Source organism: Lutra lutra, chromosome 14 (genome assembly GCF_902655055.1).
Source record: "Lutra lutra chromosome 14, mLutLut1.2, whole genome shotgun sequence".
NCBI lineage: Eukaryota > Metazoa > Chordata > Mammalia > Carnivora > Mustelidae > Lutra > Lutra lutra.
Genome location: NC_062291.1, coordinates 62,151,505 through 62,354,531, shown reverse-complemented (window position 1 = coordinate 62,354,531; position 203,027 = coordinate 62,151,505). Strand labels below are relative to the sequence as shown.

The 203,027-nt window shown below is 43.1% G+C and overlaps 3 protein-coding genes and 1 pseudogene across 17 annotated transcripts; 2 read left to right on the top strand and 2 right to left on the bottom strand.

The window, feature by feature from the left end:
* Positions 1-1,708: 1,708 nt before the first annotated feature.
* Positions 1,709-126,254, bottom strand: GBF1 (golgi brefeldin A resistant guanine nucleotide exchange factor 1). Of its 13 annotated transcripts, none has more exons than XM_047701819.1 (42): positions 126,006-126,254; positions 114,285-114,389; positions 112,207-112,273; positions 35,129-35,260; positions 29,105-29,223; positions 28,467-28,575; positions 27,889-27,949; positions 26,609-26,663; positions 25,797-25,895; positions 22,603-22,750; positions 22,045-22,268; positions 21,345-21,513; positions 20,703-20,914; positions 20,266-20,364; positions 19,491-19,685; positions 19,076-19,265; positions 18,377-18,412; positions 18,027-18,167; positions 17,582-17,670; positions 15,964-16,166; positions 15,375-15,498; positions 14,973-15,098; positions 14,622-14,704; positions 13,505-13,741; positions 13,128-13,221; positions 12,582-12,758; positions 12,171-12,235; positions 11,965-12,088; positions 11,682-11,753; positions 11,444-11,538; positions 11,039-11,192; positions 6,953-7,178; positions 6,309-6,469; positions 5,929-6,175; positions 5,599-5,804; positions 4,585-4,735; positions 4,348-4,478; positions 4,048-4,149; positions 3,658-3,771; positions 3,326-3,506; positions 3,034-3,162; positions 1,709-2,547 (listed from the first exon to the last, which is right to left on the bottom strand). In XM_047701819.1, exons 2-42 carry the CDS (start codon positions 114,378-114,380, stop codon positions 2,267-2,269), a joined length of 5,724 nt encoding a protein of 1,907 aa, XP_047557775.1. In that variant the 5' UTR covers positions 114,381-114,389; positions 126,006-126,254; the 3' UTR covers positions 1,709-2,266. The 13 variants fall into 13 exon arrangements, with proteins under 13 accessions (XP_047557775.1, XP_047557777.1, XP_047557776.1 ...); XM_047701821.1 differs by having other exon boundaries at positions 5,611-5,804; positions 114,285-114,390; positions 126,008-126,254; XM_047701820.1 differs by having other exon boundaries at positions 21,345-21,510; positions 114,285-114,390; positions 126,008-126,254.
* Positions 126,255-129,729: 3,475 nt separating this feature from the next.
* PITX3 (paired like homeodomain 3) lies at positions 129,730-141,452 on the top strand. Of its 3 annotated transcripts, none has more exons than XM_047701834.1 (4): positions 129,730-130,012; positions 138,886-139,015; positions 139,191-139,393; positions 139,948-141,452. In XM_047701834.1, the coding sequence occupies exons 2-4, from the start codon at positions 138,898-138,900 to the stop codon at positions 140,533-140,535; spliced, it is 909 nt and encodes a 302-aa protein (XP_047557790.1). In that variant the 5' UTR covers positions 129,730-130,012; positions 138,886-138,897; the 3' UTR covers positions 140,536-141,452. The 3 variants fall into 3 exon arrangements, with proteins under 3 accessions (XP_047557790.1, XP_047557791.1, XP_047557789.1); XM_047701835.1 differs by lacking the exon at positions 129,730-130,012 and adding an exon at positions 130,410-130,477; XM_047701833.1 differs by lacking the exon at positions 129,730-130,012 and adding an exon at positions 136,840-136,884.
* Positions 141,453-141,463: 11 nt separating this feature from the next.
* Positions 141,464-144,916, bottom strand: ELOVL3 (ELOVL fatty acid elongase 3). The gene is made up of 4 exons (XM_047701836.1): positions 144,616-144,916; positions 143,272-143,403; positions 142,480-142,631; positions 141,464-142,221 (listed from the first exon to the last, which is right to left on the bottom strand). Exons 1-4 carry the CDS (start codon positions 144,714-144,716, stop codon positions 141,794-141,796), a joined length of 813 nt encoding a protein of 270 aa, XP_047557792.1. The 5' UTR covers positions 144,717-144,916; the 3' UTR covers positions 141,464-141,793.
* On the top strand, positions 144,781-159,161 carry LOC125084407 (vacuolar-sorting protein SNF8-like; annotated as a pseudogene).
* The last annotated feature ends 43,866 nt before the right edge of the window (positions 159,162-203,027 follow it).

The window sequence follows — 203,027 nt, the reverse complement described above, 5'->3', positions numbered from 1 at the left end:
TTCTTGAAATCTGCTACACCCTGGAGTTCTTATATAGGAGACATCATCGAGACCAACATTTCCCTCTGGAATACACTGTTACTTTCCTACAAGCTTTTTTTTTTGTCACTTCCACACCACCAAGCCCTTCTGTGTTGGTTAGAATTGGGGCCTGAATATTAGTTTCTTTTGTAGCTTCCTTTGCCTTGTCACAGATAACATTGTCAATAACACAAGTCATGTATGTGTCAGCTGATCTTTCTGGAGCAGAATGAGACTTCTGACAAGTGTTTTTTTGCAACCCAGTGGGGAGAAGGTCTGTTTGTAATCAGTCCAGCTTCTTTCCACTATTTGCGCACTGAGGGGCACAGACTTGTGATATTCTTTTGTTCATGGGACGACATTCAAATTTCTTCGCAGTAGCCAACATTATTTCCCCCCCAGGGGGACACAGGGAAGCTTCTAAAGGCAGCGCTTGTGGAGCTCAAATGGGAGAACAGAGACATCTCAGCTGAAGCTGATGGTCCTAGTGTCTACCTTACTGAAGACCCAGGCCTCTCAGCACTCACACAAGAAAGTACAGATCAGGAGTACAGCCATACTCCCAATTTTCCTAGGCACGGGGTCAGGCAAGGCTTCTGGTTAGAGCGGAAACCAGGCATGGTCTGAACTCCCTGGGTAGAAGTAAGGGAAGAGGGAAAAACTAGGGTAGGAGGTGCCACGTCGGTATTTTTCCATACCAGAATGTTACCATTTCCAAGGAACTTTTTCCTACACGTGGGGAAGGCACTTCCTGAGGTCTAGACTCCCAGTGACATCCAGGCAGTTGTGCTGAGCAAAGGGAAGTCCGAGCTCCTGATGGATCATATAGCAAGCTGGGCCCAAATGGAGAGGGTGAGTGCCCCAAACTCTCCATGGGGGAGGCCAGCTGTAGTACGACAGGTGGTACTGCTCCCTGGCCTCCCCCTGGAGAGGGAAGGGACCACTGCAGAGGAGGAATCCGAGACATGTAGATGCTTCACCTGGGAAAGCTTCACACAGAGCATCCTGCCTCCCACCCACCGTGCCTCAGCCTGCAGAAAGCCACACTGCCTGCCCCCCACTCTCCCACCTGTCTTACCCTGACACAAAGGAGAGGGATGGGGAAGGTTCCCCAATCATGCTTCAGTAAGTGAGATGGGTGGAGACTGTAGTGTGGACAAAATCGTCCCTCCTCAGTCTAGGGCCAAAACAAATGCCCTGGGCCCAGAAACACACAATCCTAACTATGGGCAAGACGGCTTCCTTCCTAAGCCCTCCAGGCTCCCCTTTGTGCTCCTGGACTGTGGGGCACATCTGAGGGAAGACTTCTGAATAACTACAGCTCCACTCTGGTTCACCTTTCGTTGACTTTGACCCCAGTTTAACTCTGGTTCACCTTCCCTTTGGCTTTGACCCCAGTTTAGAGTGTCTCAGGTGTCAAATTTGGAGCAGTTAGGGAAGAGGACAATACCCAAACCCCAGGCATATCCCTGGTGACAAGAGTGCACTGCTATGGTAGCGGTTGGGGGCAACAGCACTGGTGAAGGAATCCTCCCTCGCGTCTGGCTGGCTGCTGGCCTGGGGTGACTGGGCCAGACTGTTGGTAGGCTCAGCCTCACTTCTGTTCATGCAAGGACCAAGCTCTGGGTATCCCAATAACATGGTGTCCATAAGCTCAAGAAGGAAACCAGAGGGTAAGTCAATGACATTGGTACTAAGACATTTATTACATCATAAAAAGTCCATTGTTGCTCTGTTTATCCATATGTACATGTTCCTGTGGGTGGTCCCTCTGTCCAGCCCACCTGCCAACCCTCCATGGTGCCAATCAACTTTCCAAACTGACTAATTAATAAAAGAAGAAGAACTGGAGGAGGTGGCCCAGCGCTGATGGGAGTGGAGATGGGAGAGGGACACAAAGTGCAGAGTGGTTGGCTTGGCTCTCAGTGCCTGACCACGGGCAGGAAGGGCATGAGGACGGGCACTACAGGGTTGGCACAGAGATGCCTTCCCAGGGCTGCCAGGTTGCATGTGATACCTGAATGTGTTCTCAGGTTAGACCCCCAGGAATGGAAAGCTGAGGAAGAAGGTTCCTTAGCCTGATTGTGGGTCCTAGGAGGGGCTATAAAACTTTTCTTTTTCGGGTTCCCTCCAAGTAGCAGTGACAGCAGCTCAGGCTGGGCCTGAAAAGTTTGTGCCCCAGCTGGAAGGGTGGCTGAGGACAGTCTGGTAGGAAGGACTGGTCCTGATCTCTGAGGGGCCTGCCTTAGTTGACCTCGGAGGTGGGCATGGGGTCTGTGGGGCGGGGTGTGGCCAGGAGGGGCACTGGTGAGGTGGCCTCAATGAGAGCAGGGTTGAGGATGATGGGCAGAGCCATGGGTGGTACGCCCACCTGCAGCGGGGAGGCCAAGGGCTGCAGGATCAGTGGGGGCTGAGCCAGGGGAGGAAGCCCATCTGGAGTAGGGCTCAGTCTGCTGGGGGTAGACGCCACTGGTGATCCGGGGGAGCTGCTGTTGGCAGGACGAGGGCTCTCAGGCTTCTCAAAGTCTACAGGGAGAGCAAGGGGCTGGTCAGACTCCTTTACATTCCGCAGCTGGTTTACCTAAGCTCTGCTTCTCCCCATTCCTGTGAACAAAATGACCCCTGACAGGCTGAGTAGTTGGGAATCTGTCTTTGAAACTCATTCAATATCCAGTTATCTTTTATCTACCTTCTACCTCCTTTGCTGTACCTTCGGTCAGGTAAGTTCTGATCTGATCTTTACTAGAATCCCCAAAGGGCAAACTCTGCATATTTATTCCAAGTTCCTGATCCAGCCTTCTCCTTCCAAGCCTGGAAATCTCAAGCAGGTAGCTCGTCATCACTTACTTGGTCCTGCTACCTCCCATAGGAAGAGCAGGCTACAGAAGTACTCCGGTTCCCTCCTTCCCCTGGCTCACAGCCCGTGCTCAGCAGGGCTTTGTCTACAAGGGCCTTGTCTTAGGCTTCCTACTTCCTGCTCGACACCCAGAAGGCTAACTCAAAAGGACTCACCACAGGCCCCCAGCTCGGAAGGCATCTCTGGGGGAGGTGGATGGCCAGGTGTCCTTGTATCCCCAGCAGCAGGAGTCATGTGGGCTGAGGCCAGAGGTTTGTGGGCATGTGGCTCCATGGGCATGGGGTCTGGGGAAGGCGGAACAACCAGATGGCAGCTCTTAGAGTTTTCTTTCCAGCACAGCCCTGGCTACCCACCAGTCTTCCCACTGATAAGAGTACAGAGAACTAATTATTAGCTCCAGACTCTATAATGAGGACTCTTTTGACAAAGCTGAACTAAGCCCCCTACCCTGGATGACAGTCTGCTTGAAGAGCTCATCTCGTAGGTGGGGCAGAAAACAGTCAATGCGCTCCCAGGTGATCTCCCAGAGGGCTGAGGGGCTGCCTCCTCGGGCATCAGCATTGTGGAAAATCTCTGCTGTGTCCATCACCAGAAGCATGTTCTTCAGAGACTCAGGGATGGCCTCTGACTGTGGTGACAGCAGGACCATGTAAAGAGGAAAGTGGGCATTGCGGGGGATATGGTAAGGAGGAGGCAGCCCCCAAGGGGAAAACAGCATGGTGTCTCCCGCAGGTGGGAGAGGAAGCAGGCAGTGGGAGTTGGGTTGAGGTAGAACATACCAGTAAGTCACTGGAGCCTGCGTGCATATACTTGTCCATGAAGTCCAGAATGGTCAACCAAAGCGCCGCAAAAGTAGAGAGTGACAGCAGTGGAGACAGGTGCTGTAGGAAGACCTAAGGCCCGCCAGCCCCTTTTAATGAAGGGTTGGAGCTATCTGCATCCCTCTGTAAGGCTGGGAGGCAAGCCTGCCCTGTCTTGCATGGGAATTCTAAATCAGAGATTCCTCTGAATTCCAGCATCCTCCCAGGTCCCTGGGTCCTGATGGGTCTCCACAGCCGGGGGTCCCGAGCCCCCACATTGCATCACTAGGGCCCAGCCGAAGCCCTGGCTTTCCTCCTCGCAGAAAGGCAGGTGCGGGGAGAGTGGATGGGGAGGGCGGTGAGCAGTACCTTAGACAGCAGTGTGGAAGCCCTCATCCGAGTCTCCTCCATCCCGCCCACATCTGCAGGGCTGATATTCTCCAAGAGCTTGGTCAGCAGAGGAAACAGCACCTGGTGGGTAAAGAGCCAATGTGTCCCTAACAGGTCAGTTGGCAGCCTTACTCCAAGAAAGCCAGGGGCTGGGATGGATAAGCACAGAGCAGAAGGAAAGGCAGGATGCAGACTGAGGACTGACATTAGGGGCTTTTCAGGCTGCCCAGTTCTCCCTGTCCTAAGGATATGAGCTTTAAGACTAGAGGAAAGTCCCACCTTGTTAAAACAGGACTCCCACTCCAGGGCATCTAGCTTTTGCAGATCATGTACCAGTAGGGCTCGCTGCAGATAGGTCAGTGCCTGCATCCGCACCTGGCGCCGGGCATCACAGCATAGGCAGGCGATGCCTGAGAGTGAGAAGAGGCTCAGGATCCTTCAAGCATCCTGGTCCTGGTACTCCCCAAGTTCCAGCTCCACCTCTGCCCCTGCCCTGCCTGCTCCCCTGAGGTTTACCCTGCAGTAACGGACACCAGCAGTGGGCCCAGAGGGTGCGTGAATCCGCTTCGATCTTCTGGCCACCTGTCTCTAGGTGGCGCTGCTCCTCCGCCCAAGAGCTGTAGATGGAGGCCGCTCGAGTGTGCAGGGTGTGCATCAGGTCTAACAACTGGAGTCACAGGAGGGGCAGGGTATGAGTTGGGGTAAGGCCTGGGTGATGCCCCTCTCAACAATGTCCCTGACTGAGTCCTCAAAGGAGTCCCTAGTACCAGTCACACCAATCACACCATACTCTACCCCTCACCCCTCTTTTCTCCTCAACTTCATGAGCTGGTTGTCCCCTGCCAGCCAGTGTTTCCCAAAGTTGGGTATTATAGTGGAGATGTCAGAAGTATGTGGAATGAATGTTTAACAACAATGAGTTACATGGTGAAAAAGGTACTTTCTTCTTAATTTTCTCTCATACCTCCTGATGACAGATAAAGCCTCACCTTGTTAATTTCATTTTAAAACCAGAAAGCAAACCTCAGGCTCAGAGGCTGTGGTGGGCAATAGTGTCCGGTCAACCTCAGTAATTTTTTGTTTTCATCATTTTTCTAAGGTTATTCTATTTAAGGCAATTAGTTCTCCATTTATTTAGTGATTAAAAGTCTGCTCGTAAAATAAATTTTATGTGCCTTGAACAAAGAATAATTCTGGAAGGATAGACAAGAAACTGGTGGCAACATCTACCTCTGGGGAGGGTAACTTAGCAGCTGGGGTCAGGAATGGAACAGGACTTTTATCCGTTTACCCTTTTGTACTTTTGTACTTTGCACCACGTACATATATTACTTATTCAAAACAAAAACCTCGAATATTAAGCAGAGATTTACAGTGGTTTTGGATAGGGGAACAATTTGGAAGTGGTGGCCGAGGGCCTGGGCTGGAAAACATAGGCCCTTCCTCTCAGCCCTGGCTGTCTCTGGCCCTGCACACACTCCCAACATCAGGGGCAGGGAGAGGAGAGGAAGTAAAGGATGCCATACTTACGTCCTGACTGACCTGTAAAGACACCGTATGGTAGCTGGCAGGCACACCTTCATCCTCATCATCGTCACTGTGCCCACCCCGAGTGGCATGCTGGCTGGAGGTTCGAGGCCGCCGAAGCACGGAGCCTTCCTTCGATTTCTTCTTGAAGCGGTTTCCTTTGCTATCGTATTTGTGACTCTTGCCACGTTTCTCCTGGGACTTGCACCCTGAGCAAAGCCAGACCCAGGTCACATTTCTATATCCATGGACACAGATGGCCTACCTTTTCCTCCCTTTCCCCCTTATATTCACATGGCTACCCCCCAGCTGCCCCTTCACTGGGTAACCCACCGCCATTCAGACTGGCCTCCACAAAGATGCGGAGAGTCTTGACGCAGAGCTCAAAGTTGTCAGGTGTAATATGGGCAGCATCACGCACGATGAAGGACAGAGATTCTACACATTTAAGCAGGGACTTAGTGTCGTGTGGCCCGAGGTCCAGCCCCACTGTTAGGCTGTACTGATTGACCAGGGGTGAAGGGCCTAGTCGGCTGGGCCCAGGCCCTGGCTTGGAGTTATCGATGTCATCCTTCCCCACCTGTAAAGTACATAGAGTTGCTGGGAACCCAGGCTTGAGCCTGATCCTCCCTCAGATGCCCTCTCGGAGGACCAGGAATCTTTCCCCCAGGCCAAGGAGGGAAGACTCACCCACTGCCCATATGCTCACTCACCACTAACCAGCCGCTGTTTACCACATCAGCATCTGTGGCTGATCGGTGGATCTTGCCAGGCCTGCAATGGTCAGCATAGACCTCTGAATCGGAAGTGTATCCTCGGTCCAGGCTCACATCATTCTGATGGTAGGATGGGAGTTCGCTGTCTGACTGGGCCCCTGAGTCAGCAGGGAGAAGGGCAGAGTCAGGGTGGAAATGGCTACACTGGGATGAAGGATGGCTTCAGTTCTAAGAAATAGGTGCTGAAGCCTGGCCTCTCCTCTCTCTTGGTCCAGCTTAGTTTCAGCCCTGTCACCAAGGGGCTGAAGGACGGTCTGGACAGATTGTCTCTTGACCAAATGGGGCAGTAGGCTAATTTGGGCTCCTGATGGCATCTAGTAGCAGCTGTCCGGGGATGGGGGTGGTGGTGAGGACATAGTTTCCGAGAAAATAGTCCTCAGGACAGTAGGAGCCTAGTGTCATAGACATCTATGTTGCCTACTAGCCTTCATGCTGTTTAACCCATGAGTGCTGGGGAAATGTCAGTGGATATAGGATGTTCAATCTGCCAATGTAAAAACCTATATTTTGTTTTCTTGCCTCAACCTCTGGGGCCATAACTGTTTATCTGCCAATGAGGGTCTCCCTGGGAAACGGCTTACCAGCATCAGGTCCATCAGCCCTGGCTGTGGCCTGCAGGGCAGCTGGTGGCTTTACACCTGAGCCAATGCATTCCAGCAGTGTGAAGAGGGTGGCCCAGTCATCACCTGAGTGGATGTTGGCTGCGTTGGTCTTAAGGAGTTCATGGAGCCCATAGGCTACCTGGTGACTGACTCGGGACAGCACGCTGGGCTTCATTAGCAGCAAAATGCGCAGGGAGAGCAGCACCTGGGCGGGTGGGGGGGGGGGAGCAGTGAGTGAGCGCACAGCTTCTCATCTAGACTCCTTCCTCACCGGTCTCCTCAGGTCAGTGAGATGGCTTGGCTAGAACCCACCTAAGAGTACTGCTGCTGGTTTTTCTTCAGGTTTTTTTTTTTTTGAAGATTTTTTTTTTTTTTCCAAGAGAGAGAGTGAGTGAGCGAGCGAGCGCCCATGAGTTGGGGGAGGGATAGAGGGAGAAGCTCTCTATCCAACGCAGGACTCAATCCCAGGATCCTGGGATCATAACCTGAGTCGAAGGCAGACCCTTAACCAACTGAGTCATCCAAGCACCCCTTCTTCAGTTTTTTTTAATTAAAATTTTTATTGAGCTATAGATTCATATGTAGTTGTAAAAAATAATACAATAAAATAAAAATAATAGAGGTCCAACTCTTGATTTTGGCTCAGGTCATTATCTCATAGTTGTGGGATTGAGCCCCACATTGTGGGATTGAGCCCCACATTGTGGGCTCTGCACTCGGTGGGTAGTCTCCTTGAGATCCTCTCTCCTCGCCCTCTGCCCCTCTCCGCACTCCTGTCCACACACATGCTCTCTCCCAAAATAAATAAATCTTAAAAAAAAAAAAAAAACAATACAAAAAGATCCTTTGTATGCTTTGCCCCATTTACCCCAAATGGTAACATTATATAAAACTATAGTAAATGGTAAGTGATACTGACATCGATACAATCCACTGATCTTACTCAGGTTTCCCAGTTTTACTTTACTCATCTGTGTATGCATGCGTGTATTAAGTTCTACATAATTTAATCACCTAATTTTAGGTTTGTGTATCCTTCACAAGTCAGTAGGTTGAATAGTTCCACCACCATAGGATTCCTCATGTTGACCTTTTAAAAACATACCTTCCTGCCTCTTCTTGTCCCCAATCTTAACCCTTGGCAATCTGTCCATTACTTTTAAAATTCTGTCATTTCAAACATGTTAGATATATGGAATGTTATGGAATTACATAATATGCAGCTTTCTGGGATTGGCTTTTTTTCACTCAGCGTAATTCCTTGGAGGTTCCTCCAAGTTGTTATCAACAGTCTGTTGCTTTGATTGCTGAACAAAACTCCACAGTACGTATGTGCTGCAGTTTAACTAGTTATCTGCTGAGAATCATCCGGGCTGATTCCAGTTTTTGGCTATCACAAAAAAAGCTTCTGTGAACATTCACAAATAGGTTTTTATGAGAAGGTAAGCTTTAATATCTGAGATAAATGCCCAAGAGTACGACTGCTGGACTGTGTGAATAACTGCATGTTTAGTTCTATTAAGAAAATGCTAACAGAGGAGCTGTACCATTTTACATTCCCACTCAGCATTTCATTTCACTGAAGCACATGTAAATGATATTGTGTTGTTGGTTTCCTTTTCTATACATTTACTGTTAGTATCCAGAAATGTTATCCTTGCCAATGTTTGGTATTAGCAATATTTTTTACTTTAGTCATTCTGACAGGTGGTTAGTGATATCTCATCATGATTTCAATTTCCTTTCCCTGCTGGCTAATGATGAAGAACATCACTAAAATATTTTCATATGCTTATTTGCCATCTGTGTATCTTCTTCAGTGAAATGTCTGTTCATATCTTTTGCCCATTTTCTAATTGGATTGTTTTCTTACTGTTGTATTTTGAGTTCTTTTATATTTTAGATATTAGTTTTTTTTTCAGATGTGTAGTTTGCAAAGATATGCTCCTTATCTTTTCATCCTTTTCACATGACCTTTCAAAGAATACAAGTTTTTGGTATTTTTTTTAAAGATTTACTTATTTGAGAGAGAGAGCGAGTGCGCACATACACGCATGAGCCAGGGGAGGGGCAGAGGGAGAGGGAGAGAATCTCAAGTAGATTCCCCATGGAGCCCAATGGAGGGCTCGATCCCAAGACCCTGAGATCATGACCAGAGCCAACACCGAGAGTTGGATGCTTAACTGACTGAGCCAGCCAGGCACCCCTAGAGTGTAAGTTCTTAAAATTGATGAAGTCCAATTTACCAATTTTTCCTTTTATGGATTGCACTTTTGGTGTCAAGCCTAAGAAGTCTTTTCCTAGCTCCTGAACATATTCTCCTAGCTTTCTTCCTAAAGGTTTCATAATTCTACATTTTACATTTAAATCTATGATTTATTTTGAGGGGCACCTACATGGCACAGTTGGTTAAGTGTCCGACTCTTGATTTTGGCTCAGGTCATGATCTCAGGGTTGTGAGATCCAGCCCTGTGTCAGGCTCCATGCTCAGCAGGGAGTCTGCTTGAGAGTCTCTCTCTCCATCTTCCTCTGTCCCTCCCCCATGATCACTCTCTCTCTCAAATAAATAAATAAATCTTAAAAAAAAAAAAGATCTAAACAGACTGAGGGTTGCTGGGGGCAAGGGGGTAGGGAGAGGGTGGCTGGGTTATAGACACTAGGGAGGGTATGTGCTATGGTGAGTGCTGTGAAACGTGTAAGCCTGATGATTCACAGACCTGTACCACTGGAGCAAATAATACATTTTATGTTAATAAAAATAACTTAAAAATAAATCTATGAGTCATTTTGAGTTAATTTTTCTATAAGGTATGCTGCTGAGGTCAAGGTTCATTGTTTGTTCCCCACCCATGAATTTCAATTTTCTAGCCACTGAAAAGGCGATTCTTCCTCCATTTAATTGTTTTTGCAATTTTGTCAAAAATTAGTTGAGCATCTCTGTGTGGGTCTATTTCTGGGTTCTTTCTTCTGTTCCACTGATGTGTGTCTTTCTCTCCACAAATACCAGGCAGTCTTGATTACTGCAGCTATATAGGAAGCCTTAGTAGCAGACGGAGCGATTTCTCCCACATTTTTCTTTCTCAAATGTTTGGCCATCCTAGGGCCTATGCTTTTCAATCTAAATTGTAAAATAAGCTTAGGTCTACAAAAAACCTTGCTGGGATTTTCATGGGAGTTGCATTAAACTTATACATGAATTTGGGGGAGAACTGACATCTTTACTATGTTGAGTCTTCCAATCCATGAACACAGTATGCCTCTTCATTTATTTAGGTCTTCATATCTTTCATTAGCATTTTGTAATCTTTAGCAGAGAGATGCTATAAATGTTTGCTAGGTGTGTATTTCAGTATTTCATTTCATTTGAAGCATGTGAAAATGATATTGTGTTGTTGGTTTCATTTTCTATACATTTACTGTTAGTATCTGGAACTGATTTTTCTTTAGATACTAGGACTCTAAGACTGCCTAGAATTTATTAAATTGTTATATAAAGACTCATGTACTTTTTTTAAAATTTAAATTCAAGTTAGTTAACATATAGTGTAGTATCTGAGTATTATTTAGTGATTCATCACTTACATGTAACACCCAGTGCTTATCGCAACAAGTGCCCTCCATAGTGCCTATCACCCATTCAACCCATTCCCCCACCCACCTCTCCTATGTGATTAATTTTTGTGTTAATCTTATATCCTGTGACCTTGCTGAACTCACTTATTAGTTCTATGCTGACTGTCTTTTATACCTGAGCCAAGAGATCTCAGGAGGGTCCTAAGCATGAGAACCAGGAAACCAGATATAGGGCTGAGACTGCCACAAGGCAGTAGCCATTCAACCCTACAGAGCAGATTCACAGGAGCCTGCAGAGGTGCTAAGTACCAGCTTCATGCATGAGACCATTCTAGACTCATCCCTAGATTCCTCTAGCCCTGTGGTAGGTAACCGGACTCATGCAATAAATAGGACACTAAATGAACATTCTGTCTCAGGCCATACCCACAACTGACACTGTGGCTTTAGTCCCCTACCTACTTCCTGCCCTCCAGGCTGTACTCTGCTTACCTGGCCACTGATCTCTTCTCTTCGGAGTAGTCGAATGGCCAAGCGCAGCAGCCCCACCACTGCTCGCTCTACAAGGAAGCAGAAATCCTGTGCCTGGACACACAGGTGATATAGATGGTCTCGGATAGTCTGCCACACACAGCCCACACGGTCCCTGAGGAACATAAGGGTGAGGACAGTCTCAGCTGGACAGGCCAGCTGGGCAATAGGTCTCTCCCTTTGATCCAGGCCTTTCAGGGCTCATCAGTATTATACCCTAAGCAGGCACGTATAATGAACAAGCTTCTCCACTGCCTATAGCTTCATGTGCTTCTTGCTCCTAAAGCCCACTCAGCAAGATGGCTCCAGTCTTCCATCCCTTTGGCACAAGCCCAGAATGAGGCCTGCCTAAAGACTGCCTTCTACCTGTTCTCCAGCACAATCCTCAGCAGCATCTCTAGGCAGAAAGCAGCATCCTCCTCATCATATGTCTCTTCATCTGGTGTCACTGAGACCAGAGCCTAGAGCACAACAGCGGGAAAGCATGCAGATGTCAGCCACTGGCTCTGCCCTGACAGAAATTAAGGCAATCACCATTGTCCCCATCTTCCCTCCCAGACACGGCCGGCTCTTTCATCCCTCCTCTTCCCTCTTTCTCCTGTACCTTCATGAGTTCCTGTAGGGACTCCAGCTGAAGGAACTTGCTTTCTGTGATCATCTTTTCTGGGTCACATTGCTAGAGGGGATTCAAGAGGGAGGAGGGTCAGTGACAAGGGCTGGAGGGAAGAGAATGTTCCCAAGAGCTAGGGAGAGAGGACAAAAGGCCATCAGCTCTGGTCATAAGCCCTGGATAATTCTACTCTTCAGTTTCTAGGGCAGCATCCATCTAGTAGGGAGGGATTTAGGCTTGTTTACCAAGGCTACCAAGGGTAGGCAAAGACAGTTACCTTGATACAGTCCAAGGCTGCTCTTTTGGCCTCTTGGTTCTCAGTGGATGGGCCCCGCACACTAGACTGCTCAGTACCACTTAGTGTCAGCCAACTCACAAAGCTTAGCACTGTCGACTCTCCTCTGCAGAAAAAGTTCAAACCCTGGTGAGCTCCATAGTTCTGACCCTCCCTCTCCAAACCTTCAGCCTCTGATCTGCCCTTACCGATTTGATGGCGTCTCCTCCCTCTGTAGTGAGATCTTGCCATTGGGATCCACAAAATCTTCTACCTGGAAAATCAGATCAAGAATAATTTCTTTCCACATGCCCTTTGCATTTCCTGCTTCTTCACTAAAAATTCTCTGGCTTTCTTCCTGTAGCTCAGTGTCCTACACTCCTGACTGGGCCGCCTACAGCTGGTGACTGGCAATGGCTTATATCAGCCTTCTTTTACAGCTATCCCCTCACCCAAGATCTGTGGTCTTACATTTAAGGTGTTCCTTAAGTTTCAGCAAGTCACTGGTTAAGTTCAGCAGTCATTGGGCCTAGTGCTGGTCTCAACCAGTTCCATACACAGAGAACATAGTTTATGAGCTTTTGCCTTGTTATTGCCCACTAATCCCCTGTAAGAATTACCTCCACCATAGCTTTGGGCAGCAGTTGGGCTCGGAAGAGCTGCAGCATGGCCTCCATGATATTCTTCCAACCCTCCCGCAGGATGTCACCATGACGATGGGCCAAATGGAATACTGTCTTGGCTGCAATGTGGGCTTTGGGGTTGCTTCCAAACACACTGGGCAGGTTCTCAATAGACTGAAAAGGAAGATGAGAAAAGGCTTAGGGTCTGGCAAATGTCTGGAAAGGAGATCTCTTAGGCCTTTACCTATAGTTCCCCGAAAGTCCTGCTTGCTATGGTTCACTACCCCCCCAATACTGGTGGGAAAGGCTAACCTGGTTAAGGCCTTCCCCACTGATGTATCTCCTCTCCCATCCCACTTGCATGAGGTGACACTAGTCTCATTCTAGGGGGTGTGAAACAAAAATGGCCTAAGTGCTACTGTAGTCTAGGGGGAGTAAATGAATATGCTGAGGGAAAACCTCTCTACAGATAAGGATGGATTTATGGCTAAAAGAGAGGTCCTCCTTTGGAACTCTAAGTAAACGGTTCTTGCCCCTGCTCACCTCACTGCTAAGAGCTGTGAATTTGCACAGAGATATGATGAGATTGTCAAACACATCGCTGAGGCCATAGTGGGCGGAGATCATGGCGCACTTCCTGTAATGTCACATTCCAGAAAGAGTGAGTCACTGGAAGGCTACGTAGTCCTTCCAAGTCCCTGAGGAAGCTTACTTAGGATTCTTCCCCAATCAGTCCCAAGAAGAAACCTTTTACTCTTCAATCTGCTTAAGACTGAGCCTTCCCAAGCTTCAGTCTCCTTTCAAAAACTCAGAAAACCCATTCTAATAAAAATATGAGTAGGAATCAGAAAGGCATGGAGGCAACCATGTTTGCCCAGAGAGGTGAGAGGAGGTCAAGATCAAGGCCACAGCTGGGCTACCTGAAGCCTGAGATGGCTTTCTGGATGATTGTCTCTTCAAGGCTTTTGTCAAAGACATAAGAAAGGGCAGCAATAGTGGGGCCCCATGTCATGGTGAAGAGGTCAAGATCATAGCTGCCAGCAGGCACACGAAGGAATATGCCTTCTGGGGTGGCACCTCGATGAAGCAGCACATTCCACACATAGTTCTCCCGAACCAAGCCTGTCTGCTCTTCAGGCATCACAATTTCCTCATTCCTGTTAGGAGGTAAAGGAAAGAGTAGGTGCACTGCTGTGAACCTAACTGGTTCCATATTAGGACAACAGGTTTTTTTTGTTGTTGTTGTTGTTGTTGTTTTTAAAGATTTTATTTATTTATTTGACAGAGATCACAAGTAGGCAGAGCGGGGGCAGAAAGCAGGCTCCCCGCTGAACAGAGAGCCCGATGTGGGCTTGATCCCAGGACCCCGGGTTCATGACTTGAGCTGAAGGCGGAGGCTTTAACCCACTGAGCCACCAGGCACGCCGAGGACAACAGGTTTTGCCCATACTGGCACAGTCCATCAATAAGGGGTCACCACAAGTGCAGTTCAGTGATCTGCTTCCCACCCACTAGTGGGAACAGGGAGAAAAAAAGGAAGAACCCAGAACCCCCTATAATGCCAAAGCCCTGTCTTTAACTGGGGCTTTTAGTTCTGTAGTGAGATCTCCATTCTTTCTGGGTATGAGAGGATGAACATTTCTCTCTACTTTTTCTGATTTATAATAAAACACTAAGTGCCCCATCTGTGTTCTCTGACCCAAACCTCACCCTCCAGTGCCCATTTTGTGTTCTCTACCAGCTTCAGAATGCATCTTGTGAGCTAGACAGGAAAACCCAGCTGCTTTGGGTTTAGGAAATGGGCCCATGATATTCTACTCAGCAGGAGCAGTTTAGATCCTGGCTCAGAGTACTGGAGCTCTGGTACTGTTCCAGCTTCTTTAGGGAAGAAATGGGAAAAGGTGCTGCCCAGCTGAGTCTCAAGGCTAAATCCAGGGCATATGAATCATTGAAGTCTGATGGGACTCTAAAATCTGGAAAAGGAAGCAGTGCGCTTCTGCTTAATGAGAAGACAAACTATTCTCCACAAATACTCACTTGATGGCATGGTACATGTCCTCCAGGATGTCTTGCTCAAAGTCCTTGCCTCCATTCACACCTTTTAGGTTTTTGCGAAACTCCTAGAGACAGGCCAACAAGCTTTTCCCCCATATGTCAATGCTGAAGCCCCACCTAAGGAACTCCTGGGTCTATAGTAGATAGGACTTGGGAAACAGTAAGTGAAAGAGCCCACCTCCCTAACCCAGTTCTTTTCCTGGATTGGCCAGCCCTCCCTGATTCCCCTGGACAAAGTCTGTCCATTGTGCCCACTGGAAATCCCATGTCCTTCCCGCTATACCTCCAAAACTGCGCTGGACCCTCTCTGCCTTGGCTGGGATCCAAGCTTACCTCTAGAGTCATGGGTGCATTCTGTTTGCGAACGTTGTGGTTGTGCTGGTCAGTATTAAGCAAGATGACAGCATAGGCCAGGGCAAAGCAGGCATCGCTATTGGCAAATGGGGAGCCATTACAATTCTGAAAAAGCAAAGACCCCACCTGTATCAATGCCCTTCTCCAGCCAATCAAACCTTCACTACCAACCCACTGGCCAGTGCTGGGTACAAAGAGGAGCCAGAAAGCCTCCAACCTCTTGCCAACTCCTTAACAGAAGCTTATCTCTCTATGGAAAGTTCGCTGATGTTTCTCTCAGCCTTTTAGGAGATAGCAGCTGGGTCCTTCAGTTGGAACCATAAAAACCCTCCAGTCAAATGAACCTGGGATGCTGGGCTCAGGCCCTGACATGCAACTCACTCTCCAATGCTCTGTGAATGCCTCCAGCAACCTCTGGATGACTGGGGCTTCTCCAGGTAAGCGGAAGGCTTCCAGGTAGAGACGAAGAGCTTCATCCAGCCGTAGACCCTGAAAGCTGAAGGTGCTAGAGAGAAAGAAGGACAAAGAGGCTAAAGATACATAAGCCGCAAACATTGGGCTCCCTATTAGCTCTAGTCCCTCTAATCTTCTCGTATTGGAACAGAGGAAGCTGAAGGCTCTAGCAAAGGGAACAATCTTGTGGTCATCTCTAAAACAGACTAGAATCTGACAACTCCTACTAATTTTAGTACTTTCCACATCAGTGTATTCTTGCCTGGAAACCCCATCCACTGGAATCTACCTTGTGCTCAGGAACCCTGTTCTATCCCTTTGCAATGCTCTCTATGCAGAATGGAATGGCTCCCAAACCTATCTTGCTGGAGACTCTTTCAGGTCCAACAGACGTAAGTCATGGGAAGAGGAAGAGCGTGTGACCTAGGTTACCAGCAGGAACTGACTGAGACTACTTTGAGGGATGCCTTGCCCTTTGATCACCAACTATGTCCTCCACTTCTTGCCACTTCCTCACCTCACAAAGCTCTCCAGCAGGTCAATGTTTTTGCGGTCACTCACAAACTCTCCAATCATTTTCTTGTCCAGCCGAGGGTTCTCTCGGAGCCACTGGGCAACCTCCGAGTTGTCCATTGGGATGGTAAGGAGGCCTTTCTCCTGCAGAAACTGGATCCCCTTCTTTGGTTTCTGGTTGAACTGCTCTGTGCCAGTGATTAGCAGCTGGAGGAGAAATACTAGAGGTGTCACAAGCTGTTCTGCTCCTAAACCAGACAAGGCCAGGCTGAACTCCATCACGGTCCACAGCTGGTCACCTAACAGGTTCCTAGAATGTAGTTCTAAGTGACTCCAAAACTAAGGCTGGATCATACCAGCCCCACTAGCTGTCTCCATTCTTCATGTCTAATTAGAACTGGCTGAGGAACCGGGGTGCCCCGCTGGCTCAGTTACTAGAATATGTGACTCTTGATCTTAGGGCTATAAGTTTGAGCCCCATGTTGGGTGTAGAGATTACTTAAAAACAAAACAAAAAAAAAAACAAACCAAACCAAACAAAACAAAACATAGAATTTTTTAAAAATTGCACCATAAGAGGAAACTGGCTGACTCAGTAGAACATTAACTCCTGATCTCAGGGTTTTGAGTTCAAGCCCCACACTGGGCATAGAGCCTACTTAAAAATTAAAAAAAAAAAAAAAAAAAGTAAGAAGAACTGGCTGAGGAGCTCCTTTTCACTCATTTTCTGAGTTCTCAAGATGCACAGGGACAGCCCTTCTCCACCAACTTAGAAATCAGGAGAAAGAAGAAGAGAGACCAGAGAAGGTCTCTTCTCTCTAGTTTTTTTTTTTTTTTTTAAATTCTATTTAATTATTTTTCAGAGAGAGAGAGAGCAAAAGCAGGGGGAGCAGCCACCAGAGGGAGAAGCAGGTTCCCCACTGAGAAAGGAGCCCAATGCAGGACTTGATCCTAGGACCCTGGGATCATGACCTGAGCTGAAGGTAGACGCTTAACCAACTGAAAACCCAAGGATCCCTCTTCTCCCCAGTTTTATAGCCATCCTGGCATCTGTTTATAGCCTAGCTTGGATTTCCCTTCCTTCTCCAGTTTCCCAGCTTTTAAGGACAGGTGAACTAACTGTAATGATAACTTTTTGTCTGTCTAGTCAGAGCTCTGCAATCAAGGGGACACAAAGCAGTCATTTAGGCTGACCATAAGAGGAAGAAAAGGGTTAAATAAAAGTTTTTTGTGTGTTTAAAAAACAATTTTTTTTGAACTTTACTAAAGCACCAGATAAATGTCAATTCCATTTCACTGCCAGGGCTTGAGATAACCAATAACCTCAGTGACCCACATGACACCATCCCAGACTCTTGTTACCACCAGTAACAACTGGCTCTCACCTAGGGCAGGATTTGCCAAGGGGCACACAATAGGGTATGTCTAATTCCATGGCTTAGAAAGGAAGGCTTTCAAAGGAGACTGGGTGGTTGCTGAAGTACCCTAAAATGCAAAGATTAGCCTTGAGAAATTATTCAATGAGCTGCTAGACTCTCCCTTATCCTCTGGGACAGAAACCCTACAAAAGACACCCAGAACGAGGCAGGCAGAGACTAAGTTCTGGGGATGGCCATACATACCTTCTTTTTGTTTTTAATTTCAATCAGTTCCCGTGGATCTGGCAAGAGACAGGAAAATCGAGGTGGCTTCCGGGTAAACTTTTTGTCAGCTAGGAATAGGATATGGGAGGAAGAAAAGGAAAAACCTGTAAGACCTCCTTTACCAGTATAATGGCTTTTGGAAGATTGCCAATATACTCTCTAGTGAAGAAAAATGCCTCAAACATTTTCTTGTCCTCATCAGTCTTCTACATTCTTAGAGGTCCTACCTTCTAGGGCTCCAAACGTTTTCTCTTAAATATCTTTGGCCTCTCAAATATTTCCTTCTCTCTCTGAAGGTATGGGTGAGCAGCCAAAGTTCACTCACATACTGCTTTAGGGTGTCTGTGCCCTCCCCCGCTTCCCTGGGCTCTCCACCAAAACCTCCAGTTGAGGGGGCTGAGGATCATGGACACCCAGTACCCACCCCCAGAGTCAGCAGCGTCCTCCAGATCACTGCATCCTGGCTTCCCGTGTTCTGCTGGCAGTCGCCCTCCACCTGGCAGATGTAGGCCTGGGATGTCTGGGGCTAAGCCTACAGGTTTCCCATCACTGGCTGCTCTCTCAGCTGGTAAGAGAGAAGAAAATAAATGAAGACGGGGTAAGAAACCAAGCAGAGCTGCAAGAGAAGTTGTGTACTAGGTCAAGGAGACCTGGGTAGTTCCCACAAAGCCCCACATAGGTCACCAGCCCTGAAGACAACAAACCTAAGCCCAAATAAGTAGTCACTGTCCCAGATTAGTTAAGCATTAGATTCTGTAATTTAATAGAGATTACCTAGTCCCATTCTCTGATCTTCTGCAACCTCGGTCTCTAGGGGATGTCAGAGAAGATTAATTAGGGTGGAAGCAGATACTGCGGGGGGGGGGGGGGGGGGAAGGTATGGCCTGGAAGAGAAATCCTATATCCTTTAATCTAGGTTCTCTTTTCTCCCCATAAAGAAATAATACTACTCCTATGTTGTATACCTGAAACTAATGTTACATTGTATTTTAACTATGCTTTATTTCATTCCAGATTTTATTTATTTACTTTAGAGAAAGAGAGAGAGAGTGTGTGTGCACACACACATGAGCGGGGGTGGGGGTGGGGGCGAAGAAGTAGAAGGAGAGGAACAAGCAGATTCCATGCTGAGCACAGAGCTCAATGCAGGGCTTGATCCCCTGACCCCGAGATCATGACCTGAGCAGAAATCAAGAGTCGGACACTTAACCACCTGAGCCACCCACGTGCCGTTAACTATACTTTAAATGATAATAATAATAATAATTCTATAAGAAAGCCAAAGTGTGGAGGATAAGAAAAGGACAAGTCCATGAATCTTGCTAATCTGCCTGGCCAATGATTCAAACCACCAAACCCTGGAAACACAGAATTGGGAGAGCCCCCAGAAGTGATATAAAGGATGGAGAGAAGATTCAGGGAAGGGATAAGCATAGAATCCTAGGATTCCTCAAAGAAAGAAATGCCTCTCACTATTGCTGGATTCTCGGGAACCGTCTACTGCCTCATAGCCAGGTTTGGCTGCTTCTTTCTTCTCTTGCTGGGTAAGATTGTTGACGACTTTGGCCTGGCAATGGGCCTCAGTGCTGTCAATCACTGTCAACAGGGCATCAAGAGACAAGAGGTGTGTTGTATAGAGCTGACCAGACACAGGGAAGGCATTCTGCAAAGTAAACAGATCCAGGAGACTTGAGGTGAGAATACTTTACACTTTTCCAAAACCCCTGAAACCTCTTGTAACTTCTACACTGTCCTGAGAAAATGCCTTTCTTCTTCCTGTTCCCCAACTCTCAAGTGTTTCCCACCCTGCATATCGTATGCTCTCTACCACCAGAGAGATTTCCTTAACAGAGCCTTCTTTCTCGAGGCCAGTAATAATGGTCAGCACCTTGGACAGCAGCTTGGTGAGGTCTTCAAAGAGGTTCGAACAGTAGTAGTCACAGTCATAGTTGATATAGAGCTCAGTGACAAAACTGGGGATGTGCCAGAGCTGCACAATGGCCTCCAGTGCCATCTCTTTCATCTCATAAGGCATTTTGGGGTTCTCCACAGTGATGATCTCCATGAGCTTTTTGATGCACATCTGGCAATAACGCAGTAATAGCCATTTGGGTGGGGAAGAATTCAAGATAGAAGAGAAAAATTAGACAGGTAAACCATTAAACACAAGAAGTAGAAGCCCAGCCAGGAGGCATGCATTAAGAGACCCTTAAAGGTATTCTATCCTCTTTGGCCTCCACACTGGGGAAGGCCTAGCTCTCTACCTCACACCTGATCCAAAACAAGTTGCCTACTAACCCTCTTTGTGCTCTGTGAGCCTGACCTGGTACTACACAGAGTTCTTTTCTGCAACTTAGTGGCGAAGCCTGTCTGACTTGCTTGCCTATGCTGCAGAACTGCTAGGCAGAAAAGCCATACCCACTCACAGTGAGGTTGTCCACCGGTCCTCATATTTTGCTTCTCTCATGTTATAGCCAGCCAGTTTCCTCTGGGCTTCTTTTAATTTTTCCACCAAAGATGCCAGCCAATGAATAAAACTATGGAGGCTAAAAGCACTGTCTTATGGGAGCCCCTAAATCCCATCCCTGTAGAATGACAGAGCTAGCCCCAATGGAGATGCCATACATCTTTTTTTTTTGTTCTTCCAAATTCAATACACTCACCTCCAATTGGAACTTGAGGTGCTCCCTCATGCTTTCAAAGAGCAGGAAGCATACCCGCAGGGAAGCAGCATAAAGGTTGAGCCGCTCTACACTGAGTAGCTGGAGATCAGAGTAGGGTTAAATCATTAGGTTTCTGAACCTATGACTCAACCAAGAGAAAAGCAGGAAAGCAAACTGTGTGAGGCTGCCACTAAGGTCCTGTGCTCTAAGGGAACTCCACATCTAGCCATTCCCGTATTTCTCTTTGGCTGCCAAAGTTCCCAGGGAACTAATAGTGTCCTTTTGACAATGACCACTGGCCAATTGAGGAGGGAGGTTCTTTCCTGGATCCTATACTTTTTGCACCTATCAGCCAAACCTCCCTGCACACTCCTGGTCCTTAAGAGACCCTGAAAAACACCCAGAGACTCAGAGCCCCTCTAGAAATCCAGTCTTACCTGGAGTAAGTGGCGGCACATCTCATCCTTGATGAGGCCCAGGAGGGTTTGGCATTGGGCTACAGGGGCTGATTCAAGAGCCACTGTCAGCAAATGCAGTCCCATGTGGATCATAACCTCTGAATTGTGGCGATCGTGTGGATTGGTGAGGGAGATGAGGAAGCGGAAGAGCTCCCGGATGCAGGGAAGACCATAGGGGACCAAAGCTGTACCTAAGGAAGGCCAGGAGTAAAGTGGGATTGCTAAGAAACAACTGGCTTGATAGCTTGGCCTGGCCTGCCCTGCATTATACAAGGCAATTGCAGGTAAGTGAGTCTCTTCAAGGAAAAAAAAAAGGTTTTTTTCTGGGGAGGTTAAGAAGATTACTCTCACTTATTGAAGGCAATCAGAATTGATGACCCTACTTTGTGTTATAGGAGTCTCAAGCTATTCTTTCCTCTCACTTCCTACTGTCCACCAAAGTCCCTCTCTCTGTAAGTTAGAAAAGGGCTCCATCCACGCCAACAGTCCTCTGGCTTGATTCCATTTCCTGACTAGAAAATGGACCAGAAGACATTTTGGATCCAAGATAGTCTAGACTGAGGACAGTTAGTGGGCAGGATGGAGGTGGTGAATAGGCAGAGTCTGCCTGAGAGAACTCACCTTCCTTCTGGGAGGACTGTGTGAAGCGCACACCCCGGGGATTGACGTAATCCATGTCATGGACAGAGGCAGAGTCAGACTGGTCAGCAGGGGACGTGCACTCCTCTAACACTTCGGGGATGGACTCCACGGATGCTGACTGGGCCTTTTCCACAGGGACCCCTTCCTGCTATGACCGGTAGCAGCGGGATAGGAAGAGGGATGAAACAAGAGAAACTTGGAACTCACTCCCCTGAAATGCCTCTTCTCCAAGTGTCTCTAATAGACTGCAGGTGTAGGTCTGGCTCCGCAGGCTATGAATCAATGCACGATGAAAGATGGCTCGGGCAGAATATGATGAAAGACTCAGAAAGCACCTCCTGGGGCATAAGTGACCTAAAGTGAGTAGAACTCCAGAGGCAACAGAGGCTCTCATAGGCCTGGGATTTAGATCATTACCTTCCAGACAAAGCTATGGCCATCTCTCTTACCTTTGCCAAGTACTATCTGTATGCATTGCTTCATAAATCCCATGAGCTACCTCTCACATTGAGTCTTGCTGTGGATTTTCTATATATAGCACAGTTGATTCAAGGAAACAAGAAATAACCCTCTATCTCAACCTTCTTTTGAGCCAAGGCCTGGACAAAGGATGCAGAGGATCAAGCCAATTCCCACAAGAAAAGACTAGAGAGGGGGCCTTCAGAAATCAAAGCCATACCTGGGGGTCAGGCTGCTCAGGAACCCCTGGGTCACTGCTGCCAGGCTCTGTAGCTGTGTTATACCCTGGAGAGCCAGGTTGCTCCAGGTCAGTAAGATCTTCCTTGGAGGTGGTCTGGGAGGAGAACTCCAGGCCACTGTCTGTAGAGGGGCTGACCACGGCTGAAGCAGCTTCTGAACTTGCAGAGGAGATGGGAGTGGGCACATCAATGAACGGCATGCCCCCTGCCAAGCAAAGTAAGTCAGGCTTGAAGATAAGAGACTCTATACAAAACACATATCTTCCATGGCACCAGGGGCTCTATTTCCTAGACTGAATAATAATCTCTATAAACACTAGTCTCTAATGTAGTCAGAGTCCCTCTGGAAGGAGAACAACCTTAAGTCACTGCAGAATTGCTAAATGGTCATAGTCTGAACAGACCTGGAGTTTTCCTTTTTGCTCTTAGTAGAAAGACCAAAACCCTTTAGTTGGCTGGTTTTCAATGTTAAATCCCCAGAGAGGAAGGACATTTTCTTCTATCTATTCTAATCAGGGGAAGTAACCCAGGGCACTCACCAGTGAGATTAGAGGATAAGGTGGTTCCATTGGGGGTGTGCAGCTCTGAACCTGATGTGACTTTGGTCATATGGCGCAGGGGCCGGGGGGATCTCTTCTGTTTCTTCCACTTGGATGAATCACTCATGCCTCCTGCTCTCATTTTCAGCTGGAAATAGCATACCTCATCAGCACTGGTATTCAAATTAAGATTCTTTCCCTAGCAATCTCCCTTCTTTTATTCCTACTGATCCCCAGAAAACAGCCTATATGCCACATCTGTACCAAAGGAAAATTCTAGACCATCAGAGCACATTCCTACTCCTCTAATCTGGCTTCTACATCTTCCACTTCCCAGGTCAGCCTAGCAGCCTCCTAAACAGTCTACTTTTAGGCTGGTTACACATTACTCTGCTTTCCTGAGTCCTGGCAATCCTAAAACCTTAGATGGTGCCTGACCCTCTTGCAGAAAAGGTGAGGGCAGAGGCTCCTTGGCCTGAAGCTTCTATCTACAGGTCCTGGCTTTGTTCAACTATCTGTACTTCAGATCTACAGGTCCTGGCTTTGTTCAACTATTTGTAGCACAGCCTCATACTCCTAGTTCTTATCCCACTATGACAGCCTACAACTTCCCTGTCACACTCAGCTTTCCCACTACTTCGTGCACTGGGCCTAGATCCTAAACATATTCCTGGCTCCCTGAAATTTTTGCATCAGATTGGTCAAAAGCTCATTCCTTGGAGTTAAGAAGGAGTGGTATCCCAGCCAACTTGGAGTTAAGGATGGAGGGTCATGTCATGCTGCTGCTCTGCTCTCTACTGCTCCCAATTTTGGTACATTACTGAGACCTGTTCTTCCCACTGTTGGGTCTTTCTAAATGCAATTTTATGTTTTCAGATAGTAAGGCTACTGATTTCTTGGACCCTTACACTATTCTATTTCCTTCTCTCCTGCTGTATTTCCATTTCTCCTATAGCTTCCTTTTAGTCACAAAGGAAAATCTCTATAACTCATTGTGGGAACTGTTCTGGGATATAAGTTTTTATGCATTTTCTCCACTCTAAGCTCACAGCTACTTTGTTTAGGTCCATTTCATTTTCCTGGTCCTGATGCCTTCTGTTAGGGTTTGAAACCAGTCCCTTTACAGTTACATCATACTATTCCTACACTGATGGATCATCCTTGGACAGGGAAACAGTAATGGTCCAGGGACCATCAGAATGTCTCTAATAGAGTAGAAGCATTTTTCCTCCTTGCCTCTTCCTAAAGGCTGAATATACCCATGCTATCCTTTGACTGTTCAATTCCTTCTAGTATTTGGAAAATAGGTCTCCTTCCTTGACTTCCTCCAAGCCCTCCTAAACATGGGTAACCACTGATCCTTTGCTTAGAAACCACATAATTCTACCTTCCTTACCAATAGCTTCACCCAGAAAGGAAAGAGGTCCGAGAGTTGAGCCCTGCACCCAGCTCTTACTAACAGAGCAACAGCCTCACACTGGATTTACGCTTCTTGTCCCTCCATCTCCACAATGCCTACAGTAAAATGCCTAGAACGGAGCTTCCAGTGCTCTGAGCACTGTGGCTACACAGGAATCAGGGTGCTCTCTCCAGTAACCACTGAAGCACATCTGTGGTAAGTTCATGGTAAAAAGAATGTTCTGGGAGTAAGCATTAGCCAAATACACGGTCAAGAAGCTCAAGAGACCAAGGAGAAAACAAGAACCTCCTGGCTTTTTTTTTTTTTTTTTTTTTTTTAATTTATTTGACAGAGATCACAAGTAGGCAGAGAGGCAGGCAGAGAGAGAGGAGGAAGCAGACTCCCCACAGAGCAGAGAGCCCGATGCAGGGCTCAATCCCAGGACCCTGGGATCATGACCTGAGCCGAAGGCAGAGGCTTTAACCCACTGAGCCACCCAGGCGCCCCAAGAACCTCCTGGCTTTATCAGCAATTGTTACTGAGGTCCAAAAAGCACTAATAGCTGGATCCACTTTTGTGAGCTATCTTTTCTCTCTAGGCGGCCTCCCAATTTCAGGGACTCTAGGTGGTTCTACTTCTACTGAGAAGCCAGTCACTCACTGAGATGTCTTCCTACACTAGGATTAGTCCTTCCTGTTTCCTTTTCTAACCTCGGCAAAGCTCGTTCCAACCTGATCATTTCAATTAATATTCTCTGCCTCCTGGCTGGAGTAGGAGACGAGAGGCTGCCAGTTCTCACAAATGCCTCAACCCTTAAAAGTACAGTTATGCTCCCTGTCCTAAGGTTCTAAGGTCGGGGCTGGGCAGTGGGTATTCATGGAACCCTACAACACCTTATCCATATAACTCTGCTCCCTGTTATGCTCCCTGTCCTAAGATTCTAAGGTGGGGGGGGCAGTAGGTGTTCATGGAACCCTACAACACCTTATCCATATAACTGTATTTCCAAAGGGCAGTATAAGCTTTACAAAGAAAGGTCCTAGGTTAATAATCATGGCAAAATGCCGGGCAACTACTAAAGAGAAATGCAACTTGTGACGAGTCAAGCACACAAATGAAAATTGACACAATTCATGCAAACAGAATGCAGGCCTATGGACCATCTAGCTAGGTGTAGAGACACACAGTATCTTTTTATTCAATGACCTGGGCTATCCAGCTCCTTCCCATCCATCTGGAGTCCTAAATCTTGGAAGAAGTCCTTTAATGTTAACCAAGAAAAAAAGACCCCAACTAGATGGATTATCCTTCCCCTCCAAATCCAATTCAATTATCCAGATAGAGTCAAGACTATTCTTAAGCTCTATATGCCAGCTCTGAGACAGGGAGAGGGTAGAAGGGGGAAGGGCCTTGCTTAGAGGTCCCTCACAGTTCCCCTAGAAATGGGAGATATTAAACCTCCTAACAAGATGTCAGCAGGACCCAGGCTCTCTAGGCTCACTACATGATGTATCACCAGTTCAAAGCTTCCTTCTGCCTCCAGGAAACCAAATGCCACAGGAAAATTCCCAACACTGCAAAGCTACAAACACATGCAACACTTCCAAAGCCGTGCTGTGTTACTAGGGAGGGGTAAGTTGTGCTTTGCACAATGGAAATGGGACCCAGATGTTTTATATATATATATATATATATATATATATATATATATATACATACATACACATATATGTACATCTATGTATATATACTTAAGTAAATTAAAAGGGGAAAGAAGAGGGAGAGGGAGAGAGACCTTGAGGTTCTTAAAGAGTAGTACCCTCTCTAACTGGTTCAGGGCTTTGGTCTGCTCCCCACTATTTAGCTCCAGTTTGCTGAGGAGACATGGAGAAATCTGTGAAAGACAGGCAAACGAGCGATTTAAACAAAGTGACATAAACTCAGACACACGCCAACAGGGCAGAGGGCAGGAATGGGAATGGGTGGCTAGGGAGAAGGAAGGTCAAGTGCATGCACCACACAGCCAAGGGTCATCTCCACAGGCAGAACCTTTTAGGGCTGCAAGTAGAATCATCAGAGGCCTTGTGAAGTCCAGGACTTCAAGATAGAAAGAGGCCATTCTTCTATCATTCTTGTAGCAGTTTGAGAACCTTCTGATCTAGAGTCAGGCTTGATTTGTCTCATCAACAGAGACTAGCGCAAGTGTGAGCCCAGTCTAATCCAGCATTAGGGTGGGACTTAGGGCCTGGGGTCCTTAGGCCGCCTACCTGCTGACAAGGCTGGACCTTGAGGGGATGATAGGGCGTTCACCTTTATCAACATACATTTTTATCACAACCTGATTGGCTTCACCAAGTTTCCATGAAGGACTGGCTCACCAGCTTATGTATTGGGGTCAACAAAGCTAGGCTGGGAAGGAAAGGCTAGGAAAGAAGAGGTATCTGGGGAAAAATAAATTTCTCACTAAAGGAGTGACACCTATTTCTAGATTTCAAGCAGACTTGTATAGGCAAAAACATGTTTTTTGCTAAGTAAGGGTATCTAGGAAAATCTCCATAGCACTAAAGTTGGGAGACCAAGGCTTGGATAAGGGACAGCAGGTCATACCTTCTTCATGTTGGTCCCCATATAGTTCTTGGGTTCTTCTTTAAACTGAGGTAACCTAGAAGACAGAGAATCCCATGGCCTGTCATTAGGGATAAAAACAAATCTTCCCTGCATGCCAGCCACAGTCCAAAGATGCTCTGGTCCCGAGCATGCCCTGTCCCCTCAGAAAAGCTGGGAAGAGAAGCAGCTTTTTGAGAGACTCATCAAAGGGAGAAATTGGGGGACTTATAACACAGACACTTTCTTAAAAAGAAGGTAGTCTCCAGGGTAAGATGACTAAATGCCCTTGGAATGTGGTGGCTCTTTTCATCCTAAACTGACTCCTTCCTACTTGTGTTTACTTGACAAGTATTGATGAACAGCTGCAAGATGGGGAAGAGGCAAGTCCATCAAAACTCTGGAAGACTGGGCAAAGAGTAAGGAGTTAAAGGTAGGCTGAGTTTTGAAACCAATAAATCTGAGCCTAAGGAGTAAGAACACTTTGCAGCAGGGCCCAGGGGCAGATCTAGTCTGTACATATTAATAATTACTACTTATAGATTTGAGAGCAAAATGAAATCCCGTGGGGAAGTTTTTTTGTTTTTTAATTATTTTTTAGAGCAGTTTTAGGTTCATAGCAAAATTGAGCAGAAGGTACATCGATTTCCCAAATAATCCCAGCCCCGCAGATGCATAATCATCCTCATTATTAATATCATCTAAGGAGGCTTTTAAAGCCCTCGCCTCAGTCAGCTGTTCTCAAAGTCAGTCTATTGAAAAAAGGTATAGGAAGCAGGCAGTTAGGCATAGTATGAGAAGGCCTGCTAGGCCCTAAATTGAGGGCCTTGACTAGGGTAACCAGTGGTCTGGGGTTGCCAGAGACCAAAGGGTTTGCAGGGACTTTCAGTGCTATAATCAGGACAGTCTGGGAAAACAAGGTTGGTCATCCTAGCTTCCTTACAGAGCTCAACATCCTATTCCAGGCTCCCTTGAATCTGGCTTCCTCTCTGGGTTCCCTTTCCCAGCTGCTACCTGCACAGAAACAGACACAAGTTTGGGAAGCAAAACAAGGTCTGTCAGCCTAGATCAAATAACCCTCTGCCTCCCGCTGAGGCCAAGCTAGGTCCCTCCTCCTTCTCCCTTGTTCAGTAACCCTGGACCAAGGGAACTATCCCCGTCCATAATCCCAGTGGCCCCTGAAGTGGCTGTAGGGTTGGCCAGGTCCCTGAAGTGGCTGTGTGGAAGCAGCCAGGCTCAAGAGGCCTGGGCAGCCGGGCTGAAGCAAACAGCAGCAGGTTTACCTTGTGAAGAGCAGCTGCACCATGTCTACGAGAGTGTGCTCTGCGGATTTTCTCAATAACTCTGCACAGGCAAAAACAAATAACACAGGTGTCATTACTTGCTGGGCTATTATCAGGAGGCTTCTCAGAGCAGACTCCCCTCCAAACCTTGTTTACTAAGGATTATGCCGAACTTATTAAAACCAGCTCCAGCTCAGCCTGGCAGCCACAACTGCACTAGCCCACTAGGTGGCACTACTGAGTCAGGGGAAAAAAAGGAGGGGGTACAATGATGTGTTTTCATGGGTTGCAGGCTAGTGTCTATCCCAGAAACCTCAAGGGAGGAAGATTTGGTGCCTGGGCTGAGTCAGTCTGAGATCTATCCCAATTCCTGCCCTGGCACAATGAACTAAGGTCTCTATTGTAAGTGTACAATAATCAAGTAAAGACTTCAAGACCCCTATGGGTCTACAAGGTAGGTAGGTGATAGACAAGTCCCGAGTTTTCTACCTCTCTGGGGTTCAGAGACAGCACCCTATATTTATACTCATGGACACTGGCCCTAGAAATGATGACAGGCCCAATATTCAAGCACCTACCACTGAGCCTCATTTCAAAGCAGATCCGGAAGCAAGACTGCATAATCTCACACACAGATTCATTGGTTAGGTGGGCACCCGCTGGGGTCAGCAACAGAGTCCGCAGCACCTACCAGGAAGAAAGAGGAGATACAGTGATAAATAAAGCAGGTGGGGTAAAGTGGGGTGCACCTGAGGGGAGAGAAGCTGCCTCCTGTTTCTCTAGTCTCCTATGGAAGCATGCAAGGATAAGAAAGAGAGGTTAGCAAGAATGCTGACCTCACTTCATTTTGGTAGGGGGCATCTTCCAGGAGCTCCTCTTGGGAACTGTGCCTTTACTCTGTGTGACCCTGACACAATTCAGCACTCATTCCAGCCCTAGCCCACAATCCCAAAAGATGGGACGGCAGATATGGTCTGCAGAGGTACAGGTGTATTAAGGGCTTCCAGTATCTGATATCAGTTCATTTAAAGCTTTTAATTATTTCCTTGGAAAAGCTTTTACTTTGGGTACGTGAGCTCCTTGTTTGAAAATAAAGTAGCTCCATAAGCCCCGGTGGAGTCAAAACACAGTTTCATGCTGCTGGCAAACTTGGGTAAGGAGAGCGGACAGCACCAGCTCCTGGCCATTAATCTAATTGCTCTTCCCCTCCATTTACCTGAAGGATTTTCATCAGGACAACCTCATCGCTGGCAGGATCTGTGCCCACAAAACGGGCATGGGTGACAGCATCTGCCATGTTCTCCATGCCCTCTGCTGTGCCCTCATGAGTGGGATCTGCTCCAACAAAAAAGGGGGAGACTAAATGGTACGGAAAGAAGAGACAGAAAAGGCAAGATATCCTGTACAAGGACTGCTTTGAGAGACTTTGTTTTTCTCCTCTCCAATTTCCTACCTCATGGCTACTTAAGCTACCTGAGAATTCTGCCTGTAACTGGCTTTAACAAGTTCCTCAGCACAAATCCCACTGTGTTAAACAGTGGTTCTCAAACTTAAGCATACATCAGAATGACTCAGAAGACTTTTCAAAAATACAAATTGCTGAGCCCACTCTGAGAGCTTCTGAATTAGTGGGGCCTGAGAATTAGCATTTCTAACAAGATCCTGGAAGGAATTAATGCTGCTGGTCAGGGGGGATCATACTTTGGAATCACTGGTGTAAAGCTACTTGTTTCATAAAGGAAGGACCTAGAAATACGAGTTTTTGGTCCACAGCAAGGGCCAAATAAGGGCCAGACCTTTGAACACCAAGCTTGTAGCCTTTCTCTGTGTTCTCTTTCAACACATCCCTCTCTGGTTGCTTTTAGAGTTTTGTGTTCAGATGCAAGTGAGGTTGGGGAGTAGGGGAAAGAAATGGACAGTCACTGCTGCCAATACTTAAATCTGGGTGCCACGTTACAACAAATCAGAGACCTCTTCCTGCTTTGGTTTCATTCTTATTTAAAATAAAATGACATGAAGCAAGAGTCATTTTACCAGCTTAAGTAAACAGGCATTAGAAGAGAAAGGGGCAGGAGAGCCTGGGTGGCTCAGTAGGTTAAGCCTCTGCCTTCAGCTCATGATCTCAGGGTCCTAGGATCAAGACCCGCATAGGGCTCTCTCCTCAGCAGGGAGCATGCTTCTGCCCCCATCCCCAACCACCTGCTGCTCTGCCTACTTGTGATCTCTGTGTCAAATAAATAAAATCTTTTTAAAAAACAAAAGAACAGAAAGGAGAAAACTAAACAGGATTGGAGGCTGGCTGACTGGGGAGCAGGAGGAAGAGAGAACTTCAGCAGTGAGTAAGAAGAGGCAAGAAGCTACCTCAGACAACCAGTGCCATGCTGGAAACGAACGCAGACGCGCCAAGTGGGGAAACGGCCCCCGTCCGTGTGCTAAATACCCCTAAGGGAGAGCCAAAGAAGTGGCCTCCATCAAGGCCTAGAAGGGTCCTGCAAACTGCCTGGATTATCCTTGAAAGGGAAGCATAAATAGGAAAAAAAAAAAGGCAGGGAAAAGACAAAGCTTTGCAAATGACAGAAAAAGTTGCTCCAGAGGAGGCATGGCATATACAAGAGCACCTCCTAGTATTAAGCGGAAGAAATTAAAAGAAATCTTATCATTTTCTCTTTCCTGGTACCTAAAATTAACAGTTCCTGAGCTTAAAGTTCAGGGGGGATACCTGAGAAACCAGAACATTTCCCTTACAACAATGAGCCTGAAGATTTTCATTAACTGTAAGCGATTTTCGCCTTTCTCGTGTCCTAGTTCCTCTCTGACACCTGGCCAGAGACTCAATTTGTCCTTAGAGCATAACCCTATTCAGCATCAGGAGTGGTTACTTAGAGGTCATGCAGAAGGAAGCCAATTTCATGATGATACATAGTGTACGGGTGACCCAGCTCTATCACCCCAGCTCTCCATGTTTCTCTCATTTGACTCAGAAAGTCCTTTTTTTTTTTAAAGATTTTATTTATTTATTTGACAGACAGATAGGGAGGGATCACAAGCAGGCAGAGTGGCAGGCAGAGGGAGAGGGGGAAGCAGGCTCTCCACCGAACAAGGAGCCTGATGCGGGCTCGACCCCAGGACCCTGGGATCATGACCTGAGCCAAGGGCAGCGGCCCAACCGACTGAGCCATCCACGTGCCCCTGACTCAGCAAATCCTATACTCTGAAGGCCCTTGGCCTGAGTCTTCTCTCACAGCCCTGCCTGACCATCTTTACTCAGGCCTCCAGGGTCCACAGCAGGACCTTTGTTTGCACAGGAAATCCAGGTCCTCAGTTCTACGTGGTATTTTGGAGCTCGGTGAATGGCAGCTTTGCTCCCACCTCATAAGGCTCCTAGGGGTCTATTTCTTCCCCTCTTTCAGTCATCTCCCTTGTTAAAGTAGTTTAACTGACTGAGCCTGAATGAAGCAGTAAAGTTAATCTTCTAAAAAGGCAGGTAAGAGTGACAGGTTTTTAGAACTGCAGGCAGAGCCTGCCAGGCAACCAGTGGCACAAATTCTGGTCTGGCAGCTGTGTGGGGCCAAACAAAAGGCTGATCCTTGGAGTAGGACCTAAGATAATCCTAGAAGCCCTGGGTCACAGGATTGAGGGATAACGGGTATTTCTTCTAGGATAGCCTAAGCAAAAGATTGTTTGGTTTGGGCTCACTTAGCAGAATTTGTCTTCCTCAGGACCCTTTCCTTAGAATTTCCTCCTTTCCTGGCCATTCTGGAGCAGACTGCAGGGAAATCTGCCAATCTCAACTCCTTCGCCTTCTGGCTTTCATACACTCCTTCCTGCCCCCTTTCTCATGCCCACTGCAATCACCACCTACAGCATTCTCTTTTCCCACCACAGGAAACTCCAATGACCAGCTGGCCTGAGGTCTCCAATGACAAGCTTGTCTGCCAAGCCCAGGAAGGGGAGAGAGTAACACTGACAAGAAAACAAGGGAAGAAGCGCAGAAGGCTGCGGCTAGAGGCTATGGAGAGAGATGACCTGCAGGTGGTGCTCAGGGCAAGGCTGGAAGTAGCTGGGCCTGATTTTTGCTTAGGAAAAGTATGAAGCTAGGACTAGGGTGCCTGGAGAGGCTTATGTACCTCTTCAGAATCCAGCTGGCACCTAGGATTTCTGCTAGGGGTCCTGAATGCTTCAGCTAAGCAAATCCCACTTTCTAGAAAAGATAAAGGGTTTTTTTTGCCCTGAACTGAAGGCTATTTTTTATTTCCTGGCTAGCTACAGCCTGAGCTGTCTCTCTTCTTGTCTCCTTACTTAGAAACAAAGACAGCTGTCTGTTTTCTATGTTCTCACCCTTGCACATGGGCTAGCAATAGGGGAAAAGGAATTCAGGATCCTGAGTGACAAGACCAACTAAAAAGGAATCCAAAAAAGACAGCTAAACTAATTCAGAGATAACAGACTAGATAAAATATTTGGGCTAAATTGGGAGAAAATATTTGTAATACTAGGATAGTCAATGGATTAATATCCCCACTACACAAAGAACTCCTACAAATTAATAAGAAAAACAAAACAACTCAATAAAAATAGGAGGAAAAGAAGTTGTTCAGGGGTGCCTGGGTGGCTCAGTAGGTTAAAGCCTCTGCCTTCAGTTCAAGTCATGATCCCAGGGTCCTGGGATGGAGACCCACATGGGGCTCTCTGCTCAGTGGGGAGCATGCTTCCCCCTTTCCCTCTCTGCCTACTTGTGATCTCTGTCTGTCAAATAAATAAATAAATAAAATCTTTTTAAAAAAGTTGTTCAAATGTTTAACTTCAAAAAAAAAATAAGTTTTCACCCATCAAATTAGCAAAAATAAAGAATACTGCTAATATTCAGTGCTGGTGACAGGGTGGGGAAATGGAAATTCTCAAACACTGGAAGTATAATACTATAAACTTCTGGGAAAGCAAGCTGGCAGTACCTATAAAAACGTAATATGCACATGACCATTAATCCAAAAATTTCAAGTACAGGAATCTGCTATCCAAAGAAAAATTATTAAATAAGGAGATATGAGCAAGAATGCTTATTTCAGGTACGCCTGGGTGGCTCAGTCAGTTAAGTTCTGCCTTTAGCTCAGGTCATGATCCCAGGGTCCTGGAATGGAGACCCACATCAGGTTCCCTGCTCAACGGGGAGTCTGGTTCTCTCTCTCCCTCTGCCTCTCCGCCAGCTTGTGTGCTTGCTTGTTCTCTCTCTAACAAATAAAAAAAAAAAAAAAAAAAAAAAGAATGCTTATTTCAGCATTATTTATAGTGGCTCAAAATAGGCAATCTAAATATTAAATATTAATAAGAGAAAGATTTTTTTTAAAAAAGATTTTATTTATTTATTTGACAGCGAGAGATCACAAGTAGGCAGAGAGGCAGGCAGAGAGAAAGGGGGAAGCAGGCTCCCCTCTGAGCAGAGAGCCTGATGCGGGGCTTGATCCCAGGACCCTGGGATCATGACCTGAGCCAAAGACAGAGGCTTAACCCACTGAGCCACCCAGGTAACCCAAGAGAAAGATTTTTTGAGAAGATTTTATTTTAGAGAGAGAGAGAGAACGCACACATGGGGGGAGCGGGGTCAGGGGGTTAGAAGGGGAGAGGGAGCAACAGACTCCCCAGGACCCTGGGATCATGACCTGAACTGAAAGCAGCCACTTAACCAACTGAGCCACCAGAAAGACTGATAAATCTATACTATGGAAATTACCCAGCCTTACTAAGAAAAAAAAAAAAAATCTTACCAGGAACTGAGGGGAGGGAAAATGGTATATTGTTCCCTAATGATTAGAGTTTCTTCTGGGGTGAAAAAGTTTGGGAAACAAATGGTGGTGATGATTGTACAACACTGTGAATGTAATTAGTATCACTGAATTACATACTTAAAAATGATGAAAATGATAATTTTTATATTATATGTATTTTATCATAATAAGAGAAAAATATACCAACTTCCAGTTATAAGATACATAAATTCTGGGCATGTAATGAATAACGTTGTAGCTATATTTAAAAATACTACACTGCATATCTGAAAGTTGCTAAGGGGCGCCTGGATGGCTCAGTAGTTAAGTGTCTGCCTTCGGCTCAGGTCGTGATCCCAGGGTCCTGGGATGGAGCCTCACATCAGGCTCCCTGCTCAGCAGGAAGCCTGCTTTGCCCTCTCCCACTACTCCTTGTGTTCCCTCTCTTGCTGTGTCTCTCTCTCTGTCAAATCAATAAATAAGATAAAAAAAAAAAAGAAAGTTGCTAAAAGAGTAGATCTTAAAAGTCCTCATCACAAGAAAAAAAAATGAAACCATATGAGGTGATAAGTGTTAACTACATTTAATGTGGTAATCATTTGTAACATATGTATACTAAGTCATTATGTTGTATACCTAAAACTAATATGTCAATTATATTTCAATAAAACTGGGAGGAAAAGAATAAATCAGAGGGCTAATTATATCATGTACATCTTTCTAAGTTAATACTATTAAGTGAAAAAAGAAAATCCATAGCATATATTCCTATTTTTTAAAAAAAGATTTTATTTATTTATTTGACAGAGATCACAAGTAGGCAGAGAGGCAGGCAGAGAGAAAGGAAGGGAAGCAGGCTCCCCGCTGAGCAGAGAGCCCGATGTGGGACTTGATCCCAGGACCCTGGGATCATGACCTGAGCTGAAGGCAGAGGTTTTAACCCACTGAGCCACGCAGGTACCCCCATTTTTTAAATTTTAAATTTTTTTTAAATCCTATTTTTTAAATGGTACATATTTATATACATGTAGAAAAAGGTATAGAAAAATTCAAACCAGTCTGTCAACATTATTTACCTAAGTAAGAAGAAGGAACAATGAGAGGAGATACCACTAATTTTTCTTTTAGTCACCTCTCCACTGTTTATCTTCTTAAAATATGCATGCACCGTATTTGAAAAATAACTTTAAAAAGAAACCAAATTAAACCTCCATGCGCACCAGGCACCATACTCTTAATTCCCTCCAAAGTATAAAGAAACCAGAGTCCCAAGGAAACCCCCACCTCCTCAGCACTCTGTATAACCTGAGTCAATTAGCATGATGAGTAACCAGTAACAGTCTTACTTCTCTCCTACAAGGAAACAGATGGCTAGGAGAAACTTTCCAGTATCACCAGCTCACTACCTAAAGCTTGACCACCCCAAGAGAGGCAGGAAATGAAGTGTTGTGGTCATCCAACAAGGCCTGAGCTCTTACCTATGAGTGCATAGGACAGAAACTTGTTGACAGAGGTGAGCGCCAGTCCAGTGATAGGGCCAGTGGTATCTTCAGAGCGAATCACTTCCAGAAATGGACGGAGGAACACATTGGGCTCAATTTCTGAGAGTTCTGCAAAAGAAGAAACAGAAATGAAGGAATGCCCGGTGCCTGGGTGGCTCAGTCAGTTAATAGTCTGCCTTCGGCTCAGGTCATAATCCAAGGGTCTTGGGATTGAGTCCCACATTGGGCTGCCTGCTCAGTGGGGAGTCTGTTTCTCCCTCTGCCTCTGTCTCTTTCTCTCATGAATAAATAAATAAAATCTTTTTAAAAAGAAAAGAAATGAAGGGATGCCATCTGACAAAAGCTAGAAAAAGGCCCTTCTTGTCTGTGCCATACAGCTAGAATTCTTAGTTACTGGGTCAATCTTCCCTTCTCTGGATTACCTTAAATCAAATCACAGACACTGTATCATTTTATCTGTAAAATATTTAGTATGTAGCTCAAAGATTAAGAAGTTAAAAAAAAAAAAAAAACCCACAGTATCAGGGCACCTAGATGGCAGTGAGTTAGGCATCCAACTCTTGGTTTCAACTCGGGTGGTGATTTCAGGATTGTGGGATGAAGCCCAGTATCATGCGTAGCATGGAGTCTGCTTGAGATTCTTTCTCTCACTCTCCTGCCCCTCCTGCATGTGTACTCTTAAATCAATCAATCAATCAATCAATCAATCTTAAAAAAAAAAAACAAACCACAGTATCATTATCATGCTTAAAAAAGTAGCAATAGGGGTGCCTGGGTGGCTCAGTGGGTTAAGCCTCTGCCTTGGGCTTGGGTCATGATCTTAGGGTCCTGAGATCAAGCCCCACATCGGGCTCTCTGCTCAGCAGGGAGCCTGCTTCCCCCCCTCCCAGACCCTGCCTGCTGCTCTGCCTACTTGTGATCTCTCTGTCAAATAAATAAAATCTTTAAAAAGAAAAGTAGCAATAGGGGTACCTGGGTGGCTTGGTAAATTAAGCACGCAACTTTTTTTTTTTTTTTTTTTTAAGATTTTACTTATTTATTTGTCCGAGAGATAGCAAGAGACAGAGGCAGAGGGAGAAGCAGACTCCCTGCATACCAAGGAGCCTGATGAGGGACTTGATCCCAGGGCCCTTGGAGGTCTTGATCTCACGGTCTTGAGTTGAAGCCCCACATTGGCCTTTTTCTTTTCTTTTCTTTTTTTTTAAAGGATTTTATTTGTTCATTTGAGAGAGAAAGAGAGTACACACACAAGCAGGGGGAGAGGCAGAAGGAGAGGGAGAAGCAGACTTCCCGCTGAGCTGGGAGCCCGACATGGGGGGAGCCTGACCTGGAGGGAGTCCAACATGGGGGGTGGCCGAAGTGGGCCTCCATCTCAGGACCTGGACATCATAACCTGAGCCAGGGCAGACACTCAACCATCTGAGTTACCCAGGTGCATCAAGATGGTAAATTTCGCTATATATATATATATATATATATATATTTTACCATAATTTAAAAATTAACAGTAATTCTTTAACAGCAGCAACTACTGTTGGATCAATTTTCCATGTCCATTTCACCACTCCTCCTGGTGACATATAGATAAACGTCATCTCAAGTTGGCCAAAGAGGTCCCAGAATGAGCTACTGTCTGTTATGTCTTCTGCTGTTAGGGTCAAAGTCACCTCTCTTAGAGATAAAAATGTAGCATATCCCAGGTAGGTAAGGGAAAACCCTGAGGTTTCTAGTCCCTTGCTGAAAAATAAGCCTAAGAAGAACAAAAGGCTGCACAGTCCCTATTTTTGGAGACAGTTTGTAATCTTGGAAGGTCCTAACCACTCTGGCTTCCTTTCTGCCTGGAGCAAACCAAAGGGCTAACTGCTCTGAGATGAAGGAGCAATTCATAATCTTTATTTCACAAATGAGAAAAATAAGGCTTAGATAAACTACATGATTGGCCCCAAATCACAAAGCTAATAAGAGGCAGAGCTGGGATTTGAATGCAGTCTATATACATGGTTTCAAAACTTGTGAAACCATTACGTCTATTCTACCTAACTACCAGCACAAACTCCCAAATTTAGAAGGCTTCATTGCAGATCTAAGAAGCAACACTGCACTGGACTTGCTCTCTACCCTACTCTATAGAGTTTGTTTTTCTAGAGTCTGCAATGCTTTTATTTTCCAGAGACCAGCTCACTAAAAGGCTTCCTAAATTGCCCAGAAAGATTAGGGGACATGGTCAAGGCAGCCCACCTTCAGACACAAAAGAAAGCTGGGTTTTCTAAGTACTTTCATTTTCATGCAAATGTAGGGAGCTTTCCACTCAATTCCTACCACAACCCCCTTTCAGTAAACATTTCCTGGGCCCGGCTGCTCCTCAGATTAATGCTTTAATTAATTGGCAGATTGGGTAGCATTTTCCAAGCCTGTATGTACAGTGATCACATCAGCTGTATAAAACCTGCTTCTTATCCCCCACCTACCCCCACCTAGAGATGTACAATTTGCAAGAAAAACCTAGAGAAAAACCTTTGTGTGTGTGAGGTAGTAGAGGGTTGAGATGCAAGGAACAGAAATACGAAGAAAAACTGAAATATATCAAATACTTTTGTAAAGCATATTAAAAAATATAAAGTCATCTAGTCTTGCTGCCTTAGGAACGTTAACTATTATATATGATTTGGTCTGTCACTTAAAAAATATGGTCATGGGTGCCTGGGTGGCTCAGTGGGTTAAGCCGCTGCCTTCGGCTCAGGTCATGGTCTCGGAGTCCTGGGATCGAGCCCCGAATAGGGTTCTCTGCTCAGCAGGGAACCTGCTTCCTCCTCTCTCTCTGCCTGCCTCTCTGCCTGCTTGTGATCTCTCTGTCAAATAAATAAATAAAATCTTTAAAAAAAAAAATATGGTCATGGTTGGTACAGTTGAGATATAAGTCTAGATGGAAAAATAATCCTTAATTAAGAGGTGGGAAAGGAAACATTTTCTGAGCTTTCATCCAGTTGCTGTAACTATACTTTCTTATGTCTTCCTTCATGGTGAAAGACTAGGGAAATTTCACAGCCATGGCTTGACACTTCCAGAGCCATGTGCATTTTTGGTAAAACCAACTCTTTCTGGCATAGTATTCTATAAATCTTAACACATATATAGATTCCTGCAACCACTGTGATGGTGTGACAATAGGGCTACAGAACAGTTTCATCACCCAGAAAACTCCCTTTTGTCTCTGTAGTCACACCCTCCTCCCCACTCGAACCTCTGTCAACCACTAATGTATTCTCCATCACCAGTTTTATCAAGGTCATAAAATGAAATCGTACAGTATGTTACTTTTGAGACTGGCTTCTTTCACTCAGCATGGTGCCTTCACCTAAACTGCTGCTCAATGGTTTGTTCCCTTTTTATTGTCGTGTGGTCTTCCACGGCGTGTATGCACCACAGTTCGTTCATTCACTAGTTAAAGGGCATTTGGCTTCTCCAGTTTGAGGCAGTTTCGAATAAAGCTGCTATAAACGTTTGTGTACAGGTTCTTGTGTGAAGAACAGCAGTTTGCATTTCTCTAGGATAGACACTCAGGAGTGGGATTTCTGGGTCAAAGGGTAAGTGTATGTTTAGCTTTATAAGAAACTGCCAAACTGTTTTCCAGAGTTTCCGTCTCACTTTGCAGTCCCACCAGCAATGAGAATTCTGGTTTCTCCAAGTCCTCTCTGGCACTTGGTATTTTTAGTATTTTTTTTTCTTCTTTTTTTTTTTTTAAAGATTTTATTTATTTATTTGACAGAGAGAGATCACAAGTAGGCAGAGAGGCAGGCAGAGAGAGAGGGAAGCAGGCTCCTTGCAGAGCAGAGAGCCCGATGCGGGGCTCGATCCCAGGATCCTGAGATCATGACCTGAGCCGAAGGCAGAGGCTTTAACCCACTGAGCCACCCAGGCGCCCCTTAGTATTTTTATTTAAGCCATCCTCATAGGCAGGTAATGATATCTTCCGTGTGGTTTAAATCTGCATTTCCCCAATGGCTAGTGACACTGAACATCTCTTTCACGTGCTTATTTGCCATCCATGTATCCTTTTTGGTCGACGTGTCTGTGTCTGTTCAAGTCTTGACCCCATTTTTTAAGTTAGGTTGTTTGTTTTCTTACTGTTGAGTTTAGAGACTTCTTTATTTATTCTGGATTCAGTCTTTTATTGGCAATTCAATGATATCAAATATTTTCTCCCAGTCTGTAGCTTGTCTTTTCAGTCTCTTAATGGTATCTCTCATAGAACAGACATTTTTACTTTTGATGAAGTCTGGTATATCAATTTTTTTCTTTAGTGCATTGTGTTTTTGGTGTTGTATCTAAGTACTCTTTGCCTAATCCCAGGCTATGAAGATTTTTCCTATGTCTTCCTCTGAAAGATATAAAGGTTTACACTTTTTTTTTACATCTGTGATCTATTTTGAGTTAATTTTTCTATAATGTGTGAGGTTTGCATGGATGTTCTCCTCCTCCCCATATGGATGTTTAATTGTTCCAACAACATTTATTGAAAAAAAAATGTTTCCTCACTGAATTGTCATTGGACTTTGCCAATCATTAACTGGCCTTATTTTTATAGGTATATTCTGGGTTCTCTGTTTCATTGATCTGTGTGTCTAACTCTCTGAATGTAAACTATCTTAATTAATTATATTCGAAGTCTTAAAATCAGGTGATGTAATCCCTCCAACTTTATTATTTTTCAATACTGCTATCAGCATTCTAGTTCCTTTGCCTTTCCATTTCAACATAAATTTGTCTATATTTACAAAAAATCTTGCTGGGAATTTGACAGGAATTGCACTGAGTCTATAAATTAGTTTGGGAAGAAATGCCATCTTTACAAAGTTGTGCCTCTCAATCCATGGACATGGTAGTCTCTCTATATCTTCTTCATTCCTTTCATCATTGTATTATAGTTTTTAGCATACAGATTCTGTATGTTTTGTTAGATGTATATTTTATTTGGTGTGTTTGTAAATGGTATTGTGTATCAATTTCAGTTTCCAGAAGTTCATTTTTAGTATACAGAAATGTGACTCATTTTTTTGTTGTTGTTTTAAATCAGAATATTATTGTGACCAATCATTGAAAGCCCTAAGATGAACTGGATGCTGCGACCGTGGCCCTCTTGGGCTTGGGTGTTATTCCTTCATGGAATCCATGCCGAATCTGCAGTATACAATTTTGGGGTGCCTCATTCAACCAGGTGGGAGTTCGTTTTTGTTTTCTTCTGCTTTTAAGATTTATTTATTTGAGAGAGAGCGAGAGCACATGCGAGAGAACACATGCATGAGGGGGAGTGGGAGGAGAGGGAGAGTGAAACTAAAGCAGACTCCACACTGAGTGTAGAGTCCAGCGCAGGGCTCAATTCCATCACCACAAGATCACGACCTGAGCCAAAAGCAAGGGTCGGATGCTTAACTGAAGGCACCACCAGATGCCTTGGTAATTCGTCTTTTAGCCTTGGCACTCTAGTTATACTTCTCTTCTGCTTGGCAGAATTGCCACATTTGCCATAGGCTGACTTCTGACAGTGGCAGGCCTTAGAGCCCCAGTGGCAACACAATGTGTGCATCTTCCTGAGACCTTTTCCAAATGCTACTCCCTTAATCATTTCATTTGTGCAGCCAAGACCAAAGAGACGAAATGTGACTGGTTTTTGTGTGTTGACCTTATATCCTGTGACCTTATAAAACTCACTTATTAGTTCTAGGACTTTTTGTTTTTGTTTTTGTAGATTCCTTGGGATTGTCTACAGGAACAATTATATGATCTGCAAACAGTTTTATTTCTTCCTTTCCAATTACATGCCACTTGGTGGGACTTCCAGTACTATGAAAGCAGACATTTTTCTTGCTGTCAATTTCAGGGTAAATGCATTCAGTGTTTCACGTAAAGTATGATGTTAGTTGTAAGCATTTTTGTAAATCTTTATTATCATGAATGGATTTTATATCTTATCAAATGCCTTTTCATCATCAATTGATATGATCAAGTGATTTTCCCTTTTAAGAATGTTAATATGGTAGATTAACTGATTTTCAGATAATGAAACGTCCTTGCATTCCTAGGATTAAAATTCACTTAGTCTCAGTATATTATTCTTTTACTATATTGGTAGATTCTATTTGCCAATCTTCTGCTTCATAAGGTGAAAGAGCTCACTATGGCATGAGAGGCCTGAAGTTGGCAGGAGTGATATCATATAGAGGTTTGGACAAAGTCCCACAGAAAACTCTCTGGAGGCTCTGGATGTGGTCCTTGTACAGTATATAATCCAGTCAATGGACCAGGGATCATCAGTCTCCCTACTTCTCACTACTACCAATAGCCGGGCATATGACACCCAAGCTCATCTGTCAAATTAGGGAGTTAGAATCTATGACTGCTAAAATACACTCCTTCTGGCACGTCTATTCTGTGTATCAATGCTTTATGGAGACTTAGTGATGGCAAACTAGAAGAGCTGGACTTTTTAAAAGATTTTATTTTTAAGTATTCTCTATACTCAATGTGCGGCTTGAACTCACAACCCTGTGATCAACAGCCACACACTCCACCAGCTGAGCCTGCCAGATGCCCCAGAGCTGGAGTTTTTAATTAGCCCACCAGGAGCCTTCACTATCACCCTCATTCCCATACCCCTAAAAAAGAGAATTGTGATATATAAAATTAACTTTTCCAAGAGTCTGGTCTAGGCAGAATTGGAGTTTCGCTCTCTAGGTTCAACTGGTGATTGCTAGGAGCATCAGAGACACTCTAACAGGAACACCACGTGCAGCTTTTGGTGGTGGGGGGGGACAGATAGCAGGAGAGACTGTGCTACTAGCAGGGTACCACTAGTGAGGACTTTTCTGATTTAACAGGTACCTCTTTGTAAACACGCTTAAAACAAAACAAAACCAAAAAAACAGACCTGGAATTTCAATTCAAAAATTCTGTTAAGATGTTCAAATGGTCCTCTAAAACAGTGCTTCTCAAACAGTCTGTGGTTAGGGCCAATTTATTTTTTTTCCTTTATGTCAATCCACTGCAGACCACCATTTTATAAACTACAATAAAGGGGTGCCTGGGTGGCTCAGTCATTAAGCATCTGCCTTCGGCTCATGATCCCAGGGTCCTGGGATCAAGGCCCACGTTGGGCTCCTTGCTCAGCAGGAAGCCTGCTGCTCCCTCTCCCACATCCTCTGCTTGTGTTTCCTTTCTTACTGTCTGTCTAATAAATAAAATCTTTAAAAAATAAAAATAAAAAACCATAATAAAATGAACTGCTAGAGAATGAAATTATAAAAACAAAGATATAAAATCCATTTTATTATTAGAATTAACATATATAAAAATACTGTCAGGATGTTATAAAAATTTCTAAATGCTTTCCCTCAATTTCTGTATTCATTTCATCATGTACTAAGCACAAGTTTGTGAACCCAAAATGGTTTATAGATTATATTTTGAGTAACAGTGCTCTAGAAAAATAAAGCCAAATTTTCAACTGGTCATTCCAGAAAATCCTTCAAATCCTAGGATATTATGGCTAAGATAGGCCCTAAAAATAATTTACAAATGAGATAATTTAGATTTAGAGAGCTTGGGGTGCTGGGGTGGCTTAGATGGTTAAGCCTCTGCCTTCAGCTCAGGTCATGATCTCCGGGTTCTGGGATCCAGCCCCTTTTTGGGCTCCCAGCTTGGCGGGGAGTCTGCTTCTCTCCCTCCCTCTGCCTCTCACCCTGCTTGTGCTTTGTTTCTCTCTCTCTCTCTCTCAAATGAATAAATAAAAACTTAAAAAAAAAATAAGGGGACGCCTGGGTGGCTCAGTTGGTTGGACGACTGCCTTCGGCTCAGGTCATGATCCTGGAGTCCCGGGATCGAGTCCCGCATCGGGCTCCCGGCTCCGCGGGGAGTCCGCTTCTCTCTCTGACCTTCTCCTCGCTCATGCTCTCTCTCATTGTCTCTCAAATAAATAAAATAAAATCTTTAAAAAAAAAAAAAAAAGACTGAGAAAGGTTAAGTAATTTCTAAAATGCTAGAAAGTCAGTTAGTATTGGAACCAGGACTAGAAGTTGAGGGTACTAGGTGAAAACATAGGCTTTTTATTTATTTATTTATTTATTTATTTATTTATTTATTTGAGAGAGAGAGAGAGAGAGAGAGAGAGAGAGACAGTGAGAGAGAGCATGAGCGAGGAGAAGGTCAGAGGGAGAAGCAGACTCCCTGTGGAGCTGGGAGCCTGATGCGGGACTCAATCCCGTGACTCCAGGATCATGACCTGAGCTGAAGGCTTAACCAACTGAGCCACCCAGGCGCCCAAAACATAGGCTTTTGAATAAGATTTAGATTCCAGTTGGACAACTTAATGGCTGTGTAATAGATACTAAATTTTTCAAAGCCTGTGTTTTATCACCTGTAAAATAGGTATTAAAGAATTAAAATAAATTGTATTTTAAAATAATAGCAGCTAACATTTATTAAGCATATACTAATGTGTCAGGCACTGTGCTCAGCAATTCACATAAATTATCTCAATTAATGCATGTAAAATATATTGTACAATGCATGGAATACAGTAAATGTATAAAATATAACTAAGATAGTATTATTCTAGTTTTTTAGTTCTGGGTCCCAGTCCAGGGTTCTTAATACTATAAGTTACTTTAAGCTCAGTTTACTTTTTTTTTTTTTTAAGATTTTATTTATTTATTTGACAGAGAGAGAGACCACAAGTAGATGGAGAGGCAGGCAGAGAGAGAGAGAGAGAGAGGGAAGCAGGCTCCCTGCCGAGTAGAGAGCCCTACGCGGGACTCGATCCCAGGACCCTGAGATCATGACCCGAGCCAAAGGCAACGGCTTAACCCACTGAGCTACTCAGGCGCCCCTCAGTTTACTTTTTAAAAAGATTTTATTTATTTTAGAAAGAGAAATAGCACAAGCACACAAGTAGGGGCAGGAGCAGAGGGAGAGAGACAAGCAGACTCCACTGTGAGTATGGAACCCGATGCGGGGCTCAACGCAGGGCTCAAACCCATGACCCTGAGATCATGACCTGAGCTGAAATCAAGAGTTGGACACTTAGCCAAATGAGCCACTCAGGTGCCCCAATTCAGTTTTCTCCCTCCCTCCCTCCCTTATTTTTCTTTCTTTTTTAAAGATTTTACTTATTTATTTGTCAGAGAGAGAGATTAAGAGAGCAAAGCAGTGGGAGGATCAGAGAGAGGGAGAAGCAGGCTCCTGGCCAGGCAAGGAGTCTGATGTAGGACTTGATCCCAGAATCCTGGGATCATGACCTGAGCCGAAGGCAGACACTTAACAACTGAGGCACCCAGGCATCCCTCAGTTTTATTTCTTAAGATCTAAGTAAATATCAAAAACTTCAAAGGTAAGCCTTCTATCTTTGATTACTAAACTACTAAAAGAGATAAAAATTAAGGATAAGACACCAAGATAACTAGTGGTTGTTATTTATGTATGGTGCAATGTGGGATAGCTCTTTTAATTTGAGGGTTTCAGCTTTCTCCAAGGTATGCATGTTATCAGAGAAAGGAAGAGGCTTCCCTTTTTTAAACAAATGAGTGAAATACTCATCCTCTTTTTAGAAGAGATAAAAATAACAATAATAGCAGCTACTATTTATTACCTTGTGCCATGCCATGTGCTAATAAGCACCTTATATACCTTATCTCTTCATAATTATCCTCATTTTGAAAATGAAAATGAGACTGAGAAAGTAGATCTACCCACCAGCTAACAAGTGGTGGAAATGAGAATCAAATCCAGGTTCACGTGATTCCAAAATCTGTGCTCCTAGCTATTCAACTCCACTGCTTCCTATGAAGCCAGAATAAAAAAGTTTCTGGTGTTCTGCCTCCTGGCTCAGCCTGTCTGGCAAATGAGATTCAATTGTCTAGATCTTCTTCAGAAGAGTGAGAAAAGCTGTCTGAGTCCTTCAGGGGAAGGTGCCATGATGCTGCTCACAGTAAGCAGGCTGAATAATTTCACAACCAAGGAGACATCTGACACCGCTGCCAAGCAGCCAAAATTCCCGCCCTGGAAGGCTGTCAACTTCAAGGCACAAACAGTCCAGTAAACAGAGAGTGCAGATCAGGTAGAGGGATACTCTGAAGGTGACTGGTTCATGTTCCAAGATGGGATGGAAAAAAAGGAAGGAGTATAAGGAGGGGAAATGCAACTCCTCATTAAAGGAAGAATACTTGGGATCCTTCTAGGACTAGGCCACCTGCTTCTAAAACCAAATTTGAGTCCTACTTCTGGCTAATCAGTGCTGAATAAGAACAATTACAACAAGAATTATTAAACTGTTTTTGGAGAAGCTCATGAACCACTTCAACACCAAGCAAAGGGAAGCCCTTTAGAGATGTCTTGGTGGTGTTCCCCTCATACTCTGTTCAACAGCAGTGAGCAGGTGGTTCAACTCCCTATATTATGATTTTAAAACAGAGAAGTCTCAGTTCGGGCTGGCATCAATCTGAGAATCTGCAGATGTCCCCCAAGTCTCTTGTCTTTCCAGATGATGAGCTGACCTGTCCAAAAGGGAATGAATCCTGACACTGTTTTCTCTTTTAACGTCAGAGCTGCCACCCTCACTGATAATCTATGCCAAAGGTCTCAACATGTGGCATCAAGCACTGCCCTTAGACAAAAGGGAACACTCTCTTCTTAGCCTATAGGGGAACAGTCACTATCCTCCCACGAGGTTGGGGTTCTCCAGCCTGCAGCAGCCTTTTCTCATTTGGCCAGCATGGGGCTGGCACATTCCTGAGCCAAAATGCACACATAAGCTGCTTTCCCTGGTAGTGAAGCTCTTCACTCCTGAGTGACTCTTGTCAGGGGCGGTTGGGCATTCTCAATTGGATTACGCTGACAAGGAAAAAGGCCTGTGGTATATTATTTCAACACCATTTGGCCTCAGAAATGCCTGTCTCGACCCTTTTGCCCTCAGAGCCTACTTCTCCCTTCTTGCTTTCTAGAGGGTCACCAGCCTGCTCCCATCCTTGCTCTTCATCCTGCAAATACTGGCTCATGTTCCTGGAGACAGAATATCATCATTTGCAAGATGGATCATGTATATAACAGACTAATAAATCAGAGCATGATATAAACAAAAGTCAAGTTCATTTACCCCTCTTGATATTTCTGTATTAAGAGACACAGAACAAAATTATTTGAACATAAAAAACTTTCTGGTTTTTGGCTTTTCTGTTTATGCCTGGACATTTTATTTTAAGAAAAAAGGTCAGGTCCTCATATTCTACTTTTCTAACTATGTTATACCCAGGAATATTTTTGGTAAAAGTCAAAGTAAGATTGGGAATGATCTACAAATAGAATTTCTGAGATACTGTTAAGTTCAGTAGGAAGAAGCTGTACTCTTTGTGGTCACTAGAGGACATCGAGAGTAGTGGTCCAAAGGATGAGCAAAACTAAACTTTGGTAAAGCCAGAAGCCTCTGAAGTATCTGCCACACCTGTCATGCCTTTATTTCCAAACCTCAAATGGGTATGTGGGAATTAGGCTTGACTTGAGGAACTTACTTGAAGGAATACTGACAAGGGGCAGCTTGCAGAGAAATTTATTCTCTTCCAAGCTTAAGGGTAAAACCCAGATAAGCCTTTGCAATCTTGCTCTATACAAGAGGAGAAATAAAATAAAGAAATGCACTTGGCCCAGTCTTGGCCAATCACAGGCAAAACACTTCCCTTCTCTGGCCCATAGATTCCTCATCCACAGTTTGCCTTAGGGAAGGTGGTGGTGGTGGTGGTAGTTTAACTAAATTCTTTAAGGCTCCTTTAGATTCCTAAAACTTATAAAATGCAAAATATAGTTTGGGAGTAAGTGCACATGAATGCAGACAGTCTGTTACAAAGGAAGCCTAGGGGAAAAGCAAACCCAGTTTGTTTGTCTAAGCCCTGACAGTAGATCCTCTTTTCTTAGCTATCACCTAAAGTTCCCATATCTGTCTGAAATGCTTAGTTTCTCAAGGCACCTTTAGACTTGGGAGGGGGGTTGATGATTATCTTTGATATTATGACCCTTAAGAAATAAAATATGGGGCGCCTGGGTGGCTCAGTGGGTTAAGCCGCTGCCTTCGGCTCAGGTCATGATCTCAGGGTCCTGGGATCGAGCCCTGCATTGGGCTCTCTACTCAGCGGGGAGCCTGCTTCCTCCTCTCTCTCTGCCTGCCTCTCTGCCTGCTTGTGATCTCTCTCTGTCAAATAAATAAATAAAAAATCTTTAAAAAAAAAAAGAAATAAAATATGATGATGGGTTAATCGCTACCACATCTAGGTACAATGTGAATCCATGGGCCTGCAGTAGAAGATAACAGTACCAACCACTGACACTAAGAAAGGCAAATTATTTCTAACACTTGATCCTTCAAAAAAACTCTTTAAGGGGTGCCTGGGTGGCTCAGTTGGTTGGGCAACCGCCTTCAGCTCAGGTCATGATCCTGAAGTCCTGGGATCGAGTCCTGCTTTGGGCTCCGTGATCAGTGGGGAATCTGCTTCTCCCTCTGACCTTCCCCCTTCTCATGCTCTCTCTTTCAAATAAATAAATAAAATCTTAAAAACAAAAACCAAAAAACCTCTTTAGGAGTATTCATTTTTTAGGCCAATCCTAGCCCTCAATGGCCAACCCATCCTCAACAGCCAGTTTAGCTTGTTGCCAGGAGCTGCTATCTACCACCCTTACAAGAAGAATCCTATTTCACTGCCAAGGACAACCACCTTAATTTGACTCAGACATCAGAAACAGCTACACAGATTATTAAGCATAATTGTTACACATAGATTATTTTATCCTCCCAATAACCCTGAGAAACAGTATTACTGTTCCATTTTACAGATAAAGAAACCAAGGCTCAGGCACCTTAACAGTCCAGTCAGTTAAGCGTCTGACTCTTGATTTCGGCTCAGGTCATAATCTCAGGATGGTGAGATCGAGCACTGAGTCAGGTTCAGCATTGCTGAGTGTGGAGCTTGCTTAAGATTCTTTCTCTCTCCTCCTCCCCTGCTCGCTCTCTCTCTTAAGGAAAAAAAGAAAAAAAAAAAAGGAAGGAAGGAAGGAAGGAAGGAAGGAAAGAAGAAAAATGAATAAATAAATCAAGGCACTAGGAGGTTAAGAGACTTGCCCAAGATCACACAATAAATGAAAGAACCAGAATTTAGAGCCAGGTCTTTTCTAGCTTCCAAAGTCCGTACTCTTTTTTTTCTTTTTTTTAAGATTTTATTTATTTATTTGACATAGAGAGACACAGAGAGAGAGGGAACACAAGCAGGGGGAGTGGGAGAGGGAGAAGCAGGCCTCCCACTGAGCAGGGAGCCCGATATAGGGCTCAATCCCAGGACCCTGGGATCATGACCCAATCCCAAGGCAGACACTTAACGACTGAGCCACCAAGGTGCCCCCAAAGTCCATATTCTTAAACACTGTATTATGTTCTTTAATATTATACCATGCTATTGCTGCTACAGGTTTACTACTAGACATATTTATAAACTGCATGAATTGGATGGCAAATTAAAATTTAAAACTCAACTATCCTGGAATTGAAGTTTCTTCTCTACCTTTCCTCCTCCTATCCAATGACTAAACACTGTTAGCTATTGATTTTAGTACTGCCACACGAATTAAGCATCAGGTTTGCCCAGGTTGCCTCCTAATCCAAAAGGAAGAGTGAGGCCCCTTTAACAAGGCTGGCAGGGCTAAATGAGGCCCAAAGGGACTGGCCTCAAATGTATTGCAGAGGCCGGAGGACAGACTGATCCATCTGTCTTACTGAGAGCAAAGTTTGATGTGTATCAACTCTATAAACACTAGTTTTCTCCTTCTAGAGGAAATTGGCACATATTGAAAGGAAAGCAATTAGGTTGTAACGTACAGGCAAAAGCCAGAGCTGCTCTGGTCCTTCACTCTGCCTTGCCGTTTTCTGCATACATTGTACAAGACCAAGCCCAAACTTAAGCAGGCAATTTGAAAGCCCAGGAGAAATTAAAAACTTCTGTTGCTATACTTTAAAAGAGAACAATTCACCCCAACTTTATGCAGTCATTACACTTGGAGCAACTTTTTCAATCCAAGTTCTTCTCACAGTCTTGTAAAAAGTTCCAGTGTTTGATGGCAGCAAGAAGAGAAGACAATTACAGGTTTATTATCAATTACCACCCTGTCATGTCTCCTCTAGGGGCCCTGAATGGGAAGTAAAAGGAAATAAAAAAGAACTAAATTCTTAACTGACATTAGCAAAGTCTACAGATATGGAAAAGACCAAAGGGTCAACAGCCAAAACTTTTGGAGAAGAATCAGAGAGTCTCCAAAGAGTATTAATTACAGGACTGGTAGCAGTCTTTCCCTGTCCCTTAAGTGTACAGAATCCTATTTATTCATTTTTCTCCAACAGCTGAAAATGGTTTCTATGGCAGCAGATCATAAATTCTTAGTGACACTAAGACTAAGCAATCTTATTCTGCCTCAGATCCCCTTTCTCCTAATGGGCTCAAGAACTGGAGAATAACGTACACTTCCCATTTTACAGATGGGGAAAATAAAGACACCAAACATGTAATCCATAAGAGCTAGAACAAGTATTCTAACCACTTCCTATTGCTGTCTCTAAAGATATGTTGCTGGGGGGGGCGCGGCGGCTGGGTGGCTCAGTCACTGAGCGTTTGCCTTCGGTTCGGGTCAAGGTCTGGAGGTCCTGGGATTGAGCCCCGAGTCGGGCTCCCTGCTCAGTGGGAAGCCTGCTTCTCACTTTCCCACTCCCCCCTCCTTGTGTTTCCTCTCTCGCTGTCTATCAAATGAATAAATAAAATCTAAAAAAAAAAAAAAAAAAAAAAGACATGTCTGTAAGCTGGAGAATGAAAAAGAACATTTTTGGAAATAGCAGTACTCTGAGAAGTCACATTATTTGTTCTGAAAGGTACCCAGGGAACCTTTAAGACAGCTGAATCTGGAGGAGCAATCCTGAAAGCATTGGGAAACAACCATGTTCAGAAAACATGGGACAGAACCCGAGTTCAGCCAACACCTGTTTCCCCAACAATATCTGTCTATCTATCTGTCTCTTGTTTTATCCCAACTGCACACAATACAAAAGCTGCATTATTCTGGTAAAGTTGCATTCCAGCTCAGAGGGCACAGTTAATGTTTTTTACAGCCCACATGCCTTCTTGTGATGGATGGCCACTTTATAATGAAATACTTTATGCTCAATCAACTCACAAATAATAAGTGTTCCATTACATGACATTAAAAATAAACCCCAAATCAGAAAGACTCAGAAAGAAATAAAGAACAGGAGTACAAGGGTGATTCCTGGAAAGACAGGAGGAACCCAAGAAAGAATCCTCTGTAACTCCTTCATTTCTAAAGAAGGCACAGTCCTAAGGAGAATTTGGTCTAAAGAAGGCATTAATTTCAACAGATGATATTGGAACAAATGGACATCCATAAGCAAAAAAACCCAACCCCCCGCCAAACCAACCAACCAAACAAAAAAACCTCCATGCAAACCTCACACATTATAGAAAAATTAACGATCACAGATGTAAAAAAAAAAAAAAAAGCGTAAACCTTTATATCTTTCAGAGGAAGACATAGGAAAAATCTTCATAGCCTGGGATTAGGCAAAGAGTACTTAGATACAACACCAAAAACACAATGCACTAAAGAAAAAAATTGATATACCAGACTTCATCAAAAGTAAAAATGTCTGTTCTATGAGAGATACCATTAAGAGACTGAAAAGACAAGCTACAGACTGGGAGAAAATATTTGATATCATTGAATTGCCAATAAAAGACTGAATCCAGAATAAATAAAGAAGTCTCTAAACTCAACAGTAAGAAAACAAACAACCTAACTTAAAAAATGGGGTCAAGACTTGAACAGACACAGACACGTCGACCAAAAAGGATACATGGATGGCAAATAAGCACGTGAAAGAGATGTTCAGTGTCACTAGCCATTGGGGAAATGCAGATTTAAACCACACGGAAGATATCATTACCTGCCTATGAGGATGGCTTAAATAAAAATACTAAAAATACCAAGTGCCAGAGAGGACGTGGAGAAACCAGAATTCTCATTGCTGGTGGGACTGCAAAGTGAGACGGAAACTCTGGAAAACAGTTTGGCAGTTTCTTATAAAGCTAAACATACACTTACCCTTTGACCCAGAAATCCCACTCCTGAGTGTCTATCCTAGAGAAATGCAAACTGCTGTTCTTCACACAAGAACCTGTACACAAACGTTTATAGCAGCTTTATTCGAAACTGCCTCAAACTGGAGAAGCCAAATGCCCTTTAACTAGTGAATGAACGAACTGTGGTGCATACACGCCGTGGAAGACCACACGACAATAAAAAGGGAACAAACCGTTGAGCAGCAGTTTAGGTGAAGGCACCATGCTGAGTGAAAGAAGCCAGTCTCAAAAGTAACATACTGACGTAATGAACAGAAGGGCCATCTGTACCCCAGTGTTCATAGCAGCAGTGGCCACAATCGCCAAACTGTGGAAAGAGCCAAGATGCCCTTCAACAGACGAATGGATAAAGAAGGTATGGTCCATATATACAATGGAGTATTATGCCTCCATCGGAAAGGATGAATACTCAACTTCTGTATCAACATGGATGGGACTGGAGGAGATTACGCTGAGTGAAATAAGTCAAGCAGAGAGAGTCAAGTATCATATGGTTTCACTTACTTGTGGAGCATAAGGAATTAACACAGAGGACATTGGGTGAAGGATAGAAGTGAGTTGGGGGAAATCGGAGGGGGAGACAAACCATGAGAGACTGTGGACTCTGAGAAACAAACTGAGGTTTTGGAGGGGAGGGGAGTGGGGGATTGGGAGGGCCTGGTGGTGGGTATTAAGGAGGGCATGTACTGCATGGAGCACTGGGTGTGGTGCATGAACAATGAATTTTGGAACACTGAAAAAAAATTTAATTTAAAAAAGTAACATACTGTACGATTTCATTTTATGACCTTGATAAAACTGTGGTGATGGCAAATACATCAATGGTCGACAAGATGGAGTGGGAAGGAGGGTGTGACTACAAAGAGACAAGAGGGAGTTTTCTGGGGAGATGAAACTTTTGAATTCTGATTGTTACAGTGGTTACAGAGATCTATGTGTATCTTAAAATTCATACAAACTGGGGGCACCTGAGTGGCTCAGTCAGGTAAGTGTCTGTCTCTTGATTTCGGCTCAGGTCATGATCTCAGGGCTTCGTGCTCAGCAGGGAGTCTCTGGAACTTCTCCCTGTCCTCCTCCCTCTGCTCCTCCCCCCACTTGCACACGCATGCACATGCTCTCTCTCTCAAACAAACAAATAAATCTTTAAAATTCATACAATTGTATACTAAAAACAGTTAATTGTACTATGACAATTAAAAGAAGAAAATAGGGGCGCCTGGGTGGCTCAGTGGGTTAAAGCCGCTGCCTTCGGCTCAGGTCATGATCCCAGGGTCCTGGGATCAAGCCCCGCATCGGGCTCTCTGCTCAGCGGGGAGCCTGCTTCCCTTCCTCTCTCTCTCTGCCTGCCTCTCTGCCTACTTGTGATCTCTGTTTGTCAAATAAATAAATAAAATCTTAAAAAAAAATAAAAGAAGAAAATATATTTATTAAAGAATTGTAGTCTATTAGTCTCAGCCTAGCTCATACCAAGAATGGCATTGATAGGATGCAGTCCAACAGCAGGCCCTGCCTTTCAAGATTGAGGTCTGAAGATACCCAGATTAGGAATGGCCACCTATGAAGGCCGACCTAAATTCAGAAATGCCTTTTTCTGTCAAGGATTTATGGAAAGGCTAGACTAGCATGGGGAACCTATTTCTTTTCTCCCTGGACTCTTCTAATAAGTATTAGGAAAGATTTAGAATTGGGACCTATTCTTTTAAAATCTTCAATTGAAGCTGCCCTTTAATGACAGACCACACTTCTGTTAACTTCAACCCCACTGAGCATGGTTAGAAAAACTACTGCTTCAGTATTTTAAGTCATTTGCCTTTGGGAGCCTGCACCCTAACCTTCAGTTTCTTGCTTTAACCTTTGAGAACTAGTTCCCAAGGCCTAGGTAAGATGAAGGCATTATAAACATAGAGAAATAAGGGTGCGCACATGGCACAATTGGTTAAGCATCTGCCTTAGGTCATGATTTCCTGGTCCAGGGATTGAGCCCCACCTTGGGCTTTGTGTACAGCAGGGAGTCTGCTTCTCTTTCTCCCTCTCCCCACTGTTCATTCACTCTCTCTCTCAAATAAATAAAATCTTTGAAAAAAAAATAGAGAGAAATAGTTTACCTGGGAATAATTTGTCTCCTATAATATTTGACATATAGCATACCAAATCCTACCCAGCTAAAGGCCCTTAGCTATATGGACATCGCTAAGGAAGTGCTGACTTCCGCACACAGTTTCAAGCAGAGGCGTGGGACTAAGAAGCCAGTAAGGAGGGGCTTTCATTTGGGACATAGACTAATTATCCCATGCTCAAGAAGCACTTGGGACACTAAAGACCCCTCTCTCCTACATGAAGATGTACATTTACCTGCTTCAAATGTATCAAGTCACAGTACATATACTATTATGTAGCCATGTCCTGCAAGCAAAAGTCTCTAATCCAGTATCCATTAGATTAGGTCTGAATTCTGTTGGCCAAGTCCCAGCCTCTCAGGGAGTTGGCATCAAATAGGGAGGCTGGAGTAGGGTTTCAAACACCTGTTTCAGCTTTTCAAGTGTCCAATTCAGGCCACTGTGCTCTGGCAGCAGGGACCCTGATGATGTGGGTTCTCTTCTCCTGCCAAATCCTCAATTTAAAGAACCTAGCTCCTCAGGGGAGAAAAGAGGTGGACGGAGGGTCACTGCCATTTTGAAAAACTATTTGTTTTAAAGTTAAACACACATCTACATTATGATCCAGCAATTTCACTCTTAAGTATTTATCCAAGAGAAACTAAGACATACATTCACAAAAAGACTTGTATAGGAATATTTATAGCAGCCTATTCATAACAGACAAAAACTAGAAAAAATTCAAATGTCCTTCAGTAAGAGAATGAATAAATTCTCTGTATTCATACAACTGAAAACTATTCAGCAAAACAAAATAAATCAAACAAACAAAAGCCAGTGATACATGCAACAGGGATGAATTAAAATAAGTGCTAAGTGAGAAAAAGCTAGATATGAGAGTATATCCTATGATTCCAACTATATGAAACCCCAAAACAAAACTAATCAATGGTAATAGAACACAGAAGGTGGTTTTGTGTGTGTTAGGGGTAATTTAAAGGGGGCACAAGGAAACTTTCTGGAGTAATGAAAATGTTCTGTATCTTTTATTTTTCTTCTATGATGATTATAATGTGCTTATATAATTTTCAAAATTTATTAACTGAACACCTAAGTTCTATACATTCTATTGTATGTTAATTATACCTCAACTTGAAAAAGGAAAAGAGCTAGGAATCTGGGGTAAGCCTCCCCTACATGGCATTATCTGGGAGAATGAAGATTTAGAACAGAAGAAACAAATTTACTTCCCAACTCACCATTCTGGGAGCAGAGGCTCAACAGCCAGCTGAGCTGCCACCTCAGTGCCCCTTGGGCAACCTTTGGGGAAAGAAGAGATTTTCAGGTGGTAACTGATAAACCTTCAATGGGGCCCTCTTGCTTCCCAAAGGAGTATCACTGAAATGTCTTCAACAGTGTTTACTTCCCATTGCTATAAGTATAATCAGGGTTTCAATTTAGAAGAAGAAAGTTCATATACGACAAAAACTAGGCCCTTAGTAATTACAACTCAGTCCTCAAAAAAATTAAATTATAATCAGACTAATGACAAGTAAGTCAGCCCTCCAATTTCAGAACTGCCACTACTCTGTCATGAGGCCTTGCATAAGACATGACCTCTAAGCCACAGTTCTCTATACAATGGACTAGATGACTTCTATGTTTCATTTTAACTCTACCACTGCATGATTTCATAATTCTTTTAAGTTCATGTGGCCTTCAGGATCAGATGGGAAAGGCAAGTCTTGTAATCCTTCTCAGCCTTGTTACAAAGATTCATCCTTTAGCTTAATGAGAACCTCCAGAGAGATTCCACAGATCATGTGAAACGGTGTCTCCTCTCCAACACACAGAGTTAGAGAGAAAAGCAACAAATCTACAATGTGAGAAGCTGCTTAAATGGCAAACACAGCATGGCACAGGTTAAAGAAAAGTAAATACCCTCAAAATCCAGTAGGAAGATTGGAGAAGTAAAACAAACAAACATGTATTGTGTACCTACTATATGCAAGGTATGCATTGTATTAATAGGTACCTTGCACACACACATCATCTCATTAATCCTCACAAGAATCTTCTAAGACAGGAGCGCCTGGGTGGCTCAGTGGGTTAAGCCTCTGCCTTCGGCTCGGGTCATGATCCCAGAGTCCTGGGGTCGAGCCCCGCGTCGGGTTCTCTGCTCCGCAGGGAGCCTGCCTCCACCTCTCTCTCTGCCTGCCTCTCTGCCTGCTTGTGATCTCTGTCTGTCAAATAAATAAATAAAATCTTAAAAAAAAAAAAAAAAAAGAATCTTCTAAGACAAGTTTTTTTTTAAATAAAGATTTTATTTATTTATTTATTTGACAGACAAAGATCACAAGTAGGCAAAGAGGCAGGCAGAGAGAGAGGAGGAAGAAGGCTCCCTGCTGAGCAGAGAGCCTGATATGGGGCTCAATCCCAGGACCCTGAGATCATGACCTGAGCCGAAGGCAGAGGCTTTAACCCACTGAGCTACCCAGGTGCCCCCTAAGACAAGTTTTTATCTTCATCTTATAGATAAAAAAATGGAGGTTCAAATAAGTCCAAGTAACCGTCCAAGACCACCCAATGGCAGAAATGGGATCTGAACCCAGGTCTATTCAACTCCAAAGTTTATGCTTTTTTCCACAACCATTTGGCAGGAAATAAGTTGGAGATCCTAGATCTTCAAGGGGCCCTATGAAACCCTAGCATTTTCTCCTTCTTGCAATTAACTCATTTCATGTATCTTTGGTAGCCCTTGGCACTACACAGAAAAAAGGGTTAAACCTACAGTTAGAGGAAATTCCCTGGAAAATTGAAACACATGCTGTGGCTCTGACTAAATTTCACACCCGTTCTGTTGAGCAACATCCATAATGTGTGAGAAGATTCCTCCCCCACCCACCCACCCCCTGCGCAACCCCCTCTTTTGTGCATTCCATCACCTGCTGCCTTCCTTCAGACCAAGCTGAGGGGGAGGAAGGGAGGAAGACTATACATCTTTGCTTGGTGCATATTTAAGCCAGAAGTTAGTAACCCCAGGGTGGGAAGAAGTACTACATGAAAAAAGAAGAGGAATAACACTTTCTTTGATTTCTACTTGAACCAGCATAGGAGGGAGCTCTTACGACAAGCCATAATGAGGGAAGAGGCTGGACTTCTGCTGGGGAGGAAAGGGGGAGGCTGTCCTTCCTGGAGAGTAGGCAGGATTCAGGAGAACAAGGCCAATTTACACCTGTCCCCTGTCTGGTATTTTATGCTCAAGCAAACTCTGTATTTCTGTCCATGAGAGTTATGCCTCACCAAGGAGAACAAATGGGAAGGTGGAAACATTTTTCTTTCTCCTCTGCTACCCACTTCAACCAGATTCCAGCTTATATAATGAATAGAGTTATTTGGTACTGTTAGTTGACTAGACAAAAGATGCTTATGGGAACCTAAGAGTTTAGGATAGCTACTTGGTATAAAAGAAGAAATTCAAAAGAAGATAGGAACAAATTCCATTATTGTAATTAGTCCCAAAGCTAGTCCCATAAAGTGCTACCCCTCATATGCCCTTCCTCCAATCAAGAGGTAGACCTTATGTCTGCTCCCCTTGAATCTGGTCTATGAGTACTTTGACAGATACAATGTAGAAGAAATGACAATCTGGGATTTCCACATCCAAGCACTAAAATGGCCTTGAAGTTTCCATTTCTTCCATTTTGGAGATCTGAACTGCCATATACAAAGTCTAAGCTACCCAATGGAAGAGAGAGGTCATAAGGAAAAGCCCTGGATACTGAGGCATCACATCAAAAGAAGCCCGACATCAAAGCCACAGCCAGGCTGACTGAAACCACAGAGGAGACCCCAAGTGAGACTATTAGAAGAACTGCCCAGCTGGGCCCTAGTCAACCATGGAATCATGAGGTAAAATAAAATGTTTGTTGTTTTAAGCCACAAAATTTTGGAGCAGTTTGTTATATAGCAATAGATAACTGAAACAGCTGGCTTTTGCTAAAAATGAAGCTAGTAGTTCTTTGACCTGGGCAAGTAACATAAACTGTATTGCAGGAATACAGAAAAATCTACCCCATCTTAGTTAAAATAAAAATGAATTTATAGGGGCACCTGGGTGGCTCAGTGGGTTAAAGCCTCTGCCTTTGGCTCAGGTCGGATCTCAGGGTCTTGGGATCAAGCCCTGCATCGTGCTCTCTGCTCAGTGGGGAGCCTGCTTTCTCCCCTCTCTCTCTCTTTCTCTCTCTCTGCCTGCCTCTCTGCCTACTTGTGATCTCTGTCAAATAAATAAATAAAATCTTTATAAAAAAATGAATTTATAGTGGGGGTGGAGGGGGAGTCCCATTACCCTTAGCAATTGAAAATAAAAAATACCCAAGAATAGGGCGCCTGGGTGGCTCAGTGGGTTAATGCCTCTGCCCTCAGCTCAGGTCATGGTCCCGCGGTCCTGGGATCGAGCCCTGAGTCCGGCTCTCTGCTCAGCAGGGAGCCTGCTTCCCCCTCCCTCTCTGCCTGCCTCTTTGCCTACTTGTGATCTCTGTCTGTCAAATAAATAAAAAAACAAAAAACAAAAAAGCCCTAAGAATTTAAGAAATTTATGGCACAAAAATGGGGGAAAGAAGAACCTACAAATTTTACTAGAGTCACAAAAGAAGTATTTTTTTTTTAAAGATTTTATTTATTTATTTGACAGAGAGAGATCACAAGTAGACGGAGAGGCAGGCAGAGAGAGAGAGAGAGAGAGAGAGGGAAGCAGGCTCCCTGCTGAGCAGAGAGCCCGATGCGGGACTCGATCCCAGGACCCTGAGATCATGACCTGAGCCGAAGGCAGCGGCTTAACCCACTGAGCCACCCAGGCGCCCCACAAAAGAAGTCTTGAACAAATGAAGAAGCCATAGCATGTTCTTGGGTGGGAAAGCCAAATATAAAGATGCCAATCTTCCTCTTCCTCATGCTAACTCATGTTTTTCCTTTTTTTTTGTTTGTTTAGGATTTTATTCACTCATTTGACAGAGAGACAGCGAGAGAGGGACACAAGGAGGGGAGTGGGAGAGCAAGAAGCAGGCTTCCTGCTAAGCAAGGAACCTTATGCTGCACGGCTCCATGCCAGGACCCTGGGATATGACCTGAACCCAAGGCAGATCCTTAACGAATGAGCCGTCCAGGCGCCCGCTAACTCATATTTTTGAATCAAAATCCCAATGGAAATTTTAAAAAGATCTTAAGTGACTTTGTATATGAAAGAAAAGCCAGATTAGGATAGTCAGAATATTTTTAAAAATAGTAAACAAATAACAGAAAATTTGCAATATCATTTAAAAATGTATGATAAAGCTCTAACAAATAAACGAGTATACTACTAACAAAAGAATAGGTAGGACAATGTAGAGTATATTATATACGATGAAAAAAGAATATTTAATGAATAGCCCTGTAACACCCAGTTAATTAATATGGGGCAAACGTTAAATTCCTATTTCATTCCACTTGATAAAATAAATTCTATTTGATTAAAGAAGATATTAATTAATTCACTAGACAAATATTTATGAGCACCAACTTTGTGCCAATCACTGGAGTGTATAATAGAAATATAGTGGTGAACAATGCAATGCAATCCCTGTTCCCCGTCACCCCATGGAGTTTCCTGTGTAGTAGAAGAGAAAGACATAGGCAAGGGCTCACACAAATACTATGAAGAAGTTCAAGGTGCTAAGAGTGTCCAAAAGTAAAATATAAAACCTGAAATACATAATAGGTAGAATAAAGTGGACCTGAGGTGAAAAGAAAGTAGTGAATGAGATTCATCAACACAGTCTTAGCAGAAGAAAAGGAAATGGAAGCAGGGCTGAAAAGGCTGGATACACTAAGTGCCTTTAAGAGAAGCACCAATGAAGAACAAGCTCTGAAATGGAAGGACCAGGTGGAAGACAAGAAAACAGGAGGACCAGTTCAGAAAATAAACAAACAAATAAACAAGCAAAAAAAGGAAGAAGGAAAGGGAAATCACTGAAGAACTAATATGAGATCATCCCCTAAAATCAAATAATATGATTTTCTAGATCAAAAGGACTGTCACTAAGAACACAGCACAATGAATAAAGACACCCACACCATGTGTTTTAGAACACTGGGAACAAAGAGCCTATTAAAAAAAAATGTCGGGACGCCTGGGTGGCTCAGTTGGTTAAGCAGCTGCCTTCGGCTCAGGTCATGATCCCAGCGTCCTGGGATCGAGTCCCACATCGGGCTCCTTGCTCATCAGGGAGCCTGCTTCTCCCTCTGCCTCTGCCTGCCATTCTGTCTGCCTGTGCTTGCTCTCTCTCCCTCTCTCTCTCTGACAAATAAATAAATAAAATTTAAAAAATTATAAAAAAAAATGTCTAGTTCAAATACAGAGGATTAAGAATCAATATGGCACCAGACTACTCAAGATCAACACTAGAAATGAGAAGACAAAGAAGCCGCCACATTCTGAATGAAAAATCATTTCTAAACTAGAATTCTCTATTATGTCAAATCATCAATCTAGTGTCAGTATGGAATAAAATAGTTACAGATATGCAGGGTCTGAAGAAAATTACATCCCAGGTATCGTTTCCCAAAGACTTTGGAGGAATTTTTTTTTTAAGCCAAAATGAGAGAATAAACCAAGATAAAAGTGGACATGTGAGGGTGCCTGGGTAGCTCAGTGGGTTAAAGCCTCTGCCTTCGGCTCGGGTCACGATCCCGGGGTCATGGGATCAAGCCCCGCATCGGGCTCTCCGCTCAGTGGGGAGCCTGCTTCCTCCTCTCTCTCTCTCTCTCTGCCTGCCTCTCTGCCTGCTTGCTTGTGATCTCTGTCTGCCATATAAATAAATAAATAAATAAAATCTTAAAAAAAAAAAAAGTGGACATGTGATCCAAGAACATGGAGTCTAGAGAAAAGTGGAGGGAAGTTCCATTTAGAGAGCAACCTATGTAGAATGGAAGAAGAGGGCAGGAGGTTCTGAGAAGTCTCTAGGAAGAGATAAAAGGGGAACAGAAGAGCTGTGTATTTGATCATGTGGGAAAACAGTATTGAGAGAGTTTTAAGAACTGTATTGTAGAGAAGAAATAGTGATAGTAACATAGAAAACTAAGCATATTTTTTGAATAGGAAGAAATATTTGACTTGGTAGTGATAATACTTAAGATCTAATAAAGTAAAGATTGAATATTGGTTTAACCAGTTGGAGAGATAACTATATCGGGAGGATGAAGGAAAGGAAAATGGGAACATGAAGTACTACAAAGTGTTCTCTCTCATCTCTGAGAAAGAAGTCAACAGACACTGCTTCAAATACAAAAATTCCATTTTAAAGAAAGGTGGATCAGCATATTATTTAAAATATAGAAGTAAATATCTTTTTTTAAAAGATTTTATTAATTTATATATTTGACAGAGAAATTGTGAGAGAGGGAACACAAGCCAGGGGGAGTGGGAGAGGGAGAAGCAGGCTCCCCATGGAGCAGGAAGCCTGATGAGGTACTCAATCCCAGGACATGACCTGAGCTAAAGGCAGACACTTAACAGACTGAGCCAACCAAGCACTCCTAGATCGTGTTTTCTAAGAATGTGCAACGATGTGGGAAAATGCCCATAATACAACAAAAGAAAAAAGCACGAGGCCAAAAAAAAACATAAAATATGGTCCAAATTTTGCTGAAGGATGTTACTTTGTGTGTATGTGTGCATATACATATATAAAAAAAGAGATAATAGTTATTTCTATATGATTGTGGACTATGAATGATTTTTATTTCCTTTTTATACTACTTTCTATTTCCTAAATTTTTTTTTTAAGATTTTATTTATTTATTTGACAGAGATCACAAGTAGGCAGAGAGGCAGGCAGAGAGAGAGGAAGGGAAGCAGGGTCCCCAGTGAACAGGGAGCCCGATGCGGGGCTTGATCCCAGGACCATGAGATCATGACCTGAGCTGAAGGCAGAGGCTTCAACCCACAGAGCCACCCAGGCGCCCCTTCCCAAATTTTTCTATATGAAACACATTATGTAATTTTGAATATTGTTTTTAATATTCTTAAAAAGTTAGTTGGAAAAAAGGGAAAATTCGGCAGCTTAAATCTCAGAGTGTGATGGAATATTATTACTGTCTGAGTAAAACTGTCACTTACCCAAAACTTAATGTATGAATATTAATTTTGTTGTTCATAAACAGCTGAGGATGAGGTTTTACTGTAATATTCTATTTTTAGAAAATTAAAAATAATCATAAACACTTTGCACTTGAGGGGCGCCTGAGTGGCTCAATCGGTTAAGCGTCTGCCTTCAGCTCAGGTCATGATCCCAGGGTCCTGGGACTGAGCCCCAAATCGGGCTCCCTGCTTAGCAGGAAGTCTGCTTCTCCCTCTCCTACTCCCTCTGCTTGTATTCCCTATCTCGCTGTCTCTGTGTCAAATAAATAAATAAAATCTTTAAAAAACCAAAACAAAACACTTTGCACTTGTAAGATCACTGAAATAATACCAGCCTATCCGGATTCAAATCCCTCATCTTTTCCTTCAACAAGTACTATTTTGTACCTCCTGTGGGACCTGGTCCTATACTCAACTTTGGAGATACAAAGATGAACAACCTACAATTCTTATTTACAGACTATAGACTACATTAGCTTACATGATCATAGCCAAACCTCAAGTTTAGGGGTGAATGGGGGGTGTCTTAATTTATTCATTTTTCTATCTACCTGAAAGAATAGTAACTGGAAACAACTACATGATGGCTCTGAAATTAATTACTATATTTCCAACTGTCAAGGCATGCCAAGTGTTCCTACTTATTAATTAGGGCACAGTTTTAAATCTGTAGCTCACACAGGACTTAAGTGGTGCTTCTGTTCCTGATACTTGTTGAGTAGCTGCTAATACTGGAATAAGGTGGAGTATGAAGAAAGGAGAAGGGGAAGAAGACAACTGAAATTACCAAGAGATAAGGAGGCCATGTCCTCACCTAAACTATACTCAATCAAAAACTAGAGAGCTAGAATCTCTCACAAATATGATCCAAACATAGAACTGACAAGACTATTGTCCTCATTTTGATATGAACTAGCATGCTACTATGAAATAAAGTACGTAAATGGAATGACAAAGCTATAGAGTACAAGCAATGAAGAGGACTACTACTGCCCACCTTACAGCAAAATTAGGAAGTACTATTTGTCAGATCCCTATTCTGGGTGAGTTCTTATCCACTGGTTCAGGGTGCACAAGATTTCTGCTTTGATGGCAGTAACAAAACCAAGATCTTCCCAAGAGTTTAGACCTGGCTCTCTCTCTACTCATTTTCTTAATTCCAGCAGAGATGACTATTCTTGGTACTTCCAGAGTGCTGTTGCTTTAATATAGCATATTCTGGTTTATGGAACAGATAATCATAGTTTGTAAGCTCCTTGATGGCAGAGAGGGACAAGGCTTCTTTGGTTTTGTGTCAGAGAGCCTACTAGAAGGCCGTGAACACAGTAGTATTCAACCTATATTTTTGAATTAGCTGAAAAAAGGTCCAAGGAAGTACTAAGGAAATCCACACCCCAACCTTCCTATCAAAGATTTATCATTTCCGGGAAAAACTGGTAAAAAGTAATGTTTACAAGGAATAAGGCAGCACGTGAACAGAAGGTCCCCCCATATGTAACCAGTGGCCAATGGCCAAGAGTGAAAGTTTAGAGAAGTAACATCTCTGGGAACAGCCTGCCAATAGTGATGGAAAGCAGCCTAAACTTTGAGGTGGCTGTAGAGGGAGGGGAGATGGGAGGAGAGGCCATTTTGTGCTCTTTGGGGAAAATGTTAATGAGAGGTTTCACAAATGTCAGACTTGCCTGATTAAACGAAGCCAGCTAGGTAGATGTTTTTCATACTAATGCCATCTCTGCTAAAAGAGCAAAGAGGGGGAAGAAAAGGAGGGTTGAGAAAAGAAAATGATAAACCTCAATTATTTACAAAATAAATTATGCTTCTGCTAGCCTGGGCAAGGATATCAAAGAAGAGAACTGTTATCTGGAAGGCTTGGCTGTTCTACCTCCTTACCCTTTTCAAAAAGAAAAATTTAAGCCCTAAAGCCAGAAGAGGAGATAGACCAGTATGCCCAGTGCCCTGCCTAGGATATCTACTGATTAAGAACTCAAAGAATCTAAGCAAGTCATGGAGAAAGCTCTATTTGAATAGTTAGTCTGAAAAGTTAAAGGAAGAAAAAGTATATGAGAAAAGTAATTCAAATAATTGATACATTCAAGAGATTTCTTCCTCCCTAGTTTGGGCCTATGTCTTTAGAGTTTTTGTAGTTTCTACCATTTAAATTAAAGACCAGGGGTGGGCAAATGCTGTTGATTAGAGAGCTCAGCCTCCTTTTGCCCTTGTTTCTCCCCAGCCCAGCCTGCAATTGTGTCCCAATCAACCAGCATTAATACACATACACAGAGGTATTTATTTGCTGCTGATTCTGCCTGGCTGTATTCAGACTCGATCTCCATGTGTATTTAATAAATCACACTAGTTAGGTGGACAGGATTAGTTCCAAGTCACCTAATGACTATATCATGAACTGCAGCATTAAAGGGATTAATATTAATCTGAGCCGTTGCCGTTCAGTGGGAAAGGCCAGTACGTTTTCCAACAGGAGCTCTAGCAGGCAAGAAATCCTCAACAAGACCAGAAAGATTAATGAGGGCTTCTACATTCTGCCTGCAAATCTTCACCTACCAGGGTGTGGGGTGGTGAATCCCAGCCCAGACGAGCTCATAAATAACCCACAATATCACAAGTATTTGGGGCAGCTGAGCCCCAGCAAGGGAGGGCCAGCTAGCCTCTCTATCTTCTCCTCCTGTAACCCACACCACCGAGGTGGCACAAGAATTTTACGGGCCCACACGGCAGCCGGTTTTGTTTTCTTTCACGTAAGGGCCCACACCTCGTAAATCACTTTCTTATTTCAGGAAAAGAAGAGTACTAACTAACTATAGTTTAGACTTGCATGTACTCAGAAAAACACGAAGCTTCTTGTTGTAGAATCACTTCCCTGAAGTTGGAAAACAACCTGCCCTCCACAATACAAGGAGCCTGCTCTCAAGTCCTGAGGTGTATCCTTTGCCCACAGGCACAATTCCTCTTCTTAGCGCTCACAGTATGCTGTGCTTGCAGGGCCTCTGAAGTGCACATTCAGAACTACATTCTTGGTCCTTTCTTTCTTTCTTCCTTTTTTTAAAAAAAGATTTTATTTATTTATTTGACAGAGATCACAAGTAGGAGAGAGGCAGGCAGAGAGAGAGGGGGAAGCAGACTCCCCACGGAGCAGAGAGCCCTATGGGGGGCTTGATCCCAGGACCCTGGGGTCATGACCTGAGCCGAAGGCAGAGGCCTTAAGCCACTGAGCCACCCAGGCGCCCCTCTTGGTCCTTTCAGGATTCCCTTGCAGTTTGGCCCTAATTTCACCATTACGAGACCACCAAGATGAGCCTAGCAAGCCTACATATTACAGGACAAGGTATATCTTTGCTTTGACTGGCTTAGAAACCAAACTAATGGTGCCAGTGTGAGATGCAGGGAGAAAATGCAACGGGCCACAATTAAACTCAATTTACTAGAAATTTGTTTCTTCCTCAGTGACTCTATAGGCACCTGAGGAAAATAGCTGGAGTGGAGGTTCATGAGCAGAGTTGTCTGTGCTGGAGAAACCAAACTGAAAGCTGCTTCCAGATGCCTGGGTGGCTCAGTTGGTTAGGCGTCTGTCTTAGTCCGGGGTCATGATCCCAGGGTCCTGGGATGGAGGCCTACACTGGGCTTCCCGCTCAGCGGGGAGCCTGCTTCTGTCCTAGCCTGCTGTTCTCCCTGCTTGTGCTCACTCTCTTGCTCTCTCTGACAAATAAATAAGTAAAATCTTTAAAAAAAAACAAAAAAACCAGCTGCTTCTACCTTGCAGCATCAGTATCACAGTTTGGGAACACCAAAAGTAGGGGTTTACTTCAACTAAAGACTCTTTAAACTGCACAAGACAACAGCGAATCAGCTGCTAAGACTATCTTGCAATGGGTGAGATTGCCAACTAGAACAGTTAGGCACCAAACAACAAAGATTATCGAACTAAAAGTTAAACTTCACTAGCATTAAAACATAAGTGAACTGAGGGCCTGGTGCCAGGTTATCCGAAGTTTATAAATGCTTGCTAAGCAACCTAAGCATAGACTTGCTGTGGCTGCAGCTGAGAAGAGACCTATTAAGTATATTATGTCTCAACGTATTAGCTGAGTGAGGGCAGAGGGAGAGACTTAACATTTTCTAAGTTTGTAAACATTCCACCATACTTACGAGAGGGAGGTCTTTCAGAAGTGGGGCCCATTCAAGCTCTTTGCTAACAAAAGGAGGCACTGAGGGAATTATTAAAGGCTGGATTTCTGTTTTCTTGTTAAGATGCAAGGAAAGAAAACCCTCTCATTAGTCGGGGGGGCGGGGGGGCGGGGGCGGGAGTGGTATGCCCTGATAAGCTAGAGAACCCGTTAGCTTAGTTGCACTAGAGTAGTTCAACATGGGGAAATTCACAGGGCACAGGAATGGCTAGTTCAGTAGCCAACAAGGGCAGTTCACCTGGGTGGGAAAAGAAGAAAATGAAGCCCATATCCACAATTCACGTTTTTCTGACAGCCAGACTGGTTAAGCATGAAATGCTTGTGGGACTGACAGGGCTAAATGACAGGGACTTTCTCATGACCCTTACCAAACCAATGCTCAGAAGCTGCCATAAGACATCTAAGCCTCAGCTTCCCTAAGACAAACAGGAGTAACAGCATGTGATCATCCTGGAGGAAAAGGTGGGTACGCAGAGCAACTTTTCCTGATAGTTGCAAAAGGCTCAAATCTCTCTCTCCACCTACATTCCCTGTGTATTCACCTTCTCCTCTCTCACAGCCCCTCTCCTGATCCTGAGAAAATTAACCACCCCATGCATAGACTCCAAAGCTCTTTCTTCACAGCCAAGTTAGCTCAACTTAAGGTTCAAGCCAGTGGCCTTAGGACAGCTAAGGACATTAATCAGAAATATTACCATGCTAAGATCATGTGTATACACCACAGCAATCTGCTTAGAGCTTCAGCCTCAATAGAGTAGGAGTATTTATAGCGCTGAAGAGCTCCTCTGTCTCTTGCCAGACATTCCTGTCCTTCTAACAAATAAGTCCTCAAACCATCAGAGGAAAGATACTCCCCAGACATGAGGAACTGGTGTTACATAAGCCTGTGGGAAGGGGACTTCTGCAAGCAGCAGTAAATGTTCATTCCTCAAAGCACTCTAAAGGAGAGCACCCTGCACACTGCTGAGTCCCCAGGCCATCATGTACACAGGAACAGGGCCATCCAGTGAGATGCATCAGGCTCCAGGAATGCTGAAGTCTACATATTTGCCATTCAACACCAAAATGGCTTTTCAAGTTCAATCAGCTATAAATGTTGCTTTGTTTTAATTTTCCACTGAACTTCCTGGAACCTATTATCCAACTGTCAGGGATGTATATTTAGCAAGAGCAACATGGCCTCTTTGCCGCTGCCCCACTGCTCATGTCACCTCTAATAAATAGAAAATCAACCCCTTCCTCAACCCCTGCCCAAATTGACCCCCATGGTTTGGAGCTGATAAAGAACAGCCTTGTGTAGAGGCAACAAACTGACCAAACCCCCATAGTTACCTGCAAACCCCAAATCTCTCTTGGGTTAATGCTGCTGAAAGGTTTTCTAACAGTCCCAGGAAAAACCCCTAGTGCCTGTACTCATCAGAATACAAGCATGCACGCATACCTCTATTTTAGGGGATGCCAGTAGAAATGACTTAACAGATTAACAGGGATCTCAACCAATACAGGCATAGCCGACTCTAAAATATCCAATACTAATATAACACATATTAAATAGGAAAGATTCGAAAAACCTAAATCAGGACTAAGAAGAATAAGCAAGGCAAATGTACAGCTTCAGGTTCATCTCAGGAAGCAAGTTTGAAAATATAACCTCCTCTTAGTTAACAGAACACGAGGCACAACTTTTTCCACTCTGTCAAGACGCTTTTGCCTTTTCAAGCTACTGACACTTTTTACTCTGACATCAAACAGTAAGAATAGACTAGACTTGAATGAAAAACACGTGTACCCTACTACTTTTCCAATTCACCACTTCTACCCACTGCAAATCCACCTAAATCCCCTAACTATCCACATGGCCTCCTTCCAGTTCTACAATATCCAACACAGCTCTTTAAGCTCAACAGAAAAGATGAAGTCTATCTATATTCTATATTTAAAATACATATGGTCATACTTCCTAAATTATATAAATGTAAACCAAGAATCATGAGTTTTTTTCTATAACCCAGAAACACAGAATAAACTAGAATTGAAGGCAATTTATAGGACTAACTCCATCAGCAAATTAGTGTCTGGTTATAGCTTTACAACAGCAGATCTAGAATAGGAAGAAATTCAGGATTTTTCTTTTCTTTTCTTTTCTTTTTTAAAAGATTTTATTTATTTATTTGACAGATGGAGATCACAAGTAGGCAGAGAAGCAGGCAGAGAGAGAGGAGGAAGGCAGGCTTCCTGCTGAGCAGAGAGCCCGATGCAGGGCTCAATCCCAGGACCCTGAGATCATGACTTGAGCCAAAGGCAGAGGCTTTAACCCACTGAGCCACCCAGGCACCCCAGGATTTTTCCAAAATATATCTGAAAATACATTTTTTCCAAATATATTTTTTCAAAAATACATCTTACCTTTCATTCCACAACTAATAATGAATCAAGCTCTAGATCCACAAACAAGTGCACATAAAAATTGTAACTAGAAAGACCAAAAATTCTCAAAAAGCTCCCACAAAAATCCAGCTTACTCTGGCCAAATATAACACACAAGAGCTGCATATCAACCATGGAAGGTGGGAGCAATATCTTACTTATAAATGAAGATAGGCAAAACTACGAAAAGCCATGAACTGAACAGCCTAAAGAGAAAGAGCAAGCTTCACATATACAACCTCTGGAGGCTGACTCCGAAGGGGGAGAATTAATATCAGGGTGGGGCGCCTGTGTGGCTCAGTTGCTAAGCATCTGCCTTTGGTTCAGGTCATGATCCTGGGGTCCTCGGATGGAGCCCTGCATCAGGCTCCCTGCTCAGTGGGGAGTCTGCTTCTCCCTCTGCCTCTCCCCGACCCACTACACTCCCCACCAGCTTGTTCTCTTATGCCCTCTCTCTTGCTCACTCTCAAATAAAATCTTTTTTTTTTTTAAGATTTTATTTATTTGACACAGAGAGAGAGAGACAGAATACAGGCAGAGGGAGTGGGAGAGAAGCAGGCTTCCTGCTACACAGGGAGGCCGATGTAGGGCTTAATCCTAGGACCCTGGGATCATGACCTGAGCCAAAGGCAGACGCTTAATGACTGAGATACCCAGGCACCCCTCCAATAAAATCTTAAAAAAAAAATTAGTATCAGGGGAAACAGCACACCCTCTTGCCATTTAATTTTACTGATCTACATTCATTTCTCCAAAGGCCATCTTACTTGTATTGACCAAAATAATATACACCCTTGCATCCACAGATCTAACATTTGGAGTTGGAAAGAAACTAATTATTTCAACTGTTTAAAAGTGACTCTGAAGATCCAAGACAAATTATAATTAATAACTTTTCTGAGACACAAGTTTGAATCCTGCTCTAAAGCTGATCTGTAACAGTAAGTTATTTAGATAGAGTGAGCTGGCTGATTCCTCAGCATCTGCAAATTTAAGCCTTCCCTCCCCTTTTAAGGAAATGTTTCAGCTAAAGTATGTAACATTAGGTATAACCCAATGAATTTTCACAAATTTAACTACCCATGTAACCAGCACCCAGATCAAGACACAGAACACGACTAGGACCCAGAATAGAAGTGCCTATCATGACTTCTTCCAGTCACAATTTCTCCAAAGGTAAGCATTATCTTGACCTCTACTACCAGTGATTAAGTGCATTGATTATACAAAGCATTTACAATATAAATGGTATCATGTAGTATGGACTCCTTTGTGTTTGCCTTTTTTTGCTCAATATTACAGTGGAAAAATTCACCTGTGCTGTAATATGTTGTAGTTTACTAATTTTCCTTGCTGTATAGTATTCCATTGAGAATATAGTATGTCAAATGAGAATATACTACATTTTATTTACCCATTTTATTTCTGATGGACATTTGGGTAGTTTCCTCTTTTTGCCTTCTATGAATAGCACTGCTATACACATTCTTTTTTTTTTAAGATTTTATTTATTTATTTGACAGATGGAGATCACAAGTAGGCAGAGAAGCAGGCAGAGAGAGAGGAGGAAGCAGGTTCCCTGCTGAGCAGAGAGCCCGATGCAGGGCTCGATCCCAGGACCCTGGGATCATGACCTGAGCCGAAGGCAGAGGCTTTAACCCACTGAGCCACCCAGGCGCCCCTATACACATTCCTACAAACATCTTTTGGTGAATATATTTTATAAATTCTTATTGGGTATATCCCTAGATATGAAATTGCTGGCTCACAGGGTATAAACATTATCAGCTCACTTTAGTCATTCTGCTCTATCTGTAGTATTCCATTGTGCCTTTGAATTTTTCTAATGACTAATGAAGTTGAAGACCTTTTCTTATGTACACTGACTGTTCAGATATTCTCTTTTGTGAGGTGTCTGTTCAAGTCTTTTGGCTATTGTTCTGTTGGAAAATCTGCTTTTTTCTTAATAATTTATACAAGTTCTTATAAAGACTTTTTTATTTGCCAAGTTTGGTGATTTGTGAATATCATTAGGAATATTCCTCTCAAAAATCAGGAGTTAACTCTATTTGATACACGTCTCTACCATGCTCTGGATAAAACCCAACTCCAACTAAGCCTGTATTTCAATTTTTAACCAGCAGTTCCAACCTCTGATTCTATCATGCTGAGTTCCCTGGCATCTAAGAAGTCCCCTGGCATCTAAGAATAGTAGGAAGCACTAAAATGCCAGGTCCCAGTAAGAGCTACAAATCATCTTCCCAATATAACAGGGACAAAGTATAGAGAAATAGAGAGAAAGCAATACTTCTCCTGGGGTGAAAGCCCCTATAGCACACAGACCTGATTAGTAAATGGAAATTCTAGATAGCCTCTGAATAGAATCCTTTTCCACCTTTCAAATAATTTATAGCTTAATGTCAGCTAAACTTAGTAACTTCTCCCATTTGTCCATGGCAAGGAGATTCTTGGCTGGCTTTCTATGGTCATTACAGGCCTTCTCATAGATCCCCGAAATATGATGTGGCCAACAAAATGTCAGCACTTACCTGCTGCCCACACTCTGGACACATGTTCCAGCTCTCAGGTCAGTGACTGATAACATAAGGAAACAAGACTAACTTCAGATCTGATTCAAGAACAGATACCTGGTAGTTCCCAAGTTCTTGAGAAAACGAACTAGTAATGATAATGATGGCCAACTCCCTGACCACATCAAGAACGATCTAAAGTGAAAATCCTCCTAGATCTACCACATAAAGGTGAAAGAAGCAGCACTAATAGGAGCATCCAAGCTATGAAACAGCAATAATTCCGCTGATGAAAACACCAATGCTTAGAAAACTTCAATGATTCCCCACTTCTAACTGAATTAAGGAGAATAATAGAATTTTAGAGTTATAAGGAAACAAACACTCATCCAGCCCATTTCCCAACTGCGCGCGCACGTGTGTGTGTGTGTATGTGTTTGCAATGAAACTGAAGTTAAGAGAGGTTAAGTCATTTACTCAAGATCACACGCATAATTATGACAAAGCACAGTCTGTATCTTTTTTTTTTTTTTTAAGATTTTATTTATTTATTTGCCAGGGGGAGAGAGAGAGCACAAGCAGGGGGAGCAGCAGGCAGAGGGAGAAGGAGGCTCCCTGATGAGCAAGGAGTCCAATGTGGGTCTCTGGATTCCAGGCCTCTGGATCACGACCAGAGCCAAAGGCAGACACTTAACCAAATGAGCCACCCAGGTGTCCCAAGCCAAGTCTATGTTTTAGGTCTTCAGATTTCCAGTAAGGTCTCGTTTCACTATTCCCAGTGCCCTTTCTCAGTTGGCAGATAAGGCCCTCTGCAACATGAATCCAACCTACCTGTCATCCTTCTCTCTCACTAGATTCCTTGCTCTTCCCCAAACCCTGAAGGTCTTACCCTCCATCTTTTGACAGGAATGCTCTCCTTTTACCCTTTAACTGTCCAAAACAGTACGTGTGACTCAATACATGTGATTATCTTCACATTCTACAACAAAGCACCCCTAAGTGCCTGGCATACCAAAGACACTCAGTAGAAATGTACTGAAATGACTCTTCAGGAGAGAAACATAGTTGAAAGGACTTTGCCTTCTATAAGTGGTAGAGAGATATTGTCCAGAATTATAAGTGGTACCTCTTAATACTATTTCACTGTAATCAAGTTTAAAGCTAACCCTTCCTCAGGCATGTGGGACCAAGAATGCCAATTAATAAGGAAAAGGAAGTCTCAACACCAGAGTTGGAAAGAAACTAAGGATCTCAGAATAGCTACATCATTTTACAGGTGAAAGAAAATGAAACACAAAAAGGTAAAGTTACTTGTCTAAGTTCATGGAGCTTTAGAACTTAATAGCTCTGTCTGAGATTCTGAAGAGATATGGATCTTACCAGAAAAGTGTGTGTGTTCGTATATATACACATATACCCACATAATTCTCCATATAATTTCAAGAAATCTATTAATCTTCTGAATCCCATTCTTAGAGCCCAGATCAGAATGTCTGACCTAAATCTTTCTTGATTCAATCTCTTGTATAAAATTTTATAAATTTGGGGCGCCTGGGTGGCTCAGTGGGTTAAGCCGCTGCCTTCGGCTCAGGTCATGATCTCGGAGTCCTGGGATCGAGCCCCGCATCGGGCTCTCTGCTCTCTCGGGGAGCCTGCTTCCTCCTCTCTCTCTGCCTGCCTCTCTGCCTGCTTGTGATCTCTCTGTCAAACAAAAAAAAATAAAATAAAATAAAAAAATAAAATAAAATTTTATAAATTTATTTATAACCACATAAGGAAGAACTTTTTCTTTTCTCTCCTTTTTTTAAGGACTTTATTTATTTATTTGAGACAGAGATACAGAGAGAGAGCATGAGCGGGGGGGGGGGGGGGGGGGGGAGAGGGAGAGGGAGAAGCAGAATCCCCTGAGCCAGGAGCCCGATGCAGGGCTCAATCCCAGGACGCTGAGATCATGACCTGAGCCCAAAGCAGACGCTTAAACATCTGAGCCACCCAGGTGCCCCACAAAGAACTTCTTATACTTAATTCCAATGTGAAGATTACGTTCCTGAATTCTAATACTTCAAGACTTAGAAGTCTCTTCTTCATTTTATTTGACCTTTTTCTGAAATTTTTTCAGGTTTTTTAAAATATATATCTTTCAAAAATATATATATATATATTTATCTTTCTTAGAAGCTACAACCAGAACCACATATGGTATTCAAGGGGTTGGCATGCTATGATTTTGTTTTCAAAATCTTGTAGGATGAGGCCCACCATTGTAAGAAACTAAAGTCTTCAGCTATACAGCAAATAAGCCCAGTGTGTTTAGAGAACAGTCTACAATGCCTTTCTGGGTCAGAATACAGGCTACAAAAGTCAATGAATCTTAAATATAGTGTAGATCCCCCCCACACATACATACACCCCAACTATATATTGGTTTGAACTTAAAGCTCATGTACGATTTTTCCATTTGTATACATTTTTATAGTTATTTTATTCCTATTAGAAGGACTCAATTTTATGTGAAAATTGAGGCCTCATTGTATGCCTCTAAAAGCAGCAGGGTTTTGTTGTTTTTTTTTTAAGATTTTATTTATTTATTCGACAGAGATCACAAGTAGGCAGAGAGGCAGGCGGCGGGGGGTGGGTTGCAAGGCTCCCCATTGAGCAGAGAGCCCGACATGGGACTCGATGCCAGGACCCTGAGATCATGACCCGAGCTGAAGGCAGAGGCCCAACACACTGAGCCACCTAGGTGCCCCAAAACAGCAGGTTTGAAGTAAAAAAAACCCTAGACTCAAATTCCAGTTCTGGTATGATGATGGCAAATAAACTCTAAGCCCCAGTTTCAGCATCTATAAAATGGGAAATTTAAAAACCCTACCTCATAGGCTTGAGAATTAAATAAAATAATGTATATAAAACATTCAGACAAGAGCAACTAAGTAAATTTCTGTAAAAGCTAGGTAATGAGAGGGTAGCTACTCATACATTAAAATATATTATAAACAATAATGTTAGAAAATTCAGAGTACTTAGTAGAGAATTGAATTAAATGATCATTAGGGTCCATTCACCATTTTTTTTTTAAAGATTTTATTTATTTATTTGACAGAGATCACAAGTAGGCAGAGAAGCAGGCAGAGAGAGATAGGAGGAAGCAGACTCTCTGCTGAGCAGAGAGCCCGATGCGGGGCTCGATCCCAGGACCCTGGGATCATGACCTGAGCCGAAGGCAGAGGCTTTAACCCACTGAGCCACCCAGGCGCCCCCCATTCACCATTTTAATGCCACGCCTTAGCCTGAGGAACACTGAGGCTATGTGGTGTGAGCTGCCTGAATATAGGACAGGAGGAGGCTTAGAAACATCCTAACCCTCACTTAACCTGTTCTTACTCAGGTGTAGCTGCATCCATATTTAACCATCCTGAGTTATTCTTCAGATAACTGAAGCAATACAGAGTCATCAAGATTATCTAAGACCTCAGGGAGGCCATGTTGGCTTTTCTAGTGGAAGTCTGTATAAATATCAGAATCATTTTACACCAAGGTCATTTATGGTCAATTAATTTTCACAAGGGTGCCTGGGCCATTCAATGAGTAGAGAATAGTCTTTTTAACAATTGATGCTGAGGCAACCAGATATCCAAATGTAAAATGCAAAAGAATGAAGTTGGACCCCTACCTCATACCACTTACAAAAATTAACTCAAAACAGATGGAAGACCTAAATGTAAAGTTAAACTAGACAAATCTTAGAAGAAAACATAGGTGTAAATTTTACACCATGGTTTTCCAACTTTGACATTAATAATAGTTTGAGCCAGATAATTCTGTTTTGCAAGTCTATTACGTACACTGTAGAATGTTTAGCAGCATCTCTCCTGGCCTCTACCTGATAGATACCAGTAGCCTCCCTCCCTCCCCAATATATGCCTCAATATACTGCCAGATTTCCCCTGGGAGGAAAAACTGCCAGTTGAGATTCACTATTATAAATTAAATGATGCTCCTTATCCTCCTCCCTTGCAAAATTACCAATGTCTATGTCATGACTACCCGAATGGTTATTTGCTTAGTAGATGAACCCTAAGAACTTCTCAGAAAAGTCATTTAATACTCCATAAACAATCATTTTTAGATGATCTCAGAATCCTGTCCAAATGCCAATATCCATCTGGAAAATTCCTAGTCCAACTCCTTCCAAGAAAAGAAAATTATCAATATGATAATTTTTTTTTGGTATGGTATTTTTGGGGGTAATAGCTTTATTGAGATCTAGTTCACATGCCATACAATTCACCTCTTTAAATAGTACAACTGAGTGGCACCTGGGTGGCTCAGTGGGTTAAAGCCGCCTTCAGCTTGGGTCATGATCCCAGGGTCCTGGGATTGAGCCCCGCATTGGACTCTCTGCTCAGCAGGGAGCCTGCTTCCTCCTCTCTCTCTCTCTCTGCCTGCCTCTCTGCCTACTTGTGATCTCCGTCTGTCAAATAAATAAATAAATAAATAATCTTTTTAAAAAAATGATTAAATTGTACAATTGAATCCTTTTTAATATATTCAGAGCTGTGCAACCAAGCACAGCAATTTTCAAAAATAGTGATCCTCTTTTATTTTAAACCACTGTCCTAATGCACTAATCAGCAAAACTACCAAGGAACTTCAAAACCAAAACCAAAACCAAAACCAAAGCAAAACAATAGGCTAGTCCCCTTGGCACTGTCTCATAACCTAGAAAGGAGTAATGCTTCCCACTGCAATCAATGACTTAGTCATATATATACAGTAAGATAAGGTGTGAAAGAAGCAAAATGAATAATAGAGCTTTGCTTAAAATTTAGTGTCACTGCTGTGAAGAAACTAGGAAAAAAGTAAGTCACTTCTAAACCACAGCCCTATACTAAGATCCCCAAACATTCCTTTTTTTTCTGCTTCCTCAATTCCAGTGCCATTAGCTAAAAGGAACGTAATTCACAGACCAGTACATGCTAGTAATACTGGTAAGTAACTAGTATAGCAGATATCGTAAGATCAGAATCCTTTTCACTATCAGTTCAACTTGTTTTAATTCAGGTTCTGAGCTCTTGTATAAGACAACCAACCTACATGGCAGAAAGGTCAAGGTTTCACTTTAGAGCCACTCTTTCACTGCTAGTACAACTACAATGCCACTTCGACCTTAACTTTTTTTTAGCTCTTGAATAATGCTTGCCCTGCTGCTGTCACTGTCTAATGCAGAGACTGTGGCTGGCAAGAGGAAATGGCTCTGGAAGCCACAGCTGTTATACAGACCAGCTACCATCTTCCAAGTATGAGAACCACTTCCAGCTCCTTCTTTGATCAGTTTGCTCAATCAAAATTTCAGCTCTAATCTGAAGCCAGTGAAAGGAGCTGTGGCTTCTGAGACCAAAGCTATTTTGTTGAAGAATAATATCAAGGGAACTATATACACAGCCAGAAAAGAAGCCAGCTGCAAGATACTCCAGAAATACTAGGCCTAATCTTTCCCTACCTTCCAGAAGACCTCAAGTCCGTTGCCAAGACATGTGAAAACATATACTCCATCTGACTCATGGTTACTCATTTTTCTGTTTGACTACAGCCATGCAGATGGCATGAAAGTTTATTCCCTCTCCTTTCAATGAATATCACTATATTTAATGTCAAACTTTTAATGATAAAAATAACAATAGGGGCGCCTCCTGGGTGGCTCAGGGGTTAAGCCTCTGCCTTCGGCTCAGGTCATGATCCCAGGGTCCTGGGATCGAGTCCCGCATCGGACTCTCTGCTCAGCGGGGAGCCTGCTTCCCCCCCACCCCCCGTCTACTTGTGATCTGTCAAATAAATAAATAAAATCTAAAAAAAAAAAACAATAAAACAACCACTTAGTCATTTGTACTACATATCAGCTACTGTGATGAACATTTTTTTTAAAAGATATTTATTTATTTATTTATTTGACAGACAGACATCACAAGTAGGCAGAGAGGCAGGCAGAGAGAGGAGAAGCAGGCTCTCTGCTGAGCAGAGAGTTGGATGCGGGGCTTGATCCCAGGACCTGAGATCATGACCTGAGCCGAAGGCAGAGGCCTTAACCCACTGAGCCACCCAGGTGCCCTTGTGATGAACATTTTAGTTACATTATCTTATTTTTAATTTTTTTTTATCTTATTTTTAATTTTCATGACAACCTTCTGAGAAAGGTTTTATTACTATCCTCATTTTTTACATTTATTTTCTAAAATTGACATACAATAAATTGACTTTTTGAGAGTGGGGAAATATACTGTTCTATGAGTTCTAACATCTGAACAGACATTTATTTAACCACCACACACTAAGGATACAGATCAGTTCCATCACCTCAAATGTTCCCTCTACTACCCATCTTTGTAGTCACACCCTCTCCCCACCTCTAACCCCCGGCAATCATAATCTGTTCCTTGTCTCCACAGTTTTGCCTTTCCCAGAAGGTCATATAACTGGAATTGTTCAGTCAGCATAATGGTTTTGAGATTCATCCAAGTTCTTGTGTATATCAATAGCTTATTCCTCTTATTGCTGAGTAGCATTCCACAGTGTCCTTGTTTTGTAGAGAAGGCAGCTGAGGCTTAGATAGGTTAAGTAACCTGTTGAACGGAACCAAATTGAACCTAGTCTTCTAACCCAGTCTTTGTGGCTCTAGAACATACACTTTTTTTTTAAGATTTCTTAATTAATTGGGGGGGAGGGGCAAAGGGAGAGAGACAGAAACTCAAACAGACTCCTCACTGACCACAGAGCCCAACAGGGGGCTAGATCTCACGATCCCAAGATCAGACCTGAACTGAAACCAAGAGCTGGACATTTAACTGACTGTGCCACCCAGGCACCCCTAGAACCTATGCACTTAACCACTATACATACTGCCCCCATTAGGCACCTAAGCTCTCAGAAGAGCAACCCATGATCCTAATTTAAACATGAAGAGCTCTAGACCCATAGAATAAATGACTTTCATATTTACTAAAAAGGAGGCTGAGAATAGACTGAGACTTCTAGCAATGATTCCAAAGTTCTTAAGGGAGTGTGATATGGAAATAAGGGTAGCAGCTATCATCAGTGAAACCAGTCTAGGTTTAGAATCCCAGTTCTACCACTTATTAAGTATGTAAATGTATACAAGTTCTTCACTTTTTGGAACCTCAGTTTTCGTGTCTATAAAATGGGGCTACTATTATGTTGAAGTATTCTTAGAAGGATTAAATGAGAAAACATATAAAGTTCCTGACATACAATATTACTGTCACCTAAAAATGGGGGGCCCTGGCTGACTCACTCAGAAGAGCATATGACTCTTGATCTTGGGGTCACAAGTTCAAGCCCCATGTTGGATGTAAAGATTACTAAGAAATAAACTGTAAAAAATAAAAAATAAGAAACTTAAAAAAAAATTACTGCCACCCAAATTGAATAGAGCCAAAAAAAGTTATGTCAAACAAAATACCTACTAAATACACAAGTCAGTATTTATTAAGCTCTGAAAGATATAAAGGGCACAATCCCTGACTACAAGGAACATTATTCTAATTAAAGAGACAAATACTTTCCCCAAAAGAGAATTAATGCCATTATATAATATGATGCTAAACTGTGTGACTGGAACTATAAAACTATAGAGATAAACTCAATTTAATTTTAGCCAATAGCTTTAACTTTCTATTTAATTTTGTTTAAAGATTTTGTTTGAGAGAGAGAGAATGAGCAGTGGCGAGGGGCAGAGGGGGAGAGAGAGAGAGAAAGAAAAGCAGACTCCCTGCTGAGCAGAAGTTCAATGTGGGGTACAATCCCAGGACCGGGAATCATGACCTGAGCCAAAGGCAGATGATTAACCAACTGAGCCACCCAGGTAATCCCTACTTTTTTTTTTTTAAATCAGAATCAAGACTCAGGTAGGGAAGAGAATCCACCTTTCTTTTAGTCTACAATATTCCTTAGGCATAGTTAAGGGCAAAGTCTTTACCAGTCAACATTGAGAACATATTTTCAAAACTACTGGTTCTAACTCTTTCCTTCCAGGTATCTGTGTCAATTTCAAAAATGGTATTTTCCCTAGGAGTCTTTGACATCTGAGAGGAAGAAAAATACATAATGGCCTAAATTCTGTGACAGATAAGTGACTGATGACTGACTAGTTTAATAAAACTTTTGGTTTCTTTAGAAAAACCAAGTATGCTTCAACTTCCATACCCAAAGGAATTCTGTAAGATCATTTTCTTCTCTTTTGCTTCTGTTTGGTCTTGGTGGGAAAATATATAAATAAACAGGCTTAGGGTAGAAAGGTAAAAAAAAGACAAGAAAAAGCTGGCATGGTAGAAAGACTATTAAAACCTATCTAGGGATCCCTGGGTGGCTCAGTGGGTTAAAGCCTTTACCTTCAACTTAGGTCATGATCCCAGGGTCCTGGGATGGAGACCCGCATCAGGCTCTCTGCTCAAGCAGGGAGCCTGCTTCCCCCTCTCTCTCTGCCTGCCTCTCTGCCTACTTGTGATCTCCATCTGTCAAATAAATAAATAAAATCTTTAAAACAAACAAACAAACAAACAAACCTATCTATAAGAGTTATTCTACTTTCTTCTGGTGCTTTCTATAAAACCTCTTCCTTCAACTGGTGTTTACTATGTGAATCTTTGCCAGTATACCAATAACTGGAAGTCAGCTCAGGTTTATCAGGCTTTTAAATTAAGCATATAAATAAAATATATACAAAATGCGACTTACCAAATCCTTATTTCCCAAATTGACCTGGGAACAAAACCTAGTAACAGCTCTACAGCAAAGCATCTTACCAAGCCTCTGTCACAGCTACTTGCCAGAGTTGGCAAGTCTGCACATCTATGCTGCTGGCTTAGTGCTCTGGACTTGGAGAAAATAGTTTAAAAAATTTTTTTTAAGTTCATATACACAAATAGTCTTTAGTGGGAGTGAAATCTCATTTGGGGATCAAACAGAACCACAAGGTTGATTTTTCCAGTCCTGCCTCAGCTAAAGTTTTTTTTTTTTTTTAATGATTTTATTTATTTATTTGCAGGGGGTGCAGAGAGAGAGCATGAGCAGGGGGAGGGCGAAAGGCAGAGGGAGAAGCAGACTCCACGCTGAGCAGAAGCCCTGACACGAGGCTCCATCCCAGGATCCCAGGATCCTGAGATCAGGACCTGAGCCAAAGGCAGACGCTTAAGGGACTGAGCCACCCAGGCACCCCCTGCCTCAGCTAAAGTTTTGTGCTTACAACTTGCTTAAGCTCAGAAGGTCCTCATCATCTTAAGAAATATAACCATCCTTGGCCTGGATTCCCACCAGACTTTAAGACTGAATCTCTTAGCGCTATCACCTTACAAAAAGAGAGAAGCCAAATCCCTAGCCAGTGTTCTAAAAACAAATATCTAAGGTTAGCAAACAAGCAAACTGCCAGTCATAACCATAACCCTTCTTTCTTAAGTCAACTGGGCAATTTTCTCATAAGAAACAATGAATGGAGTCAGGAGGCCTGAGTTCTAGTTTTCCCTCTGATAATCTGTGTGACCTTAGTCACATCATAACTACTCTGTGCTTTGTTTCTTCTTCTGTACAATGAGAAGGCTGGAGCAGACTCAGAAATCACAAACTGAAAGCCAGGTAAAAAAAAATTTAGGCTGGATCCAAAGATGTGGATTTTTTTGGTATATGCTGTGAGTTTTATTTTTTTATAGCAATAAATGAATTTATTGAGAATAACTGAAACCATATTTTGGAATTACATGTTATTACCCCCTACTTAACACAAATAAATATTTAACTGAGCATACAAATAAATATTTAACAGAATATTCTAGACAAATGAATACTTATAACAACAAATAAACAGTTATTTAACTGAATCTATTAAGGGTCTAGTGACAACCTCTAAACAGTACAGCTAATAGAACTGCCTTTGTTCTATCCTATTTTGGATTCCTCTTCTCATTCCATACTCCTATCCTAAGGAGACTAGGTTCTGAATAATATAATTTCTTTAACCTTTATTATGAAAATTTTCAAAATTACATAAATGTAATGCACTCCCTTGTACCATAAACCAAGCCTCAATAATGAGCAACTCAGGGCTAATCTTGCTTTTTCATTATCCCCTCCTACTCCCATATTATTTTGAAGCAAATCCTGCACATCACATCATATCACCCGTCGAGAGCGTATCACTGTCATCACATCTAGAAGAATAATAACTGCCAAAAATATATAAAAGAATCTTACATTGTATCAATTACTGCTTTGGTTAGTGCTCAATCTGCAACTATTTGATTTCTCTAATTATCATAAACTTTTCTTTCATGTTATGTCTGTTTGTATGCATCAGAATCCAAGTAAGATCCATATATTGCAACTATCTGATACATGCAGTTAAAAAAGAGAACTGGGGCGCCTGGGTGGCTCAGTGGGTTAAAGCCTCTGCTTTCGGCTCAGGTCATGATCCCAGTATCTTGGGATCGAGCCCCGCATCGGGCTCTCTGCTCAGCAAGGAGCCTGCTTCCTCCTCTCTCTCTGCCTGCCTCTCTGCCTGCTTGTGATCTCTGTCAAAAAAAAAAAAAAAAAAAAAAAAATCTTAAAAAAGAGAACTGAAGGGGGGTGCCTGGGTGGCTCAATCAGTTAAGTGTCTGCCTTCAGCTCAGTTCATGATCCCAAGGTCCTGGAATCGAGTCCCACATCGGGTTCCCCACTCAGTGGGGAGTCTGCTTCTCCTCCTCCTCCCTCCAGTGCTCCTGCTCCCTTGCTCTCACTATCTCAAATAAATAAATAAAATCTTAAAAAAAAAAAAAAAACAGAACTGAATGTTTAGAGATGGGGGTAACCTTCTAGTTGGCTGCAGTCCACACTGCTCCCTACACCCATACCCATTTCAGTTTTCTGCTAGGCCCTTTTAATTTTTTAAGTTTGGATCTCTGGAGGATCTGAAGTTTCTTCCAGTTCTAGGATACCTTAACCCTTATAAACATTAATAGAGAGAGAAGAAAATGAGTACAACTTCATGCTTAAAACTGAAAAACTGGGGTGGCTCAGTTAAGCGGCTGCCTTTGGCTTGGGTCATGATCCCAGCTTCTGGGATGGAGTCCCATATTGGGATCCCTGCTCAGCAGGGAGTCTGCTTCCTCCCTCTCCGTCTGCCCCTCCCCACCACTTTTTTTTTTTTTTTACGATTTTATTTATTTATTTATTTGACAGAGAGAGAGAGAGAGAAAGAGAGCGAGCGAGAGAGAACAAGTAAGCACAAGCAGGCAGAGCTACAGAGGAAGAGGGAGAAAGCAAATTCCCCACAGAGCAGGGAGTCTGATGCAGGGCTCAATCACAGGACCCCAGGATCATGACCCTAGTGGAAGGCAGACACTTTACCAAATAAGCCACCCAGGAGCTCCCTTCCCCCAACTTAAGCGTGCGCACGCATGTGAACTCTCTCTCTCAAATAAATAAAATCTTTAAAAAACAAAACTAAGGGGCGCCTGGGTGGCTCAGTTGGTTAAGAGGCTGCCTTCGGCTCGGGTCATGATTCCAGGGTCCTGGGATCGAGCCCCGCATCGGGCTCCCTGCTCAGCGGGAAGTCTGCTTCTCCTTCTCCCTCTGCCTGCTGCTCTGCCTACTTGTACTCTCTATCTCGCTGTCAAATAAATAAATAAAATCTTAAAATAAAAAACAAAACTAAAAAAAAAAAAAAAAAACTGAAAAACCAAGAATTGGCAATAAAAGCTTGTAACTTAAGTATACAACTACAGAAATGAATTCCAAAATAATCTGCTAGAAGAAGTGAAAGGAGTTGCCAAGGGAGTAGCATATAATGGAAAGAGAAGGTATCAGGGAACACTATTCCACATCTTCAGCCTACCTCACAGGACTGCTGTAGGCTTAACTGACATATACCTATATATCTTCATATAAATTAACATATAAGATGCAAAGCATTTTAATATGAGTAAAAAATTTTAGGGACACCTGGATGGCTCAGCAGGTTAAGCCTCTGCCTTCGGCTCAGGTCATGATCTCAGGGTCCTGGGATCGAGCCCCACATCGGGCTTCTGCTCAGCAGGCAGTCTGTTCCACCCCACACACCCGTCTCTCTGTCTGCCTCTCTGCCTGCTTGTGATCTCTGTCTGTCAAATAAATAAAAGAAATCTTAAAAAAATACATGAGTAAAAAATTTTAAATCAAAATAGAACACATTTACTTGGCATTTGTGCAACAGTAATCCATTTTCAAGAATTACTGAAAATTTTAAGAGAGTCAAAGATCTCAAAATCATTCACTTGAAACTAAATGGCATTACACAATTCTGTAACAAGCTTAAAACAGTTCATCTGAAAAGTGACCTAACTGAAAAACAGAAAAGCAAAGGGAAATTGTAAAGCTAGGCTACGTCAAAACACATAGGAGTAAAGATTTTCTTCTTTAAATTATATTCTGTAATATTCTAACATCAAAGTTTTCATTACAAATACTGTATAATGACATTCATATAGAACAGAATCCTTCTGAAAGGATTTCTAAACTTGTGTGAGAGGCCAATGGACCCAAAGAATCTTAGGACTTTAGGGACATTAGAGGTCATTTGGTCTACTTTTCTCATTTTGGAGAAGAAACTGAGAGTCCAAGAGAACATGAGATAGTAGCACCATAGACAAAGTTCTAAGAGTCTGGGCCTCTGATCTCTGCAGAGAGACCAATGAGAATGATTGGGCACAGCAGTCTACAACAGAGGTAAAAAAGGGCCTCATTTAATGGTGAAAAGAATGACACATGCTGGGTGACCATGTAAATCTGTCCTAGGCATGGTGCCCCAGCAAAGGGATACAGGACCTTTAACCGTTTAGAATTCCACTTTCTTACTTAGGAAGCTGGATATCATGTCTAGTTAAACAAATCCCCAAACCCAAACTTTTCACTCAGTCATCTCACTCTATGAGAATTGAGAAAACAAGCGGTAGGGCCTATCAGCACTCTCACTTCTCTGAGAGCTGAAAACAGTAACATTTTCTCCCAAAATCCTAACGTCTCTTCTTCATGGCCAACCAGTAAAAAAATGGGAAGACAATAAAAGTGACCTAATATCTATATTAAAGTACAAAGCTAAATCAGGTTATTTATAGGTCTGGTGTCAACCCTGTCCTCATCTCCCCTCCTTACACCTTGGATGGCCTGCTCTCCACACAAGGAGGCTCCCATGCATACTCTGAGCCAAAGGTTCTCACACGACCTCTCATTTCTAAATTTCAGATGCAAATAAACTAGCTGATGCCCAAACACTTTTCTGTGAGGACCCAAAAATACCGCTACCTACCTAGGTTTTAAATAACCCACAGTAATAGGGCAAAAAGGACCTGGCAATAAATATGAAAAGATAAAAAAGCATTATCCAGATATGAAAGGAGCTGACACAAATCTGAAAGGATACCATCCAATTTCTGTCAAATAAGTAGCCAAGAGTTAAGAAGAGATAAAGGAAAAAAATTCAAACAGTAAAACACTTGAGAAAATGCTAGTAATTAAAGAAATGTAAAACAAATTATAAAGGTATCATCTTTATATTGTCACAACAAAGATGATTAAAGTTTCATTATATGTAACAAATTAAAGACCTGCAAAGAAGTTAACCTACGGCATTCTGATTCAATGTATTTTTATAGTACCATTAAAGATATTATATCTTTAAAGATATCTTTAAGTATCTTTAAAGATAAAGATATTATATCTTTAATTCTGAATTAAATTGTGCTAAATGACTAAAAGGAACAAAAACAATATGGCACATTAAGTTATTTAAATTATGTGTCTATGATGACAAGGATTAGAGAAGGTCAGAGAGAAAAACAATGATTTTATGGAAAAAGGTTTTTTGTTTGCCTGCTTTGCCAGTGTTGTTTACACTCTTCTATAGAGTTAAACACAATTTTGGATCTCCTCTGGTTCAGTATAGCCCAAATAAAAACAAAAAAATAAAACCCACCACACTCACACACACAAAACCCATATCCAGTGGATTTTCCCAGGTATGAATTTTCTACTAAGCCAAGTCAATGGCAAAAGGAATCTGAGGCCAGAGTTCAATCACAGCTTCAGGCTGTTTCCTAGGAAACCAAAGATGATCTAGTATCTCTGAGAAAGTAAATTGTTCTCCATTTTAATCAACCCTCCCCCCCAACCCAAGAGCTAAATAACAGAGATTTCTCCTATCAGGTACAGAATTTGGTATATATCAACATGGGGGAAAGATGGCAGTGTAACAGCATGGCTCACATGGTCACCAAACAGGCAGGACAGTGTCCCTCCTTAGTTTCAGGATCAACCTATGCATTCTTCCTCGTTTGATTATATACCTGCTTGTCCTAAAAAGGTAAAGAATAGCAAATAACTCTTCAGGCTCTTTTCTGACTGGTATACAAAGGACCAGTTGAATCCATTGAGTAGGAGATAAGTAATTTAAATTGTCTCCATGCATAAGGCCTTTACCTCCATTTTGGAACTCCTGAATAGAATTCAAGAGCTCACATCTTTGTATATCTCAGTTGGAAGGTCCATAGCAGCTCCATAAACTCTGGTCACTCTAGTCTATTCATGCCAAATTTTAGAGGATCAATAGTAAAAAGGATTGAGGAAGCACAAAGGATTCCCTGAATCCAACTGCGGTGTTCTCATGAGAAGAGGGCTCCTTGGACCAGCTGCCAGAGATGTCCCCTCGAAAGAAAAAGAAGAGGGAAGAGAGAAGACAGAGAAGGAGGAAGCAGTGGGAGAGGGAGGGATCATGCTTACTGGCTTGCTTTAGAAAAAGAGGGTTTTTATTATTGTTTATGGCTAAGATAACAATGGAAGAGAGAGAGATTCACATGCTGAAGCAATATTCACACATCTATTTGCCATATACACACTGGATAATTTCAAAATTCTTCAAAAGAGTTTGAGAAAAGACAAAGAGAAAGGGCAGAGCAGAGAGAACATAATTTTTCAGGAAAAAAAAAATCAGTCAACCTTCAAGTTTAAGTAAACATCTGAAATTTTCCAATTAACTTCCTATGTAGCCAGCCTCCAAAATAACACCTTTGTGCAGTCTTCTCTCAGACTGTATCAGGGTTGGTCTGGGTGACCAATATAATATGGCAGAAGTGATAGTACATTATTTCTAAGACTAGGTCAGAAAAGATAGTATGGCTTCTGCTCTCTCCCTTGAATCTCTTTCTTGGATCATTCACTGGGAGAAAGCCATAAGCCAGGTAACAACATAGCAGCTCCATAACAGCTTTATGGAGGGGCCTATATTTTGAGGAACTGAGACCTCATAACAACAGTCACATGAAGCTCAGATATGATTCTCCAGCCCAGCCAAGCCTTCATATGACTGCAGCCCTAGCTGACTATCTTGACAGACTCTAAGCCAGAACCACTAACCAAGCAGCTCCCAAATTCCTGACTCTCAGAAACGGTGAAATAAAAAAATTTTCAAGCTTCTAAGTTTTAGGGTAGCTTGTTATATAGCAAGAGATGACAACATAACATGAAAATAAATAAGTTTGATGGGGAACAATACTATATGGTAATATCATGATTTCACCTACTCTGTGAAGAAAAGAATCACGTTCAAATTAAAAGTGGTATGCTGCCCAAGATACCACTAAAAGCTATAGGCTAAAGAAGAGGTCCCACTGAAGGGAATGAACGGTCTTTCTCTCCTAACACCAATTTAAGGATTGTCACAAAGAGAAGAGTCTACATAATTCCCTCCCACTAATTATATTATCTATCCTATAGCCATAGACATGGGTTAGTGAAGGGTAGGTTTCACATGCACGCCACGATATGGGTGTTGTCCTGTATAAGAGCAGTCAAGGGTTAAAGTTGAGGCAGCAAACTTATCCCTAGAGATACATGCCTGGCACTAAGCAGAGATTCACAAGATTCTCCTAGAGTTTTCCTTACCTCTAAATGCTGGGATAACTGATGCTCACTGAATGCCGATATTTGTATGAATAAAAATGAAGGGATTTAGCAAATCTTGTTCCTGCACACAGTTGTCAAAAAAAATCTGACCTTTACAACAGGAAAAAGAGGGGGGATTTAAAGATTTAAAGAAGAGGCAGTGACTGTCTGATATATAACAAACCTTTGAAAAATTATGAAGCAGTGAAAATCCCCTACAGGTCCCAAAAAAATGTGTCCAATTTGCATTCCAGCAAAGCTTTCCATACATACCATTTGGCTCCTGTGTGTACTTCCAGGCAAATAAATCCCGAGGAATAATCCCACTGGGACCTAAGTCTGATCTCTGATATATTACTGCTCCACAGCTCCAGACCAGCTCCACAAACTGCCTTTTTGGTTCCAAATAACTAAATCAAAGTCATCCTGATAAGCTTTGAAAACAGGGAATGTGAGGAGTGGTTTAATGAATGTTACAACTCAACCTATTATAGACCACAGTGTATTACTGGAAGAAAGAGAAGAAAAAAAAACCCTCATACTTTTACATCCCCAAATCTCTCAAGACCAAATCCAGACATACCTGTCATTCAACCACACCTGACTATAAAGCCTTATTCAAAGCCTGACTTTGATCAAATGGTTAGGATGCATTTGTAAACCTAACACCAGTGTGTGCTGGGGGGAGGTGCAACAGAGACTACAATTTTCTGTTTACTTTGAAAACTGGTCCAAACTCATTAAGTAAAAAAAAAAAAAAAAAAAAAAAAAGCAACAAATGAAAACAATAAACACTGAAACATATTCTGATTTAAAATATTATAAGGAAAAACCCAGCAAACATATTATGGCAGCAAAAAAAAGTCTTTTCTAAAAGTTAGAAAAACCTACCACCCAATATGTAAACTAGAGAAAGCAGTATCAACAAAAAAAGGAAAGCTAAATTTATAGAAAAAACTGAGAGAGTTGGAAGTTCAAGCACCCTAGATTCCAGCATCAATTTTCTCCTTCCAAAGAAAGCAATTTTCATAAAAGAAAAATAAATTTAGATAAGACATACTAAAACATTAACTATAGTGACTATTAGGCAAATCATACAATATATAAACACATGAAGTAGAAACTGATGACCTAAAAGAGAAGCTAAGAGAAAGGCATGTAGGAACTCAGTAATTTGATGCAAAACATCAAAACAAGAAACCATCAGGCCAGACAGCAAAGAAGTAGGAACATTAGAGTTTTAATATCTGTATGTGATCTCATACAAATAGTAATGGACTAACAACTGAAATCAGTTTATATAGCACCTTAAAAAGAACCAGTCACCAATCAGGAATTAGAGTTAACCCCCTCTCTAGATGGTTATTGAGTAAACAGGAAAATAAGCTGGCAATCTGCGAGCAAACTGAGCTCAGTTTGAGCTCTGTTTGAGAATAGTCAGCAAGACCAGTCCATTGCCTGGTCCAGAATTCTGATGGCAGATGAAACCAAAAATACAACCATCTACTCTCAAGACTCAAAGTGTAATCAACACTATTTTTTTGGCAAGTCAGATTTCAACCCTGTCTAGGCAACCTCTATCACCTGTGAACACCATGTTTGCTGCAGATTTTAAGATGCAAGTCATTCTTTACTACAAAAGGTAGAACCTCAATACCTTTTTTTTTTACCCCAGAAGAGCCATCTAGCTACTTCAAGAGAAGCATGCTAGGAATTTCAGAAAGATTGGAAAGAGTTATATCATCAAAGTCCTATCCAGTCTCAAAAGATTTTGAAGCTATAAAAAAACAAAAACAAAACAAAACAAAAAAAACAGAAAATCCCAAGTGTTGGTAAGGATGTGGAGAAACTGGAATCCTTCACACTGTAAAATGTAAAACTGTAAAATGGTTCAGCCACTGTAGAAAACAGTCTGGGAGTTCCTCAGAAAGTTAAACATAGAGTTACCATATGACCCAGTAATTCCACTTCCAGGTATATAATTCAAAATAATTGAAAGCAGGCACTCAAATACATATACACACACATTCCTAGCAGCACAATTCACCAAAGCAAAAGGTGGAAATAATCCAAATGCCCATCAGGGGATGAATGGATAAATTGTGGTAGACATATACACTGGAATATTAATCAGCCATAAAAAGGAATAAAGTACTGATACATGCTACAGCATGGATGAACTTCAAAAACACCATGCTAGGGTGCCTGGGTGGCTCAGTGGGTTACAGCCTTTGCCTTTGGCTCAGGTCATGATCCCAGGGTCCTGGGATTGAGCCCCACATCCGGCTCTCTGCTCGGCAGGGAGCCTGCTTCCTCCTCTCTCTCTGCCTGCCTCTCTGCCTATTTGTGATCTCTGTCTGTCAAATAAATAAATAAAATCTTAAAAAAAAAAAAAAAAAGTCCAAAAACAAAAACACCATGCTAGGGACACCTGGTGGCTCAGTCAGTTTAGTGTCTGCCTTCAGCTCAGGTCATGATTCCAGGGTCCTGGGATCAAGTCAAGCATGACACTCCCTGCTCAGTGGGGAGCCTGCTTCTCTCTCTGCCTGCTACTCCCCCTGCTAGTGCTCTCTCTGTCTCTCTCTGATGAATAAATAAATAGAATTAAAAAAAAAAAACACTATGCTAAGTGAAAGAAGCCAGATATGAAGGTCACATGTTATATGATTCTATTTATGTTAAATATAGAGATAGGCAGATCCATAGAAACAGAATGCAGACCAGTGGCTGCCAGAGGTTGGAGGGAAGCAAGAAGGGGAAGCAACTGCTTAATAAGTACATGGTTTCCTTTTGGGGTAATAAAAATGTTTCGAACCTAGACAGAGGTGGTGGTCACATGACACTATGAATGTACTAAATGCCACTGAATTATTCCCTTTAAAATAGTTTTATATTATATAAATTTTACCTCAATTTTTTAAAAAGTTCTTGAAAACAAGAGTAAAGACTCTCTTATCTCTAATTGTACTTTATTTTTCTAAAGTGCTTTAACAGGATATGAGCTTCCCTTGTGGGAAACCAGTTAAAGTCTGCTGGTGTCTCCTCTGTAGCTTTTGTAGAGACAAGTAGTCACCTCAGGCCATGGTGCAAAGGGATCATTTTAGAATCTTGTAAAAGTGAAGTACTCCGGTAGCTTTCCACTCACCAAAACTGGCTCCCCTTAATCAGAAATGTCAGTGAGCCATCTCTGTCTTGCAATCCCACTGGAGGCTTATGGAACCTGAGCTTCAGCTGGCCACAAACTCCTTCATATCTTCTGAGATCTCATGAAGGCTTCCCATCATGTGAGACTACAGTAAGAAATTTCCCCCTCCTCCACCACAGCTCAGTGCAGTTCTCTGGAGACAGGTACTTCACTGACTTTTGTCAAGCACTCTGAACAAGAGTCTCCCAGTCTTTTCCTCTAACCTAAGGACAGTTTCAATCTCACCAACAGATGGGATTTTCTGGTAGAAGCACTTTGAATAGTCATTCTTCATACTGTCACTTTGTCTTTGACATTTTCCCTTTCAAACTGTTGAAGCAAAAGCATTTTCAGAGCATGAGGTCTAGTCTGTGATGTTTAAAACCTGTTGTCACCTTTCCTCCCAGCAATAGCCTCCCAACCCCCTAGAAGAAGGCCTCAGTTACCCATGCCTTTCTTTTTTTTTAATTTTTTTTTAAGATTTTTATTTATTTATTTGACAGAGAGAGATCACAAGTAGGCAGAGAGGCAGGCAGAGAGAGAGGAGGAAGCAGGCTCCCCGCTGAGCAGAGAGCCCGATGCGGGGCTCGAACCCAGGACCTGGGATCATGACCTGAGCCGAAGGCAGCGGCTTAACCCACTGAGCCACCCAGGCGCCCCTTTCTTTAAAAACTCCTATAACTGCTGGTTTATAATATCTACCCTGTTTCCAGCCCATTCCTAAGATGCCACAAAGATTCACGATACATACAAACTTTGTGAAGCTCCTCCTCATCGCTATTTCCAAGTTTCCCTTTGGAGAAATGAGGCTTTTCCCAGGCTCAGAGTTAACAAAAAAGGGCAACAGTCACTCAGTACCAACAGGTCCCAAACCAGCCTCTAAGATCACAACAATATATCATAAAAGCATAAAATGAAAAGTATCCCCATTCCCATTCATAATACTAAAAAAAAATTAAAAAGGAGTGCCCGGGTGGCTCAGTCAGTTAAGCGTCCGACTCTTGATTTCGGCTCAGGTCACGATCTTTGGGCAGTGAGACGGAGCCCCACATCAGACTCCACACTCAGCGCAGAGTCTGCTCGAAATTCTCTCTCCCTCTTCCTCTGCCCCTCTCCCTGTGCTCTCTCTCTCAAATAAATAAACAAAATCTTTTAAAAACTGCTCCAGTAAAAGTGGTTGTTAATGTTACCAATTACCTCTTACCCTGTCAGCTAAAGCTGGAACACTTTAAAAGTTGTTCTCTACAATCCAGGTATGATCCTTATGACTACTTTTCAAAGCAAGAGGTGCTATGCCATCCCTTAAGATCTCATGGTTTAGGGCGCCTGGGTGGCTCAGTGGGTTAAGCCGCTGCCTTCGGCTCAGGTCATGATCTCAGGGTCCTGGGATCGAGTCCCACATCGGGCTCTCTGCTCAGCGGGAGGCCTGCTTCCCTCTCTCTCTCTCTCTCTGCCTGCCTCTCCGTCTACTTGTGATCTCTCTCTGTCAAATAAATAAATAAAATCTTTAAAAAAAAAAAAAAGATCTCATGGTTTATACCCCTAATAGTTTCCATCACCCTGAGATGATCTTTTAATAGTATCTAGGATTATCAGTATCCTATCACACTTTACCTCCTCTCACCACTCCCCTCACTCATCCTTCTGTGCAGAGTACTCAGAGCCAGTAATTGCCATGTCTCGTTGGATTTTTAGTCTTTCTACCACATTGCATTGCATTTCCGTGAATCTCCTAACTGCAAGCCAGAATGTCAGTCTGCCCAACTAGATACTGGAACTAAAAAACCCACATACTTTATTCCCAGATAGTTACCTTAACATACGCCTGAAACAATCTGGTTGTGTTGGTGTGTATGCCAGGCTTTCAGTGGGTCTTTCTATTAAACCTGGATGTCTAACAACAGGGACCAGTGAGCAGCCCAGTCGACAGCAGGATAGCAAGATCAACAGGACAGCAGGCCAGGATTCTCTGGGATCAGCTCCTTCAGTAGACAGAGCAGAATCACAAAGAGAAAGGGTGTCTCCCCATGGCTTTGTGATTAAAATAATTTGTATCCAAGTAGGACAGAAAAGCCCAGGAACAAGTATACTATGTTCAGCTCTGTCTCTTGTTCCTCTTCTGCAAATGGCCCACTTGAAGGTTAACTACATTTCTGCCCTCATTCACATAAAAAGCAAATAAAGTTACCTCACTGCTTTTTTCTAAATCATAGTCTTTTTTTTAAAAGATTTTATTTACTTTATCTGACAGACAGAGATCACAAGTAGGCAGAGAGGCAGGCAGAGAGAGAAGGAGAGGCAGGCTCCCCACTGAGCAGAGAGCCCAACTCGGGGCTCGATCCCAGGACCCCGGGATCATGACCCGAACTGAAGGCAGAGGCTTTAACCCACTGAGCCACCCAGGTGCCCCCATAGTCATATTTCAATAGAAACTTTTACTAACTGTGTAGCTTGAACATGTTACTTTTTTTGGAACCCGAGTTTTATCTGTGAAAGGGTAATGCTAATAAAGGCCAAGTCTATTTCGTGAGTTTTTATGAAATTTAAATGAAAAAAATATATGCAAACTGTCACAGCCAAGAGCCCAAGGAAACATGACAACTAAAGGTAATGTGGTATCCTGGATAAGATCCTGCAACAGAAAAAAAAGCATTAGGTAAGAACTAAGGAAATCTGAATAAAGTATGGATGTTGGTTAATATACTGTATCAATACAGGTTCATTAATTGTGACAAATGTACCATACTACTGTTAAGATGTAAGTAATGGGGGAAACTTGGTATGGAGTGTGTGGGAACTTCTTTACAACCTTTTTATAAATCTGAATCTATTTCAAAAAGGCTATTTTAGGGACACCTGGGTGGCTCAGTTGGTTAAGCATCTGCCTTGGGCACAGGGCATGCTCAATGATCCCTGGGTCCTGGGATTGAATCTGGTGTCCAGAGGAGCCTGCTTCTTCCTCTGCCTGCTCTGCCTGCTGTTTTCCCTGCTGTGCTCTCTCTCTTTCTTTCCCTGACAAATTAACAAATAAAATCTAAAAAAAAAAAAAAAAAAAAAAAAAAAAAAAAAGGCTATTTTAAAAAGTAAAGAAAATATGCAAAAGTACTTTATAAAAATTGTAAAGTTCTAGTCATTTGTTAAATACTGCATAATTTAGTAGACTCAGTCCTTTATGGAGATTGTTGGTGGGTAGGCAGCCATCTTAATAGCTCATGTAACAGAGATGGCTTGAAGAGTTAAGTTCTGGTGTGGAAGAGTCTAACCCCCAGAAACATCCCAGCTGTTTCCTGCCAGCTGGTGCCTCATGTCTGACTTTCAATAGAGTTGATTCTCTTTGTATAATTATTTCTGTCTCTCAACCTGTCAGTTTTACCAAAAGAACAATTACTTTCTAAAGAGAGGCTCTACACAGGTATGTGCATTAAGATTCCAAAAATGTGAACTGTAAGGCATGGATATAGCTCTTTATTGGGTCCATTTCCTAACTGGCTGAAATAGATCTGATCTCTACTCCCAACTTCAAATGTAGGAACAGACAGACACCCAGAGATAGAATTCAGCAAGTGTACCCAACTCCTGCCAACTCCTGCCCCAGAAGAAGAAGAAGAAGAAGAAGAAGAAGAAGAAGAAGAAGAAGAAAGCAAGAGTCCCAGAAGTGCAGGAAATTGTTTCACAGACGAAAGACAACACTTCCTTTCCCAGAACAATCCATCTCCCACTGACATCCTGCTCCTGCTATATTTACCCAACCCAAATCTGCCGATGATATACTTCCAGCTGCACTCCTGCCACATGGTCCTGTCACTCAGCCACAGCACTCTGAGGGGAATCTGTCCAGAGGGCAGAGCCTAGAAATCACTACACACTAATCCATGCTTCCTCTATCGGTAGCCTTCAGAGTAAAGTGAGACAAAATACGGACAGTATTACTCCCTGTTTATTTTGGAAGTGACTGGGGAGACAAGAGGTACTTCATTTTATATAGTTACTAATTTTGACTGCTCTCATAGTACTCAATGGAGGAGCCTAAACAATGAAGGGGTTGAAATGGGAGGTTAAAAATAACTCTGTTAGTGCTGGCTGCCCAAAAAGCACCACTTAATAGCCTCTTCCCACCCCAGCCCACTAGAATCAGGCTCTCAAGTCACCTTATTATGGGGTAAACTCTTCAGTTCTGAGTGGATGAATCTTAAAGTCAAGGATGGGATCATTTCATTCACCCCACCTCATCTTACCTTGTAGCATACTCTACTGAAAGGGGAAAGCCCAAACACTGGACTGGGTAAAGGTAAATGCTAGACCTGACTCCCATTTTCCTATTTTAGCAGCTCTGTATTCTTCTTGGTCCTTCCCTTCCACTCCTGTATCCCCAGTCCCAAGTCCTTTTCTTTTGCTCCTTTCTGTGCATTCCTCCTTAATTTCTGCCTCTCTAGTTCTTTCTTCTTTCCTTATCTTTTTTTTTTTTTTTTTTAATTTACCCTGGGCAAGGTTCCCTCAACAAAACACAACTGAGAGCTGATAAGGCCTTCATTATTAATATCATATCATTAGCCTACGCTCCACAGTAGTAAAAGTGAAGAACCTGAGATGAAAGAGTAATAACCCTCTCTCTCTCTGCCTTTTCTTAAGGCAGTTTAGTCATGCATATTAATCAGATTTTTCAAAGAAAGGAAAATAGAGGCAAAAGGAAAAATGCAGAAGAAAAAAGAGGGAAGGAGAAAAAAAGTTGATACTAAATAAGGATGGGGAAATGTTTTTCTCTCATAAAGAACTCGACAATGGGCATTTCCAAACTTTACAGATTTTAAAAAGCTGAAGGAGGGGGAAACAAAAAACAGAGAAGGAAACCAGCTTCACATGACTGTTCCCAGTCTGTCTTAGAGGAGAAGCATTTATGCTATTGAGTGGTGAACAAATGCCACTAGGTGATGTTGCCATATTCTAAAAAATCACCAAGCCCTGTCAAGCCTCATTGAGATAAACCTCTTCCCAATTTTGAAAACTCTTTCCGGTTACTATTTTTTTAAAAAGCATCACCAAAGCTATAAAGAGATACAAACTTTAGGGTATAAAATTGTGTTCCTGGGGCGCCTGGGTGGCTCAGTGGGTTAAGCCTCTGCCTTCGGCTCGGGTCCTGGGATCAAGCCCCGCATCGGGCTCCCTGCTGAGCAGGGAGCCTGCTTCCCTTCCTCTCTCTCTCTCTCTCTCTGCCTGCCTCTCTGCCTACTTGTGATCTCTGTCAAATAAATAAATAAAATCTTTAAAAAAAAATTGTGTTCCTTAAAAAGAAATGAAATTCTTGGGGCGCCTGGCTGGCTCAGTTGGTGGAACATGCAACTCTTAGTTCCAGGTTTGTGAGTTGAGGCCCCACACTGGGTGTAGATTACTTTAAAATAAGATCTTAAAAGAAAAAAGAAAAGAAACTCTAAACATAAGCAAGCCAGGAAGACAGTTCATGTCCATCCCTAAGAAGTCCTTTGAGAACAGGTATTTTAATTAATTTATTTATTTATTATTATTTAAATTCAATTAACATATAATATATTACTGGTTTCAGAGGTGGAGATCACTGATTCATCAGTCATATAATACCCAGTGCTCATTATATCACATGCCCTCCTTAATGTTCATCACCAAGAGAACAGGCATTTTATTATTTTTTTTTAAAGATTTTATTTAGTTATTTGAGAGAGAGAGCATGAGAGGGGAGAAGGTCAGAGGGAGAAGCAGACCCCCCGTGGAGCTGCGAGCCTGATGTGGGACTCAATCCCAGGACTCCAGGATCATGACCTGAGCTGAAGGCAGTCACCAAACCAACTGAGCCACCCAGATGCCCAAGAGAACAGGTATTTTAAACAACCAGTCGATATTTACCATCACTGCAGCCTGAAAATTGTTCAGGCAAGAATCATCAACGTATGATAAATCATGGGGGGAAAGTTTAATAAGGAGCAAAATCCTGTCCTTTTTTTTTTTTTAAAGATTTTATTTATTTATTTGACAGAGAGAGAGATCACAAGTAGGCAGAGAGGCAGGCAGAGAGAGGGGGAGAAGCAGGCTCCCTGCTGAGCTGGGAGCCCAATGCAGGACTCGATCCCAGGATTCCAGGATCATGACCTGAGCTGAAGGAAGTTGCTTAACCAACTGAGCCACCCAGGTGCCCCTGCAAAAATCCTGTCTTGAAGTCATCTCCTCACAGATTGGTTATAGTTCCAACAGAAAAATAGTATCTATCCAGTGTAAAAACAAAGTAACGCTTTGACTAAGTGATCAAAATTGATATCACCATTGGAGGGGTACCTCTACATATGAAATCATCAGGGTACTATTATCAATAGTGGCATGTAGATTCATGCCCACGCATATCCTGAATTTATTGATTGACTGACTGATTGGCTTCATGCCCAATGTGGGGCTTGAAATCACAATCCTGAGATCAAGCATGACACACTACTAAATGAGCCAGCCAGGTGCCCCCAAAACCTGAATTTAATCATGAGTAAACATCAGACAAACCCAAAATGAGGAACATCCTTTAAAAAGAAAAAAAAAAAAAAAAGGAGCGAAAAGAAGAGAAAGAAGAAAAAGAAAAACAGCCTATAATCATAAAAAATAAAATGCCATGGGGGCTCCTGGGTGGCTCAGTGGGTTGGGGCCTCTGCCTTTGGCTTGGGTCATGGTCCCGGTGTCCTGGAATTGAGCCCCACGGTCTCTGCTTGGTGGAAGGCCTGCTTCCTCCTCTCTCTCTCTCTCTGCCTGCCTCTCTGCCTGCTTGTGATCTCTGTCAAATAAATAAATAAAATCTTTAAAAAAATAAAATGCCAAAGGGACACCTGGGTGGCTCAGTGGGTTAAGCCTCTGCCTTCAGCTCGGGTCATGATCCCAGGGTCCTGGGATCGAGCCCCACATCAGGCTCTCTGCTCAGTGGGCAGCCTGCTTCCCTCCCTCTCTGCCTGCCTCTCTGCCTACTTGTGGTCTCTGTCTGTCAAATAAATAAATAAATAAATCTTAAAAAAATAAAATAAAATGCCACGAAGGACAAAGAGGGGCTGAAGAACTGTTCCAGATTAAAGGAGACTAAAAAAATGACAACTACCTACAATATGTCATCCTTGACTGAAGGGGAAAAATTTCAAAGTTTATTATTGGGAACACTGACAAAATTAGAATATCAATAATAAAGTATTGTATCAATGTTAAATTTCTTGAATTTGATAACTGTAACAAAGATTATGTAAGAAAATACCCTTGTTCTTAGGAAGTATACACTGAAGTATCAAGGAATAAAAGGTGATAATGTATATATAACCTATTCTCAAGTGGTTTGGAAAAAAATTATATATGTGTGCATGTATACAGATAAAGAGAATAATGAAAACAAGTAGCAAAAGCATATATGGGAGCAAACAGGTGTATTATCCTTGCAATGCTTCTATAAGTTTGACATTATTTCAAAATAAACAAAAAAATTCACCATCAGTTGACCTGATCAAATGTACTGACATCAGTTAGGTAGAGATAACACTGAAACAACCTTTGGGAGGGGAACAAGCCAACTTTTCCTTCCCTTTGGAGCCTTTGGAGAAGGACTATTACTAACATAAAGATTTCCCATTCTCTGCCTTCTGTGACTTCATGCACACTACCCAGTTTTACAGATTCTTGAGCCCATAGCCTACTTAGGAACCTGGCAAAGTCTTCCATTTTCTGAGAACCAAAGAGTTCTACCAAATGCTCCTTTCCTTCCTTACAGAGAACCTAGAGAATGGAATGAGTCTTAAAACCTCTGAAATGAGACTGATTAAGATGCTAATCTTGGGCTCACTTGGGAGGATTAATGAGCCATATTTGGATTCTGACAAAAGAAATCCATTTTCCCTTGACTACTTTCCCCACAATGCTTCTGACCAGGTGGGCTAAACCAAGAACTTCCTGGGCCAGAGGGAACCAGAATCCTCTGCCAGAGTCACCAGGCTCTGGTTACAAAAAGTATTTGGTTATGGTAGGTATTAATGATGTACCCTGGCAGTAGGCTCGAAAAAAAGAGGCAAAAGAGAAAAAAACTACTCTTTAAATTCAGAATACAATAAGCTATGGAGCAAATGATGAGTCACTGGTATTTTCGTGGAATATATCTGCATTCTAACATCCACTCCAACATTCTCTTTTAGAAATTTTTTTTTTTTTTAAAGATTTTATTTATTTGACAGAGAGAGATCACAAGCAGACAGAGGCAGGCAGAGAGGAGGAAGCAGGCTCCCTGCTGAGCAGAGAGCCCGATGCGGGGCTCGATCCCAGGACCCTGAGATCATGACCTGAGCCGAAGGCAGCGGCTTAACCCACTGAGCCACCCAGGCACCCCTCTTTTAGAAATATTTTAACCACTGTTAGGCGCCTGGGTGGCTCAGTGGGTTAAGCCACTGCCTTTGGCTCAGGTCATGATCTCAGGGTCCTGGGATCAAGTCCCAGTTCGGGCTCTCTGCTCAGCGGAGAGCCTGCTTCCTCCTCTCTCTCTGCCTGCCTCTCTGCCTACTTGTGATCTTTCTCTGTCAAATAAATTTTTAAAAAAAAATTTAAAAAAAAATTTAAAAAAAAAGAAATATTTTAACCACTGTTTAATTGTCTCACAGTCTCACTATTATCTCTTTTCTACCCTTGAAAATCCTAAGGAAAACTTTTCCTGAAGAAGAAGGGCATTTCTAAAGGGTATTCTCCCTGAGGACCCAAGGTTCCCAAAGGCTATTTCTAAATAAGGGTGCTTTCTCTGGGATTCAATAGATAAATATATGACGGATTATTCTACTAATTTGAAGCCACATCCTATCCTAAATTACATGGGTTTTGATACTTCTTTCTTCACATGAAGCTGTTGGACTAAAGACATGACTAAAGACATGCTACTAAAAAGTATTCACGTTATTTTTGAATTGGGACTATTAGATCCAAGCTATAGCAAAGGATTTTCCTCATTCTTTTAGCATCTAAGCTAAATAACCATTGACATCTTTGTTTTGACCATGGACTTCAAAATGCTAACAACTATGTCAGAAACCCAAGCCTGAGAGCTGAATTTTATTAGAAAAGGTAAATAGCCATTGATATCCTATAGTACAATTTTAGTCCGTTCAGTTCTGAGATACACAGATTGGTGAATCACAGGTGAATATTAGTGGACTGGGCCCTAAGATAACCAAGGCTCTAAAGCAGCTAATGAAGCTACTATGCACTTAGTTACTGCTGCCAGGCAGCCAGGGCTAGGGCAGAGGGGGAGGGCAGGACAGACAACACAGACAAACACCACTACTGTTCTTCTGACCATCCTAGAACCTCTTTCAGCACACCAGGACATACAACAACTTCCTGAGGTCTTATGTGGAAGATGGGCAGACTTCAAACCAGTGCCCAGCTGTCCACTCAAATTCCAGAGCTTCTCAAATCACCAGCACACTAGACCATAAACTTTAGGAGGACAGGAACTGTGTTAGTCCCCTTGAAAACGAGGTCCCTAATACCTAGTTCAGTGTCTGGCACACATTAAATGCTCAAGAAATATCTGTTGCCTGAATGTATAAATGAATTCCTGTCAAGAGCAAACTTACTGGAGAAGATGCTGTTTTGAAGTCTTTCCAGAACAAATGACTCCATCCTCAACCCACCAAAAGGACTCAAACGCATGGCCAAGCCATGTGTAACATAACATGCTATCCCCCTTTCCCTGAACAATCACATAAAAGGGATCAGGTACCTAGTCAGGCACAAGTACATCCACAATCCTATTTCCTTGGGGAATAATATTTATTCTAACATTCTCAGGACTGTTATGACTCAAATGGTCTCAAATTAATCTCTGCCTTGCAAAAGCTGACTCATCCAGAGAGAAACAACCATATAAAAAGTACTACTTCAGCCATTAAAAAAAAAAGGAAATCCTGCCACTTGCAACAATATGGATGGACCCGAGGATCTTGTGCTAATTGAAATGAGGAAGATTTAATGTATCTCACCTGTATGTGGAATCTAAAAAAAGCTAAATTTGGGGTACCTGGGTGCCCAAGTCTGTTAAACGTCTGTCTTTGGCTCAGGTCACGGTCCTCAGGTCCTGGGATTGAGCCCTGCATCGGGCTCTGTGCTCAACGAGGAGTCTGCTTCTCCCTCTCCTCTACCCTGCTTGTGCTTCTCTCTCTCAAATAAATAAATACAGTCTTTAAAATTAATTAATTAATTAGTTAATTAATTAAAGAAGCTAAATTCATAGAAAAAGACTGGTGCTTGCTAAGGGGGTGAGTGGTAGGAAAAATAGGAAGATGTTGGTCAAAGGGTAAAAACTTCCAGTTATGAGATGAATAAGACAGCACGGTGACTATGATTTAACAATACTGTATTATAAACTTGAAAGTTGCTGACAGTAGATCTTAAATGTTCACACACACACAAATTATAATTATGCAAGGTGATGAATGTATTAACTAACCTTATTGTGGGAAAAATTTGCAAAATGTATTTCAAATCATCATATTATACAGCTTAAACTTACATAATGTTCTATGTCAATTAAATCTCAATAAAGCTGGGGGGAGAAAATAACATGTAACAGATCTTTAAATAAATAAACAGATAACAGACAAGATAATAGACAGATATGCTTTACTGAAACCAAAGTTGATAAGGAAAATATGCAGATATAATAGTTCACTGGTTTCCAAATGTCAAGGAGGCTAAGGCACTTCACAGAGTCTTTCACAGAATGTCAAGAACTCAACACCCTCTACAACTCCTTGCCTAAGAAATAACACTGCAGAGAGACAAATTCAAACCAGTGCCAGAACAGAAGTAAATTTTGACCATGACATACAGAAATACAGTCTACATTACAACTCAGAATACAACATCTCTAACTAAAACAAAAGTTCCCCAAAATAATACTTATCCTTATTATGTGTGATGCACAGATACTTTCTATTCTATTCTTTTTTTTCCTCCTCTCTCTTCATAACTGAAGCTGATACCAGAAAACAGGGAAGTGCTCAAAGGGGTTATATCAAAGGAACAAAGAAACTAATTGGAAGAGGCCAAACTCAAAATGATTTGAGCACCAAAAATAATCATAAATGTAATAAATTATAAAACACTGAATAAATAAAAATTCACAAGCCCCCCACAAGAGACAAAACCCCTCATCTGGCACCATCATTATTAACTCTAACTCCTTACTCTTAAAGTAGGCAGTTAAAGGAAAAAAATTAAGCATTTTCCCTGCTTTTTTAGGAGAAACTATGGTTCATCCTCCAGTTTATGAAAGAAAGTAATTCTTTTCAGAGAATGCCAGCTAATCAATGTAGAAAAAATAACAGAATTAGAAAAGCATAATTTTGCAAACCCCACTAAGTAACTGGCAAAAATTCATCAGTAGATTATCATTATGGAAAAGGATTTTAGAGAACAGGATAGTCATAAGGTGCCAAATTATTATTTCACAGAGTACTTACTAATTGCAAAGGGAAAAGTAAATTTACTTTACAATGAGGAAATGTGGCAGTCACAACCAGAAGCAAGTAATCTGACTTACCACCAATAAGTGGGGACAAATCTGACAATATATACTTCCTGTGATGATAATAGTATGAAATACACAATATCACCTACAAAGTACTCTTGCCAAAAATCTAGTTAAGCATCTAATTAAGCCTTTAACCCTAACTTCTAGAATACAGGAATACATGAGATACAGGAACAAGTTATATGATACCACAAAGACAAAGACAAATCTAGAATGTACAACATTCTAAAGATAAATGGTCTACTCTCAAGGTTCAATGCCAAGGGGAAAAAAAAGGGTAGAGAAAACTATATAAGATTTTAAAAGTCTAAGGAGATATAACTACCTAATGAAAGAGAATTTCACTTGGATTTTGGTTTATAAAACCAGCTACAGCTATAAAAGATGGTTTGGGGGCAAATCAGAAATTTATCATGTGTCGGGGCGCCTGGGCGGCTCAGTGGGTTTAGGCCTCTGCCTTCGGCTTGGGTCATGATCCTGGGGTCATGGGATCGAGCCCCGCATGGGGCTCTCTGCTCAGTGGGGAGCTTGCTTCCCCCTCTCTCTCTCTGCCTGCCTCTCTGCCTACTTGTGATCTCTGTCTGTCAAATAAATAAATAAAATCTTAAAAAAAAATTTTTAATGTGGACTGGATATTAGCTAATATTGATAAATTATTAAGTTTTTTAGGTGTAATAATGGTACTATGATTATGTAGGAGAATGTCCTTATTTAGGATGCATGCTGAAGTATTCAAGGGTAAGATGTCGACATGTCTGAAACTTATTTTCAAATAGCTTATAAAAAATACACACATAAATATGGATAAAGCAAATTGGCTAAATATTAGTAAGTGTAAAAATGAGTGTGCAGAAGCTTAAAATTTTTCACAATAAAAAACTGAGGAGAAAATGCTATGTGACCCTTTAAAATGATTTCATAATCCACTAACAGAATGCAACTTGCAGTCGGAAAGATGCTACTCTAGCCCATGGCAGGGCAGTCATAATACCTTAGCTCTCACTTTATTATCAATTTGGAGCCAGTTTTCTTAAACCTGTTGCTTGTCCAAAGAGAAGAATGAGTCGTCATGAAAAATCTCATGTGGAATGAGGCTTTCTTATTCTGCAACCCCTTGTTGCAGAATACTCCCTTGCTAGGAGGCTTCCAAGTTTTGTATTTTTTCTGCCAATTAATAACTCACTTTATTATTATTTTTTTTAATAACTCACTTTATTTGAAAGAAAGAATAATCAGTGGAAAAATTCTACCACTGTCAGGGAAATTTCATTTGTCCCTCTACTTTTAGAGGATTTTTCCCAATGCAGGGCCCATCACAGACAACACTGAACTCCTTTTGATCCTTTTCCTCCCTAGTTAATGTTCCCAACTACCCTCAGTCTCCAGTTCCCAAGCTGCTTTCCAGGACACCTGGAAGCAAGCTGCATGGATGACTACAGAAAAACCCTTGCTCCCACACTACATCTGGCCCTGCCTTTCCACCAAATCATATGCCAATTATTGCCCTCTGATGTACAGTCTATCAGGCCACTTCCTGGAAGCTCCCACTTCACACTAGGCCAGAAACCCGAGGCAATAATGTGAATTCTACAAATGGGCAAGTAATTGCTCAATAAGCGTGGAACAAGGAAAGGTCAGTTGTGATGTGTACACATGTAGCAGCCCTTCACAACTCAACCTACAATGGTAACAGTGGTAACAGAAGGCTGGTATTATAGAAGAGGTATGCAGTGAGAAGCCAGACAACAGGTGGCCAAGAGTGCTCGTCCACCTAAGTCCTTCAGAATCTCCAAAGACCAAAGTAAAGAAACAAAAGCCTTAATACCTTCTAAGGAGCATCTTATCTCCTGGTTTCTAGAAGTAAAACTGAGAGTTTAAGGGAGTCACCGCTCTCCATCAACCAACCTTTCCTAATGAGGGGATCTGAGCTGAAATAATCAAATTCATTTTACTCTATACTCAGTTCTATCTTCTAATGGGTGCCAGGAGAGAAAAGACAAATGCACTCATCCTTTCCATTAACATATCCAGTATCACTTTAGAAACTAGGGTGACCAATTAAGCATCTATGAACACACAGAGGTGGTTAGAGAAGGCAAGGCTGAGACAAATAACTCCTTACTATCTCTAATCAAAACTGCACGTTGAATTTCAAATATTTGGCTTCTGAAAATCTCTTGGCACTTACTGTGAGTTTGAGTGGGTGGAAAAGAAGAAAGAGACTCTGCCTGCATCCTTTGTTAAAAACAAAGCAGCAGCTGGCTTTTCCTCTTTTTACTCATCTGACTGCTGCCATGGCAAGCTGAGCACATACTCAGGGAGAAATTTCAGGCCTCAAGAGGTATCTGTGCCAAAGAGGACAATGGCAATGACAGTAATACCAGCAACTTTGACGCCCACTTCAGACCACACTGTCACACCGTCCCTTAACCTCTACTAGAAAAAAATTAGGCTTCTTTGCCTCTGCTTCTGAATCCAAGCTATTAAGAAAGGCCTTTGTATCATAATCCACTTTCAGGTACATATAGTGGAAATTTTGCCAGCAGACTAGTTTTGATGGCTAAATGTGTTTAAGTATTATGGAGAGAAAAAGGAAGAGCTGGGCTCAAAAGAAACCAGACTATGCAGAGCTGATTCTTCTCCACAAAGTCTTCATTTTTCTAAGCTCTAGGACAGACAAATGTTTGGAAGACCTTCTTGGTTTAGAAGTGTCAATCGAGGAGGGTTCAGATCATTCCCAGGAATGACAAAGTCATCAAATTTCAGGCCTCTTATAGTAACCTTATTGAAATGAATATTCCCAGGGGGAAAAAAGAATCACAGTACCTTTATTTTCTCTAACCATGCTGAAATGCCCATAAGTCTGAGGTCACTCAAGCTACCAAGATTCTAAGGTGCCAAAGTCAGTCTGACTCAAATTCAGGTCACATCCTAATGTGTTGCTCAACAATCTCCAAACAAATGCAATCTTTTATTTATAGAACAAAAAAGTCAAAAAGGGCACAGGAAATACATACTTACATAAGTGTGCCCAACCTTGTTCTTCCAACACTCGACCCATTATATGAATTTGTCCGCCAGATTCTATCATACACACTTGGTTCTCTCAGTCTCCACTTAGGCCTTGAACAAATCACAAGCTCAATTCCAAGTGGGACAAAGCTAATGACTCATTCAACATTCTTCTCATGCTGACTAATAATGATATATTACTTACTACTCCCCAAACTACAGGCCTCTACAGAAAAAGTGAGTATTCATTCAATCAGATGGAAGATGATAACTCTAGCAAAATTTCTATTCAAATAATATACCCTTACTCAATCTTTTCCCTGACAGAGACTACTTAAGTCTCTTTTCCTGATACCTTCCCATGTACCAAATAAAACAGATTAACCTTTTATTTATTTATTTATTTTTAAAGATTTTATTTATTTATTTGACAGACAGAGATCACAAGTAGGCAGAGAGGCAGGCAGAGAGAGAGGAGGAAGCAGGCTCCCCGCTGAGCAGAGAGCCCGATGTGGGGCTCGATCCCAGGACCCTGGAATCATGACCTGAGCCAAAGGCAGAGGCTTTAACCCACTGAGCCACCCAGGCGCCCCTAACCTCTTTTTTTTTAAAGATTTTATTTATTTATTTGACAGAGAGAGACAGTGAAGAGAGGGAATACAAGCAGAGGGGTTGGGAAAGAGAGAAGCAGGCTTCCTGCTGAGCAGTGAGCCTGATGTGGGGATCGATCCCAGGACCCTAAGATCAGGACCTAAGTCGAAGGCAGATGTTTAACGACTGAGCCACCCAGGCACCCCTAATACAGATTAACCTTGAGGTATGAGGCATCCTTGAACAGTTTCACTTCTACTTAGAAGGGTATTTCTAAGAGACCTAAGCCAGACAGGTGTTAAGTCATCGTTCCTCCCAGGTTGGCTTCCAGACTCTATTTAAATGTTCTCTGCAAACCTCTGGAGGTTGTATGGATTCAAACCTCCTAGCTCTGAATTCACAGGGCTTGAGACAGACAGTACTCTACAGGTGTGTTTGTCCAGGATAAACTATATTTAAATAAACTCCTGAACATCCACTTTCTCCAGGCACCTGCTTCTCCATCTTAAACTCAAGTACACCATATCTTGTTGTCCAGTTAAAAAAATATCCTCTCCCTCAGAGTTACTCTACACAAACCACCAATGTCTTTCGGAATATCTAAACCCTGGCGAGAACTGCTTTATATGAAAAAGCCAAATAAGCAAATATATAAACTACAATTTTTGTTCATTTCTTTGGCTTGTTTGTTAGTAAGACATGAAAAGATGGCAATAAACTGCCCTCAATCACTATCAGTCATTCCATGCCTGATAGGGAACGATATGGCACGGAACAGAAGCCACAAAGGTTGCCTTGGAATGGTCAGCTAGTCACTAGGCTTGTAAAACCAGTGGCTAGGGGCACCTGGGTGGCTCAGTGGGTTAAAGCCTCTGCCTTCGGCTCAGGTCATGATCCCAGGGTCCTGGGATCGAGCCCCGCATCAGGCTCTCTGCTCGGCAGGGAGCCTGCTTCCTCCCTTCTCTCTCTCTGCCTGCCTCTCTGCCTACTTGTGATCTGTCAAATAAATAAACAAAATCTTTGGAAAAAATAAATAAATAAATAAATAAATAAATAAAATAAAATTAAATAAAACCAGTGGCTATGAGTTGACTGTATACCATTATAGACCCTAAGTGTCTAATCAAAATGCCTAGAACAGAGCAGATATTCAACAAATACTGTTTAGAAGCAATTCAAGAACCCAGAACCAGAAGGAAATCAAGTCTTGGTAAACTCCAGCAAGAAAAGGTCCAAGAAGATAAAACAATTCCATAGTTAATAGAGATGCTTATACTGGGCCTCAAGACCATCTTGGTCTCATGACAAATACCCCCAATCCTCATAGGTCTTCAGAACTAAAAATGACTAGAGTTAAATTTCCAAAGGCAAACTCACTACCCATCTCCCAAACCTCCACCATCCCCAACACACACACTAAAAAGTCTCCCTCAACCCTAAAGGCTTTAAAGTAACTAAGAGGTAATCCCTTAAGAGAAGATTCTGGTTGTGATACTTGTAGACTATTACGCTATCTTTGCTTTAAACCAAAAATTTCCTGGAAAAGAAACTTTGTAATGATCTAAGTTTAAAGACAAAGGACAAAGGCAGTCTGTATCTGGGGGCAAATGACCAAAGTCAAAAACCACAAATCACAACTGACTAGAGCCCTTTCCATGAAGCTATACTGGATGAGGGCACTAAGGCTTGCAAGGACTTGTCTAGTTGGGCAACAAAGATCAAAGACCATACACCATGTGGGCTAGAAGGATTCTTCTAAACTGCTTACCTTCTTTTCTTCTTTTCTTCTTCTTTTTTTTTAACTGCTTACTTTCTTTAGACCTAAAACCTAAACCCAAGTATCCTGATTATTTTTCCTTTCCCTTTCATCCCCCTATCCCATGCCACAGATCGTACCATCTGGTCTAACTGTAAGATTGAAGATTGTAAGATTGAAGGTAACTCCAATATGCAAGAGCCCAAAGATCTCTGGAAGAATAAAAGGAAACGTGTCTTTGAAATCTCAAACCACAGCAGGGTTTGGGCAGATGTAAGGGAGAAGCAGTGGTTCTTCTGCCCTAAGGCCAAGACACCCCAGCCCTGCAGGCAGCACAGAGTTAACTACCCACCCGCTTTGAGAAGCACAAAGGTACATCACTGCAACATGCCTAACATTTACATTGCCTCTCTCTGCTCATTAAACAGGTTTTGGTTAAATAATGAACAAACTGTATTACAGACTCCGATGAGAATTCCAAAATTATAAATCAACTGGGAAAGCCCATAGGGGCAGACAGACAGGGAGGGGGGAGAAGGATAATATTGACTAATATAAAGGGCGCAGCTTGACAGTGGATATTCCTGCCACACCTGATCAAACACACTCCGTGGGGGGAGGGGAAAGATAGCAAGAGAGGGGAGATGGGACAAGACAGCCTGAAATTTGCATCCGGAAAAGATTAAAACGGATTCTTTGGGGATAGAGAAAATACATAATATATATTACTATAAATGCAAAACTGTACTAAAAGCTAACTCAAATGTCAAAGATTACAGCTTGAATAAATTTAAATATAAAAGCCATGTGCTTCTTGAGTTAATGAGAGAGACATAAAAGGACAAACTGGGCCAGAAGACTGAAGAGAGCCTTAGGCTGCCTTTGCTGGGTAATGGGTTCAGGGCACAGCAGCAACTATAGTCAGAGGCTTCCCTCCATAGCTCTGACCCCTGAGGAAGAACTGGAGAATCCCACTACTCTTCCAGCCTACACTACATTTGCTGTTTCTAAAAATTAAGATGTAGGGGCACCCAGATGGCTCAGTTGTTAAGCGTCTAGGCTTCGGTTCAGGTCATGATCCCCGGGTCCTGGGATCGAGCCCCACACTGGGCTCCCTGCTCAGTGGGAAGCCTTCTTCTCCCTCTCCTGCTCCCCCTTCTTGTGTTGTCTCTCTCGCTGTCTCTCTCTCTCTCTCTCTCTCTGTCAAATAAATAAATAAATATTTTTAAAATTAAGATGTAATTCACATGCCATAAAATTTACCCTTCTAAGGGCGCTTGGGTGGCTCAGTGGGTTAAAGCCTCTGCCTTCGGCTCAGGTCATGGTCTCAAGGTCCTGGGATCCAGCCCCGCATGGGGCTCTCTGCTCAGCAGGGAGCCTGCTTCCCTTCCTCTCTCTCTCTGCCTGCCTCTCTGCCTATTTGTGATCTCTGTCAAGTAAATAAATAGAATCTTTAAAAAAAAAATTTACCTTTTTAAAGCATACAACTCAATGTTTTAAAATATATTCACACAGTTGTACAACCATGACCACTATCTAATTCCAGAACAGTTTCATCACTCCAAAAAGAAACCCTGTACTCATTTGCAATCACTCCCCAGACCCCCTCCCAGCCCCTGGTAACCACACATCTAATTTAACTTTCCACAACAACCTCCTAAAAGGATCCCTAAGAGGGGCTTAAAGACCAAATGAGGGGCAGCAGTTAAGTCTCACTGATGGTGAGCTAAGATTTTATCCAAAATAGTAACATGCAAACTTTGCTCTTAGGTACCCTCTACCTTCCAAGTGCAACCGTCACTTTAGATTTGGTATTAGACTATTTTAATACTCTAAATGCTACAGAGTATGCCGTCATCATGCAGTGTGGGCAAACACTAACTGCGAAGGTAGTCCAGAGACATGTATCTGTGAGAATAACTGGTATGGACTTAGCGAACCTTATTAGAGACAATGGACTTATTTCTTCCATAATGTTAAGATAATACTCCTGGAAGGGTAGATAGTGCTTATCTACTTAAAAGATTCTCTTTTTACAAGAAGAGAAAAAAAAATCATTTTGGTTTACTGACAATGTCCAATAACTACCCATTTCCAACAGTGATATTCTTAACCAACCATGCCAGCAGATAGCCTAGAAAAAAGCAAATCAAAAGCCTTTTTATAGGAAAAGTCTAAGCCCAAGTCAGTTTCGTGAGTTAAACTGAATGGAAGTTCTAGAATTCCTGCCATACCTCCTCCAATCTAGGTGGGACACCATTCCCAGTCACACAGAGCAGGCAGTCCCTTCAGTTTCTCTTTCCAAGTTCAAAACCCTTTCCCAGCCTCCTACCACTAACACATTAATAGGCTTCCAAGAAAGCAGTCCTCCTGACACTGCCAATCAGAAAAATCTGTTTGTCTCAGTAAAAGAAACAAGAAATTGGTCATGGACTACAGAGTCCAGGACCACAGGGGCAGCTGACCCATAAACTTGCTCCTGGAAGCCAGCACTATGTGGGGGGTCAGCACCAATCAGAAGACTATGAAATGTTCCGTTTTGGGTCCACTCTGTCATTTTTTCAGGCAGGTGATATGTTAAAACCTAAAAACAATGGGCAACCTTGGCAGGCACCACTTCAACATCTGCCCTAGAAAATAATGCCACACAAGGAAACGTGAGGGCTCCTAGTACCACTGACAGGTCTGGCTCCTCGGCACATTCTGGTTTTATTAGTTTCAAGCAGCAGATAATCTGGATTCCTGACTCAAAGATATAGGAAAATTAAGCAGCAGACTCAACTTTGGCAGCTCTTAGTTAGTCTAGAAACCCTAAGTCCTGAACTGCACCACTCACCACAGATAGGGTCTCTTGAGATATGTCAAGGAAATGTCTGGGTAGAGAAAACAAGTATGGGATATGGATTAGACGGCAAGCAGGAAATGTAGCTCTGTCAGGAGAGCAGCACCATCTCAGCTCCTCAAGTCTGCAGAGTGCCCAAAAGGCCTACAAGGCTACTCCAGTCTCATCTCAGCATTTTGGGTGTTTCCAAACACATACAACACAATACTGTGTATCAGTTGTTTGTCAAATGTTTCCCAGTATACTAACATGTTTAGTCCTCTTCACATCTCTTAAAAGATAGTATAGTTGACCCTTTAACAAACCCATGGGTTTGGGGCACCAACCCCCTTGCAGATGAAAATCCATGTATAACTTTTGACTTCCCAAAACCTTAACTACTAATAGCCTGTTAACCAGGAACCTTACTGATAACATAAGCAGTAGATTAATACATATTTTGTATGTCATAAGTATTATATATTATATTCTTACAAAAAAGTAGTTAGAAAAAAGAAAATGTTATTAAGAAAGTCATGGTGGGGGGGGGGAGCAGCAAGTGCGGTCAGTAGAACATGTAACTCTTGCCCTTAAGGTTTTGAGTTCAAGCCCAACATTGGGTGTAGAGATTACTTGGAAAAAAAAAAAGTTATAAGGAAAGGCAAATATATTTACAGTACTATACTGCATGTACTGAAAAAAATCCATATATAAGTGGACCTACCTACATGGTTCAAATCTGTATTATTCAAGGATCAACTACAGGCTGAAACTTTTGGCCACCAAAGAGTTGTAAATACCTACTCCCTACATTTTCTTTCTAATTGGGATAGGCAAGCTTTATCTGTAAAGTTAAAAAAAAAAAAATCTGTGCAAGTGGCCAACTTCCTAAAGCAGCCAAGTCACTTACAGTACAGGCCATAAAATAAGAACATGCCACCTAGTTGCAGCTTTAACCCCGCTAACTGGCCATAACGACTTCCTCTATACTTGATCTTTGGCTAACATTTCTGATACTTTTCAAAAGAGTGAAACTGCTCCTTTAAAAAAAACATGTGGAGAATGCTTAGATAACTTCAGCCCATATTTAGGAAAGTAGTAAGAAATTTTTCTCCAGATACTCGCCTACATTTCTCATGAAAGGAAAAATTTTATTACTTAGTTAACTTTCAGAAACCTAAAAACTATTTCAACTGTTGTCTTAGATATGTTATAAGGAAACGTTACTTAGATATGTTTCTAGCTAAAAACCATTCCAGGAATATAAATTTCAAAAGCTCTTTATGGTTGACAGAGGAACACAGCTCTGAGGCTTTCCCCTTCAATCCCTCTCCCCTTGCAAAACCCAACGGTGTTGAGATTTGCCTCCTCCTTTGATACATACATATACAAAAGGAGGCACTTCCTGTGTACATTCTCCTCTAATTGTATGAACAGAAGCAATGTAGACCAGGGCACTAAACCAGGCCTGAATTCTAGTTTTGACTCCACCTCTTAGAATCAATGTGACCTCAACTAAATCACTTAAAATGTCTCTGGGCGGGGCGCCTGGGTGGCTCAGTGGGTTAAAGCCTCTGCCTTCGGCTCAGGTCATGATCTCAGGGTCCTGGGATCGAGCCCCGCATCGGGCTCTCTGCTCAGCAGGAAGCCTGCTTCCTCCTCTCTCTCTCTGTCTGCCTCTCTGTCCACTTGTGATTTCTGTCTGTCAAATAAATAAATAAAATCTTTAAAAAAAGATGTCTCTGGGCTTCAACTTCATTCATAAAAAGGGGACAATATCTGCTACACCTCCTTCACAGGACTGTGTAAAAAGTTCAATAAGGTAATAAACATGAAAGAGGCTTTGAAAATTCTAAACATATGAATATTAGTTATTACAATTGGGAAAACAGGGAGTACAAAAAGGGACAAATGATTCTGGGAACACATGAAGACTGAAAGATCTATATTACACACAATTAAAGCCCTAAAAGTGACAAAGACTTTCCGTAAGAGAAGGGTTTTGTTGCAAGTACTTAAAATCTGACTTGTAACAAATAATAATAAGACTTCACTTGTGCCACCAACTTCCTACCTCAGGGCATGCATGGGGCAGAGAAAGAAAGTAGTTAAAACAAGACCAAAAGTAACTTTATTATAACTCAATCAATAAAGGGAGCTTATAATTCTATGAATGCTTATTCCCTACTAAAGTGGGATACCACACCAGGAACTCAAGGAAAAGGATCAGCAGTGCAGTATACCAGGGCCAAACTACACCCATGGGCCAAACGTGGCTTGTACTCGTTTTTGAAAAAAATTTTATTTATCACTCGTTCGTGTAAGTATTAACTGTGTCTGCTTTTGAGCTACAACAGCAGAACTGAGCAGCTGCACAGCGGCTATGGCCTGCAAAGCCTACAATATTTACTATATAGTCCCTTGCAGAAGAAGTTTGTCTATCCCTGCAATAATCAAGCGTATGGTTTTTTACCAGTATAAATAATCCTACTTAGATGTGGGGACTTACCTGTTATATTGTTTAGAACCTCCTTTAGGTGACTGAAACTATGCAGCAGAGGATCCCGTTCTTCATCCTATAACACACAGGTTTAAAAAAAAAAGTATCAGACAAAGAGGAAAAAGGAAATAGCAGACAGATCAAGGGCAGTTTGAATCCAATGATTAAGTTTCCCTTCTGAGGAAAAGAAGTTAGCCATGGTTCAGCTTTCCAGTTCCCCAATCTTCTATTTCATAAAGATACTCTGGGTTTACCTAAAATAGTAAATCCTGAAATACTAATCTATACCATAACCACAGCACTCAAGCTACCAGAGATTACCATGGCCTTCATATGTGCTATGGTCTGAATGTGTATATCCCTTCAAAACTTGTATGTAGGAACGCCTGGGTGGCTCAGGTGGTTAAGTGACAGCCTTTGGCTCAGGTCTTGATCTTGGATTCCCAGGATCGAGTCCCACGTCTGGCTCCCTACTCAGTGGGGAATCTGCTTCTCCCTCTGACCCTCCCCCTTCTCGTGCTCTCTCTCTAATAAATAAAATCTAAAAAAAAAAACAAAACTTGTATATAAAAATCCTAATGTCCATGTGATGGTATAAGAGGTAGAGCCTTTAAAACATAGGTGGTTAGGGCCTTCAGAAGGTGGGTGAGGGCTCTTTCCTCATGAATGGAACTAATACCCTTAAAAGAGAGTCCCAAGAGGGCGCCTGGGTGGTTCAGTTGGTTAAGCGACTGCCTTCAGCTCAAGCCACAATCCTGGAGTCTTGGGATTGATTCCACGGGAAATCTGCTTCTCCCTCTGACCTTCTCCCTCTCATGCTCTCTCTTGATCATTTTCTCAAGTAAATAAATAAAATCTAAAATGAATGAATGAATGAATGAGGCCCAAGATTGCTTCCCTACTCCCTTCCATGTGAGGAGAAGTCTGAGACCCAGAAGAGGACTCTCACCTGACCATGCTGGTACCCTGATCTTGGACTTCCAGTCTCCATAACTGTGAGAAATAAATTTCTCTTGTTTATAAGCCACCTAATCTGTGGTACTCTGTTATAGCATCCCAAAAGACTAAGATAATACATTATTCTATCTCTTTTCCTTCTTTATACTCATTACATAATCATATATAACCATTTCAAAGACATTGCTAGCTCCACTCTCACTTCTAAACCATTTTTATTTCTATTTTTTTTAAGATTTTATTTTTGGGGTACCTGGCTGGCTCAATTGGTACAGCAGGTAACTCTTGACCTCAGGGTTGTAGGTTCAAGCCCTGCATTGGGTGCAGAGATTACTTAAATAGTAAATCTGGGGGAAAAAAAAAAGTCTTGAGCCTGGGTGGCTCCGTCTGTGGGCATCTGCCTCTGGCTCAGGTCATGGACTCAGTGTCCTGGGACTGAGCCCCGCATCGGGATCCCTGCTCAACAAGGAGTCTGCTTGAACATATATATGCAACAAGGAAAGCCAGCTTTACAATAGGTAATTTCTTAGTCATCTGATTGGCAAGATATGGTCTGCTCTATATACTCCCAAGGAGTACCACCAACATGCCACACTGCATGTATCAATTTGAGAGCTAATTATAGTCTTGGGAATCTAAAGGTAAGGCATCTTTCAGACATTTTGAGGCATATTTAAGAGGTCCCAAATGCTACCTTCACTTGTCTACAAAAACAGCTAGAAGAATAGTATCATCTTTTGGGTCCCAGAGGAAAAAAAGGCCTATAAATTTGACACTAGTTGGAATAAAACAGAAGGGTCCTTTATAGGGGGGCCTGGGTAGCTCAGCTGGCTGAGCGTCCAACTCCTGGTTTCAGCTCAGGTCATGATCTCAGGGTCATGATCTCAGGGTCATGAGCTCAAGCCCCACATCAGTCTGCTTCCCCTCTCTTCCTCTGTCCCTCCTCCCACTTGTGCATTCTCTCTCTAAAATAAATAAATAAATCTTTAAAAAGTAAAAGGGTCCTTGATACCAAGAACAACTCTGAGTTCCTACTACTCTCAATATTAAAGAAAAATTGATTACTGTTTTAACCAAGCATCAGATCCCTTATAACTCAGGAACCAAATTATCGCCCATTCCCCACTTACCAGTGGAGTATGAGTGCTCCATCGGGCATTTCGTTTGATTGCCCCAACCACAATGTTAATCTCCCCTTGAATGATGTAAATATTTTTATCCACCATCCTGGTAAACCTATCAAAACAGTTAAAAGGTAGTTAATATTTAGTTACTCAGGGCATATCCATGTTTAAATCAGTACCTGATAAGGTCAGAATTATGATTTAACTTCTCAGTATCATGATTTCCCACCAGTAATACCAGGATGGGATGAAGTCCATCTTATGTTATGAATCCAGCTACCTAGCTCTCCTAGAGGTCTCCAAAAGTTCAAGATACAAGTCAAAAAGTATCAATCCAGAATTTCTCAAAAGCACCTAACAATCTCTAGCAAGCATGTCAAATTCTTCCAAGTCAATTGTCCCCAAAATCTCTCCTGTGAGGATTTCAGGTATGCAGATGTATCTGTTACTAGTTTGTTAAAGATACATTTCAGGGACGCCTGGGTGGCTCAGTTGGTTGGACGACTGCCTTCGGCTCAGGTCATGATCCCGGAGTCCCGGGGTCGAGTCCCGCATCGGGCTCCCAGCTCCATGGGGAGTCTGCTTCTACCTCTGACCTTCTCCTCGCTCATGCTCTCTCTCACTGTCTCTCTCTCAAATAAATAAATAAAATCTTTAAAAAAAAAAAAAAAAGATACATTTCAGATCTTCCCTTTGTTCTTTTTTATTCCCTCAATAAAGCAACAATGGAACTTTAAGTTTAAAGAAATGAATGAAGGCTGTTAGAAAAACCACCTTGGTTTGGAAACCACAGTTACAATGTCAACTTACAGACTACATCCATTCTACCAAGTCAGCTACAGAAAACTGGATAGTGGCAGTGATACAACCTTTAAAAAGTTATGAAAGGTCAAGTTCACTTGCTTAGAGCAGGAACTCTCTAATAAGACAGATTGAAAGGCAGATTCATTTTAAAACTCCTTCTGTATGAATCTCTGAAGTGAAGCTAAAATACTACTTTAGTACTTTAAGTGTTCCCAACTGAATTATCACAGGATTTTCTTTGCTGCCTAGGACAGCACTTGGAAAAGATATTTAATTCTCTTCCCAGGTGAAAATATAAAAAAAACAGAATATCTTCTCAGCATAGAGAAAAATGTAGGAGCGTGTAAAACTACTTTCCACTTTCCATTATTTAGAAACCCTCCTCACAAGGACAAAATTTTAAAAAGAAAGGGAAAGGACTACAGAGACATCCAGTTAGACAAACATTTAGATCAGTCTCCAGGAAAGTTAAAACAGTAAGCCTATCAGAGTAAGGGGAGAAAGAATTCCACAAATACTACTTATTAAGCACCTACTATGCATAAGGAATCTTTCAGAGTTCTAAGGATACAAAGCAAATAAGACATGGATAGAGCTCTCAGACATATGGAATGGGAAAAAAAAAAAACAAACTGTAGTATATAACTCTATGTTTATGTAAAAAAATCAACCAACCCACCCACCCTATATAAAATACTAGATTTGTTTTTGAAAATATGCGATATGTAACATACAGTACAATATGAAAAGCAAAAGAACAGCTTGTATCCAAATTAAGAATAGTACAACTGAAGTCTCTTGTGTATTCTCCCTAATCATATCCTCCTATTTTTCATCCATAGGTCTCACTATTCTAAATCTGATGGTTATTAAACTTTTATGTTGCTTTATACTCTTACTTCATTGATACATATTTTTTAAAAATAGTATTATTGGGGTGCCTGGGTGGCTCAGTGGGTTAAAGCCTCTGCCTTTGGCTCAGGTCATGATCCCAGGGTTCTGAGATCGAGCCCCGCATCAGGCTCTCTGCTCAGCAGAGAGTCTGCTTCCCTTCCTCTCTCTATGGCTGCCTCTCTGCCTACCTGTGATCTCTGTCAAATAAATAAATAAATAAATAATCTTTAAAAAATAGTATTATGCTGCATATTTTTGTATTTTATTTAACTAATATAATATTGCACGTATTTTTCTGATATTCGACCTTTTTCCTTGAAACATTATGTTTGTGAGTCATCCATGTTGCTAAGTGTACTTAATGTATTTTGTTCAAATAATATATACATGTGTACACAGAGAATAAAAGGTCTGGGCAGGGGCACCCAAGTGGCTCAGATGGCTGGGTGTCTGACTTGATTACTGCTCAGATCATGGTCTCAAGGTGAGATTGGGCCCATGTCCAGCTCTCCACTCAGTGGAGAGTCTGCTTGAGATTCTTTCCCTCTGCCCTACCACCCCGCTCATCACGTGCACACACTCTCTCTCTCCCCCAAACAAATAAATCTTTTAAAAAAAGGTCTGGGCAGGAGGCGCCTGGGTGGCTCAGTGGGTTAAGCCTCTGCCTTCAGCTCAGGTCATCTCATGGTCCTGGGATCGAGCCCCGCATCGGGCTCTCTCCTCATCGGGGAGCCTGCTTCCTCCTCTCTCTCTCTCTGCCTGCTTCTCTGCCTACTTGTGTTCTCTGTCAAATAAACAAATAAAATCTTTAAAAAAAAAAAAAAAAGGTCTGGGCAGATGTACCCCAAACTCAATAACCATAGTTATCTCTAGAGACGATATTATAAAATCAGGGTGTAATCAGAGGACACTTTAACCTTACCTATAATGTTTCAGTTTTAAATTTTCATAGGGAGAATATATTACTATACCATCAATATAATCTAAAATTAGTAACAAAGAAAGAAATAAGATATAATTTCTGCCCATGAGGCATTTACAGAGTCTAATGGGATCTAAAAGAAAATGAGCCATAGATATACAGAAAAAAATACATTTTTCCAGTAGGACCATTTGCACATTTTGCATAAGACAGGGCCCCCAGAAAGCAAGAAGTATGAAAACCATTATAATAAAGGGGAAAAGGCACAAATTTTGTCCAGGACCATAATACCCCCTTCAAATCCACAAGAGAATCCAATATAATAAAACATTTATTTTAATGACAATGTAAAGAAACAACTAGGTTAAAAAAAGAAAGAAAGAAAAGAAAAAAAAAAAAAAGAAAGAAAAGAAAAGAAACAACTAGGTTAGTCCCAGGAGATTTATCTGCTTTCCAAATGCCCTAGGCACATAGCAATGTTCTCTCCTGAGAAGATTCAACAATGAAAACATAACAACAATAAGAGGGAGGAGAACCAAGAAATAGAAAATGACCAAATTAAAAAATAATTCAAAGTATCAGAAGAGAAAAGATAAAATCTCTAGTATGGTTCCTTCCTTAAATTATTTAGGCAAGATGAATATGCTTTATACCTCTGGAAGGACTCTGAAAAAATGGCTAACAGAGGTTGCCTCCAGAAAAGGGAAGTGGGGAACTGGGATGAGAGGAAGACTTAATTTTCTCTGTATATTCTTTTGTATCTCTTGAATTTTGTGTCACACATATATATTACCTACTACCTATTTTTAAATTAGAATAATGCAGGGGTGCCTGGGTGGCTCAGTCAGTTGAGCCACCGAGTTGAGCCATCTTAGTTTCCACTTGGCCCCACTTGGCTTGTGGGTGCACTCTCAAATACATCAATCTTTAAAAAAAAAATACTTAAACGGACACCTGGGTGGCTCAGTCATTAAGCATCTGCCTTTGGCTCAGGTCATGACCCCAGGGTCCCAGGACCAAGTCCCACATCAGGCTTCTCCCTCTGCCTGCCACTCCTTCTGCTTGTGCTCTCTCTATCCCTCTCTCTCTCTCTGACAAATAAATTAATTCTTTTAAAAAATAAATAATTAATATGAAAATAATTTTTTAAAAATATTTTTTAAAAATAAATTAGAATAGTGAAGAGTAGTTGTATTATTCCATATGTAAAGGATTAAGAGCAGTCATCAAAGTTAATTAACTAACATTTACTTCAGTCAATCAGATATTATTACCTAATACATGCTAAGCAAAATATTATGCACAGCATACAGAATTGTCACTACCCACCCACAAGGAATTTATAATCTAGTAGATTAGATAAAACATATACATATATACACAAACCCATATATATCTCCAATGCATGAGTAATACACAGTGTCACAGTAGTGGAACAAAGAAAATTACTTCTGGCAGAGGGCTCTGGAAAGGCAACTGAAAGACAGGATTCAGGGTTGGTTTTTTTTTAGATTTATTTTTTTACCTGAGAGAGAGTAAGTGTGACATTGTGAGCAGGGGGAGGGGCAGAGGGAAAGGGAGAGAAGCCAACTCTTCACCAAGCCTGGAGCCTGACAGCATGGGGTTTGATCTCAGGAATCCAAGACCATGATCTGAGCTGACATCAAGAGCCAGATGCTTAACTGAGCCAAAGAACCACCAGACCAGATTCAAACAGTCAAAAATATAAGGAAAGAATGGCAACGGTAAAGGCTCATAGGTAGGAAAATTTAGTAGGTATTTAGGGGATTATGATTATTCCAAACTGATTGGAATATTATTCCTAGGGGAATAACAGGAGATAAAGCTAGAACAGCAAGTGTGGGGCATATCATGGATGGCCTTCAATATATAGTTATTATTCAGTAGATGTAGGCATTCAGTAGAATACCTACCATTATAAAAAATATTTTGGTAGTGCCTAGGTGGCATAGTTGGCTAAGTGTCAGACTCTTGATTTCATCTGGAGTCATGATCTCAGGGTTGTGAGATCGATATAGCCCTGTGTCAGGCTCTGCACTTAGCATGAGTCTACTTGTCCCTCTCCCTCTGCTCTTCACCCCGCTTGCAGTCTATTTCTAAAATGAATAAACAAATCTTGTAAAAAATTTTTTGAAAGGCCTGTAAAAGGACACTATAAAATAAGAGTATTTAATTTCTCTTTCAAAGAACTAAGAGAATGAGAGAAAACACTCATACTGAAAATCACACAGCAACAGGTAAATGACAACAGTATACTACAAATTGCAAATTTTTTTAAAAAGCCAATTAATTAATTAATTAAAGGATCTACCACCTATTTGGAAGGTTTCCCAGAGAAAATAAATTTTTGAGCACTTTTCTCCTCACAGAGGTCTTCTTCCAAGGGAATCTGCCCTTCAGCTTCAAATGGGAAGCTCAGTGAACCACTTGCTAGAACCCTTTGTCACAAGGTCACGAAGAGAGAGCTCAGGTGGCTCAGTCAGTTATGCGTCTGCCTTCCACTCAGGTCATGATCCCTTGGTCCTGAGATTGAGTCCCCCACTGGACTCGCTGCTCAGTGGGGAATTTGGTTCTCCCTCTCTCTCTACCCCTCCCCATGCTCATGCTTGTGCATGCACACTCTCTCTCTTACTCTCCCACGCTCTAATAAATAAAATCGTCAAAAAAAGAATTTTAAAAAATAAAGCATTCATTTCTAAAACAAAAAAATCATAAAGGCCTGCAGAGACCTCATGTAAGTATGGTAGAAAAGAATTTAAGGTCTATCTTGTATCAGAAATAACATGAGAAGGAACAACCAAATAAGCAGCAACTAACATCCCAAGCCAGATAAGCCACTGGCCCAGACTCTAAGCCACATATATCCTTTAAAAGTACTGTATGTTTAAAGCTCAGTCTACAGCATTCCCCTGGTGCTTTGTGGCATCCCAGTTACTCACCCCAAGAGGATCCAAAGAGGAGTCACTCTATCAACTAGCAACTCCCTCTAGATCTAAACAAAAGCACGAGAAACAGAAACAATAAACTGGATCCTTATTTCATGGAATTAAAAAAAAAAATCTATTTCAATGAACTAAAGACTTAAATGTGAAAAAGGAAATCTTAAAACTTTTAGAAGATAATATACAAGAATATTTTTATAATCTCAGCACAGAAGAGAAGCACCTAAACAGAAAACAAAAAGCATAACCAGTTAAAAAAACTGGTAAATTAAACCATGTTAAAATTAAAGACACTTGTTCAAAAAACACCATGAAAAGGAGGGAAAAGATAGGTCACAAACTCAGAGAAAATACCAGTTTATCTTATACATATAACTAATAAAGAAGCAATATCCGTAATATAAAATGTTACAAAAACTGTAAGAATAGACATATAAACATGCCCCCAAACTGGCAAAAGACATGAACAGGCATTTCACAGAATAAGGAAATACAAACAGCAAATAAATATATGAATACATTATTAGCTCCATTAATAATCAAGAAAATTATAAAATATGTTTATAAGATACCATTTTACAGCACAAAAAATTTAACCTGACATTACGAGTTGGTAAAAATGCAGAGGAGTTGGTAAAAATGCAGAGCAAGTAGCTAGTGGATATGTAAATTGATACAAGTCATCTGGATTACAATTTGGCATCATCTTGCAAAACTGAAGAACTTCATATCCTGCATCTCAGCAAGTCCACAGCTAAGACTATATCCCAGAAAACTCACAAAAAATTTAGAATAGTGGCCATGGGAAGGGGGAATGTGACTAACAGAGGATATACAAGCAGCCTCATTGTGGTGATATTTTGTTTTTTAAGCTGGGTAGGGGACACTAATGCCTCATATATGCTATACATATTCTCTATGTATGAAATAGACCATCAAAAGTTCCTTCTTTTCTTTTCTTGTTTATTTATTTATTAATAAACTAGATTTATTAATATTTTATTAATATTTATATTATTTATTTATAAATATTAATAATATTTTATTAATAAAATATATTTTACTTATTTATTTGACAGACAGAGGTCACAAGTAGGCAGAGAGGCAGGCAGAGAGAGGGGTAAGGAGGCCCCCCACCAAGCAGAGCACCTGACGCAGGGCTCGATCCCAGAACCCTGAGATCATGACCTGACCCAACGGCAGAGGCTTAACGCACTGAGCCACCCAAGCGCCCCGAAAAGTTCATCCTTTTCAAAATCATGGTCTTTGTTGTCTGTCTTTGCACTTGCTGTTCCTTTTCTGTGTCGAATATTTTTTTCTCACTCTCATCCACCTGGTAAACCGTTACTCAATCCATTCAAAAGTTAATGAGAAAGTCAGAATACCACACTGGTTTCAAGAACCAGCTTCGGAAGCAAAACAGTCCTGACTATTACCATCTTTACCATCTTAGCCAAGTTTCTTAGCCTTTTGAGCCCCTGTTTACAATGCTCCATTGCAAAATGAAGATAGTATCTCCTCATCTGTTTGTTGTGAGGCTCCATAAGAAGACTGTAAAGCACTATTTAAACCCCCAAAAAATAGTTGTTATTATAATGCCTGCTCGGGGTGCCTGGTGGCTCAGTGGGTTAAAGCCTCTGCCTTCAGCTCAGGTCATGATCCCAGGGTTCTGGGATGGAGCCCCACATCAGGCTCTCTGCTCAGCAGGGAGCCTGCTTCCCCTTCTCTCTCTCTGCCTGTCTCTGCCTACTTGTGATCTCTGTCTGTCAAATAAATAAATAAAATTAAAAATAAATAAATAAATAAAAAATATAATGCCTGCTCTTTGAGATCATCTCTAGCTAACCCACTCCCCCACAGAGTATTAGTAGTCCTTTCTGTCATCACATTACACTGTACATAGCTCTAAAGAACTGATTCTGATTTATAATTATTCATTTAGTGTGTCTCTCCCATGAGTCTATAGGCATCTCAGGAAGACACCATGATTTATTCACCTTTTTATCCCCAATGCCTATAAGATAAATGATAAATACTGGAGGAGCAAATGAACAAATGGATGAACTAACATCAAAGACTGACTCTCAATATAGGGCAGCTCATATCCAGCGCCTGTAAGAACAACGACTTCATAGAAGTCAAGGACTTTACGGCAGGCAGGCAAGCCTTCTTCCTGCATCCCCTATTTGTTTCTCTATCAGAAGTTACACAGGCTACTCTACAAACAAAAAGAGCCCACATTACCCACCAATCTATTATATTTTCACATCTATTTTCCTGAAGTCTCCTCATGTGCTAAATGCATGTTCACATTTCTTCTCAGAAATATGTAATTCTTGGGCACCTGGGTGGCTCAGTCAGTTAAGCGTCTGCCTTCAGCTCAGATTCTGATCTCTGGGTCCTGGGATGGAGCCCTGAGTTAGGCTTCCTGCTCAGTGGGGAGTCTGTTTCTTCCTCTCCCTTTGCCCCTCCCCCAAGGTGTGTGTGTGTGTGTGTGTGTGTGTGTGTGTGTGTGTGTGTGTTTTCTCTCTCTCTCTCTCTCTCAAATAAATAAAATCTTAAAAAAAAAAGTTGTCATTATCTAATAAGAAATTAGACTCTTCAAAGGAAAAGACTGCTTCATGGTGCTTTGGTGTCCAATACAGAGCTGTGCAAACCAAGAAAACTGATGGGCTTTCTGAGAGGACAGAAGCTAAATGACCCTCAACTGGCCCTTCCAAGGTTCATCTTCACTCAATCTCTCAAATATTTGAAGCACTAAAGATATAGCTTGTAAGATTCCCAGAACTTGCCAAGGAATATAACACAGTTCTGTGCTAATAAAACATAGACAGCGACCAAGAATTACTGAATTAGTAAACAACTTACTGGATCAAGAAATTTACCCAAAGGGTGGAGGTAAGTGAAAGCCAAACCAGAAAGAGTTGGTGCCCTGACAGGCCACGAGTAGAAAATCAGGTGTATAATAATCAGGTGACCAGTGTACCTCAGCTCTGCCATGACAACTCCTCCCTCTACGGAGATTCTGAGTCTATCCCAAGTGATATGCAAGGTGAGCCACTAAGATATGTCCAAAGATGTCCTTTGGAGGACAGCTTGGAGATGCAAATGAAGAATGAAACAATGCTTCTTTTTCTCATTCATCTTTTAACCACTCACAGCACCCAAAGTGACAACTAAGGGTGACAGTTTACAGAGTAGGACAAAGATAAAAAGTTAGCTTGTGTGATGACACATAGAGAACTACAGTGATTAAATCTCATATGGTATGCCTGTCTTACCTATCAGGGGTCATCATCCACCCATGATGGATAGAATCCAATCCACAGACATATCTGTTCTATCTGGAAAAGCTTTTTAAAGACTTGAACTAGTTGCCAAGAGTTTAAAACACAATGATCTGAATTTTAAGTTTCTCCTGAAAAATGGGAAGACTGGTCATACTGTGCCCACATGCCAGTAACGACAGCCCCTGCTAATACATTCGTACCTGGCTTACTTTGCTCATTTACATTATCTGCCTTTTCTTACAAGCTTTTTTAAGCTTGTAATCCTTGGTTTATGTGATGGCAACAAACCGTTACATCCACGATCACTTCCTTTATGACCAGGGCTCCAAATCAACAGACGCTCTATTATGTTTTCATTTAATTAAACAACTGCTGTTGAATACACTGAAATATAGAAAAAGAACAATGAGAGCTAAACGGCTGCCAATTATATTTACACCAGCCTTTCCAGCCTGATGGTAAAACAAACCGCCTTCTCCCTTCAACTCAACTTCACCATTATCCCAACAGAATCATTCTAATCAGTCACCCTGAACCACAGGGACAGACCGTGATCAGTCAACAGAAGTGGCAAACAAAGACAAGGATGATCCTTCCAGAGAGTACTGTATAAATACAGTGTGTCTCCTTAAAAGCAGAAGCTGCATCTTTTGCCTCTCTAGCTGCCCACACTAGCCAGTCTAAGTACCCCATCAATGAAGTTATTGTCTAAAAGTGGCAGTCATCCTGCATTCTGGAACATGAAATAGTAGTGGAACTCTGAGTACTACGAGTTCAACTGGGATTGGTGCCCGGCTACTCATAAGGAAAGGTATCTACAACCTGAGCTGCCAGTGAGCCAATAAGCATCACTGTCAAGATCAGAAGGCACTGTCTATCTATAGTCACCTCTGAAATAGAGCTCAAATTCAAGTCTTGAAGGAAGAACAAATGTTCTTTTCTTTTTTTAATTGAAGTATGGTTGACATACAAAAAAAAAGAACAAATTTTCTGATATGGGTGAGGATGGGAGGTGAAAAACTATTCCAACCTAGAAAATGACTTTTTGGTAAAGAAAGGGGAAATCTTTGATGCCTGAGTCACCTCCAGGCCCAACTGAAAAGATGCTGGATTGGTCACACCATCTACTCAAAGACTAGATTGTGCACTATGCAAAGCCTATCAACTCAACAAGGCTCAACAGGGCACATCACCCAGGCAAGAAAGACAGGTTCATCAAACCTGGATACTTCCTAGGCTATATAATTTCATAAGCCACTTTCTATTTTTTTTTTTTAGAAATTCTGCAACTTAGATCAGCAAGTTAAAATACAAACTTATTTCCTGGATCATTTCCATCCCACTTATCTAAAATCAATAAATACAAACAATGCTATCCCCCACCAACACACACACACACACACACACACACAATTTCAGGAGAGCAGAGGGCATTAGGTAAGAAGAAACTGAGTTTAGTCACTGTCAATCCTATACAGTTTTTCCCTCTAACAACAATGAGGTTTTGATCTTCCTTGTCACTACCTCACCATGCAAAGTCCTGACTGCCAAGGCCAGACCAAGGCACAAGTCAGGACCACACACTACAACTAAGCCCAGGTACAGATAACACTTTTTGAGTGTCCGTTACTTTCCCAAAGGCATTAGGTTGACACCGTTTATCCCTAGCTCATGCTCTAGGTAGGCTATTGCACATATATGCTACTGCTTTTAAGAAGTGGGTGTAAGTTAAACAGAGCAATCCCTAAACAGACCTTTCTATTTGTATCCTCCAGAGGGCCCAGAGAAGTGCCTTATATACCTGAATTAATGGCATAAAAACTTCTTTGTTGTGAGCTAAAAAACACTATTTACACTATTCCTCATTTCTGAAGGCACTCTTTACCCTTGGGGAATTTTACAGTTTTACAATACAGCAGTTTATCAAAGGTTACCACAGTGCCATAAACTTCTCCTTGGAGTTATACTCCTCCATCATTCACTCTGCTGCCCTGACCCTACCACTTTTAAATTAGCTGAACATCTTTCATGACGTTTTTTTCACCAATACTCAAATCCCTCTCTGTTCTCAGCCAAATATAGCATAACAAAGTGGCTCCCTTGTGATTAAACATCGCTTGAGGCCAAATGAAGAGAACACCTTGAGGGGAAATGCCAACCAAAACATACACCAGAAAAGAGTATCTGTAAAAGACTGTGTAATGGAAGAAACAGCCTCAGAAGGTTAAGTCCAGTGTTGACATACAGACCCAGACTGGCAGCTGAGCTGCCCCAGCAGTGGAAAGTCTTCTCTTAGCCCAGGTCTCCATAAGACTGGCCTCAATCCTTCCACACCTCTTCTCACTACCTGAGTCTAAGTTGCACTAGTTCATCATCCAGTGTTAATAAAGCAGTTCAGTTGTACTAAGGAGGCAGTCACACAGAAGTGGACGCTGTACAGGATCTGCAGACACCTCATTTCTAAGGTTTAAAAATCAACCCTAAAAAGCAGATCCAATGTTCTTTAGGTTTGCTTTGAGCTTTTGAGGACTGGGCTCTTTAGGAAACAGAAAGCTCTAGAAGAGGGGAGCTAAAAGGCTAGGTGAAGCCTGGGAACACAGGAAGAAAGATTCGGGCACCCGAAAAGGATCATAAGTCAGAGCTGAAGTCGCCCCTCCGGCCGCAGGGGCCTGACCTTTGCCCCCCTGCATGCCTCCCAGTTCTCTCCCACAACAATCTCTTCCTGTTTAATTATTGTCCCTGCGTTCTTAAGCCACCCGGCTCGTCCAACTTAAGGGCCCGCCTCCCCTCATTCCCTACGGCGATGTCAGGGCTGCCTTCAAGACACTGGAACTCTTAAGAAGAGACTTCGCTGACCTGTCAGCGGATCCAAAATGGCGGGGCCTAGTCCCAGGACCCGCAGCCGCTGCTCATGTCCAGCCCGGGCCCCGAAGGCGTCTTTAAGCGACTCTCCCGGCTCTGGTGGCAGATGGGAGAAGGGAAGGAGCCCGCTTCCTGGAAGTTGAGGCCGAAGTCAGGGACCGCACAATCGGCCAGGAAGACTCGGCCGGAACGGGCGGTGGAGCCGGCTACCTTCCCTGTCAGCTCACTGACGTGGTAACTAGCCTCAGTCTAGCCCGCTGCCTGGTAACTGCGCGAGCCCTGGCACGCACAGCCAATCATAATTTTGTATCCTGAGAAGTGACATTCCAGCTACCCAATAGAAAAAGGAAATTGGCTTCTGGGGGCAGGTACAGCCTAAGAAGGCGAGATTACAAGGGACAGAAAAGAGTAGGTAGGGGACAACCAACGGATACGGGGATTCTCTGAGTGACAGTTATAAAAGCCAATAAAAATGAGAAATTTGTGCTGCGCGGTTAGAGAGGTGGAGCTAGGTAGAGTTCGGTTGCAGTGCGCGGTTTAGCTGTGGCTGCTGGGCATTATGGGGAGGAAAGCTACGATTTGCTGGAAAGGGGGCGGGGTCCGTTTTGAGAGCGTGAGCGGGCGACCCTGCTCCCCTGCCCACCACCGGCAACCACCTATCAAAGTCATCTAGGCCAGTATCTTGCCCCTTGAGGGATCACTTCCTTTCTAGGCAGCTCTAGGTTCTTTCCGTCCTAGACCAGTCCTTCAATCTATTCCAACCTCCCCTCCCCCACCCTACCATCTGCCTGCCCTGTTTGGCTTCTCATTAATGTGTCTGTCCCATCCCAACGGTTTCTGTGTCTTGTACCCATTCGTATCATCCACAAATAGAGAAAAACGAGAGGAAACAGGAATCTTGGATATCTAATCCAGGCCTCAATTTACAGAGCAGGAAACCGAGTCCCCGTGTGCAAAGACGGCCCCCCACATTCACATAGCTAGTTAATAGCAGAGCAGAGAGACAAATCCAGATGTCCTCACCCTCAGTCCAGCTCTCCTTTTCACTGCCTCTCACTACCTCTTATGCCTTAGTCTATCAGGCTGTGACTCCCAACTCTGCTCCTCATACTAAGCTTTGGACGTTCCTTACTTGCCTGGAAAAAAGCTAACCATGGGGGTTAGTCAACATCATCAGTAACAGGAAACTTAAGACTTTCCTGTTTGCCTTGGAAATGCTAAGAGGCCTAAGGGCTAGATGCCCAGCCCAATATTCACTCTTCTCCCCCAACTGTCTCTCCCCTTGCAAGAGATGATAGAGGTTGCCAGGATAGTTAGAACTACCTAGAAGTCAGAGTGTGTGGGAAGAAGACAGGTGGGTTTTCTCCTTGCTGATCGAGTGGTGGAATTCTCAGCCTATCTGCTGGGATAGAGCCCAGGTGTCCGGGTAGACCTGAAGAGACTGCTCAGGGAGTGGAAAAAGATACCAACTTTCTCCCCATTTCTTCCCATTTATGGATGACCCAAATCCAGAGGAACCCCATACCTAACCCCATAGGAATGTGGGAATGGTCTAGATTCCTCTAAATTGAAGAGCCCATAAGACTGAACATCAGACCCGAAGAACTCCTCAACAGCTCCCTGCACCTGCCCATTGGGCTCCTGAACTCTGGGTCCAGCTTGGGGATCTTGCCTCTTTCAACCAAAGAGAGACAGAGGAAGAAAAGACCACCTTAGCACCTCTTTCCACAGTATGTCTGAGCCATTTCCATTTCCATTTGAAAACTGGGATTTGGTTTTCTGAGCCTCAGATTGAGCCAACTGGAAAATCCTAAGTGGACCAAAACTCCTTGTCTTCCTCATCTCCACTCTCATATACCTTCAAAAATTAATCAACCCAAAAGCATGAATGGTTGGGGGGCCTGGCTGGCTCTATCGATGAAGCATGTAACTCTAGATCTCGGGGTTATGAGTTCAAGCCCCACATTGGATGTAGAGATTACTTAAAAATAAAATCTTGTAAAAAAAATAAAAAATAAAATAAAATCTTGTAAAAAATAAAAAATTTTAAAAAGCATGAATGGGATTGTGTTAGAAATGAGGACAAGAAAGTTGAACATGCCCATCATCTTACCAGGCAGAACACCTCCCTCTTAGATTTCAGTATCTAGTCCTACATTATGCCTAGGAATAGAAATATGGGGAAAACATGGTACTTGCCCTCCTCAATTTTAACATCATAGAAGACATCGTATTAGCTGATCTCTTCAGTATGGTGGATGGGATAATAGAAGGTATGTGTAAGAAGGTTGTGGGAGCAAGAAGCTAGACATCTGGCTATCTTGGAAGTTTAGGAAAAGTTTCTCAGAGAAAATGAAACCTGATTAGAGCATAGAAAAATGAGTAGGAGTTGGCAAGATGAAGACTTGAAATAGGTTACTGTCAGAAGAAAGGCCAGAGACGTGCAGGAAACCACTCAGAAATTAGATATTAAGACAGGGTCAGGTCCAGGCAGCTCTTCCTGCCCATGGGTCCTGTCCCTGTGCTTTAACGAAAACAAAAACAAAACAAAACAAAACAAAGACAGGGCCAGTTGCTGAAAGTTTTGTATGCCAGGCTAGGGAGTTTAGCCTTTAACCTGAAAATCAAGAGCCATTTAAGGATTTTAAGCAGAGACATGACTGGTTTGATTTCCTTAAGGAGCATACTATGTTATAGGGCTAGGGCCCTCAGGGTCACCTAACCTACCCAGCCTGACTCCACATGGTCCTTGGGACATCTGTCCTGTTCTTGCAACTCCCTAGCTAGCAAGCACCAAGGCCATACCTTGCCCACAGGATTTAACTCGGTATTACCAGGGAGATGCCAGCCCTCTTAAAGCTGGGAGAGCATAACCAGGGCAAAGCCAAAGGTGCAGACTAACAGGTGAACCACCCAGACCTGAGTGCCCAGCCTATGTCCTGACAGAGAGAGTTTCCTTTAATTCTGAGGGGTAGGCGGGAGTAGAGGGCGTGATAGTTATTTGTCCAAGGTCACTCGGTGATGGTGGCAGGGTTAGAATGTTGGTAGCAGGTTAGAATGACTCTTTGGTTTGCCTCATTGGAAACCCTGCTTTGTCCATGAAGCTGCCTTACTTGGAAGAGAGGAAAGGTGGGGGGAGAGGGTAGGAGACAGCCGAGAAGAGAAAGAAAGATGTGAAGAACAAGAGCACAGAAAAAGATACATTAGTGTTTCAAAGTGACAGGAGGGAGGAGAGGGACAAACAGCAAGAGCAAGCGGCGGAGGAGAAAGAAGAGGAAAGAAAGGCAAGATGTGGGAGGACTGGAGCAGAGACAAAAGCGCGAAGAGACAGACAGCGACAAGTGCAGAAAATCTGCGAAACGTGAGCGGCAACAAAGCGTTGAAATCCGGTGGCCTCTCCCGGACGGTGCGTCCTCCCACCAGACGCCCCAGCTGCCCTATCCCCCGGCACCACTGCACATCGCTCAGAGTGGCCTGGTCCCACTTCTCCGGGGCCACCAGGGCCACTATACTCCGCCCTCTGGATACATGCTCTGCTCCTCCAAAATGTTCTTGCTCCGCGAAGTTTCAGCCACGTGGGGAGGGGCGTGGCCCAGATGCTGAGGCGTGCCTTCGATTGGCCAAGGGGCGGGCTTCTTGGCGGCGCGCCGGCCGGACCCCTCCCCCGAAGGCGGGGCCTGAAAATTCACAGCTGGAAAGGGTGGAGCCCGGGCGGCGCAGCTGGAAGGGGGCGGGGCCCGACGCTCCAGGCTTGCCGCGGCGGGCTGGGGGCGCCCTGGGCTGCCATAAAGTGAATGGGCGCCGGCGGGGGGTGGCAGTCCGCCGCGAGGCTCACTCTCTCTCTCTCTGCGAGTCCGAGAGCGCCGGAGCAGAGCGGCGGCCCGGGCGCAGGGGGGCGGCCCCCACCCCGGCCGGGTGCCCGGCCCCTGGCCCCTGCCTGCCCTCCAGACTGCCGCCGCCGCCGCCTCTGCCGGGAGTCTGCCTGTTGCAGGACTCACTGTGAGTGCTCGACCATGCGGGGACAGGGACTCATGGGGCCGAGGGGCCACGACCGAACTTCGGAATCCCCAAAACAGGACCTGGGTGGCTGAACTGGGGAACGGTGCCTGGGAAACGGGTCTAGACTGGGAGGGCTTACTGCAGACCCGGGGCCGGGACTTAGGAAAACGAAAACTCAGCGTCGGGACTCGGGGGACAGACAAGAGGGAGACTCAAGGGATCCAGAGGGAAGCCGGAGACATGAAGCCAGGACAGGAGCTCTGCGAAGCAAGGAGTAGAGTGGGGAAATCATTACCAGAAAGCGCCCTGGAATTCGGGGGCGCGGGGCAGGCAGCCAGGGAGAGAAAGGGGTTGCCGAGGCCCTGGCCAGCGGGGGGAGCTGGCGGCGGCCGCACAGCGTGAGGGCAGTTGGCCGCTCCGAACGCCCCTCGCCCAGGGCTCAGATTCTAGGGGCTGCGAGCAGGAGTGAGCCTGGTCGCACACGCTTCTCTTCCCCGCCGCTTCGCAGTTTGGATAGGAGCCGTGTTGTGGAAGCCTGGCAGCGACCGGGTCAGATGGCCGCTGTGCGGGCGGCAGGGCCGAAGCGGGGCAGCCCTAGTGACTAGGCGGCGGGGCTGGCATGTTGGACTTGGGGTGTCAGGGTTCGGATGGGTCTCGGCCTGGAGCCGCATGGAATTGGACGGAATGTCCGCAGCGCGCGGGGCTCAGAGCGGACAGAATGTCCGGGGAGGCTAGGTGGGTCTCTCCGGAGCAGGCGCTGTGTACGGCAAAGGCGGACAGAATGTCCCTGGCCGAGTGGCATGTCTATGTACCGGGCCGTGCCTTGTCCAGCTGCGTGTGCAGTGGGGTTCGCTGTGGTGGGTCGCCTCAAATGCCGGCTCACACTTTGCAAACTACTTTCTGCTCCTAGGGGCTGCGGGATGGGGGTGAGAGGGTGCTGGGAGCACCCGAGTGAGAGTAAAGGCCTGGCCTTGGAGTGCGGTGGTGCTGGAGGACATTCCTTCTCCAACCCAGACTAGATCTGAGCATCACCCTGCACATCTAGAATCCAAATTTGAGAAGAGAAATCCAATGGCGGGACGGCTAGTAGAAGACAAGGGAAGCGGGAAATGAACCACAAGGGCAACGGGAGGGTAAGGAGGAGTCCAACACAAGCCTCCTTGACAGCTTCAGTTTCCTCACAAACTCTCAGAGTCAGCCCCTAATTCCAATACAGCTGATCAGACAGCCCTGGATTCCTACCTGGTTGTCAGCAGGCTAAAGGCTCCTTCCAGGAGCCCAGGCCCAAAGAGAAAACTGCAGCCCTTTAGCAAAGCAAACCCTGTGGTTTTATTTCCCTCTTGGCTCTCTCAACCCCACCAATCCCAACACCACCCTGATGGCTGAGAGGAAGGAGGAAGGACACACACGGAATCCAGACTCTGGGGTCAACATGGGGCCTAGAGGGCCCTCCAAGACTGGTTGGGAAGGATGTCTCAGCCCTACCCAACTGTCCCTTTTGTTTTCTCTGTAACTGGGAAAGAGCCCTGATTCCTTTGGACCCATACAGTGACCACCCACAGTGACCCCAACTCTTTAACCAGAGCCCAGTTAAACTAAAGGGAACAGAGAAGAAAAGAGAGAACTTTCCCAGTATGTGTAAGTGAGCAAAAAAACTGGGCTGGGGACAGAGTTTTCATGAGATAAATGCAAGCTGATGCATTTAGCAATCAGTAATCTAATCAAGTGGGTCTCAACCTCTCAACCTCCACCCATGAATGACATGTAATATGTATTCCCCACACTCTCACCTCCATTCCTTCGTTTTAAAGTTTGCTTATCACTGCCCAGGACATTGTTTTTCAACCTTTTTTTGGTCCGTGCCCCCCTTTAATAAATGTAAAGTTACGCCCCAATTACTCTCACCATATTCTCTCACCAATTACTCTCACCATATTCTCGCCATATGTACTCTCACCATTTTCCATGCACTTGTGCTCCCATCACCTTTGAAAAATCACTGAAATTATGGGTGAAATGAAAGTCTCTGAGTCAGGAAAGGAATAGGGAAGGCATTGCAGATGGTTCCCTGAAGACCTTAGCCCAAAGTTCTGCATTTGTCAAAAAGGCCAAAAAGTAATGGCATTATAACGAAGACGAGTGGAAACAAAAGACAGAACTTTCTCCCATCCTTGCATAAAACCATGTAGCTGAGTGCATGCTGAGTCACTGGCTTTTGGGGAGAATGTTATGGACCTAGAGAAGGGTCAGAGAATGAGCCACAGAATGGGGAGTCAGGGGCTGCTAGTGAGAGCAAACTTCAAAGTTTAGGCCTCTGGAAGGTAAAATAGGATGGAAGTCCACAAATAATGGAAGGTCTAGATAAACAGATGTGTTTGCTCCCCAAATCCTGAAATGGGAGATGAGGGGGCCTTGTAGAACTGGAAGGATGCAAGCTCAAGATGAATAGGAAAATGTACCTTGGCACACAATGGGCAGCAAACTTTCAGAGCTCCTTTCCAGAGAGGAGGTAGAGGCAGGAAGTGGAAATGGAATCCTTCAGGGCTTGGGAGGATCCGTGCATGTCAGAACCACAAACAGCTGCTGGAGTAGAGGGGGCAAGGCAAGGAAAGAGCTCAGACCCTGGTTTTAGGAGAACTGGATTCGAATCTCTTCAATCTGTGTCACCTTGGACAAATTTATCTTCTTAGAGATGAAATGAGGATGGATATTCCTGCTACCTGAGGTGGTTGTAAGAGTTAAATAATGTCTTTGAAAACCCTTTGCAAATGGAGAAGCACCACAGAAGTAAGAAGCATTATTGCTATTATTATGATGCCCAAACCGTATAGGTCCCCTGTAACCCCAGAATCTTTGCTTGGAAGGATGGGGTCTCAAGTCTTAGAGAAGCCCAATAGCACCCCTGATCCAGACATGGGAAGATTCTCAATGACAGATGGAACACCCTATACCAAGCTTCCAATGCCAGCCATTACCTCTGCACCTCTCCAAGAAGAGTTCTAGGGAGCTCCCCTAATGCTTAACTCCAAATATCCTGATCTGATCTCTGCCTGCCTCCTGATCAAGGATGTGAATATGGGCCCGGGACACAGTCCAGGAGGGGAAAGGTGGGCAGGCTGGAGCTGAGCTGGGGATAGGCATGAGAGAAGGACAGAGCCACCCAAAACTTTTCTTCTCCATTCGTTCCAAATGATGCATCCTAGAGTGTGGGGAGGAAGAAGGCAGCTAATCTGAAAGATCCATTAGGTCCTGAGCTTTGGGATTATCTGGAGTGTCTAGCCCATGGTCATGGGCAGGGGCCCATGATGAGGATGATGGGAACAGAAAGGGAAAAAAGATAGACAGTGAGGGGAATGAAAACTGCTCCCAAAATTCTCTCTCCTCCTCCATTGTCCTCCTCAAGGCCTTCTTTACATTTTTCAGTTAAGTTCCCCCTTTCCCACCTTTCCCCTGCCCAATCCATTCTGCTCACCACAGCCAAATAAAGGTCCCAGAGATGCTGCTCTTATGTTTCTCCCCTGCCTACGAGCCTCCAGTGACTCCTACTGCTTGGAATACTGCTTCTCAAAAGAGGAGGATGAGGAGAGCAGGCAGGGCAGGAGAAGGGCCATGACGTTGCAGGCTAAATGTGGCCCATCTTCCTGGCAGGATGATGTCACTTGAAGATGTCACTTGAAGATGTGGAGAGAGAAAACTTTTTTTTTTTAAGATTTTTTATTTATTTATTTGACAGAGATCACAAGTAGGCAGAGAGGCAGGCAGAGAGAGAGAGTAGGCAGCAGGCTCCCTGCTGAGCAGAGAGCCCGATGTGGGGCTCTATCCCAGGAACCTGAGACCATGACCTGAGCCAAAGGCAGAGGCTTTAACCCACTGAGCCACCCAGGCACCCCAAGCAAACTTTATTTTCATATCAAAATAACTTAAGCGTGGAATAGAATACAAAACTTGCTTCAATTTTTAACATAAGGCTGGAGATCTCAAAGAAATTTCATACTGGTGGCAGCTGCTTGAGGTCGTGCTCCCAGTTTCCCTGAGGGATGTTCTTTCTTACTGGTCTTGGGGGGGTTTTGATGGAAAAGCTGGAGATGCTATAGTTTAGACTTTATCAAACCTGAAGCACCACCCCATGCCCTTCCCTGGAGGCCCCCTCTACCTGATTTGTTTTCCTCTGATGCTCTCCCATTGCCCACACTGAGACCCTGGCCATGTTAGACTGCCTGTTGCCCTCGGAACCTGCCAGCTCATTCCCAGTAGTGCTTTATTATTTAGAAGCCTCTGCTCCTTCTATGCCTCCCCAGTTCCCAGCTCTGCCATGTGCTACATTCTCTGAGCCCCATAACTTGATACCACCTTACATGGGCTTCCGTCTCTTTGACCTCCCCCCAGTGTGGGAATTAGGCCTACTTAGCCCATCATTGTCTATCCTGTTTGCCTCCCCAGACTGTAGGCTCCTAGAAATTAGGATCTGTGCCTTACCATCCTTAGGGATCTGTCCTAGCACCTAACACTTGCTGAAGGAAAGAAGGAAGGAAGGGGAATGGTGGGTATGGGGGCCTATTTCTCTGATCCCTAATTTACCCCTTGCTAAATTAACTCCATCAAATCATCGCTGCCTCCGCTCGAGTCTTAGGGTTTCCTCTTGGGTCTGTGACCTTTGTCTACAGCTGTCTGATTTGCTCACATGTGCTCACAGCAGCTCAGCAGACCAGACAGGTTGGGTCCTCAGCATCCCTAATGAACTGAAGGGCCTTACTTCAGACCCAGGTTTCTAGCTGGGCTCCACGCTAGCTAAGGACCCTGGTTTATATTCTATTACCAACTTGCTACTTGCTGAACTGAGCCACAGTGCCAACTCTATCCCTTCCATCTTCCAGGGTTTTCTCCCATCTCAGTGCTGGGGTACGCCTCCTGCCCAGGCATCATCATTGCAACTACTTGGGGGCTCTCTGGCTGTGGCCCTGATTTGCCCCTTTGGTGTCAGGGCAAAAGTGGGTACACGTGGCTGTTGTCTTCTTGCCATGAGCTTGGGTCACTTGGAAACCATGACCTCCTCTCTCTGACCTCTCTAACCTGGGATAACCTATGCTCTCCACTTTAATATATCTTGAATATTTTGTTCTCGCTGTGGTCAACCATAGGCTTCCTGTAATCCCAGGCTGTACTTCAGAATCAGAGCACACCTGCAGGTCCTTTCTTCTTCCCAGGGTGGGACTTGTCACCCTGACAGTGTGGAGCCTCGCCCATATATCCCCGGTAGGGTGTGTCAGGGAGGCTGGAGGGGGGACCAGCAGCCCCTCCCAGAGCCGGACTCAGCACCCCTCTTATCTCCTGACTCTCTCTGGTCCTGCCTGGTGTTTCCTACCAGCATCCAATCCTGCAGCTTCCAGACCTACTGCTTGTCCCTGTCCACCGAGTGAGGAGAAGCCCCTGGCCTCAGTCCCAACTCCCCAGCTTCCTGACCTCTAACAGTTTGGGGGAGCTTAATCCTCAGCCAGCCTGTCTCCAGCTCAGACAACAGCCTGGCGCCCCCAGCCTTTGCCTGGCTAGCCCACCCGGCGCGAGTCTGTGGGAGGCCATTGCCCCCGCTATCTAGCTCTCTGTCGCCTGCCTGCCTGTGGTGTTCTTGCCTTGTCAGTTTCACAGGCAGGACTCTTCTTGGCCTCCACCCCTCTTTCCAATAGTCCCACACTGGTCAAGAGCCTGAAGGTTTCCTTCTCCCCTTTACCAGTGGCTCTTGACTCCGGTTACTCTGCCCATTTTGCTGTTACTTTATTGGCTGGGCCCTCCTTTATGTTCAGGGCGGAGTATTCACAACACACCTTTGCATCCCACTCTCAAATCCATCATACTTGCCTTTTTTCACCAGAGGAAATCTTCACTGGGTAATACAGGGTCTCAGAAGGTAAACTCAAGCAAGGGCAGAGACAAGGATGAGATCTAATTTACCACTCTATCCTTAGTGCCTTACTCAATGCCCAGCGCATAGACGGCACCAAAGAGACATCTGTTCCATGAATGGCCAGGGGGCAGGGAAGCAACTTGGATAGAGTTTTGTCCCCATTCATCTTTACATTATGTTTTTTTTTTTTAACCTTCTAACAGTACTAGAGGTAGGTAGGGAAGGGAGTATGATCTCCATTTTAGATGACGAAATATGTCCAGAGAGGTAAAGTACTTTGCCAAGAACAAAGAGCTAGTAAGTTGGGGAGCCAGGACATGGACCCAGATCTTTTGTCCCCAAACCGAATTTCTTCTGGCTATTCCAGATTGTTTTCCTATGAGGGTCCTGGGCAGTTTCCACCCTCTACCTCCAAGCCATCCTCTTCCCTCAGACTTCTCCTCACCCAGGGAAACAGACTCTATACTCAGGGGAGTATAGACCGCTCCCCTGGCCCCTTAGGCCTCCTCCTCCCCCACAGAGTCCTTAGTTCTGGGACTGAGATCTGAGGTTCAGAGGGGCCAGGAAGGAGGGGGGGAGTGGAGAGTAATGGCAAGCTCCAAAACAGCCAAGGCAGCTGTCCCTGTCACAGAGAGAGGAGACTGTGTGACGGTGTGTGGGTCTGTCTGCCTGAATGTGGGAGCGCATGTGTGGGAGAGTATGTGTTTGTATGCCTCTAGCTCCAGGTCCAAGTGCTTATTTTGTCTGAGTGGGGGCTCATGTGTGTCTGCATGTGTGTCTGTCTGTCTCTGGAAATACACAGCCTGAACTCTGCTTTCTCGGCCTCATCTCTTGCTCTGGCCCTTATCTCTCTTCACCCTGCCTCCTTCTGCTGCAATGGAGGGTGAAACGGAGACACAGGTATGGAATGCTGGTGGAAGGCGAGTTTGGAATACTGGAGTTCTGGAGCCAAGGCAGACTGGAAAGACAAACGGTACTGGTGGGATTTAGTTTTCCCTACAGGTGAACCGAATCGTCCCTCTTTTCCCAGCGGTGTTGTTCCCATGGCCTCTGGAGAAGCCAGGGGGATAGCTTGCATTTTGAGAGCACCTTGGGTATAAAGTAAGAGGAGACTTCAGAGCCCCCCTTTTTCCAGCTCTCAGTTCTAAGCCTTTTGAGCTCTTTGGGAAGAACTACTAGTCAAGGCTGCCACAGGTTTCACCCAAGGGTATCTCCCTTCTCTCAGAGCATCCCTGGGCCAGCCCCAAGCCTCTGACTCCTGACCTTAGACCTGGAAGGGGAGGGGAGCTGAGTATCCCCCACCCCTAGCCTGAATTCTCTCCTTCCCTGTTCCTTTCAGTCCTCCCTCTCCAACCCTCGGAAAAAGTCCAAGTCTAGACCCCACCCCTCTCCCTGCAAACAGAACAGGGACTGACTGCTTCTCAACCTCCTGCCTTGACCTCTGTTGCACCCCCAGTCTCGCTTGAGAGGTTGGGGGGGCAGCTGTCCTCCTTCAGCTGGTTGACGGGTGCATTTCCATGTGCAAATACAGGCCGCTGCCCATCTGTGCCTCCCAGAGAGAGGCTCCTTATAAATTCAGAACAGCCAAGTGACACACATCTCAATCTAGGCTAATCCGCCACATTAATGCCACCCTGCACAGCCTGGATCAAGTCCCTGTTAATGGAGAGGCAGATGGACCCCTCCTACCCAGCTCTTCACCCCTGTTCCTCTGTCCCTAACCTCCTTTGGTTCTCCTCTGACCCAGAGGTGTCTGTCCAGACTTCCCAAGCCTCACTAGTGCCCCTTTCTCTTCCTCCCACCAGGGGGGGCTTGGGAGAGCCAGCAGCAAGGGGGACCCTGCTGGGGAGACTTGGAGAGGGACCTGGGCCATCTCCTGGGCCATGTCAAGCAAGGTTTGGGATAGGGAATAAGGGTGGGAAGGTGGCTTTAAGAAGCTCACATTTGCTCCTGGGATCGGGGAGGTAGGAGCGCTGGTGGAGGCTCTAGTAGGAGTGTGATGTGTGTCTGCACAGACACAGAGGCAGACGAGGCCAGGACGCCTAGGGATTTTCAAACTTGTTTTTGATCCTGGAACCCTTTCTTCAAATGCTATCTCCCTAGAAAGCATAAACAAAACAGGCCAAAGCAGGACTGCCCTGGTTGAAGCAGACCCATGCAAAGGCCAAGCTAGACTTCTATCCCTGAGGCTGGCCCCAAGTACCAGTCCCTGAGGGGATTTCTGAGTAGGGCCCCCAGGAACACAATTTGAAAAAGCAAATGAAGAAAAAGCAGTAGCTTACAAGTTTCCCAGACCTGGTTCAGATCCCAGCTTCACCATGCACAAGCTCTGTGAGCTTAGTGGTAACTTCAAGTCTGTTCCCTCACCTGAACAAGGGTGATATTTAAGATAGATGCATTCTTGTGAGGAGAGAAATAATGAGACAAAGGCCCATAGTAAGTATTCATAAATAATAGCAGTGATGATCCGTACGCAAGACATATTGGGCCTGGTTCAGAAACCAAATCTGTCCCACTGGAGAGTAACAGAGGTTTGGGCTGTGTTCAGGTGTGATCAGCTGAGGGGCAGGTGTGAGTTTGTGGGGATACTGGACATACATGTGAGAAGGAACTCAAGTTTTGGAAGATGTGGTATGCAATAGCATGGTTTTCCATGCAATGGCATAGTTTTCCTTAGCGGATTCAAAAAGTGTCTATTGCACACCAACTGGGCACCAGGCAGAATTCTAGCTAGGTTCCCAGCAGTGAACAAAATACAGTCTGTGTGCATGTCTGTGCATAATGCCCCTGGGAATACCCCCTTCTCCCCTTAGGCTGCTATTTCCCTATTCTATCCTAGGGCACCCCGCAGAGGGGTAGCTTTATGTCGGTAGCTGAGAAAGGTGCAGTGAACTTGAGGGGAAACACTACTAGGAACCGGTTAACTGCTAGATTTTATCCCCATCCACCTGATCTGTGTCTTGTCTTCTTCCAGAGTCCTCCCTCCATGGAGTTCGGCCTGCTCAGCGAGGCGGAGGCCCGCAGCCCGGCCCTCTCGCTGTCAGATGCGGGCACTCCCCACCCACCCCTCCCAGAACACAGCTGCAAGGGCCAAGAGCACAGCGGTGAGCGCACCCCCTACCGGGGGTAGGGGAGATAACAGTTCAATCCCTCCTGGGGGTGACATCTGACCGTGGGGGAATGCCGGGTGGGAGTGAGTGGTCAGTGGAGGAGGTCCTGGAGCCGCAGAATCCGCGCAGGCCTGGGCGCCCTGTGACCTGCCCCCACCTCGGCCCCCAGACTCGGAGAAGGCCTCGGCTTCGCTGCCCGGCGGCTCCCCCGAAGACGGCTCGCTGAAGAAGAAGCAGCGGCGGCAGCGCACCCACTTCACCAGCCAGCAGTTGCAGGAGCTGGAGGCGACCTTCCAGAGGAACCGCTACCCTGACATGAGCACGCGCGAAGAGATCGCGGTGTGGACCAACCTCACCGAGGCCCGCGTGCGGGTACGGCCCTCCCAAACCTGAGCCCTCCACTACACGCCCGCCCCCGCCCCCCGCCCACCTTCCCCCTCCAGCCCCGGCCTCCTTCTCAGCCGCCGCTCAGCGAGCAGCCCTGGAGCTCCCAGCCGGCGCTCCCGCCCCGATTGCCTACCCTCGGCGCCACACCCGACTGGCCCCTGCCTGGGTCTGCTGCCCCGCACAGCCTCCTTTGCTCCGGCCTCTGCTCCACCTCCATCCACCCTGTCGTCCCAGGCCCCTCGTTCCTTTTCCCCCAGCACTGTCTCCCGTGCTCTTCTTCACTCCTCTTTGACTCCATCCTTCGTGCTCCCGCCCCAGACCCTATCGCCCTGACTCAGTCCTGTCGCCCACTCCTGTTCTCAGCGCCCGGACTCGGTGCGCTCCTTCCACCCCCAGCCTAGCTGCCCCACTTCCGTTTCGTTTCTCCTCGGCACGGTCCCGGCCCGAGCTCCGGGATCTGGGACCCAGCCGCTGCCGCGCGGACCCGGGCCGGCCCCCGCCCGGCTCCGGCCCTGACCGCCTTTCTCCAACGCCCGCAGGTGTGGTTCAAGAACCGGCGCGCCAAGTGGCGGAAGCGCGAGCGCAGCCAGCAGGCGGAGCTGTGCAAGGGCGGCTTCGCCGCGCCACTCGGGGGGCTGGTGCCGCCCTATGAGGAGGTGTACCCCGGCTACTCGTACGGCAATTGGCCACCCAAGGCGCTCGGCCCGCCGCTCGCCGCAAAGACCTTCCCGTTCGCCTTCAACTCGGTCAATGTGGGGCCTCTGGCTTCGCAGCCCGTCTTCTCGCCACCCAGCTCCATCGCCGCCTCCATGGTGCCCTCGGCCGCAGCCGCCCCGGGCGCCGTGCCAGGGCCCGGGGCTCTGCAGGGCCTGGGCGGGGGGCCCCCCGGGCTGGCTCCCGCCGCAGTGTCCTCCGGGGCAGTGTCCTGCCCTTACGCCTCGGCCGCTGCAGCCGCAGCCGCAGCCGCCTCCTCCCCCTACGTATATCGGGACCCGTGTAACTCGAGTCTGGCCAGCCTGAGGCTCAAGGCCAAACAGCACGCCTCTTTCAGCTATCCCGCCGTGCCCGGGCCGCCCCCGGCCGCCAACCTCAGTCCGTGCCAGTACGCCGTGGAACGGCCTGTATGAATGGCCCGGTCCGTCTACCATCCCCGAGGGCGGGGGCGAGAATTCACAGCCTCCCCCGACGGGGGTCGTCTTGACTGGCTTGCCCCTACCCCGGGGTCTGAGAGGGGTGCTGGGGCAGCTCGGGGAGGGGGGCGCGGCCAGCTCAGGAGAGAGACTACCCCCTGCCGACCCTGAGGGGTGGACTGGGCCCTACACACAGTCCGCACCCCTGGGACTAAGGCCAGGAACAGGGACCAGTTCCCCGGGGGCCAACTGACCCTTGGCCCACCCCGCCTTCTCCAGACTCCCCTCCCCCATTTTCAAAGATAAATGAAATAAACGTGCGCGGACTGCCAAAGGCCTGATGATTCAGAGTTGCGGTTGAGCTCCCGCCCCTCATGCTACCCCATGTCTAGAGGAGTGCACAGGAAAGAAGTGAGGCCCGGGCTTCTAGGGCTTCAGTCCCCTCTCAGCTCCCAGCACCGGGATGGGGCAGCTGGGAGATTCCTGGAGCAAAGTGGGGCACGTGCCCTGCGTGCGAATACGTAAGTGTGGTTTAGGACTAGCTACTTGGCTGGCGTTGGCCAAAGCTGGTGCTGCGGCGCCACCTCGTGGTCTCATGGAGGATAACTGGAAGTTCTGGTCAGGAACCCTTGTGGGAGTCAATTCTGCAACTTAAGAAGCTTATGACCTTAGATAAGTTAGCACCGCCTTCCTGCACCTGTTTCTCACTGTTCCTATGAGGGGCTTGGGTCTCTAATAGCAATAAAATTCTGGACTGTAACAGACATTTATTAAGTGCCTACTAGGCCTAGAATTCTTATTGTCTGCGTGTGTGTACCTCTCATCTTTCCACACACCTTCTTTGGCTTCTCAGTGATCACCCTGCTGCCAGCAGCCCTTTCCCATCACAGCAGTCCTCTTCCCCCAAATCTTAAAACCCCAGAAGACTTGTTGAAATCTTTAATTTAAAAATGGAGCAAGAGGAAGATTTCTGGATAGAAATATAAATAACTCAGCTCTGGGGATCCTCCTCAGTTCTACCCCCATCCCAGGGCTTGCTTGGCCTTCACATTAAAAATGGAAACATCAAAGCACTAGATCACACCCCACCCACGGCTGACACTTCTTGCCTGTTATAACTTCCTGCCACTTTGGAGCACAGATCCCATGGGAAAAACCATGCAGGGAAGGCCTCCTAATTATTCTCCCAAACCTAAGATCAACTCCTTGGTGCTGTGGCAGAGAGAGAGCCTGGGGCTCCTTTTTCTCCAGCTTTTCACTGGCTCTTGGTCTTGGCTTTGACCTTGGGCACTAGGTAGGTTTGGTGGAAGAAATGGGCAAAGAGGATGAAATAGGTCGTATACAAGACAAGGGACCAGAAGCAGTGTTCCATTGTGGTGTAGCATCCCTGTTCCTGTCTCCAGATGTAAGTTAGGATGCCAACAATTGCTCCAATAAACATCTGTAGGATCTGCAGGCTGGTGATGAGCATAGGTAACCACCTGGGGGACTTCACTTTGGCAGCCCTCAGAGTGTAGTAGATGTACATGATGGCATGCACACCGTAGTTCATGGTCATGAACCAGCCTCCTGCAGACACCTTGTTCTTGTATCCAAAGCTCGTATACACTAGCACTGAGCTGTGGTGGTACCAGTGCACAAAGATGAGTGGTCGCTTACGCAGGATGATGAAGGCCGTGTCTCCTGGGAAATGGAGAGTCATAGCTGGCTTACCACCCAGTGTTGGGACCACCCTCCCTGATGGATATAGGGACACAGGGGGAATTCTCAGGGCATGGAGAAGGGTCTTTGTGGCAAATAACTTAAAGAGGGGCTTGGGTAAGAGGTGTTGTTAGGACCCAAGGGTGGGGAAGTGACTCTCCGTGTAACGGGAGAGGTAGGGGGGCCCTGAGGAGGGATGCAGTTGACTGGGCACCAGAGAGACAAAGCCTTGCCACTCACCAAGTTCAATAACCTTGCTGAGAACAAAGAGACAGGACCAGAATCCGATTATGGGAGTGCTGGCAAAGTTGGAGAAGCACACAGTTTTCTTTAGGCTCCCCCTAAGTACCAGGGTAGCCATATAGCCCCATGTCCTCAGTGCCCCCAGGATACTGAAATGGGACAGAGGAAAAGGGTGTAAGGGTCATCCCCAGACACCAATTCACCCTTCTCCCTTGGCCTGGCAGGTCACTGCCTCAAGCTCCACCATTTACCCCCTTCCGGCAGAATGGGTCACAGCTTCTAAGATCCTGGGGCCAGGATCCAACCAGGAATCTAGAGGAGATGAGGGCTGGGGAAGGACCAGGGAATGCTGGAGGATGAGACTGAAAGTTGAGTTAGGGACTAGGGTTAATGGGATGGGTAGGAACCTGGGAGGGGATGGGGGATGGAATCTGAGAAGGAGGGGCTAGAGAAGTTATTGGAAGGTATTGGGAGAGGGTGTTAGATGCTAAGAGCATTAGAGGTTGGAGGAAATTGTTAAAAGTACAGACTCCATGAGCACAAGTGGATTTATGAGAGAGAGAGCAGAGGTTGCCAGTGTGGGGCCTTGGGAAGAAGGAAAGCAGGGTAATATGGGAGGAGGATGGAAGCTGGGGAAGGAACTGGAGCTGAGGGAATGGGTTAGGGAGAGAGTTAGAGGAAAACTTGGGGCATTGACTCACTTGGGGTTTCCAGAAAGCTTTTAGGGATAGAATGAGGATCTAGGGTCTACAGGATAGTCAGGGAGTGGAGATGGGGGGGGGGTCTTACCTGAAGATTGCAAGGCCGAGGGACCAAAGGATGAGAGGCCCCTGCAAGTTGAAGCCCTTCCGTGCCTTCATGTAGTTCTGCCCCACAAAGATGAGCAGCAGGTAGACCAGAGCTATGGGGAATGAGGTTGCCCTGGCAGGCAGAAGGCAGAGGGGATGGGCTTATGGGTGGGTCCTGGTTAGAGGAATGCCCACTCATCTCTCAGGGTCAGTGCTCTGGGTTGGAGTCCCAACTCTGCCACTTACCAGCTGCGTGACTTTGGAAAAATAACATTCCCTGACAGTGTTAAGGTATATAAAGTACCTAGCACAGGGCTGGGGGGGCTGTGTACAGGTTTCTGTGATTATTGCTCTCAGGGGAATTGTGAGTGGGTGACAACTACTCGGTCCAGGTCTAGAACCAACCCAGGACTCTAGTGTTTAGAAGAATGTGGCAATAGTTTCTGCCTGTTTGGGTCATGGCAAATTGTCAGTCCACAAACTGACAAAAGTCAGTCCACAAACACCTCTGAGGAGCTTTAGGGCAAAGTCAAAGAGACTGGGGAAATCCTGAAAGAGGTTCCCAACTGTGTCTCCTTTTCCACAGCGGGAGACAATGGAGCATTTGGGGAACAATGTGATAATTGTGAAGGGCAGAGGGTCCCTGGGCACCAGCACTATGCCCGCACACCTGCACACACAGCCACAATGGACAGAGGAGAGTAGTTCTAGAAGGTGGAGAGGAGGAGGAGTTCAGATCAACCCCTTCCTCAGAGATCATGTCTCACTCCCCTCTTTCCCTTCAGTTTCCATCTCCTACTTTCCTCACCCCATTTTCTTCCTTTCTCCCTCCCTTCCATCCTGTCTCTTCCTCTCTCATTCTTTCTTTCCTCCAGATCTAATCTCTGAGATGTCATGCTAACTGCACCTTGGACAACAGGGATATGGAGACAGTACAGGGGAGCCCCACACCTTTGCTCTTTAAGAAAACCATAGCAGGGGTGGCTGGTGGCCCAGTTGCTTAAGCGTCTGCCTTCAGCTTGGGTCATGATCCCAGAATTCTGGGATCGAGTCCCACATCGGACTCCCTTCATGGAGGAGCCTGCTTCTCCATCTCCCTCTGCCCCACCCCCTGCTCATGCTGTCTCTCTCTCTCTCTCTCAGATAAATAAATGAAATCTTTAAAAAAAAAAAAAAAGGAGGAGGAGAAAAAGAAAAGAAAAGAAAAGAGAAAAAAAAAAAGAAAAGAAAAACAAAGAAAATAATCGCAGGCACCCAGTATCTCCTCCCCGATGCCCACCCTCCCTAAATAGCACTCGTTAAGGTCAGGACCCTGGCACTGCCCTTCGCCTTCCCCAGGTCTCACCAGTACTCCTCCAAAAGGGGCCTCATGTCCCAGTACAGCTCGAAGTTGTAAGGCTCCAACATCTGCTCTGTTTCGTCCGAGGCATTCATGGCTGTGACCATTTAGTTCTGCAGATGCCGAGGTCCGGAGCTTGAGAAGCTGGGCTAGAGGTTAAGGTCACCGAGGATGGAGCGAACTTTGGGGCAGGACAAAACGCACACGGGACCCAAGGAACTCCGCGGCCAGCAAGGAGCGTCAGATTCAGGCACGTGGGCCACACTCATACAACTTCCATCGCCGCCGCCACTGCGGTTTATGAAGCTGGATTGCAAAACTGCGGGCCCCGGGCGGGAGGGTGGGGGCACCGCGGCCCCTCCCAAGGCCAGGGAGTTATCCAATCTCGACTAAGATACGCCCCTGTCCTGCAACTCGCTCTCTGATTGATCATCCTCAAGGGCACCTCCCCCAGGGGTTTCTCACAGCCTAATCCAAACTCCTGTGACAGGGTCCCACCATGCCCACTTTCCCATCCTTTTCTCCCACAGCTCCATGCCCAACTGCTTGGCTTAGCTCCTATGGCCTTGCCGGTGCCGGGACAGACCAGTCTTCCCCTGGTACAGCCAACCATACCCTATGCCTCAACCATACCCTGACCTACTTGGCAGTGAGGAGACAGTGGAGATGTCCTCAGCCTCTGATGCCTGAGTTCAGTAATTCCGGTGTCAGTTTCCCGCCTCCCTGAGTCCCTGGGGAACCCAGACCCCGGATCAAGATGAATCTCCCCATAGTCCCATCTGCCCTCTTCAGGTCTGTGATTGTAGTGGAAAGGAGATACTTTTAATATTTTTTTTTTTTTGAAGATTTTATTTATTGGGGCGCCTGGGTGACTCAGTCTGCCTTCAGCTCAGGTCATGATCCCGGAGTCCTAGGATCGAGTCCCGTATCAGGCACCCTGCTCAGCGGGAAGCCTGTTTCTCCCTCTCCCATTTCCCCTGCTTGTGTTCCCTCTCTCGCACTCTCTCTCTCTGCCAAATAAATAATTAATCTTTAAAAAGAAAATAAAGATTTTATTTATTTATTTGACAGAGAGAGAGAGAATGAGTGGTGGGGGTGCTATCTAAATGACCTTCAAGTGTATCCCTTTGTCCCTGTACTTCACCTCTCACGTGGTTGGCTCTCACTACAGCCATTATCTTAGTCACTTTAACTCGTCGCACCACCTCCTTCTCTAATACAGTGCTTCTCTCTCTTCACTGCATTAGAATTGGAAAGGAACTCCCAAACCTGGCTGATTGTGACATTCTTGAGCCACAATCCCAGAGTTTCAGACCCAGTAGGTGGTCCCAGACAGTTTTTTGGAAACCATCATTGCCCTCTCATCTAAAACCTGCAATGGAGGGGCGCCTGGGTGGCTCAGTTGGTTAAGCGTCTGCCTTAGGCTCAGGTCATGATCCCACGGTCCTGGCCTGGAATAGAGCCCCATGTCCGGCTTCCCTGCTCGCAGGGAGCCTGCTTCTCTCTCTCTCTCTCTCTCTGCCCCTTCCCCTGCTCTCCTCATGCTCTCTAATAAATAAATAAAATCTCTAATAAAATAAAATCTAAATTGGATCATGCTGCTTTCCTGCTTCAAACCCTTCAGTGGCTCTCCCCGCCCCCCAAAACATTTTACTCATTTATTTGAGAGGGAGAGAGGAGAGAGAAAAAGAGCACACATGCAAGCCGAAGCTCACACAAGTGGGGGGAGGTAGACCCGAAGGTAGGCACAACCAACTGAACCACGCAGGCGCCCCCGTCAGTGGCTCTTGACTGCTTCATACGTAGGCTGACACTCAGAAGGTGCTGGGTACATATTTGATGGATGAATGAATAAATGGAAGGATGACTACTACAAGAATAATACAGGTGTTGCGAGAGCTGGATTCAAATCCCAGCTTCACTGTTAACTAGTCATGTCGTTTTTGGCAAGTTATCTAACCTCTTTGAGACTTGAATTTTTCATCAGTAAAATATAGACTGTCATACTTGCCTGCTGACCACACATGGTTGGGGGTCAATATACAAATCACATAATGTCAAGGAAAGGATACTGTGGATTAAACAGACACATGGAAATGTCAGGGTGAGTCATTTTGAAAATTTACAAATGCATATAGTGTAAGTATACTCGGTCCTGAGTTTCTCTCGAACGAAGATATTTTACATTGTCTTTCTCTTTGAAGTTTAAAGGTTTTATTTTATTTTTTACAGTTTTTTTCGGGAAAGAGTGGCTTTTTTTTTTAAAGATTTTATTTATTTATTTGAGAGAGAGCATGCAGGAACGGAGTGGGGTGGTTTGGTGGAGGAGTGGCAGAGGGAAAGGGAGAAGCAGACTCTCCACTGGGCAGAGAGCCTGTCACTGGATGGGATCCCAGCACTCCAGGATCATGACCTGAGCTGAAGGCAGACACTTAACTGACTGAGCCACCCAGATGCCTCTATTTTTTTTTTAAGATTTTATTTATTTATTTATTTATTTGAGAGAGAGGCAGGGAGAGCACAGAGGGAGAGGGAGAAGTAAACTTCCTGCTGAGCAGAGACCCTGCCTCAAGCTTGATCCCAGAACTCTGAGATCATGACCTGAGCTGAAGGCAGATACTTAACCAACTGAGCCACTCAGGTGCCCCGCCCCTATTTTTCCTTTTTTAAGATTTATCTATTTATTTGAGAGAGAGAGAGCACACATGTACACACACAGGCATGGGTCGGGGAGAGGAAGAAGGAAAGAGAGAATCTCAATCAGGCTCGTCTCTGAGCACGGAGCTGGACAGAGAGCTCGATCCCAGGACCCTGAGATCACGATCTGAGCTGAAATCAAGAGTCTGATGCTTAACTGACTGAGCCACCCAGGCATCCCTAAAGATTTTATTTTTAAGTAATCTCTACACCTGGTGTGGGACTTGAACTCATAATCCCGAGATCAAGAGTCATAGGCTCCACTGACTTGAGTCAGCCAGGCGTCCCTTATTATTTCTCAATGAATGCTTGTTTACCCCACTAGTCCTTGAACTCCATAAACGCAGAGAATATGTCTATTTTGCTCAACATCATTCCCCTAACACTAGGCACATACTAGGTACTCGGATAATATTTGCTACATGGCTGATTGGATGGGTGAAATCCTCAGCCTATAAATCTGGGTGACACTCTTTGTTTCCCCAGGATAAACAAAACACCCCAAGCTTGTCTGGCCTTTTGGCTCTTGGCCTCAGCTTCCTCATCTGGAAAATGGGGATAATATCTACCTCAGAAGAATGTTTATGAGAATCAACAAGATCATATATTTAGTTAAAGAGCATTATACAATGTAAAGTGTTAAGCGAACACCAAAGAAGGTAAATTTGACAAATTTTAATTTCTTTTTAATAAAGCTGAATTAAATTAACTTGAAAGTCACAATCTGGCGAATGGTTGCACAACAATATGAAATGTACTTAACAATACTGAATTACACAGTTAAAATTGGTAAATTTTATGTTACCCCATCTTCCTGCCATTTTTTAAAAATTTAAAGGAAAAGTTTTAATGGGGACAGTTTTAAGATAAAAAGTTAATGTGCATACTACCTAAAAAGCTTGACCTTTAGTCCTATCTCTGACCCTTGGTAAGTGGCTAAAAACATAGGCTCATCTTATAGACTCCAATGTCTCCAAATCTACCTGTCATTAGCTTTCAGAGAGATCATCCTAGAAGACACATTATCTCATGCCATTTCTCTTTAAGAACAAAAGAAGTTATCACATTTTAGCTTTAGAAAATTCACAACTCCATTACACAAATACTATATTTTCTGTTTTTCAACCACTTTACCTCTCTCCACATTGTTTTATTTCTCCAGACATCTTCTCACCCTGACAAATCCTTCTCTTTGTTTGGGCTTATCTCTAAAGGCACTTGACCTGCGAAACCTAACCTGCTTAAGAGTCAACTCCTTCCTTCTCCGTCTTCCACCCACAGGACTTTGCCCAAGTGCCTGCTGGTATTGCGCTTCTACAAATGGAGTAAGTTGATTATATATTTTCTATACTACCTGGTTCCCCCACCCTATCCCAATGGTCATTTTTGTTAGGGCACTCATCCTTAAGGGAAGCACACAGCACTTGGCACAAAATCCATCTGTTGCTTTGAATTGAATAGGCATCTAGGGGAAATACAAACAGTAAACATATATACATATATTTTTTAAAGACTCAACTTCCTTAGTAATTATGGAAATGCAAATTAAAGACTATGTGTATAGTATGGTCCCAATTAACAGCCATTAAACCAAGTAAAAATTAAATACCCAACGCCAGTCAAAGCCCTGGGAAAAGATACATCCGTACCTAGCTAGTGGCTGGGTAAATTGACTTAATCCTTCTAGAAGCACACTTAGGTAACACTTAGCAAGAACCAACTGGTATGCTTTGGCCCAGTCCCTCACCTAGAAATTTAAAACCCAACGATATAAGCCAAAAGAAAAAAAAAAATCTGTATTTACTGAAACACTTATGTCAGGCGGTGATTAAATTATTAAACACTTAACAGTACAAAACAGCTTACAGCTACCAGAACATGGAGAAATATGAAACCATGTTTGTAAAATAATGTGAAAGAAAACAATATTTAAAACTGTGACTATCCTATTACCTCAGTTACCTCAAAGTGATGATGTTTTAATTTTTTAAAAGATTTTATTTATTTACTTGACAGAAAGAGAGAACAAGCACAAGCAGGGGGAGAGGCAGGGGAGGGGGAGGGGGAAGCAGACTCCCCGCTGAGCAGGGAGCCAGATGTGGGACTGGATTCCAGGACCCTGGGATCGTGACCTGAGCCAAAGGCAGATGTTTAACTGACTGAGCCACCCAGGTGCCCTAGTGATGTTTTCAAAGAGTGAAGTTGGGAAGAAACACTAAAACATGAAATCATTTGATGGGGTGCGTGAGATTATAGGAACAAAATTAGAAGTATTTTAAATTTTCCTTCGTGATATTTTAAAATTGATGTCACAAGATTTTGGAATGCTACACATCCAGGGAAAAATGTTTTTAATAGCTTAGGAAGTGCTGTGGATAGAATGTAAAATTCCAACCTATCTATGTAGGATATGAGACTATGGATAATATGGTCTCAGATTTGTGGAGCAAAATCATAGAAGACTGTAGATAGAATATTTGTAAACTTTCTGTAGAGGAAAAAAAAATATGGAAGAAAACTATGCTGAAAACAAACACTGGAAGGAAATGCACCAAAATGCTAACAGTTTGTCTGGATGGTGGAATATGAGTGTTTCTAAAATTATTTTTATAATCAATATATGTTCAAAACTAAAAATAGGTGATTGAAATTTTTTGGGTTGAATCTCTCCTTTCCATGTGCTCTGTCCCTAAATTGGCTTTTCTGCTCCTACTTTCCCCTTATCCTGCATGGTCATGTCAGATCATCTCCTTGCCCCAGTATTTTTACTGTTTGGTTTTGCTTCTATATTTCTTCCTGTGCCTTTGCTGGGTCTTCTTCCCATACTTCCCACCTCTTTAATGCTATTGATTTTTAAAGTCCTGTCCCTGTCCCTTACTCCTTCTCATTGTGTACTCTCTTTCCTGGTTAATTCCCTTTCATGATCTCACCTGTTACATCTATTTGGCTAACTCCAAACAACTTATCTTCCATCTTGACCTCTGTTCTCTGTTCTTGCTCATATTTCCAACTTCCCACTGTACTTCTCCACCTGGCTAATCTGAGTTACAGACAGCTCACATTCAGGTATAGAAAGCCAGCCCACTTTCTTCCTAGACCTGTTCTTTTTGCTGACCTCCTTATTTCTTCTTTCTTTAAATAAGATTTTATTTATTTATTTTTGACAGAGAGCTAGAGAGCACAAGTAGGCAGAGCAGCAGGCAGAGGGAGAGGGAGAAGCAGGCTCTCCGCTGAGCAAGGAGCAGGTCATGGGGCTCGATCCCAGGACCCTGTGATCATGACCTGAGCTGTAGGCAGACACTTAATGAACCACCCAGGTTCCCCCCAACTTCCACATTTCTTTTTTTTTTTAAAGATTTTATTTATTTGACAGAAAGAGATCACAAGTAGACAGAGAGGCAGGCAGAGAGAGAGAGAGAGAGGAGGAAGCAGACTCCCTGCTTAACAGAGAGCCCAATGCGGGGCTCAATCCCAGGACCCTGAGATCATGACCAGAGCCAAAGGCAGAGGCTTTAACCCACTGAGCCACCCAGGCACCCCATCCAACTTCCCCATTTCTATTTAAATTCACCACCAGGCTCCCAGGCTCCTAGACAGGACAGGCTACATAATTTGTGAGGCCTAATGCCAAATAAAAATATAAGGTCCCTTGTTCAAAAATTATGAAGACTCTCAAGATAGTGACAGCAGAACATGAAACTGAGTGTAAGGCATTTCTAAGTGCAGGGCCCTATGGGGTTGCACAGGTTACATACCTATGAAGTGAACCCTGTGCCCAGGCTTAACCCTGGGGGCCCATCTCTGATTCCTCTCTCTCTTTTATTTTGGTTTGGTTGACAGGGTATATAATGCATCCACTCACAAAGATGGGAAACAATGTTAGAGGAATAAGTGTGAATAGTGGGGTGAGAGGGAGAGAGCTTCAGTTTGGGCACTAAGAATGCAAGGAACATCCAGATCAGAGGATACAATAACCAGTGTCTACAACTGAGGTTGTCAATCTGCCTTCAACACTCAGGGTAGAGGATATCACTGAACTCTTGGCTGTGGATGAAACTGGCCAAGGTGAGGTCAAGCAGGGCCTTTCAAACTGGGGTCCATAGACCATTTATACTGTCATCTCCAGCTTGTTAAAAAGGAAATCTCCTGGGATGCCAGGGTGACTCAGTTGGTTTACCTTAATCATCTGCCTTCAGCTCAGGTCATGATCCCAGGGTCCTGGGATAGAGCCCACATCAATGGTGCGTGTGGTGGGCCGGGGGGTGGGGGTGACTCCTCAGGGGGAATCTGCTTCTTCCTCTCCCTCTGCCTGCTGCTCACCCTGCTTGTGCATTCTCTCTCTCAAATGAATAAATAAATAAATAAATATCTTTTAAAAAACGAAATCTCCTAGTTCACCCCAGCCTTCTGAATTTGAATATATTTGGAGGTAGGTAGGGCTTGGAAATTATAGTTTCAACAAGCTTCCTGGGTGATTCTTTTGCTCATTAGAGTTTTGGAACTATTAATGAGAATCAGAAGATTGAAGAAGCTACAACCCCAGGGGAAATACCAATGCACGAGGCTTTCATGATTTTTTGACTGAGACACACAAGGAGAAATACACGTCGTGTTGTAATTCCATACATACACATATATTGGAAACAACATCTCTCATTACATACACATCCTATCCATGTTGTGTCTGATATTTTTATTCCACTATATTTCATTGTTTAAAAATGCCCATCATGGTGCCTGGATGGCTCATTCTGTTAAGCATTGGACTCTTGATCTCAGCTCAGGTCTTGATCTCAGGGTTGTGAGTTCAAGCCCCGTGTTGGGTTCCACACTGCGGGTGGAGACTACTTTTTTAAAAAATGCCCATCATGACCCACTAATAGGCTGCATCTTATAATTTGAAACTCACTGGTTAAGGAGTTACCAGAAGGAGAGGGTGTTGCTAGGAGCCAGGAAAAATAAATCAAAACTCTCCACAGGTTCTTCAGAGCCTAAACTACATTTCAAAGTTTTTGAGAGTCATCTTTGTCATCTGTATCTGAGTCATTTCTTCACTTGTTAACTGCTATTGGATAAATGAATTCATGGAGGCCATGGCTCTACCAAGAGCCCATAGTGACTGTCCAAGCCACCAGCCCAGGTCAGAAGGAGGCTATGCAAGATAGGGCAGCACCACCAGATGTAGGTACTAAAAGGAAGGTTGGAAGTGGCTCGAGAGAAGCCGCCCTGGCTTTGTCTTTGCCATCTGCTCACCAGATGCAAATCTGCTCACCAGATGCTCACCTGCTAAGGATTGTCTCTGTCTTGTGGGCTGCACCTTCTTCTCTTCTCAGGGGCCTCCCTGACCACAGCCTGTCTCACGTCCACCTACTGTCGACATCAACTATCTTAAAAAAAGAAAAGAAAAGAAAGAAAAACATTAAGGTAAGTGAAATAAGTCAAATGCAAAAGACTACGTATTGTGAGGCCATTTATATCAAATTCTATTTATTTGAGTCCTTTCTTTTTTTCTTGATAAGTCTGGCTAGAGGTTTATGAATTTTTAAAATATTTTTTTCTTGGGATGCCCAGGTGGCTCAGTCGGTTAAACGACTGCCTTTGGCTTGGGTCACAATCCCAGGGTACTGGGACTGGGTCCCATGTCTGGCTCCTTGCTCAGTGGGGAGTCTGCTTCTCCCTCTCCCTCTGCTGCTCCCCCTGTTTGTGCTCTCTCTGTATATCAGATAAATGGATAAAATCTTTTTTAAATTTTTTAATTTAAATTCAATTAATTAGCATATAATGTAGTCTTGGTTTCAGAGGTATAGGTCTGTGATTCATCAGTCTTATATAATACCCAGGGTTCATTACATCACATGCCATCCTTATTGTTCATCAGCCAGTTACTCCATCCTTCCACCCTTCTCCCCTCCAGCAACGCTCAATTTTATTGATTTTTTTTTTCAAAGAGCCAGCTCCTGGTTTCATCAACCTGTTCTATTGGGTTTGTTTTTTTTTTTTTTTAGTTTCTATATCATTTATTTCTGTTCTAATCTTTATATGGGATTCTAAAAAAAACCCCACAAAGTCACAGTGGCAGAAGGCAGGTCAGTGGTTGAATATAGCTAAGTGTTAAGTAAGGGGATTGATTGCAATGGGGCAAAGGGAATTTTTCATGGTGATGGAAATATTTTATATCTAAGTAAAGAATTGTTAAGAAAGTTGTCTATGGGGACGCCTGGGTGGCTCAGTTGGTTAAGCAGCTGCCTTCGGCTCAGGTCATGATCCCAGCGTCCTGGGATCGAGTCCCACATCGGGCTCCTTGCTTGGCAGGGAGCCTGCTTCTCCCTCTGCCTCTGCCTGCTACTCTGTCTGCCTGTGCTCACTCTCGCTTCTCTCTCTATGACAAATAAATAAATAAAATCTTAAAAAAAAAAAAGAAAGAAAGTTGTCTATGGGAAGGTAAACTGGGTGAATAGGAGAAGTGGTGGGGCTTTTGACATTTTCGGAATTTTTTCTGGGTGTACTAGTTAAGAAATAAGTAGCTAAAATAGAGGTATCTGGCTGGCTCACAAGGTTGAGCATGCAACTCTTGATCTTAGGGCCATGAGTTCAAGCTCCACATTGGGTGTAGAGCTTACTTTAATTAAAAAAGAAAAGAAAAGAAAGCTAAAATAAAATAGGTACAAAAATAAACTGAATTTAGGGGTTATCTGGGTGGTTCAGTTGGTTGGGCGAATGACTTTTGGTTTCAGCCTGGTCCTGGTCATGGCATGGAACCCCACATGAGGATCTGTGCTCAGGGCAGAGTCAGCTTGGGATTCTTTGCCCCTCCCCCACTTGCACACATTCTCTCTCTCTCAAAATAAAGTAAATAAAATCTTTTTTTTTTTTTTTAATAAACTGAACTTGGGGGCACTTGGGTGGCTCAGTCATTAAGTGGCTACCTTCAGCTCAAGTCATGATCCCGGGATCCTGGGATTGAGCCCCGCATCGGGCTCCGGCCCTGCATTGGGCTCCCTGCTCTGCAGGAAGCCTGCTTTTCCCTCTCTCGCTCCCCCTGCTTGTGTTCCCTCTCTCACTGTGTCTCTCTGTCAAATAAATAAATAAAATCTTTAAAATAAACTGAACTTAGACTCAGAATTTTTTAAAGAGAGAAATATCATTTTTAGACTCAAATTTGAAGTGGGTCATACCTGTTATATGAACAAATTGATGTTTTAAAAATACAATTATAACAACAACAACTAACATCTACTGAGTTTTGCCATGCGTCAGGCATGGGCTAAGAATTTAGTAAGAACTTGAGGCATACAGAGGTTAAAATGTGTCTAAGATTATACAGTCAGCCAGAAGCTGTGAATTTCTGGAGGCGACTGGATCCTTACAGCAGGGAAGAGACCAAGATGGAGTGGGAAGTGCTTCCTGTGGGAGTAAAGTGGGTGTGATAAGAAAGGAAGTTGACTGTACTGGCCCACAAAGGGTCTTGGTGTGAAAACTGAGCCGGAACAACTAGCAGGCCTCAGAGAACAGGTCCAGCGGCTCAAGATCTAGAGGGTCATGTTGTGGGGGTTACACCCCAATCAGAATTCTCTGTGTAGAATCCAAGGGAAATAAGCAAAGCACGCAAGATATTAAGGATCTCCAGGATGAGCCAAGAAAACCTGTTCTTGGACGGTTGGCCACCTATCAGGGATGTAGGGTTAACATGTGCCTTTCAGCAGCTGGAAGGGCCAGTATGGATGAGAGGCATGCAGGGAAAAGAGGAAAAATGGGGAAATAGTCGAAGGGGTAGAAGAAATGGAGGGTCCATGATAGAGAAATCGCCCCCAGTTAGTCCTATCCATGGCTTCAGGGACAGAATGGGCTCAGGAGGCCAACGAGTGGATGGAACAGGGTGTTGCTTAATTAAACCTAAGGCCTGAGCATCTCTAGATCGTCTGATTGGGAGGGTGAGCCACTGCAAGCCAGTGTCTGCACCTTGACATTTCACCCAGCTGATTAGATCTTCTCCTGGGATCATTTCCAAATCTCAATTTCTACTGCTTCCTTGAGAGCTCACTCTTCTGATTCCTCTGTGGAAAACAACCAACCTCCTTTGGTTTCTCCCCTGCATATCTGAGAGCTTGGAGAAATGTCAGTTCTGTCCACGAGACAGGGAACTAGTTCATTAATATTATCTGAATCAGTGCATTCAATAGCTAAGTCCACCACCTTAGAACCCGAGTCCATAGCTGGACTATTGCTAGTTGGTATGAGCCTGAATCATACTTTTTGTTTTTTGTTTTCCTAACTGTGTCATCCTGCCTCCCCAGGACCAGGACCATGTCTGTCACACCATCCAGTCTATCAAAACCTCAAGGTTCTACCGCCAAATACATACGTTGCTCTGTCCACTACATCCAAACGGATCTAAGGCAGGAAACTAATAACACACTCAAATTGGCTAATTCTAGAGAAGTTTGATAAGGGAACTATTAAACTAATAAACCAGTGTAGAGAAATACAGGTGGCAGCCACTTTACCCTTAGGAGGAAGGAAGGGGAGAAGGGAGCCATTACTAGAATACAGAGACACACAGAACTTTGTGGAGAAGGCTGCCTGGCAAGAGCTAGTACCTGTTATCAGTTGCCATAGGTGCTCACAGCAACCCTGCAGACTGAGATCTCTTCCCAGTGCTGCACATTGACCACGTTCAACCAGAAGCCAGAGGGCCTAGGAGTCAGTTAATCAGTCTACATAGGTCAACTTCTAGAGGAGGACAGAGTGAACCTGGAGGGGTAAACAGAACATCATCCTCTTTAACCTAGACTCCTGCAGTAACCTTAACCTATTGTCTGATTTCTTCACAGCTGCCAAAATAATCCTTTTTTATCTAATGTAATTAAATAATGATGAAAGTCACCATTTTAACAATTTTTTTCATTTTAATTAATTTATTTGGTAGAGAGAGAGTGCACAAGCAGGGTGAGTAGCTGGCAGAGGGAGAGGGAAAAGGAGGCTCCTCACTGAGTAGAGACACCGATGTGGGGCTCCATCCCAGGACCCTGAGATCATGACCTAAGCCAAAGGCAAACGCTTAACCAACTGAGCCACCCAGGGACCCTTATTATAACTTTATAATAAGTTTAAATTGAGAAGTATTACAAGGATTTAAGGAGAGGAATTACATCAACATATATATTTATATAACATATAATTTATAATTTCTACATCTATATTATTTATATATAATATATACTTATAATCTTTAAAATCTTATACAGATAGATTTAGATTTTTTTCTATATATTATATACATATAGATTTTATTTTTTTTAAAAGATTTTATTTATTTATTTGACAGACAGAGATCACAAGTAGAGAGAGAGGCAGGCAGAGAGAGAGGGAGGAAGCAGGCTCCCTGCTGAGCAGAGAGCCCGATGTGGGGCTCAATCCCAGGACCCTGATATCATGACCTGAGCTGAAGGCAGAGGCTTTAACCCACTGAGCCACCCAGGCACCCGATTTCATTTTATTATTTTGTTATTTTCTTAAAGATTTTATTTATAGGGTGCCTGGGTGGCTCAGTGGGTTAAAGCCTCTGCCTTCGGCTCGGGTCATGGTCCCAGGGTCCTGGATTCGAGCCCCGCGTCAGGCTCTCTGCTGGGCGGGGAGCCTGCTTCCCTTCCTCTCTGCCTTTCTCTGCCTGCTTGTGATCTCTCTCTCTCTGTCAAATAAATAAATAAATAAATAAAAAGATTTTATTTATATATTGGGGAAAGAGAGCGAGAGTGAGCAGGGGGAGGGGTAGAAGGAGAGGGAGAAGCAGACTCTCCACTGAGCGGGAAGCCCTACTCGGGACTTGATTCCAGGACCCAGAGATCATGACCTGAGTCAAAGGCAGACACTTACCTGACTGAGCCACCCAGACACCCTAGATTTTAAAGATTATATTTATTTATTTTGAGAGAGAGCATGAGATGGGGGGGAGGGACAGAGGCAGAGGGAGAGAAAATCTCAAGCAGATTCCACACTGAGCATGAAGCAGCTTCACACAGCCCTGAGATCATGACCTAAGCTGAAATCAAGAGTGGAATGCTTAACCGACTGAGCCACCTAAGCACCCCATCTTTTGAAATTTTAAAACTTATGCTTGATCCTAGGACCTGAGGATCATGACCTGAGCCAAGGCAGATGCTTAACCATTTGAGCCATCCAGGCGCCCCCATTTTAATTTATTTATTTAATATTTTATTTATTTATTTATTTACTTACTTACTTACTTATCAGAGAGAGAGATAGCACAAGCAGGCAGAGTGGCAGAGGCAGAGAGAGATGCAGGCTCCCCCCTGAGCAAGGAGTCTGATGTGGGACTCGATCCCAGGACTCGGGGATCATGACCTGAGCCAAAGGCAGCAGCTTAACTGACTGAGCCACCCAGGCATCCCTTTTTTTTAAACTATTTTAAAGTGTAGGATTCAGTCACATTAATTATTTTCCACAATGTTCTGCAACCATCACTATTATCTATTTCCAAAATTTTTATAACCCCAAACAGAAACTTCCCACTAACCAATAATTTCCCATTTCTCTCACCCTGAAGCCCCTGATAACCTCTCATCTACATTCCATCTCTGTGAATTTGCCTATGTCAGATATTTCTTATAAATGGAGCCGTACAATATTTTTCCTTTTATATCTGACTTCTTTCACTTAGCATTATGTTTACAAGGCTTATGCATGTTACACCATGTATCAGAACTTCATTCCTTTCTATGTCTGATTAATATTCCATTGAATGCATATACCACATTATCCATTCATCTGTTGATGGACACTTTGGTTGTTTCAACCTTTGACTATTGTTAATAATGCTACAATGAACATTAGCATACATGTATTTGAGTCCCTATTTTCAATATTTCTGGGTATATATATAAGAGTAAAACTTCTGGGTCATATAGTAATTCTATGTTTAACTTGTTAAGGAACTCTAATGCACACTTTTAAAAATGATGTAAAATTCACAATGCCTGACTCAAAAAAACCCTAAACATCCAAAAAAATAAAAGCAAGAAAATATTATCCATAAACAGGATAAAAATCAATCAAAAGAGGCCAGAGGTGGATCTAGGGCTACAGAGACCCAGGATCCTGGCAGCAGGGTGGCCACAAACTGAGAGCAAGGATATAGCCAGCCCGCCAAGGCCAGCTATAAGAAGCAAGGGACTGTCTTGGCTGGGTATCACTGACCCAGATGTCAAAGAATGGGATGTATTCAAGACCACTCTGAGGCCATTTGCCAGCAAGCACAAGCAGACAATCCAGAAGCATCCTCAAGTTCCAAGTACAGTTCCAGGATACATGTGCCGCCACTGGTGTGGATCCTCTGACTTCTGAAAAAAGATTTTGGTCTGAGATACTGGGGATATAAGTTATCAAAGTGTGCCTAGCCCTTTCATTTCCACTAAAAGGGAAGATAGAAAAAAGATCCAAATGAAATTTCTTTGGAGAACTTTGGAGGACCTACAACAATAGGTATTAAAAGGAAGAAGAAATTTTGCCTAGGACATCAGCCAAGACAACCTGATCAGGGTCATTAAGTAACTAAAGCCACTGGCTTCAGCATCACCATTGTGGGTGGCACTTACCTCATTAGTCTGTTCTGAGTTCAAAAGAGATCACACTAGTTGTTGTTGCTGGCAGGGAAAATGGCCACATGAACATCAGTGAGATCAAAGCTAGACTAAGTGAGGCAAGTTCTGGAACATCTGCTGAAGGAAAGGTCAGCCTAGTTGGACCCAGAAGAGGCACACTACTGTCTACCAGCCATTTCCACTGACCTCTACTCCCATAAGATTACCACTGATAAGGCCAGAGAAGTCCTCTTCTGAATCTGAGAGTGTGGAAGAGGGCACAGCAGCTGTCAGGGAGGAGAGAGGAGCTACTGGTAAATAAAACCTGAACAACTTTGTTAAAAGTTGTTTAATTTAAAACAAAAATATCAACCAATAAAAACAGATCCAGAAGGGTGCCTGGGTGGCTCAGTGGGTTAAAGCCTCTGCCTTCAGCTCAGGTCATGGTCCCGGGGTCCTGGAATCAAGCCCTGCCACGGGCTCTCTGCTCAGTGGGGAGCCTGTTTCCCTTCCTCTCTCTCTGCCTGCCTCTCTGCCTACTTGTAATCTGTCTGTCAAATAAATAAATAAATTTTAAAATCTTTTTAAAAAGATCCAGAAATAATGTGATGGAACTAACAAACAAGGGCATAAAAACAGTGATTATAAAAATGCTCTAGGGTGGGGCGCCTGGGTGGCTCGGTTGGTTAAGCAACTGCCTTCGGCTCAGGTCATGATCCTGGAGTCCTGGGATCGAGTCCCACATCGGACTCCCTGCTCAGTGGGGAGTCTGCTTCTCCCGCTGATCTCTCTCTCCTCTCATGCTCTCTCTCTCTCTCTCTCAAATAAATAAATAAAATCATCAAAAAAAATTTTTAAATGCTCTAGGGTGACTGGATGGCTCAATCAGTTAAGCATCTGCCTTCAGCTCAGGTTATGATCCCAGGGTCCTGGGATTAAGTCCCACATTGGGTCCCTGCTTAGTGGGGAGTCTGCTTCTCCCTCTTCCTCCACTTCTCCTTCCCCTTCTCTCTCTGCTGTGCTCTCTTTCTGTCAAATAAATAAATATAATCTTTTTAAAAATGATCTATACGTTCAAAAAGGCAGAGGAAAACATGGCCACAAAAATTAGAGAAAATGAAGATATAAGAAAGATCACTGATGAAACGTCTAGATATTTAAAAAATACATTATATGAAATGGAAAATACACTGAATGGGATAAAAGCAGATGCTGAAGAAAAGATTAGTGATCTGAAGAAATAAAATAGAAACTAACCAGTGAGGAGTCCAAGATGGCAGAGGAGTAGGAGACCTTAATTTATTCTGGTCCCAAGAATTCAGGTAGATAACGATCAAATTATTCTGAACACCTGTGAACTCAATTGGAGGTGGAAGAAAAGAATAGCTGCAACTCTGCGAATAGAAAAGCAACCACTTTCTGCAAGGTAGGAGGTGAGAAGAAGTGAATCCGAGGTGATTTATGGGAAGGTAGACTGCAGGGGGTGGGGGGTGGGCAGGGAGCTTCCATCAGCTGGCTGTTGGCAAGTGATAGAGCAGGTGAGCACAAAATCAGAACTCTTAGAAGTCTGGGACACCTGGGCGGCTCAGTGTGTTAGGCCTCTGCCTTCAGCTCAGGTCGTGGTCTCAGGGTCCTGGGATCGAGCCCTGCTTTGGGCTCTCCATTCAGCAGGGAGCCTGCTTCCCCCTCTCTCTCTGCCTGCCTCTCTGACTACTTGTGATCTCTCTCTCTCTCTCTCTCTATGTCAAATAAATAAATAAATAAAATATTTAAAAAGAAAAGAAAAAAGAACTCTTAGAAGTCTGCTTCAGTGAGGGACGTCACTCAGGTGGCTAACTGGGACAGAGCAATAGGTGGGACAGTATGGTGTCAGGATCCTCGGGGTCACAGGAAGACTGTGGGTGACTGAGTGCGGCAGAGCTCCCAGGTATCCGAGCGGGAAGCCAGCTGCAATCAGCAAACCGAGGAGTGGGCTCTCCCTCCTTCCTTGAGACTGTCCTTCCTCGCCCAGGAGGAGCAGCACGGGAGCACACTGCAGGAGTCAACTGGGTTTGGAGACTCCCAATGGGGGCTGTGTGCCAGAGATAGAAACGCTTGGTCACAGGCCGGGTGAGGATGGAGCACGAGGCCAGAGACCAGGGAGACGGGAGTGACTGGCCGCTTTTCTCCAAGGGCGCACTGAGGAGTGGGGCCCTGAGCTCTCAGCCAGAGTTTGGGAGGCCGCCATTTCCATTCCCATCCTCCAGAGCTCTATGGAAAGCCTTCAGGGAAACAAAAGCCAGGAGAGCAAACTGGAGCAGATTACCTAACCTGGCTACTGGCAAGGGCGGTGCAATCCCTTCTTGGGCAAAGACACTTGAGAATCAAGGCAACAGGCCCCTTCCCCAGAAGATCAGCGAGAATGTCCTGCCAAGTTTATCAATCAGTGAGAACTGTGGAACTCCAGAACTACAGAAATACACCACATAAAATTCATAGCTTTTTCCCCATGATTCTTTAGTCTTTCAGTTTTATTTTTAATTTTTTTCTTTCCTTTCTCAACCAATCTCTTATTTTACCAACTTCTTTTTAAAATCTTTTTAATTTTCATTTTTGCAGCTACATTCTATCCCTTCATTGTATTTAATCTTATTTTTGTATATATATTAGCCTTTCTTTCTCTACAATTTTGGGATGCAGTTTCTTCTAACAGACTAAAATACACCCCAAATCTAGTGTATGGTTCTGTTCTAGTTACCTGTCTGCCTGTCTGATCATAACTTTTTTTAAGTCTTTTTAAATTTTCACCTTTACAGTTGCATTCTATCCTTTCTATATATATATATATATATATATATATATATATATATATATAAAGTTTTTCTTTCTTTACAATTTTTAGATGTAGTTTCTTCTAACAAACTGACCAAGATACACTCAGGAGATAGTGTATTGCTCTGTTCTGTTCACCTGTCTGTTTATATCCTTTCCTTTTTTTTGTTTTTGCTTTTTTTCCCTCTTTTGTTTTTTCTTGTCTTTTAATTTCCATTTTTACAGTTATGTTCTATCCTTTCATTGTATTTAATTTTATTTTTGTACATATATAAGTTTTCTTTCTTTACAATTTTGGGACATAGTTTTCTAAAAAAAGACCAAAATACACACAGAATCCAGTGTATTGCTCTATTCTGCTCACCTGTCTAATTATATTCTATTTCTTTCTTTTTTCTTTTTTTCTCCCAGTTTTGGGTCTCTTCTGATTTGTTTACTGTATATTTCTCTGGGGTCATTGTCGCCAGTTTAGTATTTTGTTCTCTCATTCATCTGTTCTTCTCTGAACAGAAGGACAAGATGGAAAAACTCACCTCAAAAAAAGAGAACAAGAGGAAATACTGACTGCTAGGGACGTAATTAGTATTGACATAAGTAAGATGTCAAAACTAGAGTTCAGGGGCGCCTGGGTGGCTCAGTGGGTTAAGCCGCTGCCTTCGGCTCAGGTCATGATCTCAGGGTCCTGGGATCGAGTCCCACATCGGGCTCTCTGCTCGGCAAGAAGCCTGCTTCCCTCTCTCTTTCTCTCTGCCTGCCTCTCCATCTACTTGTGATCTCTCTCTGTCAAATAAATAAATAAAAAATCTTAAAAAAAAAACTAGAGTTCAGAATAATGATTATAAAGATACTAGCTGGGCTTGAAAAAAGCATAGAAGACACTAGAGAATCCCTTTCTGAAGAAATAAAAGAACTAAAATCTAACCAAGTTGAAATTTAGAAAGACTATTAATGAGATGCAATAAAAAAAGTGGAGGCTCTTGAAAACAGTAGTGATTTAGCAGAGTGGCATTGCTGGGTTTATTTGTTAGGAATTTCATGGTTTTCCACTCGTATTGCTAATTTTCCCAGAAATATTTATAATCTGTTAATGTTTAGTCTTTTTTGCAATCTACATAGTTTTACCACTGACATTCTGTAAAAAATCAATCAGGAAAGAAAAGCTATATAAAATGAGTTTGGCCATAGACATTAAAAGATGTAAATAGGGGGTGCCTGGGTGGCTCAGTGGGTTAAAGCCTCTGCTTTCGGCTCAGGTCATGATCCCAGGGTCCTGGGATCGAGCCCCACATCAGGCTCCCTGTAAAATCTTTAAAAAAAAAAAAAAAGAAGATGTAAAAAGGGTGCCTGCATGGCTCAGTTGGTTAAGTGACTACCCTTGGCTCAGGACATGATCTTGGAGTCCCAGGATCAAGTCCCGCATCAGGCTCCCTGCTCGGTGGGGGTCTGGTTCTCCCTCTGACCTCTCCCCTCTTGTGCTCTCTCTGTATCTCAAATAAATAAAATAAAATAAATCTTTTTTAAAAATTAAAAAAAAAATGTAAATACTTACTGTTTTCTATGTTTTTATAAAATTTATCTTTTGGGAGTCAGATAAAGTTTTGACTCCATACAAATCCAGATGTGGAGCAATATAGCTCCTGTTTGAAAATGAAGAGGTAAAAAACACAATTAATCTGACCTATGAAGCCTATACATAGTAGATGATTTAACTCAGCTAATATCTGTAAACCACTAACGATGGTGCAAGGTTCAGGCCAAAGGAGAGGAAAGGTGAGTGCAGAGAGATTGAAGAGTATGATAGGTGTATGATATAAGATCAGGATGTGATATAAGATATACTAACTTTGGGCACCTGAGTGACTCAAGTCATTAAGTGTCTTCCTTTGGCTCAGGTCATGATCCCAGGGTCCTGGGATCGAGCCCCACATTGGGCTCCCTGTTACCAGGCCTGCTTCTCCCTCTCCCACTCCCCCCTGCTTGTGTTCCCTCTCTCGCTGTGTCTCTCTCTGTCAAATAAAAAAATAAAATCTTAAAAAAAAAAAAGATATCCTAACTTCAAAATGTAACCCTACTCTTACCTTTCCACTTTCCATCCATGTTCATTTCCCTGTGAAAATAGTCACTGTTCTCAAAAAGTGCCTGGAGAGTGAGCCACATAGTGAGGGATGTCCATGAGGGTATAGATGTGGGAGAGGCATAAAAGCAGAGAAAGTGGTTGAAACAAATACATGGAAATGTAAGCACTCCTTCTGAGGTACAGCAAACCCCCCATTATGACTAGAGGAGTGCAGATAGAAAAGTTATGGGAGAACAGATTAGAAAAAGACCTCATGTACTAAGCTAAATTCAGTAGATAATATGGAAGTCATAGAGGTATTTTGAGTGATTTTGAGTGAGAGAACGACACAATTAAAATAGTGCCTTAGGAAAATTCAGCTTGAGACCAGTTGAGAAACTTGAAATCAAGCAAGAAGGAATGAGAGCATAAATCAGTCCTTTAGCAATGGGAAAGAGAAAACATAGATACAGAGAAAAGAGAATCCACAGTGTATCATATTTTATTGAATGTGGGGGACAAGAGAATAAGAAAGAAGTAAAGTGAAATAAGTCAATCAGAGAAAGAAAATCATTGTATGATCTCTCTGATATGAGGAATCTGAGAGGCAGGACAGGGGGTTGGGGGAGTATGGAGGGAAAAAATGAAACAAGATGAGACCAGAGAGGGAGACAAACCATAAGAGACTCTTAATCTCAGGATACAAACTGAGGGTTACTGGGGGGGTGGGAGGGGAGTGATAGGGTGGCTGGGTTATGGACACTGGGGAGGGTATGTGCTATGGTGAGTGCTGTGAATTGTGTAAGACTGATGATTCACAGACCTGTACCCCTAAAGCAAATAATATGTTATATGTTAAGAAAGAGAGAGAGAGAGAAAGAAAGAAAGAAAGAAAGAATAGAAAAGATGGTTAACATTGGAGCAAATATCCACCCTTGCTACAATGACCTGTGGCTGATTGGTCACCTGGTAGAAACATGACCTTGTAGTCCTGCCGCTTTAACAGGCATTACAGGTAGGGAATTATATCTAAGAAATGGGAAAACAAGGCACCCAAAACTCTTAAACTCTACTAAAAATTTTTGTGTTAACCCTGTTTAAACTAACAACCACGTACACACTTCAAAACTAGACTGAGATCGGGACGCCTGGGTGGCTCAGTTGGTTAAGCAGCTGCCTTCGGCTCAGGTCATGATCCCAGCGTCCTGGGATCAAGTCCCGCATCAGGCTCCTTGCTCGTCAGGGAGCCTGCTTCTCCCTCTGCCTCTGCCTGCCATTCTGTCTGCCTGTGCTCGCTCTCTCCCTCTCTCTCTCTGACAAATAAATAAATAAAATCTTTAAAAAAAAAACTAGACTGAGATCAAAGCTATTAGGGTGTAGATTCTGTAAATCATACTATCATACCTCTCTGTAAATCATATCATACCTCTCCTATACTATATAATATTATGCTATACTATTCTATGAATAGTGTAGGAATCAAAATATGCCACCCCCAAATATGCCTCTTTGACATAAGGATTACTTTGAGCTAATAGCAATTGAGATCCAAGAGATGTGGAAAGAAGCCATCCTGGATCTTCCCTTCTCTGATGAAAAACAGATACTTCTGAGAAATCACCTTTCCTGGGGAACTTTTAGAGCATTAAGACAGAAAGTCAGCAGTGAGATGGACCTATGCAAACAAAACTTATCTCCTTAGGTTCCTCCAGTGTATTCACCTGCCACAGTTTGATGCACTTGGAGGCCTAAAACCTGTGTCTTTATCCTTGTTACTTTTCTACAAGTTTATCATTCTTCATAAAGATGCTATATAAGTACAAGTCCTGACCACCTCTTTGAGTTACTCATCACTTAATTTCTCTCATGTGCATGTATGCTATCCAAACTAATAAATGTGTTCTCCTCTCATTAAAAACAAACAAAAAAACAACAAACAAAAACAGGAGGAGGCTCTAACTGTAGGATAAATGAGGCAGAAGAGAAAATTAGTGATATAGAAGACCAAATGATGGAAAATAAAGAGGCTGAGAAAAAGAGATAAAGAACTACTGGATCATGAGGGAAGAATTCCAGAGATAAGTAATACCATGAAGCAGAATGATATTGGAATAATTGGGATCCCAGAAGAAAAGGAAAGAGAGAGGGGGGCAGAAGGTATATTAGAGCAAATTATAGTGGAGAACTTCCATAATCTGGGGAAGAAAATGGGCTTCAAAATCCAGGAGGCACAGAAAACCCCCTCAAAATCACTAAAAAATAGGTCAAGAACCCTATTTCATAATAGTGAAACTTACAAATCTCAGAGACAAAGAGAAAATCTTGAAAGCAGCTCAGGACAAGAGGTCCATAGTAGAAACATCAGATTTCCAGCAGACCTTTCCACAGAGACCTGGCAGGTCAGAAAGGACTGGGATAATATATTCAGGGTGCTAAATGAGAAAAATATACAGCCAAGAATACTTTATCCAGCTAGGATGTCATTCAAAATAGAAGTGATAAAAAGCTTTCAGGACAAACAGAAATGAAAAAAATTTGTGATCACCAAACCAGCCCTATAAAAATATTAAAAGGGATCCTCTAAGCAAAGAGAGAGCCCAAAAGTAACATAGACCAGAAAGGAACAGAGACAATATACAGTAACAGTCACTTTACAGGTAACACAGTACCGCTAAATTCATATCTTTCAACTCTGAATGGGCTAAATGTCCCAATCAAAAGACACAGGAGGGAGGGGGTTGGGAGAGGGGGGTGGGGTTATGGATATTGGGGAGGGTATGTGCTATGGTGAGTGCTGTGAAGTATGTAAACCTGGCGATTCACAGACCTGTACCCCTGGGGATAAAAATATATGTTTATAAAAAATTAAAAAAAATTATAAACTGGGAAAAAAAAAAGACACAGGATATCAGACTGGATTAAAAAAAAAAAAGCAAGATCCACTGATACGCTGCCTATAAGAGACTCATTTTAGACTGATTTAACCTCCAGATTTAAAGTGAAGGGGTGGAAAACCATTTATCATGCTAATGGACATCAAAAGAAAGCTGGGGTGGCAATCAGATAAATTCGATTTTATTTTATTTTTTTTTTAAAGATTTTATTTATTTATTTGACAGAGAGAAATCACAAGTAGGCAGAGAGGCAGGCAGAGAGAGAGGAGGAAGCAGGCTCCCTGCTGAGCAGAAAGCCCGATGCGGGGCTTGAACCCAGGACTTGGGATCATGACCTGAGCCGAAGGCAGCGGCTTAACCCACTGAGCCACCCAGGTGCCCCATAAATTCGATTTTAAACCAAAGACTGCAATAAGAGATGAGGAAGGACACTATATCATAATTAAAGGGCCTATCCAACAGGAAGATCTAAAAATTGTAAATATTTATCCCCTAACATGGGAGCAGCCAATTATATGAGCCAATTAATAACATAATCAAAGAAACATATCAAGGGATGCCTGGGTGACTCAGTAGGTTAAGCGTCTGCCTTCAGCTCAGGTCATGATCTCAGGGTCCTAGGATTGAGTCCAGCATCATGTTCCTTGCTCACCAAGGAGCCTGCTTCTCCATATGCCTGCTTGCTCTCTCTCTCTCTCTCTCTCTCTCTCTCTCTGACAAATAAGCAAATAAAATCTTAAAAAAAAAAAAAAAGAAAAATATCAATAAGGTCCTGGGATCAAGCTCCACATTGGGTTCCTGCTCCACAGGAAGCCTGTTCTCCCTCTCCCACTCTCCCACTTGTGTTCCCTCTCTCACTGTCTCTCTCTATCTCTCTCTCAAATAAAATAAAATCTTTAAAAATAATTATAATAATACAATAATAGTAGAGGACTTTAACATCCCTCTCAATTCAGTGAACAGATCAAGTAGAAAATCAACAAAGAAACAAGGGCTTTGAATGACACACTGGACCAGATGGACTTCACGGATATATTCAGAACATTCCATCCTAAAGCCACAAAATACACATTCTTCTCAAATACACATGAACATTCTCCAGATTAGATTACATACTGGGTCACAAATCAGTTCTCAACTGGTACCAAAAGACTGGGATCATTCCTTGCATATTTTTGGGCCACAATGCTTTGAAACTGGAACTCAGTCATAAGAGGAAATTTAGAAAGAACTCAAATACATGGAGACTAAAGGACATCCTACTAAAGAATGAATGGGAAACCAGGAAATTAAAAAAGAATTTTAAGGGACGCCTGGGTGGCTCAGTTGGTTAAGCAGCTGCCTTCGGCTCAGGTCATGATCCCAGCGTCCTGGGATCGAGTCCCACATTGGGCTCCTTGCTCATCAGGGAGCCTGCTTCTCCCTCTGCCTCTGCCTGCCATTCTGTCTGCCTGTGCTTGCTCTCTCTCCCTCTCTGACAAATAAATAAATAAAATCTAAAAAAAAAAAAAAAGAATTTTAAAAATTCATGGAAACAAGTGAAAATGAAAACACAAACTGTTCAAAATCTTTTGGATGTAGCAAAAGATTTTGTAGCACCCAGGTGTCCCAAAAGCAGTTTTAAGAGGGAAGTATATAGGGGAGCCTGGGTGGCTCAGTGGATTAAAGCCTCTGCCTTTGGCTCAGGTCATGATCCCAGGGTCCTGGGATGGAACCCAACATCAGGTTCTCTGCTCGGCAGGGACCCTGCTTCCCCCTCTCTCTCTGCCTGCCTCTCTGCCTACTTGTGATCTCTGTCTGTGAAATAAATAAATAAATAAAATCTTTAAAAAAAAGAGAGAGAGAGGGAAGTATATAGCAATACAAGCTTTCTTAAGAAACAAGAAAGGTCTCAGTTACACAACCTAACCTTACACCTAAAGGAACTGAAGAAAGAACAGCAAATAAATCCTAAATTCGGCAGGAGAAGAGAAATAATAAATATTAGAGCAGAAACCAATGAAATAGAAACCAAAAGAACAGTAGGACAAATCAATGATACTAAGAGCTAGTTCTTTGAAAGAATTAATAAGATTGATAAACTCCTGGTCAGACTTATCAAAGGACCCAAGTAAATAAAATAATGAATGAAAGAGAAGAGATAAAACCAATACCAAAGAAATACAATTATAAGAACTTATTATGAGCAACTATATGTCAACAAATTGGGCAGTCTGGAAGAAATGGATGCATTCCTAGAGACATATAAAGTACCAAAACTGAAACAGGAAGAAATAGTAAGCCTGAACAGACCCATAACCAGCAAGGAAATTGGAGCAAAAATCTAAAATCTCCCAACAAACACGAGCCCAGGGCCAGATGGCTTCCCAGGAGGATTCTACAAAAGATTTAAAGAAGAATTTATATCTATTCTTCTGAAGCTGTTTCAAAAAGTAGAAATGGGGAGTTCCTGGGTGGCTCAGTGGGTTAAGCCTCTGCTTTCAGCTCAGATCATGATCTCAGGGTCCTGGGATCAAGCCCTGCATAGGGCTCTCTGCTCAGCAGGGAGCCTGCTTCCCCCTCTCTCTCTGCCTTTCTCTCTGCCTAGTTGTGATCTCTGTGTGTCAAATAAATAAGTAAAATAAAAAAAAAATAGAAATGGAAGGAAAACTTCCAAACTCTTTCTATGAGGCCAGCATTACCTTTTTTAAAAAAAAAGATTTTATTTATTTATTTATTTATTTATTTGACACAGAGAGAGCGAGAGAGAGAGCACACACAAGCAGGGGAGCAACAGGAAGAGGGAGTGGGAGAAGCAGGCTCCCCACTGAGCAAGGAGCCCACTGTGGGGCTTGATCTCAAGACCCTGAAATCATGACCTTAGCCATAGACACTTATCTGACTGAGCCACCCAGGAGCCCCAGCTTACCTTGATCCCAAAACCAGACAAACACCCCACCCAAAAGGAGAATTACAGACCAATATCCTGATGAAAATCAATAAAAAAATTTTCACCAAAATACTAGCCAATAGGATCTGAGAGTACATTAAAAGGATTATTCACTATGACCAAGTGGGATTTATTCCTGGACTGCAAAGTTTGGTTCAACATCTACAAATCAATCAATGTGATGCACTACATAGATAAAACAAAGGACAAGAACCACATGAAATGACAGGTGTTGGCAAGGATGCGGAGGAAGGGGAACCCTCCTACACTGTTGGTGGGAATGCAAGCTGGTGCACCCAGTTGGGAAAACAGTACGGAGGGTTTCAAAAAGTTGAAAATAGAGCTCCCCTGCAACCCAGCAACTGCAATACTGGGTATTTACCCTAAAGATACAAATGTAGTGATTCAAAGGGACACATGCACCCCAATGTTTAGAGCAGCAATGTCCACAATAGCCAAACTATGGAAAGAGCCTAGATGTCCATCATCAGATGAATGGATAAAGAAGATGTGGTATACACATACTATGAAATATTATTCAGCCATCAAAAAAAACCCAAAATCTTGCCATTTGCAATGACATGGATGGAACTAGAAGCTATTATGCTAAGTGAAACAAGTCAATCAGAGAAAGACAATTATGACCTTACTGATATGAGGAATTTGAGAAACAAGACAGGATCACAGGGGAAGGGAGGGAAAAATGAAACAAGACGAAACCAGAGAGGGAGACAAGCCATAAGAGACTCTTAATCTCAGGAAACAAACTGAGGGTTGCTGGAGTAGAGGGGTTGCAAGGGATGGGGTGGCTGGGTAATGGACATTGGGAGGGGTATGTGCTATGGTGAGCACTGTAAATTGTGTAAGACTGATGATTCATAGACCTGGACCTCTGAAACAAATGATACACTGTATATTAACTTAAAAACTAAACAAATGGAGAAAAAGGTTAAATATAGGATAACCATATGACTCATAAATTCCACTCCTTCGTACAAACACCAAAGAACTGAAAACAGGAACTCAAATAGGTACTTATAGGCAAATTTTCATTGCAGCATTATTTACAATAGTCAAAAAGCAGGGGCGCCTGGGTGGCTCAGTGGATTAAAGCCTCTGCCTTCGGCTCAAGTCATGATCCAAGAGTCCTGGGATCAAGCCCTGCATTGGGCTCTCTGCTCAGTGGAGAGCCTGCTTCCTCCTCTCTCTCTGCCTGCCTCTCTGCCTACTTGTGATTTCTCTGTCAAATAAATAAATAAATAAAATCCTTTAAAAAAATAACAAAAAATCAGAAACAACCCAAATATCCATCAACAGATGAATGAATAAACAAAATGTGACCATATATGTGTGTGTGTGTGTGTATACATATATATATATATACATATATATATATATACACATATATATATGGTCACATTTTGTTTATTCATAAATTCCACTCCTTCGTACAAAGTATATACTCCTTCGTATATACTATATATATGTATGTATATATATGTATATATGTATACACACACACACACACACACACACACACACACACACACGGTATTATTCAACCAAACAAAGGAATGAAGTTCTGATACTTGCTACAACATGGATGAACCTTATAAACATTAAACTAAGGGAAAGAAGCCACACACAAAAGGATAAATATTGTCTGATTCCACATAGATGAAATGTCTAAAATTGGCAAATTCATAGAGATACAAAGTATATTAGAGGTTGGTAGGGACTGAGAGCAGGGGGCAATGGGGAGTTATTTCTTAACAGATAGACTTTCTGTGTGGGGTAATAAACAAGTTTTGCAAATAATGGTAATGATTGCACAATCACTGTAAATATAATTAATGCCACTAAATTGTACACTTAAAACTGTTAAAATGGAAGATTTTATGCTATGTATATTTTACCACAATAACAAAATGAAAACAAAGGAAACATTTTTTAGACAAACAAAAGATGAGAAAATTCAGGCACTCAAATTTTGATGAAAGAGAAAACTCATGTTCTACAAGATGACAAAAGAAGTTTTCCAGGCAGAAGGAAATGATACCATGGGGAAATTTGGATCTATATAACAGAATGTAGAGTGCCAGAAATAGTAAATATACTGGTAAATGTAAAAGACATTTCTTTAATCTTTAATCTCTTCAAAAGATAATTGGCTCTTGAAAGAAAAACAGACAACAATGGGGTTTAGAGCACATATAAAAGCAAAATGGATGACCACAATAGAACAAAGGGTGAGAGGGAAAAAATGGACATATACTACTGTAATGTTCTTATACTACACATGGAGTGATATATTAGTTGAAGGTAGAATGATATTTAAGATGTATTTTATAGGGGTGCCTGGGTGGTTCATTCAGTTGAGCATCTGCATTTGGGTCATGATCTCAGGGGCTTGGGATGGAGACTTGGGCTCACTGCTCAACAGGAAGTCTGCTTCTCTCTCTGCCCCTTTCCCTGCTCCTGCACTCTCACTCTCTCTCTCTCTCTCTCTCACTCTCTCTCAAATAAATAACTAAAATCTTTAAAAAATTAAAAATTTAAAAAATGAATTTTATATACTCCAGGGATGCATGGTTGGCTCAGTAAATAGAGCATGTGACTGGGGCGCCTGGGTGGCTCAGTGGGTTAAAGCCTCCGCCTTCAGCTCAGGTCATGATCCCAGGGTTCTGGGATCAAGCCTGGCATAGGGCTCTCTGCTCAGCAGGGAGCCTGCTTCCCCCTCTCTCTCTGCCTGCCTCTCTGCCTACTTGTGATCTCTGTCAGTCAAATAAATAGATAAATAAAATCTTTTTTAAAAAATAGAGCATGTGACTTGATCTTGGGGTTTGAGTTTGAGCTCCACATTCAGTATCAAAATTACTTTAAAAAATAAAATCTTGGGGTGCCTGGGTGGCCCAGTGGGTTAAAGCCTCTGCCTTCAGCTCAGGTTATGGTCTCAGGGTCATGGGATTGAGCACTGCATCAGGCTCTCTGCTCTGCGGGGAGACTTCTTCTCCCCCTCTCTCTCTGCCTGCCTCTCTGCCTACTTATGATCTCTGCCTACTTGTGTAAATAAATAAATATTTTAAATAATCTTTAAAAAATGTATTTTACATACTCCAGAGTAACAACTAAAGAAATAAAGGTATAACTAATATGCCAAATAGTGGAGACAAAATGGAATTATGAAAAATAGTCAACCCAAACGAAAGCAGGGAGACAAGAACAAAGTAACAGAGAAGATGGGACAAATAAGAAATGCATAGTTCAGGGGCACCTGGGTGTCTCAGTAGGTTAAAGCCTCTGCCTTCAGCTCAGGTCATGATCCCAGGGTCCTGGGATTGAGCCCCACATCGGGTTCTCTGCTCAGCGGGGAGTCTGCTTCCCCCCCCATCCACCTGCCTCTCTGCCTACTTGTGATCTCTTGTCTGTCAAGTAAATAAATAAAATTTAAAAAAATAAAGAAATGCATAGTTCAGATGATAGCTTCAAACTCAACCATACTGATAATTACATTAAATGTAAATGTTGTAAACACCCAATTAAAATGTAATGATGACCAGACTGGATAAAATACTAAAACCCAACCACATGTTGTCTACAAGAAATTCAACTTATATATAAATAGATAGTTAAAAGTAAAGGGATGAGAAAATGTCTATCATACAAAAAAAAAAAAATCGAATGAAAGTTGAAGTGGTATATTGAAAGAAACAAACAAATCCATAATTGTAATTGGAGATTTTAGCACTTGTCCCTAAGTAACTGATAGAAAACTAGACAAAAAATCAGTATGATACAGATTTGAAGAACACATTTTTGTATTCTTCAGTGTGGTTTATACAATCTGACCTAACTGACAGCCATAGAACCCTCCACTAAATTCCAGAATACACATCCTTCTCAGGTGTACAAGGACATTTACCAAGACAAACCATATTCTAGGCCATAAAACAATTTTTTAAACTAATCTCTACACCCAACATGGAGCTGAAACCCATGACCCCAAAATCAAGAATCACATGCTCTACTAACTGAGCCAGCCAGGCACCCATGATGAGTGATGTTGATAGTGTGAGAGGCTGTGTGTATATGGGATCAAGGAGAACATGGGAATTCTTTGTACTTTCTGTTACATTTTTTTCTGTGAACCTCAAATTTCTCTAAAATATAAAGACTATTGATTAAAAAAGGTCAAAAATCACATTTTCTCCTTTATTTTGTTAATTGATGATTGTATCAAATGGATTTTGAATGTTAAACCAACTTGTATCTCTTATAAGTACCATGTAAATGAATTTGTGGGTTTTGTTGTTGTTGTTCTTTTATATACTGTCTGACATTCTTTCCTTTTTGTTAAAGCACTTGTGAGCATTTAATGAACTTCCCTCAATGTGGCTTCTAGCTACCAGGACACTGCCTGCCCCCCTTAGTCTTCTTAACTTTTCTTTTGATGAATTTGACCTTTACAGTGACAGGCTGCTTTGGTAGCTTTCTCTTCCCCAGAATCCGAATTGAACCACATCAATGACAGGAGCAGCTCCAGTCTTGTTTTCAGCAGAATTTACCAGTGTCTGCTCACTGATCAAGGTCCACAGTTATTAAGGTTGACAGCTGGGCAAGAAGCTCTGGTTTCTCTTTAAGTGATGCTACCTAAAACAACTTTCCCAAAGTAACCTGGGTGTATTTGTCAAAATTGATCATGTGATGTTGCACATCACTGGCATTACCTCAATCCTCTGGGTACTTGCCCATGCAGCCTTGGCCATGGTTCATGTGGCCCCAAAATTCTGGGTCTTTCTCAATCTGGATGGCATGTTGGTGGCAGAGGTGAAAGAATCTGATATTCTTTCTCATTGGAATGGGTTTTGGGTGGGTTTTTTTGAGCATTTAGACCATTCACATTTTTTAAATGATTTTATTTACTATTTGAGAGAGTGAGAGAGAGAGCACAGGGTGGGGGAGGGTCAGAGGGAGAAGCAGACTCCCCAGCAAATGGGGAGCCTGATCGTGGGACTCGATCCTGGGACCCCAGGATATGACCTGAACTGAAGGCAGATGCTTTAACCAACTGAGCCACCCAGGTGCCTCTAAACCATTCACATTTAATGTAACTACTGATATAAATGGCCTTAAAACTACCATCTTGATATTTGTTTTCTTTTTTCCCATCTGTTCTTTGTTCTAGTATTCCTCCTTTTTTGTTTCCTTTTGGAGTGGAAAAGTAACTTTTGTATTTCAAATTTTCACTCCTGTTTGGCCTTTTAGTTGTATTTTCTCTTGTTATGCTTCTAGCAATTACTTCAGAGATTATAATATACATCATTACAAGAGCTTACCTCCATTTATGCTACTTTGATAGTCGATCTTAGGAGCTTGAAGTTTATCCTGCTACATCTTTTTCTCTATTGTATTAATTCTAATAGTTATGTCATATTCCATTGTATATGTATTATTGTTATTATTATTATTATTATTATTTAAGATTTTATTTTTAAGTAATTGCTACACCCAACAAAGGACTTGAACTTAGAACCCTGAGATCGAGAGTCGCATGCTTTACTGAGTGAGCCAGCCAGGTGCCCCTGTAATATTATTGAAATAAGACCACAATGCAGAAGTTTTGAAACATGATTTTTGGCATTTACTTAAAAAATCTGCATGCAGGAAAGAGTGAGAGGAGCTTCTCCCAATCAGAATCTGGGAAGTATTTCACCTCAGTTTTTAACACATTGGTTTCATGGGTTTTCTTATACAGAAGTCAACTCAAGACCTGCTGTCTTCCCAGTTTTTCCAGAAATCATTTTGGGAGCTAGAGGTGAAGAAGGCCCTGGTCCACACAAGTAAACAAACTTCAAAATATTAAAAAGGTTGTGGTATCTATTTTGAAAATGGCAGGGAGTACTAATGCTAATTAAAATAAAATATACATTTGAAAACAATATATACTTTGAAATATACAAAACAAGGGGAGTCACAGTAAACAAGGTGAGGCATACATCTGAAAGAAGATTCAGATATTTATTTGAAAACAAAAGGAGTCCTAGTACTGTATTCAGAGTGTTCAATCTTTTGAATATGTGACTTACATTTCCTTTGATTAAGGGACTAGCAGATTTCCCTCATCAGAGACTGATATATCCACAGGTTCCCCACCATCCCCTGATGGGTCACATTTATAGCAACACCCAAGTTGTCAAGCTTTGGCTCTAGGATCTCCCTCTATAGTTATTTATCTAAGGGGTTTAGAGGTGGGGGTGGAGATATTTATTATTGACATAATCAGAACAGCTGCCAACAGCTCTGTAAGCCATCAGCTTTCGTTTCAACTGCTATTGCTGGTCTGCTGGCTGCTGTCACCCTGTTGTCCACAGGCCAATGCCCACACTGCTGCCAGATAATCATAATGGGGCTTAGGTTGCTGCTGACCTTTTCTTTTCTTCAGCGTCATGGCTGTCTGCCTGGCCACTACCTCAGCAGCTGCCGTTGCTGCCAACTTTAGTGCTCAAAACCCTCTGGACAAAAGGATAATTCTATCACAACCAGAGGGAATTCCCACAGCAGAGATGTTGAGCTCCTAAAGACTCAGGTCATTCCTTGACACTACAGATGCCGCCTTCACTGAACAGACTTTCTGAGAGACTCAGAAAGTGCTCCAGATTCCTGACCACCACAGTCCTACAGTCTAAAAACACCAGTGAAGTGTACCATGAGGCATGTTGAATAATAGTATTTTTCAAAGTAAAAATACTATTATCTGTGTTTCCAGACTTTGTTGATGTTCGATATACAGACTGGAAACCCTGCTCATAACAAAACCCAGCTATGCTGTTTGGTCCAGCCCATTCCAACAGATCCCAGCTGATGATGTATCTTTCCAATGATTCTGACTTTTTCAAAAATCCTTAGGCCATCTGGGAGCACACATTTCAATTTCTTAATATGGACCAGGTTCCAGTTCCTGACTTACACACACTCCTAGGCCTCCTCCATACCTCATGTTTCAGTGTCTGTCAACACCACATGAGTCTTTTCTAAAAAGATTTTATTTATTTATTTGACAGAGAGAGATAGCAAGAGAGAGAATACAAGCACAGGGGAGCTGGATAGGGAGAAGGAGGCTGGAGAGGGAGAAGAAGCCTCCCCTCTGAACAGGGAGCCCAATATGGGGTCCCACCCCAGGATGCTGGGATCATGACCTGAACCCAAAGGCAGATGCTCAGTGACGGAGCCACCCAGGTGCCCCACCACATGAGCATTGAAAGCACTATACTAGGGGTGCCTGGGTGGCTCAGTGGGTTAAAGCCTCTGCTTTTGGCTCAGGTCATGATCCCAGGGTCCTGGGATTGAGCCCCGCATCAGGCTCTCTGCTCAGCAAGGAGCCTGCTTCCTCCTCTCTCTCTGCCTGCCTCTCTGCCTACTTGTGATCTCTGTTTGTCAAACAAATAAATACAATCTTAAAAAAAAAAATAAAGCACTATACTATTGGGGCATGGGGTGGCTCAGTGGGTGAAGTGTCCAACTCTTGACTTCTGCTCAGGCCATGATCTCAGGATTGTAAGATTGAGCCTTGCATTGGGCTCTCCACCCAGCAGGGAGTCTCCTTGAGATTCTCTCTCTCTGTTTTTTCCCCCGCTCTCTCTCTCTCTCTCTCACTGGAAGTGAACAAATAAATCTTTAAAAAATAAATAAAAATAAAGCACTATACTATTGTTGAAAGGCTGGTCTGGAGTAAGCACACAGTTGTATTGCTACACACCAGCCTAATAGTGTCTCATCTTTAACTCAGCTAAAATACAATTATGTAAATTTATTATTATACACATAAGTAAACTAACACTAATTAACAATAAACACTACTGGGACACCTGGGTGGCTCAGTGGGTTAAAGGCTCAGGTCATGATCCCAGAGTCTTGAGATTGAGCCCCACATCAGGCTCTCTGCTCAGGAAGGAGCCTGCTTCCCCCACCCCCTGCCTGCCTCTCTGCCTACTTGTGATCTCTGTCATATAAATAAACAAAATCTTAAAAAAAAAAAAACAGTGCTTTTGGGGCGCCTGGGTGGCTCAGTGGGTTAAGCCGCTGCCTTCAGCTCAGGTCATGATCCCAGGTCCTGGGTTCGAGCCCCACATCGGGCTTTCTGCTCAGCAGGGAGCCTGCTTCCTCCTCTCTCTCTCTCTGCCTGCTTCTCTGCCTACTTGTGATTTCTCTCTGTCAAATAAATAAATAAAATCTTTAAAAAAAAACAGTGCTTTTAAGATTGGATTACAAATCCTTTGGAATTATTAAATATTGGAAATATTATAATGCTCCTTCTTACCCCTGTATAAAAAATAAAAATAAAAACAATACCGATGTTAAGTCAAGTGTAAGAAATTCCAACAAAGTTGCTTTTTCTCAAGAGGCTTTACTCAATACCTTTTAGAATACCAAATATCAAGAGGTGCCTGACAGGCTGCCAGTAGAGCATGAGATTCTTGATCTTAGATTTGTGAGTTCAAGTCCCATGTTGAGTGTAGACATTACTTAAAAATGCAATCTTAAAAAAAAGGGATACCAAATATCCAAACATTTTTGTCTTATTTTGCTACCCTTGCTCTGTTGGTATGCTAAACAAGTACTTAATGTCTCTTTCTGTCAGCGTTGACTCTTTAAAATATATAATTTTCCACTTGTGTAATTTTCTAGAATACCTCTCCCTAAAAATGGAATTTGTCAAAAGGCATATCATTCAAAATTTTAAAAGATGGGGTGTTGGGGCGCCTGGGTGGCTCAGTGGGTTGGAGCCTCTGCCTTCGGCTTGGGTCATGATCCCAGGGTCCTTGTGATCCTTGTGATCTCTCTGTCAAAAAATATTCTTTGCATAATAAGAAAATGGTTGCCTGTCTATTTTGCAAATATTTTCTCATGTTTTTTTTCTGTCTTTTGGCTTTGTGTCCCTCCCCCCGACCCCCTGAAAGATGTTCTACATTTTCCTGTAGTAAAATTTACCTGTCTCTTCCCTCCTCTTGGCTTATGGGTTTGCCTCTGAAAAGTCTTTCCCACTCAAATACTATAAAGTTTTTCGTGTTTTATATCTAAACCTTAGTTCCATCTGAAGTGGGGGTATTTGGGGTTTTTTTGGAGGGATTGTCCTTTTTGTGTGTGTGCATGAAAAAAGTGAAGTGTTCTTTCATACCTTACTGGTAGTTCTGTAAGATGGTGAGGTACTCTGAAAACCAGTCTAGCAGTTACTTAGTATGATAAACAGAGAATTACCATATGACCCAGCAATTTCACACCTAAGTATACAGCAAGTATAGATTACAAAGAATTATATGAAAAAAAAAATATTTGTCAAAAAAACCATTAGTCAAACCTTATAAAATTTACATCTAAAATATGTGCAGTTTATTTTATGTAAATTATATCTCAATAAAACTGTGGAAAAAAAGATAGAGAAAAAGGATAACTATTTAAAGCAAATGTGGAACAACTGGGTAGCTCAGTGGGTTAAGCATCTGACCCTTGATCTCAGCGCAGGTCTTGATCTCTGGGATATGATTTCAAACCCTGCATTGAGTTCCATGCCCAGCATGGAGACTACTTAAAAAAATTTTTTTAAATAAATAAATAAATAAAATGTGATAACAATGTATTTTTGGTTTTATAATGTGTTTAAGTAAAATGTATGACAACAATAACACAAAGAATGGGGTATGAAAAATGGAAGGCTTTTATATTATACACAAAATGGTATATTGCCTAAAGGTAGACAGCTATCAGTTAAAGATGATGCATATTGTATCCTTAGAGCAAACATAAAAAGTAAAATGAAGAGGTATAGCAAATAAGCCAATAGTGGAAGATAAAATGGAATAATAAAAAGAAAGAAGAAAATCAGATTGGGAAAACAAAATACATAGTCAAATGATAGATCTTAACCTAACTATTTTGCTACTTAAATTAAATATAAATGGTCTAAACACATTAGTTAAAAGGCAGAGATTATCAGACTAGTTTTTTTAAAAAGAGGCTGTTTTTGAGAAATCTACTTTAAATATATAAACAAAAGTGAAAGGTAAAAGAATAGAGGGACACCTGGGTGGCTCAGCTGGTTAAGTGTCTGCCTTTGACTCAGATCATGATCCCAGGATCCTGGGATTGAGTCCCACATTGGTCTCCTTGCTCAACAGAGAGCCTGTTTCTCCCTCTGCCTGTCTCCCTCTCTCCTCTCTTCTCTCTCTCTGTCTGACAAATAAATAAAATCTTAAAAAAAAAAAGTAAAAGGATTGAAAGAGATAATACTATTCAAACCCTAATTAATAGAAAGTTGGAACTGCTCCACTGATATCAGGAAAAGCTAAGAGAACAGAAAGGAAAAAAAAGACAAATCCATAATCATAGTTGTTTCAAAATGCTTCTCTCAGTAATTGAACAAGTAGACAGAAAATCAGCAAAGATGTGGAAGACTTGAACAATACTACCAACCAACTTTCCCTAGTTGACATTTATAGAACATTCCATCAACAGTACCAAAATAGGGGTGTCTGGGTGTCTCAGTGGTTTAAAGCCTCTGCCTTCTGCTCAGGTCATGATCCCAAGGTCTTGGCATCAAGCCCTGCATCGGGCTCTCTGCTCAACAGGGATCCTGCCTCCCCCTCTCTCTCTGCCTGCCTCTCTGCCTACTTGTGATCTCTGTCAAATAAATAAATAAAATCTTTTAAAAAAATTTTTAAAAATATCTGGGGCGCCTGGGTGGCTCAGTGGGTTAAGCCGCTGCCTTCAGCTCAGGTCATGATCTCGGAGTCCTGGGATCGAGTCCCGCATCGGGCTCTCTGCTCAGTGGGGAGCCTGCTTCCTCCTGTCTCTCTGCCTGCCTCTCTGCCTGCTTGTGATCTCTCTCTGTCAAATAAATAAATAAAATCTTTTAAAAAAATTTTTTTTAAATATCAAAATATACATTCTTTTCAAATGCACACAAATAGTCACTAAGACAGATGATTTGCTGGGACATAATAACATAATCTCTATAAATACAGGAGGACTGGGTGCCTGGGTGGCTCAGTGGGTTAAGCCTCTGCCTTTGGCTCAGGTCATGATCTCAGGGTCCTGGGATCAAGTCCTGCATCGGGGTTCTCTGCTTGGCAGAGAGTCTGCTTCCTCCTCCTCTCTGCCTGGCTCTCCGCCTACTTGTGATCTCTCTGTCATATAAATAAATAAAATATTTTTAAAAAATAAATAAATACAGGAGGACTGAGAAATTAAAATCAGGTAAACTATAGACCAAAATAAGGAAAACAAATAACAAACCTTTTAGAGGATAATATAGGATAAGGGGATGGGTTAAGTTGGTGATGGGCATTAAGGAGGGCATGGGATGTAATGAGTACTGGTGTTATATGCAATGGATGAATAACTGAACTCTACATCTGAAACTAATGATATACTATATGTTAATTAACTGAATTTAAATTTATTTTTTTTTAAAAAGAAGATAATATAAAGTATTTTCATTACCTCAGGATAAAGAAAATTTTCTTATCTTTCTAAATATTTCTTAATTTTTTTAAAAAAGATTTCGTTATTTATTTGTGAGCAAGAGAACTCAAGCAGCGGGAGAGGCAGGGGGAGAGGGAGAGGCAGACTCTCCGCTAAGCAGGGAACCCAACAAAGAGTTCAATCCCAGGACCCTATCATCATGAAGGCAGATGCTTAACAGACTAAGCCACCCAGGTGCCCCAAGAAAATTTTCTTAAAGAACAGACAAAAAGGGGCACCTGGGTGGCTCAGTGGGTTAAAGCCTCTGCCTTTGGCTCAGGTCATGATCCCAGCGTCCTGGATCGAGCCCCGCATCGGGCTCTCTGCTCAGCAGGGAGCCTGCTTCCCCCTCTCTCGTTGTCTGCCTCTCTGCCTACTTGTGACCTCTCTCTCTCTCTCTCTTTCTCTCTCTGTCAAATAAATTTTTTAAAAATCTTAAAAAAAAGAACAGACAAAAATACTAATTAAAAAAATATATTACTAAGTATGAGTCCAACAGGAAACAGACAACACACTCAGATTAAAATGGTCTGAGAAAAGGTCCTTTATATTAAAAAGATTACTTACAGGGGCACCTGGGTGGCTCAGTCATTAAGAGTGGCTCACTCTTAACTTAAGAGTCGTTAAGTCGGCTCACGTCATGATCCCAGGGTCTTGGGATCGAGCCCCACACTGGGCTCCCTGGTGGCCTGGAAGCCTGCTTCTCCCTCTCCTACTTCCCCTGCTTGTGTTCCCTCTCTCAATGTGTCTCTCTCTGTCAAATAAATAAATAAAGTCTTTTTTTTTTTTTTAAAGATTACTGGGGCGCCTGGGTGGCTCAGTGGGTTAAAGCCTCTGCCTTCGGCTCAGGTCATGATCCCAGGGTCCTGGGATCGAGCCCCACATCGGGCTCTCTGCTCAGCAGGGAGCCTGCTTCCTCCTCTCTCTCTCTGCCTGCCTCTCTGCCTACTTGTAATCTCTGTCTGTCAGATAAATGAATAAAATCTTTAAAAATAAATAAATAAATAAATAAATAAATAAATAAAGATTACTTACAGCAGTACGGGTATAGGAGAGTTTAAGACAGTGCTTTGACTGAGCTACAGGCAGCAGGATGTTACCACAATTGATCTTGAGCAAAAGCAGTGACTGTAGGGAGCTCTGATCCCTGATGAAAAAAGTTTGCAAAGGAGACTGCCTGAAGGAGAGCAGTGAATTTTTTATTTGAGGACACAGGAGGTTGGGGTAGAAGAAATAGATACCTACTCTCATTCTCCACCATCTTATACTATCCTACTGGAGCACCCATTGGACCAAACCTGACCAGAAGCCAAAGGCACAGAGCCCAGTGATGTAATTCCTAGAGGTCAAACTCCCCAGACAGAGACCCAGTGGAGAAAGGTAGAAAGTGTATATAGAGGGGCAAATGGAAGATATCTGGCATTTGACTAAATGAGAAAGCAAACTTTCTGTTCAAAAAAGAGTACAATAAAGAAAGTAAGACAAGACACAGAACTGGAGAAGATACACAGTATAAAACCAACAAGGAATTGTATCCAAAATATATAAAGAACTTTTATAAACCAATAAGAGAAAGACAACCCAATTTTTTAAAATGGGCAAAAGACATAAGCAGACATTTTCAGAAGATGAAATCCAAATAGTAAATGAATATGAAAAGGTGTTCAACCTAATTAGCAGTCAAGGAAATCCAAATTAAAACCACAATAAGAGGGATGCCTGGGTGGCTCAGTTGGACGACTGCCTTTGGCTCAGGTCATGATCCCCGGGTCCCGGGATCGAGTCCCACATCGGGCTCCCAGCTCCATGGGGAGTCTGCTTCTCCCTCTGACCTTCTCCTCGCTCATGCTCTCTCTCACTGTCTCTCTCTCAAATAAATAAAATCTTTAAAAAAAAAACCACAATAAGATAACATTCTACCAAAAGCTGGTGGTGGGAATTGATTTAATAACTTACTTAGTGGGGGGAATATGGAACAGGAATGCTCTTGAGGTGCTGGCAGGAGTGTAAATTAGTAAATACCTTAGGAAAACCAGTATTATCTGGAAAATTGAAGATGCATTTACTCTGTGACCAGCACTTTCCCCACTGTTTTTTTTTTAAGATTTTATTTATTTATTTGACAGAGAGAAATCACAAGTAGGCAGAGAGGCAGGCAGAGAGAGAGGAGGAAGCAGGCTCCCCGCCAAGCAGAAAGCCCGATGTCCCCACTGGTTTTAACTCAAAAGAACTCTCACACATGTACACCCGTAGACATTAATAAGACTGTTCAGAGTAGCATCACAGGCTGAATGCCTGTCAACAAGTGAATTAATAAAAAAATGGAAATATACAGCGGGCTACTATACATCAGTGAAATGAGCAAGTCACAGGAGAATATATATAGTATGGTATAACTACATAAAACATTTAAATTATGTAAATAAGCATATATATATTCTTATATATATACATACACACACTTTAGGGATACATATATATAGTATTTAGGAGTAGATATATAAAGATAGTATAGAGATATACTCCTATATACTATAATATATAGTATATATAATATACTATATCTATCTATCTATCTACATCAGGATACTTCAGGAGATGGGGAGGAGAGGGAAAAGGAGATGACAGGAAAGGGCAGAGGTGAGAAAAAATTTAGAGCAAAGTCTTGAGGGCCCATCTGTGCCAGGGACTAGCCCTTTATTTGTTGGATTATGGGACAGTTTGGGAGAGAAGGTGTGTGTCCCCCCCAGATAAGAATATTTTGAGGGTTCGTGGGGCGCCTGGGTGGCTCAGTGGGTTAAGCCGCTGCCTTCGGCTCAGGTCATGATCTCAGGGTCCTGGGATCGAGTCCCACATTGGGCTCTCTGCTCAGCAAGAAGCCTGCTTCCCTCTCTCTCTCTCTCTGCCGGCCTCTCCGTCTACTTGTGATCTCTCTCTGTCAAATAAATAAATAAAATCTTAAAAAAAAAATAGATCAATTTAAAAAAAGAATATTTTGAGGGTTCTGGAGAAGAAGTGAGTTGCCCGAAGTTACTTGTGAGTCCCAGGCAGGGCAGAACTAAAATCCAGAACTCCACGTTCCTACTCCAATGCCCTTCTTACCACACTGCTGTCTCATCAGTGAGCCCCTATTTTATATCCTTAGCCCTAAGCCTGACCCCTCCACTGAGCTCCAGTGGCATAGATTTATGACTTCCCAACATTTTCATTTGGATTCTCAAAAGCTCCCAACCAGCTTTTCCCATTATTCCCTATCTCAATGAACAGCATCACCATTCATCCAGTTCTTGGGAATAAATATTTGAGTCACTCTTTTTTTTTAAAGATTTTATTTATTTACTAGACACAGAGAGAGAGATCACAAGTAGGCAGAGAGGCAGGCAGAGAGAGACGGGGAAGCAGGCTCCTTGCTGAGTGGAGAGCCCAATGCGGGGCTCCATCCCAGGACCCCAAGTTCATGATCTGAGCCAAAGGCAGAGGCTTAACTCACTGAGCCACCCAGGCACCCCAAGAGTCACTCTTAATACCCCGTTCTTCCTCACTGCTCCTCTATCCCCACTGCACCAACCAAATTCTTATTTCCTAAATATTTCTTTTTTTTTTTAAGATTTTATTTATTTATTTGACAGAGATCACAAGTAGGCAGAGAGGCAGGCAGAGAGAGAGAGAGGAGGAAGCAGGCTCCCCGCCAAGCGGAGAGCCCAATGCGGGGCTCGATCCCAGGACCCTGAGATCATGACCCGAGCCGAAGGCAGAGGCCCAACCCATTGAAATAAGGCGCCCCTTATTTCCTAAATATTTCTTAACTTCATCCACCTCTATCAATATTCATTACCCCCACTTTAATTCAGGTGACCAAAATGATCTCACCTGTGGTAGCCTAACTGATCTCAAAATATCCACTCCAGAACCCTTCAGTCTATTCTCATGGCACATAGATTAGGTTTTGCAGCATGCAAATCTGATCATGAGCTGATCATGCCTGTAACAACATTCAGTGATACTGACAGAATATTTAATATCAGCCAATTACTGTACTGATAATTTTTTAGATGCAATAACAGAACTGCAGTTATATTTTTTAAGGCTTTAAGATTTAGAGATATAGGGGCGCCTGGGTGGCTCAGTGGGTTAAAGCCTCTGCCTTCGGCTCAGGTCATGATCCCAGGGTCCTGGGATCGAGCCCCACATCGGGCTCTCTGCTCTGCAGGGAGCCTGCTTCCTCCTCTCTCTCTCTCTGCCTGCCTCTCTGCCTACTTGTGATCTCTGTCAAATAAATAAATAAAATCTTAAAAAAAAAGATTTAGAGATATATAAATTATTTATGAGTGCAATTAAGGTTTTCTTTTTACTTCAAAACAACCCACATGGGTGGCTCAGTTGGTTAAGCATCTGCCTTCAGATCATGGTCCCAGGGTCCTGAGACAGAGTCTCAAATCAGGCTCCTTGCTCAGTGGGGAGTCTGCTTCTTCCTCTCCCTAGGCTTGCTGCTCCCCCTGCTTGTGTGCTCGCTCTCTCTCTGATACATGAGTAAATAATCTTGAAAAAAACAACAACAATCCAATGGGAATAGGATGGGAAAAGGTATGGGTTGGGGTATTAGAGACAAAACAAGATAGACCATAGGTTGATAAGAGCTGAATGGGAAAATGGGGACTTATTACACTGTTCTCTACACTTTGGTATATATTTGAAATTTTCCCTAATAAAAATGCTTTTAAAATTACATACATATATACTCACTGCTTCATAACTGAATATGTCCCCCTAAAATTCAATTCTTGAGATCCTCTGAACGTGATAGTATGAGGAGGCAGGGCCTTTGGGAATTAATTGAGATGAAGTCATTAGAGTAGAGGTTCCATGACAGGATTAATGTCATAAAAAGACCAGAGAGCTGGCTTTCTCCCTCCCCACCATGAGAGGACACAGCAAAAAGCCATCTGCAAGCCAGGAAGACAGCTCTCACCGGGAACCAAATATGCCTGCATCTTGATTTTGGCCTTCCCAGATTCCAGAATTGTGAGATAAATTTGTTTAAGCCACCTAATCTCTGGTATTTTGTTACAGCAGCCCAAGCGAAGACATACTCTTTAATAGCTTCCTATTGCCTTCAGAATAAAGACCAACATCTTAAACCTGCCTTACAAAGGCTCTGCACGCTGTGATCCCTAGGTACGTCTCTAGGCTCATCTTTTTTTTTTTTTTTAAAGATTTTATTTATTTATTTGACAGAGAGAGATCACAAGTAGGCAGAGAGGCAGGCAGAGAGAGAGGAAGAAGCAGGCTCCCCACCGAGCAGAGAGCCCGACGCGGGGCTCGATCCCAGGACCCTGAGACCATGACCTGAGCCGAAGGCAGCGGCCCAACCCGCTGAGCCACCCAGGCGCCCCTCTAGGCTCATCTTACGCTGCTTTTCTCCTCATTCTGCAGAGACCTTTCAGATTAGGGTCTCCATCATGCTCCTTCTCACCAAAAGGCTTTTATACATGCTATTCCCTTTAGCCAGAAAATACACACAGCCCTTCCACCTTCACCTAATTAACTCTCACCATCAAATCTCAGCTGAAACATCACTTTCTCAGTAAAAATTTCCATTACTATGTTGACCATATGTCCTGGCTTACCTAGGGCACTCTCAGCTTATACCTGTTTATCTCAGCCCAATTAACTGTTTTCCCTTTCTCTCTCAAAAGCATCCCAGTTAGGGCACCTGGGTGGCTCAGTGGATTAAAGCCTCTGCCTTCGGCTCAGGTCATGATCCCAGGGTCCTGGGATCGAGCCCCGCATCGGGCTCTCCGCTCGGATAGCCTGCTTCCCTCTCTCTCTGCCTGCCTCTCTGCCTACTTGTGATCTCTGTCTGTCAAATAAATAAATAAAATCTTTAAAAAAAAAAAAAAGCATCCCAGTTTAGCTGATAAACTACATGGTCACCCAGTCTGTAAGGAAGTCCCACCACCACATGGGTCAGCTGCCCATTACATGTTCTCATAGCTCTTTGCACATTGCCTTCATTGCACTTAGGTTTATATTTATGCATTTACTTGTAATGATTAATATCTTTGCTCATTAGCCTGGGTAAACTTTGGTTGCTGGGACTGTGTCTTGTTTTTTTTTTGTCTTTTTCTTTTTTTTCATTCATGATTGTATCCTCCTCATCTCTCACACAGAATCACATATGTACCTGGCACACAGCAAGCACTCATAATTGCTAAATGGATGGCTTTCTGTATCTGGAAGGTTAATTTATTGAATTCTCTGTACTCCCCCCACCTTCCAACCCACTTCCAAGGTGGAAGCCTGGCCATTTGTTCTTCTCAATCCTGAGCTCCTTAAGGGGATTATGCTGGGAGAAGAGGGGACACAGGAAGAAAAGGAAAGAGTGCCAGAGCCTCTGAGCTTCCAGGCCTAGGAAGGACACACGTCTGCAGTTTCCATAAGGAGTGTGGACCTGTAGGTAGTCAGTCCCCTGTGTGAAAACCAGAGGGGAAGGCTGAGGGTTCCATGGTGAACATCGTGGTTCCTTTATAAGCCATTTTGCCTCTTGCTAGCTTTCAGGTTAACTGGTTACCAGTCATACATAACCAGAACAGACTAGAGACCAGAGAGCCTCCCCTCCCCACTCTCCAGAACCAAGGGTCTTCAAATGAGGGCCTGCCTGTTTTATTCATCTCTGTATCCAAAGGTTGACAGCAGTCTGTGGAATGTAACCCGATGGCTGACGACAACCTTCACACAGTAGTGGGCAAGAGCCCCATCTACTGGCCTCTTTAGTAACTGCAGATGTTTTAAGCAGGCTGCGCAGGGAACTGGAGATGAGAACTCAGGGACCAGTTGGAACTTGGCTTTCCTGGCAGTTGTATTAGTGCCAGGAGCATTGCACTGGACTATACTCATCTCCTAACATACATGGGTGGACCAAACAAAATAGTAACTCCTGATCCGAGTACAAAAGGCCACTGCCATTGAACAGACTTAGCATAATCTTGCCTCTACCTCCCACACACCCCTCCACTTGCTCCATCCCAAAGTCCCTCTTCTCCCACTAGAAAATTTTCCTCTTTCTTGCAATGGCATGTGCCTTCCTTATATCTGACGCTGCTACTCTTCTCTGAATCGTGGGCCAATCCCAGCTAAGTCTTTCATTACTTGTCCCCTTTGGGGTGTTACTCTGGCCCTTGGTATCAGGACTTAACTCAGTGTACAGAACTGTTCCCAGGTCCAACTTCCCCCATTAGACACTGAACTCTCAGAGAGTTCTATGGCTGGTTCAATATAGATAAACAATGCTGAATACAGGTAGATGGATATTCAAAGGGCAGAGACTACATTTTTACTTCAATGTGCCACCAGTTGCAGTTTTATCAACCCTAAGCAAATCACTTGATACTCAGCTGTTTCTCAACTATGGGCAATTTTGTCTCCCAGGGGACATGTAGAACTATCAGGAGCATTTCTTAAAAGATTTTATTTATTTGACAGAGAGAGAGAGAGATCACAAATAGGCAGAGAGGCAGGCAGAGAGAGAGAGGTGGAAGCAGGTGCTCTGCTGAGCAGAGAGCCCGACGTGGGGCTCGATCCCAGGACCCTGAGACCATGACCTGAGCTGAAGGCAGAGGCTTAACCCACTGAACCACCCAGGCGCCCCTCAGGAGCATTTTTAAAATTTTATTTTTCCATTTTTAAAAATTTAAATGCAATTAGCATGTAATGGATTATTGGTTTCAGAAGTCCAGGTCTGTGATTCATCAGTCTTACACAATTCACAGTGCTCACCGTAGCACATACCCTCCCCAATGTCCATCACCCAACCACCCCATCCCTCACACCCCCCTCCACTCCAGCAACCCTCTGTTTGTTTCCTGAGATTAAGAGTCTCTTACAGGGCGCCTGGGTGGCTCAGTGGGTTAAGCCGCTGCCTTCGGCTCAGGTCATGATCTCAGGGTCCTGGGATCGAGGCCCGCATCGGGCTCTCTGCTCAGCAGGGAGCCTGCTTCCCTCTCTCTCTCTCTCTCTCTCTCTGCCTGCCTCTCTGTCTACTTGTGATCTCTCTCTGTCAAATAAATAAATAAAATCTTAAAAAAAAAAAAAGAGTCTCTTACAGTTTGTCTCCCTCTCTGGTTTCATCTTTAGTTTTCCTTTCTTCCCCTATGATCCTCTGCTTTGTTTCTTAAATTCCACATATCAGTGAGATCATATAATTGTCTTTTTCTGACTGACTTATTTCACTTAGCATAATAGTCTCTAGTTCCATCCACTTCATTGCAAATGACAAAATTTCTCTTTTATTGATGGCTGAGTAGTATTCCATTGTATATATATATACACCACATCTTCTTTATCCATTTATCTGTCGATGGACATCTGGGCTCTTTCCACAGTTTGGCTATTGTGGACATTGCTGCTATAAACATTGGGGTGCAGGTGCCCCTTCAGATCACTACATCTGTATCCTTAGGGTAAATAGCCAGTAGTGACATTGCTGGGTCATAGGGGAGCTCTATTTAGAACTTTTTGAAGACCCTCCATGCTGTTTTCCAGAGTGGCTGCACCAGCTTGCATTCCCAACAGTGTAGGAGGGTTCCTCTTTCTCCACATCCTTGCCAACATCTGTCGTTTCCTGACTTGCTAATTTTAGCCATTCTAACTGATGTGAGGTGGTATCTCATTGTGGTTTTGATTTGTATCTTCCTGATGCTGAGTGATGTGGAGTTTTTCATGTGTCTGTTGGCCATTTGGATGTCTTCCTTGCAGAAATGTCTGTTCATGTCTTCTGCCGATTTCTTGATTGGATTATTTGTGTTTTGGGTGTTGAGTTTGATAAGTTCTTTATATATTTTGGATACTAGTCCTTTATCTGATAGGTCATTTGCAAATATCTTCTCCCATTCTGTCAGTTGTCTTTTGGTTCTGTTGACTGTTTCCTTTGCTGTGCAAAAGCTTTTTATCTTGGTGAAGTCCCAAGAGTTCATTTTTGCCTTTGTTTCCCTTGCCTTTTGAGACATGGCTAGCAAGAAGTTGCTGCGGCCAAGGTCACAGAGGTTGTTACCTGTGTTCTCCTCTACAATTTTGATGGATTCCGGTGTCACATTGAGGTCTTTCATCCATTTTGGGTCTATTTTTGTGTGTAGGGTAAGGAAATGGTCCAGTTTCATTCTTCTGCATGTGGCTGTCCAATCTTCCCAACACCATTTGTTAAAGAGACTATCTTTTTTACCATTGGACATTCTTTCCTGCTTTGTCCAAGATTAGTGACCATAGAGTTGAGGGCCCACTTCTAGGCTCTCTATTCTGTTCCATTGATCTGTGTGTCTTTTTGTGCCATTACCATACTGTCTTGTTGATTAGAGCTTTGTAATAGAGCTTAAAGTCCAGAATTGTGATGCCAGCAGTTTTGGTTTTCTTTTTTAACATTCCTTTGGCTACTGGGAGTCTTTTCTTTTTCCATACAAATTTTAGGATTATTTGTTCCAGCTCTGTGAAAAAAGTTGATGGTATTTTGGTAGGGATTGCATTGAATGTGTAGATTGCTCTAGGTAGCATAGACATTTTAACAATATTCTTCCAATCCATGAGCATGGAGCATTTTTCCATTTCTTTGTCTTACTCAATTTCTTTCATAAGTGTTCTATAGTTTTCTGAGAAAGGATCCTTTGCCTCTTTGGTAAGGTTTATTCCTAGGTATCCTTCAGGAGCACTTTTGGCTGTTCAAACTGGGAGATGATACTGACACCCACTGGTAGAGGCCAGGGATGCTGCCACACACACTACAAAGCACAGGACAGTCCTCCACAACAAAGAATTATCTGGCCCCAAATGGTAATGGTGGTAAGGGTGAGAAACCTTGATCTAATAGATTTGGGTTGCAGTGTAGATATAACCTGCAAAGCACAAACCTACAAGGTATTGGAAAGTCTCTTAACTTTTGTCTATATGAAGGTAAGTCCACTGCAGAGGAGCACGAGCCATCATGTGCGTGATTCACTGAACTTATGGATTTCAGGGACAGTGCCTAAACCCATCAGTGTTGCATAGGAATTCTAGATCCCTCACCAACCTAAAGTTTCTAAGAAATAGGATCAATTCTGCATATCAATATTTGGCAAATGAATGAAGAAACAGACAAACATCAAAGAACAACAACAATAAAAACGTTGCCTGGATATAACCATTCACTCTAAGATATGATTCAAGACTTTGTTCAAAAGGTATGTTGCATGTCACAAGGACACCAAAGCATGTTATTCCCCAAATCTCCTTTTACTGTGCAAGTGGCAGTCACAGAGTCCTTACAATGTGTCAGGGACTGTACTAAGCGCTTTAGATAAATCCTCAGTCCTTACAACAGTCCTCTAGGGTAGTCAGATTTTATAGACAAGATAAAAAAATACTCTGTCATTTTAAATATGAGAAAGTAGACTCAGAGGGATTAAATAATCTTTCTAGTAAGTTCTGTGTTAGACAATTTGCTGAACTGCTTCATTTGTGTAACATTTTATCTGCATATACATATACATACACACACTCACTCACTCACTCACTCATAATATATATATACAGCAGGTTGAATTCTGCAAGGCCCTAAGGAAAAAGGAGGTCTACTAAGTTAAAAAGGCAAACAACGTTAGGAAGGTTTATATTTATGAAATGCAAAAGAAAAAAACAAGCCATAGTTTTGTTTTAAGGTTTTATTTATTTATTTGACAGAGAGACACAGTGAGAGAGGGAACACAAGCAGGGGGAGTCGGAGAGGGAGAAGGCTTCCCACCGAGCAGGGAGCCCAGTGTGGGGCTCCATCCCAGCACCCTGGGATCATGACGTGAGCCAAGGCAGATGCTTAACGACTGAGCCACCCAGGTGCCCATAAGCCATAGTTTAAACAATGAACAGTAAGCTGGGGCGCCTGGCTGGCTCAGTCAGAAGAGCATGCAACTCGATCTCAGGCTTACGAGTTTGAATACCACATTGGGTACAGAGATTACTTAAATTAAAAAAAAACAAAAACAGGGACGCCTGGGTGGCTCAGTTGGTTAAGCAGCTGCCTTCGGCTCAGGTCATGATCCCAGCGTCCTGGGATCGAGTCCCACATCGGGCTCCTTGCTTGGCAGGGAGCCTGCTTCTCCCTCTGCCTCTGCCTGCCACTCTGCCTGTGCTCACTCTCGCTTCTCTCTCTATGACAAATAAATAAATAAAATCTTTAAAAAAAAAAAAAAAAAACCTTAAAGACAAAACAAAACAAAACAATAAGGTTACAAATTATTCAACTATTTTAAGGAGAAACGTTAATGCACACATATTCCATTCTAAAATGAAAATACCCGAGGGGCACCTGGGTGGCTCAGTGGGTTAAGCCTCTGCTTTCGGCTCAGGTCATGATCTCAGGGTCCTGGGATTGAGCCCCGAACCTGGCTCTCTACTCAGTGGGGAGCCTGCTTCCCCCTCTCTCCGCCTACCTCTCTGCCTACCTCTCTGCGTACTTGTGATCTCTTTCTGTCAAATAAATAAATAAAATCTTAAAAATAATAATAATAAAATGAAAACACCTGAAAAAAAGTTTTAATCTGTGATTAAGGGCTAATCTCCTTATTTTTCTTCCCCCCCCCTTTTTTTTAAGATTTTATTGTGAAGTAATCTCTATATCCAACATGGGGCTCGAGCCCACAACCCCAAGATCAAGCATTGCATGTTCCACCAACTGAGCCAGTCACGTGCGCCAGGGCTAATCTCTCTTTTTTTTTTTTTAAGATTTTATTTATTTATTTGACAGAGAGAGAGATCACAAGCAGGCAGGAAGGCAGGCAGAGAGAGGAGGAAGCAGGCTCTCCGTAGAGCAGAGAGCCCAATGCGGGGCTCGATCCCAGGATGCTGGGATCATGACCTGAGCCAAAGGCAGAGGCTTTAACCCACTGAGCCACCCAGGCGCCCCGGATTGATCTCTTTACTACTTCAAGAGCACTTACAAATCATTAAGAAAAAGATAAATAATCTAGGGACACCTGGTGGCTCAGTCGGTTAAGCATCCTAGGGTCCTGGGATCCCAGGATCCCAGGGTCTTGGGATCAAGTCAGGCATCAGACTCCTTGCTCATCAGGGATCCTGCTTCTCCCTCTTCCTGAGGCTCCCCCTGCTTGTAAGCTCGCTCTTTCTGCCAAATAAATAAGATAAATAAGCCAATTAAAACAGGAGACAGGGTTGATCACACTTTATGGAAAAAAAAAATACAAATGACTGAATGTGTAAGAGAAATGCAAAATAAAGCAATGGAATGGATAAATAAAATGTGGTATATACATGTAATGGAATTTTATGAGGCTTTGGAAAAAAATCCTGTCACATGCTACATTATGGGTAAATCTTGAGGACATTATGCTAAAATAAGCAATCACACACAAAAAAATACTGTATGATCCCACTCATGAATTGTCTTAAGTAGTCAAATCATAGAAAGTAGAAAGATGGCTGCCAAAGATGGCAAGAAATTAGTGTTTTAATGGCTTTAATTTCAGTTTTGCATGATGAATAAGTTTTAGAGATCTGCTGCACAACAATATCAATATGCTGAACACTACTGAACTGTACACAAAAATGGTTAAGGGGGCGCCTGGTGGCTCAGTCAGTTAAACATCTGACTCTTAATTTGGGCTCAGGTCAAGAACTCAGGGTCATGAAATCGAGTCCCATATCAGGCACTGGGCGTGGAGCCTGCCTTGTCCCTCTCCCTCTGCTCCTCCCCCGGCTCGCTTGCTCTCTCTCTTCAAATAAATAAATAGGTAAAACCTTTTTTTTTTTAAGATTTTATTTATTTATTTGACAGAGATCACAAGGAGGCAGAGAGGCAGGCAGAGAGAGAGGGGGAAGCAGGCTCCCTGCTGAGCAGAGAGCCCGATGCGGGGCTTGATCCCAGGACTCTGAGATCATGACCTGAGCCGAAGGCAGCGGCTTAACCCACTGAGCCACCCAGGTGCCCCAAATAAGTAAAATCTTAAAAATGGTTAAGATTGGGGTACCTGGGTGGTTCAGTGGGTTAAGCCTTTGCCTTCGGCTCAGGTCATGATCTCAGAGTCCTGGGATCAAGCCCCGCATCGGGCTCTCTGCTCAGCAGGGAGCCTGCTTCCCCCTCTCTCTCTGCCTGACTCTCTGCCTACTTGTGATTTCTTTCTCTGTGTCAAATAAATAAAACCTTGAAAAAAAAAATGATTAAGATTGCAGCACCTGGCTGTCTCAGTCAGTGGAGCATGTGACTCTTGATCTTGGGGTTGTGAGTTCAAGCCCCACAATGGGTGTAGAGATTACTAAAAAAGAAAGAAGTTAAGATTGGAGACTAGCATTACCCAGATACCAAAAGCACACAAAGACAATCCAAAAAAAAAAGAAAGAAATTACAGGCCAATAACCTTGATGAACATAGATATAAAAATTTTCAACAACATATCATCAAACTGAATTCAGCAATACATTAAAAGGATCATATACCACAATCAAATGGGATTTATTCCAGGATTGCAAAAATCATTTGATATCTGTGAATCAATCAACATGATACAAATTAACAAAATGAAGGATAAAATCATATGATCATCTGGGATGCCTGGGTGGCTCAGTTGGTTAGGGGACTGCCCTTGGCTCAGGTCATAACCCTGGGATCCTGGGATTGAGTCCTGCATCAGACTCTCAGCTCCATGGAGAGTCTGCTCTCCCTCTGACCTCCCCTCTCACGCTCTCTCACACTCTGTCTCTCTCTCTCTCAAATAATAAATGAAAAATGAAAAAAAATCAAATGATCATCTCAACACATGCACAAAAAGCATTTGAAAAAATTCAACATCCATTTATGATAAAAATTCTCCACAAAGTGGGTAGAGTAGGAATATACCTCAAAATAACAAAGGCCAAGGGGTGCTGGGTGGCTCATTCGGTTGAGTGTCTGACTCTTGATTTCAGCTCAGGTCATGATCTCGGGGTTGTGAAACTGAGCCCCACAACTACTTGGGAATCTCCTTCTCTTCTCCCTTTGCCCTTCCCCCCAACTCTGGTTCATGCTCTCTCTCTCTCTCTAAAATAAATAAATAAGCAAAATCTTTTTTTTTAAGATTTTATTTCACAGAGAGTATGCACACAAACAGGGGGAGCAGTAGGCAGAGGGAGAGGGAGAAGCAGGTTCCCCACTGAGCAGAGAACCCAACATGGGGTTCCATCCCAGGACTCTGGGATCATGACCTGAGCTGAAGACAGATTTTTATTTTTATTTTTTTTTTAAGATTTTATTTATTTATTTGACAGAGAGAAATCACAAGTAAGCAGAGAGGCAGGCAGAGAGAGAGGAGGAAGCAGGCTCCCTGCTGAGCAGAAAGCCCGATGTGGGGCTCGAACCCAGGACCTGGGATCATGACCTGAGCCGAAGGCAGCGGCTCAACCCACTGAGCCACCCAGGCACCCCCTGAAGACAGATTTTTAACCGACTGAGTCACCCAGGTGCCTCAAATAAGTAAAATCTTTAAAAAAATAAGTCATGGGCGCCTGGGTGGCTCAGTGGGTTAAGCCGCTGCCTTCAGCTCAGGTCATGATCTCAGGGTCCTGGGATCGAGTCCCGCATCGGGCTCTCTGCTCAGCGAGAAGCCTGCTTCCCTCTCTCTCTCTCTGCCTGCCTCTCCGTCTACTTGTGATCTCTCTCTGTCAAATAAATAAATAAAATCTTAAAAAAAAAATAAGTCAGACAAACCATAAGTGACTCTTAATCTCACAAAACAAACTGAGGGTTGATGGGGGGAGGGGGTTGGGAGAGGGGGTGGGGTTATGGATATTGGGGAGGGTATGTGCTATGGTGAGTGTTGTGAAGTGTGTAAACCTGGCGATTCGCAGACCTGTACCCCTGGGGATAAAAATATATGTTTATAAAGCTGTATAAAAAAAAAAAAAAGAAAGAAAGGAAAAATATATATATACTTAACCCTAAAACTGCAAAAAAAAAAAAAAAGTCATATATGACAAATCAACATCATACTCAACAGTGAGAAGCTGAAAGCTTCTTCTCTAAGATCAGGAACAAGACAAGAATGTCCACTCCTGCCACTTTTATTCAACATAGTACTAGAAGTCCTAGCCACAGCAATCAGAAAAGAAGAAGAAATAAAAGGCAATAATTTTTATTTTATTTTAGTTATTCATTTAACAGAGACACAAAGAGAGAGGGAACACAAGCAGGGGAGCGGGTGAGGGAGAAGCAGGCTTCCTGCCGAGCAGGGAGCCTGTCCGGGGTTCAATCTCAGGAGGCTGGGATTATGACCCAAGCTGAAGGCAGATGCTTAACGACTGAGCCCCCCAGGTGCCCGAAAAGGCAATAATTGTTTAAAAAAAAAAAAAAGTGAAACTGTCACTATTTGCAGACAACATGATACTATATACAGAAAATCCTGAAGACTCCAAGAAACTATTGGAACCAAGAAACTATTGGATTAATTGAATTCAGTAAAGTTGCAGGATACAAAATTAATACAGAAATCTGTTACATTTCTTTACACTAATAACCAACTCCCAGAAAGAGAATAAGAGAACAATCCCTTTGCGGGTGCCTGGGTGGCTCAGTCATGAGCTCAGCTTCGTGAGCCCCACATTGGGGGGTTTTCTTCTCTAAGTGTGCAGTCTGTTTGAGATCCTTTCCCTCTGTCCCTACCCCCACTCATGTTCTTGCTCTCTCTCACTAAAATAAATCTTTAAAAAAAGAGAGAGAGGGGGGCGCCTGAGTGGCTCAGTGGGTTAAGTCTCTGCCTTCGGCTCAAGTCATGATCTCAGGGTCCTGGGATAGAGTCCTGTATCAGGCTCTCTGCTCAGCAGGGAGCCTGCTTCCCCCCCGCCCCCCCCCCGCCCGCCTGCTTCTCTGCCTACTTGTGATCTCTCTCTCTCTGTGAAATAAATAAATAAAACCTTAAAAAAAAAAAAAAAAGAGGGAGATAGAGTAAGGCACCTGAGTGGCTCAGTTGGTTAAGCATCTGCCTTTGGCTCAGATGATGATCCTGGGGTCTTGGGATGGAGCTCCTACGTCAGGCTCCCTCCTTAGCAGGGAGTCTACTTCTCCCTCTCCCTCTTCCTCTGCTCCTCCCCTAACTCATGTTCTCTCTCAAATGCTCTGCTGTCAAATAAATAAAAATCTAAAAAAAAAAAAAATCTGCATCAAAAACAAAATACCTGAGAATAAATTTAACTGAGGTGAGAGATCTGTACTCTGAAAATCTTTTTTTTTTTTTTAAGATTTTATTTATTTATTTGACAGAGAGAGATCACAAGCAGGCAGAGAGGCAGGTAGAGAGAGAGGAGGAAGCAGGCTCCCTGCTGAGCAGAGCGCCCGATGTGGGGCTCGATCCCAGGACCCTGAGATCATGACCTGAGCCGAAGGCAGCGGCTTAACCCACTGAGCCACCCAGGCGCCCCATGTACTCTGAAAATCTTAAGTTAAAATGTCCATACTACCCAAAGCAATCTACAGATTCAAAGCAATCCCTATCAAAACACCAACAGCATGTTGTAGAGATTACTTAAAAAATAAAAAAATAAAATAAAATCTTTTTTTAAAGATCTTATTTGTTTGACAGAGAAAGCAAGCGTAAGTAGGCAGAACAGTAGGCAGAGGGAGAGGGAGAGGATCATGACTTAAGCCAAAGGCAGACAAGACAAGACACTTAACTGAGCTACCCAAGTGCCCCAAATTTAATCTTTCAAAAAATAAAATAGAAGTGGCTGCCTGGGTGGCTCAGTTGATTGAGCAGTGGCCTTTGGCTCAGGTCATGATCCTGGAGTCCCGGGATCAAGTCCCGAATCAGGTTCCCGGCTCCACAGGGACTCCACCCTGACCTTCTTCCCTAACTCGTGCTCTCTCTCTCTCTCAAATAAATGAAATCTTTAAAATAAATAAATAAATAAATAAAAGTAAATTTTAAAAATTGATCTTTTTTAAAAAGATTTTATTTATTTAGTTGAGAGAGAGAGAGAGAGAGAGACATAGTACAAGCAGAGGATGGGCAGAGGAAGAAGCAGACTTCCTGTGGAGCAGGGAGCCCAACAGGGGGCTCGATACCAGAACTCCAGGATCACAACAGGAGCTGAAGGCAGATACTTAACTGACTGACCCACCCTGGCTGCACCCCCCTCAAAAGTTTTTTAATTAAAAATATTTTGGGGGGGGGGGGGCGCCTGGGTGGCTCAATTGGTTAAAGCCTCTGCCTTCGGCTCAGGTCATGATCTCAGGGTCCTGGGATCGAACCCCACATTGGGCTCTCTGCTCAGCAGGGAGCCTGCTTCCCCCATCTCTCTGCCTGCTTGTGATCTCTCTCTGCCAAATAAATAAAATCTTCAAAAAAAAATTTTTTTTCATTTGATCCAGCAATTCTTCTAAGTGTCTACCCAAAGAAAACAAAAACACTAATTCAAAAGAATACATGCACCCCTATGTTCTTCATTATTTACAATAGCTAAGATATGGAAACAATCTAAGTATCCATTAATTGATTAATGGATAAAGATGTAGTGTGTGTTTATATACTGTGTGTGTATATATACTCAGCCATAAAAAAAGAGTAACATCTTGCTATTTGCAACAACATGGGTGGATCAAAAAGATATTATGCTAAGTGAAGTCACACAGAAAAAGACAAATACTGTATGATTTTACTTATATGTAAAATCTAGGGTGCCTGGGTGGCTCAGTTGTTAAGTGTCTGCCTTCAGCTCGGGTCATGGTCCCAGAGTCCTGGGATCCAGCCCCACATCAGGCTCCCTGCTTAGCAGAAAGCCTGCTTCTCTCTCTCCCTATCTGTCTCTCTGTCAAATAAATAAGTAAAATCTTTAAAAATGAAATCAAATTGAATCGAATCTAAAAAACAAACAACAGAAAGACTCAAAATACAGAGAACAGGGGCACCTGGGTGGCACAGTTAGTTAAGCCTCTGTCTGACTCTTGGTTTCAGCTCAGGTTGTGATTTCAGGGTCATGAGATCAAGCCCTGAGTCAGGGTCTAAGATCAGTGGAGTCTACTTAAGATTCTCTCTCCCCCTCCCTCTACCCTCCTGTGCTCATGTGAGCACATGTGCTTTCTCTCTTTAAAATAAGTGAATAAGGAAGCCTGGGTGGCTCAGTGGGTTAAGCCGCTGCCTTCGGCTCAGGTCATGATCTCAGGGTCCTGGGATCGAGTCCTGCATCGGGCTCTCTGCTCAGCAGGGAGCCTGCTTCCCTCTCTCTCTCTCTCTCTCTCTCTCTGCCTGCCTGTCTACTTGTGATCTCTCTCTGTCAAATAAAAAATAAATAAAATAAAATAAGTGAATAAATCTAAAAAAACAAAAAGTACAGAGGGGACACCTGGGTGGTTCAGTCCATTAAGTATCTACCTTTGGCTCGGGTCATAAGGCCAGAGGCCCAGGATTGAGCCCCGTTTCGGGCTCCCTGCTCGGCGGGAAGTCTGCTTCTTCCTCTGCCCTTCACCCTGCTCGTGCTAATAAATAAATAAAATCTTAAAAAAAAAAATACAGGGCGCCTGGGTGGCTCAGTGGGTTAAGCCACTGCCTTCGGCTCAGGTCATGATCCCAGGGTCCTGGGATCAAGTCCCGCATCGGGCTCTCTGCTCGGCAGGGAGCCTGCTTCCCTCTATCTCTCTCTGCCTGCCTCTCTGTCTACTTGTGATCTCTGTCAAATCAATAAATAAAATCTTAAAAAAAAAAAAAAATACAGGGGCGCCTGGGTGGCTCAGTGGGTTAAAGCCTCTGCTTTTGGCTCAGGTCATGATTCCAGGGTCCTGGGATCGAGCCCCGCATCGAGCTCCTCCTCTCTCTCTCTGCCTGCCTATCTGCCTACTTGTGATCTTTGTCTGTCGCATAAATAAATAAAATCTTAAAAAAAAAAAAAATAGAGAACAAACAGTGGTGGTTGCCAGAATGGAGTGAGGGGGCATGGGCAAAATAGGAAGGGGACTAATGGGTACAAGCTTCCAGTTATAAAATCAATCACAGGGATGTAAAGTACAACATAGGGAATATAGCCAATAATATAATAACTGCATGATGAGAAATAACTAGACTTGTGATCACTTCATAATGTATATAAATGTATATATATGTATACATATATAAGGGCACCTGGGTGGCTCAGTTGGTTAAGCATCCAACTCTTGATTTTGGCTCAGGTCATGATCTCATGGATTGTGGGACTGAGCCCTGCATCAGACTGCATGCTCAGTGGGGAGTCTGCTTCTCTCCTTCTCCCCGTCAGTGCTCTCTAAAAAAAAATCTTTAAAAAATTATGTGTATCAATGTTAATTATGTTGCACACCTGAAACTAATAATGTATGTCAACCATACTTCAATTTTAAAAAAATAACTAAGGGAAGCCTGAGTGGCTCAGGTCATGATCCCAGGTCCTGTGATTGGAGCCCTGCATCAGGCTCCCTGCTCCACGGGAGGCCTTCTTCTCCCTCTCCAATTTCCCCTGCTTGTGTTCCCTCTCTCTCTCTGTGTCAAATAAATAAATAAAATCTTTAAAAAAAAGTAGTTAAGACAGTAAATTTAGGGGCACCTGGGTGGCTCAGTGGGTTAAAGCCTCTGCCTTCGGCTCAGGTCATGATCTCAGGGTCCTGGAATTGAGCCCCGCATCGGGCTCTCTGCTCTGCGAGGAGCCTGCTCTGCGAGGAGCCTGCTTCCCTCTCTCTCTGCCTGCCTCTCTGCCTACTTGTGATCTCTCTCTGTCAAATAAATAAATAAAATCTTAAAAAAAAAAAAAGACAGTAAATTTAATGTTTTTTACAATTTTTTAAAAAAAGAGACATGGGGTGCTTGGCTGGCTCAGTCAGTAGAGCATGACTCTTGATTCCCCAGGCAATGAGTCTGAGCTCCATGTTGGAGTAGAGATTACTTAAAAAATAAAATAAAATGGTTAAAAAACGGCAAAGGTGGGGCACCTGGGTGGCTCAGCGGGTTAAAGCCTCTGCCTTCGGCTCAGGTCATGATCCCAGGGTCCTGGGATCGAGCCCCACATCGGGCTCTCTGCTCAGCAGGGAGCCTGCTTCCTTTCCTCTCTCTGCCTGCCTCTCTGCCTACCTGTGATCTCTGTCAAATAAATAAATAAAATCTTAAAAAAAAAAAAACGGCAAATGTTATGTATATTTAAAAAAAAAACAAAAAACTCTTTAAAAAAGATTTTATTTGAGAGATTGAATGAGAGAGAGCAGAAGCAAGTGGGAGGGACAGAGGAAGAGGGAGAAGCCAACTCCCCACTGAGCAGGGTGCCAGACATGGGGCTTGATCCTAGGACTCTGGGATCATGACCCGGGCTGAAGGCAGATGCTTAACCAACTAAGCCACCCAGGCACCCACCAAAAATATTTTTTTTTTTAAGATTTTATTTATTTATTTGACAGACAGAGATCACAAGTAGGCAGAGAGGGAGGCAGAGAGAGGGGAGGGGAAGCAGGCTCCCCGCTGAGCAGAGCCCGATACAGGGCTGGATCGCAGGACCCTGGGATCATGACCTGAGCAGAAGGCAGAGGCTTACCCACTGAGCCACCCAGGTGCCCCAAAAATATTTTTTAAAGAGAGAGACTGGGATGCCTGGGTGGCTCAGCAGGTTAAGCCTCTGCCTTCAGCTGAGGCTCAGGTCGTGATCTCAGGGTCCTGGGATCCAGCCCTGCATCGGGCTCTCTGCTCAGCAGGGAGCCTGCTTCCCTTCCTCCCTGCCTACTTGTGATCTGTCAAATAAGTAAATAAAATCTTAAAAAAAAAAAAAAAAAAAAAAAACCTCAGCACTTTCATTTATCCAAATGTTGGGGAAGAAAGCAAAGTACTTTCCATAAACTGTTACTGGAACTACAAATTAATACAATGGCTTTGGAGGGCAATAATAATTAAAATGTTAACCATACATATCCTTTGACCAATCACTGTTAGAGTTATTTCCTAGAAAAATATCCTCACAGGACAGCAGGTGCCATGTCTGGCCACAAGAGTGGCAAGAAACCCCTGAAGCAGCCCATGAAGCAAGCCAAGGAGATGGGAGGAGGAAGGTAAGACATTCAAGCAGAAACAGAAAGAACAGAAGAAACTCAAGGAGGAGCTTAAAGCAAAGGCCGGGGGGAACGCCTCCCACCACCACAGGTGGAATTAAGAACCATGAGAAAAGATAAGCTGTTCCTTGTGCCTGAGTCAATGATGATCCTTAACGCCATTCCTGTTTAAACATCTGTCTTTCCTATCATCCCATCTGTTGCTGTCTACAGCTAGAATGAGGTTTTAGAACCTGTTGTACAATTAAGAATAAACTCTTACAAAAAAATTTTTTTTTCAAAAATCCAGATACGGGGCGCCTGGGTGGCTCAGTGGGTTAAAGCCTCTGCCTTCAGCTCAGGTCATGATCTCGGGGTCCTGGGATCAAGCCCCGCATCCGGCTCTCTGCTCAGCAAGGAGCCTGCTTCCTCCTCTCTCTCTGCCTGCCTCTCTGCCTACTTGTGATCTCTATCAAATAAATAAACTCTTTAAAAAAAAAATCCACAGATACTCGGTTCCATGTACAAGAACATTCACTATGCAGAGCACCAGGCTGGTTCAGTCTGAAGAGTGTATGACTCTTGATCTCGGGGTTATGAGTTTGAGCCCAACACTGGGTAATTTACTTTAAAAAACAAAACAACACAACAGAAAAACGAATACCCACTGTGGCTCTATTTGTAGTAGGCAAAACACTGAAAAAACCAAACATCCACCAATGTTACTGGCTTGCATAACTTATACTACTGCTTCCTACTACAATGGAGTACCATGCAGCCATTAAAAATGAGCTACTGTGTTATAAAATGAGCCCCAATGTTATGAAACACTGCATATAGCAAGCTACCCCATTTGTGTAAGGAAAAAGATGAGTGGAAGCATATAACAGTACAGTCAACA

What these genes read in the sequence shown, in the direction of transcription:
- GBF1 (XM_047701819.1), bottom strand. Translation starts at nt 114,380, where the DNA reads ATGGTGGATAAAAATATTTACATCATTCAAGGGGAGATTAACATTGTG. An exon ending in CAGGCTCCAGTGACTTACTG is followed by an intron (nt 3,507 to 3,657) that starts GTATGTTCTACC and finishes CTGTCACCACAG; the next exon opens with TCAGAGGCCATCCCTGAGTC. An exon ending in CAAGCAGACTGTCATCCAGG is followed by an intron (nt 3,163 to 3,325) that starts GTAGGGGGCTTA and finishes CGCCTTCCCCAG; the next exon opens with ACCCCATGCCCATGGAGCCA.
- PITX3 (XM_047701834.1), top strand. Translation starts at nt 138,898, where the DNA reads ATGGAGTTCGGCCTGCTCAGCGAGGCGGAGGCCCGCAGCCCGGCCCTC. An exon ending in CAAGGGCCAAGAGCACAGCG is followed by an intron (nt 139,016 to 139,190) that starts GTGAGCGCACCC and finishes CTCGGCCCCCAG; the next exon opens with ACTCGGAGAAGGCCTCGGCT. An exon ending in TCACCGAGGCCCGCGTGCGG is followed by an intron (nt 139,394 to 139,947) that starts GTACGGCCCTCC and finishes CAACGCCCGCAG; the next exon opens with GTGTGGTTCAAGAACCGGCG.
- ELOVL3 (XM_047701836.1), bottom strand. Translation starts at nt 144,716, where the DNA reads ATGGTCACAGCCATGAATGCCTCGGACGAAACAGAGCAGATGTTGGAG. An exon ending in CCCCTTTTGGAGGAGTACTG is followed by an intron (nt 143,404 to 144,615) that starts GTGAGACCTGGG and finishes TCTGCCTGCCAG; the next exon opens with GGCAACCTCATTCCCCATAG. An exon ending in CTCGGCCTTGCAATCTTCAG is followed by an intron (nt 142,632 to 143,271) that starts GTAAGACCCCCC and finishes GTCCCATTTCAG; the next exon opens with TATCCTGGGGGCACTGAGGA.